General features: G+C 43.6%; 3 protein-coding genes across 4 annotated transcripts; 1 reads left to right on the forward strand and 2 right to left on the reverse strand.

Moving 5' to 3' along the window:
- Positions 1 to 56782: 56782 nt before the first annotated feature.
- Positions 56783 to 58473, reverse strand: CEBPA (CCAAT enhancer binding protein alpha). Its single transcript, XM_054269370.1, has one exon. The coding sequence runs from the start codon at positions 58325 to 58327 to the stop codon at positions 57350 to 57352; it is 978 nt and encodes a 325-aa protein (XP_054125345.1). The 5' UTR covers positions 58328 to 58473; the 3' UTR covers positions 56783 to 57349.
- An 18301-nt stretch (positions 58474 to 76774) lies between these two features.
- Positions 76775 to 83627, forward strand: CEBPG (CCAAT enhancer binding protein gamma). 2 transcript variants are annotated; one of them, XM_054296352.1, is made up of 2 exons: positions 76775 to 76862; positions 81558 to 83627. In XM_054296352.1, exon 2 carries the CDS (start codon positions 81668 to 81670, stop codon positions 82118 to 82120), a length of 453 nt encoding a protein of 150 aa, XP_054152327.1. In that variant the 5' UTR covers positions 76775 to 76862; positions 81558 to 81667; the 3' UTR covers positions 82121 to 83627. The 2 variants fall into 2 exon arrangements, with proteins under 2 accessions (XP_054152327.1, XP_054152328.1); XM_054296353.1 differs by lacking the exon at positions 76775 to 76862 and adding an exon at positions 80402 to 80671.
- Positions 83628 to 88778: 5151 nt separating this feature from the next.
- Positions 88779 to 239601, reverse strand: PEPD (peptidase D). Its single transcript, XM_054269377.1, has 15 exons — positions 239571 to 239601; positions 233264 to 233447; positions 231916 to 232043; positions 216288 to 216351; positions 213841 to 213888; positions 212138 to 212199; positions 203818 to 203862; positions 197011 to 197086; positions 195594 to 195640; positions 153603 to 153671; positions 146439 to 146516; positions 129497 to 129645; positions 111346 to 111530; positions 98387 to 98578; positions 88779 to 89349 (listed from the first exon to the last, which is right to left on the reverse strand). Exons 1-15 carry the CDS (start codon positions 239585 to 239587, stop codon positions 89200 to 89202), a joined length of 1494 nt encoding a protein of 497 aa, XP_054125352.1. The 5' UTR covers positions 239588 to 239601; the 3' UTR covers positions 88779 to 89199.
- Between the last annotated feature and the right edge of the window lie 48321 nt (positions 239602 to 287922).

Raw genomic sequence — 287922 nt, forward strand, 5'->3', positions numbered from 1 at the left:
GCTCACCAGAGCATTGATGGAATATTTGCATCAAGGTGTGATAGGTTTCTAGATGAAAAATGCCATGAACTTATTTTCTCACCCACCAGCCATTTGCATCAGCTGTTCTTTGTTGGTTTAATGCCATCTCAAAGCATGTAAGCAGCCCTGCTTAGTGCTCAGAAGTCTGGAACAAGGATGATTTTGGTGCAGATCTTCAGCAAACATCCTGAAGCAGAGCAAAACCTCAGCCCCTGCTGGGGGCACAACCAGGAGAGGCTGCCCCTCTGCAGGGCTGCACATATACAAGATCCAAAAAACTTTTTCAAAGCTCTGTGTGATGAGAGATGCAAGACAGAGCTTATTGAACAGCACAAGATGCTGCCATTAGGTGCACACAAAGCAAAGGATCAACTCCAGCTCCTGAGCTCCATTGAAATTTTTGCTGCCATGGCTACAATGGTCAGAAAAGGAGAGGTAGTGCACCTCTGAGCCACAGAGCTGTGCTGGCAAGGAGCCTGCTGTGAACAGCCAGGTCTCCTTTGTGCTGTGCACCCCTCCAGCAGGCTGGGGATGATCACACAGGAGCCCTCTCCAGCAGGAACCTCTCCTTCCCAGACTGGCAGCTTCAAGCTTCCAGGGTGTCCCTGACCAAGACAGGGCAAGGAAGACAGCCCACACTGAAAACTGGAGTGCCACTGGGTGCCTTGTGAGGGAACTTGCCTGCATCTCTGCTTCTTGACAGCACTTCCCAGTGAGGACAGGATGCAAAAGCAGAATCTTGCCAGACACCAGGTTTGATCTGCACCAGATCCCCAAATATCTTTGGGGCTCTTCCCATCTTTACACAGGGCTCTGTGTCTGGCCCTGGACATTTTAGGACTGGTCTTCCCTGATGGGATCTGGATGAATTATCCTATTCTGTTACATGTACAAGGAACTCTTGAGATGTGCCTAAACACAAGCCCTGTAATTATGGGGAGTGTGTGTGCGTGTGTGTGTGTGGGTGGGTGGGTGTGTGTGTGTGTTAGCAAACTAGAACAGAGTTAAGGTATTAGATGAGGCTGCAATTGCACACTTGCTTTGTGCTGCTGCCTGCTCAGGGAGAACATTGGCAATCTCACATTGGCAGCATGTGAGAAGGGCAGCTGGCTGGTGCAGTGTCTCTGTCCCTGCCCAAAGCCCCTCAAGGCTCTGGGAGATAAGGGTTAGATGGACTAGAGCCATTTAAGCGCAGGCACACCTGACTGAAATAAGTGAGCACATTTTAAGCCTTTTATTTCCTCAAAGAACAGTGTGTATTTAGGCATCTCTGAAAGGGCCATGCCTGCTTGGCACTCAGCAGCCTGTCATGGCTCACCAAGGGCCTGCCTGGGCTCATGGCAGAAGCCAGGGCTGCTCTTGGGCACTCCAGAAATTCCTCTCCAGCTCCAGCTCTGTTTGTTTTATCATCTTTGCAGAGCAAGGCATCTAGAAGTCACTTTCTGAAGGGCCCCATACTGAAAGCACTCCATGGAGCTAAGTGGTGACTCAAAGCAGTGTTATTTGTCCCCAGGATGTTTGGGGCAGTCGAGGCACTGTGGCTGGAGTGTCCCTGTGACCCGTGCTCGTGACTTGGCCTGGCTTCCAGTGGCCTTCTCAGCACAGGGCAGGGGTGGCACTGCCTCCAAAGCGCTGGGAGAGAAGGATGACAGTAGCCATGGGTTTGTCATGCCTTTTTTTAATTAGCATTTCTCTAATTAGTACTAATTTAGCGAATGAACGCCATGATTAGGACTAGAATGAAGGGGAAGGTGTGGGTATTGAGGAGGCTCTGGTTTAAGTGAGGAGTCCTGCAGTGTGGGAGGTGCAGCTCAGGACTGCCAGGCCCAGAGTGGGTGGGCAGGCTGCTCTCAGTGTGCAGGCACTGCTCAGAGCCCCAGGGCAGAGTGCTGCAGGCTGCCCTGATCCCAGCCCTCTGCTGCAAACAGGGATCAGGATGCTCTCATGCTCATGTAGACCCCACTGAGGCGGGCAGAAATCCTCTGCAGAGGAGGAGACCACTGCTCTCTCTGGTGGGAGGATGGCCTGTGCCATTACCATGAGGCTTTTTGAGGTGTCCCCTTGCAAAGGAGCAGTGTGCAGGACAGGCCCCTTGAGAGGCTGCACAGCATCTGCAGAGTGTCCCAGGGATGTCCATCCTTCCCAGCTCCTCCCTGCTGCCATCAGCTCCCTGCACCAGCCTGTCTGTGTCCTTCACACAATCTCTGGGGTCCCCCCAGCTCCCAGGGGAGAGATTTAAGTGCAATCAGCAATTTTGTCATGGCCTCTTCCCATTATCATGCTGCCTGGTTAGACGAGAGGGTAAAATCTCTACACAGAAACTTGGAAAAATGCTGCCCAAAACACAACCTGGGAACCTGTCCTGTGGGCACCACGCAAGGAGCTGGGCACTGACCTGGCACCCTGGCACTGCTGCTCCTGGCGTGGCTCAGGCCCCTCCAAGAGATGCAGCTCCTCCAGTGCCACTGAATCAACTCCCACTGAGCAAATTTTACTGCTTTCATCAAAAATACCACCACAGCCACCAGCTGCTCAGCTGATGCTGCACCTATCTCACAGACTGCTGCAAAGTCCAGCTCAATCAAGAATTTGTGAGCCCAATAATGGTCCAGAGGAAGCAGCAATTATGTATCTATTGTCTGATTGCTGCTTTTTTTTTCAGCAGCCATGGCTCCTTGACATTAGGCCTATGGAATCTGCCCATTAATAGTAGTTTTAAATGGTCAAGAGGTTACAGCAGTGAGGAATGTTAGCAAAAAATGTCCCTGTGGAGTTTAAACAACCAGTATTTTAGGCAGGGCTTGGTGGGTTACTGTCCCTGCACAAACAACTAGAATGTGAGAGTCTGGGCTGGGAAATACTTAAACTGTTTGGAAAAACTTGTTTTGTGCAGCTTGAGAGTGTCCCTGGAGGCTGTGGCCCGATGCCATGACTCCTGGTAAAGGCTGGGCTGCAGTAACAATGAAGCTTTTATGGGGAAGCTGGAGAACAATCAGAAACTTTTTGGTCCCAAGGGATTATGGGGAGGGGAGTTCCTGGGTTCATGATGTCTGGCACATCATGCACATTTCCACCAGGATTTGGGGGTGTTCTATGGCACGCAAGGTATGCAAATTGCTAAATGTGTTTTCAATTTTGCTGTGTTGTGCTGTCTCTCTTGTGTGATCATTTTGTCTCCAGTGTAGCCAGAAGACAAGATGGGTTTGTAGCACAAGAGGAGAAGTGTGTTTGTCTCACAAGCTGCACTGACCATGAAGAGCTCATCTCTGGTTCTCCAGCATGCTCCTGTCTGGGCGCCTGCAGGGTATCACTAATTAATAATTTGTCCTTTCTCTAGGACAAAGGGTCCTGAGCAGGAAGGCATCCCTGATGGATCTCCTTACCAGAGTGACCAGAAGAGTCATAGAACCCCATTATTGCCATGGCTTATCATTTGCAGGCTGTAGCAGAGGCAGCAAGAGGTCAGGAAAGCCACTGCAGCACCACCCCATCAGTGTTACAGCAGCTCAGATTCTCCTCAGACATCACACTGCTGGTAATGGGTTTGAGGGCTTTGTTGCAGCACAGAATGCATTTCCTTTTAGACATTGACTTCCATTCATTTCCTCTTAGACATTGACTTCCATTCATTTCCTTTTAGACATTGACTTCCATTACTAATGGTGTTGGCTGCTGGAAAAATCAGGGCAGGCAGGACCCTAAAGCAGAAGCTCAGCCTGAGGGCTGAACTGCCACTCTGGGTCCATTCCAGCGTCTGCTTTGGACGCATTCGAGTGACCCAAAGCCCCTTGCAGGCTGTGAAATGCCTGCTGTGGGTTGCACAGAGCTGGGAGGAGCAGGCAGGGCTGAGCACAGTGCCCCAGCTCTCAGGAGGGTGGGGCAGCCGTGCCCTGTGCCCTGCACGCACATGCCAGGGCAGCAGAGGGCTGGGCAAACCCTCTCTGCCTGGGCAGGGGACCTGAAGAGCTTGGAAATAAATATCTCTTTTCAGATTACAGCAGTGGGGGTACCAAGCTGAGAGTGCCCCAAGATTCTAAGATTCAATGTGTTTTATTGCTGCTCTTTCCTTTCTCTGGACCAGTGACAAGTGGGCTGGTTTGCTGATGGGGTTCCCCTGCCAGGGTCCCCTCACCCCCATTTTGTGCATCTTCCCCCATCATTTGCTGAGGTTTAACCTCAGGCCTGCTTCCAGTTTGGAAATACTGAATGGCCCTTAATGACAGCAGCACAAACAAAACCCTATAAAGGCAAGATTTGTTATTTACATGGGGTTAATTACCACATCAAGCATGTTTATTCACTTTAATAAATCCTTGAGACAGGAACATGTACTAGCCTGACCAGATTCATCTGTGTATATATTTCTCTTGTAGCCATTTTTGCAAATCTGGATAGAAAGAGGCAAGGGATGCCCATTATTTAGGCAATAACTCATGAGCTTTTCTGCCTGAAATGGCATTTACTTCAGATCTGGCACAAAATTGACTTTATCAATACTTTTGTTGCCTTTTCTTTTTTTTTTTAAGGAAATGAGTAGATGGTAGATGAGTGTTAACTACAGCAGTGTGATCTATTACTCTGACATGCCACTGGAGGAATGCAAGGTCTATGCCTGTTTCTACTAAATCACTGAGATCTGATCATTATATTCATGGGATTAAAAATCTGCAGAGGCAGATGCTGGTGCAAGCCCAGGCTCTGTGATGTGAATGTGTGCTCCTGTGCGGGTCCCACAAAGTTCATCATTTACTTACACATTACTGATGACAACAAGTTGAAGATTCACAGCATTAATATGAATTAATGACTTGGTTCATCAGTCTGATATAGAGAGGTGACCAGTGGCCTCTGGTTTTAGATGATGAAGGACTTGAAGAACTCTATGGGGACCAGTATTATTAAACACTGATTCAATTGCAGGATATTCACAGGTGGCGAATAGGTTTTCCTCAGCTGTTGGTTCCAGTGTATCTTTAGACACCCCCTGGGTTCTCAGTTGTCACACAGGTGACTGCAGTGTCCCTGATTTCCCAGGAAGGGATTTGCAATGGCCCAGCACTGTCCTGGATGGACCCCTCTGCCATTCCTCAGGAACTGGTGTCAGACAGAACATTTTGTACCACAGAGCAGATTTTGTCACCTCCAGTGCAAGGAAGCTGTTTGTGTTAATGCTTAAAGGTAATGTGAGACAAGGCAAGCTCCTTCCTTTAGAACACACATTGTGCCATTGATGTACACAGTACAGTAAATATTAAAAAAACCAAAGAATCCACTGTGGCATTTACCCTCACTGCAAATGCATTACCGAAATAGGATTATTTGCAATCAAATAAAATAGTGCTGCTTCTGGGCAGAAATCCTGGGTGTTCAGTGAAGTGTGCTCCTCAGGTTTTTTACCATTTATCAACCTCAACACATTCCTCCCCAATTTCTTTTTTTTTTATGCCTTCCATTAATAGTTAAGAAAAACCTAGGGAAAACAAACACTCTATTCCTGATTGTTTATTCACCAGTCTCTTAGGAACCATAATTACGTCTCCCAGGAATTGTGTTTTATCATACTGTATATCTTAAAGAGCCACTTTAGGTAAAATAACAAGGAGTGCCTTATGAAGGAAAATTGGATTAATTTTAAGACTTTTTTAACCCTCTGAAGAATGGCTCTTTGTTTACTTCTTTAGTGCATGTGGCAACTTGCCCAAGTAAATACTATGCTGCATAAATACCAGAGATTGGTATTTATGATATTACATAAACACACTGTGAATAATGAGTCATTGTAACAGTGAAGAAGAACATGGGCAACATACATTGCAGTTAATGCTCTATTCCTCATCACAAAATTGAGTGGCACTGAAGCCTTGGAGTATGGAATGACACTGAGAGTGGAGAGGAAAAATCCTTTAGCACTCTTTAGCACATCAGAGCCCACCAAACAAAACAGAAAACAGCCAAAACAGCAATTTGGTGAGGTAAGGAACACAGCAGGGGAGTCATCAACGTGCAGGGGTGAGGAATCAGTGCTCAGGTGTATTTTGGGGTTGATTGGCAGAGGGATCATTGCTCTTTGTGCTGAAGAACCTCCTGCTGCTGCTGCAGGGAGCTGAGCCCTCAGGGCTCGTTGTCCTGACCAAAGGGACACAGCTCTGCCTGGGGGTGGAGGTGCCAGCTCTGCACTCACAGAAACACCTCTCAATTGCTGAACTCTGAGTTTCTCCAACTATGGTTTTATATATTACAAATACAAATATCTTTATATATTACAAATATAGTTTTATATATTACAAATACAGATAGTTTTATATATTACAAATATAGTTTTATATATTACAAATACAAATAGTTTTATATATTACAAATATATTACATTAAATATTTACCTGCCCTTCAGCAGCATTCTGTGTGTACGAGGATTTGTGTGGACAGAAATGTCACCATGTCACACTTTGCATTGCTGCCAAATGATCTGGCTCCTGTGCCGTATGGGGTTCACACCTCAAAAATCAAACCCTAAAGGGAAGATGTCTATGCCAGATCTTCTCTTTTAAAGCTAGCAGGGTATTAGCAAAGTTTATTTTTCAAATCCATGTTGTAGTCTGTCTCATCCAAACAGAAAAAAGAAAAAGGCAAACAGTCAAATCCTCAAAGGTCTTCTGAGCCCCCCCTTTCAAAAGGATGATAAAAATTGTCACCTATAATAAAGCACAAGCCTAAAAGCACAATTAAAAAAAAATTTCCTCCTTTCCTGGAGCAGTCAGAGCCCTTGAGGAACAGCAGAGAGCTCCCAAAGGCAGAGCACATCCACAGAGAAGGTGCTTGATCCTCCTAAAACCCAGAGGTTTGGGGTGCACTCTGCTGGGTGCCCTCCTTCCCTCTGTGGCTTTGCACAATGGGCAGGGAGGGGGCTCCTTGTGTTTGCTGTGGTTTGCTGTCCACAGTGGGCATTTCCCAGGTGTGAATAAAGGGATGGTTTGGGGAATAACCCTGCTCCCCCTGCCCTCCCACCTGAGAACATTGGATATCCCCAGTGGCCTGGCATAGTTCATGGGTTTATGGAAACCTCTGGGTCTGCAGGGTTAGTAGCTGTTTACTGTGCTTATTAAACCAAACCTCTTTCCTCTATTTTTCCTGGTTTTACTTCTTTAGTCAAACACACTGGGTTAAACAGAGCTGTGTTCTGATGCTGTTCTGGGTGCTCCATCTCACACCCAAGGCCTTACCAGATCACTGGAACAGTCACTGACTTTTTTTCTTTGTTCTTTACAGATTTTTGTACAAAATAGGAGATGACACAGGTGATGGGAGGACAGAAGGGTGCTGGTCTGCAAGCAGTGATGTTTAGAGGGTGTGCTCTGGGCCCAAATGCATGGCAAGGTTTGCCATGGCATTGCTGGCAGGTCTGGCATGGCTGGGATGCCCTCTGTGCCACGCTGGATGACAGAGGATTCGTGCCAGGGCCACCTGCAGTGCAGGGCCAGGGAGGCGGTTGCACTTCAAGGGCTGCATTTCCCATTTTCCCAGAAAAAAATGAAGCTGCAATGTGTACTGGCAAAGTTGAGAGAACAAGAAATATGGTCAAATTTCAAATTCAATCACAGTTCCATTTTGTATTTTAGCATTATTAAATCAGCAGCACTGCCCAAAGCCTTCAGTTTCATGGTGTAGGATGCTCTTCAAACACACAGAGATATTGTGCCAAGATATCTCCCCTTTGTTTGGATTTTGAAGCCATGTGTTCTTAACTAGAAGTTATCTCAAAACACATACTGAAACCTGTCCCAGGCAACTTTAATCTGAATTCTTTCCTCATGTGGCTTGGGGTCTCCTATTCTCAGTTCCTGGGTTCTGGGTGATGAGAAGGAGACTGAGGCCAGCACCAAATCCTGATGACAAGCAAGGCCCATCCAAGCCCCAGAGAAATCAGGGGAAGGTTTGGATGGACAGCAGACACTGTGACTCAGGTCCAGAGATACTGGGGGAATGACAAAGAAAATAACAAACAAATAGCTTGGTCAACTTTGGGGGGTTATTTCTCCTGTCTTTTAAAAGGAATAAGTATCTGGCCTTTGTTACAAGTTCTTACAGTTCATTTTAGATTTTAACCTTTGCAGAAGTTCAGCTGTCTAAACAAGGCCATTACATTTTGACTTCTTGTCCCATTTTTGGAGTGAGTGTGATGGCAGAACAGAGAGAAGAATGGTGCAAACTCAGCAAATAACTTTTATTTAAATGGCTTAGAAGAGGATCTTATAGCTTGAGGAAGGTATCATGGCTCCTGAGTGGTCCTGCTTCCTTCTGCCTCTCCACAGGTGCAAACAATGCAAATTCTGCCTCCCAGTTTCGCCTGTTGTTGTTTGTACAACAACTGGCATTTTTCAGACCTCTTTTCTCTCATTTTTCAAGGATCTTTTCTGATGTTTTAGTTTATTTTGAAAGCAAAATGATAAACAAATCTGCAAACCAGACATGGTCAAGTGTTAATCAAAGTTGTCTGATAGGTGGGAAGTTGGCATCCAGTTACCAAAGATTTGAGTCTTTTCTTGGCCAGTTCAATATCAGATTTTGGGAATCCTGAAAAATATAATTGCTGTATGGAAAAGAATATGCCTCCCCTTTATCTCAACTATGCTGAGGGGTAAGAATGGTTTATATTAAGGGTTTTCTACTCCATAAATAATGTTTGTTTAAAAATATTTAAAGATTCTCACCTCAAAATTGTGCATGGACCACATCCACAAATATATTACATTGAGAGAAGATGTAGAACTATGGATGCATTTAGACAGGGAACAAAGCAAAATGATTTAATTGAATTTTGTACAGTTCTGCATAGAGTTAAACCTCATTGAAATGAAAAATTGCATTTTAATTCTACATTTCATTAAGTTACCAGCAAGGCACACTCTGCCAGCACCTGAGGAGCTGAGAGCTATCCCAGACAGAAAGGGGTGGCTGCAGAGGAAGGGCTGTGAGTGAGAGGGCTCTGGGGCTGCGCCTGTGTGGCCATGGATGGGAGCTCCATCCTTCCTGCAGGGCAGGGGTGTCCCCATCACTGCCACCACTGCCTGACAGCAAGGAGGGGCAGGGATGGGTCAGATTCAGGGTCTGTAGTGCCACCATCCCTTTGTCACCTGCCCTGCTGGGACAGGAGCCACTGATGCAGCAGCACCCCCTGCTCTGCATGGCCCTGCCCTCACTGCCCTGGGGCACCCAGCAGCCTTGGGGCACCTGGAATAATCCACACACAGCAGCCTTGGGGCACCTGGAATAATCCACACACAGCAGCCTTGGGCACCTGGAATAATCCACACACAGCAGCCATGGGCACCTCATCCATCCACAGCAGCCCTGGGCACCTGGAACAATCCACACACAGCAGCCTTGGGCACCTGGAATAATCCACACACAGCAGCCCTGGTACCCTGAATAATCCATTCACAGCAGCCCTGGGCACCTCATCCATCCACAGCAGCCCTGGGCACCTTGAATAATCCACCTCATCCATTCTCAGCAGCCCTGGGTATCTGTAATAATCCACTTAGAGCAGCCATGGGCACCTGTAATAATCCACTCACAGCAGTCCATTTCACCTCACCCATTCTCATCCCCCACAGCTCACTGAGAATATCCGCCCTTGGCTCTCCACCTTTTTGAGCTCTTGCTCCTTTTCTTTCAGCCAGAAATCTGCTTGGGCATTGGGGTCAAAGTGCCCCAGACTGACTGCAGGTGAAAGAAAAATGCACCTGAGAATCTCACTGAGAACAGGCAGACTGATGATTGTGTTATATTTAGATATTTCACTTTTCCTGGTATTCCTTCCAATTGCTGGGCTGTGGTAGGATTGTGTTCTTGAATTTCCTAAATAGAAATATGCTGAAAAAATTACTATTTCCCCCAATGCTGTGCAGTCTATCCTTTCTTATGCAGATGTCTGTGAAATTACTGAAGTACATTTTAGCATAAGACCTTTAGACTAAACACAAATGAATGTTTATTTTCCCACTCCACAGAAACTTCTGTTTCTCTACACCATTAAGGATTTGCCCCATCTCAGTGATACAGCTCACCTACCCAACTTCAATTCATGATAAAAATTTACTGCAGAGTATCTGAAGAAAAGCTTAGTATCAAAAGGTACTAAAAAAAAATGTACTCAGCTGCTTGGGAGCTGTACAAGAGATGTGGTGTCAGAAATGTGTAAGAGCAGCCACAGGTAATAAACTGCAGAATAAACTGGATTGTAAACTCCAGCAATGGCCTGGAGAGTTGATATTGTTGAAAATGCTGGAACCTCCAGCCTTTGGGCAGCAGTTAGAGGGTTCAACATGCAATGCCACAAGTGTCAGTGCATTTAAGGAGAACATACTGTGCTCAGGTGTATTATTCACAGAATATTTTCTATAAAATCAGGGAAAAAGATCTCAGTGCTCTTGTCAGGTACCTGCAAGTGAATCACCAGTCATCCTTGCTCGCTGATGAGGTCAACTGATTTTTTCCCTGTCACCAAATGCTTTAAATCCCACCTGTGATGTGAAGAAAACAGGCAGTGATGCTCTCTCATTTTCATCAGAGTGCTAATAAAGATTCTGCAATCGGATCTTATCTGAAAAGATGATTAATTGCATTGCTGCACGAGTGTAAATGGAATTCAGGTCCCTCTCCCACCCCTGTGGCTCTCCATGGAGTGAAGGTATTTTGGTTTGTTTGTAAAAATTGTGCATCCTGAAACTGGGTCTGTTGATCAACTTCCATTTTCTACCACTTCTATAACCCGAAATATATTTTTTTAAGAACCCCGAGATCAGCCCCATTGATGATTTGATATGATGGGAGTCAGGGATGTGTCAGGGAGAGAAGGGTGATAGCTGTGCTCCTGCACCCACAGGCCCTCAGCTGGGATTGTTTCTGTGCCATCCCCAGTGGAACATGCTCAGACTTGAAGGGCTGCTGCTGACCTTCCCTTGCTGGCTAATCATTTATACACTCCTTGTTTTGGGTGCTCCACCTTAAGGGTTCTCATGACTCACTTTCTCTCTGCAGTGAGCAAATAAATGCTGAAGGACACTGTACACTGTACACTCCAAGTGTGCAACCTGGCCCTTCACTCTCAGCAGTGCCATTTATTGTGGTGTGACCACAATTAATGAAAATTATTGAATTATATGAAAATGGAATTATATACGTATACATATACATATATATATATATATATATATATATATATATATATATATATTTGATTTATATATGAAAAATTAAATTAGAAACAGCACCTAGAGAGCTCAGGAGATGGAGGTTCTGGTTATTTTAGGCTCCTCTTGATGAATGCCATGGCGCTATGAGGAAGGGATAAAGTTCCTTTGCCTTTTGGAGACAGGGAAGTTGCACATTTACAGTTCACCCTCCAAAGAGAGAACCCCAAATATTCAGGTAGATTATCTTGGCCATAGCCCAAGGCTTGTTGAAGCAAAATGAAACCTGATTATATCTCACAGGGATGTGTATATATAATATAAACCATATATGACATGTATAATATAATATATGTGTATATATAATATACAGTATTATTTGTATAAATACAAATGTATAATATGTATCAATATGTATAACATGTATAAATACAATATAATATACAATAGAATATACAATATAATATACAGTTTTTTATGGTGTATTTGCAGTTCTACCTTAGCTCTGCACTATACATGAGGTGGGTATATGTGCATTTACACCCATCAATCCATGTATATCTGTGTGTGTTTGTAAACACACCTCTTTTAAAACCATTTTTGTTCATTTTATGTGGCTGAGAGTTCTCAAGGTGACTCACTGAATGGCAGACATGTTTTGTGTCTGAAGGGAGGTGTAAATCAAGGAGAACTATTTCTGATTTCTTCACACCAAAAGACACTCAGCCTCCAGGGATGCTGCTGGTAAATCTTGTCCTCTTATCCTGGTAACCCTTATCCTGTTATCCTGGAAACTCTTGTTCTCTCTGCAGGGCCTGCTGCAGTGGGGTTCTCATGCTGACATCCCCACTTCCCTCACTCTGCTTTCAGGACAAATAAGCAGTAAGTGCTTGCAAATGCTTTGAACATACACAAAATGTACAAGGGAATATTAATAACATGTTATTGAATACAGAATAGTGGGAAATAATCAATATTGCCATTAATAAGACATACAGCAGTTCACAAACAAGACAGTGAGCTTGAGAAACCCATTGGAAGCAGATGTGAGAGGACACAGGTACAAGAGTGTGCCAGGAAATTCCATCTGCCTTTGTCCTCCCCCAGGGAGCCTTGCAGGGAAGGTCTGTCCAAGGGGAGCCCATCTGCTGCAGCAGGGCTGGTTTGGGGCCCGAAGCACAGGGAAGGGAGGAACATCCTTTGGTTTCTGTCCAGCAGAGGCTGTGGGGCTGGAGCTTCACTCTGAGGGCCTGTGCTAGGCCTGGCTGGGTGGGGACACATCCCAGTGTCACTGCAGAGAGGGGGGAGATGACATCTGTGCTCAGAGCCCTCTGCCCCCATGTCCTGGGTGAGCCCATCCACGGATGGAGCTGCTGCACTGCAGCCCCTGGGGAGCAGAGGGACAAGCAGGGCACCAGGGCTTGGGCCAGGCTCAGGGAGGAGCTCAAATGCAGGGCTGGGATGCACACAAGGATGTGGTTCTCTCATTCCTTCCCTGTGTCCCATTGTTCCCTTTCCACACAAAATCTCCCTGTGCCGCTCCCAGCTCAGCTTTTCCTGCCCTCCTTGGCTTTTTGTCCTTTCTCTGCTGCAGAGCCAGGCTCACCAGCACCCACACCCACTGCAGTGGGGGCTGCTTGCCCATATTGAGTTAAATTTGCCCTTTTTTTTTGCTGTTTCTCCCTATCTGGGACCCATATGTTGAGGAAAACAATTGCAAATGGGATTAGTTCATGACTTTGGCATGGGGCAGCAGAGGCAGCCTCAGCAGTGGGATCCTCAGAGAAGGCTGAATTTCCCAGCTGTGCCCATTCCCTGTGCTGGGGGGACTCACTCTGATGAACTGACAGTGTGTGATCACAGCAAGAAGCTGTGATAAGTAACTCAAAGTTAGTTCTGTACCTTCAGCAAAAATAAGTAAAATTTCCATAAGCACAATCTATTAATCATTTTCAAAATGCTATGTTGGTTTCACTGGCATAATTCAAGATGTCCAGCAAGAAATGTGTGTTTTATTGGAGCCCAGGTTGGCAGTGCCCTCCCTGTGGGAGAGGAAGGTTCTGGAAAGGTCTGGGAGCCATGAGCACACAGCCAGACCTTTCCTGCCTGGATTTAAAGGACATGACCTGTCCTGCCATCAGCTCCAGAGCCAAGCTCTCCCTGCTGCAGAGGACACCCTATGTGTGTGGGGAACCGTGGCAAGGTCAGGGCTGCATTGCTTCACTGCACCAAAATATGAATTCACAGGTTCAACCTAGAGCAAGGGTTGTGCAACAAATATAAATGGAATAATGTAAAAGCTGGGAACTGGAATGGATTGCAATATTACTGGAGGAAGTACACCAAGAGCCTCACACACAGATTAATGCAGTCAAATTAACCAGAGATTTTTTTTTTTTTTAATTTTAATCACAGACATGACCTTAGAGCTTTCCTTTGCATGCTAAAGGTAACACCTTTGACACTGTGAGGTGCATTGCAGGACTGCATCTTTTATGGAAGTTCCCAGGCAGCCTGCCAGTGCTCTGCAAACAGATAAATTTATGGTCTTTCAGGTACAAACAGGCATGATTTGTGGTCTGGAGGAGGATGTGGTTCTTTCCATTCGTTCTAAGCCTTCCAAAGCACACATCAACAATGGCTCAGCAATGCCATTGTCCCAGGACACTCAAGGTTACTTATGTACCTTCAGCAAAAATAAGTGAAATTTCCATAAGCACAATCTATTAATCACAATCTATTAATCATTAATCACAAAAATACTATTTTGGCTTCACTGGTATAATTCAAGATGTACAACAACTCTATGCTTTATTCTTATTTCTGCTACTGAATCTGTGCTCTTTTGTTACTTACCATAATTTAAAACTCCATGAACACGGAGCAGCTTGTAAACTGGGAAAATTCCTCTCTCAAAACTGGAAATGTATTTTCCCATACTGATCCTGCACCAAAATAAACAGTGCTGCCCCTGGAACTGGAGCTGGTTGTAGGTTCTCGTGTTATGCTGAACAGATCTGTGTCTCCAGAGGGTGCAGGCAGCCCTGGACTTGCTCAGCTGGCACTGGGAGAGGGTTGGATGTGCTCCACAGCTGTGCTCACAGCACCACACCCAGCTGCAGAGCTGCATTTATCACATTTATCACACACCTCCTGGCCTGGCAGGATGGGCAGAGCTGCTCTGGGCTCACTGTGACCATGCTCAGGTGGCCAAAGCCAGCTGCCATCCATGTTGCTGTATGAGAAAAATTCAAAATTAAAGCCCCATCAAGCCCGAGGTGTGCAGGAATGGGTGTGACAGAGTGACAAATGCAGGGATTTATAATGCAGCACTGATTTATAGCCCTGCCTCTGACTGGTTTCTGTAAGCTGACAAAGGATATCCACACTGAGCCCCCAGTTCATGGCATTATTGCTCAGGGCTGTAAACAGGGTAAGTTTGGCTGCTTTCTAGATTTTCTACCTGTAGTAATAATATAAACCCTCTGTGTACCAGGGAGGGACAGAGGAAGATGTGAAAACTGCTGCATGCACAATAATATTTATGAAATCTTGTGCTTAGTTATTTCACTACCTGCTTGGTAAAATGGCTTTGTTGGCTCCCTCCATTCAAGGATCTTAAAATGCCCCATAGTAATCCACTGAAGAGGAGTAATATTTTTATTAATTCGACTGATAGACAAATAAACTGATATTTAAATAAACATATATGGAGCCACAAAGATCTGTCTCCATTTTAAAATAACAGAAGCAGCAATTTCCAATGGTACACAAGGGCTAAGTGCTGCTGTGAGTTCAGGTAAGTGCTGCAAGGTCCTTTGGTTCTTCCAAATGTCCCATTGCTGCTCAGAAATGCAGGCTGAAGCACTGAGAGAGGGCTTGGCTCTCTTAGGGTTAGCTGCCAGTTTTGAGGAAATAAGGAAGCCTTGATCCAGGGCGCCCAGTTTTTAGTGAGGCCATGAAATCACATCTTCCTTCTTGTGGAGCCTATTGTCCCAGAAATAGTTTTGATTGCTCTCCCCTACAGCCCTTTTCTGCCTTTGGGATGGTAATGTTGGCATACAGGTGTTTTCAACCTTCTCCAGGAAATTCAAGTTGCTCTGGAAAGGGAATTAAGTAGGGAAGATTTTTTACAATTAAAAAAATCCAGCACTTCAATCCCCATCCTCTAAGAAATGCTTTGTGACCAAAGTATTGTTGTCTGTCATTGCACTGGTAAGTCTTCCTTTGTCAAAGCCTTTCCACTGTTCTCCCTAGGATATTAACACAAATATAATCATCAGTTAAAGCATCCTGTGAGATAAAACTTGCTTCAAAAACAGGGTTGGCTGGAAGGGACATCAAGTTATTTATCTTGCATTTTCAGTGGTATTTTTTTAAGCATTAATAATAATCCAGATTATTGGTTTTGCCTCCCTTCCAATAACAAGGATGAAATTTGGAACTCTTTCACAGTGATCTTGGAAGAACAAGAATGGGATGTCTTGTTCTTTGTGTAGGATTCATTCTAAATTCACTTTTATTATATTATATCCATTGTAAATTCACTTATATTATATTATATTATATTATATTATATTATATTATATTATATTATATTATATTATATTATATCCATTGTAAATTCACTTTTATTCCCAGACAATGTCTTTACCTGGCTGTTTCCCCTCTGTCTCCCTGGCTGGATGTTGTTAACCTAAAGATGATTTGAGATGATCACAAAGTGGCTCAAACTTTGCCCTCCTCAAGGTGAGTTAATGGAAGTATAAATAACACTTTTCCCAGCTTTCCTGACAGAAGTGCTGTGTGCCATTACCACACCTGATTGTGTCCTTAAACCAAAGCATTTCCAGAGTCTGATTCCTCCAAACCCTCCAGAGCCACAGCTGTGAGGGCTGAGGCTGCTGCGGGTTGTTACCAAGGTGATGAAAAGCCACCAATCATTATTCCTCTGGACAGATCCACCAGAAGTCAGATGTGTCTCCATGGGCCCAACAAAAAACAAGAGTTTGTGCAGGTCTGTGCTTGGCATCAGAGGTCTGGGGCCTCTTTCTAGCACGACATGGGGCGCCCTTTAAATTCATGGCACACTTGAAGTCACAGCCAAGAGGAGGCTTTTGAGTGGTTAGATGCATTTTAGAAATATGGGTTTCAAATTGTTATTTTTCTTGTTCCCAGTCATGGAGAAGTCCTGAAGGACAGGTGGGACCCTTCCCTGTCCCTGCCCTCCCTGAGCTCACAGAACACAGACGTGGCAGCATCCAGCCTGGTCACACATGGCACTGTCAGAGTGCCCAAAGCTCTGCCAGGTGTGGAGCAGGGCTGCCTTGCCCAGCCTTGCCCTGTGGAGCAGGGAGAACCCACATCATTTCAAAGGACATTTTTATTTTTAAACCTTCTGTGGCAGCAGCTGTCCCTTGCATAAGAAGCTTTTTCTGCTCTGGATTTCCTCCTTGGCAGGTGAGTTAAAGTACCTGTGGGTGTACAGGTGATTCTGCATGAGGACAGAGCACACAGGATCTGCTGCAGGCAGGAGTTTGCTCTGTCAGTGCTGCTCCCCGTGGATCCCTGCCGGCTGGCACATCCTCCCTCAGTGCTGGGGCTCTCTGGGTGCCCTTGCCAGCCCCAGCTCCCTCCAGCCACTGCCAAAGCCCTTGCAGGGCCTGTGTTTTCCTGGTATCACACCAAGAACCCTTGGGGAGGGTCCTGCAGCTCCCAGCCAGCGTCTGTGCCAGGCCAGGCATCACCCTGGGTGCTGGGCACTGCTGCACAGTGACTCAGGCAGGGAGCCCTGCAAGGCAAAGCCTGTCCTGAGCCTCTGCCCTGCCTGCCTCCTTCCCCCCAGGGTCCTAACTCCCAACTTTGTTGCTCTATAAACATAATAACAATAATTGTTCTCTCATTGGACACATGGCCATCTTCTTTGTTTGCAGGCTTAGATAAATATCGTTCCAATCACGGAGTGTGATTGGTGAGTCAGGGCCATGGCAGCCCTCCAAAGCCTCCTGCCCATGGAGTGTGTTTGTGTGAGAGGGAGAGAGAGTTTCACTGTGTGAAGAGTAAGAAACTGGAAGCCAAGTGAATTAAATACAAAGAGATAATTATGTGTAATTCATTTACTGACTAATGATTGCACCTTGGTATGGAGGTTCATGAATTCATTTGACTCTGCAAGGTTCTCAGAAACAATCTCCCTGCTACAAGATAAGAGCTGGCTGACTTGTTAACAGCCCTGTGTTTACATTAGTGTAATTGTAAGATTCTGCCTTTTTGGCTCATTTTGTGTTTCATCTCCTGGCCATTCACTTTTCCTGGGTTCATCTGGTGTCTCTTTGACACTTTTAATTGCTCAGTGCTGGTCAGTGCTGGGTGTCACTGCAGACTGAGGACATCATCTGCTCCTGAGAGCCCTTAGACACAGCTCTTCTCTCCCATCTGCTGCAGCCAAACCTTGCCATGGGGGCTGTGACTTTGGCAGGAGAGCAGCAGGTCACAGCCCCCTTTCCCCACTCTGGGGTCCCCAGCAAACTCTTCATGGTGCCACCATAGCCCAATCAGCACCATCAGCTGAACACCAGCAGGCAGCACCAACCAACCAACACGGGGTGGATTTTGGGCTGAAGACAAGAAGACAAAGCCTTTGATGGGGTGAAAAGCTCGTGCTAGCCCAGTGAAACCAGCAGCAGCAGTGCTCAGTGTTGGTGTCACTCTCAGGAGTGTGTGACGCCACTCGCGCCTGGCACTCCCAGACCCCGGAGCCCTGGGCAGGCAGGGCCTGGGCTCTGCATCTGCACTGCCAGGGTGGAGGTGTGAGCCATGCCAGGCAGAGCCCCAGGGCTCACTCAGTGCTGCCAAGCAGCAGAGATGCTGCCCAAGGTGGCATTGGTACCAAGAAACAGAAGAGCTTCTGCAGTTGTGTCCCCATGCAACCCCTGGATGTGAGTGCAGTCCCTCTCCCACCCTCCCTTCCAGGTAAAACCATGTGCCACAGACACATTTGATGAAAAATCCTTTCCTTAGGATTTTTCCTCCTGAGAAGCTGAGAGGCCTCAGGAACAAAATGCAAACAATGATTATCTGCTGCTGTGGAATGCAACAGGTGCATCTGTGATTGGTCTCATGTGGTTGCTTCTAATTAATGGCCAATCAGTCATCTGGCTCGGACTGTCTTGGTCAGTCACAAGATTTTATTATCATTCCATTCCTATTCTGTTCAAGCCTTCTGATGAAATAATTTCTTCTAATCTTTTAGTATAGTTTTAATATAATATATATATCATAAAATAATAAATCAGCCTTTTGAAACATGGAGTCAGATCCTCGTCTCTCATCCTGGGATCCCTGTGAACACTGGCACAACCATGCACTCAGTTAATTGCTCAGGTCCTCTGTGATGATGGTTTGCCAATCAACAGACATTTGATTGGGCCATCATGGGAACCATTATTTTATCAGTCAGTTTGAGCACAGGGTATGTGAGAGGTAAATGCACAGCATTTGTGCACGAGGCAGTGGAAGAATGTGGAAGAATGTCCTTCTCTATGAGATGCACTTAAAGACTGAATTGGAGAAGGGAACAAAACAAGAATGGGAATATTAAGGGAATAAATAATAAGGCCAAGGAGAAGTTATTTGGTAGTTTGAATAGAGACTATTTACTAAATCATGACATGATCACACTGAAGGAGGAAAGCCCAATAAGGTGATTGCACCTGCGTACACTCCTATCCCTGCTTGCCATGGTGCGTGCTGAGGTGTCCCACTGTGGAGCTGAGCCCAGGGCTGCCAGGAGAGCAGAGCAGGGTGGGATGGCAGTGCCAGGGTGGGATGGCAGTGGCACAGTGGGATGGCAGTGACAGAATGGGACGGCAGTGGCACAGTGGGATGGCAGTGCCGGGGTGGGATGGCAGTGGCACAGTGGGATGGCAGTGCCAGGGTGGGATGGCAGTGACAGAATGGGACGGCAGTGGCACAGTGGGATGGCAGTGCTGGGGTGGGATGGCAGTGCCACAGTGGGATGGCAGTGCCGGGGTGGGATGGCAGTGGCACAGTGGGATGGCAGTGCTGGGGTGGGATGGCAGTGGCACAGTGGGATGGCAGTGCCGGGGTGGGATGGCAGTGGCACAGTGGGATGGCAGTGGCACAGTGGGATGGCAGTGCCGGGGTGGGATGGCAGTGGCACAGTGGGATGGCAGTGCCAGGGTGGGATGGCAGTGCCGGGGTGGGATGGCAGTGTCACAGTGGGATGGCAGTGCCGGGGTGGGATGGCAGTGGCACAGTGGGATGGCAGTGGCACAGTGGGATGGCAGCGCCGGGGTGGGATGGCAGTGGCACAGTGGGATGGCAGTGGCACAGTGGGATGGCAGTGCCGGGGTGGGATGGCAGTGGCACAGTGGGATGGCAGTGCCAGGGTGGGATGGCAGTGCCGGGGTGGGATGGCAGTGTCACAGTGGGATGGCAGTGCCGGGGTGGGATGGCAGTGGCACAGTGGGATGGCAGTGCCGGGGTGGGATGGCAGTGGCACAGTGGGATGGCAGTGCCGGGGTGGGATGGCAGTGGCACTGCTGCAGGAACACCCTTGCAGGGGCCTCCTTGGAGCTCACCAGAGCCAGCTGGGCCCTGCAGGTGCTGCCCTGGCCTTGCAGCCCCCCTGGGCACTGCCAGAGCTGCTGCTCTCTACACCCAGGGCAGCCAGACACTGCAAACAGCAGCAGCCAAGCAAAGCAACCCTCTGCTCTGCTGGTTTTGATTTGAACAAGTTGTAATGAGAAAAGCCAAACCCATGACATGAGTACTCCCATTGACTAAAATGCAGTCACCATGCTCTTTAGTTTTGAGCCTGTGCAATCCTTTTTTGATGAAGATCTGGCAAGCCAGGACAGATTTCAGCCCGTGAGATACTTGCAGTGTGATAGTATTTTACCTGTAGGTGGATCTTCATTTGAGATACTGAGGTGCAGGGCCAATGAGCCTGATTCACTGCTGTGTTACTCCAGCTTTTCAGTGGAATAACACCACTGAATCATCAGCAAAGCTGAAATAACAAATGATAAAATGGGAGCATTGTGTCAAAGTTTGCAGCAAGTGCATGGAAGTGACTCGCTCCCTCTTGCAGAGCCATTAACTTAAATGGACTTTTTTCAGTTTGGAATGTATCAAAAATATGACAACGTGCCTAGGCTAAAGTTTTACATGTCAAAAAAATTTAAAATTTAATATAAAGCTAGCATGGGAATCCCTCAGTATCTCTATGTAGTAAGTAATATTTTATTTTCATTCAGAAAAAGAGAATTTTTGAGAAGAATCCTTAAACAGCTTCTAAGAAAATGCAAGTGTAGATGCAGTTAATTTCTATGCAGCAGCTGGACTCCATGTAAAACTTAGGAATAGGACAAGCTGAAAAGACAGTCCTGGGGTTTTCTTTGATTTATGAAAACACTCCTTGAGCAGTTGAAAACAACTGAGTAATTCTGAAGTTTTTGCAAGTAATGCTCTGGAAAAGCCAACTGAAGGTAGCAGGCAAGCTTGCAATTAGTATTTCTAATTATAAAGTGCATACATAAAACAATGTAGCATCATAAATAAAGGCCAAATGTAAATGATGCAACAGGAACAGCAGAACATCATATGAAGATGGACAAAAAAGCCAACAAGTGAAATACTTGTAAATTATCTATACTTTTCCAATTATAGCAACAACAACAACAATAGATAAAAGCATAGATGTGCTTTGTTATATTTTATGCGGCCTTTGCAGTGTCTCTGCCTCAGAGCCCCTGATGCTCCTGGTTGTGCTGTAGGCAGATCCTGCCTTGGTGAGCCCCAGCCAGGGTGTCAGAGCAGCCCAGGCAGAGCAGCAGGCACTGAGGTGTCTCTGGCGTGGGACCCTCGGCTCAAGCAGCAGCCTCAGCTCTGTCCTTTGCCTTCTCAGGGGCTCATGGCCGTGGTTCCCACCATGGAAACAGCTCCAGAGGCCACAGTGCTGGGGTGGAGGAGCCTGACCCTGCAGGGCTGTGTGTGCCAGGCTGTGGGAACCCAGAGCATCCCTCTGTCTGTCCAGGATGGCCAGGACCCTGCCAGGGGGCTCAGAGACCCTGGCACAGAGCCCAGAACTCCTGTGGGTTTGATTGTGACCCATGGAGCAAATCACCAACCTTAGATGAAGATCAGCAAACCACAACAGTTTAGGTGGAATAACATGAAGTTATCATGGGGTGGAAAAGCAGATTTTGGGGGTTCTGGTATGGGGGTTCAGGAGGCAAGATGGAGGGATCTGGGCATATCCAGCCTTCCTCCTTCTTCTTCTTCTTCTTGGCCTCCATCTTCTGCTGTGATGGTGGCACTTACAGATTGGTTTAGAGTAGAAGCTCACTGTCTAACTTAGGTGATAGGTATTGGGAAGTAATTGTAAATATTGTACATGTAGTTTTTAGTATAAAGCCATAACACTGCCCTGGGGGCAGGCAGAGTGCCTGGAACTGTCCTGCTGGATGGACCTGGGCAGGGCAGGAGAAAGAATTTTATAGATAAGGAACAATGAACAACCTTGAGACCGAGAAATGAAGAGCCCTGACTGCTTCTTCAAGTGCTGGGCTGGGAAAAGAGACTTTGAACAATCTCAGGGTCACAGCGACCACCAAAAGATCCTGAGATCAGGTCTGTGCCAAATTCCAGCTGTGGAGCTTGAGCAGGGGCTGAGGTGCTGCCCAGGGGATGGTGTTCAGAGCCTGGGTCTGTTCAGACACACTCTGAGCTTTGCCAGCCTGGGAGATGCTCCCTGCAGCCCTTGGGCAAGGGGACATTGCAGGGCTGTGGAGCATCCCCAGAGCAGCCCAGCTCTGGGTGCCGCTGTGCAGGAGCACAGCAGGGCTACGTGCTGCCCTCCTCACAGAGCTGCTCTCAACTCAGCCCTGCCTGCAACCAGAGAAGGTGCAGAGACACAACACCTCAGGGAAATGTTTTTATTTATCCTCCTTGGGTGCATATATGGCAATCACCCGTGCAGCATGATCCAGGATGTTGAAAACCATTTCATTATGTGCTATAAATAAAGGACTGATGTGGTTCAATTGTATCAATTATGCAATTCTTCTAAGTGGTATAGTCAAGGGTAAATCCAGGCAAAGGGCACTCCCTTTGTAGCTACTTCTGCTCTGTGCACTTCTAGTATTTACCTGCTCCTCATATACCACAGGCAGATGAATCTACCCACTGTTATTTACCACTATACCACTGACTCCTCTTTGGCCAGGAGCTTTTCCTATGCACAGATGACACAATGGAATAGAAAATGGAAGTCAAGACACTGCAGTGTGTTAGTCTGTTGTGCAAGATATGTGGCTATACAGTAATTTTGAGCAAAGCATCGGGTTTAAACAATGTTTAAACTGACCCCATTATTATGCAATATTGTTAATTATGGCTAGCAGGGTGTTTGAGGTTAGTTGGTGCTACCTGTGTCCATTTTATAATTATACCAAGAAAAGAATGACTAATTTGTGCCCAAGCTAATTGCATCCATTTGATTTTATCCCTCCTCTTCACCACTGTAAGTCACTTGCATTCTGAGCTGTAAGTTTTTTGGGGGGGGTTGGGTGCATTTGAGCTAAATACAATGGAGCTCAGCACTGACTGGGCAGCTGCAGGTAACACTCCAACAGAGTAATAAATACTGCTAGTCCAAGTGATAAGTACACAATAAATGTCACTGTTACAGTTACCTGCAAGAGGTTTATCCTTATCTACCGTGTGTTCTAGGATGTGCTTGAGCAGGTGATGGAGCTCTGCAGCACAACATGCTGTGTGTCTGTCAGAACCCAGGAAATCCCTCTGGCTGCCCTGGAGGGCTCCAGCCCCTGCCCAGGGGGCTCAGAGACCTTGGCACAGAGCCCCAGACCCCTGTGCCTTTGATTTAGCCCCTGGAAAAAACAATTACCGACCTTAGATGAAGAATTACAAGCCACAACAGTTTAAGTAGAATGCTAGTGAACTTATCACAGGGTGAAAAATAGATTTTTTTGGGTTTTTAGAATGGGGATTCAGGGGGCAAGATGGAGGAATTTGGGCATGTCCTGCTCTTCTTGGCCTCCATCTCCTGCTGTGATGGTGGCACTTTTGGATTGGTTTAGAGTAGAAGCTCACTGTCTAACATAGGTGATAGGTATTGGGAAGTAATTGTAAATATTGTACACGTAGTTTTTAGTATAAAAAGATAACAGCACCCCAGGGAGGCGGAGTGCCTGGAACTGTCCTGCTGAGTGGACCTTGGCTGGACAGAAGAAAGAATTTTATAGATAAGGAACAATGAACAACCTTGAGACCGAGAAATGAAGAGCCCTGACTGCTTCTTCAACCACTGGGCTGGGAAAAGAGACTTTCTGATGTATCTTGGGGTCACTGTGACCAGCTAGAGTCCCAAGAGCTGTCCTCCTGGTGTCACAGCTCCACATGGTGCTGTCCTCCTGCTGTGGCAGCTCCCAGGAGCAGCTGGGGAGCAGGAACACCAGGTACAGCCACACACCATTGCCAGCACCCAAAAGACCCACAAAACCACCACAAAATCTAAACCAAAACAAAGCCCAAAAAACTCAACAAAACAAAACTAAAGGAAAAAAAAATCCCCCAGTGTGAATGGATTCACCCCAGACAGTAATTTGGTAGCTCATGGTCTTGTTTGCCTATGACAAAAGGCTGCAGTCTGCCATGGATGGCACTTACGTAAAATAGAGCTGCCTGCAAGGCCTGAGTGCTGTAATTAACAGGCAGTTTTAGAAATTATTGGCTAATGCTATTTAATGGAAATATTGCCAACTATTGTTTTACAAACTTGGTTTGTTCCTTTGGTATTAATATAAAATGACTCAACATGGCTTCATGGGGAAAACATACCTGCTGCATATCATTACCTGCATTTTCACACTGGTTAGACATTTCAGGGCAAATTTTGGAATTTCAAGGTTTAATTTCTCAAAACTAACTAGAGGGTCACCAGCTTACTGAGTAACTGCAATGGTGATACAAGCTGGAATTACTGTAACATGGCATTACTGTAACATGGCATTGCTGCCTGGGCCTGCTGGTGTTAGAGAAGTAACAAGTTTAAAGGGTTTGGTATCAGGGAAATACACTCCTGTAAGCCTGAACAGCACTTCCCTTGCACTGTGTACAGCATCAGTCAGAGAATTAATGCACATTCTTGTTAATAAACTCTCTGGGTCACAATGGAGAGTACAGGTAACTCTGAGATAATGTGCTCTGCTCATGTGGTGTAGCTGTTTAATCACCTAAGAACATTTTCACTTGTTTCACTTCAGTTGCAAAAGTGACTAAAAGGTTATTTCTCAAACCTTGTCAGCCAGGAGGTATCAGTGAAATGTTTCTGTTTGATTGCTAAAGAGCAGAAAACAACAAATTAATATTGGCAAATTTTAGATGAGGCATGATGTGAATGTTGCACATCCAGCCTAATGCCCACCTTCACTGCAGGGAAAGCAGAAACCAGACACATTAATTGCCTCCTGGTTTGAGAGTTCCCACTCATTCACCTGTTTGGAAATGAGCTCCAGGATCTCCCTGCTCTCTATTTGCTGCACTGAGAGCTGGTAATCTCACAGTGCTCCTAACGAGTCGTTAATTGCACCCCTAGCACGGCATTTTATGGCACCCTTTAATGTATAGATTGAAAAGAAAGGCAGCCCATAGAGAGATTGACCTTCCTGATAGATGAAGAGGAGGCAAAGTTCTCTCTGTGTGCAGCTGCAGCAGCACAAAGGTGACAGTGCCAGTGTTGGGGACAGCCCAGCAGCGGGTGTGACTCACCAGAGCAGGGTCAGCTCACCTCAGCTGCAGCTCAAAAGGGCAGGGACGGGGCAGTGCCAAACCAAAACACAGCTCCCAAAGCCTTGCTTCTGGGAGATGGAGCACACAGGCTGTGCATCCTTCCTGGCCAAGAGCCAAGGCCCAGACCCCTCTCCTAAAGGCACTGCACATGGACACTGGTGCTCAACACCTTTCTGGACATGCCTGAAGTGAGCAAGACAGGGACACTGGCAGCACCAAGGGGATTTAGGTACCCTGTCCCACTGGCTTTCAGAAGCATTTAACACAGCAAGCTCTAGAGAGCCCTGTGAAAGGCAGCCCATGGCCCAGAGCTGTCACAGCCACAGAGCTGAAATGCTGCTGGCACTGTCTGTGACCCTGCCCTGGGAGCAGTGACCCTGTTCTGGGGGCACAGGCACAGCCCAGCTTCCTCCTGCACACCCACACCTGCCCATGCACGCTCTCAGAGGGCACAGAAAGCACCCAAACACCGCCAGCTCTGGAGGCTGGGCAGTCCCAGTGCCAGGGTCAGAGGCAGAGCTGCTGCTGCAGCAAACATCCAAACATCCCAGTGTTCCATGGCTGGCACTGCCTCATCCTGCCTCCTGAGCAGCATCCCTGCCAGGTGACATGGCACATGGCTGTACAGATGGCACTGACACCACAGAGCTTATAGAGGTTGTGGAGCTTGTATATTAATGTATTGAGTGAATTGATTTCACCTTCCATCGCTGTCTCTTCTCTTTTCCCTCCATTGATCTGCACATTAAAATACAGTGTCCAGGGCTCATGTATCCTTGTATCAGGAGAATGCTTGCCCACTGGCTAGAAACAGTGAAGATATTAATGCATCTTCTCTTTTGAAGTGTTATTCCATCCTCCCACATGTCTTTCTGCCATGGTCACTGCATTCAGACCTACCTCTGACTCCAACTCACTGATGAACCTACACAAAACCAGATCTGCTAAAGAGGTTGCTGCTGCTGTTCATGGTGGGTTTATAAGCTTGTTTGGATTCTACATCTGATCCCTGAATGTGAGCCCACTTCCTGGGTAAGGACTGGGGTGTAGCATTCCCTCTGTGGAACAGGTCACTCATCACAGCTCTCAGCCCCGGAGCTCTGAGCCAGGGCAAGGGGAGGCTGGCCCTGCTCCTGATGGAGGCTTTGGGAGCATCCCAATCCCTGTGGGGATGGGCTGCACAGACCCTGAGCCCACCCAGGAGGCTCCCGGAGCCTTCCTGCAGGCTGTGCTGTGGTGGAACACCAGCTCAGTGTCTGAAGGTGCATTAGGGCCCCTGCCCTGCCCCTCCTGCCCTCCCTGCCCAGGCAGAGCTGGGGCTGGGGCCCTCCCTGCATGCTTGGCCTTGCTTCTGGTACAAACTCTAGAACCAAAAAACTAATGCTTGAGAGTCAGACATTCAAGCAGTAGAAAAGTCTCCTCAGATTGTTGAGCTTGCTGCGGTGGTTAGGGCTTTTCAGCTCTTTCCACAACCTTTTAATTTAATCACAGATTCTGCTTATGTTGCTAATGTAGTTAAGAGTTTAAAAGAGTCAATTTTAAAAGATGTTAGCAATGACACTTTATACCATCGGCTTTCATGTCTTTATACAACTTAGCAATACAGAACTAATCCATATTTTGTTTCTCACATCAGGGCTCATTCTTTGCTTCCTGGATTTTTAGTAGAAAGAAACGTGAGAGCGGACAAACTGACAATGGTTATTTCAAACACTTTGCCAAACATTTTGGAACAAGCAAAACTGAGTCATGCCTTTTTTCACCAAAACACACAAGCACTTGTGCGAATGTTTCAAATTTCCAAAAGTCATGCTAACTTAAAAGTTATACTTTTTTTAAATTGCATACTGACAACCCCCTGGGATGGTGGAAGAGGCTGAGCAACCCCAGAGCTTGGTGTGGGACACTGGGGCCAAAGAGGTTTCAGAAGCTGAAGGGAGGAAAAGTTGCCTGCTGCTGGTACTGTAATAGCTCAGCACTGATGCCATAAATAAAAGGATGTGTTGGGTGTTTTGTTTTGCTTGTGTGTAACCTGTACAGTTAGAATATGAATAAACATATTTTGTCAACTTTATTACCTTTTTGATATAAAAATAAATAACCTTAAACAAAGAAGGAGTGGAGACCTGCCAAGCCAGAGTGGTTCAATAGGAACTGCACTGACAAAGGAATCATTTTCTCCCAAAGATAAGGGGATGAAATGATAAGTTTTAAGGATGGCAAAGCCCCTTCAGTGGGAGCTGTGTTTTACACAGGAGGCTGTGTGAAGGGGACTCTCTGAAAACGAAAGGAAAACAAAAAAATTGTATAAATGTTTTGCTACTAGTGCTGCTTTCTAGCTTAATGGCAAAGTTGCATGCAAACAGCTGCTAAGAAATAGAAGTGTGACAGGGTAACAGCAATTAGGGACATTTTAATGATCATTAAAGAAATCACGAGGAAATAATACTGAGTATTAAGTAACTGAATATAAAACAGACATCCAGAAATCGTGCTTTCACTTTGCAATTAATGTTAGCAGTGAGTTCCAGGCTCACCACTCTGATGCCAACATGGGAACTTCCAGTAGGCAGCAACACATAATTACTGCTGGGTGGGGATGAACCAACCACTTTCTGCCAGGAAGCACAGGAGAGACCCTCAGACCATCTGCCAGAGGTGGGTGGGAGGGTGGGTGGGTGAATAAGAGTGTTACTTTCTTGCTAGACTCCAATCAGGGCACCACGCCTTCTGATTGTATCTCTGTAATAAGCAAACAGCTCTGAATGATGTTGTGTCACTCCGGAGGGTGACCCAGCAAATCAGGTTCCACTGAGGCAGAGTGCAGGTGCTCACACCTGCCCTGGGACCCCGCAGTGCCCAGCCTGCCATGCAGGGCAATCTGAGCTGTGGCTCCTTCATTAGCAGTGCACAATACACTGGCACTACACTGACAGCCCTTCTGCTTTTCTGGGCATCACTCTTAGAACTCTTCCAATGTGCTACTAAGGAGATTGCAGGTATAAGTCCACCACAGAATTGCCATCACGTTAGCATGGATATGACAAATGATGGCAGAATTACATCTGTTTCTTCCAATGAGCAGGACATGCCCCATGCTGCCTCCCTGAGTGCCCTACAGGGTCATTTCCAGCCACTGCTGCGCTGCCTTTCCTCAAGTGCAAGTTCTCAGTTCCATGGTCCAGTTTCAGTCACGGGGAATGTGCCTGCTCTGGTGAGTCTGTCTGGCTGTGAAGGCCCCATGGTTCCACCTGTGAGGCTGTGAGGCTGGCCCATGGCTGTACAGAGCTCTGTGCTCAGGAGTTTTGTTTCCCAGAGCAAAGGGGAGATCCAGGGGCTGCCACAGACCTGCCCTGGCTGGGAGCAGGTGTCCCTGGGGCAGGAACAAGCCTCTGACCACCCAGATGCAAGCCAGCTTGGCACAGTAGGATTTGTCCTGCTTGGGCTCCACGCTCAGACCTGATGGCTTTTCACCCATTCTCTCTTACCTTCCATAGCAGCAGCACTGCCCTCAGCCCTGTTCAGATACCCAGAGTTATAGCTGGTGAAACTCAGCTGTTCTCTCTGAATTCAACCCACTACAGGCCATTGTGCAAATGTGGTTTTTGGCAAATCCCTGGCCCTGCCTGTTGACTGAACTCCTCATGCTCTCCAGAAAGGACCATGCCCATCCCCAACACTCCATGCAGCTGACCTTGCCCTTTCTTCCCGCTTATTTTTTCCTTTTACTCCAACTATTTGAATCTTTGCCAGAGGCAGGACCTGGCACACCATCCTGTGCTGTGCAGCCTCATTCCCCTGCTCTTCCCATCTCTTCCAGAGCTCCTGCTCTGAAGTAACACAAAGAGCAACATTGGCAGGGAAATTGTCATTGGTGGTGGGGCTGGGAAGAAAAGGAGTCCCAACAGAGGGGAAATAGCAGTGTCCTGCTCAGGCTGCTTCTGGGTTTGGCCTGCTCAGCCACTCCCTAACACAAATTTCCTCGACCAACAGCACAGGCTCATGCTGAAGATCTCATGGATTCAACACATGTAATCAACCTGCTTGTCCTGAGAGGGATTATCCAAAGCAAAGATGAAAATATCTTACATAAGATATCCATACATTTTTCCTGGGAATGTTACGGAGCAAATCCACAAAGGAGCCATGTCCAGACACAAGAAGGTAGCTAGTAACAGGCAGGATGTGTCTAACAGAGACAAATTGTACCTGACTGGGGTGGTTGTCACCTGTGCTGGGGTGATGTGCTCAATGGACAGGGTGGGGGAAGCAGTGGATGTCTCTCATTTTGTTCTAGCATGGTCTTTGGCATTGTCTTCAATATGGGCCAAGCTAGGATGGCATTGCCTGAATGGATGCACCACAACCAGGCTGAAAAGAGCTCACAGCTATCCTCTAAGGCTTGAAGGACAATAATGGTCAAGAACTAGACATTTAGCTGGTATTAACAGATGGTGTTCTTCAAGTGACAACACTAGGGCCAGACTTCAATCTGGATGACAGAAAATAATCTGGATGACAGAAAATAATGGCTCCTCAGCAAGTCTGTGCAGGACACTGAATTGAGGCTCTATGCTGGAGGACAAGGCAGCCATTCAGGTGGTTTTCCACAGCCTGGAAGCCAAGTGTGAAAGGAGTCTGTTGAAATTCATCAAGGACAAATGTAAAGTGTGCACCTGACACACAATAAACCTGTGTGACAGTCAGCAGCATGACTCTGCAGTGCTGATGGGCAATGGCACCCTGGCCTGTGTGGGACAGGCTCTCTGCAGGGCTGAACAGCACAAGAACAGAAGAAACTGCAATCAACATCACAGAAGGAATTTTTGAAAATAACAGCAGTTGAACTTCAGCAGGTGCTCAGAGAGGTTTGTGAAATCCCATCCTTGGAGATTCCAAAATGCAATGGACAAAGCCCCGAGCAGCCTCAGCTGATGTTGAGGTTAGCCCTGCTTTGAGGAGGTTGGTGTGTGCACAGCCCTCCAGATGTCCCTTCCAACCAATATTCTTTTGTGTCTTGTGTTTTGCTGGGCTTTTTTGTTTGTTTTTAGCTGTATTTAGCTGTGAGCCAGGGAGATTCATCTGGAGTTAATGATTCCCCAGAAAGAGTGGAAGCTGTTACCACTGTTGTGGTTACCTGCTAATTATTTATTTATAATATGAATAAATTCTGACTATGCATCACAAGTTCTAACAGTCAAGAGACTTCAGAGATTTTGTGTTTAAGGATCAAGGATACTAACTTTCTTTCTCAGGTCTTAAAACTAAGCAGAAAAGAGGTCCTGCCTCCATGCAGGAGTCAAATTTGGAAAAACCTCCTCAATTCAGAGCTAGCAGGAGACAGACTATTTCTCAGCTTTGTTTTGGATAGATGCAGCTCTCACACATTCTCGTGCTGGCAACTCAACATGTAGAGAGGCTTTCTAATGAAGACATTGTTGTCACCTGAAAGCAGCACCTGCCATGGTGCCTCCAAACCAAGCCTCTGCTGCAGGATTTCCCCAGCCATGGTTGGATTGCGTGGATGGCACAGCCCCTCTGCCCTGCAGGCTGAGCCTGGCACACGGCTGGGCAGCTCTCAGGGTGCGGGGACAGCCCCCAGCTGGGACACTGCACTGACAGGGACACGGCCACAGCGGCACAGAGACACCCTGCACACACTCACACAGACACACTCACAGACACACTCAGGCACACACACGGGGACACAGGCACACACACACACACACAGAGGCACACGCACACACGGGCGCACACAGACAAGCACACACAGAGGCATGTGTAATCACACACAGATACACACATGGGCACTCATATACTTCACACACACACACACAAACTCACACACACAAAGGCACACACACAAACACACATGAGGGCACACACACAGGCACACAAATACACACACATACACATACACACATAGGCACACACACAAGCACATGTACTCACACTCACACATGCACACACAGAGACACACACACATACTTCATACACACACACACTCACAAACACACAAGACATACATACTTAATACACACACACGCACAAACTCACACACACAAAGGCACACACACACTAACATACACTCACACACATACAAACACACATGAGGGCACACACACAGGCACACATACACACACATACACACATACACACACAGGCACACACACAAGCACATGTACTCACACACACATACACACACAACAGAGGCACACACACTAACACACACACAAATACACTCACACACATACAAACACACATGAGGGCACACACACAGGCACACATACACACACATACACACATACACACACAGGCACACACACAAGCACATGTACTCACACACACATACACACACAACAGAGGCACACACACTAACACACACACAAATACACTCACACACATACAAACACACATGAGGGCACACACACAGAGACACACATACACTCACATGCGTACACACACACAAGCACACACAGAGGCACATGTAGTCACAGACACACACAGACACTCACATACATACTTCATACACTCACAAACACACACACGAAGGCACACATACTCACAGGCACATACACAAATACACATACAAACACACAGACAAGGGCGCACACACACACACAGGCACACACTCACACACACAGATGCACATGTGCTCACATGCACACACACATACAGAGGCACACATACACACACACTCACTCAAAAGCACACATAGACACACACACACACAGACACTCACATGCATACTTCATACACATGCAAACAGACACACAGAGGCACACATACACACAAACAGTCACACACATACAAACACTCACACTCAGGCACATACACACAGACACACTCACTCTCTCAAACACAGTGTATAATATCACAGAGTAAAAATCCTGGAGTTTAGACTTTTAGAATATAGCAATACATATAAAGCAAGATACAAGTTTTAAGACAGAAGCTAGTCCTTCTTCTTTACCTTCTTCTTCATTAGTTTAGGTGTTATTTTGTAAATAGCAGCATTCAGCTGCATCCCAGCCAACACACTGGGCTGTGCATTATTTGTGTGCAGCCATTTGTCCAGCAGCCCAAGCTGCCTGAGTTCAGGTAAATAGCTGCTGCCATGACAAAACCACAACCAAAACTGGCTGCTGAGCCTCAGCAGAACCATGCTGCAAACATTGGGCATGGCTGCAAACAGCACTGCCTGCAATGCCAGGTGTGTCACCCAAAAGTGGGCCGGGATATTGATATTTATAGGATATACAGATAGACCTGCTGGTCTCTGGAGAGACACAGGTCACTCCTGTGAGTCACAGACCCAAATTCCCCCCAGCCCCAAAGGCCCAGCCCTTCTGGAAGCTTCTTGTTGTCAGAACAACAATGAATCTCAGAAAAGGCACCAGATTTGTGCATTAAAAATAATAAATGCAGATCTCTGCATTAGTTGGGTTTTGTTGCACCAACACAAAACCTGGGCCAAAAAGGGAAAAATAAATAAATAGAAGTAAAATCCCAAACCTATTTGAAAGTATAACAAGCAAAACCTCTTATCCAAACAAATTGTAGTTAGATCTCGGGTGACACCATGCTTATCAAGGTTTAGCCAAGTAGCTTGCTTGGAGATACTTCTCCAACCTTAACATAACACTACCAGCCTGGACAAGTGCTCCTAGAAAACACCTCATTACAATGCTCCTGTGGTATTTATGGATAGTCATTTCTATCACATCCATCACACACACTGACCTGGCACTGTGATCAGCAAATTGGGCTGTTCTGCCATGGCCCTTCTGGCTCAAACCCAGGCCCCCACGTCCCCCCTGGGGGTCTGCATGTGTTCAGCCTCACAGAAGTGTCATTCTGCAGAAGCTTCTCTCTGTCTGTAGCTATCCAGCACTCCAAACTCAAGGTGGACTATCAGAAATGCAGCAGCCACATCAAGAGCAGACACATCTGTGGGGCTCTGCAGGTAGCTGTGCTTGGGTGCCATCATCACAGGCACCACAGACCTCATCCCTGCAGCTGGAATCTCCATGTGCTGGAGAGCCCAAGTGCCTTGGAAAGCACAAAGGATAATTCCAGAGAAGCACATCTGCTGGTCACAGACACTAGTGCAACCCCAATAATGTGACCCTTGTAAGAAAGCACAGGGCGTGTCTTCTGTGTGGGGAAAAAAAAATATGAAAAAGGAAAAAGACTGGCCATAAAAAGAGATGTTAGGTAGCTAGGTAACTATAGCTGGGACTGCCAGGAGCAATGTGAAATCAGTTTACATTAGAGCAGGTTGCTCTTGATTTCACTACAGCACTCGTCATGCTTGGGAAGAACAAGAAGCTGGCAGCCACCATCGTGCAGCTCAGCACAGGCATCCAGGGTAAAAACCTGAGCAAATGCAGTGGCCAGGATGGGGCTTTTTTAAAAAAAAAACCACATAAAATGGTTATGTAAATGAGTTTCCACTTCAGGAATCTGTGAGAACAATCGTTTCCTTGTAAGAGGAATTTGTTACTGGAGCACCTGATGTTTCACCTGAAATCTGCACTCTGGATTGAAACACCGAATCCGTCCCCCTGCAGTCCTGGGTCTTTCCCACCATCTGGCCCCTTCAGTCTCCAATTTACTTTAATACTTTCAAGCTCAAAGATCCAGATTGGCCCCTCCCTGCATGCCCAGAGCTGCCCCAGCCCTGCCAAGGCCCAGGAGCTGAGCCCAGCTCACACCTCTGCCTGATCAGGACCAGCAAGGAGGCGTTGCTGTGCTCAACCCCCGAGGCTCTGATCAGGGATTAAATGTTACCTGGTGACTGTTTCGTGTCAAATGCACAAACAGGCCCGGGAGCAGAGTCCAGAATCTCAGCCTGCCTTACAAATGCAGGCAGGAGAGCCCTGCTCACTGCCCTGGTGCTGTGGGGCTGCTGCAGAGCTGCAGTGACCCTGTCTGTCACCTCCTGCCTGCTGGAAATCCACATTTCAGATTATATATTTGTGCTGGGACAGAAGTCTGGGTCACTGCAGCAGTAGCATTTAAATCTTAAAATTTCCCTATTGATCTCTCTGGTCACCACCCTGAACGTTTTGTTCCTTGTGTGGCAGTGCCAGGCTTGGCTCAGGAATGCTGCAGGGATTGCTGGCTCTAAACTGGGAGCTGGGCACTAGGAATAAGAAACACAGAGTTGATACTGAGACACCAAAGTATGATATAACTTTAAAAACTTGCAATTACATCTGCAAATGGATTGACAACATGCTCAGCCCAGGCACTCAGGCCCTGGTATTTCAGTGAGCTGTGTCATGAATTAACCTGTGCTAAGTGGGAAATCCATGGGGAAAATCTGTCCTGCTGCTATTGCTGCAGGGAAATAAAGTCCTCCCTACCCAAACTGTGCATCATCTTCCTCCCTGATGATGCTCTCTCCCTAACCTAGTGGTGCATTTGTCTCATTCAGTACCATTGGGGGGGAGAGCAAACAGCTTTGTTCCTTCTAAAAATGGGGGGAAATTGCATTTATATCTTTAAATAGCAAAATATTTTCTGCATCTGTTTGCATTGCTCATAGAAGAATTATTTTACCATAAAAATGCATTTTGCATTTAAAAATGCAATTATTGCATTTGTCTGAGGAAACATCCAACTTCCATCTAGGCCAAATTCATGACAGTGTGCAGCTTGGTCTAGTTGGTTTCCATTTTTTTACTACAAAAAATATATTTGTGCTGGTAAAAATTGATAATTTTGCCTCGGACCAAATACACAAAAATGCTTTGAAAAATGCTGTATCCTGCTTATAAATGCAAAGCAGAGGTTGTTTCAGTTTCACTTATTCAAGAACTCTTCCATAGTGAATTTCCTTATTTACTACAGTGCTGAGGAGGTTCCTGTGGAAACCACTCAGCACACCCAGTACACACACCAAAAATACCAGCACTGAGCCACAGGCCAAGCTGCTTCTCATAAATGCTCTCAGGCTTCCATCTGAGATGACACGATAAAGAGCAAAGCTGTTCACATTGCTTTCATGCCAGGATCTGGAGGCAAAACCTTTTTTTGATACCTCGGAAGAATGAAAAGAAAGGAAGAGAAAGCTTGAAAGGGGCTTCTGAATTGTGCACTTGAGCCAAAGCGAGCTCCACCATGACTTCATGACTAATGCCACAGCTCATGTCTGGAGTGCCATCCCAGGGAACATTAGTGACTGCCCAGCTGGAGCAGCACTCCCTGAGCTCTGCATCACCCTGGCTGCTGCTCCAGGGAATTGGGCTCCTCCAGCACAGGGCAGGAGCAGAACAATTCACTGCTGGGTGCAAGCCCAAGACCACCATTAGCTACAGAGGGCTATGGACACCACAGGGGTGGAAAACATTCTCTGAGGCTGCTGAGTGCCAGACGCTGCACACAGGAGCAGAGGCAGCAGCACTGATCCCAGCAGGGCAGTGAAGCTCCCCTGGGCAGTGCAGGGCTCTGATTCACAGCCCTGTGTGCAGGGCCACCCCTGCAAATCAGCCCCAGCCCCAGGGGAAAACTCACAGCTGCTCATGGGGAAAATTCCCAGCGTTTCTTCCTCCCTCCTCTGTGATAACAGGCTGCTTATGATCCTCTGAAACCACCTGCATTTTTTCCCAGGCATCCTGGCTACCAGTTAGAACAAACTGTGTATCTCTGCAGTGCTGTTGGCAGCACTGGGCTCACTTTTCATTAAAAATCTCACATTTGTGAGCAAGAAGCTTTACAGTGCAGGGGCTCACTGCCATGGTGCCACTGAGGGGTGACATGGTAGTGATGAACAATACTCAGGCTTAGATTCAGGGAATATTTAACATTTTCTAGCTAAGCCCACTGCTTCAGGCAGCACATCCTGGTACCCCAGTTTTTCCACTGCTGTAAAGGGAAGAATTAAATCATCACCTGGTTTTTAGAGAAAGAGTGCAGAGAATCAGTGTTGCTAAAGGATCCTGCACAACATGAGGAAATAGCACACAACCCAGGGAAAGGAGCAGAAAAAGCTGTCACCCTGGGTGTATACTGCTGCAGCAAATGTGTATTTCATGTGTAAGGTGAATTTTCATTAAATTCTGCAAAGTCTGCTATCTAGTAACACTTACTGCTCTCCCTGCCATGGCATGTGATGTACAGCATGGCCACAGGCTCCTCCAGAGCAGCATGGAGACACAGGATCTGCACTTTTGTTGCCATCCTTCCAGCCTTGCTTAAGCTACAAGGTATTTGCCAAAATCCCCAGCTCAGCCAGACTTCCTAAAAGCGAGCATCAATTTCACTTAACTGCCTGTTTCTGACACCAGGTTTCCTGGGATGAGCCTCCTGCACACACAGGTCAGCTCCAGGGTCTGTGAGTTGTTCTGCTTGCCAACATCCACCTGAAACCCATCCTGCAGGCACAGACACACAGGGCAGCACCCAGGACACTGTGTGTGCTCCCCTCCTTCCCATCCTACTGCCAAGGCAAACATGAGGGCTCTGGGGCACACAAAATATCCCTTTCCTGGCAGCAAGGAGCCACTGGTGCTGCCTCCTGATGTGTGTGAGCACTCAGTTGCACGAATCTTCTTTTCCTCCCACTGCAAAGACCCTACAACACATCCCACACATGTTCTTCCCAGCATACTCTGTTCCTTCACATCAGAATCTGCTGCTCAGCCTCGCTGTCTCTGCTTGGTGCAGATGGGACAAAGGCACAAAGCTGCTCCTTCCTCTGCTGCCAGTGTGGCCAAGCCTTGGATGGAGGCAGGCCCTGCTCCTTCTATGATTACAAAGCTCAAGAGAGTCTGTTCAAATCTGGTTCTGGAGAGATGCTCTGATTTCACAGCCTGCTCCTTCCATGACTACAGAGCTCAAGAGATTCTGTTAAAACTCTGACTTCCCAGCCAAACAGAACCTGCTCTGCAGAGCCCACTTCTCACAACCTCTCTCCCTCCCCAAGGTTAACAGGCACTGGGGACTGCTGGAGCAGGGGTTGTTGATCTGTTAAGGGATCATTGCCTTTCCAAACTGCATTTCAGGGAGATGGGAATTGTAACCTGCAGTCTGCATGATTTCTGTGTCCAGAGGTGATCCTGTGAGTGTGCCTGTGTTTGTGCCACCCTCCCCTGAGAACTAACCAGGGGCAGATCACAGAGCACCCTCAGTCAGCAGCACTGTGGGGCCACACCGGCCAGGCTGGGCTGGCTGCACTTTGGTGAGGGCTGACACAGCCCTGTGTGCATCACATCCCTGTTCTGAGCACTGCCTTGTGCCTCAGGCAGGGCCACCTGAAGGACAGGAGCACAGAGCTGAGAGCTGTGCTTAGCTGGCAGCTGTCACAAGCATTACTGCAATGATCAGTGCCTCCAATGGCAAAACCTTTCCTGGGGAATCCTACCTACAGCCAGCAGATGAACCACGAAGGACAGACTCCATCTATTTCCAGAATACTGGAATATAGATTTCATAATACTGGAATAACAGGTACTGTTTGGTATCTAAAGAGAAGCATTTCCTAGAAAATGACAGTTTGGGTTTTTGGGGTTTTTTTTGCAAAAGACAATGACATAACACAGGTCACAATGCATAAAGTGCACTCATGCTCAGTCGCTGGGAAGAAGGATGTGCTGGAGCACCCATGTTTGAATTTTAACTGTTGACTGTGAGCCAGCTCCAGAGGTGACGTGGGTGGTTTTTAAAATGACATTAGTAACTTAGTGGGGTGTCTGTGAGCAGGCCAGCTGCACCACAGCTCTGCACTGGCACCATTCCATAGTGAGGATGCACAGGTCTGGGCCTAAGGAGAATTTCCCAGGAGATAAATAATGCCCTGTCTGATATTTCAACCTTGATTGCCTACAGTGTCCTGAGACAAACACTGGAAGATATATGGAAAAGATTTTGTTGTTATTGTTGTTGCTGTTGTCCCTGGTTACAAACCCTCTCAATAGATTTGGAGATGTTGAAAATCATCTATGAGAATGTGGATCATTTTTAACTGGGATTTTAGTCCAGAACTGGAAATAATGGTGATGGAAGGAAAGCTAAGCCAGGCAGATTTGTTACAGTAAAGCTGTGCTGTACTTTAGATTACTTATTAACAAACAGCAAATGGGCCTCTGCCTTGACCTTTTTCATTTGAGCAAATACACTCTTCCTACCCCTTGTAAACAGAAGTTACTGGTAACTGAGTCACGTACCCCCTCACATCCCTGGAGTTAGCTTTTTTCATCTGTGGCAAAGATTTTAGGCAAATTGAATTTTGCCAGGCTCACCAGGGTTATTAGCAGTATTATTAGTCTTAATAATACAACAGTAATAATACTTATTGGGATCACCATCAACCTGAAAACATCTAAGTGCCTCACAAATATTAATTAAAAAAACTCCACAGGAGATCTGAGAAACCAGCAGAAATTGTCAGCTTTGCTTCAGAGCTGAAAACAGCCACCAGCAAGCACAAGTGGCAGTTTGCTTGATGAATTTCAATTAATGGTGTCATGAAATGCCAGGTACACAGTGCCTCTGGCAGCACTGCCAGGTTAAAGCAGCAGCTCACAGCACAAATCTGGAGCAGCAGAAGGTTTGGGAACTGGAATCAAAAGGACAGCTTGTTCCTCTGGGTTTTCAGTAGCTGCTGTGCTTTTAGTGGGATATGGCCCAGGTATCTCATGCCTTAGGATCCAAGGTGAATGGCTCCTTTGGAATATCCCATTCTGCAGATTTCACTGAAGCTGAAGATCAAGAGCATGCCTACAAATCTGCAAATGTCCAACAAGCTATGGCTATCCACTCCTTTGGCAGCTTTTATGTTAAACTTTTTGAATGAAGGAGGCAAACTCTGACAACCACAAGGAACTCCTCTGCAAAGCTGATGACTCCTTTTCCTACCCAATTATTTCCCTGACTTGTCTCTACTGGAATGAAACCTCCAGTGGTGGCCGAAACATGACAATAGCACCAAGAAGTTTGTAGAATTCATCTTGATTTTAAGTTAATTTATCACCCAAATCCATTTTGTAAAGGAAAACATCAGATACTTGGTTAACAAGCTGAAAGTTTCATCTAGATTCTTAACTGGTGATGTCTAACAGATTTTGCAGCATGGGGTAATTACTTGTACTAATTGCAGACTCCTCTAAAGGTACATTATGCCACAGCATTTGGATGATTGGATGTACAATTTGGAGGAGTGATTTTTTTGTTTTGTTGATTTGTTCCAAAAAGATTACCATTTGTAGGCATAGAAGGGACACAGACAAAGTCAATCTGGACACAGACAAAGTCAATCTTTGCTTGAAGTCAGAAGGACAAAGTCCTGAGAACATCAGCCTCACAAGTGAGAGATCCAGGTGCAGCTTCTCACTCTGACACAGACTGCCCATGTGATCTTGAGCATGGCACATAAGTTGTCTGTCCCCAGTTGTAAAGTTAGGATAATAGTAGTTAGTTCACATCAAAAGGAAAGTTTTCCTACACTGAGTCTTCACCCATCAGTGTCTTCTAAGACAAAAGGCATTGTGACCAGACTGATTCGATTTTCTTGTCTGTGATACAATCACTCATCTCTGACAGGTGGGCAGTTTCTTACTCTGTGACTGTGCTCACTCCCTGTGCTCCACACCCTGTGAAGATATTCTCTGAGCACCTCTTCTCTTCTCTGGAAAGGTGGATGCTCTGATTTCACCATCAAATTAATCGAATTTACTCCATTTAACTTCCCCAAGTTCTTTAGAAAGCTCTCCACCTTTACAGTGAATTTGAAGCATCTCATTTGTTGACAATAAATCCTCATGTTTCACATGTTCCTTTACACCCCCTGTGATACCTACTCCAATTGCTCCTTGCAAAACAGACACTGGTCCTGTGGCTGGGATCCTGTGAGGTCTTGCTCTTGCAGGCATGGCAGAGTTCATTTCCCTCCACTTGCCTGTGTCTCAGCTGCCCCAGCCTCAGCATCCTCTGCACAATCCCACTGGTGCCACACAAGGTTTGCCTGGTAACTTAAATGAGAACCCCATAGCTGCCATCCCACACAGGGCTTTCAAGATCTGGGTTTCATCCCACATAGACAGCCTGCAGAAGTGTGGCAAACAATTCAAGCACAGTCTCTGGCTTGGCCAGCTTTCTGCACCCTCATGTTATTCTAGAGCAAAAGCAAATTCTGGGCCTACACTCAGGCAGGAATGGAAGTGATGCTGCATCTCTGGGAGCCCTGCTAGCCAGCAGATCCTGGAATACACAACCCAAGCAAAGGTGGGGGTCCTCTGCACACCCCACTGCTCTTGCACTCTCCAGGCATAACATCTGGCAAACATCAAAGAAGGGCAGGAAGAATCCACCCTCACCCCCCATCCCATCTCCCCAAGCTTGGCAGGAGTTTTGGGAGTTTCTGCAGGGTGAGGCACTGTCCAGTTACACACCCCTGGCTGCACTCTGATTCACAGAACCACGGAATCATTCACAGAACCATGGAACTACACAGAGCCTTCTGAAGAGCTTTTGTGACTGGGATATAAAAAAAATAAGCAAAGGCAGGATGAAGGGAAGGATGCTGGAGTCTGCTGAGAGCCTGAGAGGACACCTTTGCATGGGAGAGCTTCCTGTGCACAGCCTGGGGACAGCTGTGTGTAACCTCCACTTGCTAAGGGCAGAGGCTCTGTGGAATTGTGTAGACCCCACTTTTTCCTAGCTCTGCCTCACCCAGTTGTGGGCTGGCCTTCCCTGCTGGCCCTATTTCCCTCCCACAGTAGGGAAGGACAGACAATCCTACAAGCAGACAACAGGACCATAATGTGTGACTAGAGTAAGGAAATGGGCCAGAGGTCCCAGACTCATGGGCAGGATTCCAGTGCAGGCATCAAAGAGAAGGATCATGTTGGCACAGCTTTCTGCATCATTCTTCCTCACTTCCAGGACTCCATCAGCTGCCAAGAGCAGCTGTCTAGTGGGACAGGCCTGCTCCACACCCCCCAAATACCCAGCAGAGCAACGGTGCAACACATCCTGCCCTTGCCTAACCCACCTTCCCCCTTCCCTTCCCTTCCCTTCCCTTCCCTTCCCTTATCAAACCCTGGTTTTTGGGTATCAGTGTCTCTCACTGAGGAGCACACCTGGGGGTGATTCCAGGTGAGCAGGGCACAGTGTCTCACCCTCACCCTGCTCCCTGGCTCTCATACAGCTGCAGCAGAGGCTGTGGGATGACCATCCCTTGGCCCAGGACTTTAGCCCTCTCTGTGGAGTTTCCCCTCAGCAGTGAAAAAGAAACAGAAAGGATCTGGAAAGCTCTGTGACCCAGTGCTGTTTTTTCATCTCTTTATACACATTACTCTCTGAATGAGCAGAGATCTGTAAAATTGCTGACTCATCAACATCTTTGCCGTCTTGGCTGCTTCAAATGAAAGTTCACTCTGACCCAAGAATGATTTACTTCTCTTGGCTGTTCATCACAAACTGATACTGTCTCCAGTCCCTCAGACTTTGAGGGATTTGTGTAAAAATAAATTTCATTGAAATACTTGTGAAGTGGTTACTTTTGAGCAGTGAAACACTCAAGTGTCTGACAGAGAAGGGAATGATATCTAGGGTTGGTGTTGGGAGAAGGTACTCACCAACTTCACACCCAGCCAACTTCCTCAGACCTATCAGTATCAGCATATTTGCCAAGTCACAGCTTGGGACCATGGAAGGATGGATGGGAACTTCTGACACTCAAGGGCCCTGAACTGGTCTGTGCAGGGATTGGAAACAGCTTTCCAAGCTGCCAAACACTGCTCCTGTCCATCCCATACAGCCTACAGCCACCTTCTGTCACATCACCAGAAAAGCTTCATTTCTTCCTTCTCACCTCAGCTGTCAGCAGCAGCTTCTTTTTGCAGATGATTTCAGCTTTAGTCCTATTGCCTTTGCCTCCTTTCTTTTTTCACTGTGCCCTAAGAATCTGTTTCTGCCCATCTACTTTCCCATGAGGGATCACAGCCTCACTGAGCAGGGCAAAGCTGTGGTCAGTCAGATTTCCTGCCAGTGCATGTTATATGACACTGCTGTGGCCAAGAAACTGCCCCCTTCCTCCCCCCAGCTACATCTTCCTACTTGTGAAACCATCCCCTAAGAACCAGAGGAACTCACTCCAGGGAAAGATGCCTGAATAGAGTTAGCAGGATTTGGCCCTGAAACCAGAATCCAAAGAGTGCTGCTCAGCTGCACCTCCCATTAAGGTGGTTTGCATACCTCAGTATTAGCCCCAGCATTATCACAGGACAAATCAAAACCATCATCATAAAATTTTGCAATAATCTCAGTTTAATTAATAGTACGAAGAAAAAAAATTCTTGCCAGGCCAGATGGCAAACTCTTGGTTTCTCACATGATGATTGTCAAATTACCCTCTCCACAAAAGAATGTCACAGAATAGATTTAATAAACCTTGGAAATGTTTATCAAAGTGGCAGTAAAGTTCCTGACTGCTCTGCCTGGATGTGTCCACATGAACCAGCCAAATGTAGGCTAGGTTTAAGGAGTTACCACCAATAAAGGGCTCAAGTGCATTAAGCTGCATTTAGCAGTACTCAGGCACTGAAGTGCAGAGTCACAGAGTTCCTGCTCTCATGTGCCTGTACTCTGTGCTCTCTCCTTGGCTCACATTCAAGTTTTATCTTCCACACCTGCCCACAGCAGCATCCCTGAGGAGAAGCACTTTACACATCCTCCGTGGGCATTCAGAGATGAGGTGCCACTTCTCTAAATTCCCTGAGGGATGGGGTCTGGTAAACCAGCTCCAAGAACACCAAATGCAGCCTGAGGCTCCTCAAACCACGGAGCTCCAATCCCTTCACTCTCAAACAGAAGCTGCCCACCAACAGAGGGACAGGGAGAGCAACCATCCCATTAGTGCAGGGCATGGTTTCCCTCTGAAGACCTCCACTGAGAATAGCTGATCAGCTGGCAGTTGGACAGGCTCATGGGAAGTGAGACAAACACTCTCAGATTGAGGAAGGCATTGAACTCAGGTCTTGCACTTCCTCAGTGAATGCTCTGAAACAAAAGACAGTGACTTAGACATCAACCACAAGGAAGGAACACTGCTCTCTTATCTCCAAGAGCACTGTCCTCGGGGAGCACTGTCCTCATGCCATCAGAGTGTTTACAGGACCTAAGCACTAAGTCCTGAGTGAGGTTTCTGCGCTCTGATGGAATGGCAGGGATGGGAGAGTAGAAGATTTCAGAAACACTGTATTTTCAGTCTGCCCTCAGACACCAAGCAAGGTCTCTGTTTGGGAGCAAGATGTCTCAAAGATCTAGGTTAGGTCTGAAAGCAGCCCTTACTTGAACAGGACAATGAGAGGGGGACAGTGCCATGTCACTGTACAGCACTGCAGCTCCATTTCCAGGCAGCACACACTATCTGAAATGCCATCCCTCAGCCCATCCCAGCAGCCAGCCTGCTGTCCCTCCCTGCTCATGGGCAAGGGAGCCTTGGCACAGCAGGGCTGCTTTTGGCACCAGGGTCTGGCTCTTGGGACCAGGGACAGTGGCAGGTCCTCTTTGGGCCCTGAGCCTTCCAGCCCCTGCCTTGCAGTAAGTCAGCAGCACTCACAGCTGGGGCACTGGGGTGCCTGGGTGGCACTACCAGCACCAGGGGCTTGTCTTTCATCCATGCTCTTTGGATGAAAGGATGTGCTTCACTGAAGCTTTATAAGTTTTTGGCTAGTGAATGGACATGTTCTATGGGAATTTGTTTTGGTTCTTCTCTATGTTTGTCTTTTGGTGGGACAAGACACTTTGAAAACTTACTTCCCTCCCCCTTATAGTATATAGGAGAAAAAATGACTTGACTTTCATACTGCAGCAGAACAATCTTTACACTGTACTAACTTCTGCCTCATCTGTGCACAGTGGACTTTCATGGCCTTATCTGTTATCTTGCAATAATAATACAACAACAATAAGAAAACAAAATTTTCCATGAAAACCAAGCAATAAAGGTGCATCAGCTGCAAGTGCTGGTTGTTAATCTCATGAAAAAAGGCAATATGACACACTTTTTGCAAGCTGTTTCCCTTGGCAGATGTTATTTCCATTTCCAGTGAAAAGGCTGAAGTGACTTACACCACTCAACTTTAGTTAAACCCTGCTCTAGCTGCTGAAGCCACTGCAGAGTTCTGCTTTCATGTTGCTGCTAGCACAGGGAGTTTCAGAATAATTTTGGATTGGCTTGGATACAAGTCTAGCAGGGTGCTACAAATAGAAATAGCAGAAGAAGGTAGTAGAGTAAAAATATGCAGTGTTAGATCACGGGTGGAGAAGTAGCACAGACAGGAAGCCAATGAAAGCAACAGGCATGCTGCTGCTCTCTGCCACTTGCTAGACTTTCAATGCACTCTATTTCCAAATTTCTGAAAAAACTGCCACTTGCATTAACCTTGCCTCCTGCCCACACATCAGCATTGGCAGGCTCTGGATGAAAAAGCATTCTGGATGAAAAAGCAGCAATGACAGGAAGGGGAACATCTGCTTTAAGGCTGCCCTTTGAAAGCCACCCTGTGCATTGCATCACAGCTCACACAGTCACCACGCTGAGAAGTTTCACCTCACAAACAGGTCCACTGGGGCACAGCCTGCACTTGAACCTCTGTGACCTTTGGGGATCCCTGTTTGCAGTCTGGGCTCAGGCCATGCCCAGCATGGCCACATCTGGCAGTGTGCATGCCTGCAGCCAGAACTGGTTGGGGCACCTGAGGGCCTGGCCTGCTGTCCAACACCACAGCCAATTCCCACTGTCTGTGTGGGATTTGTCAGTCACACTGAGAAATCTGAGTCTGGGTTTAGGAACCTGACTTACAGCACTTGGAGTGGAAAACTTTAGCCAGTGAGACTGCACAATCCCATTGCCATGACAGCCCAGGAATGGCAGAACCCAGCAATCTGCAATAAGGTGCCACTTTAAATGTAGATTAAACTGCAAACAGCCCTTATGGCCCAGAGCGCCTGGGACAAGTGTCTGCCAGCTGAAATGCCTTCAAGTAACTATTGCTAGTGAATCAGGTGCTGGATTAAGGTGCCTGCAGTTGCCTCAAGACACAGACAGATTTTTTTTTTCCAGAGACACTGTTTGTTTTTTTTTTAGTACCATATGAAACTTGGCAGCTCCAACCCCATGGAGATCCATGCAAACCTCCTGCAAACCTCCTGCTTGCTGTGGTTCCCGTGGCACATCCACTGAGTTTCACTCATTTCAGCATCACAAAGCTCCAAACTCAGCCTAGAGAGATGAACTATGCCAAGCCTGAGCTCCAGCTGTGGAGCAGGACTGTTCCCCTTCCTCTGAACACTTCTGTATGAAACCAAGTTGCCCTCCTGTGACACAGGAAAATCATGATCAGCATCCAGTGTGAGGTGTTGAGAGGATGTATTTTCTTACCTGTTTAAAAAACCTGAGGGTGAAACAAAGGGTGAGTTTTTTCTCTGGCTGGTGTCTTCCTGCTAGCCAGGGACAAAGCCACTTGTCCTTTTGGTTCTCTTAGATTTGTCCAGCAATGATCTCAGAGATTTGTTGACATGCCAGTGGGCACTTCTGACATTGGATGGGGTGCCAGTGGTTCTGTGCTTTCTTTTCCGACAACTCCCAGAGGACAGTGATGCTTTTATGCTTAATATATGCTGTCATTTTCTATTATAGCTTTTCTTTGGAAGCAACTTCATAAAGGACCAAAAGAAAACACAATCCCAAACCCCAAAATCCAAAGAGCATAGAAAACTGAGGATTTCTGCAGACATCACACATGAATTACTGCTCCTTCAGCTGACACAGGGCCAAAAGAAGCCATAGCCCTGCCTGCTTTACAACATGATCTGCCACTGACTGGTGGTTACTGGTCACCAGCATGACTTCCCTAGATTTCTGCTCTTTTTCTTCTCCAGTCCCATGATGTGGTGAGGCCCTTGATAGAGGCTTTTGCTGCTGTATCAGCATTTCTGGCATGAAAAAAAAAATTGTGACAATAGAGCAAAAGTTTGGATTCCACAGCTATGTTGCTTGAAGACATAAATGACCAAGCACAATCCCAGCCCCTAACTGTCCTCCTCCTCCTCCTCAGTCTGTCCTCCCAAGCCTGATTCATGCAGCAGTCACAGAGTGACAGCAAGGGTTACAGTCTTGCATCAAGAACTGACAAATGACTTGCTCAAAGCAGACTGGATGGATTTGCATGTAATGGTTCAACGTGCTGGAATAATATTACAAGCACACTCCATCCAATTTCACCTTCAGCTGAGTACAGCAATTCACTCAATATTGCAATTCACTTGACAGATTAAGAAACCTATTTTATTTTATTAGGCTTAATTCCCTTTTTTCACTCTCGTTTTCCCTGCAGGAGTGTTTGGGAATGCCATACAATTACAGGACCAAAAATAGACTAGTATATACCAAGTATGTGAATGACTATACCCCATGATAAAAACAATGCCATAACTTTGGAGTGACTTTTCAGTAATTCTATTTCTGCTGATGCAGGTTGTCTGAAAACATAACTGATGAGCTTCTGGTGAATAAAACTACTCAGATAAATGATAGAGGGGAATATACCTCCTGCACATCCTGGGGTTTTCAAAGGCATGCCTACTCCCTACACTCCACACACAATCTATACATTTTAAGATCCAGAAGGCACCTTTTTTCACTTAACTTTTTAATTTTACACAAGGCTTCGTAATCCTAAAATACCTCTGTGGCACAGAGCCACATATACAATCCGTGGGTGGAAAAGCTGTTAGCATAGTGGGAAAATATTCTGCTGAAACTCAAGACTTGGAAGAAACAGCTGAGTCACTCTTTCACAGTTAAGGTAGTCTGGGCTTGTTCCTCTCTCCTGTGCCCCTGCATGGTGTCTGGCACACTCCCCCCATGCTCTGACTCCCAGTGACTCCTGGACACTGCTAAACAAGAACTGCCTTGGAAAATTTGGGTTTTCCTCACACAGGTGAACGTTTCCATCCAGGCACACGGACTGAATGAACACTGATTGTCCTGGGGACGCCCTGGGCACGTGCAGCAATGCAGGTACAGCTGCACTGCCTGACTCACACATCAGCTCTGCCTTGCCATTCAAGGTGATACTCAGCAACATCACCTACTTAACCATGGGATCACAGTTCTCAAGGCAAACCATGTTTTCCTGGCCTTAGGAAAAAAATCTTTTTTTATTAAAAATCATTAAGATAGGCAAAAATTCAAAACCTAGCTCTTGTGCACTAAGCTAAAGGAATGAGACAAAAACTTTGAAAAAAATCATTTATCATTCTTTTCTTTTCTTTTCTTTTCTTTTCTTTTCTTTTCTTTTCTTTTCTTTTCTTTTCTTTTCTTTTCTTTTCTTTTCTTTTCTTTTCTTTTCTTTTCTTTTCTTTTCTTTTCTTTTCTTTCCCTTCCTCTCCCTCTCCCTCTCCCTCTCCCTCTCCTCTCCTCTCCTCTCCTCTCCTCTCCTCTCCTCTCCTCTCCTCTCCTCTCCTCTCCTCTCCCTCTCCTCTCTCCTCTCTCTTCTCTCCATTCTACCGTCAGCATTATTACTTTGCCAAAAAAGAGGGAGCTGCCTATGAGCCATTTATTGCTACATAAAATTACTGAAATTACAAAGGTCTATAAGTAATAACTGCCAACAGATTATAGGCTCTACTTATGCAGTCACCCATGAAATTTATAAGGCTTATTTTAGAAAGAACTCTAGTACAGCCTATACATTTTGATCCCCAGAAAATAAAACTTATCTTGAAAATATTTTGATCATTTGACCTGCATTTTAATCATAATGCAAGATTTTCCTCAAAACTTGTTTTTGTGTGTACAAATCAGAAAAGCTCACACAGATGTAAACAACAGCTCAACTTGTATGTGTAACAATGTGCCAGGTTTTAGACTGTAAGAATAATTTTCATGTGAACTGCCACAACAGCTGCAGTTGCAATTATGTGCAAGATGCCCATTATGGAACACAGGTATCTTTGATTTTATGGGCATTTCTGGCTGGCTTGGAGGAGCTTCCTGGAAGCACATGGAGTTGTGCCTGCCTTTTCTTCTGGGATATGCTGTTAACAGAGAGAAAGTTTCCATGTTGCCGTGCTGCTCCTCCTGTGCCCGTGCTGCAGCTGACAATGACAGAGGCTGTGCTGGTGCCCTGCCTGTGCTTGCTCACACTGCAGCAGGGGCTGGGCTCAGGACTCACTGAGGAAACAGGGCTGAGCAAACCAGCATGGGAACAGCTTTCCAAGAGCCTGGCACTGCTGTCTGCAGGGTGCTGCACCTGTAAAACACAGCACAGGTCACTACAGGCACTGACAGGCACCCACCAGCCAGCAAAAATGTCACTGGAGACAAGGAGGAGAAAATATTATACTGAGGGAAGGTTGGAGAAGAGAGGAGAAAAAGGGGTGCAGTTAGGATGTGAGGCTGTTTAGAGTTTAATTCTGCCAGTGGCAAAATTAGCATTGAGTTTAGCTGGACTGGGAGCAAATGCTCAAGGACAAAAATCCAGGAAAAGGAGAAAAAGGGCCTGAGAGAGAGAAATCAGCCATCTGCTCTTGGAGGGCCTAGCACTTGAAATGTTATCCAGCCAAAGCCTGGGCATGTCTGAGTGCTTGGTGATGGCAGGCAGGGTGTAGGCGTGCTGAGCCTACTTTATTTTTTTAGTTTTCATGCTATATAACATAATCTGTTAATTTAGAAAAGCATATTTTTGCCCCAGACAGAGTAATTTCCAGTATTCTGAAATGTGAGAACGACAAGAAAAGTTGTAGAAAATTTTTGAAAACATATGGGAATCCTTCTCTCCATTTCTTTCATCAACAAGAGTCCCACCCATAATTCCAATGTGGTGGCAGAGCACAGTGAGGTTATTCCAGTTTGGAGTGTGTTCACATCCTGAGCTCTGCTTTATGATGTACAATATGGATTATATCCTCCTTTTTCCTCCACACATTAAACATATCAGACTGACTAGAAGCTATCACATTAGCACATAACTCCAAACTGGGAAATAGGCTGTTATGGAAGATTTATCAGTAAAAGTGAGCTTGTTGTTAAAATTCAAAATTTTACCTGTGATATTGCCATTTTGGCAAACCTGTCCCTCAAGCCACTGTGACTCCCAATGACGGCATTTCCATGGCTGTGTGTGTGTGGTGCAGCTAATTATTATATATAGTATATAAGCCTCTAAAAATCATTGCTCAGTCATGGGCACAGAATACAAACACCAAAATACAGTGACAGGCTGAGTCCCAAAATGTTTTCATTACTTAAAATCTTCTATTGGCTACTGAAAGGGAAAGAGCAAATTTCACTCTACCGAATGAATACATGAGAACTCTCTCAGCTGGCTGCTGCTGAGCTCTCACAGGGATAATTCAGGTCACTGAGGAACACATCCAGCTACTGAACAAAAGTCATGATGAACATCAGTCACATCAAGAAATATCTGCCACTGTTTAAAATGCTAAGGAAATCAACCATATGCAAATTAACTAATAAAAGTTAGTTATATTACTGATAGCTAAAAAATCAGATTTCCTAAAGCACTTAGTAATCCCATTACATAATATATTACATGAGATAAATGAAAAACATGAATGACATTCTTCACATATTATATAATGACCTATATATTGCTATGGGTCTCATGAAATATCCACTTGGAATTTGCGTTAGCAAAGGCTGCCTTTAGACTGTTTTTATCAACTCAGAATTGTTGATGTGATATCTGTAAATGTTATTACCCCCAATGCAAACAGAAAGCAGTATACCTAGAGCTTTATTTATTTACATAGCTTACATGTTCACTTAAAATCACAACTTGATGCTGTGCTGTGGAAATCATAGACTGACTTTTTCAAATAAATGTTGCCAATAGAGTTGTTATACACATTCCTCACTTAGCAAACCAAATACATAGTGTTACACTAAACTGCAGCCTAGGGAATTAAATCCCAGTTTTACCCCAGTCAACAGGACCTCCCCTCACCTCCAGAAACAATTTGAATAAGCCAATTCTGTAACAAATAATAAGCTTTGTCAAGAAATTTTTGGTATGAAAACTCTGGCAATCCCATTCCTTTGATATTTAACATGAGTTCCAGTAAACACAGGAGGGTTGCTGACTGGAATGAAACAAACAGCAGTGGCACATAGCCTTTAAAATTTTATATTAGATTATGAGAAGTCTAAATGCTAATTTGCACAATTATGAATCAACAACATTCATTTCAGCCTGACTCTGTCATCAGCATTTTATCTGAACTGACATACCAATAAAAATGTGAACATAACTTTTTAAAAGTTAGGGAAAATACATTCCCAGTCCACCAAATTGGACATGTTTCCACCACAGCAAATTAAACCTTAATGCATAAGCACAATATAAGAAAGGAAAATTTCTATGAGAGAAATGATTATAAGCTTCTATATAAGAGCTAGAATATGTGACACTCAGTGACCACAGCAGATGTGGGATTCAGCCCTGGTCTCAGAGCTGCTGGTTTGTGTGCACTTACTGTTATTCACAGTCTCTCCTCCCTGAGGGATGTGAATACAAATCAAATGGTGGATCCAATATGTAGGAGCAGCTCAAGAGTCATTTGGTTCTTGAGGCAAGTCTACAGCCAGATGCATTAGGAGCTGCAGAGTGAATACTCAGAGCAAGAAAACTGAGACACAGAATTTCCACAGTATTCAAGAAAGTTCTGAAACCTTTTTAGGCATCCATTCAGCCAAGACTTTCCCTGACTTCAAAATGATTTTGCTAGAGGAAGTGGTTTGAATGTCTAAAGTGGGCTTAATTCCTAAATGTTGTCCTTTATTTTAAATGCAAACAACGAAAAAATCACAAAACCCCTCTCAGGAAAGGTCCTGTGCTAATTCCTCTCTACTTGCCAGTGAATCTGCCCTCAGAAAAGCATTCATTGCTGCCTTCTACTGAGCATTCTCACTTTTTGTAGAAGTCAAGTCATCAAACTAATAAAGAGTCATGCCTTTAACTAGGGGAGGTCTTGAATCTCTCTGTTGACTAAGAACTGTTGTTAAATGTAAGTTGCCCTGCCACACATAAAACACAGTCAGGGCAGGTAGGCAGAGCCAGCTTCCAGCACATGGGCCCAATCCTGTTCCTGCTGAAGCCAATGGCACAGCTCCAACCCGACTAATGGGAGCAGCAACAAGCCTTCTATCTACTTAACACAAATGAAGATACTCATCTCCTCTTTGACACATTTTGGGCTCAAAGCCATTGGCTGACACTTGTTTGGTTCTCTACATGTATGTGACTCATGGGATAATATAATGCCTAACTTCCATTCTGCCAGACCTGTCTTTCTCTGTGGTTGGCTATTAATTTCAGAGCTAAGATGCAATACTGCAGTAAAATAGGATGGTGTTAAACTAAGAAAATTGCCCTTACTGAGAATAAATGAATCAGATTCCCTTTGTGAGGATTCCCTTCCAATTAAAGAGGTATACCCACATAGTCCTGAAGGCACCAGCCCATTCCTCCTGCATAGACAGGGAGTTTGTGGAAGTCTCTAGCAAAGTACTTGGCACTAAAGGAGGTCTAAACATTCTGCCTTCACCCCACCAGGGGTAACCTGAGCAGCAACCCAATAATGGAAAGGACATTAAAAAATATGTATTCCAAACAGCTGATTTTTATTTCAGGCTACATACACTGACTGGATTGATCAGGACGTATAATATATATATAATATATATATAATATATATATTATATATCACCTAAGCATATGCTGATTTTCCACCAAAGGTAAACTCTTTGAAATATGGGCTGATTTTCTCTCTTTGGATCCACAGTAGTAGTACCATAAAATAATAACAATATAATAGGAACTGGAAGAAATATCTGAAGTGACTTTCTGGTTTTGAAGTTTCTTGTGATATGCTTATTCTTACCAAGTCTTGGTTTTAAAATGCAGTATGTATTTTATGTATGATACAGCAAACCACACCGTAACAGTGATATTTGTGTGGTATTTGCATGCAATTTCATGTGTATGAACATGGATTTCATTACAGGGGAAGAAAAACACACCAAAAACCAGAGTTGTCAATGTATAAAACATAATTTTTTTATTTCATTATACCAAGAGAGGGCAGTGGGCCTGTTTCTCTATCCTTTACTCAGACATTTGCCATTCTTTTCACAACTGAATTGATTCAAAGCCAGTTCAACCAACAAATCCAAATAAATAAGCACAAACACCTGCTTTCTCTCACCAGCAGGGCATCTCTCAATGCCCCACTTCAGAGCAGAAATTTGTTCCTCTCCAAACTCCTGAAGCAGGTAGATGAGGAAAGCTCCTCAGGGGCAGTTCTCCTGTCACAGCAATAAAAAGCCTGAGAAACCATGACATTCCTCCACCACCCCCAACGTGCTGCAGGACTTTGCCATGGTCATGAGCAATCTCTCAACTCTGTACACAGTGCTGGCAGACAACTACTCCCTTCATCCTCAACATGTGATTACTTGCTCAGCCTCCCAGTCAGTGCCCAGCCTCCACCTCACCCCCTCCGTGTCCCCAACCCCGTGTCTGGGCCTGGTGAGGGGCAGGGGTGAGAAGGAAGGACAGCACAGCCCCAGCAGCACGGCACGACGGGCAGAGGCTCGGCAGCATTGCAGCAGTGCTGTGTGTAAAAGGAACAAGCTCAGTGGGAAAACCAACAAACCACCCAGCAGTCATGAAGACAAATGTTGCTGAGTACAGACACCCACAGAGCTGGAGCTGACCAAGCCTTTGCCCATGCCAGGGTGCCTGTGTGCAGGGCAGGAGTGGAGGTGCCACTGTGGGAACATGGGAGTGGAGGTGCCACATGTGAGAACAGTCCCTGCCCACGGTCCTGTCACACTCACCTGTGTGTCACAGCACAGAGCAGCACAGCTGTGCCTGCCATCCTCTGCAGCCGTGCTCACAGCAGTGTGCTGCTCCAGACAGTCCCCAGAGGCCCCTTCCAGCTCCATGTCCTGTGATATTTGGAGTGGACAGTGCATAAAATCCTCTCCACCATCCAGCTTGTGTAGTACATGCCTAAATACTGCTAAAACAGACAATGCTGGGGTCATGTGTGAGAGTGGAGCAGTGCAGGACTGCAGGCTCTGACCCTGCTGCTAAGGCACACGTTCCTGGACATGTTGCTCTCAGAACTTTTGTCATCTGGGCAATGACTTAGGGACTTTTTGAAGGCTCAGCTGTGTGCCAGGGTAAGGGTTTGGTTTGAAAGGAAGAGAAATTGCAGATTCTGCAGCTGGGAAGGGCTGGGAGGGGGCTGCCAAAGCAAAAGGCAGTCCACAAAGAGCATGTAAAGACTGCAGAAAGCCCCGTGCTGTGAGAACTGTTTTGTCTAAGCCTTGAGTGAGGGCCTTGTCGAGGGCTCAGCCTACAGTTAGGGTTAGGATTAGAGAACGCTGCTCACTTTGGCACTGTGTTTAAGGCAAGTGTCTCTAAACACTTTTATGCTATCAATAATTTACCCTTCGTACTATTCCAGGGCATTTTGTGTTTATATAACTATTGAAACACCTATGTGGTAGACAGGTGATCTTGCTTTTGAATCACAGAATGGCTGATTCTTGTGCCACTGAAGAGCAGTTTAATCTACAGTTCATTTAAATTAATGGAAAAATCTGCTTTGTGAGGCCATAAATGATTTGCTGAAACCACACACACACACGGTGAGTCACAGTTCAGAACATAACTCAAACAACCAGGACTGTATTCCCATGCTCTAACCACTAGATTAGAGTCCCTCCCACATATACCCTGCAATAATCTTTGCTCAAATGATAACAGCATTTCCCCACTTTACACGTTGGACAGCATTACTCAGTTAGGCACATCCTACCCGACGGGTGTACAGCTCTGCAGGGCTGGGGAAGGAAGGAAGCACAAGTAAAAGTCATTATTTTTGCCCAACACCACTAGAACTTAACTCTCTCTTTGGAAAATTACGAGCTCTGGACCACACAACTTACATTTAACTGAAAAGTGAAATCCTTGTTCCCGATTTGCATTCAGCTTTCACCACCCCAAGCAGCGAGCGTTTGCAGAATCACCATCATGCTGGATGTCGGAAGAGCAGCCTTGCCTTCCCTGATGGCCCAGCATGAACCCCACTGGAGGAGGCAAAGCCCTCGGAACTGCCCCGTCCATCCAGCCCAGGGCCCAGCAGGGCTCGGGGGCTGCACCTGCCCTGGCTGAGGCACTTCGGGAGCCAATCTCCCCCCACAGCTCGAGCATCCCGGGCCACACACTGGTGCATCCAATGCTCTCCCTCTGCGGTGTTTAACGTCTGCTGTGATGTGCCGCGCTGGACACACACAGCATGAGGGCAGTGGGCACACCATGGAGCACTGAGCTGTGGGGAGCAGCGAGCTGTGGGGGGCACCGAGCTGTGGGCAGCACTGAGCTGTGGGGAGCACTGAGCTGTGGGGAGCAGCGAGCTGGCTGTGGGGAGCAGCCAGCTGTGGGGGGCACCGAGCTGTGGGCAGCAGTGAGCTATGGAGAGCAGCGAGCTGGCTGTGGGGAGCAGTGTGCTGTGGGGGACAGCGAACTGGCTGTGGGGAGCAGCGAGCTGTGGGCAGCACTGAACTGTGGGGAGCAGTGAGCTGTGGGGAGCAGCGAGCTGGCTGTGGGGAGCAGCGAGCTGTGGGAAGTGCGGCTCCCCGGGTGGGCTCCCCTCCCCGGGAAAGGTCCACACAGGCGCTGCCGAAGGGCCGGGCTCTGGGGCCGCTTCCCTCACACGCCTGAGGCGCAGTCCCAGCCCGGCCGCGGGCCGCCCGCCCGGGCACCAAGTCCCGCCGGAGAGAAGAGCGGGCGGCGCCCCGAGACCCCGCTGTCCCCTCACAGGGTATCCGGGCACTGCGCCACACGCTGGGGGCTCTTTCACCTCAGGGCCGGCCGAACCCACGGCGGAGCTCCGGGACGGGACGGAACGGCCGAGGCGGAGCCACCGCCCCCCTCACGGCTGCCCCTTCCCGCCCCCGTCGCCGCCCGGTCTCGCGCCACCTCCCCGCCGTGGCCCGCGGCCGGACCCCGCCTGCCCCCTGCCCTGCCCCGCGTCCCGCCGGCTCCGAGGGGCCGGGCCGGCGCCTCCAGGCCCGACCCCGCGGGAGCGAAAGGCGCCGGGGGACGGCAGGGCTGTGCTTGGCCGGGAAGGGACGGGCAGGGCAGCGCTGCCGGGCGAGCGGGGCCCGGCCCTGCCCGCCTCTCTTTCCGCCGGGCCCCGCCGCGCCCCCGCTCTGCCCCCCGCGCCCCGCAAAGACCCGCGGACTGCCCGGCCGGGCGGGCCCGGGGGAGCGGGCGGGCTGCGCGTCCTCGGCACCCGGAGCCTCCCCGGTCCGTGGGGCCGCCCGTCCCCGCAGCCCCGGCCGCAGGCCCCCGGCCCGGCCGCGGCGGGGTGAAGGGTGAAGCGAGGCGTGACTCACGGGCTCACATCTGCCACCGCAAGCGTTTAGGAAATTGCCGTTCTCTTAAAGGCAACCGTGTATTTATTTCTCTGGGGTGAAAACCGAGGAGTTGCACTCCATTAACGCGTTTCAGTCACCAGCCCTGGCAGGGGATGCAGAAGTCGGTGGAGAGCTGGATGCTGGTCTGGAGGAAGAGGAGAGCTTTGGCACTCCTGCTATAGGAAGAGAACTGGAAACAAGCAGAGAGGCGGGTGGTTATGGTAGAATATATGCTGTTTATTTATGAACGTAACCAGGACTTCTGACAAATTTTAAATGCAGTTCCCTCCCCCCCAAAATTAAAAAAACCCCACCAACGTGTGTGCATATACATACACGTATACATACCATACACACACTGCACACACACACACATACACGCTGCCAGCACTGTGCTCTCACTGTCATGCTTCCAAACAGCTCCATCCACCTTGTTCTGCTCTCTTGTCAAGACCTACTTCAGTTGGACAAATTGTTATGCAGCTACGACACAAGGAAGAAATGTTCTGCATGGCTACCAGAATGCCCAGGGGGCCTGTTTGTTTGTTTATTTTTCCCTCACTCTGGGAGAAGCTCCAGAGTCCAAAGGTGCAGCAGCACCAGGGACAAGCCTCCTTGCCCCACCACAGGAATCGTGCAGCCCCACAACCCCTGCCCCATTCCAGACACTCCTGCCTTGGGGCTGGGAGGCAGCAACCAGTACAGGACAATGTGAAGAAGGCAACGCACACTCACACTCACCCACCCATACAAATAATAAAATAACGTTGCAGCACAAGGGCATAGTCTCTGTCACCAGATAAGAAAGTTGTGTGATGGCAAAGATCTAAGTAAGGCAATAAAGTATAGCTAGTGTACATGGAACGGCTTTCACATTACATGAGGCACAGTTTGGGTGGACAGAGACTTGGAGAAGAGCAAAATGTCCTGGAATAAAGCAAAATACACTGAAAGTTCATAGTAAATACCCGCATCAATAGGTATTTATTCATTTGTGCTTCGCCACGTCGTGACATACAGTACAAGACACCGCTGCTCTTTCTGTCGATGGAGAGAGCTCACCACACTCTTGCAAGCTGCTGCTCCATCAGTCCCAGGCTGTCCATCGGTCCTGCAGCGGCGCTGGCCCCTTGTCCCCCTCCAGCCAAGGCAGGGGACAGGGCTCGGCAGAGGCAGCCCGGCCAGGCTGCGACAGTCCTGGCAGCAGTCTGGGGGCTGCCCCACACCTCAGTGCTCCTCACGGCGCCCACTGCTGCACATCGCTCAGCCTCAAATCCTCTTCTCATCGCTGGCTGCCCCAAAGCTGCTCCTGCCTGCTGCACTGCAGGCCAGCTGGAAGGGGTCAGCAAGGACACCCCAGGCACCGCAGCCCCCAAGCTTGCACGTCCCTCGTTCCTTCTCCTCGCACCCTGCAAGGCTGGAGGGCACAGTAAGCCCCAGAGCTCCTGCAGCCAGCTTTTAAGGCACATCTGGGTTGCTATGTGTGCTTTATGACTGTTATTATTATTATTATTATTATTACTGTTATTTACCCTGTGTAGACACGCGGTCTTTTAATTCTTTCCTCCCCTTGCCTTTCTCCTTAGAAAACCCACCATGTTTTCAGCTTACTCGTGTGTCATCTCTAAGGCACAAACCTTTTAATACTAGAGCTGCCTGGCTTCTTGTATAGGTCGTGAATCGATAAAAAACAAACGAAACGAAACAAAACAAAACCAAAACAACCCCCCGTTCCCCTCCCGCCGGCACACGGCGCTTGCCGCACGCCGGTGCCTACAGTATCTGTGCGCGGGCAGGGCAGCGCAGCCCGGCCGGCCCCGGCGCGGCGCTAGGCGCAGCTGCCCATGGCCTTCACCAGCGAGCTCTCGGGCAGCTGCCTGAAGATGCCCCGCAGAGTCTCCAGCTCCCGGGTGAGCTGCTCCACCCGCTTGCGCAGCCGCTCGTTGTCGGTGGTGAGCTCCAGCACCTTCTGCTGCGTCTCCACGTTGCGCTGCTTGGCCTTGTCCCGGCTCTTGCGCACCGCGATGTTGTTGCGCTCCCGGCGCACCCGGTACTCGTTACTGTTCTTGTCCACTGTCTTTTTCGATTTGCTCCGGTGGTCCGAGGGCATCATCTTGAGGGTGCCCGCGGCGGACAGGCCGCCGGGAGGGTGCGGGTGGTGCGGATGGTGCGGGCTGGGCACGGGCGTGGGGGGCGGCGTGGGCTGCCCGGGCTGGAGGTGCATGGTGGTCTGGGCGCAGTGGGCGATCTGGTACTGGAGGTGGGACGGGTGCTGCTGCGGGGCGTGATGGGGATAGAGGGCCGAAAGGGCCGCCGACTTCACCTCCTCCTCCTCGCGGGGCTCCTGCTTGATCACCAGCGGCCGCAAGCCCGGCGCGGCGATGCGCTCGTACAGGGGGTCCAGCTTGCCGTCCATGTAGCCGGGCACGCAGCCGAAGAGCGGCTGCTGGTGGTGCTGCGGCTGGTGCCCCGGCGCCGAGGCGGCGGCGCCGGCCCCGTGCATGGTGTGGAAGTCGAAATCTCCGGCCAGGATGGCCTTGGCTTTCTCCTGCTGCTTGCTGTGCTGGAAGAGGTCGGCCAGGAACTCGTCGTTGAAGGCGGCGGGGTCGATGTAAGCGCTGATGTCGATGGAGTTCTCGTTCTCGCAGATATCGCCGAGCTCCGCGCCGCCCGCAGCAGGTGCCGCCGCCGAGGGAGCCTCTCTGTAGCTGTAGGTGCTGCCGGGCAGGGGAGTCTGGAGCTGGTGGTGCTGGCCGCTGCTCATCGGGGGCCGGGAATCGACCTCGTAGAAATTGGCTTGCTCCATGAAGCAACTACAGTCTGCCGGGCATGGTGAAGGGCTCCTGCAATCCAGGTTTCGAACGGGACGGCGGCGGCGGCGACTCCAGCGATCTCGCGGCACGGCGCTGCTCGGCACGGCTCGGCGCTCCCGGAGCCCGTCCCCCGGCCCAGCCCCGCTCCGCTCCGCTCCGCTCCGCTCGCTGCCTGCCCTGTTGCTAGTGGGCTGCCGCGGTGCTGCGTGCCGTATATATACAGCCCGCAGCAGGGCCGGGGATCGCCCTCTAGTGTCCAACCTCCCGCTGGGAACCTTTGACCGCCGCGCAGTCGGCTCCCAGCGCCCCGGCCGGGCACCGCCGGCCTCCCGCCCGCCCCCGGGGGCCGCCGCGCCGCGGGGAGAGCGCCCCGCGCTCCTCGGGCCCCCCTTCCCCCTCCCGCCCCGAGCCCGGCGGGCGCTGAGCGCTGCATGGCTCCGCCAAGGGAACCCCGCGCTGATGAGAGGCCCGGGGGACGGCGCCGGGACTTTGTGCCCGCGCTGCCGGAGCCGCTGGCGGGGCAGAGCGGCCAACCGCGGCCGGCACATTTCCACCGGCCGGTACATTTCCACCGCCCGCTCCCGCCTCTGCGCCCGGAGCTTCGGCCCTGCGCTCCCCACACAGTCTCAAAGTTCACCATCCGCTCATACTTGCAAATATTTGGCCAGTCGGGAACATTCGCCCCGTCGGGTTTGGGAGCCAAGGCGCTGCTCACCGGCGGTGGTTACCTGCCGGCAGGGCCGCCGGGCTCGGAGCCCCCGGCGGGACCCGCGGGGCTCGCCCGGTCTCAGCGGGACGTGTCCGGGATGGCGCCCGGCGGGCAGGGGCGGGCAGCTCGGTGGCCGCGGAGGCTCCCCGGCTCCGCTGCTCGGGGCGATCCGCCGGGCCGGGCCGCGCTGCCCGCGGTTAGCGCCGGTGCCGAGCCCGGAGGAGCTGCCCCGCCTGCACGGAACAGCCCGGGTCGGGTCACCCGCGGGCCGCTTCATTCCCCGCACCAATCGAGCAGGTAAATTTAATGACGGATTTCCCCAAACGCACACCCAGCAATCTCCACCAGTGCCGGGCTTGGTCCGTCTCCCGGCCCTGACCCGGGATAACCGCGGGTGCAGCGGGGCCCGGACCCTCCAGCGCAGCTCTGCAGCGGCCAGGTGTCCAACTCTGCATGGCCGGGTGTCCAATTCTGCAGTGACCAGGTGTCCAACTCTGCATGGCCGGGTGTCCAATTCTGCAGTGACCAGGTGTCCAGCTCTGCATGGCCAGGTGTCCAGCTCTGCAGTGGCCCTGTATCCCTATGCACTGCAGCCGTGGGCCCGGCCCCGGGAGCAGCCTCACTGCCCTCCCAGCCTCCGTTTTCTGCGGCTTTTGAAGGCGATCAATGCTCCTGCAAGTGCGGGATTCAGAGGAGCTGCATGTCCCAGCCACTGCTCCCCTGTGGCTCCTGTGTACGGCCCACAGCCTCCCCAGGAGCTCCTCAGTTTTTCCTCTTGAATCCTCAGAATTCCTCTTGCTGCCATCACTGCAGCACGCAGAATTGATGTGTCTGTTGCTGCTTGCACCTTGGGCAGTCCCACGGGCTTTCAGCTCTGCTGGTCCTGAAGGTCCGTTTGGAAGGACAAGCCAAGCCCACTGGAGCAGGTGCAGGCTTAAAATTGCTACAGAAGATCTGCAGGGAAAATGAATCAAATATAGTGATGGCTGGAGAAAAAAAAAAGATGCAATTCTTAGTTCTGTTTTAGTAAAACAGAAACTTGTGACAGTAAATTACTCAGAAAGGGTTTGACAGATTTCTTGCAATTAAAAATTCAAAGGATTCAACAGGAAACAAAAATGGCAATGCACCAAACCCTCATGTTTTTGTTTCACACAATGCAGGTGTGAACTTTGTTTCTTGAGCAAATGCAAGGCCAGCAGAGTCAGTTGGCATACTCCAGTGTCCTCTCAGGAGAATGGATTCTGTAATTACAGCAGGGAAACATTAATTTACAGATTACAGAGTATACTTTTCACTATCAATAGAAAAAAATTAATCCTAAATTGTTTTATATGCAGTCAGTATTTTCTAAAATTATATGTCTTGGTTTCAATACAGGAGCAGTGCCCCACAGGGCTGCTTCCACAGGGAGCTGCGGCACTGTCTGAGCAATGAAAACACTCATAAGAACTCTGAACAAAGTCCTGGTTCAGAGAAAAAGCCTGGGACTGGGACAGGAGTGAGTTTTAGGTGTTTCAGAGTGGAGAGTAAAATGTCCCTGACTGCACCCAACTGTCCAAATTCAGCTTGTTCTACTCAAGTGAACCCATTTCCAGAAATGGGACAAACACAGAGCTGGACTTTTTGCCTGCTGGGAGAAATATCATCTGGAATAAAAGCAGTTTATGCTCAGAGCTTTCAAGAGGCCTTGTCTGACTCTGAAGTCAGCAGAAACAGGAATAGGCCATGATCATTTAAAATAAAAAGTCAGTGCTGCACGAAACAGCAGAAGGATAACTAAGAAAGTGTAAGCAGAATTTATCACTAAGTTTGTGATTTAATAACAATACCTATGCCTCTTCAGTCTTTAAAACACTCTCATATTTTATAATCATTCTGAAATTAAGGCCTAACTACATGTTAAAAAAAATTAAAGTAAATCAGAACATTTAGGATCAGATTCCATTCCTAATTACTATAATTAACGAACAAGTCCCCACAATTTAAGGACTGGTTTGCTCAGTTTTGGTTGTTTTTTTTTTTACATAGACCCCTTTTATCTAAGTTAAGAACTTTTAAGTCTTCTATTTTTACATAGAAACCTAAATTCCTGTTTAAATGATTTTAATATAATATAAAATGAAGTTCCCGACTCATAAAAAAGACATATCTTCGCCTTTTTATTTTCCCTCCCTGTTTGAAGGCAAAATATTTAGAACCAGCTCATCCCCAAACAAGCACAAATGCTTATTTCCCCATTCATATCAACAGTGATTGATACCAAATATTTCTAATATTAAAGAGAAAACTTGTTGTTTAAGTTACATGAACAGGGAGCTGATTTAACAGAGAGGAAGGATGCATGTTGCACACTATGGCTCCCTGAAGCAGCACTGTCAACTCTTGAGGGTGCTATTCTTCCATCCCAAAGCAGATTTTGTTGTCCAGAAGCTCAGGGAGGGCGAGCAAAGTGCTCCACAATTCCAAACAGCAGCGAGAGTCTGGACCGAGCCAGCTGCACTCCTTTCTGAGGGAAGGAAACTGATCAGAAAAACACAACTGTGAAGGAACCCAAGTGCATCTGTGACTATTAATTCGTTTTTAATTGCACTGGAACACTGCAGTCTCTTTATGTCTCCTGTGTTGTTCTCAGGCTTTCACTCCCTGAATGAGTTTCTGGCTGCAGGATGCAGCAGCTCTGCAGGCTGTGGGCAGGATGGTGCTGTGCTGCTGATCCAACAGCCTGGCACTTTGTGCACAGCCTAGCATGTGGCAGCCCTGTCAGGAACTCCAGTGCAGCTGCACATTTATTTACCACCTTGTTAAACCAGAATATTTCATTGCTACTGACAAAGCTCCAGGCAGGAGTTTGCACGCAAAACCTCTTGGGGTGAGTGGCAGCAACAGCCCAGCCTCTCCTCTCTCCCACCTGAGAACTGGGGGGGAAAGAAGACCAGGGTGGGCACTGTGGAGCAGAAAGGATGGCACAGCTGTGCTGGGAGTGCCAAGAGGATATTGTCCTCACTGCTTCCTGAGAGCACCTGGGGAGCAGGCAGGGATGGAGCAGCAGTGGTTTCCTATGCAAATACAGAGCTGGCAATCTACCATCTTACTTGTTGTGGTACACTGAAACACAAACTTCTCCCCTCTCCTGTTGTGTTTTCTGCCCCAGGGAGGAGACACATGATACTGCACATAAAAGCTGCCACACATGACAATTTTCAAAGGAAAAGACTGGATATGCCAGAGCCTTGGAGGCCTGTAGATCAGTATGCAGCAGTGTCTGACAAGTCAACCAGAACCTTCCCTTCAGCTGGGAAAGGCAGTGTCTGACAAGTCAACCAGAACCTTCCCTTCAGCTGGGAAAGGCAGCTGGGGACTGCTTATCATTTTTTAATGTGCATTTTGCTCCAACAACAGACAATTTAATGACTTATCATTACAGCTTTTCTCCTTTGGAGAAACACAACTCCAAGGTGAACCAACTCAAATCCATGCTATTTTCCTTTTTTGTACCATTCCCCTTGTCTTCAGGGTGTTTTCAGGTGTTTGTTATGACTATGCCTCAATTCTTGCTATCCTTGTGCTCCCCTGACTTTTGGCTCTTCTACTGAGAGCTCAGCCCTTTGCAATTTCCAGGCTAGGGGACTGAGGGCATTTTTCGCTTCCATTTACCTGGGAACTGCTCACTTCCATTCAATGACCCTCACAGCCCAATCTGTTTCCAGCTTGTCACCTGTAATCTTGCACCAATCAGTCTGTGAAGTGTTTTTATCCATTCACAATCTTTGCATGGTTAATGAGCCATTGCATACACAATTCCTCTCTCATAATTAGGACCATATTTCACTGACCACATCCACGGTGCCCAAAACACTGCAGATGATTTTCAGAGACAGGATTAAGTCCTGTACAGTGGAAATACAACCCAACAAATGGCACTGTTGCTCCTCACCTCTCAGTGTACTGGGCCATTACCTTTGCCTTAAAACTTCCAAAAATGATGTTTAACAGTAGTTCTCCTAATGGTATGGATCAGTTATCCCTTTGCTCAGTATCTGGCTCATCCAAAATCACCCATTCTCCCTCTTTAGTACTTCATCTCTGATTAAATTATAACCTCCTTTCTTTCACACCTGAATCTCCAATTGTTTGTCTTTACCTTACAAATTTCAATGGTTTTTCTTACCATGAATGGCTCATCATCTTTAATTTGCTCATGCTACATCTCCCTGGATGATGGAGCATTTATAACTCTCTATTTCACAGCTAGAGAGCTGTGAGATGAATGACTTGCCAAGGCCATACAAGAAATACATGACAAAGCTGAGCATTTAATCTCTCCTATGCCCTAATATCAGCCTCCTAATATCACCACCAATGAGCATGCAAGAGTTTGACTACTGCACTCCTAAAAAGGAAATACTTTCATACAATGCCTTCTTGTTTGTTGGTTTTTTAAATGGAAATAGATCAATTTTTATCTGAAATAAATTTATCTCTGAGGTGAACTGACAAGAAATATGGAAAATACAGCTTATTTTCTTCTAGACCCTAGCCCTAGTCTACTGGATTGAAGGCTCTCATTGATCCCAGTAGGAACCTGTGCAGACTCTTATGCAGCAGAACAGTAAAAGGGTATCCCACCCCAAACTCAATTCTCAATTCCCAACTGTGCTTTCAGGGAGATGTTCTCAAAATATTCTGCACATTATGGCTCTAAGATTTTGGCTAGCTAGTTTTCATGGCATCATACAAGAGGTAATTCAAACCCAGAGATTTAAAATCCTTGTAAATCCAGAAAAATTATACTTTTTTTCCCTCGCTCAGGTGACACCAACTTCCAGATGCTCTCAAAGTGCCTACGTGAGCTGTGCATGGAACTCAGATTCACAAATCTCAGTGTCCTGAACTGCACCTGAAACTACATGCTGAAATAAGAGAGACTTAATAGTCTTGTCAGCAGGCCTGCACACCTGGGTTAGCATCAGTATTTACCAAAATCTTGCCAGTTAGAGCTGCAGCATCTCCTCACCTGTGTAAGCGAGTAATTCACTCTGATACCCAAAGTACATTATGATAATGAGCTTCTCCATAAAACAGCAATTTGCAACATTACCTCAAGTGGCATCTAAGGCCCAACAACTACATGAACACTGGGAGGTAACACTGAATTACAAAGGAAATGCCCTTGTTTGTCTCTTATATGTGACTGTGCATTAATCCTTTGAAAATATTAATGTAGTCATCCTGCAACATTATTCATAACTTTCAATGTAAAAGGTTGTTTGTGAGCAGAACTTTGCCAGTCCACAGTCAATCCAAAACCATCTGGTTTTAAGAAGGTACACCTACAAAGCTGAGCTAGGACTTGAGAAGACTACTTAAGTAATAAGGAATCTTGCCACTGACTGAGATGTTACATTTTACTGTTCTCAAAGGACTTTCAAAAAGACGATGAGACAGCATGTCTCAGGCTTCATCACTCTTTCTAGGTAGTTTGCACTGTAGACATTATTTTTTGAGTTTCTGATAAAAAATATATATATGACAAAAATACCAAAAAATATTACGCGTTTTCCAGCATTTAATTATGTATTTTAGTACATGACACATCCTGTCATAAAACTTAGTCCTTGACATGGATGAAATTCTATGTTCTCATCCAACTTACTCCTCTTTGGGTGAGATTGTTACAAGGATCAGGATTAGGCTAAAGAGTGAAAATGTGGTAGAAATTTACATTCTGTAGTGCAAAATGGATCTGAAAGCCTCATGCTATTGTCTCACAGATGAAGATATTGCTAAATCCATGTCAGACTGCAGCATGAGGGCCCTCAGAGAACTCAAGGACCTGGTGGGCTTTTCCCACTCCTCTTGCAGTGAAGCTGTTGCGAGATTCACTGGGATAACCCATGACCTCACAGGTTTTGATGTCCAGCCTATGTCCAGTACCTATGGAATTATAAGATTCTAAAAGATGAAGATAATATACTTTTGGTGCAAACCTTTTATTAATGCCATAAAGCAGTCAACCTTAGTGGCAGAAGTTTTGGGAACACACTTGTCACATATTTTAAAATGTGAAGTTCTGTAAGTATTGACTCTAAACTGAGAGGAAGCAATTTTCCTGCTCAGAGCAGATGCCATCTTGGATCTTAAAATCTGACCCTCCTGTTGAGATAAATTCAGTTTTCTTTAATTATCCCACTATTAGCCCAGGGATTACTGACATGAGTAATCCAAGCAAGAGCTGGCCTATAAATAAAAATGTCAATGGCAGCAAGAGGAAAGGGAGCTGAGGAAGGAAGGAGGCTCAGCAAAGTTCTGAGAGTCACTCAGTGACATCACCAATGAATCCAAGCTGTGATCAAACCAACCACCAGCACGGGAGAACAACAGGTGCACAGAGGAAGGAACCAAGTCAGAGGCAATCCTGGCTTGAAAAGGATCACAGTTTTCTTATCAGTTTCAAGCTAATCATAGTGGCACTTATGGCATCAGAATTTCCTGGACTCTCCTAGGAGCAAGCCCTGCACAGAGGAGGAGCTGATCCTTTGGAGCTGGCAGTGCTGAGTTCCCCTGTGGCACACTGACCTGCAGCAGCTGCTCTCCTGTAGCTCTCCACTGGCAGGAGACATGAGATATAATCCTGCAGGGATTTCCACCTGAACACATCCAGAGAACCTGGCACTGCTGGGATAACACCCATTCTGACTTCTCAGAAACTCCACACTTCACTTCTTCCTCACAGCAGGAGAAGCTGCCCACAGTGACATTCAGCATTGAAACTGAAATAAGGAATCTTTACTCACCACTGCATGAGCTCCTCAGGACTTCAGATTTACATTTTTGAGCTCCTCAGGACCTCAGATTTACATTTTTGAGCTCCTCAGGACTTCAGATTTACATTTTTTTGTTCTATCTGGAATCCTATGCTTTAGATAAAACAAGTCTTAAGTGAAATAAGACTTAATCAAAAAGCAAGTGAGTCTAATGATCAGTATGGTTTTCCTGAAAAGATCACAGACAGATAAAAATCTAGAATCTAAAGTTTCAAAATTTTGGAGGAAAACAGGACTGATGATGCCTGGAATAAACCATTCCTTCTGCTTACTGTTTAAAGGCAGCTGACATCTGAGCTACAGAATACTTGAAATAAATATTATCAGAATTCATACAAATACAATCAGAAGATTTATTTTCATGGAAGCCATTATATTTTTTACTCATTTTATGGAATCATAACAGTATTTTGTTTGCAATAATATTTCAGAAAGTAAAAAGCCAGTGACAGTATGAGATTTTTTGCAAGGTTTAGGTATCTAAAAGCTCAAACAATGCTGAAAAGACACTGCCCTTCAGATAGGAGGGAGCAACAATGCCATGTGATTTACCTGGCCATAGTTAATAGAAGAGCTAAGTATAATCAAGGCTAATCATTCAGCAAGAGCCCAGGGCTAAGAGGTTTCTAATTCCAAACAAAAAATCCTTGCAAAATACATGTGTTTTCAAGAAAAAAATGAACAAACTATGAAATGGGCTCCCATACAGCAGAAAAGTCCAATTTTTTTCTTCTGCTGTAATTAAAGATAGGAAATGGGAGTAAGGTTTTGGACTCTAAATTATTCATTTCAAATAATTCTTTCAAGCTGAAACAATTATGCTAGATGCTAATTTTAATCAAATTACATGTAATATGTTAATATGAGCATAAATCCTACATTCCTTGACAAACACCAAGATTATATTAATGTTACATAATTATATTAATGGGGAATATGAGCTGTACAAGCTGCTCACGTTTATGACATGAATGTGGTAAATATAAAGTGAAATTCACCTTGGCAAACTAAAATGTAATTTCAGAAAAATAACTCCTGTCTTCTTTAAAGCAGGCAAAAATTCCAGATTTTTAATTACATGAGTTGCATGATTCTAAAAAGAATTAATGCAACATGTTTTAGTGTTGGGTACTACAGTTCTTGTCTTTATTTTACTAAAATATATAACTTTAAAAGGAAAATGATGATTTAATAACCTGTGTGGCACAGAACCCATAGCATGGGAAGGCTGAATCCATGCTGGTTGTCTGCAATCTGACACTCAGCTGCAAAAGACAAGGACAGGAAAGTGTATTTTGGCACAGAAATCTGTTGCTCCCTGTCAGAGAAACAACTGCTGACAGTCACCACAGCCAACAGAGCTGGCATTTATGCTGGGTAAGACAGTACAGCTGAGAGTGGGGCAGTATTTTCCATTTAGAAAGGGTCTTTTCCCCACCAGCATGGATGTTCTGGGATGCATTAGAAGGGCTCAGTAGATGGAGGCATTTATGTGACTAAGTGCAGGGCTTATGCACCATTTACATTTCATTTAAGTCATCAGGAGATCATTTGCATCTATGGTAGGGTCCAGACCACATGGGAATTACTTTTCTGCTTTATTAATAAACTGAAATAAGCACCACTTACCCAGTTCAGGATGTCACTAATAAAGTCTGAGGCTCCCATTTCCTTCTCTTTTATGGGAGTTGAAGACACTGGGACTCCTGACTGCATTTGTCCCTTGTACATATCTGTGCAAGTTCAGATATGAACTTTTCTTATGTTTCCACTGGATGTACAAACAGTGGTGCCAGTGTTAATGGAAGACAACCCATATAAATGTATGTGTCCCTATTAGGAGAAATGCTCTATGTTCAAACTGTGGAAAACATGCAGGCAGAACTCAGATCTTGTGACATATCAGCTGCAAACTCAGTCTTAGGAAGGTGCTTTGCCCCAGTGCCCCTTACTGCTTGTTTCAGTGGGCTCAGAGACACAGCCAAAGCTCCCTTGCAGCACTGAAACACCTCTGTGTGCTTGGATTTACACATTTTGATCACATCCATCTGCTGGGGGAGTATCTGAATGTGTGACTTACCAAATTTTCACTGGACTGAAAACCTTTCCAGAAATCTATTAAAAAACAGAAATAAAGTAAAAGCATGCAGCTCTTCAGTTTCCATAGCTCAGCTACCTGTGCTGCTACAGCTCCATGTGAGGGAAGCCACAGGCACATGGGCTATTTCAGACTGCTGCAGTGCTCTCCACTGATGCCATACACTGGTGCTGAATAAATGCCCCTATTTTAAATCAGTGTTCACACAAGTATTGTGTTATAAACTTTTTAAGACATTGGTATTTGTTTTGGAAAAACTGAGTTTGTTCAGTTATCTATGGCACCACTGAAGCACAACATTCCATATTACCTTGGTAGCAGTGCAGAAGTTTCTCAAAGCTGGAGTTTTCCTGAAGTGGCTGCCAATGTGCAGGTTCCTGCCAGGAGTACACATACACCTGTGTGCACTCATCCTGCCTTCATTTTGTTCAGGAAGGAAAAAGACCACGTGCATTAGACCCTTTGTCCCACTTGCTGAGTGCCCTAATGTCAAAGGACTTCACACAAGAAGAAGACATGATACAAAAGCACACATAAACAAACATACCTTGAAGAATCTCTTTTCCTGGTAAGCAAAGTCCTTTTCTCCACATTTACAATAGGACTGCAGGTGACCTGAAAGCAAAGCCTGTGCTCCCTGGAGGAGAGCCTCAAAAACCTGCACAAATCACTGTGACTTTTACCATATTCCTTTATGCACTTTCTACCATTTCTGTGCACCTTGGTGAAGTCCTCTTTAGAATGTGCACGCTCAGCAAATATTGAGTCTGCAGTAAAAGGCTTGAGGGACAGCAGTGCTGTTGTAGGGCAGGTCTCAGTCTCTGCCAGCTGCTGCAGGTGCTTGGTTGCCAGTGCACACGGGAGTCTGTGAGAGCAGGTTCAGTATTTTGATGTGTTCTGTGCTGTCATCACCTTTTCCTTTGCATGTTACTCTCTTTTGCCCCGTATTTTTGCAAACAGGTTGTTCCACTGCAAGTCACTGACATCAACATTGTTGTAATATTGCTGAGCCTGAATTCTCTTCTTGGGAAGGATTCCTGATAACTTCAAAAGGTGTCTTAACTGTGGGAGAACTTCTGAAATAAATCATGCCTGATGCCTGAAACCCCCCATGATGGCTAAACAACTCAGAATGAGGAGACTCCTCTGTGCAGAGATTTGCCAAGATGAATTTTGCAGCCATTGAGGTGCCCAAACATGAATGCAGAGGACATGTAGTGATGGAGGGAGCACAAAGCTTCTCCTATCAGAGGGAATTCTGATCTAGCTACTGCTGAAAGGAGAGAAAACCAGACATTGTTGTTCCTAGAATATGCTACAAAGTGTTTTTTTTCTACAAATTTGTCTGCAATGTTTATATTCAATACAAACCCAGAATGTGTCCTGTAAGCTCACAGTGACAGAGACATTCAGATGCCTGCATTGTAAGTGCAATTGCCTTTTCTTCTGGGAGCCTGCATTAGGTTTGAAGGTTGGCAGAGCCAAAGCAGAAAGCTGTGCCCCGCTGTTTCTCTGGAAATTACTTCTGTTTCAGGAGGCAAGAGAACTGATGCCTTGGAGTGGCTACCTAAACCAGAGGCTAGACAAAATTCAGAGAATAAAAGAGGGTATTCATTGAAGGCATTCCATAAGTACCCCTTGGGCACTCAAAGCCTCCGAGGGGCTACACCCCAGATGGACAATGGTCACAAGTTTTTCATACAGGTAAAAGTTTGATCCTTTTACATATCAGGGGTAAAGCCTCCAATTACAGTTTCAGGTAATGAGGTAATTTACTCCAAGTTTGCCCCCCCCCAGTTCACTGTTGTTTGCATCTCTTGGGGCCTGAGACAGTAAGGTGTCCTTGAGTTTCAGGCCTAGAGAGGAATTGCTTTGTCTGAATAAAATGGGAGAACAGTAGCTGACAGGTTATGGAGTTTTAGAGTTTTACACTGAAGCTGTACAGGATCTGAAAAATATAAAAGCTCAATCCCAAGGCATCAGAACTAGAAACAGTTAACTCACCAAATGCAAAGAATTGATGTTCTGGAAGGAAGATGGCCCTGCTGAGGTCAGTGACTACCTTTTTTCTGTTGGGGACAAAAGATAGAGTCTGTTTGCCTGACCAAAGTATCAGTCACTGATTATTTCATCCAAAATTCTCCTTAACTTTAGCAGCAGGATGTCAATGACAGACATGTTGCAATTGCCAATACATTTTCTCAAGCTGTCCTCCCACATATTTTGTATAATTATAAATAATTCATTTTCTATTCATGTTCATGAACGGAATTGAGGTGGAGTAAGAAGTCAGGTGGACTGTCCTCTGCCAGGTGCCAGACTCTCAGTTTTGTGTTTCAAATGGCCATTCCTTAAGCTTTTCATGGTATTTCAGAGGTCACACTGATTGTGGAGAATATTAAAGCCATTTATAAGAATGCAGTTTGTGTCCTCATTTTTCCAAAAGCATGAGACCATAAACAAAGCTATGTCTCTCCAATTTCATTGCTTTTCTGGAAGGGTATTTATTTTAGGCTTCTGTTCTGAACCATTTTGAAGTCTGCATAAAATTAATGACTTAAACTATTCATTCTTTTTGATATCATAGGAATAAGTAAAGTTCTTCACTGGAGTATGCCCTGTGATAAATAATGCCCTGGTAATTATGGGTGGGGATTTTCACGCGGTGACTGATGATGCGTTGGAAAAGAGCCATGGCACTGTGCATTCAGAAGCTAAGCTATCTAAATCCTTGCAGGCCTCATTTATGCTTTTGGGAATATAGGACAGGTGTGGCAATTACTAAACCTGGATACTTGAGAATTCACCTCTTATTCCCAGGTGTGGGCCATTAATTCTCGCTCAGACTTGTTCAGTTCTAACAAGTCTCTTTTGAACCAGATTTTATATATGCACATATATTCACACAATAAATAGCATTTTCCTTTCAATCAATTTATCTATTTTGTTTTTACTCATCTTTAGCTATGCAGCCCTCATTTTACCTAACATTTTACACACACATGGCAGCAAACCCCCAAAATGATCAGTGGCAGTCTGCAGATCCCTGCCATGGTCTGTAGATACCAGAAGATTTGCAGTTTGCATTGTTTAGTACAATCACTAGAGAAGCTCGGGTAAAACTCAAGCCAAGCCCCAGTGAAATTCGCAACAAAGGCTGCACTAATTGTTATTGGATCACTAGACATCAGAGCAAAGCCAGAGAACACTCAAACACATTTGAGTAAAATCCTTAAAAAATGTAAAGGAGTGTGGTGTTCATTCTTTTTGTTAGATGATCTTCTTTGGGTTGACACACCTAGAAGCCTCCTTACAGATCAGGCATTCTTCAGGGACATATCTGATATTTTTAAATTCAAATACCAACAAGAAAGCTTCTAATTCCATATTCTGATATTTCCATAGAAGGTGACAGATAGCAACCTCAGCTGCTTCATTCACTTGTGGCTACTGAACACTAATGTATATCTGGTCATCTTTATATGCCTAAAATAAGTTGGCCATCTCCTAAGCAGTCCTCTGGAATACAGTGAAGATGGGATGATAGATGCTAAGTTTTGAAATAGCACACATTTTTGTGACAGTATTTTTATGTGCAAAGAATTGTCACAAAGGTAACAAGATGTTCCTCTACTTTCAAATCCCTCAAGAAGCCATGGCTGAAATGGCACACTGGTCAGGTCTAAGTGAATATTCCATTTCTGGTGAAATGGAATATTGGTATTGGAGATCCTGAGCTGGCTTGGATTGAAGAACAAATTCCTGACAGCATGACAGCACAGACTGAGTAAGGGTTCCATTAAAATATAAACTACAATCAACAGTATTTTGTAGGTTTGAAAGAGAAAACTCTGATTTGTGACTGCTGAAGAACCCAACCTACTAACCAGAATACCACACAAAAAAGTGAAACTTGCCAAAGTGGGCACACCTTGGCTGATTCTGAAGGTGATTGCTAACAGTTTCTGATTAATAAATTTTTCTTCCTGATAATAGCATGAAACAAAACCACAGCAATTAGGAAATCAAATCTCAGGGCACCACTGTGGCAGACCCTACCTAGATGGAACCAGTTCATTAAGCTCAAAGCACCAAACCTCTCAGTCCCCTCAAAGCTGTAGAGGGAAAGGTGAACTGCAGCAGCTGGAGAAGCACAGCATGTAAAGCCTGTAGAAGTGACAGCTTGGGTTTGTTCTAACAGCATCCTAATCATCAATGTATTAGTTTTCTACTATATGATGTATATATCTCATTGATCTATTAGCTTGGTCAGACTCTGTAAGATTTCTGTGTTAGCCTGATTCCTTTTGCTAGCCTGCTGAAGTTGTGGGAACAGCTGTCTGTTATGGGGTTTTTGTCCTCCTCCATTTGAGAACCATTGCATTTAGTTTGCACATGGAATTGAGTTCATTGATTTTCACAAACCAGTATAAGTAACTCTAGATATCTAGATAACTTGGATATTTTGAAAACTGCAAATAAAGGGGAGTAGTTCTGGAAGATGCAGAACTAGAAACTGGAAATACTTTGTTACAAGACTTCCTAGCTTAGCTGCATAGAGAGAGAACAAAGGCACTCGATTTTTCCTGCAAATGAACTCCAGGCAAAGTGACAATAAAATGGATGTTTGCTATTAGAACAGATTGGTTCCTTTCTTTCCTTACCATTTGCTAGAACAAAAGCACTGTGACTTTCCAAGGCTGCAGTCAGTGCTAGCATTAGCAGTGTGATACTGAAATAGTGACCACCACCGTGCAATCTTCCTTTTCTCCTCACCTAGTCAAAAAGGCTACCTCTGACAAATCAGCTCTTAGATAAGTTTCTGGCATTTTAATTATTAAATCATAGTGAAAAACCCAACTCTGTGCTTAGGCAGTATAAGCTTTTTCAAACCAATAGGCAGAGCTATTCATATTGCTTTTTCTCTTTGTGTTTAATTTTTTTTAATATAGCTAGAATCCCAAGAAAAGAAACTCAGCAATCCTTCTGCTTTCTGAAGCCTTAATAGCCTCAGCTGTGCAAAATTCAGTTTTCTAATAACAGGATTTTGGTCTTGGTGCAGGTCAGTCCTGAACAGGAAAAATAATTATTGTAATACCAAAATGCAGGGCTGGGAAGAGAAGGGAGATTTGCAATAATAAGATTACAGAAAACCTCTATTACAGACTTTGTGTTCCTGGGATATTCCTGAATGAATGCCATCTGCTTGGTGATCAGAAGGAATGTAATCATATTGAATCTTTCCACTTTTGAGTAAAGCTAGGTTGAGATAATCAAGAAAAGAGGTAGCAGTTACCAAGAAATCTTTTATTTTGGTATAGTTCAGTGCATTTGCCCTTAAATACATCTGAGTGCTCCTCACAGCCTGGAATTATGTGTTTTTATCTAAGTGGCCTGTTTATTTCCATCTGTAAACTACAAATAAAAATATATTTATTCTTATGTCTTCTAAATCACTGGAGAGAAATTAGTAATTTCTTCTCTAGAATTCAAAAGCCTGGCTGTTAGACCAGAGTGAAAAAGTACACAGCAGCATCATGTGTGAAAAGTAAACTTAAAACTGAAATGTGCAAGTCTGAAGTAAAAAAAAAAAAATCCAGCAAAGGCTTACCCATGAGGGAAACAGAGGCAAATGCTTATGGAAAGGAACATTTTTAATGTGTACGTTGCAGTCCAGGAGTTTGTAGGGTTTTTATTTTAAGACAAAGAAATAATTGCTCATGAAGACAGAGGAAACAGGAGTGAACAATGGAATCAGACACAACAGAAACTATTCCAAGGGCAACAAAGCAGTTTTCACTCTGAGTAAAAGGCACCAGGGAACCTCTAAATGTTTTAGTGTTAAGGGAACACACTGCATGGGCAGTAAACAGGGACATTTGTCCCTAAGGCTGCTCTCCCTTTGTACCCTCTGCCTCCAGTTCCCAGTGTTTGCATCTCCTCAATGCTCTAAAAGGGAATTGCTGCAGATTACCTGAAGACACTGAGTATCAGTGTAATTATTTTCCAGGACTAAAGTCATTAAACAATCGTGAGCTGGCTAATGCATGTGAAAGCAAGACACTGTTCCAGCATTATCTGCATATCTGGGTAAGCAGCTGCTGCAGGAACACACCCAGAACAGAGGGAGAAGGGTCTGTCCCTGCAGGGATCAGGCTGCTCTGCCACCCACCCAGAGCTGCTGCTCCTCTGGCACAGCCTGCACAAAAGCAGGTAAATTGTATATTCCAGTGCCACTGCCCAGCTGCCCAGACATCTCTGTGCTTTCTTTTTAGATTGCTTCCATGATATTCTGTTTTAAATCCTGCAAAAACTGAAGCACACTGTGTGAGGGTTTCTATAACAGCACATAATGCCAACCCAGCACTGGAGTGCCTTGCATGCAGGGAATTATGTGTGAGCTTTAATGTTTACAATAGTCAGCTCTGTGAGCTAAGTGTGTCTGCATTTTATTTTCTTCAGCTATCTTTGATGAGGATTAATGAATGAATGGTCACAAAGAGCTCTAAAATCCCACGAAAGCATCCTAAGAGCACACACACTTAACTATTGTGAGCAAAGGATAATGTGTAAAGCTTACCTGGAATTTCACTCCAGCTATAGATGGATGAGTCATTGTCACAGAAAATTTAACAGTTTCAATTAAAAAGCAGAAAGACATTAAAGAAATTAAAGCAAATGCTTGATGACTGAGAAGGAGAAATATCTTTGTGGTAAATGAGCTGAGTGAAAATGTTTGCCCAGACTAACCCCTGGAATTCTTCTGCAAATATGGTTTATTTTCCACGGGGCTTTACAAAAACTAAGCCCCTCCTCAACATCAGCCAGCCATAAAAGTGGTAAATATAAATAATTGTATCTACATTACTGAGCTCTGGAACTGTATTTACAAATCTAATTATTCACAAGGCTTTTGCAGACATAAAACATTTTCAAGCAGGTCTCAGAGTAGCATAGATCCTTTTTTTTTCCTCTACATTAAAAAAAATCCTACTTTTCCAACAGTATTGTTTTCACTGCCTGCACACTTGAACTTGTTCCAAACTTGCCTACCTTATATATGATTTTGAGACCTGCCCACTCCAAACACACACACCTGTGTATTGAAGTGCACAATTCCCACTCAGGGAGCTGCAAACACACCTTGCTCCCACACAGCTTGGGCTGTGAGCACATGTGTGGATATATATAGTAAGTATATGCTTGTTTGGGCAGAACAAAAGTGATACAAAACAAAGCGTCTGGAAAATATTAAGGGCAAAATAAACTTTTCTCCACAAAAAGTGAAGTATTTTATAACAACAAACATACCAGTGAAATGGTGCAAAACCCTCCTTTCACATTTAACTCTAAGATCCAGATGTTTCCTAGTCTGCCAGCATTTAGGATTTCTTTTCTAATAGTAAGTTAGAAAAGAAAAATTACCCAGGAATCTATGAAATTTAGAAATTTGCCATAATTTTTGTTGTCAAGAGAACTGTTGATACTTTTTTGGGACGTCTTTGGCATTCCTTCCCCTTGATCTCACAGCATTCTAAGGAGGCAAACCACACGGCAGCCAGGATCGAGATGGGAATACTCCTGGGAATTAGCATCCCAGGTGCTAATTAACAGCCTGGGAACAATTAGAAGATGCCAATCAGTACAGAGACACACCGCCATCAACTCCGATGCCCGTGGGGCACTGGCCAACTTCAGCAGAATCACAGAACATTATTCAGAGTTGGAAGAGACCTACAGGGCTCATGGAGCCCAGCCCCTACGCGAGTGGCGCACACGAGGATCGAGCGCAGGGGCTGTGCCAGGTACGCCCAGCACGGCCCGGGCACACCGGGGCTGCGCTGTGCCTCCCGCCGGGCCGGGCCGGGCTCCCCGCTCTGCCCGCGCAGGGACTCGGCGGGGAACGCGCTCTCGGCTTCTGCCCCTCGGGCTGAGGGAGTGCCGGACCCTCCTGCAATACGGGCGGGACCCGCTTCCCACCGGCGCGGGGACGCGGCCGCCTCGCTCCCCGCCAGCCCCCGGGCCGGGCGGGGCAGCCTCTGCGCCCGCTCCCCCATCGGAGAGGGGAAGCGGCTCTGGGGGCACAGCCGGCCCGGGGGCACGCGGGGCCCGGGAGCGTTTTCCCTCAGCGCGGCTCCAGCAGCGCCGGGACACAAACCCTGCGAGCGGCCGTGACACGGCCGGTCTCGCTCAGGCCGTTACCGGGCTGAGGCAGTGACCGGGCTCGCTCAGGCCGTGGCGGTGGCCGTAGCCGGGCTCGCTCAGGCCGGTGCTGGGCTCCCTCATGCCCTGCTGGGCTCGCTCAGGCCGTGGCCAGGCTCCCTCAGGCCCCTGCTGTGCTCCCCCGGGCCCGTGCTCAGCTCCCTCAGGCCGTGGCCTGGCTCCCTCGGGCCGCGGTCGTGGCACCTCGGGCCGTTGCCGGGCTGAGGCAGTGACCTGGCTCGCTCAGGCCGTGGCCGGGCTCGCTCAGGCTGATGCTGAGCTCCCTCATGCCCTGCTGGGCTCGCTCAGGCTGTGGCTGAACTCCCCGGGCCGTGGCCGGGCTCGCTTAGGCCGATACTGCGCTCCCTCTTGCCCTGCTGGGCTCGCTCAGGTCGCGGCCGGGGCTGTGCTGAGCTCCCCCGGGCCGGTTCTGGGCTCGCTGGGGCCGCGGCCGTGGCGGGGCTGGAGCGGAGCCCGCGGATTGCGCACGGCCCCGCCCCGCCCCACAGGAGCCCCTCGGGGCTCGGCCCCGCCCCCGGCGGGCGCTGATTGGCCGCGCGCGGTGCCGATCCCGGGCCGGTTGCATCACCCGGGGCGGGGCCGGCCCTCGCGGTGTCGCAATCGGCGCTGGCCGCACGCGCACGGTACCGAGCGCGGCCCGCCCGGCCCCTCCCGCCGCTCGCGCCGCTCAGGTAAGCGCGGGGGGCGCGTGCGGGGCCGGGGGGCCGTGGCCGCCCCCGCCCGCCTGGCCCCGCTCGGCAGCGCGTGATGCAATCGGCGGGCGGCCCCGGCTCCCTCCCCTCCCCCGGTGAAGTCACGGCTTGGCAGCGCCGGGCACCCCCGCGCCCCGCTCGGACGGGGGAGGAGCGGCGCGGCCTCGGCGGGCGGGCGGCCCGGGGAGGGCGGCGGCGGCGCCATGGGCCCTGCCGGGGAGGGCCGGGCCGGGCCGGTGCCGGTCCCCGCGGTCGGTCCCGGCCCGGGGCGGGGGGAGCGAGGCCGCGCCGGGGCGGCTCCGGGGCTCGCGGCGCGGCGGGAGGGCGGCCGGCCGAGGGGCAGCCGGGGAGCGCGGCCGGGAGCGGCCCGGTACCGCCCGGGGAGCCTCGGGGCGGACATGTCGGGCTCCTGGCGAGTTCCCGTAGCTCCGGTGGCGAGTTCGAACCCGGGTATGGCAGGCAGGGAGCTCCGCGCCGGCCTTGGCGCTGACATCCGGCAGGAAGAGCCCCAGCTCCGTAACGGGGCCGTGCCGAGCCGCTTCGGAAAGTAAAAGCACTTAGCATTGGCAAAACTTCGGAATTAAGGAATTGGTTTATCGTTAGAAGTCCCAGCTGTCGTTTTAATTCCAAAGACAGTGTTCTGATATCTGCCTGCCTCCCAGCTTTTGGGGTTCTGTCACGTTAAAATACATGTTTATGTGTTCTGTTAAGAATGTCAGAGCGTATTTGTCTTTTAAGATGTGTATTAAAAATGGAGATTCTGAAATAAACGTGGAAATGTTGTCAGCTATGACAAGAAATGGGGTTGAGCTGCCTAGTGCCAAAAGCGTTGTGTCCCAGCCTTCAGTAAGTGAGAGTTAGCTCATCTGCACACCTGCGAGTGTGAGCCGGCGCTCACATTGCTCTGCAAATTGTGCCTGGAGTTCCTTAGTGCAGGGTCATTGGAATCCGGACTCGGACCCTGTCAGGAAGGATCGTATCTCTATTCCTGGTGAAGTGTGAGAGAAGAGAGGTCCCCATTGCTGTTCAAATTGGGACCGATTTTGCATTTGACAAGACAGCTTTGTGAATTTGAGCAATAGAGTTATTCTGACTAATGATCAGAATCGCCACAATCACACCTCAAAAAAGGAGCAGAGAGAAGCACTTTGTATTTTTTAAAAAACAAATACTGATTGAATTGGCAAAACAGTTTTGGGGGGTTTTTTAGACTTTTTTTTTTTTTTTTTTTTTTTTTTTTTTTTTTTTTTTGCCAAAGCAAACATTTGGAAGTTTAATGTCTTTATTTTTACTTTTTGTATGTGTAAAAGCAGATGAGGGCCTTCATTGCTTCACTGCTCCCTGAGGAGTAGTGTGGGACACTAAGAAACATCTTTGTGCCTGAGAAGGCACCTCTGGAGTTCCCAGCTATTCTGCTGCAGTGGGTGGCCAGCTGGGTTCCTGGGTGGCCACTTGGTGCCCAGGGAGGGAACCAGGCAGTTCTAACTGGCCACTGGAAGCAGTACCATGTGTTGGGTGGAACCAGCCTAGGGCTGTTGCTGGGCTGAAGCTCATGAGCAGCTTTATGGGAACAAGATGCTGGGAAACGGGGCTGGCTCCCTGAGGAGCTGTCTCCTGCCGTGCTGGGGCTGTCAGCAGGCTCGGGAAGGCAACCTGTGTGCAGGGGCCTGGGGCAGCTGTGGGTGTGTGCACGGGCTCTGGGACCTTTGAGCCCTGTGTGCCTCCCCCAGTGACCATGGCCTTCACCTCACCCTCCTGAGAGTCCCCTCTGTGTGTCCTGGACCTGCTGCTGCCTTTAAATCTCCTTGCAGTCTCCTGGGACAGCCCTCTGACAGCTGGTGATAGGCACCCAGCCTCCAAATACCAGGGGGAAAACAAGTTCCAAGCCTCACCTGGCGCTCTGTGATGCAGTTCAATGCTAGCTTTAGTTTAGTGCTACTTGCTCTGCATATTCTTTGGAGCAGGACAGGAATCCAGGTGTCACCTGTCCCAGTTAAGAGTTCTGATCATCAGGCTAGATAAGAGCATGTCTCACTCAAGAAACAGCAATTTAATAAAAAACAAATCAGTTCCAGTGGGAAGGAACTGAGAGAGGTCTGTTCTAGCAGGCAGGGCTGGAATTCTTGCTTGAGAGGTGTGACACTGGTTATCTTCTCTGCTTATATCCATGTGCTGCTCAACTGAAATACTTCATTAATATTAGGTTTAATGGGACAAATAGTTTTTTCATTGAATCATAGGGAAATTTAATAGAGATAGGAAAGAAGTGTTAAAGCAGTGTTAAATAGTTTGAATAGCATAGAGAGAAGTAGCACATGGAATCTGGTGAAGAAACTTGTTACATGTCAGGTGGGGTTCCTTTGGGGGCAGGAGCCACCCCTTCCTCTAGTAGCTCATGGAGCACAAAAATCAGATTGTGAGGATGGTGTGGGTTACATAGCTGGCCTGTCCAGGTGAACTTTGCAAGCACTGAAATGTGTTGAAGCAGAGGAGACAGCAGAGCATTCTGTTGGATTTGGAAAAGGTGTCAAAAATCTACTTTGGTCAGAGACAACCTAAGAGAACTATGTATATGCTTTGAGGGCTGCAGAAATCCTCTGTTGTAAAATAAAGTGCAGACAAGGCCAGTGTGTGCTGTAAGAGGAGCAGGCACTTACACCTCGAGTAAGAATGTCTGTGCAATTACCCACACAGAGCTGCTACAACCGGCCCTGCCAGTGTGTGCTGGGCACAGACACCTCCTCAGCTGGGTGTTAGTGCAGCTCAGCCTAACTGCTTGTTAGGTCAGCATCTGACACTGAAACATGGCATGCAGAAGCTGCTTTAAGGGTTGCAGTTGGGGAAATGCTAACACAGAGGTGTTGGACACTGTGTATTTAGATTCAGCTCCAAAAGGGTTCATAGTCTCATTCTGCCCTGAAATAGGAAAATGAAAAGATTTCTTGATAAGGAAGGGTGTGGGTACACTCACACATCCTCACAAGTGGGAAGACCTCTTGGTGACAGAGAACGTTAATTTTGAGTAACATTAAAGCCAAATTTAGTGGGCTTTTCCATGAATGTTATTGAACCACACTGTGCAGCTGCATCTCATTGTGGCTCCTTCATCATGGAAGAAAATATGCAGTTGATCTGCACAGTTGAATTTTAACATTTTAATGATAGCCCATCCAAAAGTAAAACAGCAACACAGACTGCTGAGAAAAACAATCAGGAACAGTACACAGCTGATGAACCTGGGAGTTTAGAAGGACCAGTGATACTCAGGAGGTCACTACAGACCTCACACATCCTGTCATTCATCTGCTGTTATGGATGGGAGAGGTGTTCCTGGGCTGGACACTGCCCATCCTGGCAGTCCAGCTCTGTCCATCCTGGCAGTCCGGCTCTGCCCAGTGCTGCTGCAGCTTTTCCCCAGCCCTCTGGAGGATGTGTCACACTGGTTGTGTGATGCTGCATGTCTGTGTGACAATGCTGGGCTGCATTGCAGTAGGATTGTTTAGTGCCACTAAAATGTTTTCAACATGACAATCCGCACTGATTTGACTGATCACTGGGTATTTTTCACTGGAGCCATAGGTAGGTGTTTCAGGAGCTTAGGACCATCCTGTTGTCCTTCCCCTCTTCTCTCCCAGCCATATAGGAAGTGATCCTGTGAGATGAGAAGAGAAGGGGACCCGCTGTTAGCCTTGCCAGGGCCTTGGCCTTGCAGCTGTGGTGGAATCCTCCTTGTGCCACCAGTAGGGCCAGGAGCAGGCTGACCTCAGCAGCGGGAGCACGTCAGTCAGGTGAGGATGTCTTGCTCATCAGGAGGTTTGTGTGCTGGACAGGAGAGGGGACAGTGACCAGTGCACCAACCACGCAGGTGACCTTATTTGTGGATGAGTCAGCTGTGCTTGCTGTCTTTTAATGGGTGACAGTCCTCTGTCGTAGAGTTGTGATCTGCACTGCCATCAGCCTGTGCTCCTGTCTGACCTTGGTTCATACTGTTATAGGCTCAGCACACTGCTTGTGGTAGACTGTCACCCAGACACAGCCTTTGCAATTCCATAGATTTATTTTTCCACTCAGTACCAGTAGGCCTTATGACAGCCATCAGTTTGAACATCATCTTCAAAACAAATGCTGTAAGGTGGTTGAGAAAAGGTGGACAGGCTGAGCACCCTTGCTCCAGAGACCAGAGATCAGGCAGGAATTTGTCTGCGGATACACCCAGAGATGTGGTCCGAAGGGGACAAGGATCAAATACCCCTGTTGGTCAAGAGTCAGGCTGTTAATAGGTTTAAGCCACAGAAGGAAAACTCCAGTCTGAAGACTAAGAAAATTGTATAACTGGAGGAAAAGTTAGACAGTGGAACATGTTGCCAAGACAGAGGTTGTGAAACTGGAGATATTTGAGGCTAGGCTAGACACCCATCCATCAGGGATGGCTTTGGAATAACTGAGTGAAGCCAGTGAACAATTCAAACAGCTTGACTAGATGACCCAGTAATAGTCCCATCCAATTCAAATATGTTGGAGACTTCAGAAATGTAGCTGGCAGCTTGTCCACCTCCAGCACAGTTACGGTGTGTTATGCCAGATGTACCATCAGTGCTTTATGCTAAAGCCAGTGATGTATAAGATTGTAGCTGAAGCCAGCATCTTTAAAAGCTTTTTTTTTTCTCCTACTAGGTTCACCTTGCTCTTAATCCATGTGAAGATCCATTGGAAACACCTTCTAGCAACCCAAGGGTTTTCAGTCTCCTGATAAATTCGGCAGTGTCCAAGAACAGCCTGCCCAAATGAGCAAGACACCCCAACAGAACCCCGGCACAGATGCGAGCGGAGTAAGTGTGATCCACACTCAAGCACACTCCAGTGGTCTGCAGCAGGTTCCCCAGCTGGTGCCAGTCAGTCCTGGGGGTGGAGGCAAAGCTGTGCCCCCGAGCAAGCAGGGAAAGAAAAGTTCCTTTGTGGACAGAAACAGCGATGAGTATCGGCAGCGCAGAGAGAGGAACAACATGGCGGTGAAAAAGAGCCGCTTAAAAAGCAAGCAGAAAGCACAGGACACACTGCAAAGGGTCAACCAGCTCAAAGAAGAAAATGAACGTTTAGAGGCAAAAATTAAACTCCTGACCAAGGAGCTGAGCGTACTGAAAGACTTGTTCCTTGAGCATGCCCACAATTTTGCAGATAACGTGCAGCCTGTTGGCACTGAGAGCACCACAACAAACCCAGAAAACAGTGGACAGTAGAAACCTGTGACTTTGTCAAACTCTTGAGCTGCAGCTTGTCTGCAGTGCCCGTGCAGTAACCCAGCAAAAACTGTACCTTTTGCCATTGTTTTGTGGAGATTTTCTTCTTTTAGACTTAACACTGAAGATTTGTAACAATTAAACCAGAAACTGGTTAACTGTTTGTTTTAAATATTTTTCTCCTCAAAGATTTAATCAGATCTAAACTCCTAGCTAACTAGGAATGTAATATTTAGGAGATAACATTTTCACAGGATTATTCACTTACCATTTTAGACTTTGCATAATGGGAGGAATCCAGCGGGATGGCTCACTGTAGTACCAGAAACTTGTGATTGAATAGAACATCTTTTAAATATCTGTTAGAGTGTTTTAGCCCTTTGATTTCTCCATTACATATTACAAACTGCAAAGGCTGTGGAGAATTTTTGCTTTTTACTTTAAATCTGTAGAATTTAAGTCCTATGAAGCACCACATAGGTCCCTCCTGCCCAGTTATAGTTAATGGGGAGGTTGTAGTAATAGTGAGCTGGGATGCTTACCAATGTTCACCAGAAAAATAACAATATGCTCTGATGATATGTACAGGCACTTGGCCTCCAAATGGCATGTGAAGCATCATGTACAAGAGGCAAAGCAGCACACTGACAATAAAAGCCTTTTATTGAAGCTTGTATTTCATATTGCTCACATAGTGACTGGGGCCTTATGAGAACAAGAGCTTTTTTCCAGAAAATTTCAAAGTGCTACCAAAAACCTGTGCCCTGCAAAATGGCATTCCTGCTGGGAAGGAGGTATTGGGGAGAACAAAAAGTGCAGCTTGGCTTAGCAGTGGAAGGGGCAGGACAGCAGGTGTTGAACTGGGATGCATGGATCACTGCTGGCTGACATTACAGGAATTTACAGTGATTTTAAAAATAAATGGCCCTAGTAACTGATTCAGTGAGATTTCTACAGCCATCATAGATCTGTGTGAAGGAGTATCTGTAGCCTTGTTTTATTTCCATAGAAGTTTTTCTGTAGCAACTTTTTTATTGCTACTGCTTAGTCTTTGCCATGATCCATACTGCAGTGCTATGTGCTATACTGAGGATTTAAACAAAGTAAAGCAGGAACTTTGATGTAACTTTAATTTATTTTAATTTTTAAATATTTCATTGATGGTATGTTTATTTTACATTTAACCTGTGTGTCTGTCTTGTAGATTACTACACTGTCTTAATTTCCCTCTTACACTACCTTTGTCCATAGATTATTTTGGAGGATGCTTGTTTGCTCTGTATCTGCACTTAGGAAAAAACTTGGATGTTATCTCTATGAAGATACTGTTAGAGAATGAAACCTTGATAAGTTCTTTTTTGAATTTAAACTTTTAATACATGTGGAAAACTTTGATGGATTGTTTTGGATTATGTTAGACTTTTTACAGATATGTTTTTTCATTCTAACTGCACCTGAAGTTGGTAGGGTTGAAATACCAGGAGCTAATAAAAATGTTTTGCTTGTAGTGGCCTCATTTTTCCCATCCCTTTTCTATCTCCCTCCAGTGCAGTTGCCCAAGTGACACAGCTGTCTTGGAGAAATAAGTGCAATAGTGTCTGTTCCCCTCTTTCACTCAGGTTTCTGCTCCATGGAAGCCATCAGAAACTCACTACAGTTTTGTCTAAATATCTGATTTAACAAAAAAGGCAAAAAAAAAAAAATTAAGGCTGAAAATTTTTAGATGGAGGGTGGGGAGAGAAGCAGAACACCAAAAATTCCAAGGGAAAAGATGACCTGAAGGATCTCCTTTGTTACTGCACGTCCCTGGTGGAAAGGCCAGGGCTGATCTCTGCCCTGGATCTCTGACCTGCACTGGGGCTGTCTGTCCCCATTGTCCTGAAGTTGGTTTGCCAGGCTGCTGTGGGTCCCTCCTCTACAGTCTGAAGAGGGGCTGCACATCCTGGCTCTTTGTGATTTTGGTGGAAATGATTTCTTGGATCTCTCCTGAGTGAGGGTGATCCTCTTTCCGAAGCTCTCGTGGGTGACTTCTCCACCTGTTGCTCCCAATAGCTCTGATCCCATTTCCTTCTTGTTTAAAACCAAACCACTGAGTTATAAAAGTAATTTGTTTGGAAAATGAAATTTCTGGTTCATCAGTGCATTGGTTTTTTTTTTTTACTGATGCTGTGGTTTAAGCCCAACTGGAAAATAAACCCCACGCAGCCACTCCTGTCCCCCAAGTGATGGCCAAAGTGCTTGGAGCCTGACAGGGACAGGGTGACCAGAACACAGGGCCAGGAGTGACCAGAACACAGGGACAGGGCCAGGGCCAGGAGTGACAGGAACGGTGGTGCGGCCTCCACACGGCACCTTGGCCTTGTCTCCGCTGGGCACACACGGGGACAGCCACCCTGGCCTTGGGGACAGCCCTGGCACAGGGCCTTGGGGACAGTGGGACAGCCACCCTGCCCTTGGGGACAGCAGGACAAGGAACTCTGGCCTTGGGGACAGCAGGACAGCAATCCCTGGCCCTGGGGACAGGACAGTGATCCCTGGCCTTGGGGACAGTGGGACAAGGATCCCTGGCCTTGGCTGACACTGGAACAAGGATCCCTGGCCTCGACTGGCACTGGGACAATGATCCTTGTCCTTGGCTGGCAGCAGGACAAGGCCCAGAGCAGCAATGGCTCTGTGCAGCACCTCGCTGGTGGTTGGAACAAATCCATGTTTAAACGTGCCCCAGTGAGAGGCTCCAGGAGAGGGCTCAGGCCTATTCCAAGCCCCCCCTGCCAAAGCAGCTCCAGGGAGCAAGGGCTGTTTCCCCCAGGGTGAAGCAGGCCAGGCTGTGTGGCAGCACAGTACCTCCATCTCACCCTCTGCTGCAGGGCACAGAAAATTTCACTGTGGACCTATAAAAGTTAAGATTTTCCTTTTGACTCATGATTCTTAACTCCAGTCTGTGGCAGAATCCAGTGCCTGTCAGTACATGAGGAGTTACAGCACATTTCACCAGGAAAGCTGATTCCCATTTTCTCAGTGTCCCCCAAGGGAAGGGTCTGCTCCAGCCCCCAGAGCACTCCTTGAACAATTTACATGTATCATTTCAGAAGTGCTCAGACGTTTCTAAACACACAAATTTGCTCGGCATAAGACACATTCTGTTACTTCGGTGCCAACTCTATTCAAGTCTGTTTGTGCCAAGGGGAAAAGGCATTTGGGAAAACATGACAGAATATAAAATATCTTGATGTAGTCAAAAAGAAAAATTGCCATAACCTGTACTTTCACCCCATTAATACACTTAAAAGTATTAAACACCACTTTTTAAAGTATTAAATACCACTTTGCCTTTTAAAAAAAGGTTTATTCCCTCTCTCCTCCCCAATTTAGGAAAAAAGGTCTAATTCACTTTTTGCTTAAGTGGATAAAAATGATCATAATTACAGAACAATCTTCTGGAATGAAGGATGAAATTGATATTCACTAAGTTCTTGGGCCTGATGATGAAGGGCAGTGGGGGAAAATGAAAATGGTGCCGCAACCCGAGCAGAGCCCGAGCAGGGCCCGAGCAGAACTCGAGCAGATCCCGAGCAGAACCCGAGCAGAGCCGAGCAGAGCCCGAGCAGATCCCGAGCAGAACCCGAGCAGAGCCGAGCAGAGCCCGAGCAGATCCCGAGCAGAACCCGAGCAGGACCCGAGCAGGACCCGAGCAGGGCCCGAGCAGAGCCGAGCAGAGCCCGAGCAGAGCCGAGCAGAGCCCGAGCAGATCCCGAGCAGAACCCGAGCAGATCCTGAGCAGAACCCGAGCAGAGCCGAGCAGGGCCCGAGCAGAACCCGAGCAGAACCCGAGCAGGGCCCGAGCAGGACCCGAGCAGAACCCGAGCAGAGCCCGAGCAGATCCCGAGCAGAACCCGAGCAGAACCCGAGCAGATCCCGAGCAGAACCCGAGCAGAACCCGAGCAGAACCCGAGCAGATCCCGAGCAGAACCCGAGCAGAGCCCGAGCAGAACCCGAGCAGAGCCGAGCAGGGCCCGAGCAGAACCCGAGCAGAACCCGAGCAGGGCCCGAGCAGGACCCGAGCAGAACCCGAGCAGAACCCGAGCAGAACCCGAGCAGGACCCGAGCAGATCCCGAGCAGATCCCGAGCAGAACCGAGCAGACCCGAGCAGATCCCGAGCAGAACCCGAGCAGAGCCCGAGCAGAACCCGAGCAGGGCCCGAGCAGAACCCGAGCAGAACCCGAGCAGGGCCTGAGCAGAACCCGAGCAGAGCCGAGCAGAGCCCGAGCAGAGCCCCAGCATCCCCGGTGGAGCAGGGCGGGCGCTGCCCGGAGGCTCCGAGCGGCCGCGCCCAGGGCAGAACCGGCTCTGCCTCCTCCCTGCCCGACCTGTTCTGCGGCCCGGCCCCGCTCCTGCTCCTGCCAGCGCCCAGCACAGCCGGGGGAGGCCTCAGAACTGCTCCGGGGTGATGGCTCGGCTGAAACAGCTCCAAAGCTTTCCTCCTTTCCTAATCTGTGAATTAGGAATCTGTGAAGCAGCAGCAGGGTTCAGTGCCCACAGCAGCGAGCCATCATCATAATCATCATCATCATCATCATCATCATCATCATCATCATCCCCTGGCACGTTCAGAGCTTGCCAGGGTATCGGGATCTCTCACTGCTCAGAGTGACCCCAAGAAAAGTTGGAAAGTCTCTTTTCCCAGCCCAGCACTTGAAGAAGCAGTCAGGGCTCTTCATTTCTCAGTCTCAAGGTTGTTCATTGTTCCTTATCTATAAAATTCTTTCTCCTGCCCTGCCCAGGTCCATCCAGCAGGACAGTTCCAGGCACTCTGCCTGTCCCCAGGGCAGTGTTATGGCTTTATACTAAAAACTACGTGTACAATGTTTACAATTACTTTCCCATACCTATCACCTGTGTTAGACAGTGAGCTTCTACTCTAAACCAATCTGTAAGTGCCACCATCACAGCAGAAGATGGAGGCCAAAAAGAAGAAGGAGAAAGGCTGGACACGCCCAGATCCCTCCATCTTGCCCCCTGAACCCCCATTCCAGAAACTCCAAAATTGACTTTTCCACCCCGTGATAACTTCACTATTATTCCACCTAAACTGTTGTGGCTTGCTGATCTTCATCTAAGGTTGGTAATTTGCTCCATGGGTCACAATCAAACCCACAGGAGTTCTGGGCTCTGTGCCAGGGTCTCTGAGCCCCCTGGCAGGGTCCTGGCCATCCTGGACAGACAGAGGGATGCTCTGGGTTCCCACACCACAGCAAACCTCTTGGCTGTGGAGGGATGGGGCTGGGGCCCGAGCACTGTTTTGCACTGAAAACCCTGAGTTTTGGGGCGGATGAGTTCAGAGCAATGCCAGTAGAGTCTCTGTGTTCCCATATCTGCAAGGCTACCAAGCAAAGCCTGATGTCCTTGTGCAGGTAAGAGAATTCAGAAGGGGAACATTCCGGTCACCACAGCAGGAACAACAATGCAGCAGCACATACAAGCTCCTCATCTCACAACCTCCCTGCCTGAAAAAAAGTTTCCCTTCACAGTCAAGAAGTCAAGTGCAGCAATTCCTGCACTTGCCTCTTACAAACCAATGTCAAGAAACCTCTAAAATATGTAAATAGGCTTATTTATTAATTGAGTGACATGAATGAAGTCCTCTGGATTGTTTCACAACGTTTCTTTGGTCTCTCACATGAAGTTTCCTCCATAGCAATGATCACCAGGCTGTTGGGAATAAAGGGCAGTTCTTGTCACACAGACCAACCTGCGCAGCAAAAGGAGCTCCCCTGGAGCAATGTGTATGAGGATTCTTGAGGAAATGATTGCAGGCCTAAATCCAGTGCTGGGGGGGGGCAGGCAGCAAGGCAGGGGCAGTGGTTCCTGACACCAGCCAAGCCCCCAGGTGAGACAGGAGCTCACAGTCCATCCCATCAGCCCTGGGTCAGTGCCTGTGTGAGCCACAGAGCTGAGCTGCCCACACCCAGGTGCTGAGGTACCAGACCCAGCAAGGCCCTGATGCTCTGCTGTGGCTTCAGCTCCTCCTGGCACAGCAGAGGGATGTTCTGAAGAGGCTTTGCAGTCAAACTGCAACAGAATCTGAATAGTGAACAGGAGTTTTGATGCGTATGTAGAGTGAGAAAGATTATTTTTATGTAGTTACCAGCACCTAGTGCTATTTTATGATGTAAGAAATGTATTTATTATCCTGCAAGCTGATGAATACCTACAGTAAAGAAAAGCTTCTCTTGGTAATTTAAATCTTGCATGAGTGGAAAATAACTTTGTGACTAGTATCAATATATTTGTAAGGTATCCAAATAAGACATTATTTCATTCTGAAATGTCTAACACTGAACAGCTAAAAGTAACTCTACCATGCTGCACAGCATATGCTGCTGAATGACCATGAGCCCTGCAGCAAAGATATTCCCTTCTTTCAACTTTGAAGGGTCATGAACACCACAGCAATCTGTGTTTTTAAGGAACAAACAGATGAACAAATCTAATGAGGATGGGGATGTGTTTGAAGGATCAGTACAGCCACTGTCCAGAGCAGAGATCTCTGGCTAGGGTAGGGTCAAAGTTTGAAGGGCACAAATTGGTAGTAAGGTCAGATAAAGAAGCAGGAACTGGAGCAGAAAAGTAAAATGACCACAAAGTTGTGAACATAAATGATGCCAAGGTGAATTTTAATAAAAATTTGTTTCTGCTTAGTACATGGATACAGGTCCATAAGAAAAATGTCATTATGTCCACAGAGAACAACTGATTTTTATTTCTGTTTTTCACAGTACTTGTGATGAAGTTTAAAAAAGGACTTAAGAGTGTTACAATTGCTCATAGCTTTCAGATAATCCATTTGGTAGAGTCCCAATCATCAAAATTCAGATTTAATTGCAAGATACATCTGAGTTGAGATGTGACAGAAGTATAAGCCCCACTGACAAGACAGCAGGGTTATTTGGCTGCCGCTTGGTCACGTAAACTGCTGATTTTCTTGCTATTAAGAATTGGATGCATTTCATTTTCTATGCTGCAGCATTAAATCAGAACGATGACTGATTAGCTGAGGCAATAAGCACCACCCTGAAGTTTACTGCTTTTGGCTGGAGAGGCAGCCAAATGATTTGGCACTGCCCTGGCCCTCCGCCATGAAAGCCTCAATCTCCTGCACGGTCCGTGGGACGCAGGTGAGCAGCTCCATGCCCGTGGCTGTCACCACGATGTCGTCCTCGATGCGCACCTGCACGGGAGCACACGGTCACCAGGGGGGCACAGCTGGCATGGGGAGCACACGGTCACCGGGGGGCACAGCTGGCATGGGGAGCACACGGTCACCAGGGGGGCACAGCTGGCATGGGGAGCAGCCCGGCAGCAGCAGCAGCAGCAGGGAGGGCACAGGGTGCTGCTGCAACCAGGCAGAGCAGCACACTGCAAACATGGAATTGTCACCACCAGCACCCTGGGGCTCTGCAGGTGACACTGGCAAGGGGGGTTATTTACAGACGTGAACGAGACATTGACTGTGCCTCCAGCTGTTTCATTTTTCAGCATCAGTTTCTTTACATGATTATGACAATGGGAAGATGCCAGCAGCTCACATCCCAGGCAGCAGGCTAGAAAACTTAATGTTACAACTTACTTTATAAGCTTCTTGGCTAATTACACAAAGCAAAAGCACATTGACAGTAGTTCTATGTAATCACCATAAGCACATGTACTTTTGGTTAAAACAATATTTGCTTATTTTGAATGCAATACTTGTATGATTTAACCTACAGAGCTTCATTATTAAGCTTTAACCTTCCTAATATCTTGCTAGATAAATTTTCTGTAGCTTAGAAAGCTATTCAGACAAGCATTAATACACAGACCATTGTTCTATTTGCTCTTGCTTTTTCTACAGTTTAAATAATTTTTCTGCTGACCAATCTCATGGCTGCTGCTCAGCTCCAATCACAGTTCTGCTGTCTCTGAGGCCTGCATCTTGCAGCTTTCCCAAAGCCCTCTGATTCTGTGGGTTCCCACAGCAGGCTCCAGTTCCCCTTGGGCCACTGGTCCCTGCCACCCTGCTGGGGTCACACAGGCTTGGGGTGACCCCTGGTGTGGTGGTGTTTCTCAGGTGCCTCTGCTGCAGTGGGTACATCAAGGACAGTCTGAGCAAGGAGCTGCAGCACTGAGCTCATGCTCTGTCATCCATGGGGCCAGGAAACCTCAACCCCTGAGAGCAGGAGCAGTAAAAAGAACATTCTTCCCTGGATTTACCTCCAACCTCCTTAGCACATGCCTTGCTAGGGACAGTGCCTCCTGATGCCCACAGTGTCTGCTCTCAAAGCTCTCCTGTTTCTGAGCTGAAATTCAGGTAGCTTTTCTTTGCCTTTTTTTGCACTTAAAACTTCTATTTTTTTTTGCACTTAAAACTTCATTCTATGGGGCCAGTAAATCTCAACCCCTTGACAGCAGGAGCAGTAAAAAGAACATTCTTCCCTAGATTTACCTCCAACCTTCTTAGCTTGCCAGGGACATGCCTTGCTAGGGACAGTGCCTCCTGATGCCCAGTGTCTGCTCTCAAAGCTCTCCTGCTTCTGAGCTGAAATTCAGGTAGCTTCAATTTGCACTTAAAACTTTTCTCTTAACACAATAAACTTTCATAGTGAAACTTTGAACATTAAATAGCTTGTGGCTGATGTTCCACACATTGAATTTTGAGCTGATGAGAAAGTCCTAAGCAGATCAGGCATTTATTTTAAAATACAATCACTAAATTTCAAATCCTGGAAGGAAAAAGCAGATCCTCTCAGTTTTTCAACTCTTGCTATTAAAATGAAAAGTGTGCTCCATTTCTGTTTGTCTCTAATCTCTTCTTACCAGTAAATGTGCCTACACAGTCATTCCCATTATCTTATCAGAAAAATGTTGCTAAGTTGCTAAGCTGCAATAAAAGCAATTTTAGTAAGGTGCAAATCCAAAAGAACACAAACCCTGGGTACTCCCACCTTACAATTGCTTTAATTGTTTCTGACCTCTTGACATTTTCAACTAAAAATAAAGCTGGTTAACATTTGTACTTCTGATTGCAAAATAATCCATTTGTTCAAACAGAATGAGTCATCCAGTCCTTATTAAACTGTTTAATGATGTCTTTGCCAGATTATTTCTTTTAGTTGGTATCAAGTTAAGTGTATTATAAAGCAGAATTAAATAAACAAACTCCATTGAGTTGACACATTTGTTTTGGACAGCTGTGAATTTGAAAGCTGTGAGGCTCTGTATGCTCAGTGCCTTGCTGCAGAACAGATCAGCAACTCATGCAATGACTCTGCACTTGAACACAATTTATCAGGATGGGCTTCTTGGTTCCCTGCTTCAAATTTGACTGCTGAGCAAAACACAACCCAGGCATTCAGCAGGAGGGCCCCACTGCATCCAAAGGCAAATCCTGCCATGTGCCTGTGCTCCCTGGGTGGGTCAGTCCCTGCCAAAAACCTTTTGGTACCAGGCAAACCCTGCAGGAGTGCCAGCACCCAGGGACAGACCTGGGAAGGCGGCAAAAGCCAAAGCATCACATTGGCAAGCCCAGCCAGGGTAAATGGAGCTGGACACAGTGATGATGTGGAAAGTAAAAATGTCAGTGCAAAAGTAAGTCTGAGAGCAGAAGGAAGGCCAGGCCAAGCCAGAACTGGCTCTGCCCACAGAGAGAGCCCCAAGCACTGCCAGCTCCACAAACTTCCCCCTGCTTGAGCTGAAATTCCCCAGCTACAGGCATATACCAGCCACAATTCAGCCTCTTGACCAGGAATTAGCAAAAAACCAAGAAAAGTGCTTTGTGCTTTCCAGTTCAGTGCTCCATGACTTCCCAATAGCTCTGCACTCTTTGGGAGGACAGACTGACTTAAAGCAGAGCAGATGAAAGCCAGACTACAGTGGGGAAGAACAACTGAGGCAAGGTGTCTGCCTGCTGTTCTCTATCTAGGCCACAAGAGAAAATCAGGGTGGGGAAGGAGCTGGGAAATAGGTAAGAGTCATGGAAGGACCAGGGAAAGGAAGGTCCAGTGAGGTGAGACAGGACTGACAAATAATGGACAGAGAGAGCTGGGACTGGCTAAGGAGCCCAGGCAGGGAGATCCTGGTGGAGGTGAGAAGTGAGACATCCTGAAAGAGGAGAGCACACAGGGGCTGGAGCTGCCAAAGGCAGGAACTGAGGGTGACCAGATGGAGCAGGATGAGGGCCATGCCCTGTGACTCCCTGTATAGGAGGAGCATTGTTGGGAGATCACACAATTGTCAGGAGATCACACAGTCTGTGTCACAGCCCAGCTGTCATCTGCTGTGAGAAGTGGGAGAGCCAGGACTGTCCCATCAGTCTGCTCAGCATCAGCACCTCCAAATGCTCTTTGGGATGTGGATGGAGGCACACAGAACCACTGGGCCCTGGGACCACCCACCACTCCCTAGGAACATGCCTCTTCTTTCCCCAGAATCCAATCCTTCCTCTGCTGGATGAACCTCACCTGCAATGGATGCTTGCCACAAGAGAGAGGTCAGATTCCCCATTTTCAGTGCATAATTTTTCCTTTGTCCAAAAGCAACATGAGTGCAGAGGAACAGGCTCTCAAGGGGAAGGAAATGGTTTCATTTGCTCTTTTCCTTCACACTCTCCATGCTTCACCCTGAGTTTAAATTCAGCAGCAGCAAGAAGCAGCTTCAGAGGACCTGCAAAACCTTCCCCACAGGAGAGCCTGTCATTTGGTCTTGTCTTCTGGCCAAATGGACGAAAGATGCTGGATCTCTCTGGCAAGGCTGACTGGTTTGGGGCTGCCTTTCCCAGAGGGGGAGAGTGGTTATGAAACTTGCTCTCAGAGCTGTCCCTGTTTGCAGGCTCTTTGTTCATTAGTACTGCTTGTTTCAGGGCTACACAGTGGTTTGGAGTTGGGCACTGAAGTGTGAGGCTCACTGCACCCCCAGCTTTCAGGGTGCTCTGCAAAATCCTAGGGCAGGCTTTACTTTCTTGGTGTGAAATGGCAGACTTCAACAAACCACTCGTAAAGATGCAGCGGCCAGGAATGCCAGGACTCCTCCAAAAATGCCTTTTTCTTATCAAGGGTAGTGGTGGCATGATCTGTCCAGCTAGACCTGATTGCACAACTGCCTGACACCAGCAACAGGCCATCATGTGGCTCCACTCAGTGGCCCCAGCTGTGTCCCAAAGCAGGGCCTGGGGGCACAGCCAAGGGCAGCACAGGAGTTAAACACCAGGGCTGCTGTCAGCTCTGTACAGCCTCGCACTTTGTCCTCACTTACTAATGCAGCCGTGCTCCCCAGAGCCTCCTGAGCTACCTTCCAAGGGAAACAGGGCTGGAGCTCTCACTAATTTCTTTTGGATGATAATATATATACGAGGTTTTGACAACCAAGAAACTCTTTTGGCCAATTAAATAATCCAGATTTGCATGATGACAGATCCCAGATGTCAAAAAAGGCAACTGATGAAATGTCCCCTTTTTAAAAAAAATCTGTTGATCATTTGTTTGATTATGGCTGTGGAAAGCAGCAACACTATCACTGCAAGACCTCAGAGTGGGAGAGTTGCCTGAAAATGATGACAGGACGTGGCCACATGTGGGACCATGCAAAGCAGACAGGCACAGGTCTGGCTGGAGGACCCTGGGTCTGTTCCTACAGAGGCAGCTGTGCAGCCAAGGGAAATTATTTCAACTCAGCCATCAATTTTCCAATAATTTTTAACAGAGCAAGCTTATCCTGAGCAGAGTTTGACTTAGGAAGCAGAGCTGCTGCACCAAACCCAGGCTGCAAAGGAAGGCATTTGCTGCTGTTGCACAGTGCCTGTGCCAAGGGGTTTGCTGTATGTGCACGGTGGGCTCTGTGCTCAGGGAATCTCATCCCATGCTGTGCTCTTCTTGGCACAAGCAGGTTTCATTCACAACCAACCCTCATGTCAAGAGAAGCTTTATTTTAAATGTCCACATTTAAACGTTGACATTTTAATAGAAGAGGATCAATATCAGTAGGGTGAGGCCATGGATTTAATTAGATTAATTGATACAGATGGGAAAAAAGCCTCAGGTGCTCAGTCCCTTCATCCAGGCTCAAAAAGAAGCATTACACTACAAGCTAAATACAGGTTAGACACAGCTGGTCTTACTTTAACCTAATTATGTTAATTAGAGAAGAGAAAAGGGCTAAAGAAGGTTTATAAGCACCTAGCAGTAGTTTTTGGGTTGCCTACACCTATCACTTCCCTTAGGAGAAATTTCAAAGGAAGTTAAGTATGTACATTGTACAACTGCTTTCCCATGAAAACTTTTGAAGAAATGCTGTGTAGCATCATTACTGTGATACAATAAGCAATATTAAAAAGTAGATGAGCATAACGTTATTGCCTAGTAAACAATTTCATTTCACAATATAAATTCACCATAAACTCAGAGCCTGATCTCCTGAAAAATAAAAATCAGGACAGACAACTTTATTGCTCTCTGAACGAAAGGTAGACGCAGTTGTGTTTCTTGCTCTTTATTTGGTTTAGCATTTATTCTGAGTAAGGGAGCTGCTACTGTTTTGAAACATATTGTAATAGTAGCAGATCTTCAAGTTCCTGGGCTTTGTAAATCTGTTTAATTTTTAAATGAGAAAAATCTGTAAATGGAAGTAATGCATTTACCACCCATCTGCCTTTCAGCATTTCCTCTAAGTTGCATAGTTTTCAGATATTAAGTCTAGTGCTGGTTCTACAAATCCTAGGGAAAATAAAGCCTGAACAGAGACTGAATGTGTAAGGCCAAAGAAAGCTGAATGGCTTTACTGTGTCTTTGAGAAAACATCATATGAACTGCATGAATCAGTAATCAGCTTATGAAGAATGGAAATGTCAAACCCTAAAGGGCAGCATTTGCAGTCAGCATTTCCCCTTCCCCGAGGATTCAGCTGCTTTTCCTGAGCAATGCACACAACTGCATGCACACCCCTGTATTTGCACATCTGTGTTTGCTCAGGAGCTGTGGGGCAGAGTCCAGGCAGAGCAAAGGTGCCCTGGGCCAGGCCCTGTGCCAGATCCAGCAGCAAGGGACAGCAGCCCTTGTCCCACAGGAGCTGTGACCTCGCTAAGCTGGACCTTGGCTTTGCAGATGGACAACTGAACTCCATGTGACTGAAACGTCCCAAAATTGGCCAGGGAAGTTTGTGAAGGACTGAGCTGTCAAGTAAAGAGTGCGGGGCTTCAGACAGGCAACATCCCCTGGGCTCCCCCTGCAGGGACCTGTCCTTGACCCAGAGGAGGTGAAAAGCCCCAGTTCATGTCCCAGAGCAGCAGGGACAGCCCCAAAGGCTGAGCTGAGCTCCAAGGTGGCTCTGGTGGAAGGGCTGCTGATGGGTGAGCAGGAAGGGGGCTGTGGTGGAAGGGCTGGTGATGGGTGAGCAGGAAGGGGGCTGTGGTGGAAGGGCTGCTGATGGGTGAGCAGGAAGGGGGCTGTGGTGGAAGGGCTGGTGATGGGTGAGCAGGAAGGGGGCTGTGGTGGAAGGGCTGCTGATGGGTGAGCAGGAAGGGGGCTGTGGTGGAAGGGCTGGTGATGGGTGAGCAGGAAGGGGGCTGTGGTGGAAGGGCTGCTGATGGACCTGCCCCAGCAGGGCATGCACACCTCACACTGCCTCTCCTTCCCTGCCCCTGCAGCTCCCACACTCTCCTCATGGCCAACTCCAGCCAGCACAAATTAAAGTCAATGGCTTCGGCCTTGCCTTTTCTGGCACACTACAAGGGCTTTGCTTCTCAATGCAGAGACTTGTCACAGTCAAGAAAATTATTGAAAGCCCCAAAAAGACAGGAATTCAAGGTGAATTTGTGAAAAATCCACAAATTCCCTGTGTGGACAGACTTAGAATTACAGTGGTGTTACTTCAGTGAATGTTAGTTCATTTTTGAAGTCAATTACACTAAACCAAATGAAGAACATTTTAATTAAGTGAATTACACTAAACCAAATCAAGAACATTTCTCTCTCTGCAGAGAGAAATGCACAACTTACTTCCTTTTGTGGAATGTGTTTTACTTTTACACTAAAAGGAAGATTGGACTGGCTGTAGTGAACTCTTCAGCTACAACTGACACCAATACTAGCCCCTGTACTAATAATATTTGTCAGCAAAAAAAATAGGCTTTTTAAAAAAAGATTTAAAAAGATTTTTTTAATCCCATAGAAAGAAAGTTTTCTGGCATGCTTTTGTGACAAACACTCACTCACTCTGGATAAACTAGAATGAAACATTTTGTTCATAACTGAGCACTCTACACAGCACAAATTGCATCTTCTTTTTATGCAGAATCAAGTCAGAATGGTAAAATGGAAAAACTTATTTTGATTGCTCTATAATTCATCTTTTGTGAAGAATTCAGAAATATTCAGATGTATTCCAGTCTTAGATTTTATTTTCATTCTTCTCCTGGACAAAATCAAGTGACAACATCTGGCTCAGGGTATGTGTGTATTATTATTTTTTTCTCTCTAAGTAAAATGTATTGTTCACAGGGGGATCAGAGATTAAGATTTTTGCTCAATCGTTTTTGGGCTGCCCCTTCTTTTAGCAAAGTTTGTTGGCCAGCTCTCCTTACAAGTCATCATTACAGGAAGCTAAACAAAAATGAGGGAACAAAGTTTGCTTGAAATCTCTGGAACAAAAGTGCCTGATCCAGCAAGTTATTACCAAGGTAGAGATCCCAGGCTGTCCCTTATATTCTGTGCAACCACAGGCAGAAGGTGAGCCACAGGCACAGCTCAGGTGCAGAAATGGAGTGGGCATTCACAGAAATTTGGGAAAATGTGGGCTTTGCTGAGCAATTTCAGGGAAAGCTCACCAGAAATCAATTCAATTGCTGAAAAACTCTCACAGAGTGTTTACATGGAAAATGGAGATAATTAAACCTGCTTCCATTGCACATCACAGTGTTCTTTTAAAATACACTTCAGTGTGTGCTGTCACACAGAATGTGCTCACAGTTAGAAAATGCAGAATTAGCTGCCTTTTGCTCACCAGTACCTCAGCTGTCTGGCTGGCAAATCTTGATAAGAAACAACACAGAGACAGATAATGTCCCAGAGCTCAGCAGTGAATTAAACACCAGCAAGGGTAAAGTCCTGTGTCTCTCAACAAGGCTGCACCCACGCCATGGGTGGCTGCCCTGGAGCCTGGCTGCCTCATGTGACTGGGGACAGCACACACAACTGCCCTGTCAGGGCTGGTGGCTCCAAGGCAGCTCAGACCAAAGTGCCACAGTGATCACCCTCTCAAGGCTGGGGTACAGGGATAAATCAGTCAATGGCAGCAGCAGACAATTCCTAGTGAGTGAATTTTCCTACCAGAAACTCACCACCACAGCAGTGACTGCTGGCTGTACTGAGACTTGGCAGAAGAGCCAGGGGAGGATGGGGCATGGCAGCTGCCTGCTCTATCTCTGTGCAGGAACAATGTGGCACCCTACAAAGGCTTGCCCTGCTGAAATAAAAGCCCACTGGAAGCACTGCAGCTGCTGAATGCTCTGTGAGGGTGGTGGCTTTGAATGGGAAACGCGCCCTGGACAGCATGCACAGCCAAGGCCCCTCCACTTGCCCAGCAGCTGCTGCTGGAATGACTGCCCAGATCACCTCTACCTCCCCTGGCAAATGCCCCTGTGCCCACTGAGCCTGTCCCACTGGGCACTGGGGCTCTGGAACCCCATCAGCCATTCTGCTGGAAACAGGGAAGGCTCCTCCAAGGCACAGGTTTCATGCCATTCTGTCAATAATCCTGTAAGAGCAATTATTGCTGTTTTCATCTACTTAAACTGCATCTTCTGCCCCAGCACTGGACTGTGCTGCTGACAAGGAAGCCAACTCTGGACTACAGAACTCAGTCTCATATTTCATAACATACATGTTTCACACATTGGACAAAACACTTACCTGGCAAGCCACTGTATGGTGCTGACAGAGAATATTTCAGTCAATGGGAAAATATGGGTCTATCATTAATCACTAGTAAAAAAACCACATTCAAAAATTAGAATAAAACCCCCCAGTTTGTCTGCAGAGTCAAATGGCCCAAATGACTCAAGGTGCTGCTTCAGGAACAGCTCTATGTGCGGTACATTACAACTTCCAAAAGCTGTAAGACTTTTGGGGGTTGTAAGAAGTCCCAAAAGCTGTAAGTCCCAAAAGACTTCTGCTCGGATACATGGTAAGGACGAGCAGAGAGCAAACCAATGAAGGAAACCATGTGCCAAGCATACTCACCCCGCCGAAGGCCCTGAAGCGCTGCAGGACGTCCCTGTTGATGAAGCAGGCCCGGGCAGGGTCGTGCAGGGCCTGTTCCAGGAGGGGCTGGATGAAGTAGATGCCCGGCTCGATGGTGAGCACCATGCCCGGCTGCAGGCGGCGCGCCGTGCGCAGGCTGCACAGCCCTGGCTCCTCCGCGCGCTCCACGCCCTGCCACACACACACACACACGCTGTGGTCACCTTTCTCCTCACACAGGAATCTGCCCAAAAATATTTCTAGGATTCGCATTCTCTGAGCTTCAGATAATGATCAAAACAATTCTTATTTGCTGTGCCCGTGTTGTGCCAAAGGAGAATGCAATGTGGAGATTGTTTAGCCAGTGATGGTGTTTTGTTTCCTTGGCTGTCACAGACATATTGTATGAAAAATCCTTTCGTTAGGATCTTTTCTCCTGAGAAGCTGAAAGGCTTCAAAAACAAAATGTAAACAATGATTATCTGCTGCTGTGGAATGCAACATGTGCATCTTTGATGGGTCTCATATTGTTGTTTTTAATTAATGGCCAATCACAGTCCAGCTGTCTTGGACTGTCTGGTCAGTCACAAGAATTTATTTTCCTTTTCCCTTCCCTTCCCTTTTCTTTTCCCCTTTCCTTTCCTTTCCTTTCCTTTCCTTTCCTTTCCTTTCCTTTCCTTTCCTTTCCTTTCCTTTCCTTTCCTTTCCTTTCCTTTCCTGCCTTCTGAAGAAATCCTCTCTTCAATTCTTTCAGTATAGTTTTATTCTATCATTTTCTTTTAATATAATATATTTAATAAAATAATAAACCAGCCTTCTGAAACATGGAGTCAAGATTCTCATCTCTTTTCTCATCCTGGGACCCCTGTGAACACCACCACATTTGGCCTGTCAGGGCCAGGTGGGTGTGTGTGTGTGTGTCAGGACTGTGGGCTGACAGCCACGAGATTCTGTGCAGTTGAGTGCTTGGCAGATTCACTTTAGATGTAATCTAATATAATATAGAATAATACAGTATAATTAATTAGCCTTCTGATAAGATGGAGTCAGATGCATCATTCTCTCCCCTCTCTGGGGGTTGCACTATAACCCACTCTCACAGACACCAACACATGGAGCACCTTACAGCAAGCCCTCCTGTGCTGACTGCTCCAGAAGACACAAAATATCAAAAATAATCACAAAGGACTGAAATTAGCTATGCAATTACCTCCCTCCCATCAGTCCTCATTTAGCTTTCACACAGAGTGATGACCAGATTTCAGCTCAATGCCCCAACTGTTTTTTGCACCACAGAAATCTTGGCTTTGGATATGCTTGGTACTGTTACTTTTCACCCTGCTCTTCTAAGTTCTTCTAAGCCTTCTGATGTTTACATTCTTGCAATGAAGTTTCTCACACACTTTTATGTAAATAATTATTGTTTTACATTCTTTTCTGGAGGAGGGAAAATTTGATGGACTGTTGGTTTGACCAGTGTGATTGGAGAGGTGGCACTTTCATCCTCCAATCCACTGTCACTTTTGGAAGTCTATAAATGTTGGAGTCAGAAAATAAACTTCCCTTCTTTTACCTTGGAGGTTCCAGTGTGTGTGTCATTTTATTTTATGTCCCATAGCAACAGTTAGTCTCTACCTTGGGAGAAATACTGTATTACAAAGCAAAAATAATTCCTTGCACTATTCCTTGCCCTACCCTCCCTTGCAAGGTATGGTATTGTAAGTGACATGCAAATGTTGAAATGCCCCTGCCACGTCATGGCTGAAACAGCTGAACTATGCAGCAGAGAACAATTTCTCTCCAAGGATATGCAAATACTCATTCTCACCAAATGTTATTAAAATTACACATTTATGATCTGGATTCAGGAGCAATGAGTCTACACATGACCTCATAAAAGCAGCCCATTTAAACTAAACTTTTGTCAGATTCAGACTTTCAGGCAACATGGTGCTGATTAGTATTATTAAAAGCTAAGTCAAAACAAGTCTGAACTAGCAAAATATTCTCTCCTTCCCAAAAGCTGGTAAAATAAAATGATATATGAGGACATGCTTAGTCAAGGAATTAGAAACACTGCAAGGACTAGTTCTGGGTATTCATTTTCTTCTCCCCTAATGTGCCAGGTATGGCAATATCAGAATAAACATATATCAATCCCATTAGCTTTTTGAAAATTCTTTGCAATGGTAGCAAAATTTCCCCCACAAACTATTGTAATGATCTGTGAACAGCTCACAGGCCCAGCAGCTTGCAATCCTGCTCACACACTCTGCTCCAGAAACCTTCTCTGCTTTAGCCAGCACATCAGAGGTTAACACCCCTGTGAGACCACAGCAACATTTATCTGCTTTCCACAGAGCTTTCCTGAGCCTTGCTTCTGCCCAAAGCCACGATGGTGCTTTCCCTGGCTGGCAGGAGGGGCAGCTGGTGTCAGCATCACTGCCAGCATGACTGGTGCCACGAGATGGAACTTCCCCTTTCCCCCAGACAAACCAGCCCAGCAGCACCCTGGGTGTGGGGCACCCTGTCCTGGCACAGCCCAGCTCCCCTGCCCATCCAGGGGATGGAGGGAGGCTGGAGCACACCTGCACATCACCCATGTTCCCATCTACTGAAGCATCCCCTCTTCACAGGGGACACAGCCCTGCAGTATTGTTTGCTCTTGAGCTCCACTTTCAGTTCAGAGAAAGCCCATTTTACAGAAATACTGCTTTGCAGCAGTAAACTCTGTAAAATTCCTATTTTTACAGAAATACTGGTTTCCATAGTACTTGCTTTATCCCCACTGGTTACCCAAGCAAGGCTGGTGTTGCTTTTGTTCCCTTTGCAGAGCTTATTCTCTTCCAGCATCTTGCAGTAGCCAAGATTTCTAGAGTTGACCAGCCTGGACATTTGGACACAGATTTGCCCATTTTGACTGTGTGTTCCATGTGTTTTATGGCATATGGTTGATTTGGACTTTGCAGAGCACTATATATGACACCAAAATAAGAAAACATGCTTTTGTTTTACTGAGCCTAGGAAACAAGAATACTGTAATATTAAGCAAGGCATTTTGAATTTGTACTCTTATCAAAACTCAAAAAAAAATCAATATATTTCTAAACTTGAAACAATAACTGCACTGAAATGGAGCCATTTTTTCTCTCATACTGCCCTTTGGGGTTTGGCATTTCACACATTCATTGTAATGTGTAAAGGAAATGAGGGCATCCAATCTTGTGGATTAATCTCTCCATGAGCTGTAAACAATTAGATTAGTGTCTGGACCTTTTGGTGCCTGGCCAAGTATCTATCTGCTACTTCACAACAAACAACCCAGATCTGGCTTTTAAGTACACTTCTCAATTCTGCTTGCAAATGCCTTTTCCAAGGCAGTCAATCCAAGACAGATGCTAGAAAGACAAATGCAGAGCGAGGAAAACAATCGCAAACATCCTCTGAAGGCAGCCCTGGCACAGCATCCAGATTTTTTTGCCTTTCCTTAAAATAAATGGTGTTTAACATCATGTGTGACAATAAAGCCTCAGCAGCCCCCTTTATTTACCTCTGTACAGCTGCTAAAGCAATGGTAGGCATTTTCTCTAGAATGCTAGCTGTGTGATCCTGATTTTAGCTCTTCCTCCAAGGAGCTAACAGCAGCAAGACCCAAGATACACATTTGGAAACATCTCAGCAATGCAGGGAGACTTCCCAAGGCACCTGAATATTGCTGCTCACCCAAAAATAAAATTCTAACTTCTCTGGAAGGAATTCACAAAGGCTTTTTGCTATTTCCCCCATCCTGTCTCAGTCTGGGTTGTGTGGCTCCAGGTTTCATCTCCAGGTGTTTGGATTCTGCAGGTGCAGCTCTATCCCTACCATGAAAGCATCTCTAGTGGGCCTCCAAAGAAAGGGGAACACTGCTCAGCTTTCCAGAGCCCAAAAACAAGCAGGACAGCAGTGGGTGGGCTTGTCCCTTTGAACAGAGACCAGGAGATGTGTGAAATGGCTGCAGAGAGACAGGTTCTGGCTGTGCTTGGATGTGGCCACTCACATTGAGCAGAGGACAGCCCCAGCCCAATTTGCTGCCAGCCTGAAGGACAAAATGAGCTGGCACAGGAAATAAGCAGAGAGGGGCCATGACCAAGCTGAGTGGATGACAAAGTCCCTTCTTTTGAGAACAGTGCTGGATTAAACACATATCAGACTATGGCTTCAGCCTCCCAAGTGTGATCTGATCTCTGGGCACTCGTGACCACCTTGGAAGCAGCACACCCATCAGGTCCAGGGCTGACAGCTCTCACTCTGCTGTGGTTGTTTATGAAAAGTAGGATGAACTCAGGACCTTTCTTAGTGACTGAAACACCACAAACAGAAGATGACAGTCTGAAACAAGACTTGCCATTTTTCATCAAGTCAAGCTCTCTTGGGACCAAAGCCCAACAGGGCAACCTCACACTGTCATCCATCAGTAGGACTCTTCTGCCTTTAAAGATTTCCTTCTTTGTGAGGAGGAACCTTCCCTGCATCTCACAGCTGAACAGCTCAAGCTTTGTTTTCAACAATGACCATGACATTGTTCTGCAGTAAGAAGAAATAAGGAGTGAAAATGTGAGTGCTGGTACAGCAGCTGTGTGGGTACCTGCTCCTTATCCCCATTATATCCTGCAGGCCTGGCCACTGAGCAGGACCCTTGTCACAGGGCTGCACAGACAGAAAGTATAAGCTGATAATTTGGCCCCAAAAAGTGTACAGAATAGTGTAGAAAACATTAATGCCCAGGCATCTAAAAAGAGACTTGCAGTTATATTCTCCGAAAATTAAATTTTGAATTTATTCTCCTGTATATTGCAACAACAGACTATATCTGAAATTTTTTTCTAAGACTGTCTTTATTTGGAGTTCACATCTAAATTTGATCACATTTTAAGATTGAGACACTCCTCCCTCAGCAAGCACAGATGTATGACACTGTCATTTGTGACTGTACTCCTGCCAAGAACATTGGATTCGAATTAATGGTTCATCTAAGGTAACAAAAACCAGCAGGGCTAAGCAATAAGGACTGTCAAGGGAACCAGAGAATTATTATGTAAACTGATTTTATTACTATGTAAGCAAAATAAAAGTTCAAATTAAGTGTACAGTAATACAAAATATTACTATTTTTGGAATGAGCAGGGAATTAGGAAGTATGCAAATCTGCCTATTTCCCAGAAAAAGGGCTGTGGAAGACCAGAATTTGCAATATCCCCAGAATATCTCAGTATAAAGATGAACCACTGCTTGCTCCTAAGCAACTCAACAGTTAATATGCTGCTTTTTCCATGGAAGAGCTCCACTGTGTATCATGCTGGATCTTGCAGAGACAGCTCCAGGCCCACTCCTGGGTTTGTTTTTGGGCCAGAACAGAAGAAAACCACAGGTGATGTCCCTGTGCTCACCCAGCAGCTGGAGATGCACAAGTACAGAGAAATGCAAGGGCACCCTGCCTGCCAAACCAGGGGCTGCACGTTGGCATCACCCCAAAGTTTCCTCAAGCCAGTGGTGGCACAAACCCCAGCCCAGAACACCTGAGGTACTCATAAATGCAAATACTGAACCACAGTAAAAGGCTCATTAGTGACACAATCTAGTTTCACATTCTCTTTTTCCAGCTAAATCATCACAGAACTTTTTGGAGCCTGACAGACTGTCCCAGTTGGAACACATCCAGTACAGTGAAGTCCAAACCACTTTACCAAGCTAAGTGCAATCAAGTATTTAAATTAATCAGAATACTAACATTACATTTAGATAATATGAAATGAGCACCAAAGTGAAATCTCAGCTCTTTTACTCTTTCCTATTCTCCCAGTGCACATACCTAACTTCTAATTAGCTCATTTAATGTAAAAATTGCAGAGCTCTGTGCAGCCAGGAAAAGAAAAGTCTCCAATTCCATTTCACGTGTTTCCTGGTCCCTTCCCTAAGCCCTTGTTTCACTTGCTGAGTGTTCCTAATGAAGATTAGTTGATTCAATCTGTGCCTGAGCTGCCTGTGGCACCTGCAGGAACTGCTGGCAGTGCTGCCTTTGAAATCAGCAGCAGGTTACAGGAGAAGGGGCCCCAAGCACCCAGATCACTCCTGGCATTTGCAAATCAAAGGTCCCACTTCTGCAGGAGAATCTAATTACTGGCTGGAGCTTTTGGGACACAGCTCAAAGCTAATATTGGGGGAATAGAGGACACATGATCTTTAACTGTCTGTTTTACTTGAAGTGTTTTCTTCTTTTTCTAAGTATTAACTGTGGTATCAGGTTTAAGTTACCTGATAACTCTCCTGTTATTGCAGGGAATGAGGAAAAATCATCTGCCACTTATTTGAGGCACTGCTGCCTCATGATTCAGCTGGAGCTGGATTTCAATCCAGCACTACAGCGTGGTTCTGAGCAGAACTCCCCATATAATTTTTGCTTTCTGACCCTCTGATGTTACCAAGCTCCAGTGCTATCATAATGGAAATAACAAAACATATAGACTGTGGTTTTGTATTTTTTCTCTTTTCTTAGAACCTAAGTTTGAGAAAAAAAGAGATAGCAAATAGTAAAAATCACCAGGTTGACAACCACAGCATTAACCTGGAAGATGAGGAGAGTATTTAGAATAATTTATAAGAGTTTTATAAGAAATAAGATAAAGGATTGCAAAAGCTACCAAGAGCACTGTTTCAGAATGAAACCAATGACAAACACCATTTAAAATCTAATGAACAAATTTCTTGTGACACACAGAAACCAGACATAGGCAATAGTCTTAAATGAAAGGGCTTTGTCTTTTGTGATCTTTAGATACCATGAGTGAAAATTGTATAGCAAAAACCCCACAGTATACCAATGATACCTGACTTTTTCATGGAATTGAAAGCAGAGCTCTACTGTTTTGTTTTTTCTCTCCTACTGCACCTGGAATGAATTGTTCAAAAACACACAAGCTCCATTAGTTGCTGCTAAAATGTCAGAAATATCTGGACAATAAATATTCAGATAAAAATTCTGTTAGCACACAAAGTGTTTTGCAACAAACTTCAGTAAGAGAAACATAAGCAACTATCTAAATCAAAAAAAAATTAAACAGAACTAATGAAACCAAACCAAGCAACTAAAAACCTCAAGTCCTTGACATCTTCTTTCTCAGTGGAGGGAACTCTGTGGTAATACAAGGCATGTCTGCATCATGGCACCTGAGCCTTCCCCCTCTTCTGCTCAAGCCCAAAGTTCCACAAACACCCAGGCTCCAGCATCTGTCCTCACAGGGAAAAGCTGCTGGGCACTGATCACAACTTTCTGAGCACAAGATGACACAGCAGAGTGAGATCCATAAGACTAACTCTGGGAGGGGTTTAAACCCCACAGAAAAATCCTAGGCTAACTCTGGGAGGGGTTTAAACCCCACAGAAGAGTCCTAGGCTGCAGGAAACTCCTGGTTGGTGTTTGACCCAGCAGGCAGCAATGAGCACCACGGATTTCAGTGCTGCTCTGCAGGGAAAGGCAGTTTCCACTCATCTGCTTCCTTCCTGCATGCTGCCTGCTCAGTATGTACATTTTTGCTATGCAGGAATTCAAAGAAACAAAACAAACAAACAAACAAAGGATTCCAGGGGGTCCCATGAAGCAGAAGCAGGCGAGTTTTTTCTCCTACTCTTTTCCCAAGGTGTACATTTACTTGCAAGAACAAACCCAAAAGTTAAACCTAATGAAATGTCCTTTTACTCTTTGTAAAGACACCCCAAGTGCCTTCCATACAGGTTGTTTCATGTTTGCAGGTCCTGGGTAACCAAGGCTTTGCAAGGTTATGGCAAATGAAGCAATTTGCAGCACCAGGGCCCTGCACAACAGCTTTAGGCTTCTTGGTAAATTCACTTCATCTTCCGATTCTTAAAGGAAAAAACATTAATGCATCATTTGCAATGCTAACCACAAAAAAAATGAAATCTTCTGTTTCAACATAAAGTCGGATACATAAGGAAAATAATTTTTGCCAGAACAAGATTATTCCTGTATTCTCCAGTACTTAAATTTCCAGTCAGTCATCTGGGAGCAAGCTTTCTGTTAAAGGCAGACACAGCTTGTGCACAGCAGAGATGTTCCCCAAGCATGCACAGTGATGGAAGGATGTGGGTAACTCCAAAACACACCTCCAAACATAATTTGTGATGCAGAATAGCAACAAGAGGATCAGCTTTTCATGATAATTGAATTAAAAATTAAAACTAAGGTAAATCTTATAATTTTAAAAAACAAAATTACATTAAACTCTTAATTCATAAGATGTGAAAATCACAGTAGTTATTAACCTAACTTAAATTAACTGGCTTATTATTATAGAAAGTCATCAAATGTACTTAGTGTTCTTTAGAGCCTTATAGGCAATTAATATAGCATGAAATTGAATCAACTCAGGCATCTAGAGACACAGAACTTAGATTTAAATGAAAACTTCAGCCTCATCTACCTCAGGGCCTGAAAATTTGGGGCCACCTACCACATTTTCTTCATTGCAACAGGCACAAACCCTCATTTATATCCCATATCGAATTTACCCAGAAACAACTGAAAGAATGTGAGAAAACCATTTCCATGATTAAATTTTACAGCAGAAGCTAAGCCCAGTGGGGTTTTCACCCTTTGAAGCAAGCTCAGTCTGACTGAGGGCCAGATTTTCTGAAGTGATTAGTACCACTGGGGCTGAATTTCCAGCAGTGCCTGAGCTGCAGTCAGACCCTCAGAAGGAACAGGCGGATTTTCAAAGCGGAACGCGGCGCTCGGCTTCCCGTGAGGAACACCACGGTCCCCAGGGAGCTCCTGGCGCTCAGCCCTCCTGAAAACCAGCACCTCCACTTGTGTGCTGCACTGGGAAACACTGCTCATACTGCTGTGAACATGCTGCCCTCAAATAAAATTGCCAAGACTCATTCATGGCTGGCAAAATGCGCGGTGCTCGGTTGTCTCGAGGAACGCTGCGGTGCCCAGCAGGAGACGCGGTGCCCAGGGAGCTCCTGACAGCTCAGCCCTCCTGAAAACCAGCACCTTTAGTCGTGTGCTTCACTGGGAAACACTGTGCTCACACCACTGTGAATGTGCTGTCCTAAAAGAAGGTTGCCAAGACAGATTCATGGCTGGCAGAATGCATGGCACTTGGTTTCCCTAAGGAATGCCACGGTGCCCAGCAGGAGACATGAACCCCAGGGAGCTCCTGGTGCTCAGCCCACCTGAGAACCAGCACCTTCACTTGCATCCTTTAGTGGGAAACACTGTGCTCACACCACTGTGAATGTGTTGTCCTAAAATAAGGTTGCCAAAACACGTTCATGGCTGGCAAAATGCGCGGCGCTCGGTTTCTCCAAGGAATGCCGCGGTCCCCAGGGAGCTCCTGCTGCTCAGCCCACCTGAAAACCAGCACCTTTATTTGCATCCTTCACTGGGAAACACTGTGCTTACACTACTCTGAACATGCTGTCCTAAAATAAGGTTGCCAAGACTCATTCATGGCTGGCAAAACATGTGGGACATGGTTTCCCCAAGGAATGCCACAGTACCTGGGGAGTTCCTGCAGGTCAGCCCTCCTGAAAACCAGCACCTTCACTTGTATCCTTCACTGGGAAACACTGTGCTCACACTCCTGTGAATGTGCTGTCCTAAAATAAGGTTGCCAAAACATGTTCATGGGTGGCAAAATGTGCAATGCTCAGTTTCCCCAAGGAAAGCTGCAGTGCCTGGCAGGAGACGTGATCCCCAGAGAGCTCCTGGTGCTCAGCCCTCCTGAAAACCAGCACCTTCACTTGTGTGCTCCACTGGGAAACATCCAGGGAGCTCCTGGTGCTCAACTCTCCTGAAAACCAGCACCTTCACTTGTGTGCTCCTCTGTGAAACACTGTGCTCACACTCTTGTGAACGTGCTGTCCTCAAATAAGGTTGCCAAGACACGTTCATTGCTGGCCAAAACCAGTTGTTCTTTATCACAGCAAAAAATAGCACGGGGAAATGTTATATTTTCTAATATCCCCGAGTGTACTTTGCAGAAAATCTGCAAGTATTTACAACTTTTGTCAAAAAAGAAGAAAGTGCTTGTTCAATGCTGCATGCGAAAGCAGCTTACTGGAAAAGATGAAAACTTATTATTGCCAATTTTGAAAAAAGAAATCTTTGGCTACCAATGAATAACTAATCTAAGCTAACAATGTCTGGAAATAGTTTTTTTGGAACACACAAAACTTTCTGACGGATAAAAATTAGGAAATTAACGTTTATTGTATTATTTCAAATGTAACTGTTTACACTTGAGGAAAATAATGGAATAATATCCACTTGGAAAGTTTTTATTTTTAAAAAATCGTTTGTAATACTCCCAGAAATTCCCTCGGCCAAAAGCAAAGAAGTTGCTTTTTAACCAGCTAGAAAAAAGGACATGATACTACAGGCATGGGCTCAGTGTACAATAAACACCAAAATGGCTTTATAAAAACCTTTGTGAAGATCTTGCTAGCTGGTAAACATTTAAAATGCGCCACAAATCACTCCAGAGTGTACTAGATGTCTTCAAAATGTGCTTTTCCATGAAACAATGAGGCGTGGAGAATAAGCCTTCTCCCATTTAACACAGACACGTCCCACACTTGCAGGAAAGGTGCTCAGCTGCTCGTGTTCAGATGAACTTGGGCAGAACCACGTCCCCTGCATCCCTCCACAGCTCCCCTGCCCTGGCAGGGACCAGGCTCCCATGAGAGGCTGGTGGAGCTCCCTCCCAGGCTCCTGCAGTGTCCCTCCCACAGCAGGTTCCTCACCTCAGTCCCAGGGCCTCCTGCTCTGGGTCACAGAGAAGTGAAGGGGCTACCAGAGGTGAGATTCATGCCACACACAGAGTTTAAAGGAATTGCTCTTCTGCACAACCCAGAACTCATAATTTTTCAAACAAAGTGATGCCATACACTCATCTATGAGCACTTTTATATGCAAATACAGAACATTAGCTATTTGTTCGTGAGCTTTCATACATGCTTCATATTCAAGGAATTTGCTATTTAGGATTAGATTTTGAAAGTAAATTAGCCATGCAAGCATTATTCATGTAAGAATGGAGTTGCATGCCAACACAAACAAACAAACAATTTCAGTATTTGCAGATATAAAATTCTGTGTAGAGCTTTGGCATTTTTACACACAGTAAATACAAAACTGGAGAGCCTAACTCATTTGCCAATACAGTCCCTATTTCCATTTTTATCTGTAACAGGCTGCCCTTTCAAAATTGTGGAGAGATCAGTTTGCTTTCAAAAAATGACCCTTAAATTATATAAAACAACATACAATAACAATTATAAATTCAGTTGTATGAAAACAAAAATCTATTGCCAAAAAAAGATTTCGTATTGTATGTCATACTACTGAAATCTGCCGAGAGATGGAAGATGTACAGGGTCCATTGCTTCAGACTCCCACAAAATCAGTTCTAGAAATCTCCCTTGACAGTAAGATACTTGCTCTAACCTCAAAGAATACAGTTTTTAGGCAAAACCAAGAAGAGTACTTTGCACTCTCAGAATTCTACTCACTTGTTCCTAAAATTTAGTTATCTCTTCAGCCTACCAAGTCTTGAACACATGCTCCTGTTTGTTAAGTCCATTAAATTCAGAGAGGTTATTCACAATACAAGTGAAAACAATCTAAGCAAAGGCATGGAACAGCAGGATCCTGGATTTTGAAGTTTATGAACTCTCCCTGTGCTTTGCTGGATGTCTCTATTTGTGCACAGAGAATGCACTTGGGAGGAACAAAGGGACAAGCATCCATCCTCTCTGTATCAGCTAGTGCAGAAACCTTAGATCAGAATAGCACTGATTTTGATCTTTGTTTCCTTTTTATTACATGCAAGTTTATTAGTTGATGCTAATACATCATTATCACAATATCGTATCTCAACTATAATTACATTGGGAATGTAATAAGTATCCTCAAATATTACATACTGTTTCTCCCCTGCCTGCAAAACTGAACCAGCAATAGCAGCTGTTAGGTAGCCTGGTCACCCAACATGAACAAGCACCAAAATATGCTTCCACTTTACCTATGGAGTTCCTTGTTTCTTTTACAGATTCTTGCAAAAGAACAGCTTACATATGAGAGGAGAAAAATGATCCATTTTTGTACTGTATTACTGAAAATCCTTTAATAGTTAGCCTCAAATAACCACAACCTAACACAAACACAATCCTTCTGAAATCATTCCAAAGCTGCTGCAAACTTCCTCTGTGTTCCTTCCTCCAAAATCCTTCTGTGTTTTCTGCAGCAACTCAGAATACAAGAGGTGATGCTATTTGCAAAGACTTGATGGACTTTTTTCTTGCTACATCCTCACTGGTGCCCATGCTGATGCTGGACAGCAAAGCTCAACACAGGGCTGTGAGCTTTGATGAGATTGTTTCCATGTGACACAGCCACTGGGATTTACTGCCCAGGTACAGCAGGGGCTCCTGCAGCTGCCTCACATGTGCAATGGAGCAGGTGGTTCTTGCCAACACAGGACTCAGGCAGACTGAGATGCTCTGCCACAGCACAGGGTACTTGGGAGGTGCCTGTCAGAGCAGTGAATCATGAGGAACAACACAGTGTATGTAGAAACTGAACAGGTTAACAATGCCCAAAGAGCACCACCAGTTGACTTCTCCCCATAAACAATTTATATTTCAATGAGCCAATGAACTAATGGATTTTTTTCAATGAACTAATGAACTAATAGATTTTTTTTTAATGAACTAATAGATTTCCTTAGCGTAAACTGCATAAAATACCACATCTTAAATACAAAAGGAGATACTTAAATGCAAATCTGCTGTAGCTCTGAGAAAATGCAGTTGGGTAACCAGACAGAGAGTATGAGCAGTGCTGATGGAACTGAAGGGTTAATGTGCAGGGGAGTTGAGCATGGACTAGCACTAACCTCTGGGTAGCCTCCAACATCATGCACGTCGATTCCAAGGAGATGTCCAAGCCCGTGTGGCATAAATACTGCACCCAGATGAACCTTCACCATGTCATCCACACTGCCTTGCAGAATGCCAATTCTGGTCAGCTCCTCCAGATGGACTCTGTCAGCCAGACGGTGCATATCAGGCCAGGCCACCCCTTGGAGAGCACAAACAGGCAGCTCAGTTAACTATTGCTACAAGATTTTAACAGCAGCTTTCAAAAACCAGATGTAACACATGTGCCCTTTGTTTATATAAAAAACAAAGGTGGAAAGAGCAACTGCATTTTCACAAGAAACACTTTAAACAAGACAAAACTATTTTAAGATGTCTGTGAAGTACAGAAAAATACAAACAAGAGAAACAGCAGCACCTTCCCATCCAGAGACATATGAAAAATGTTAATACAATGGATCTAAGCATGTCCACACAGATGGAAATGCATCCCTGAGTCTCCTATAAGAATGTCAACTGTAGATTGCAGTTTTTTAAAATGCAGAGAATAGAACATTACCATCCTTTTATTTTCAAGAATGACCATCCCCATTTAGAACATCTGACATGGACACTGCTTTTCTACGTACATTGAAGATTTAAAGCCCACATCTTTCTGGCAAAGACACTCTCCAGAAATTAATGATTCCCTTGTGTTAATGGGCTGTGTAAAACACAACTCCTCTAATACATGTACTGAACCAGCATTACAAAATACTGTTGTTTGACTAGAGACAGAGTGCCAGGATACATTAGGTTGCTATTATTTTGGTATAGGATACAATTTTGTTTGACAAACTGCTGGGGAGAGGAGGGAGGAAGAAAGCAGCTCTTTTGTTAGTAACAAAGTACTGTCCTAATTAGTTCACCATGGCATTGAGTCATCATCAACAGAGCAGCAGTTGCAGAGTCAAGGCAACTAGGGCTAAGGTACAGTTGAAGAATATTTTCCTTGTTCAATTTTGGCATGATTAAACAAATAAGAACTGAGCAATTTTTAAGGCCAAACTCCCACCAAGTTCCGTTTGCTTTAATCCAGTTAAACATGCAGCTCTAGGGTCTTGTGAAGATAAATGTCATCTCTTAATTACATTATCACTTTTTGCTGAAAGTACTGAGGCTTCAAAGTCAGAAATAAAATCATCCTATGGGAGTGCTTGGAGAAAGCACTCAGCTGTCTTTGTGGCTCTGACAGAAAGATCAGAATCAAACTGAGCAGCAAGTGGCAGACAAACAGACAAACATTTGGTTGCTATTCCTCACAAAAGCCAGCAGTGCCCAGGTGTGTGATGCTCACCCACAAAGTGTGTGCAGTCCTCCTGCTCAAAATGTGATATTTTTATGGTTTCCCCACTTTAGAAAAGAATTTAGATTTTTCATTCTATATGAACCAATACAACTCTAACCAGCTGTTTTCTGCCAACTGTTCAACATATTCTATAAACATTTCTCTTTCTGAATATCGATTGTATTGCAATTTTCACTTCTCTAGAGTCACCTGCGTTTCACAGCTCTCTCACATTATGCTGCACTCTATTGAATGATAAATTGAAATCACTACAATCCCTCACATCAATATTACACATATCACACTAAAAGTATTACTGAATCACAGTTGCTTTCCTGTTTATTTTATAGGTGTGGAAATACAGAATTTTTATGTCTAAGTCAAGGTTCAGCTTTTGCAGCTTGCAGCTAACCCCAACTGCTCTAAAAGCCTTCAATCTTCTTTCTGAGGACACTAGATGTTCTTTCAAGATCTCTTCCATGATTTCTTAGCTGAGTATTACCACAAGTCACCTATTTTCACCACCATAACTGCAAAGCCACATGTAACAACATTTGACCCTAGTCAATGGTTAGAAGCCTCACTTTCTCTTGTTAAAAATGAAGGTCAGAACTCCATGGCTGGAAGACAAAACACAGCCATTCCCTGGGTGCTCTGGAGCAGGCTGAGCTGTCTGAGAGGAGTGGAGCTGAGGTATCTGCTGTTTGCAGCTCAGCTTCCCTCTGCAGCTCTGCTGATCTCAATCTAAACCCACAGACTCCACTCAAAGTGACACAGTCACCTTTATCAAACTGAGGAAGAGATACAAATGGAGATACAAATATCAAACTGATCAGAAATAAAACCACCAAAGCCACATATCTATTTGTCTGCAGAAGTTGAACAGACATTAACAAATTAATGGCACTATTGCCCTAGCTGAAAAGACTGCCATGGCTGTAAATCCTGAGTATTTCCAGGCACTGAGCAAATCCATTAGAACTCCTTCTTCCCTCATCCCTCCCTTTTTCTTTTTCTCTCATTGTCTGAAAGTGCAAAATACTTCTCTCCTTCTTCCTTCTTAATTCTCCATCTGCTTTGGTTTTTATTCATCTTATCTGCTCCATTAGAGACTGAGGACAACAAAAAGCTCTGCTGTGAAAGAAATAATGAGGCTGGATGGAAAATCTGCAGCTTTGGGCTCTCTCTTGGAGCCAGGCTGGTGCTTCAGACAGAGCCCAGGAAAATGGCTCTGGAGCACTCTTATCATCCAGCCAGAGCCACGAGCTTTGCTAGAGATATGAAATGTGTCAGCTCCAATTGTGTCCCCCATGCTGCTGCAGCTGCAGACAGCACTGGGGCAGCTCTGGGCACAGGGAAATTAAACCTCTGCTGGAGGCACCCTGCTAAATAATACAAATAAATAGGTATTCAAATAGTCTTAATTAAAAAGAAAGGGTTTATAGATAGATTGCACTTTCTATTCTATTGTCTGGCCTCATGCTTTATTCTATTGTGACTATGGGGTGGTGGCCACCCCCTCCAAGACACTTAACCTACAAGCCCTGGATAAAAATCTCATATACAGACTGTTACTTGAGTACTAAGACAAAATAGGAAGATATTCTGAGCTGAGCAGAGACAGTGAAATAAGTGGAGTGATTTTTAGTCTTCACTTAAAAAATTGTGATATCCTTGTCTTGTTTGATATGAGAGGATTCCCATCATGCTAAAAATAAACTTTATTAATAAGGTTCAAACAGATTTCTACCCATTTCTTAAACAGGTAATTTGACAAAGCAAGAGGATCTAAATGCAAATCTTCAAACATCTCCTACTGTCTTTGTAATATTAAAAATATTAATTTTGTGAAGAGAAAGAACTATTTTACAGTACTAAGGCAACTACTTAAAAGTATAGGAAAAATCCACTGAAAAAAGTAACAACCATAATTCAAGGAAGATGTCTTTGTCCATTTTATACAAAAGTATATTCACATGTATTTATTATAGAGTAAACAGAAATATATGCTTTAAAGTTATTTTAAAACTCAAATTGTAAAACAGAAATATATGCTTCAAAGTTATTTTAAAACTAAAATTGTATTAGCTTTATCTGGCAATTGAAATCTTCATAATACAATTGCCTGTGCAAGCCCAGCTGTCTCTGGGACTGACTTACATCCCTGCACTCAGGTGTTATTTAGATAACTAGTAAGTACACTCAAAGAGTTGAAATCCTTAAATTCTGTTAATCTAATTTTCCTTTGTAGATACTGAACTCCAATAATTGCAAAAAACAGAGAAAGGAGGAAAAACTGAATATCAGAGTTGATAGCTTCATCAACCTGACAACTTGATAATAAACCATGAGCAGAACTTTTTGGTGTTCTCATATGATGCGCAACTCAACAATCTGGAAATGCCCCAAGGACTGCAGGGAGAATATGTGAGTGAGAATATGTGAGTCCCTCTGTCAAAGCCCAGAGGTGCCTCACTCTGCTCAGATGCAGAATGCTGAAAGGCCAGAGATGCTCTTTCTGTGCACACACCTGTGTGGAGAGCTTTAGCATGTTAAAACAATAACACAGAAGAGTCTGCAGGCAGCCAGGGCACAATCTGCCCTACAGATTGCAGACTTGCAGGTGTGAAGAAGAACAACACTGGCTGAACAGTGCTGAATGAACATTTTGTACAAAGAATCCTTGGTTTGTGGAGGCTCCTCAACTTTTGGGTTACTGGGGGTCCAGCAGAGACATCTGTGCCTGCTGCAAGCAGGAGAAGTCAAACACCATATTAGCATTCTTGTAGGGAGAAAAAGCAGCTAAAAACCAACCAAACCCCACAACTACTCCCACACAAGTGCCTCTGCCCCTGGGTGTCTGAGTTACTCAGTGGCTGAGTGCTCTGACACCTGACCAGCACTGACTCCCACCACCAAGCACTCACCAGCATGTTTGGCTCATGTATCATTCAGGAGTATTAATTTTAAGCCTTGGTGAAGTTTATCATAGTTGCAGACATGCTTTTTGTGTAAGAACTTTTATGATAGTTGCAGACGTGCTTTTTGTGTAGAAAGGTTAGTTCTGTTATTATCTTTAAGCCAATTCATAAACCAATTATAGTCCAGTGACAGATGAGGTTTAAAAAGTCAGACTGGAGGGTCCTTGGACTTTGACAGCTTGTACCAAAACGAGTCTGTACTGAGGAAAATCTGCTGATGAGGTGTCTGCTCCCTTCCTAATTCTGTGCCAAATGAGACACTGGGTGATAGAGGTCACTGAGGCAGGGCAGCTCAGTCCCAGGCTCATTAGGCTGGGTTTGTTACCTGCATGCAGCACGTGCTCAGCAGAGAGGTCAGCTCAAACCCACCCCTTACAGCACCAGAGACTCCTGGAGATACAGAGTGAATGAGCTGCACAGCAGCAACCCAACACTGCAGATGTGCAGTAATGAGATAAACCAGACTATGCATTGATTACAAAAATCTAGGAAGGTTACAAGTTGTCAGACACAACGCAAACAGCACAGTGGAGGTTTGAGATGTGTGAGGTACCACTTAAAAATGGCAAAATGAGTGCATTAAATTTGCCTAAAGTCTTTTTTTTAAGGTATCCCCATAAAGCTAAATGTTATCTGATACTCTTATATACTGCTGTGAAAGAAAGGAAAAAGATAAAATTAATATTATTTTACTTCCTTGAAAATATTTTCTCTTTGATATCTGTTGGCCAAACCACACAAAATTTCAGATAAAACACCAAAACAGCAGCAACCGGACACTGGAGATGTCCAGTAGTTAAATAAACCAGCCTATGTATTAATTAACAAAAATCTAGGGAGGTTACAAGTTTTCAGACACAATGCAAACAGCACAGTGGAGGCTTACAGATGTATGAGGTACCACTTAAAAATGGCAAAATTAGTGTATTAAGTTTGCCTAAATTCTTTTTTAAAGGCATCCCCATAAAGCTAAATGTTAACTGATACTCTTAGATATAACTGATACTCTTAGATATTAAAGAAAGGAAAAAGATAAAATTAATATTATTTTACTTTCTTGAAAATATTTCCTCTCTGATATCTGTTGGCCAAACCACACAAAATTTCAGATAAAACACCAACACAGCAGCAACCAGACACTGGAGATGTCCAGTAATGAAATAAACCAGACTATGCATTAATTAACAAAAATCTAGGGAGATTATTAGTTTTCAGACTCAATGCAAACAGCACAGTGGAGGTTTGCAGATGTGTGAGGTACCACTTAAAAATGGCAAAATTAATGCATTAAGTTTGCCTAAAGTCTTTTTTTAAAGGTATCCCTATAAAGCTAAATGTTATCTCTGATACTCTTAGATATACTGTGAAAGAAAGGGAAAAAATAAAATTAATATTATTTTACTTTCTTGAAAATATTTCCTCTTTGATATCTGTTTGCCAAACCACACAAAATTTCAGATAAAACACCAGGTTCAAGGACTCTGGAACATCATATAAAGATCTCTGCAATAATGTGTGACCTCTTTGATCACACCAATGGAGGGGATTTTTGTGCCCTCTTTGCCAGCCCCCAAAAAGAAAGAAAAGCTTCTTGTGAAACCAGAAATCAAAAGCATTCCTATCTTTTGATGAATATACCATAAATTTTTAAACAGTAGAATTAAAAAGATGAGTTGCTATAACACATCACACTATAAACTGCTGTCCCTCAGCTGCTGTTAACTCACTGGTATTTTTATCCCAGTGATTACTATCTGAAGTTTTATTAGAAGCCATTTGAGAACATAAAGTAGAAACAGCATACAAAAATAATTTAGAATTACTGCGTGGTATTTAGCCACTTTGGTCAAAAAGTACTCTGAAAAGGCCTAACAGGATTTTTTTGGCCACCACTTAGGGTACTTTGTGGTTGTAATGTGACAATGATTAAACCACAAATGATTTAACAGGTTTTTTTTTGTTGTTGTTGTTGGGTGGGGGTTTTTTGCCAACACAGATGTCACAATCTTACTAAAAAAAACGAGTATGGCAAGGTTCTAGTAACTTCTCCCCAAATTGTGCTAAGGTTAAGTTACATTTAATTTCCAAATGTCCACAGACAAGGGCAAAAGGCCCAATGTCCCCTGGCAGTGCCACTGAAATGCAGACAGAACACACAATCCCAGCCCAGCCAGCAACCCATTGGAACAGACTGAAATCTGCCAACTGGCACACACCATATCAGACATAAAACAATAGGACTTTAGAACTCAATCAAACCCAGTTTAAAAACAAAGCAAAACATAATTTAAACACTAAAAAGCAATTATCTTTTCCCTCTTCAGCTGGGTGCTAGAGAAACAATTGTCATATTTGTGATTTTCATGCTTTCTTTTTGCCCACTACAGGAAACACTCAGTGTTTGCTCTGGTTTTGAACTTGGGGTCTTGCAGCACCAGGTAAAGCAGCTGTGCCATGGGGAAACCCCCAAAAGCTGGACTCTGACTCTGCCAATGTTTGGGAGCAGTGAAGCTGCTCAAAGCTGTGTGGATGAACACATGGCTCATGGGCTGAGCATTATTTGCCTCATGGGTGCCAAATTCAGGGATGCCATTTCTGACTGTATTTTACATGGCTGCATCTGGCTGCCATGGGAGAAGAGCCTGTTAACTTTCCCAGCACAAAAGGGAACTAAACAGAATTTACTGCTGTTCACACCTGCAAATACCCTCAGTTCTGACTGCAGGGATTGCCAGACCTGCCCCTGCCCTGTGCCTGGAGCCCCAGTGGCACAGCTCCCCACCAGGATGGTATTTCTGGGCAATAAAGTCCTGCCTTCATTCCCCAGAAAGATCCACCTGCCTTACAGGGATGGGAGTTACTGGAGGGAAATAGAGATTGATCCCCATCACCGCTGAAATTTGGACTTCTTCAGAAGGCTAAACAATTCACACACACTGTGCTATTCAGCTGTACTGTGACATTTTCCATCATGATGTATGGAGGTTTCCAGCAGTAAGTCCATCCTTTGCATGGATGATGGAGCTTTCCAGCAGTAATTCCATCCTCCCAGTTATAAACCCTGCACAAGGTGAGTTGTCACTCATCAGAAGCAACATGAGGATAACATTCTGCCATGCAGAAACATCAAGAAAAGCAATATGGATAGATGGCAAGAAGAGGGATTTTTTCCACGTCTGGATGCAGCACTGGGATTGAGTTTTGCCAGACACTATTTTACAGCATGTTCCTTCCAAAAGAGGTGCATGGTGAAGAGGAAAAAAGGAAAAGGATTGACAGGATGAAGGAAGTGTTGGAGGGAGTGATTGCAGTGTGGAAACTTATCAATCTTTGGAGCTCAGAAAAGAGCCTGTTTAGATAAGACAAGACTCAGGGCAAACAGCACAATTTATGTCTGGCAGGTTTGCACTCTGACAGCTACAGCTGATGCAGTGTCAAGATTGAAGGACTTGTGAACTTTGCACTTCAACTCAAATTACAGCAAATATCAAGCACAATTCCTGAACACTGAGCTGTGAGAAAATCAGTGCAGGTACTAAAAATCAGACAAGGTACAGGCAGCTCATTCCCCAATATCACTTTTAAAAACAATATACAGCATGTTACAATTAGGAAAAAGGATTTTAAAAAAAAAGGTCTTAAACCAAACCCCATTCAGTATAGAAAGGCAAAAATCCTGCAGCCAATTTAGGCTCTGTAAAGATATCTGAATGTATTTGCTTGTGCAAGCCACACCTTCGAAGAATCCCTGAAAGCAGTGAAAAATCCCCTGAGCCATGGCAGCTCCTGCAGGCTCTGCTCAGGTACCTGGAGATGAGAGGGATTTCAGGGCAGGAACAGTTTAAATGCCAGTTTTTGTACCCTGGGGGGTAACCCAGCATTATTTCAGCCTCTGAATGCTGCAGAGGTCCTGCCCATCCCAGCAGGAGCAGCAGCTCCCAGGTCTGCAATCAGATCCTTCACATTTCAATAGATTGCTGCACTCCCTGAGGCTCTGCACAAAACTCCCTTTTCTTTCACCTCTCACCATGGGTTACTGCTGTGCTGGACAGGTGACCAGCAATGAGAGCTCCAGTAATCAATCATACCATTTTTAATTAATATCTTCAAAGAATAAAGAATTTCAATTTGACTGACAGTATTGTCTATGCACCCTTTAGTGCCTTCCTAGGTAGCAGCAATGCCTCAACCATTTACACTGAGAAAACCAGAATTAAAACACCACAGAAAGCTGTTCTACCTTTGCTGGTCCATCTCAGAGAGGCAGTATTCAACTTTTGTTGAATTTTTTGTTTGTTTATCAATTAAGGAACATTAATGCCAGGGGAAAAAAAAAGTACAGTCCACTCCATTTAACAGAGAAGAGAGAGCAGATTACAAATAGCTTTTAAAAACATATATTGACAAGATTCGCTTTCCAATCTCTTTCAACACAGTAACACATTCTGAACTGCAAGGAGGGAAAAATAATACTGTGGTGCCATTCAGCAAGATTTGTGAATATCAAATATTGGTTACAACATGCCCTAAAAGCATTTGCTCTTCAGAGCAACTGGAATAAAGTCTTCAAGTTCTGTCATTAATTTTTTATTCCTGAGCAGAATTGTTTTGCTGCAGATATTACAGCAGATTAATAATGATCAGCAGTGCTTTGACTAAAATATGACAATCTGAATGGGAATAATCCATATGGGCATCTTGAAATTATACAAACTGTAAAAGAGATTGTGCTTTCATACCCTTCCCTGTTGTGCTATTGTCAAAAATCCCAGTTTACAGTCCAGTTCCTTTTGAAAAATTCACCAAAATCAGCTACTGTTTTTATACAGCACAACAGAGAAGCATCACCATGGTGTTCCACTAAACACAACTCTGGACTACACATAATAAAAAATACTACAATGCAAAAAACACCCATTGCATGTGAATAAGAACTTTTTACCTAGGAGGATAAATATTAGTAACAGTTACAGTTATTTTCTTTAGGTATAATGGATTTCAATCCTAGTTGGATACAGTGACAATTACTCTTAAGCAGTATTAGAAACCAAAAATCAATCTGAATTGTAAAGAAGTAATATATTTGTTGTGGACAAAAAAAGCAGTAATCTGTGAAGCTGCAAATTTTGAATTTGCATATGTTGCCAAGTACAACTCTGCTCAGCTTAATAACAGAAACACCTGCTGGTAATATGATCTGCTATGCCAAATATTAGTTTTGCCAGCTATTAGTTTTCATTAAATTGTTTTTATTAAACAGTTCTTTAATTGAGTTATTTTAATCTTTGCTCTTGGTACTATTCTACCTGAGCTGGATTCTCCACTCCTCTTTCTTTGTTAGAGGCATTTTACTAGAAAATAGAACAGAGACTCACACTGCTGCTTTGAATTCAAATCACAGCATTTTTTGTTGTTTAAGTAGGTTATTTAAACTGGTAGTGGTTCACTAAACTTAATTCTTGACAGTCTGACTGAAAGAACTGTGCCTCGGTATTTAGGTACCAAAGGAGGACACAGCATCCAAAATCGACACCCTGCTGTACTGAAATACAGACCACTCACCCCGTGAAGTCCCTGGGCTTGCCCCTCTACCCCCATCAGCTTTTCTACTCCAATCCTTTAGCATCAGGCAAACAGGGAGGAGGCAAAACACTGGAAAATGAAGTGGCCTCTTTGTTTTGTCCTTCTAATTCACAACATTCCTTGGAAGGCTGTACATGGGAAAACTAGCTAAGACAACCCCTCCATTGCAAAGCACTTAGGAAGTTACAACAATAAAAAAACCCCTGAAGAAATCAGGAGAAATGCACAAAAAGTGGTCAGAGTTTCACAGAGCAGCTCAACACATGCAGTTACAGCTGCCCACAGGACAAAGACCACCTGGGATTAACTTGGTTCTGCACAAACACACAAAGGGACAGCAGGAGTGGCTGGCACTCAGACTGCAGCAGGACACAGGGGTCACCCACAGGAACACCCTGCCTGCCTCCCAGGCTGCCTCTGGAGGTGGCTCATGGTGGCCTGTGATTTTCCACCCTAGAGAACTCCCAAGGACTGTTTCTCCTTGTGTTCAAAGGAAGTGCTCAGTCTCAGACCTACAGAAGGCCCTCCTGAATCATTCTGTTTCTCAAATTGTTCATTTGGAAATGACAGAGTGGAAGGATAGCTCCAAACATTAGAGAAACCCCTTCAAACACACATTCTCAACTGCAAAATGCAAGACTTGACCCAGTGAGGCACCTAGAGTAAAGACAGAGGAGGGACCAGCAGCTACAGAGAATTTCTGAAGTTCTCTGAGCCAGACACTGCTCCAGCCTGCTCCCCTTGGCCTCTCCATCTCAGAACACCTGAGTCTTTGGGAACTATTTATCTCTCTGCATTTATTTGGCATCTCCAGCAAAAGAGTACCCATTTCTTGTGGGCTCTGAGGATCAGCTGGTATCTACATGATTAATTAAAGGATCTTTTATTTGGTATGTAGGTCTACTTCTTTGCCTGAAATGTTTTTGACTGTACTTGAAGTGTCCTTGACTGCACTTTCTTGGTCAAAGATTATATGGCAATCCTGGCATCAATGAAATCTGCAAAGTCTGATCTTTGACACTGGGAGACAGTATTTAAGAGCTTAAAGAACCCATGTCTTTAAGTGAAACTGGATTTCTGGGAGAGCCATACACAAGGAACCTTCCAGCCCTAACATGGAGAAACCTCCATCTTGTGTTAGCAGAGATGTCAGTCCTGGGGCACAGATTTTCTTCAAGACCTTGCTCAAATGCATTTATTGGAAAAGCAAAGCCTGAAAGCCAGAGGCAAGGCAATACTCACTGTCTTGGATAGTAAAATGCAGAACTTGGGATATGCATATAAGATGAGCTCCAACTTGAAAAATGCAGAGACAGAAATCCTATAGGGAAACCCTGTGGTAATGTCAGTATCCCAAGGAGGAATTCACACTGCACATAAACTGATGTGATGAACAACAACTTCTGTGCATATTTGGAACTAATTTTTATTTTTCGTTTTATTGAAACAAACAAACATCAATCAGCAGATATTCCCAGCTGCATAGCTAATGTCTGAATGCAATTTTGATTCAATGGGGACTCTATACACAAGCTTTTCAAATCATAAAAATGTAGAGATAGGGACTTGAGTGGCTGCCAACCTGGCCTTACTCAACTGTTCCTTGGGAGCAGTTTGCTAGACAAGGAGATCTTTATGGAAACTGGAATTTAGGACAACGGACCTTACAGAGTGAGGTATTTAAATTCCTGCTTCCTTGCACCCCAAATATTAATGTATTTAACTTTAAAGATTAAAAAAAAGATTTTTTTCAACATAGATTTTGCAGTATACCAGGCATGCTAAGCACAACCAGCTCCCTTCCTTCCCCTTCTCCTGTGATTTTCCATTAGTCTACAGAAAAGACAGAGAGTAATGCTTGGAGGTCCCAGGATGCAATTGCAAAAGGATGAAGATGGAAAGTATGTGATTGCTCCAATATTTAGCTCATTAATCTTAAAGACTCTGTTTATGCTCTAGTGCATTAATGCAAAATAGTTCTAATTGCAAAGCTGAGATAGGCATACTTCCTTTTTAGTTCTTCTCAACACAGTAGCAACTTATTATATTTCAGAAACTTCAATGTTTCTATAAACAGAAACTGTAAAGAGAAACTTTCTATATGTAGCAACTATATGTCTTCATCAAGTAGGAATCAACTTCATAATAATATAAATATTGTATTAATATAAATATATATATTATTAATATTCTTTAAATGCTCAAGATAATAACCCGACCAACAAATAGCAGAAATCACTTGAGAGGCTGCCCATGCTATCAATACACAGTCATTTGCTGAAGAATAAAAGAGAAATTCCACAGAGACCTCCCCAACACCACTGACCCTGTGTGTCCCTGACAGTAACACACTGGGGCAAGAGCAGGGTGGTGCCAGGGCTGGAGTGGCCACAGCTCACAGGAACACCCAGCAGTGCCCTGCCTGTGGGCTGGCAGCACCCCCTGCCCTGGGCACAGCCACAGCTGCTCCTCAGCAGCATCTCCTTGCCTCCTCCATGGCATTTCCATGGGCATGGAGTCACAACACACCGTGGAGTGATTCAGGTTAGGAGGGAAACCAGGAGGGTACCAAGCCCTGGCTCAGTGTTAGGGTTAACTTGAAAGTTAGATAATGTTTCTTCAACAAATTGTTTTCTTCAGAGAGGGACTTACAGCAAAATGAATTATTTCATACTTTTTTTTCCCAATAGATTGATATTAATTTCAGAGAGCAAACAGTAGTGGTCTCCCAGGTGAAACCAGTGACTAATGATGGATAACAAAGCAAACACACAGACATTGGATCTAACTTATGCAACTAGGATAAAGAATGGAGTGAGACAGATTTGGGAGCCATGCACATGCGCCCTTTCTAACCCTTCAGATCTCTCCACTATTAACATGCCCAACTTGCTCAGAAAAGAGTCTAATCTAACCCTGCAGCTCAGGCTTGGAGCTGCTGCCATCAGAGGTGTCCACAGGAGGTGCTCCAGACACCAGAGCTGAGACCTCACCCCAGATCTCACCCCTGCCCTGCCCCACTGCCCCCAGCAGCCTCATGCCTACTGAGGCTGTGCTACACAATACTATTTTTCCACCAGAGTTTGCTTTTTTAAGCCTGGGCAATTATGGGGGTGGGGGAGAGCTCCACTAAAAGCAGTAATTTTATGGTTATAGCATCAAGGACTGCAGAATTGAGCAATATCCCCTGACTGTGTCTGTGTGAGCTTTGCTTGGCCCCTTGGTGCTGATGCGTTACGTTTCAGTCCTTCACTTCCATGAACATCTACTCCTCTACACAGGATTTCAAATTACCTTTCTGATGATGCTGCCTATTCCAGTCCTGCAGCAAAACATTAAAAAATTTTCCAATTCTAAAAAGAATTTCAGTGACACTTGCCAGAAGAAGAGGCCCAGGGCTCTGTTTTGCAATGAAGGCAGCTGGCTAAAGGACAGAAGACCTCATGCAAGCAAAAGTGCAACATCCATTCATGTGCTACTACAGCCATGGAGGAGAGACACAGCAGCACCAGTGGAAAAGCTTCCACCAGAACAAGCAGAGCTTCCCACCAAGCACAAGATGCAAATCCACGGGAAGTTCCAGGTTAATTTACTTCTAGGGCTACCCAGTTTCCAGAGTACTCCAACCACCAAGGCAAGCAGAGCTCCTGATAAACCACTGAAGATTTCTCTTCATTATATAATTCCTCCTCCATCTGTTACAAAAGCTGAAAACAAGCAAGAAAAAACCCAAGAGACTTCACAAGAAGGCAAACATGGCAAATGCACCTAAAAGTTGCCTCTGGTAATCAGCAACCTTTCTTGCACCAGACTCAGGTTCCCAGCAGGATGCTCAGCAACTTGCTTCAAACACAGGGGGGTTTTAAAATTTATTTTACATTTTTTTCATTAATCATTTTCTTTCATTTTACCAGAGTTTGGCTTGACAATCTGGAGTGTGACTTGCAGAAAGGCTGGGCTCTCAGCAGCTGTAACAGAGGTCAAAACAGCTGTGGTTTGAGCAAGAGCAATGTTCAACTCTCTTAAAAAAGATCTTGAGTCTGAAGAATTTCCATCTTGGAATCCCAAATGAGTCAAGAGCTTTTACACTAACTTCTCTAGCCTGCCTGCAGAAGGGGGACTGCTGCACACTTGCACATCTTTAAGATGCAGTGCAAGCAAACCTCCATGCCTGCCCAGCACCTGTGCACTGTTATGATGAACACTCTGAGAAAAAACTGGTGAGGACACATTGATAATTTTGGATTCAAAGCAGGTTTTGCACAGTAGGCAATAAACAGCTCCAGGCCATGCACAGAACAAAAGGTTAAACTAAATTACTGAATAGCTGCTCATTAGCTCAGCTCTGACTGTTACATGCATTGTGTGAAGACAGCAGAGTGAGAAACAATGAATGTATCTACAGGAACATTTAATTCCAATCATCCTTGGAGGTGAAATCTCTTGGTTGTCCCCACTTACTGTGTTTTTGTGTACACAGTGGAATGTTGAAGTGCATGAATTGAATTCATTTCAGATGAAAGCAAACTGGGAGATGTGCTCCAGGACTGCATTTAATGTGCCTCAACCTTTGGCAAATCCAATGAGATTAAAAAAGAAATTAGAAGTCAGACAAATTAGGACACGTGGCTTTACAATTGCACTCTTTTTAACTATTCTTTCCATGTAACATATATCTGTAAAGCATATATATGTACATATACATAAAAATTGTTTCTCAAATCACTGTTCTGAGAAAGAAACAGATGATGTCTCAGCCACTGAAGGAAATGAAAGTGTCAATATTCTGCACATCTGTCCCTGTATTTTAGCTATGTGGAAGAGGAAATTTAATGCAGATGGACTTGACACAATTAAGAATATCCCCTAAGCAGAAATCCAACATTCCTCTCTCACATCTTGGATCATAGGCCTGACTTTGGAGGAAAGACAATTAGCCCACTGCCACACAAGCACACTTTTCTGACTTTCTCTTCAGTGACAAGCATCACTGTCTTCATCAGTGCTCCATGTTCAGTGGTTTCAAAACTGCTGATTATGCAAGACTGAGTTTTCCTCCCCCTTTCTTTTTAAACAGATTTTGTTTGTGGCAGAAATTGTGTCAACTGCACTGAACTTGGGCTGTAATCCTACAGATTCTTAACTTTCAGAATATATTATTTGTCTTGCAGAAGGAATTCTGTTCTTGGAGTTGTAAGGTGAGGAGACCCATATATATGATTAGAGCTGTTTGTATGTTGGGACCATGCACAGAATGTGGCAGATTAATGCTTCTGTATAATGAAATAAAATGTTTTGGAGTATTTTAAAAATTATAACAACTGTATATATATACAGTTATAAATATACAAATTCTGTGTATATTTCTGTGTATATAGAAATATACACAGAATTTTATTAGGAGGTCTATTATCTCTCAGAAAATACCTGCATTCAAAAGTTAATTAAGTTCACATGAGAGCCAAACTGTAAAAAGAAATGCAAATCTCTGAATTGAACAGACCTATACAGAATGTTTAAGGTTGCTAGCAAGCTGTGTTCTACCATAACACAGTTATGTAAGCCAGTATTTGGTCAGTGACTCTCCCTAAAGTACTCATCCCTACCTTGCAGTCAGAAAGACCCCAGGAATCATCAACATCCTGATGACAACTACTAGATGTGCCCTGTGAGCCCTGCCACAAGGCACAATTAAGGAGATAAACAGCATTTCCTACACTGTGCTGGGCCCACCCTCACCCAGGCTGCTCCAGGAATGGCTCCTGCCACCTGACCAGCCACTTTGACCTTAGGAACCATGGGAAATGAAGACTAGCAAAAATAACAGCAAAATCAACACAGGCTGGAGCAGAAAATCTCACTGAAACATGGCGGCTCTGGATTTTAAATTTAGTGCCTCCAACCCTGCAAGCTCTTTTGCCTCTTCTTTTGGAGACACAAAGTATTACAGGGAGAAGATGCTCTTGTGAATTGACACCATCATTTCTTGCTCCTCAGTGGCAGTACCTGGCTCCCCCAGGGGCAGATCCCAGGGCTTTAGTCCAGGAGCTCCCAAATGAGGCTTTTGTAAGGAGCTGCACCTCTCTCCCTGCAGAGTGTCCCTCTGGACAGCAGTGACAATGGCATCAGCCCCCTGAGGGGCTCTGGGCTTTCTCTGACAAGTCTGTGACACTAACCATGCTGTAAAGGTCAGCATTTCCATTTCTCCTTTTTCAGAATCCTGGTCTTCCAGGAGATCTTAAAAAGGACCTAAAGAACAGACTTTTCAGATGGGGAAAATTTTTGCATTGTTACCACACTCTTGACTGGATCTGTAATTCAAGAGTCCAGGTTACATTTCATTGCACTCTGAAGTACAAAAGGAATGAAACCAATGAACCAGTCCACAGCCCATTTTCTGTAGATACAAAATTCATCATTACTGGTCTCCTGAAGAGTGTAAATGCATTTGCACCATTCTTCCAAACAGGCAGGACAACAGTAAGAACTGAAAGTTCAGTCCCTTTTTCTGCCAGAGATTAAGAATGATTTGTCTGTGTGTGGATCTCAAGCTCCCAAAGCTAGTAAAAGACCCTTGCAACTACTTCTCAGAAATATTCAATTTAGTATGTTCTTACTTTCTGACACTGTAAATAAAGTGTTCAGCAAACTGAAAAATTCTCTACACCACCCTGAGCACAACATCATATTAGCTCTCAAATTCTGAAGACAGTCTGCAACTTATTAGCATAAAATACTGCTAAAAACGTTACATGAAATTAAAGGTGACACTGAAATGCAACACGAATTGTGAAGAGGAATGGGAGGAGTCTTGAGGGGAGGAATAGCAGGTGATGAAGCATATTGTTATTAAAATAGAAAAATATCTAGTCTCATTTTGCAGATAAACATCAAGTGTTATTTCTCCTGATGCCTGGAGAGGCTACCTAGAATACAGGCTTAGACAGAGTTAAAGGAATAAATAGGGATTTATTCAAAAGGCTTTCAAAGGATTCACCTTGGGCAGAACAAAAGCCTGGCCAAGGCTACACCCAAGATGGACAATGGATCACACAGTTTCACACTTTCATAAGTTTTGGCCCATTTCCATATTGGGGTTAACTGTCCAATTACAGCTCTAGGTTATAAAGTCCATCCTCCCAGTTTGCTCTTCTCAATTCCCTGTTGTTTACAATTTCAGGCCTGAAGCTGCAATGGTGTCCTCAGTTTTCAGGCTGGAAAAGAATTGTTTTGTCTGACTGAACTGTGAGGAGAACCTGCTAACACTCTATATGAAGCTCAGAGTTATATACTAATGCACAATCTGGAAAATATGAAAGCTAAAACCTGAAGCATCACTCCCTTGCAAAGTGCTCAAATCAGCTGCTGCCAGCCTGTGTAACAGGAAAATTGCTTCTGTTCCAACAGGCAATCCAGAAAGCTCAGGCACTCAGGGCCTGATGACTGAAGACTAATACAGCACATTTAAAGGATAAGTGTGCTTTGTGCATTGAGTACATTCTTCTTGAAGATGTTCCATTAGTAATACTGAGAAATGCTCAAGTACCTTCACCAGTGACAAAATCATGGCAGCAGCTAGCTCTAAAGCATTTATTTGCTGGCCTGAAAGCAGAATGGGAGAAAAATAAGGTTTTCATTAAGGCAGACAGTTGTTTCAAATGAAAATGTGTATTTGTTGGATCAGTTTGCCAGCAATTTAAAGGCATACAGTGAAGGGCCCAATAGCCAGTGCTTTTGAAAGCTTTTTAAGGCTAATTATCCTTCCCAAAGATGCACACTCCATCCCTTTCTTCAACAGAATATTTCTATTGTGCCTACACATAAAATGAAGAAGATATTTGAAACATACTGAAGCACAACATGTGCTCACACCAACTCTGACTGCAGCATTTGGCAGAAGCTCCCTGAAAAGATGGCTGGCTGTGTGAAGACACATCTGAACAACAACTGTCATCATTACTGGTTTCATGAAGAGTGTAAATGCATTTGCATCATTCTTCCAAACAAGCAAGACAACAATAAGAACAGAGAGTAGATGAAAGGAATTAAAAATAAATAAATATTAAAGTATCATATTAATTGTATTAATAATTGTTTCTATGTTATGCCTTTAAAAGTGTATGGAAAATGTTGTGTATACATTAGAAGCTGCTTAACCATGGAAATTAATTTTATCATCTTGTTCCCTTCCAACACTTTCTGAAATGCAAATATAATTGATTTGACAGCCTGAATGCTGCTACCAAAGCTCAGAGCTCCTGCTGGCAGATGTTTTACCTGGCTTGATTGCTGCCATGACAGCCCTTGAGGCCTTCAGCACTGCCTCATAGATAGCCCTCTGGTCAGCTGTGAACTTGCCATTGGCAGGGAAGGTGCAGGTGATGTCAGAGCTGTAGCAGTAATATTCTCCTCCCATATCAAACAGGCTGAAAAGGAAACACAGGGGAAAGAAATGAAAATTTAGTTCCAAAGAAATAGTAGAACATGGTGGTAGAACATTTGTCGTGCTCTGCACTCAATAACATCTACATTTTGGTAGATCACCAAATAATTGCTATCACACTCTGCTGTAGCTGATCACCAAATCACTGCTTGAACCCTGTTCTAAGTAAAGCAGGGTGTCAGTCCCTTGGAATCCCCTGGCAGAAGGGTGTCTGCATTCCATATGGCTTAAATGGACACCCTTATGGGCTGTGCTGGTCAGGATGGGAATGCTCAGAGAACACAGAAAGGAAGATAAAAAGTAGATTAATCCACTTTAAACTTCTCAGTTCCAGTTTCTAGGAATTCTTCTCAGAAGAAAAAACATATCCTTTTTTCTTTCCTGAAAAATGCTAGCACCATATACAGCATCCAGCATTCAAAACAGAATCTCACTTAACAGAGAAATGTTAATGGAATAAGGATTATGAAAAGAGCCAAGCATAAAGTGAAAAGCACACAGTACAGCTCACTGCATCAGAGGCAGAAGAAAGAAGTGATGAAGTGCTTTTTTTATGGGGCCAAAGAACCTGGCTTACCCCTTGAGAAGTGTATTTATTCTATACATGACTAAATGACTCACCACTGATTGCTCAGCTGCCAGAAATCAAGCTACAGGAACAGCAAGTGGGACTCCACAACCTTGTGAGGACCATGTGAGACATTTGCAGTGCCATGCTTCTCAAGCCTGCTGGATAAGGCATTGCAGTGCCTTCAGCAGAATCAGAAATCAGTAAATAACCAAATAACCATTTGGACCAGACAACACTTGAGCAAATAACCCCCTTGGTTCATCATGCATTGATTGCAGGAAGGCACATTTTACATACAAGATTTTGATCTTCAGACAGTATTTGTGTGACCTCCTGATTTCTGTGGTAATGAGTCAGGGTTGAAATCTGTGAATTTAAGTCTTCTTACAACCACCCCAAGGAAATCACCATAAGAAATATGATTTTCCTTCACTGTGTTTGAAAACCTTGGAGTTTCCCTCCTCTTGCTGCTGTTTCACAGCAGGGTCAGTCAGCAGCACAAGCAGAAGGCAGGGCACTCCTCTGGGGCAGCCTCTCTGTCACTGAGTCCTAATTACAGCAGCAGTGAGGAAAACTCTGCAGTGTGGCTCTGTCCCCAAGCAGCATGTGTGACCAGGTAAGGATAAATACAAACTACCACAAAAATTGCTGTCACACTCTGCTGTAGCTGATCACCATTTCCAACACAACTGCACTGAAAGCAATGCACAGTGAGTAAACAAAGGCAATCATGATAAAACTGAAGAATATTTCAGCAGGGCTAGGGCTCTTCTTGTTGCATTGCACACACAGCCACATGAAGATTTACTCCAAGAATTTTTAAAATCCACTCTACAATTTCCTCCATGAACAAATCTCTGCCCTGCCTGGAGTCTTTGCCAGCCTCCCCAGACTGGGCAAGGCTCAGCTGCAGAGACTTGCAGGACTGGAACATCAGGAACTGCCCCAGTGGCTGCAGCTGCACCAGCCTTAAAGCTGCAGGAGCAGCTCCTCAGGAGAGAGCTGAGAGAGAGAGCAAAGTTATCTGTGTTACCAGGCTGGTGCACACATCACAGTTGTTCACTTAAATATGGAATATGGAAAGTTAAATCAGAAATTTGCTAGTTGAAAAAAGATACAAAACAGGCAGCAAATGTCAAGGTGAAAAAACCACGATTGGACACCAGAATAGGAACTGTAAACCAGCGTGGCCAAACCTCAAAATCAGAAACCCCATCAACACTGCCTAAGTTTTGATTTTATGGTTAGACTCACTTCTAAAAATTACTAAAGATGTGCATAAAAATTCTACAGACACAGAAAAGTAGTGTCAGCAGCAACTGGGAATCATGGAAGAAGCTGCTACTTGCTGTAATGTACCAACAAGAAACAGATCAGTTCTAAACCTTTGAACCCATCCCAGACTGAGCCTTTCAAAGTCCCAAATCAAGTTTCAAGATGCTCTGTGGGCTGTGCAGCAGGGCTGTGGCCTAACTGTTGCACTTACAAGTGCAAATGCCAATTCAGCAGGGTGACACTAAAGCTGTGACAACTTGAGAACTCCCTGAACATGTCTACTGGAAATTGCTATGCTTTGTGTATTTTATTGTATATTTTACCCTGCAAAGTAGTTATTCTGAACTTACCAGAGGCAGAATTTTACCTATGTCTTTAACCTTACAATTATCAGCATTTTCTCAAACCCATTCATCACTCAGTGGCTGTTAAATAATTTTTGAATTACAGGAGAACTGAATGGAAAAAAAATATCACAAAGCTGATGGTACACCAAAACAAGGCTCACAAGCTAGGAAGCACCATTTGTTCAGGTCTCTTGGCTTCCAGACAAGAGGAGACATGAGGGAAGATGATCTTTCAAATTCCACCACAGACCATCCAGCCTGTATGCTTCAGTGAGAAAGCATCCAAACCAAATGGGACATCTGGGAGATATTTTGGCTCTTATCAGGAATTCTCTTCCATTTAACTTCAGTTGGGAACATATCCATTAGCTAAAATGTTGCCCAAGACATGGAAATAGCCAAAATATTGTAGTTATACTGAGAAAATAATGGGAGCCTGAGAAGATCCCAGTTTCATGTATTTGCTTGCCAGGCAAAATAAATGGTAAAGCACATTTATATCAAATCAAATAAAATGTTTGACAGCTACTATCTTTTCCTGTTGTCTAACCAGAAAAAAAAAATTGTAAAAGAAGGTTCCTGATAAAAAGCAAATTTATTTTACACTGAAATTAGATGGTAAATTGAAAAAGGTACTACTAGTGCATTCTAGTTTGTTCTCAACTGCATGTACAAAATTACCTGTCTGATAATGTAGTCTTGAAAGGGTCACATACAGAAACAACTACTTAATGTTATTTGGAATGTTATCAAATGCAGCAGCAATATAAACAAATTAAATGCAGAAATGAAAACAGGCCTACAGGCATCTTGATCTATAGCTTACCTCTTAAGAGCTGTTTAAAAACAGAACAACATATGCAATAATACCATAAACATTCACCAAACCCTATCACATTTCCCTTTTAGATTAATTACGTGCTGTACATGTAGCAGCCTGTGTATGTCATCATTGCATATACATTACATATACTTTCCATTTTGCATGACAAAACATAACTGTGAGTTCTGTTTTCTGCTGAATGATGAAAAACTTCATTCTAAAAATACCCTTTCACCACTCCTTCTGCAGCAAGAACAATTGTGAATTGCTGATTTCACTGAGGTGATAAGGCTGAGGCTGTCAGGTTTCTGAGGCATTGGAAAGGGATGCTGATCAGAGGAGTGATGCTGACCAAAGAGAGACATTGGGTTTTATGTCAAACTGTTCATTGATTCAGCTTGGAGCTCAGGAGGCCAGCTCAATCTCTTTCAAAGCCTTCTGAGAGAAAGCTGATCCTGCTTTGCATCATTTTGTTGTGAGCAAAAGCAACAAACACCATTTCAGGGTGAAAATGATAATGTATAAAGCAGATTTAACAGCCAGAAGACCTGAGCACCCCATGAAAACTCCATGCTACTGTTTCAATTTATTTTCTAGAATGACCAGGGAACCATACCATAAGTAAAAGATGCATAGCAAAAACAGTCTAAACTTCTTGGAATTATGGACATAGCTCTCCCAGTGGAGGCTTCAGTTCTGTGTATGTACATAATCCTTCCTACAAAACATATTGCAAAATACTATAAACATTACTAACTAAAACTGAACAATGCAAAATATAAGAAAAATCAGATAACATGCCAGTTGTTCTACTGACAGAATGAACCAGTAATCCAACATTAGCCAACAGCATTGGAATACACGGTTCCTTCTGCCTGCTTTATAAGCCACCTTCAAAAATAACTAACAGCATTTAATTACTTTCACAGGGAAAAACACAAACCCACAAGTTTAAATCATTTTGCACATAAACCAGTATCATAGTCAAAAAGAAGGAGACGTGTGTGACATGCCACAGCAGTGCAGACAGGCTTGGCTGGACATGCCCCTCTCACAGCAGCCCTTCCCAGCAAGTCCCTGCAGCATTCTGCCATGCACAACACAACTGGGGCTCTGCTCCCCGTGCAGGAACCCAGCAGGGAAGTTTGGAGGAAATATTTCAAGTGCTGTCAATTTTAAAATTAATACAGGTTTGTAAGTCAATGCTGGAACTGAAACACAATGTGATGCACAAAAGCTCCTTTCCCCTCCTTTCCCCTGAAACAAAACACATGAGTAAGACATGGCTGTGTTACTTTCACAGAATATTGGCACCACAAAATGCAGATTTATAGTTACATTTTTTGCTTTCAAGCCAAGAAAAAGAATATGTATTTTGATATTGATTTTAGCTTTCTTAACCTTTGACTGTGAAGCACCAGGAACACTTTGCGTAACACTTTAAATTTGAACACTGTGGACTATAAAAAGTCATAGTTCTTTTCTTCATAAAGTCACTGTATACCATTTTTCAAAAATAAAGCATCATCTTCCTTTAAGCATGTGTTTTACTTTTATAGGCTTGCTGACACTTTTATTGTCAAATAATTTGAAACTGCCAGGCAATGAAGCAAATTATGGCCAATATCACAATGGGAAGCAATACTTTATTTGGGATATCTGAGCCATGTGTAGGAATTGTTATGATCCAAGCACCAACCCAACCCAAAGACAAGCTCTCGCAGGCATTTTTTGGGAAGCCTACATCTACTCCCACAAGCTAACACATAAAGCTGTCACCTTCCTGCTCCACAGAGCTGCTTGATCTGTACACTCAGAGCTGGATCTCCTCATGGTTATAAAAGAATTACTTTTGTGCAGCTGTTAATGTGGCAGAGTGATGACTGGGGTGAGACCCAGGTGGATGTCCTTGTGCAATGCACCCCGACCCAGTGTCCTACTGAGCATCACCCACCTGCAGCCCAGCTCCTCCCCAGTCTGTCCTCAGGACAAAATCTTCCCTTCCCCTGGGTGGGTTTGCAAGACCAGCAATTAGAAAACTGATATTGCCCTATCTTACAGTGCTCTCTCACTCCTCAGGTGAAACAGGTGTGAAAACTGAAGCACTTTACTCAGCAACACTTACTGAGGTTTTAGGGGATTGAGCCTACTAACCAACACACCAATGAGCAGCCACACAGATGAACTGGTGCCAGCCAGTTTTAGGACAGCAGGAATAAAGGTACACACAGTTTTGTCTTCCTCTTACTGCCATAAAAGCAAGTCACCCCCAGCTGGAGGTTTATGCTGTGTGATCTCAGCATACTCTGCTCTGAATTCACAGAGAGCACTCTGTGCTTTACACCTCATGCAGCAATTAAATCCTTCAGTATTCACACACTCACAAAATCCAACTGTTTGTTTGGTTAAACACTTCTAAGGCAATTTCAAGCTTAAGGGAACTAGGTATCAGCATTTCTATGAGATATGTTTTGGAAACAGGCCAGCTGATGTGGAAATAGGGTGGTTTAATAGGAGACCACAAGAATGAATTAATGTAAATGATATCACAAGGAAGAAAACAGAGAGATAAGTGACACACACTCTTTCATACATTTGCATCTTAACTAGCCAAGAGTTATCAATTAAAAAAGCAACACCAGTTAAGATAAGATCACAAACCCCAAGAGAGAATTGGGACAGCATAGTGTATAGTCCTACCATGCTCAGGAAGAGGTTTTTTGAGAGAAGCCTTGCTGTTACCAACTTCCATCTGACATGGCAGACAAGGAACTTGTACTGGCTCTGTCTTGAAGCCAGGTTTGGCTCACTGGTTTAAAGCCAGCTTTTTGTCATCAGCACCCGTGGAGTCAAGAATAACCTTTAAAAAGTGTTGGAGAATACTTTTTGTGTAGGAAATTTGATTCTGGGTATTCACAGGAAATCAAGTTTTTGTTTAAGCCTCCTGTTCAAAAGGAGAGGCTGCAGCCAGCCAGGTAAATGTACTTACACTGCATGGCTGCTCTCCACCCAGCTGCAAGTCAGGTAACCATGGGCTCCCACACTTGTTGGTTCTCTTCAACTCTTTGCATCTTGTCTGCCTTCTCCATGACTTTTTTATCATTGCTCATCTTGTACCACTGTCTCACTTCACAGGCTTTCCCAAACTATCTCAAAGATTATAGGGGTCTTGTCTCAAACTTGTCTCTCAGAAGATGACAAAATCCACCACTAACCAAGCTTTGCTCAGTTAGAGTGTAATAAAAATAAATATCTCTGTCTACGCTGAATTTTGAAGGAGAGAGGATTGCCTGCCTGGATCTCTACAATTCCAACTACAGAGACTTCAGTGGCTATAGCACACAAAAGTTTGAGTTAGCTGGATTAAAAATAAAAAAGAAAATAAAACAACTGAACACAAAAGCTTCAGTGGGTGTTGGTGCCTGCACTGCTCAGGTTTCCCCTCAGTGTCACACACGACACAGAATCAGAGAATCAGAGAATCTGGCTCACAGAATCAGAGCAGCAGTGTGCTGGTGGGAGCTGTGCCCCTGCTCTGCTGCTTCAGCCCTGATGCTGAGAGAAAACCAACAACAGAGTGTGGGAGTGTCCACTCTTACAATGGTTTGTGCCAAGCAGACCTTCAGATCCATTCCTCCCATAGGATATGGAATCCAAATCTCACTGAATTTACCAATGAGCTGCATGCAAGAGCTGGTTCAGTAAACACCCATGTACACTAGTAAGATTGCTCTTTTCATCCACAGGCTAAGAAGGAGTCCCTTGCTTACAGCATTTATGTCTTGAATAAATCTGAGATCCTTAAGTTTCTGCACTAAAACAATCAATTTCCATGACCAAATATAAACCCTCTTCTATCCCCAGGTAGTTTGCATTAATGCCTTCTTAAAAATGTTAAGTTTGTCCAGAGTAAAGAGCCAAAAAGTCTTCTGACTGGCTTCACAGATAAATTCACTCCAAGTGCCATTCTCAGAGTTTCAGCTAAAGCAGACGGGTGTTTCTGATACAGAGGGGCTACACACAAATCACAAGTACTGGGAACACCATGCCAGTACTGCTGGGCTGGGGGAAGGAGCAATGAGGGCTCCACAGGATGCAGAAGGTAGCTGAAAACCTCAGCCAGATCCCTCTGACAGTGTGCCAGAGACCAGGAAAAGTTCTGATGAAAGGGTTACCTATCTGACTTGTCTTTTTGCTGAATGGATGATTTCTTTTTTCTGTCTTTACTGCCCTAATTATTATCCTTTTTTAACAGACATATTTACTAAGCCTCTCAAGTCACTCTCTGCAGCAGTACTCTCTTTAGCAGAGACAATTTGTTGAAAAATCAGCAGAGGTGGCAGCAAACCCCAAGTTCTGACTAGTTTCCATCCATGAGGAGCCTCCCCACTGGAAAAGCAGTATCTGGGGCACTCATGGCTGCAAATGACTGCTCCAACAGGGAGCAAGGAAACCAGAGCTGCAGGAAGAGAGGGAGCATCCAGGGAGAAACCTGGAAGCAGCTGCCTGCTTCCCAATCAACACAACAGCAGCAAAGCTCACTGGCTCCTCACCAGAATGTGTCTCACCTGACGGGGTAAAAACAGCACAGCTCCATTTGGAAGTCACTGAATGGCTGCAGTTGACTATACCAGTCCATTTCTGGATGTCTGCTGAGAAGTGGGAGGTACTGAAAGTGAATTGTAAAAGTTTGATACTTCCAAACCAGGCCATGATTCTTGGGTGCTGGCATTCAGAACTACAAGCCTCGGCTTCCAGCAGCTGTGTCTGGGCACTCTGACCTGTGCTGCCCTGACAAACAGCCACTGGAGAGCAGCTGAACACGTGAAGGGGCAGATGTTACTTCATGATCTTACTGTAAATATTGTCACGTTTTCTTACATGTGTGGGCATGCTCACACATGTGTCCATGCAAGTAAAACACTTTCAATGTTTTCCATGATGAAAACTGGGCCAGTGTCCAACGGCACAGGTTCACTTAGTTTTTTTGTTGATTGGTCAAGCAACCTCCAAATTATCAGTTCTCCAATGGAACACAACAGACAGGAGTTTTAGAATACTCTATAGAAGCTGACAACTGAATGAAAAACCCCTGAGAAGTTGCTAGCCTTTCCATGGGCATGTCCAAGCCAAGTGCACAGCAGTGAACATAGCAACCAGTATTTCCAAAGAGGAAATTCCCCAGGTTATTTTGCTTTTAAGAGCATTTCTTTCCTGTTTAAATGAAACACCCACCCCTCATGGCAGCCCCTGAAGTGGATTGTAGGCAACTGCAATTAGGAATAGTCCTGCCCTGAACAGGGGCTCAGCCCTACTCAGAAATAAGTAATCAATAAGCAATTGTGTGAGTGTTAAAATAAACTCCCCCTGAGGCTCTGCCACACTGTGGCCCTGCTGTGGGGAATGAGATTCTCTGGACAGACACAAGGGAAGAACTGGCACAGACCTGACACAAGCACTGGGAATTACCTCTGCTTCAGGGCCAGCACACAGAGGTTGTGCTGGGGACTTTGAGTGGTTCAAAAGCCAGGCAGACTCCCACTAAAACTGCATTTTGACCTACCCAATTCACTTCCCCACACCAATGAAAAGGATTTTGCTACTGAATTCCATCCAGCACAAGCAACATCCATCAAGAGTACTTCTATCACACTGCATGTGTATTTGTGTTAAAGACCACCACAAAAAGTACATTACAAGTCCAACAGCAGCCAGTTTTTTTTCAGAATATACTGGGAATGCTATGCTAAAACTATGACAGATAAAACTCACAGCTGACAATTAAAAAGACATTCCACATACATTATAGACAGCAAAAATTACAAGGCAGACTATAATACAGCCCTTAAAGGAAAGCTAAAATTTGTTACAGCAAACACACTACTAATACTTAGTGATCTGAGCTTTGGTGAATAGGCTTATTCTTATTTCTGACAGAAAGCAACCTCACAGCCTGAATTACCCAGTACTAACAGAAGCCATTCAATTACAGCAAAATTATTGTTAATTCTAGCAAATACATTTCTCTGTTTTTAATCAAATTCAATTTTTCTGAATTAGCATAAAATTAATATAGTCCATAGGTACAACAAAATGAAAAATACCTACACTTGATGAAAACAGTAAATATTAATCAAACCAGAGGAATCAGGCCAAAGGAATTATTTCAGAAATGGACAGCCAGTTAATTTTGCAATCAACCAGTAAGTAGCAGCAATGTACTTTGTATTATTATTAGAAACAAAGCCAGTACTACCAACAAGCTGTTTCAAAACTGCAGACTGAAAAGTTAAAGCTAACCATAATTTTTGCATATTATTACAGCACTGAACTTCAAAATGCATAAAAGTGCACAAGGCCAAATGGAAATACTGGTCCCACCCACATAAAATAGTTCAGCATTTACATCTGACACATGAACATCCTGAGATCTTACAAGCTGTGCTTTCAAGAAGTAATAAATACAATATTTTGTACCATAGGATAGATGGTTTTAATAGCAGACACTGAAGAACTTGGGTTGGAAAAGGAAGGACTTGTATTATCTGATGGAAAAAGAGGGTCATTTCCTGCTTTTAAAATACAACATTGCCCCCACCTGGACAAATGAGTTCTGGTTCTAGGTTGATATTAGTATTGTACAACTTGATAAAATACTGAGAATTCCAAAAAGAGTTTGAAAAACAAATACAGCAAACTTTGATCATCTTTTCTGGTACACCTTTTTCAAGCTCACCTAAATCTTTTCTTGATTTACTGAAAATTTTCCAATATTTTCCTGAAATAAATGACAGTCTGAAAATATCTTCCTGAAATAATGACTCAGTATTCACAGAAAGTCTTACACATATTCTTCCAAAGAAGAGAATAGTGCATTTCCTACAAATAAAACTGTGCAATATTACAATAAATATGTGACTATAGTTTCAATGCAATATGTATACTGCACATGCATGGTGTCTGCATATATAAAAGATAAATACATATGGATTATACATTAATTGAAAAATCTTTTTGTTATAGAAAACTGTGTATTATGCTTTGAGGTCAAAGAATTAAAATCAGCAAAGTAACTTTTATTTTAGCTGATAGGAGGCTGAACAACCGAATGAACAACTGAATCTGGCAGGCTCTTGCAAGAAGCCACTTTCTTCTGTGATATTCTTCACAGAATCACGGAACAGGCTGAGTTGGAAGGGATCCAAAAGGATCCCTCAGTCCAGCTCCTGTCCCTGGAGACCCCCAGCAATTCCCCCTGTGCATCCCTGGTGTCCAAACCCTCCTGGAGCTCTGGCAGCCTCCAGTGCCCATTCCCTGGGAGCCTGGGCAGTGCCAGCACCTCTGGGGGAAGCAGAACCTTTCCCTGGTCTCCAACTAACCCTAACACACACCCTGGAGTGACCAGCCACCCCAGGGAGGTTAAAAACTGTCCTTTCTCCCTTTCAGCCATTAAAAATAAACAGCCCCAAACATTCAACATCTTCCCTCTCTGCTTCATCCAGAACAAACTTCCCCAACTACCTGCACTTGCAGCCAGGGAAAACTCCCTGCGATGAACAAATCCTCTGAAATGACAATAGGAGAGTGCTAGGAGGATCTTTTGAGAGCACCACAGGTAATAATACAAAGAAAACACCAAAAGCTACATCCAAGTGCCAAATGGAAGGAAACAAACCCAAGTCTGACAGCTTGAGCAGAATGCAAGCATGTAGAGGGAGTGCTCCCAGAGGGCTGCTGAGTGTTTGCTCTGGCAAGGGCAGGCTGTTACCAAAATGAAAACTTGGGCAAAGTTCCCTTCTCTCCACAGCTCTTCTTTTAGTGCCCCCTGCTGTCAGTATGATTCTGACGATTTAAATTTGCACTGGGATATTTAGGAAAAAGGTAGAAACAAAAATATGCCTCAGAGTTAAACTATTCAGATAAAGGCTTTTTGCAGTACTAGACAGTTTGCCATGTCCCCAGATCTATCACTGACTCAGCAAATAGCCATGCTTGTTGATACAGCCAAGACACACTTAAATCATTTAACATTATGCAAATGTTGGACTTTTATGACAGATGTGTTTGGTTTTGTGACACTTACAAAATTTTCTGGTACCTGAATGCAATAAATCTATTTCCAGGTAAAACTTGCTTTACTGTCATCCACAGCAGTGATGGCACATCATGAGAACAGCAATGAGAGAGATTCTGTTTCACCAAGGACACTGTACTGTCATTGAAATCTATAAATTATTTCAATAAAATAAGTAATCAATAAGCAATTATGTGAATGTTAAAATAAACAGTCAAATAAAATGAAATCCATCCTCTGATTATCCAACCTGCTTCTATTTAAACTTCTAAAAGCTGGTTTTATTTTATAAATAATAGATAGTCCCACTGTGAATACAAGGTTAATGGATTCTCTCCTAGGTCTGCTACACTTCCCAAGCAGTTGATGCTGGTTGTACTCCCCTTATTTATGCTTTCACCCCAGCCCTCTTCACAAGTCACACTCTGGCCCTGGCTTCAGGGAGGAGCAGGGTCCCGTGCAGCTGCCCCAGCCCAGGTGAGTGCCTGTGATCCTTGGGGTCTGCTCTTCATTAACACTGTAACTGAGGAGAATATTTCAAAATGTTAATTATTTTTTTTCAGCAGAATAAACAATAATTTTCATTATTTTGCAAAGCCAAAATGGACCTACTAACCCCCAAAAATGTTATTAAGTGCTTGAAGTTAGTGAACCTGCCTATGAGAGTTGTTTACAAAGAGCTGAATTTTCACTGAGGTACATTTGGCAGATGCCATAAAAACACCAAGACCTGCAACCCATGACACCTGCAGGAAGGCACCCCAGGTAACAGCTGTATCTATTTCAGCTACATCTGATTTCTGTTAAATCAGGCTGATTTTCTTACATTTCTATTATTTAAGTGAAGAATCATGAAGAATCCATGTTTCATTTAAGATCACAGAAGCATTTTTTATTTGCCAAACACTGCAGGAGCCCTGCTGATCAACTGCAACAGAACAATCAACTCCTGCCATGTGTTTGGCACGTGGCAATGCCAGGAAACCACAAAGTCAGCCTGCCAGAGCCAACAATGCAATAAACTCCAATTTTACTCAGAAACTTCTCAAATCAAAACATAAAACATACACTTCAGGTTTCTAGAACAAACCAGCAGACCGCAGAGGTGAGCAGAGACATCTGCCCTGCCCCTTCCTGATGCTCATTGTTGCCCCCTGCCCTCTCTCCCCAGCCAGGGTGTGACTCCTGCAGGGCAAGGGCAGCAGGCAGGAAGGAGGACTCAAGGCAATTTGCTTCCATTATTTTTAAGAAAGCTTTAATTTCTCAGGTGGCAGATGCTGATTTGTTGAGCCAACACTTTTCATTGAAGCACACTGGCTCCTACTGAACTGGATGCTGTTCCCCAGGGTCAGGTCATCACTTCCAGCCAAAGTCAGGGATCGGTTTGGGAGAGCTGAAACCAGAGTTCCCACCTCCTACAGGGGCCCTGTAACCAATACTGACCCAACATCTTCCTGCAGTGTGAACAAAAGCCAGCTGCCCATGAGACACTTGCCATGTGGGGCTGCCATTCTCTGAGCAGGACTCCCAGGTGCACATTTGCTCTGGATTTGTGCCTAAAGGATTCAGATCTCTACTCCTTCTATTTATTTGGGTTATTGTCTTCTTGAGTAGCAGCTTTCAATTTCATTCTACTCCTCACCAAACTCTGAAAGACCTTTGGATTTCCAAAATGCTGGAAGCCTCTTGTGTGCAAGGCAGGAGATTGCAAACTACAACAAGTATTTAGCTTGTGACTCCACTTTCCCTACTACCAAATGCCTCAGTACAGAAACAAAAGGGTCTTGGCATCCCATTGGTAATGCAAAACCTGGAAAGGATGCAGTGAACCTCAGTCCAGGGCTCAGCTCCAATCCAAGCTGTCAGAGCTTTAAGATGACAGAAGAAAATCAGAATTTATGAACAGCATGGCCATACATCATCACTGCCAGCTGTGATTTGCTACATTCCAAGTAGAAGATTTTATTTAAAATTAATAGTGAGTAAAAGGGCCAAGTGCCCACAATGGTGACTCAGCCTACCCCATTTATCTGGGTGACCTTTCTGACCACAGAAACAGGCACCTGCTTAGGGAAAGTGTTGGTTTAGAGCAAATTGATAATTTCCATGTTCACCACAGAATGCTATAGTACATGAATCATTTATACAAAACACTGATTTGGTGCTATTGCAATATTTGCTTTTAATATCCATACCAGTTAAATATCTGTATCCTGAACACCTAAACCTCCCTAAAAATACTGATTTCTTTCTCTGTCAATCACAGTGCTTTGTGTTAGATAGCTACTTCAATATTTAACAGATTGAAAAGGATAGCCCTGCTTAGCAAGACAATGTGTATTAACAAGGAGTGTCAGAAATTCCCTTGACAGTCCTTTGTTTTGCACTGGGATCTTTTAGTGCAGAAGCTGTACCTATAAAAAGTGTGGATTATGATGCACTATCAGAGATACAATTCCATATCAGCTTCTTACAGAAGCAATAAACCCACTTGATACAGGTTAATTTAAGAAAAAAACATCATAAAGCCAGGCTTTTCTAAACCTTCCACAGCTTTTGACAAAGAAGTCAGAATAACAGCCTTAAAAAAGAAATAAAAATGCAATAGCACAAGTGTTTTGGCCTATGATCTTCTTTTAACAATTAAATCCTTGGTACTTACACTTTTTAAAAAGCCAGCAATGCATGCACTCAAGCATTTCACAGAAGCAAAGTCTTAGTTTTCTAAATGTGTTTTTTCTAATATTCAGGTGCTTAGTTGACTTATTTATGATACTTACTGCACTGCACTGCTTTGTACATAAAAATACTGAGCTGCACATTAGTGCAAAACCCATGAATGTTATTCATATCCACTAAGTAATGTTAAGAAAAAGACATGAAATTCTACAGAATAATTTATTAAAAATCACACCAAATTCCCACTCTCCCAATTCTATTACACACAACTCTATGAACAGTTAGATTAATGTTATGCCAAAACACTGGCAGAAACAGAAATAACCCTTAAAATACTCTTACCTCTTTTTCATTAGAAATTAAGTCTATTTTTTCTCCATGTTCAGGGCCTCCTGACACTATCCAACAGAGGGCTCCCCATAGCTATTAAAAAACTTAATTGAAAGCCAATATACAAATGCTAATAGACAAAGACAAATCAGCACACTGTCATTTTAATGCCTCCTCTATATGCACACACACAGCCTTCCACACCCAAATTAGACATTTGTAAAGTCCCACAGTGAAACCACTCAGAATTTGTATGCTGCTCATGCATGCTACACCTCAAGACTTTTTCTGAAACATTATTTTTAACTCTGGAAAATGAGTGTGTTTTTAAATTGTCTTTACAGAAATTAAATCACTTTTTCTTATTATTGCTTTATTCGCCCTTGAGATAAATGCTAAGAAGCCAATGTGGAGCAGAGCTGCTCTGTGAGTGCCAGCCAGGGAAGGGCAGGGCAGTGGCTGGAGCCTGGCAGGTGCTCATGTGTCACATTCACATTCTCTGAAAAATCCCTTTGCCCAGGGTTTTGCTCCTGGGAAGCTGAGAATCATCAGAGAAAAAGGAAAACAATAATTATCTGATTTGCTTCTCTTGTGTTTTACTGCTTTGGAATGTGTTTGGAGATTGTTTACCCACAGGTGATTGTTTCATTGGTTTCATGTGAATTGTTTTGATTCTTTGGCCAATCAGGGCCAAGCTGTGTCAGGACTCTGGAGAGAGTCACGAGTTTTCATTACTGTCTTTTTAGCATTCTGTAAGTATCCTTTCTGTATTCTTTAGTATAGTTTAGTATAGTATTCTTTATTATAATATAGTATCATAAAGTAATAAATTAGCCTTCTGAGAGCATGGAGTAGATTTATCATTCCTCCCTGCCACAGGGCACCCCACAAATACAACACTCCTGCATCTGGGGCAGCCTTTGCTGGCACCTGAAAACGTCTTCTCCAAGAGCAGGAGGTTATTCCAGACCCTGTCACACCTTGCTGTCTTTGTTGGGGCACAGGTGCTGCTCAGCAGTTTGAAACCCTGAAGTGATTGATGTATTAGGTAGGTTATGGTTTCCTGACACTGAGATACCTGAGGCTGATAAAACCAAACATATTTTAAAGACTTTTCCAGTACTGCAGAAAAGAAGGGCTTGCAAAGAGTCCTGTATGAACTCTTGTGGTTTAAGGAGGACTACAGCCATCCACTAAATTGTCCTTGGGGACTGTAGGTGAAAGATTCCCGCACACACCCCTCACCCTGAGGTCTCCCTCAGTGTTAAAGACCTAAGTTTTAAATCTGGGATATGATAATGCTCTGTGGCATATCTTCTCTCAGTAGCACATGCTGAGATTCCTTGTTTGCTACACACCTTCCTTTTGAAATTTAATTGAATGACACAGCTAATACACTTTTATGTTGCTTTGTCCTTCCTGATCAAAAAATGCTCATAGCATATTACCTACTCAAACACAACACAATCATAAATCAAATCTATTGCCCTGCAATAAATTAACTTTAGTATTTGATGGGTTTAGTAAGATATTAACCTTAGATGGAGATAATACATAAACTATTGTACAAGAAGCTTTTAAAAAAGTTTTTACAGCATTATAAAGAAATTACCTATCTATAATTCCATACATTCACATGCAGCACCTGAAGATGTGCCTGGAACTTTAGCCAACCAGGCATATTTTTTAACTTCTGAGATTCAATTTGTTTTCCATAATTGGTTTTGAGCTTATCAATGATAATACTAATTTGCTTTTCTTCATGTATTTACATTCCACTGTGAAAATACATACCTACACTCCTCCTGCACAGGCTACAAAGGTAATTCTATACAATTCCTCCACTGAATGTCAGTGATTAACTCCTCCAAAACTAGTTCTGCATTTTTATAAACAAAGGCGTTTTGACCCATGTCTTTGGAGGTGAAGTGTGAAAGTTATGATTTTATATATTACACATCAGACAAATAGGCAAATAGACAAATAGTATTTCAATTTCTGGGAATGTATTTGGTGCTTCATTCACTCTGCTCTCACCTGCAGTGACACTGCAAAACATGTGGACATGCAGTACACATAGAGAAAACTTTATGGGATTTGCAGCTGTATTACACATCACTAAACTCTCAGTAAATCTTTATAGGGAGTTTTTGGCACATCACAGAACTAGAAGCACCGTTCCCTGACCTGAACTGGGTTTGATCTCTTCACATATTTTAATCTCTATATCTTGTGGGGTGTCTGTGTGGACATAGGCATTTGTAATATCTAATCCATTCTGAAGTTTGATACAATTGTCTAAAATGAGCCAACGCACTCCACCCCACCACCAGAGCTGAGGTTTGGATCTGAGGTCCAAGAGCAAACTCAAATGATGAATTTTGTAACTGCCCTTGTACTTAGAATACAGCAATTTCTTAAACTCAATTCTAAGTGCCTCTGGTTCAGAAGTGTTTGAAACAAAATCTCCTCCCTTTCAACTGGAGATGCAAATGTACAGAACCTCTGGAAGAAACCAGAATAATCTGGCAGGCAAAGCTCCCTTTTATTTTAAAGATTTAGACTTTTTATCAATATGCAGTTATCCTTTTTCTAAGAATGGAAAATATTATTTTTCCTGTGTGGAAACAGCAGTGGCAAAACAAAAATACCAAACAAACTGTAACCCTTTACTTACCACAAGTCTCCATCTTCAATAGTTTTATCATTTGGGGCTCCAGCATGGCCATAGTGCAAAACAGATGAGTTCTCCCCACTGATGGGAAAACAGAAAATTGGCACAATTAGTGGAAGAAGAAACATTAACACACACACATTCATATGACACAAGAAGGAGCTCTGTAAGCATCAGTGCATTCACACAAAAAGCAGCCTGTGAGAGCTGTCCCAATCTCTGCCTGGTGTGGCTGCAGTAACCACCCCAGCACTTGTGCAGCAGAGCTGGGCACAGCTCAGATCAACATTTCCTATGTCCATAACAGTGTAAAGGAAAGAATTATGTGAAGTAATTTTTCAATTTACACCCATTTATTATTTTCTGATGGGTTTTGTTGTTGTTGTTTTTATTTTTTAAATTACTTAGTGCTCTTTTTCCCTATTCAAGGTTAAGTAGTCTGAGGCATAAAACAAACTAACTTCCACTGGGGTAAAATCAGACATTTGAAACACTCTGGGAATCACTGGGAGAGGAGGAATTGAGCTGTCTGAGGGAACAGCTCCAGCTCCCCCCTGGCATGGCCACAGGTGGGCTCTGCTGGAGGGATGCACTGCTTGGGGAACATTCCCAGCTCACAATGCCAGCAGCAGGAGCAGGGATTAAAACTGTCACTTTTCTCACCTGCTGTTGAAAAATCACATTTTAAAGAAAAGATTTTTATTCCTGGAAGCCTTTCAGAGTAAACTGCTGATTCATAAGAATAAAACAGCTCCAGAGAAGGATGGACACTTGTTCTCTTGTTCTGAAGTTCCATGATCCACTAAGTGACCTACATTTGGCCTTGGCATCCTCTCTTGCCTACTGATATTCCTCTGGGTCTATAAAATGTCAGTTAAAAGGCTGATAAAGATCTCAAGCTCTACCTATTTTTCTTTTACTGTTCTCCTCAGATAGATGCTCTCGTTTTTTCCCTTCAAAAAGCTGGAAGAATTACATCACACCCAAAAATACCCATGCTGGGACAGGGTTACTGCAGCTTCTCTCCAACCCCTGCAGCTCACTTGCCAGTCTGCACCTCAGCTTTAATCAAAACCTTTCACTGGTCACCCTGCTCAAATTTGGTTCTTTCAAGCTGTGATGCTGGAACAGCTTTGTATCTTGGATGTCAGGAATCTGAGGCTCAATTTCAATCAATCTTTTGTTGTGTCTGGAGTAAATGTGACATCTGACACACTTCTCATCTTAGACTTCTGATGTGTGCAATTACAAAAACAGTGAGCACGCACTGTATCCAAAAAGAGATTACCTTCAAGACACATGAAGCACTTGTGATAAAAGATCATCAGTCATACAGATAATTTCATAAACAATGATTATGGAGTAGAAAGTAGCAAGTTTCTGCAGGCTCCCTATCTAAATGGCTGGACTGTGTCCCTGGAAGTATTTAATAATACATGCAGCTGTGGCACCTGGGGACACAGCTTAGCAGTGAACTTGGCACTGCTGGGTAACGGATGGACTGGATGATCTCAGAGGGCTCTTACAACCTGAATAATTCTACATTGATATTTTGAAAACAGTAAGTATTTATTATTAAGTATTTTTAAACTTGTAATAAGACAGTGAAAGGTGATATTTCAGAATCACAGGGATGATTTTCTGATACAAAGTATACTTCATAAAATTATACACACTCCAAACAGAAAAAAATAGAACAGTTAAAAGTTGTTAAATCAAGAGTTAAAAAGCCCTAAGAACTAAGGCTGCAACACATTCATTTTGTGATGCTGGTCCAATGGTTTAAGCACAGTTTCACAACTGGCTGGATGCTGGACTTGAGAACCTCTGCAGCTGTGCTGATAGCTAAAAATGGACCCAGAAAGCCTGTATACAAGATGAAGACAGACATAAACTTCTCTCTGAGATGTTCTGTCTCCTGGGCACTGGTGGAATATTTTCCACACCAGGACACTTTCAAAATTAGTTTGCTCTATCTGAAGAAAAGATCTGTAATAGAGCAATGGAGTGCAATGAAAGGAAAAGGTGTGCTGTGCCAGGCAGGGTGTGCAGTGGGAGCTGAGCTCTCCCAGCAGGGGACAGAGGGGGCAGAGCTCCTGCCCCTGACTGCTCCTCTGCCTCAGGAGCTGCTTCCCAGGTGCAGGGTTGAAATTTTGGGATGATGGCACGTGGAAGTAACTAGAATGACCTTCCATGACATTGTTTAGTGTGTAAGGAAAACCACAAGAAATAATAAAAAGCACCAACTGTGGTAGAGGTTTTACAGTGACATCTGTGAGCCAGAGAGAAGTCTGATAAGAGGATCCATGCTTACCCCTGAAAGAATTTTCTACCACGGTCATTGACACAGAAACCAAGAAAGAAAGAAGGATAAATACAAGAAACCTGCAACTGCCTGTTCCAATGAGCACTTTGTCTCTCCTGACCAATGAGTAAAGCGCAAACTTATGAGCTTTGTAAGAGTGTATAAAAACCATCCATGCTATAATAAAAACAGGTTTGAAACCTTCTGAAAATGGGGTGTGTTGTTTGTATTGTCTCCATCTCAACTACAACAACCAACAGCTGGCGTGCACACCCACACTCCACAGCAGTTTGCCAGGATTTCAGCTGCTGATACTATTCCTTATCTCCCTCCAATACTGAGGATAAAGTAGGGGAATCAAACATCACATGCATATATTTATGATCAACTTTTAAAAAATTATCATGAACCTTAAGGGCATGACTCCATGCTTATGTATTTGCAGACAGCTCGTTTACTTATCAAGATGTGCTGGCACCCCCAGTGACAAACACCATACCAGTGCGTAAATAAGTCATACACTCACATTTGACAACTGCACAAATGCTTTCAACAAAACACATTGCAAATACAAAGATGAGGGGTTTCTTTTGCACATTTTAATGTAAAGGTTTTAGTTTACAAAATATTTCTGTTAGGCTCAGCACCAACTGTGAGGGGAGCTGCATGAAGGATCTGTTTTTCAGCACCGTCGGTGAAGCGTTGAGCAGGCACAATCTTTCTTGGCATTGGAGGCTCCTGATCTGTCAGGCACATCTTGGCTCTGTCACACACAGGGGATCACAGCACAGGGAGCACAGTTGGTGCTGCAGACCAGATCTGCACACCATCTGCATTTCAGGGATTTACTGGCATGAGAGGGTGTGCTCCCCTGGCTGGCTCTGGGCAGGTACCCTGGGCTCACACCCATTAGCAACCAGGCAGAGCCAACCTGCTCTTGAAGGCTCCCCAACTGCTTCTCACCCAAAACAAAACCAGCATGTGCACTGAAGGACTGATCCCTGGCTCTGAGCAGGCCCTGCAGCTGAGGATGAGTGGGAGACTTGACTCACACGTGCACTACTGACCCAAATTAGGACAGAGATATGGAAACCTCCAGTGGGATTCTGCTAAGAGGTGCACATCCAATCTCCCCTGCAGGCTGCATCTCTACCCCTGTCCTGAGATGAAGGCAGGAAGATGCTTCTGGAGCAATGCTGCAGAAACGATGTGTACCCACAAGGTAAATGCTACGGTTAGCCAGAAATTGTTCACACTGATTCAGTAAGCCTTTCAGGGTGGCTTTAAAACAATTTAAACAAAATCCCCAGCCACTGACAAAGCACAGAATTCACAGAATCACTGGGTTGGAAGAGACCTTCAAGATGAGGAGTCCAACCCAGCCCCAACACCTCAACCCTGGCCCCCAGTGCCACATCCAGGCTTTGTTAAACACACCCAGGGATGGGGACTGCACCACCTCGCCAGGCAGCCATTCCAGAACTTTATCACTCAAACAAATGAGCCTAATGTAGAAGCTACTTCTTTCTCTTCCAAGAGGCAGCAGTTGCAAGGTCTAGCACTGCAGTGCCAAGTTGCAGTTTATGATGAAGCACTGAGGGTGAGGATCACTGGCATCACTGCCTTCTTTTGGTCAGTACCTCTGAAAATCACCACACATGAGGCCGCCAATGCTCACCTTCAGGAAGCCAATCTGAAAAAACCTCCAAGAGGCTCCTGTTTTTATTCCATCTTTATTCCATTTTATTCCATTTTGTTCCATTTTTATTCCTTTAATAACTTGCTTCTAACTGGTGTCAAAGACATGTTTGTTCCAGAAAGAATTGCACGAAGCAGCAGAAGAGGTGCAAATTAACACCACTGAGAATGCAAAATGCAGGAAGAGATTCTGATTACTAGCAAAGGAAAACAATCCCCCAAGATGCATCTGAGATCAGAAAGCACCCTGAAAACAAATCATTAGAAGAAAGAGGAGAAATGTCAGCAATATTTTAAGAACAGGACTATGCTGAGCATGAAGCACTACAAAAAGTGTAGTTAGTAGCTCTATATTAAGGATATCTAAAGAAAAATATCTAGGATATCTAAAGAAGGATATCTAAAGAAAAAACAAAAGGCCATTGACTAAAACTGTAACCTATTTCCACCATGATTTAAATCATCATAGAATCAACCCAGAAGAAAGCATTAACCCTTCTTGCCACTTTTTTGTCTAAGGCATGAGATCTAAAAAAGTTGTGCTGAAGTTAAAGAAAGAAAAGCTGATTCAATACTATCCTAACCTGGTCCAAAAAGCTTCACTTATGGCAACCCTTCAGATAGAAGAAGACATTTCACTGCACAGTGTTATTCCTGATGGCTGATAGCACCTGATGAGAGACATCAGTCAAGGAGATCTGAACCTGATTCTAAGATGAGAGAGCAATGAGCAGCAGCTGCTGGTGGCTTCTGTGGTGGTTCCAGAAATACCAATGCCTCCACCACCACCTGACTCCAGCTGGAACCTCTGCTCCCAATGGATGCCACCCACCCCAGCATCACCAGGACATGGGAATGGATTACCTTTGCTTTCCCATTTGTAAAAATGGTTCCTTGGTATCCTAAGACACTGCAGTGAATAATTCATTAGCATCTGGAAGCAGCACTTTGTAGATGAGTGCCAAAAATATCCAAGTATGCTTAACAAATGTTCCTATTCTCCTTCCATGACACTCAGTGAGGTCTGCACTCCAAACCACTCCCCAGCTGGCAGCTTTTGAAATATCACTGACTTCAGGACTGATCTCAAAAGGTAACACCCTGTCACACTCATCAATGTGTGTTACCATTCTCATAGTAACAGTCAACACATTGAGCACTTCTGGTCACACCAAATATTCATTTAGCATCTCCTCAAGAATGTAACACTGCACAGGACAGCAATAACTAAATGCACCCATCACATGACAAGTGGTTTATTTCTGTACTGAAATATTGTATTGAATACTCCTGATTTTCAGCTTAATCAGCATATTAAAAAAAAAACGAATAACAAACTTGTTTTTTATTTAAAAGGATTATTCTTTTCTATGGAAAATATTATCAGGCCTGTAATCTAAAAAGGAAAGATCCTGTCAAAATATGCCCATTTTAAATGTGTTCAGGAAAATATAAAATTCAACATGAATAGAATAAAATATTCAAAAATCCTAATTGCAAAAGTTATTTTTAGCTGTAAATATAGTTAAGTGAAATATTTACAATGCATGACATTCTCACAGTATTAAAAAATGTCTATTATTTTTGCCATTATTATGTTAATTGAATTCATTCATTTCTTAGGAGCTAGCTTAAAACTGTTAATATTATTCATTCTTACTTCATCACTCATAGGCAGAACATAGAATACAAAGACCTTAGTCTGTAAATTGCTATGTCATGTAACTATTTTTCTTAAAATCAGGTTTGTCTGCACTTCTAGTGGTAGGATACAATGGCAGATGGTAACAAAAAAATGTTTGGATATGGCATTCCAAGGACTGCCCTTCTCTGTGATTTAAATCCTCAAAAAGCTCACAGGCAGCTCTAGTTCCACCCCCATACCCTGCAGAGCAGGACAGGACACCGAGGAGCTCCTGTCTGTACTCAATTCTGAGCTGCTGTTGGAGCTTTTCTCCTCCTGGGGGTAATGCAGGTCCTGGGTTTGCAGTCCCACAGTTCACAAGGAGCCACTACACAAACATTGACTGGGCGTTTCTGTAGGTTTAACAAAATTGTTTGACCACCAGCACCCAAAGCAGATCCTGCAGCAGGTTCTGATCCACCCTAAGTGAATGTGAAGTCTGCATGGCTGTGAAAAATCACACCATCACTGTCTGTGACAAAAGCTTAGAGATGGAGCTTGATTTCACTGGGATGTTAATTCTCAAGTTATACAGTGGTACTTAAACCAGGAAACTTTTCAGACAATTTAGATACACAATTTGCCATAAAACTGCTCATGCTCCTGCTGCAATTTTGCATATAAATTGGAAAACTGCATTTACAAATAAGCAATTGAGTAAACTGCAGAAAGAAGTGAAGGTGCTAATTGTTCTTATTACCTTCAAAGCAATATAGAATTATTGTCATTAACATAAAAATTATCTTTTGTAAGTATATGTGACTTCAGTGAAGAGAAAATGTTTCTGAGTAGCAGCAGAACAAGTGGAACATATATACCAACATATATGGCTCATTTCACTGTCATACAACTCTGATTAGATTAATTCCACTAAGTAAGATTAATCTCTGCATGAAGCACACAGCTGTTCTTCAGCATGTGTCCCACACTGTTCTCCTGTGCATTTCTACAACTGCAGGGATAACTTTTCTACTACTTTCCCAAATGCAGTAACCTTCAACACTAGCTGTTCAGCAAGAAGCAGAGAGAGCAAAAAATTCCAAATTCCAAAAACATTAGTTCAATTGCATCCTAATCTTTGAGACAAAGAATTTTGAAGATGATAAGAAATATACTTAAGGTGTATTTCAAATAAAGTATTTTTTGAGCAACAGAGAATAGCTGTAAAGCCCCTCTCCATGGTGCTATTTAATAAAAAAGCCAAGTGCAGCACAGGGGTGAGCATAAACATGATCCTGGCAGCAGCAGGAGCAGCCATTGGGGAACCTCTGGGGTGCAGCAAACTCTATTACCACGTCAGTCTTCAGGAGACACAGGTAAGCACCTACCTCTCTTTGTCTTTTCCAGTGAGAAAACAGGTCAGAACTCACTCTGGTGGCATTTGCAAACACATGATAGGCCTAAAAGGACCAATTTTACAAATATGCAGGGGGAAGCTGACTATAAAGCCTGCACAGTTCAGTGTAAATCATCCTCTTACCTGCCACAGATGCAAGTGTAGGAGGTGTGGCGCATGCCCCCTCGAGCGTAGCAGTAGTGCTGGAACAGGCTGCAAAGAAACAAAGGTGCCAATTATTGATTTCTGCAAAACCACCCCAAGACAGGTAGAAAAACAAGTTCTGCTTGAGTACAGCTGTGTTGGTGGAAATCCCCAATCTCTGCCTATTTCTGCTCAGCTGAGCACTCCACCTGCCCCCCATGCACAGCTGAGCAGCCCTGCAGAGCTGCAGGTGAGTTCCACAGAGCCACAGAGCAACTCTGCAGCAGGGGAGAGGGGCTCCAGTGCAGCTCAGTGACCTCAAATGGCAACTGCTTTCCTCACAGCTCCACACCAAAAGGAAAATTACTGCTGGCAAGAGGCTTCATCTGACCACAGAACAGGATGGTAACAGGTAAAATTCTCAAGTTAGCCAAACTCTCCAAAGTGAATTTGAGAAAATCACTGCATTGCTGCATTTCAGGCACACAGTCACATCCATGACCACCTTTCCAATCCTGCTGCCCTCGATCTATGTCATGTGGATTCAGGAAAAGTGAAGTCCAACCAGCCCTTCACAGAGGAAGGAGTTTGCCAGGCTGGTCAAAGGTCTTCAAAATAATTTCAGCAGAAGTCCTCTCCATTTACCACCTCACAGACACCTTCTGCTGGAAGCTGAATTAAATATTCCCTAACCCTGATTTGCATCTGCCTGTGCTGTTCACCCTCCTCTCCAGACCAGCCAGCAGAGCTCTCCCCTCACATAAACCAGGTCCTTTCTGCATCACAGGCTGGGCTGGAATGAACACTGTCATGTTCTCTTGTCTGGGGCACAACAGACACAGAGAAAACCTAAGACTTACTCAGTTTCAGATTGTGGTACCTAAATACCTCTATGATCTTTCCCTGTCCAAACATGGGGAAAAAAATGAACACAAACTCAATCCCAAGAGCAAGAAGATCATGGGATAAGATAAGGCCAAGTCTCCTGCAGCCTATAAAGGACAGTACAAATCAACAGCATTGTTTGATTTTGTGTGTGCTTGGGATAGGGAAGGGCAGGGAGAGCAGCCTGTGGAACTCCTCTTTCACTGCCATCCTGCTGGAGGAGCTGTTTGGCCTTAAAAAGCATTACAATATTTTCATCTGCACTGTCAAAGTGCCCTTCAGATGAGGGCAGATTTGCCCAAAGCACAATTAATATAGGATTAGGTGCTTTACGAGCTAAGCACATATCATGGATCCTTTTATTCTTTTTGAAATATGCTCTAGTTACAATCCAATTCCCTGTAATACTGAATGAATTCCAAAACCTCATTTCTTGTAATACTGAAATAATTTCATTAACATAGAATGATAATGGTGCTATTCAAAAATAGAGATGTTGTGATTTTGTCCTTCTCCAGCAGTGAGCCACAGAACACAATTCAAATTCAAAAGACATTAAAGATATTACATGCTTGTAAATCTAAACTGGATTTTAAAATTACACAAAATGACAGTCTTTAAAGAGAAACAAAATAAAACATATAAATTAACACATATGAAAAAAGAAAAGCCTCCATTTAGAGACTCAGTAGAGGGACACACTGTTTACAAGATCTCTTTTCTGTTCAAAATACTGTGGTGGTTTACAAGGTAGAAAACACTAAGATTGTTTTGGCCCATAAATGAATGATGGCAATGAGCAGGTGAAATGCCAGAGAAGCTAAGGAGAAACTCTGACATGGTGAGAACCCAGCAAAGATATCACTAAATATTGAAGTAAAGGGAGAAACGACCATCCTGGTAATGCATCGAACTCCGATTTATTGATCAATCAATCACCTTACATAACAGTGTTAATGAAATTCATGCATATTCTGTAATCCAGGTTTATGATAGGCTAACAGAGAAAGCTCTAACCACTCCTTTTGTTTTAGAATATCTACAATTGTTTATCAAAAACAAAACCAGTGTTCTCAAAGCTTTCACATCTGTTCCCAGGGTGTCATCTTTTCCCAGAGACGGTGTTCTGCTTGTTATGGGAAGACAGTCTGAGAACTTTATTGTTTATAAAGAGAGTCTAATTGTTTATAGAAATCAGAAGGCTGAGAACTGCTTTACTTTTCCCTTATACTTTTCTCTCAATTGTATGTCTCATGGCCTTTTCTTCAAGTCATTCTCCGACAACTAAACTGAGCTGATAAAATGTATCACCTAAACTGTCACTTTTTCTGACACAGATATCCTTTCACAGAAATGGACATCTCATATGGAAACATTCGCTTGCAGGAAAGCTTTACTCTCTAAGACAAGACACTGTCTCGAAGACAAAACATTTTGCATGATAATTCTACTTTTATATATGTATAGTTACATTTTAGGAAGCAACTTTTAGAGTATTTTATTGACCCTTCACCTTAAATGACTGGATAAACTACGTCCTCTAGACAGCAACTTCCAGTAACCTTATAAAGAACTTAAAAATGAAATGTAAAAATGAAATATAAAGGCCTTACACATCTTTCCATCATCAGTGATGCAGGATAGCAAGGTTTATTTTTCCTTATGACAACTGATCACATATTCATAGTTGCAATTAATATGAAACTGTGCAGCCAGTAATGGCGGTACCTCTTGCAGTACTCCCTGACTAGCAGTAAAAAGCAATAAATAAATTAAGACATGCATTGTGTAATCCAGCTGTTGCCTGAACTTTGTTTCTGTTTTCATCAGACATCATAGACTTCCTTTTAAGACTAAGAAAGAAGGGGCCATCTGTGTGATTGAGCTGATGATGGCACAACTTTGCCAGGTGATGATTTTCCTGCTAGTAAAACTATTCACATCACTTTTCTGAATTTACTTTTTCAGGGTATGACTTCATGCAATTGGAAAAGAAACCCCAAAATTTTCCACCAGAGACAGCCAATATCCTTGTATGATATAGCACAGATATGTCACAGACAATTTTATGAAAAAGCCTTTCCTTAGGATTTTTCCTCCTGAGAAGCTGGGAGGCCTCAGGAACAAAATGTAAACATTGATTATCTGCTGCTGTGGAATGCAACAGGTGCATCTGTGATTGGTCTCATGTGGCTGTTTCTAATTAATGGCCAATCACAGTCAGCTGGCTCAGACAGAGAGCTGAGCCACAAACCTTTGTTATCATTCTTTCTGTTTCTATTCTTAGCCAGCCTTCTGATGAAATCCTTTCTTCTATTCTTTTAGTATAGTTTTAATATAATATATATGATAAAATAATAAATCAGCCTCCTGAAACCTGGAGTCAGATCCTCATCTCTTCCCTCATCCAAAACCCCCTGTGAACGCCGTCACACAGATAAGTGACAAAGAAGATGACAAAGGCTGGCTTTTCAAAGCTAGAAAGAATATATGCAGAATTAGAGAAGTACCAGGACTTTGAAGGTGAAGTCCCAGCCCCACTGAAGTTAATGCAGATTCTGAACTTGATTTCATCACACCAAGATTTCACTGTCTGCGCTCTGCAAGAATCCTCATCCATAAGAGCAACATGAAAGTACAGAGTCTGAAATAGTTGGATGGAATATAATTTAATCTGGCATTCTGCATCCATTGCAAATATTGCATCCTGAGCTTCTCCTGGTGTTTCTGATTGGAGGATTGGTGTGTTCAGTCAGTTTTATGCTGGTGCTGGATGCTGGTGTATCACCTCCCATGGAAGGATGGCCTCAGTGGTGTACACAGACCAGCCATTGGAGCATTGTCACCTGTCACCTGTAAATGCAGACAGCTTTGCTAGAGCTGGCATGGGCTGTGCATGGCTTTGGTTTGTTGCTGTTGCTGTGTAGGAGAACATCCTGGGTTTGGTGGTATTTTTTTTTTGCCAAAAACTGACAATATGCAGAGAGTTAAGGCAGTTTTAAAAATTCACTGTTTTTTCCATCAATTAAAAAAAACCCCAAGTATTAGTCACCATCAACTCAAGTAAATATGACATGAGTGAATTTCTCCTCCTTGCAAACTTGCTGAGGCACAAGATAATGTTAACCCCACTGCTCTGCTGAGACTCAACTGTCTCACTGACTGTGCTGACTGGAGAGAAGAAAACTCCCCTTTCAGAAATAATGGGTTATTCACCAGTAGAAATAACAGAACAAGTATCTACTGGCTGTGTTTCAGATCCTATGGAGTACTGCATACAGCCAAACAAATCTCCAGAATGCTTAAAGAGCCTCAACTTCAAACCAGCCTAAAAAGCCATTAAAGTGAAACCTTCTATGAACACTGTTTTTGATAATTTGACAAATTATCAAAATCACTTTGACAATGATGTTTGTGTTTTATGGTCATCTTTGGTCCAGCTTCTACTGCTAATGCACACTGACAATTACAATCATCTGTGTGCTATGAATGGAAATTACATGAACTAAGGTAGTTTAATGTTAACAGTTGTCCTAATTTAAGTGAATTTACAGAATAAAGACACATAAAGCAGGAGGAAGAGAACTATCTGTATTGATTGCTCCCATATTTTGCTTATTTTCAGTTCTTTCTCATACTAGAAAAGAACACATCTATGCACACTCAGCAGCATTATTTTTATTTCCAAAAGAAGTACATAAATAATCTCTAATTTAATTTCTTATCATCAGCTCTTCTTGAGTTATAAGAAATATAACTCAAATGTCAATTTTTAATAAAGCTGTATAAAAAAGCAACATTGGCATTTCTCAGCTATTCACTCCTGAAACCAAGACACTTCTAGATCAAAAAGGTTCAAATTTTAAATAAAAATCCAATTGAGCATTTTGACCTGTATCTTGCAAAACCAGTAAGAAATGCAATTACAGAAATCATGATAAACATGGAGAAAAGAGAGACACAGAAGGAACTAAAAGAAGCAAGAATATCTGAGCAAAAAATATTGAAATCCTTGCCAAGTTTCTGTAACACTGCCCAACAGATTCCTCAGTGACCTTGTGATGGTCCCACACCCCCAGTAACTGCAGCCAGGTGCAGAATGAGACATGCACATCACTTGGGACTGGAGGGACAATTACTCATCCCAAGGTTTCTGACAAGAGAGAAAAAAGCCCTGAATAATCCTGTTCATGACTGCCAGGTACTGCATCTAGAACATTTGTGGATAATGGTAATAGAACCCAAATTTAGGTTGTGGATCAGAGGGATTTGCTGTCAGGTTGCCCTGTGAAGAGTACAAGTACAGAAGATCAAGGACACCTGTAGGTCAGTATCTCATTGTGGGGTTTATATTGAAAACAGATATTTGAGAAAGTTGCCTCCTAATAAACAGAAGCCTTTGTATGCTTCAAAAATAGTATTGATTGAACATAGCCCTTGAAATGCAAGCAGGAAGGTTTGAATATAAACTGGAAACCACAGTAACTTAAGGGAGTTCTGGACAGAACTTGGAGGATTTTCTGTAGTTCCTTCTTTTATTTTTATGACTACAATTAGAAGATGTAGGTGAGTATCTATCAGTTACCTATGCACTAAATTGCTTTTGAATTTCAACTAGAATGTGCCATTATGTTTTTGTATGAAGTAAATATGAAGCATAGCCATGATACAACCTAAAATACAAAGCCTTTCTAAAGCATTCACCAAAGGCTAAATATTCCAAAGCTGATCTCTCCAGTTATACCAGGATTGAGACCATTATTTTGATCACTTAGGCACATAAAAATCTCCACATAAGAAATCTATAAAACCCAAACCCCACAAAATTGCTGAGCCACGGTAAATATAATTTACAAATGATTAGTAAAGCATTTATATTAACATCAAGCTAGACTGAAAGATGCTCAGAGGAAAGAAGACAAGGTGTCAGTAACATCCCATCAGTGAATACAGGAACAAGGTAAGCTGTGCTTCCTTTAATCCCACACTACACACAGTGAGGCTCTTAAAAACAGAGCATTTTTCTTTGTTAACCTACTTACTCTGCTAATGTAATTTATTTTCCATGGGCAACTAGATGCTTAAAGGCTTAGCCTATCTAATCCTATTTTCATTTAGTTCACAACAGCACACAGCAGTACTGCAAAACATCTCTGAGGTTGTTTTAATACAAAAACAACAACAACAACAAAAAGTCAGTACTTCATTGCAAAAGGGTAAAATAGAGTGGAGAAATCTAGGAGGAATAATCCAACTTACTATTAATGAACAAACAATGGATTAGTAACTTGCAGCCAAACAAGAAAAATAGCACAATGAGCAGATGAGCAAAGTTATTCTTCACCGTGGAGACAATACACTTAATGATTTCTGCCTGGAAATTGTTTAGAACAGAACTTGCAGATCCATGAACAACAGGAAATAAAACCACTTGTGTGCATTGACTTCTTAAACTAACTGGTTACATTTCTCCTAATGAAAATTTTAGATTAAAATCCCTGGCTGGGTTATTTTGCATGCTCAGAGAGGAGAGCTGCTGAAGCTTGCTATCAACCAGAGATACTGACAGGAGCTACACTTTGAAGCATCTCAATTTACAATTGTCCTAATTTGTATCATGCACAAGCAGAAATAATATATGATTTTTTAAAAATGTTGATCCCTCTGAATTATAACAGCTAGATTCTGTTCTCATTTTTGCTGTGTTTTCTTTAAATAAGTAATTTTTCTTTATGTGCAGCAAATGCTACATAATAGTAGAACCTTAAAAGTGACCAATGTTGTCCGAGTTCAGCAGGGACAGAAGAACTGTAACCTTGGCAAGCAGGTATAACAGAGGAAACTGGCAGTACCTTAAAGTAAATACAGTAAGAACATTTCTGAAGTAAGGGAGAGCTGTGTGGAAGCAGCACAGAAGTAAGTGGGTTCACCTCTATAATAAATAATTCATATTGGGATTTCTAAGTGTGTTACTTCTCTGTACTGAAATGGACCACAAGCCAGAGCTCAGGGCAGAACAGAGGGTAAGATTACCCTAAAATGCAGATATATTTTAAGATACAAAACAACACAGATCAGAAGGAATACCATTCCTTCAGGAAGCCAAATCCATCAAGGTAAAGCCATTAATACTGCCTGGAAACCAGAGACATACGAAACAGAAAGTCCATAAATAATACAGAACTCAGCACTGTCACATATGTCATATATGATTTGCAATGATTGAAGGTAATTGATAATATCAGTTCAAGAACAGAGAGTTTAGGTGAGGAGTAATTAGCATTTTAATTGCATAATTGGGAATTATAAATTACCTGTCTTATGTAAAGAATAACTGAAGAGCTTATATAACATGAGCTGATAATTCATCTTTTTGTCTAAGCTAAATGGGTTGGAGAATTTAAAGAATCAGGAACTGCATTTTCCTCACACACAGAGACATTTCCTTTTTGTTTTTTAATTTCATAGCTCTTCCTTTTATCTATTCCACATGAAGAAAATTTTCCCCCATCGATTTGCAAATCTAGAACTTCTGAATGATTTTTGAGTCAGAGAACATGACTTCTGATACTGCAGCAGTTGAAGATTTCCTGTGGAGCAATCTCCCCTTCTCCCTTCCAGACAGAGTGATGTTTTTTCTAAGAGGACTGTTGGAGTTCAGTCCAATTTTTTTTCTTTTTCCAGTATGAGGAAAGGACAAGAGCTTTCAAAGATGTGATTTTAAAGAAGTGCATATGGACACTCTCACTTGATTTGCCTTTCATCTGATTCTACACTGGTGCCACATCTCTTTGACTCTGAAAACTCATCAAGTTATGCTTTTCCACAGGAGTTCAGTTAAGCCATTTCATTATCAGTGTTCAAATGCAAACAATGATTATGTAAGCCTGTAACCTCCTACTCAGCTGCTGCTTTTGCAGAAGATTGGCAAGACAACGGAATGGGTACCCTAGAGATAGGGCAGTTACCAAGAATGCTCTGTAAATACCACTTTTCAATAAGTCAATCTTCAAATTAACACCTAAGAAGCCTTTAAAAATGTCTTCAGGTATGATTGTCAAATTACTATTTTCCTGAAACTCTTTTAACTCTACTCAGAAAATTCACCTATTATTTGTCAGACGTGTTTGATTCATCCGTACAAAACCCAGTTCATTGTGGACTCAAATATTATGACTATTACACTACTGAAATCTTTAACTATCAATCCTGTTGAAATACAGTTAATATTCATACTTCATAGTAATTTCATAATAATTGAGATGATTAAGATATTCATAAGAACAAGGTTTAATGTCAACTCTGACAGACTTGTAAGTCAAGGTTTACCTCCTCTGGTTTTTGGCAGGCAGAGGCTCAGAGCAGGAGGTGTGAGCTCTGCTGGTTTCTGCAGAGCTGTCAGCCCAGCACAGGGGCTGCTACAGGGACACAGGTGAGGATTCCCTCTCCATCCAGGCAGGAACCCATCAGGTGATGGACAGAAAAAGCCTGCCTAGTCTGGGACATGGCCACTGTCAGGATCTCTGGCTGCTCAGAGTGACCCCAAGAAAAGTTGGAAAGTCTCTTTTCCCAGCCCAGCACTTGAAGAAGCAGTCAGGGCTCTTCATTTCTCAGTCTCAAGGTTGTTCATTGTTCCTTATCTATAAAATTCTTTCTCCTGCCCTGCCCAGGTCCATCCAGCAGGACAGTTCCAGGCACTCTGCCTGCCCCCAGGGCAGTGTTATGTCTTTGTACTGAAAACTAGGTGTGCAATGTTTACAATTACTGTCCAATACCTATCACCTATGTTAGACAGTGAGCTTCTACTCTAAACCAATCTGTAAGTGCCACCATCACAGCAGAAGATGGAGGCCAAGAAGAAGAAGGAGAAAGGCTGGACACACCCAGATCCCTCCATCTTGCCTCCTGAACCCCCATTCCAGAAACCCCAAAATCTACTTTTCCACCCCGTGATAACTTCACTATTATTCCACCTAAACTGTTGTGGCTTGCAGATCTTCATCTAAGGTTGGTAATTTGCTCCATGGGTCATAACCAAACATAACCCACAGGTGTTGTGGGCTCTGTGCCAGGGTCTCTGAGCCCCCTGGCAGGGTCCTGGCCATCCTGGACAGCCAGAGGGATGCTCTGGGTTCCCACAGGCCATGGCTGGAATTCCAGCTGTGATCAGAGCAGCCCAGGGGATGGAACCCAGGGGATGTGAATGAGCTCCTGCTGCCTGTCCAGCAGGGAAAAGGTCACCTCTCTGCTCTGCACTGGCAGGTTCAGCACTGGCACCAGGAGCACAGGACAAGGTGGGAGCTGCTCCTGTGCCATGCTAAGCCCACACTGCCCGTGCTCCTCGCTGCTCCTGCCTCTGCCAGCCTGGCTGTACAAAGCAGAGAGCTCCTCTGCTCTGCTCCTCTGTGTGACAGTGTTCACAGAGGTCCCAGGATGAGGGAAGAGATGAGGATCTGACTCCATGTTTCAGAAGGCTGATTTATTATTTTATGATATATATTACATTAAAACTATACTAAAAGAATAGAAGGAAGGATTTCATCAGAAGGCTAGCTAACAATAGAAAAGGAATGATAACAAAGGTTTGTGTCTGACCGAGACAGTCTGAGCCAGCTGGCTGTGATTGGCCATTAATTAGAAACAACCACATGAGACCAATCCCAGATGCACCTGTTGCATTCCACAGCAGCAGATAATCAATGTTTACCTTTTGTTCCTGAGGCCTCCCAGCTTCTCAGGAGAAAAAATCCTTAGGAAAAGGAATTTTCAGAAAATATCATGGCTACACCTCTGCAGCAAGGAGGAGCTACAAACCCTTCAACAGGATTTGTTTTCATCCATTCTCCAGAGCAGAAGTATTTTTCAAATAGTTTTCAGTCCTTAATAAATACATAAATGGAAAATGGATCCCAGTGCTGCACTGCAAGGCAATGATCATTAAAAAGAGTCTCTGGTTTAATTCTTCCCCAATTCCAAAGACCCCTTGGAATCACACCCGTTACTAACAAGGCAGAACAAAGTTCTGCACTGGCCTACATTTCATATTTAATTTAATATTAAGGAAAGAGATGGCACAGATCTTTCTGAGACTCATTGCTCCATTTCCAGCTCTAATAATTCTAGATCACAACTGGCATATTTTAAATTAAATTTTTTGTACTTTAAACCTATTTATCAACAGCTAATTAACGAGGTCTAAATCCTTTGATGACAGAATGATTAAACTGCATTTTAGCTAATCCATCTTTAATTAAAATGCTGCCAGCAAACCATTTCTGGATGTGTAAAAAAGACACATTTATAGATGCTCTCTCTTTAACTATGCATTATGTAAAGCCAATAATTAGAAGAACTCATGATTTCAATTATATTTTAATTACTGTTACATATAAAACATGCTTTAATAGATGTAATGCAATACATTTTCTTTCTTTACAACCCACTAATCATTCCTATTGGGGTGACAACCAAATAAAAGGAAGTTTAATACATGTGACAGTACAGGAATCTTTTTCTAGCTTTGAGCCAATTCTCTCTCCATTTCTTCTTTGCAGCAGAAAGGTACTTAATTATCTCCAAATCTAAAGCACAAATGAATCCCTATAAATCCCTGTTAAAGCTCTAAAAGGAGATTAGCAGTAACTGACCATAATAAAGAGAAATGCTTTATCCTTATTATTGCACCAGCATGTCTTCAGGTTTCTCCAGCTCAAAGAAGGAGGCTACTAAAAGCCTGCTCGTTAGGGAAGGTGACAATTAACCAATTTTCCTATTTAATTCCTTCCTAATTTTAGGAAACAACAAGAGCCAAGACAGGCTTTAGCTGCAGGAGGAGCCATCAATTTTCATTTCTTTAGGGCATCCCCTTGTCTCCATCTGGGAGGGGAGGGTGGAAGGTGAACATAATGCCATGGCTGCAGCCAGCTCCCCATCAGCTGCATTAATGAGAGGCTGAGACTTGTCAATGTTACAGTGATAAAAGTTTAGCTGTTCTCTACTATGGGTAAGGCAGTTTGCAGTGCAAATCTTTCTAAAGCTCTTCAGGAAAACTCAATATCCCACAGCAATTCAACCTTTAAAGTTACATGTTATTGCAATAGATTTTGTTTGGCTAAGACAAACTAAAATGTGCTAAATTACAGGTTTTAAACATGTTTCTAAGCTCTCCGTGTTCCAAGTAGTTGTACATCACTGTAAACTGCTTTATGGCTTCACTGCTTGCAGTGATCTGAATGTGACACAAGGAAACCAGTAACTCTGTAGGAGAATCCTGTTTACCCATGATATTGTCTTTTACAAATATTTAAAAAGGTATATGATGTTATTTCTTCTACCTCAGACATGTTAAAATTGAATTTTCATGTTGATTTCTACTGTTGGGATATGTTAGTGAAATTGCTGGAATTTCAGTTTATTTCAAGTTTTCTCTAAAAATATTTAACATTTAAAGCACTGTGATGGTTAAGATGTTTTCATCACAGGCACCCATAATGAAGTCAGTAAGCATACAAATAATGAAATAACCACAAAACAAGACTTGAGCTGCTGCCTAGTTACACAAATCCTCTCCCTTAATTTCCATTTTTGACTGTTTCTGCTTATAAGCAAGCTCTTGGGGGCAGAGAATATATTTTACTACCTTACAAAGTGCATTGTCCATTTCTATTCTGATGAAATAATAAGAACAACAGCTTATTATGAAGAGTATATGAGCTGTATCTCCTCAAAAGAACATGTCTGGGAAGGTCATTTGGAATATCTAAGGGCTCATATCTAACAAGAACAAATGCTGATGTAGCAATGAGCTTTATCAAGGTTTATCGAGAACACTCATCACTTTTTCAAAGATTGCACTAAATCTGCCTGGAAGAGAAAACACACTGAATTTGAAATGCAAGGAACTCTCAGAACTTTAGGCCTGTTAAGCCAAAGCTTTAAATTAACCACAGGATTTAATCTGAGACCTTAGAAAAAGCTTCCAAACTTAAGTACTAAAAATAAAAATGCAGATTTATAGTTTAAAGCAGAAACAAGCTAAATACAGTTTAGAGTTTTAGAGTTTAAGATATTAAAAATAGCTACAAAGATAAATAAAGAAATTAAAATGCAGTACTGTAGGTTTGTGTGTCATAACATAATTAGCTAAGAAAACCTACACGGTAGCATGAGTCCATAAAATGAAATATTTAAAGATTAGGTCAAAAACATAAATATCCTTGTTGGCAGTGTTTAATTAATCAATAACTCCTTTAAAAAGTCTCACAACTAAGAGCCTTTTAACCTTTTAAACCATGCTATACCAATGTTAACCTAAACCACCCTTCCTACCTCTGTAAAAAATAAACAAATAAACCACATCATCAAAAATCACTCAAAAGTCCCATCTCTAACTCATCCAAAACTCTTCCAAAATCACCATACCTCAAAGCTTACTATGGATGGTACCTGGCTGCTGTCCCCAGGAGCCCTGCAGTTCCAACAGAGGTGACAAGCAGACCCCAAACCAGCATCACCCCACAGCACTGCTCTCCCACCCACATCTTGCTTTTCCTGCCTCTCAGGATGCCTTGGCACTGTGAGACCAAGGACAAACACGTTTAAGGACTGCACACACAGACATCATTAAACAAGATGAAATATTCAAGAAGAAATATTTCAGCTGTTAGAAGCACTGGGGAAGGACAGTAATGAGGCCAATACTAGAAACAGAATTATGATAGAAGCTAATGAGATATCTATTGACAGCTTGTCTTTCAATTTAATGCTTGTGTTTCATTTAAATGCTAACTATGTAACTGCTTTTGTTTGAAGGCAGCACCTTGTCCAGGAGTGTTCTGATTTCCTCCTCAGTCCACAGAGACTGCCAGAGCAAGGACACAGCACATAAATAAATGGCAGCTGTCACCTGAGAGTGACTAACATCTTCTTGGGAGGATAGAGAAGGCTCACACCAGACAATTTTCCTTGCCAGAATTCAGATCCCTGCAACCCTGCCTGGATCTCCCACACGCTTTCTGGAGTAACACAGTGCCTTGCTGCTTCACCAGCAGGGAATATGCAACTAAATATAGAAAAGCTGGTAAAGTATTTCAGAATCTTCTAGCAAACTCCACAACACTATCCAAATGTTTCTTAAAACTGCATTTACCCTGGTCCCAGCAGCCTTGAGTAAGACGGTGTGTTTGGCTGGGTCTGCTTCCAGATGCTGGATCGTCAAAAAGAAAGTTTTCTTGGCTTGATAAATAACAGATCAGAGATGTCCTTCTCTAATCCTTCTGACCATGTTTCAAGGGTCCCAGTCACATAAAATGAGTGAATGGCTGTCCAGAGGACTACACCATTTACCACAAATTACTTCTTTATGGAAGAATCAATTTTATAGTCTCCTGAATTTCAAACACTTGCCTCTTCAATCCAGTGGAATTACTCTTTTGAGAGCCAAGCCTGAGATAGATGACTCCAAGGATCTACTCTTGGGGCTATGAAATATCTGTTGTAAAAATCGAGAGAGGACCTATAAGTCTTTGCAAAAGACTCTGAGTAAAGAAAACATGTATCAACATTTCAACATTATATGGCAAAAAGTGTCCAGACCAATCTGTTGAGTCTCCAACAATCTCCTGTCCTGACACCCCAGGAAGTTAAAATTCAAGTCAATGCAATACAACAGAAGTAGAAAGTGTTATCAAGAGACACCCCCTCCATGCTGTCCTGGAAACTCCCACGTGCATGGTTTGGTTTTCTGCTCATGCAGAGAGTTTTGCAAAGCTGAGCTCAGGAGAATAAAGCTTTAAAGACACATTAACTGATTGCAACTCCTAAGGAGACAATCTGCAACTTGGAAAACAAATACCACTGCAAGACCTGGGGAACAAAATGAAATGCATTAAGGAGAGATGACTCCAACAGCTCTTAAGCTCTTGCAGTCTCAAGAAGAAATCCATAACACTGATGGTGATTCCCTTAATCCATGTTGCAGAGCACAAATCATCATCTGGGTGAAAGTGAAGGGAAAGTACACCCTCAACAGAACTTTCAGCAATTCAAGCTGTCACACAAGGCTTGACAAATCCATTTGCCTGCTTTAAAGTGGCACACAGAAAATTGCCTGACTTGGTGCTCATCAGTTTCTGCAGATCTACTGATCTTATTAGAAAGAATTAAAGCTGTGAGTACTGGAAAGATAGTATAAATGAGCCTAACATTTCACTGCATGCCTGAAACTCTGAGAGTGCTTCAGTTACTCCATTCATGGCAGAGCCTCTACAAGCAGCAAACAAAACAAGAATTCCAGTCCTTAGCTAACAGCATCATGTCTAGAACTGTAAAAGAATGAAAGAACTTTTGTCCTGATGCTGCGCGTCTACTTAAAGATTGAAACTGTTTACGTCAAGATGTGAAACTGCATAGAAGAGCCCATAGAAGAGTCTGTGGGGAGGCACAGTCCAGCTCTTGCACCAAAATTAGATAATTTGTTCTCTGTACACAGATTTGTTGCTCACCAACCCCAGTCCCTTCTCCCTACAGGAAGATGAAAACACACAGAAAAACAGGGCAAGACACAGAGGCAGCACTTGCAGGATTGTGTCTCCCAGACTTTACCCCACAAACTCTTCTGTGCCTCCTGCTGATGTTGCTGGAGAAGAAATCACATCCCCAAAGCTGGTTGAGAAAGCTCTACACAGTCACACTGCCTCAAACCATGTCCCAGAGTCTAAGGCCACATCCAAGCAGCAGTGGATTGATCTACAGAAATTCTCAACTCTTATTTCTTGCCATGTAAATCTCTGCAACAGGAATGGGAGTGGCTGCACCAGGTCATTCAGGATGTCTACAAGCCACTAATACTGCCAGGAATATGAAGTCCAAAATACCTCTTGATTCAGCTGGCCTGAAATCTACCTGTTCACTAGTACACACTATCTTTCACCACCTCTGGAGGTGCCTACATGCAGAATAAGTAAACATCTTCCACTGTATTCAGTAAACTGAGCAGATCTAAACAGAAATATGGACTTTATTCCTCTCAAAGTGAGAACAGAGGAGATTAATGCTGAAACCCCACTAACAGGCTATGGGTGCAGTTATTCTTACCATCAGATTTGACAGGTCTCCACAAACCCAAGGAAAAAGATCTGGCTCATGCCCAGAGCACCAGGCAGAGGAGCAAGAGGAGGAGGATGGTAAAAGACCAGGATTGTTGAAGACCATGGAGCATCAGGAAGCAGTGAGGGCTGCTGAATTCTCTGAATTCACGGTGGTTAGGAGCTGCCCATTGGTTTGCTCAGACATGTGCATTTTTACACTTCACTTCTAAGTACTTCCCTAAAAAATTCTTTGCCAAAACAAGCTGGTTGTCTACTTAAGAAGTGCTGATTCTGTACACAGGTAGAATTCACCATTTCCTTTGTTTATAATTTATATTTTATCTGTGCCCTTCAGTTTCTATTCAATGTCATCTATTCAAAGCCATCATCATCTGGCTTCACTATACAGTTACTAAACATGTGGGGCCTTTTGTTCAAGCACCCAAGTAGCCCCCAGTAGAAGCTGAATGCTCCTTAAAGCATTTTCTGTATTTACCAAAATGGCCATTTTTGGATAACGCTGTGTGTAGGCCCTCATATTTCTCAAGAAAGAAGCGTTCCTTCCCATCACTTTCAAAATGGAGCTGACTTCAGAAGACATTGGCTGTGACTTTCCACACAGAAATAATACAGTGAGACATCTAAAAAACATTACCTTGGACTAGAGTCTCTCCTCCTGAGGTAATTAGGCCTTTGTTCTTTGTATATACAAAGGTCTCATTAGCTCTTTCTGAGAGCTTACTACACAGAGGATATGTTCAGTTGTTTGCAAGCTCTCACATCTAAATTATTTCCAGATCACAAGTGCAGTATTCTTTAGCTTTCATCTAAATTCTTTCTTCTTAAACTTATAACCTCTTTCTTGTTTATATTTTAAAAATGTTATATTGACAGGCTCAACTTCCTGCTCAATTCCCATCACTTTGATAACCTACTGACCTTTGTAAAAAGGTCTACATCTACATGATTCATTGAGATTTAGAAATTTCTTCTGAGATGTCAATACTGCTAGATTTAATATCATCTCCTTTGCAACTCCACTGGTGAAAAAAGAACAAGTGTTGGAGGATGACTTGTTCCTGACAACCACTTCTGTCAGTTAGCCAGGCTTAAATCCACTCAATGTGTACCTTATTAATATGGTTATACAGCTAATCCCCATGTTGTGTGATAATAAGTCAAATGCACTGCTGAAGGCTAAATATATTAAATATAAGCCATTGAATTAACTTTATCTACTAAATGTAAACTAAATAAAAAATTAAATCCTGGTTTCTTCAATAAGATGTCCTTCATAACACCACATTAATTCAAATTAATTTAATACTTGTCCTCCACTACTGGAACTTCATATCAGCACTCTTGCAGTTGCCAAATAAGCTTTTTTCATCATGAATTCAGCCTGACACCACCCATAACCCCAGTCTGCACCTATTGGTTGTTCCCTCTCCTCCTGCCCCAGTGTAAAACAAAACCAGATGATCTGCTAAAATGTAAACCATTCTTTAGAATTTCTTTATTGAATACACATACAGATAGTAAAATATTTAGGACAGTAAGAGCCAACAATATTAATTCACTTCCTCATGGAACAAATGTGCAGTTTTTCACTTTTAATACTCACTGAAGAAGAAATGGAACTGCTAAAGGAGATCTGTCTACATCATGGCTTCATTTAATAAAGTTAATACTGAAATTATGTTTATATACATATAAATGCATATGTATATATATATATATATATATATATATACACACCTATATATATGTAGGTATGAAACCTTCATTTTTAAAAGGACTACTTATTTAACTACAGATGTCAGATTACAGACTGGTAATTCTACCAATTTCCTTTTTCGCTTCACTTTGAGTTCAGTTACTTTTATTTGTCCTCAATTATTCAGCAGAAACCAGTAACATCAATAAAAAAATGTCAATTTTGATCTGCCTCTAAGATGCAAGAGCTGTAGATGGATTTTCAGTCAGCAGTCAGGGTGAGTAGAACAGCTATTATTAACAGCTGTTAGACAGAGTGGCAGGACCAGAAGACAGCTCCTAGATTTAGGCTGGATTAAGTGGATACTGTACTCAGACAGACCTTCAAGCACTGTAAATAACTTTAAAACTCTACATTGTGGCTGTACTCTCTCTGCTGTCAGAATTGGTTAGGTCACATCATGAGATGGTTTACAGCAAAGTGACAAGGACTTTGCTGAATTGCAAACTGTATATGGCTTATCATAATAAATTAAAATTACTTAATACAGGTACTGGAACAAAGGTCTACAAGAACAAGTGAGGCAAAGAAGACTGGCACAGAACTAATCAGAAAATCACTACAGGAGAGTAGAAAATACAACAGCTTTGCTAGAAAGTTCACTAGCTTTTAAATAACATTTTCTGCTTCTCCCCATGCTATCAAATCATTCTTTGGTGTCCTAGGTTACAAGGTAAGATGTAACCAAAACTATGTATTCTATCACCATCTTCATGAGCTGTTAAAAGCAGGTGGGGGGTGTTCTTTATCTCTTCCATGACTCATCCCTGATAACTCTGGGAGCTGTCTCTGTCAGCGGGCCAGTGAGTGTCACTGCATGGCTGATAAATTGCATCATCCCCTTGGGAGATGCTCCACCCAGGGGGAGGAACTGAGTATTCCTGGCTGGATATAATCTGAGGATTGGAACACCACAGGCAGCCTTATCTGTAGGATTCCCAGAGGACAAGAGCTACATGATCACTACTGGACCTTCAAAGGAAGATCAAACCCTTCTGCAGGATCACTGCTTCAATGGAACCACGCCTGTCCCTTCAAGAGGGCTGCAGCCACCATTTCATCAGACTGCTGCCACCACCCTGACCCCAGGGTGCCAGGCTCTACCCTGACTCTGGCAGTTGGACCCAGTGTTTTCTGCCTTTATTTTAATTTTCCTAATAAATTGTAGCTCTGACTCTGAATCTCCCACTGGTTTGTTTTTAATTAGTACATTTGGTATTTTGCCACCTGTATTTAAAATAGACTAGTCAAATGGAAATAACTTTTAATTGGACAGATACCCAAGTTCCATGATCATTGGGGATAAATACCCAGTTTTCATGAGCCAAAGACAGGACATCAGTATTTTTCATATTATGAAAGGAATCAAAGCAATATGTTTTGCAGGAGTTCCTGATCCTTTTTAACAAAAGCACAGAGATCATACTAACGTTTAATTTTCTTTTTCCTTTCATTTCTAATGCCAATTTCTAATGCCATTTCTGTTTGCCAGTATCTGTCTCAAAAATTAAACCAAAACCCTATAAAATATGGAACAGAAAAAGACTCCAAACCCAAATAACCCAAACCAGCTACTGGTGAAGAGCTCAAATGATCACAGAAATGTCTTTTCTTCTTCACCATCAATATTTTCAGATCCCCCTTATTGCTCTCTGAAGTTCCTGGTTTTTGTTCTGTAGCACTGTAGCTTTGGAGTAGAACGAACAATGAGAAAATTACTTTTATTCAAGTATTTTGTGCTCTTATGCTAATTGCCTCCATAAACTTCAAGAGAAACCTTCAAGACTTCATGCAGCATCTCCTCATGGCACAGTCCTGCTCAGGAGCAGAGGCAGGACCAGTCCCTTTGGAGGTTCTTCCTGCCCTTGCCTCTGAGCCACCCCCCACCCAAACTGGTGCCCTGTGTGCCCAGCCACCAGTGCTGCTCACCAGTTTCTGTGCTGGGTCCCAGGGAGGAAGATGGCACCACAAACTTCTGCTGCTCCTTTTCAACAGGAGCATCTCTTCATGCCCATCTTGCATTATTAATAAGGCTTTTAAATTAAGAATAGCCAAGAAGGCAAGGGGGTTCTTTCAGGAAGCACTTAAGTATCTTGGAAATTTAAGCCCATATCCCCAAAATATTATAGACTGATTTCTACTCTATCCAAAAAGATCCAGTTGGCCTTAAAAATCTAGCCTTTAAAACTTTAAATTCTACTGAAAAGGTGATATGGAAGAGGAACTAGAGCACTTTTTAAAATTGAAACCTAAGTCTTTCCTTACATTAACAGCAGCTCCTTTGATAATCTAAGCTGAAAGGAATCCAATACATTTTTCCCTCTCTAGTCTTACTTTTAATACCCTGTTAGCTTGGATAACGAAAATAGATGGATCCATTTCACTTGCAGCTTCCTGAGCACCAGGTGAGCTCACCAGCCCCCAGCACAGCCCAAGCTGCCTTTGGGCAAACACAGCTGCTCCAGGGCTCTGCAGGTAAGGGAATGAAATTACTCCTATTGCTCTTCATTAGGATAAATGGGTGTCAAAGCATGACCACCAAACCACCACAATGGGGGAAGAGTGGTTTAGGGATAACGTTAAACAATTGTGGTTACTCTCAGGGAAGAATGCAGATTTTTAATTTCTCTTTTTGAATTTTTAGTAATTGCAGCTGGAAAGGGATGACATTGTTATAATGCACACAGTAAGGAAACAAACTGCAGTTTCTCCAAACTATTTTGTTTACTTTGCTACGAAAAAATCAATGCAATAAAAGCTCTTCAAACTGCTACAAGTCATCTTTACCAAGTTCAGATAAGCATCTTTTTGATCACAGCTAGCCAAAACAAGACCATGATGTAAAAAGCTCACCTACAGGAAAAAGATATTTTTTTGTGTTACTAATTTTATAATACATTTTATCATGTTTCTCTTGAGTGAGTTTTCTACAGAAACTTGCCAAACTCATTTACAAATAATCCCAGCTTTTGGGAGATAATAAAAAAGTTTCACCTATTTACTCCAGCTGCTTCCAATACCTGCAGCAATTACCCCACTGAGGTGAACTGCAGTTAGAGACTACCCAGACTCATGTTCCTATCCCCATCATTTACCAGCAGTTTAATTTTGTTTTTATATTCACTAACCCATGTTGAGAATCTTTACAAGCAAGTGCACTACTCCTTTAATTAGTAATTTCCTGAGTTGTATTCTGCTTTTACTTCACCTCTTAATGACTAACAATAACTAAACCCCACCTCATAACAAAAGCAATCTGAATAGCTCAACAGAAAACTGGGGTTTGACTCTCATACTCCAAAGGAGCAGAGCTGTGGAGCACCTGAGCAGGAAGGAGGCCTGGGGTGGTTTTGGGGGCACGCCTGAATGTTGCACAGAGAACAGGAGATCCAGCTGAGGATGGTCATTTGCTGTCATAGGTACTGTAGGGAGAATTGGAGTTTCTCTGTTGCCACAGAGACAAGAAATAATGAAAGGAAAAACATAAAGTGGTCAAACAGACTTGTTTGGCATCTCCCAGCAGAGCTCAGCATGGAAACACATTCTGAAGTTCTGGTCCAAGCCTCAGCCCCTGGACACACTGATCCTTGTCCCAGCTGGCTGACTTGGCAGTGTCTCAGCTGGCAGCTTTCTCAACTTCAGCTATTAGATGAGCATTTATTAAAATTCCAGTTTTCTGTTCTGTTCTCTTATGAGAACTTCAGTGCAAGGCAAGTTCATCTAACCCCATTAATGAATTATGTGCATTAACAGGATTAAAAATCCAAGTATTTTTCACACCTCAGGATGCATAGGCTACACACTGGCACCCTGGCACTTAGTGATGATTTTTTACAATTCATAGCATCACTAAGGCTGGAAAAGCCCTCCAAGACCACTGAGTCCAACCTGTAATCAATTCCCACCGAGTCTGAGTGCCACTTCCAGGCATTTCTTGGACACCTCCAGGGATGGGAATTCCAAAGCTCCCTGGGCAGCCCCTGCCAAGGCCTGACCACCCTTTCCAAGAAGAAATTCCTCCTGGTGTCCAGCCTGAACCTCCCCATGTGCTGCTTGAGGCCATTTCCTCTTGTTCTGTCCACCCTGTGTTTTGATGCCCCCACACCCACCCAACAGGATTCTTTAGCCTTGGACAAAATTGTACATTCAGGCCAATTCATAATTAATTTCCTAAGGACTCTCCTATGCAACAAATATATTCCTTGAACAGGGAACACCAATGGACTCACAGAAAATTAATCTGATACAGTCTCCTAGATGAAAAAAGACAAAGTATACAATATTCTAAGAACTATTTGGCTTTATTCAGAATATAGACAATTGTATGAACCATTTTAAGGCTTCAGAGTTTGCTATCTACAACTCTCAAACTATTACCCTGCTATTAATGTTCTTTGAAGAAAAAGGAGGAATAAACTAAGAAGGAAGACAAGAAAAAACAAATTACCAACTGGATCAAATCCTAGTGGCTTCTGAAGCTCTCATAAGTAAAATACTCTCCTTTTGCCTCCTACTTCCCACTCTTCTTTCCTAAAAACCCTGATAACATGAGGAATCTGTTTTCATTTTTACAGCTTTTTGATTTATTCTCTGTTGGATTTTTGCAGTAACAACGAGGTCATGTCAAATTTTTTGTAAATTTTTTGTTGGCGAAAGATCATATCTCTATTTACTTTTACTTGCTTTTATGTTTAGTATCCTTATAAGCATTCATCTTCCCTAATCCCTTTGGACTTCTGCACCTTTCAACCAAGTCTCAGCAGTCCTGCACTCCAACTCAGAGCAGCACTTGCTTTGTCTAATCACTCTGCAAATCAAGACATTTGAATGGGATGATAAATAGTGACTTTGATATTGCCTAGACTCCTGTGACAAGAGATCAGTACTACACACCAAATACACACTCAATCTCTGTGTGCTGCTGAGGCAAACAAATACCCTGCAATGTGCAACGGCCATCTGTAGTTACTGATACTGAAATCTGGGATGGGCTGCTTGCTACTTCTCATTTCAGTGGTCCTCAGCCCTGTGCTGAGGGAAGCACGCAGTGTTCCCAGGCTGTACAGACACCTTTTGTGTGGACTGTGGACATGTGAGGCAAACCCTGGGTAGGAGTGAAGCCCTGGAATGGCCACAGTCACTGGTGTTCTCCTCCTCACCTCTGCAGATGCTTCAGAGTTTCAGAGTCATCTGCCATCTTTGCATGTAAATCAAGCAGGATAAAAGGGGAATATTGGTCTTACCAAGAATTTGAACAGGTTCATGTGTTTTCTCTTCCCAAAACTGTGACTGTAGGAGGAGGAATGCAAGAATCTTCAGAAGCAGCTAATAACCCCACAGGGCACTGCTACTCAAACAATCTTTTGAGGGAGATGTGTTTTATAGCTGTAACAACAACTCCTGGAGCTGCTAAGGCATATCTGATTCTGCGTTTCATCAGGGCTTATCTACAGTAATTTTAAATATTGAAGAGAGAGATATGCATGTGTATGTGCACACTTACATCCTCTAAAACCTGCAATATGTAAAAATAATACTTTAAACATACATGGTATCTAACTAGAGTACTGAGTTTCATTATTTCACCCATGCAGCTGGTTTCAGGGTATCACACCTCTCAGACATTCCATAATCTAATAACTTTGCCAAAGAAGAAAATGCATTTTGGAGACTAACTAGAGCTTTTTTAAAGGCAACAGTATTTCTTTTGGTGTCTTTCCACCTAACTGGTACAAATCCTCATTAACAAAGGCTTTGACAAGCTCCTGTATGTGCAGGAAGCCCTCCTGAAGCTCTCAGCACATTGAAATACTGAACAGAGCGCCACACCAAGTACACAGATCTTGAAAACACCTCTGACAACCTCATTCCTTTCAGAATTTAACCACTCAAAACCCAGAGGTTTTCAGGTCTTAAGAGGCTTTAAGTTCACCCTGCAATAAGATATTGTCACTCCTTGATGGTTTTAGAAAGACAAAATATTCTATGGGAACAAGCAAAAGATCAGACTGATAACAAGCAAAATTCTGATCTCTGGTACTTCTAATTTCTACTCTAATCTCATTTTTTTTAAAGTTTCTCTAGTTTATAAATGATATTTTTTTACACTCCTTTCACCTTTCATTGTTTCACACTCCTTTAACCTTTCATTGCTCATTTTCTGAACAATCCTCTCCCAGGTTAATTACTGGCTGTTGTAATCTGCCCACAACATTTTTACAAAACATATATCCCATATATCTCAAACAGTGGGATAGATACTGTAGGACACTTTTCCTTGGTTTACTATTGAATGTGTCTGAAGGGACAAAAAGCAATTCAAAAGATACAAAGGGGGGAGGAGAGGAAGGAAGGGGAGGAAGGAAGGGGAGGGGAGGGGAGGGGAGGGGAGGGGAGGGGAGGGGAAGGAAGGAAGGAAGGAAGGAAGGAAGGAAGTGGCGGAAGTGGCGGAAGTGGCGGAAGGAAGTGGCGGAAGGAAGTGGCGGAAGGAAGGAAGGAAGTGGCGGAAGGAAGTGGCGGAAGGAAGTGGCGGAAGGAAGGAAGTGGCGGAAGGAAGGAAGGAAGTGGCGGAAGGAAGTGGCGGAAGGAAGTGGCGGAAGGAAGTGGCGGAAGTGGCGGAAGTGGCGGAAGTGGCGGAAGTGGCGGAAGGAAGGAAGGAAGTGGCGGAAGGAAGGAAGTGGCGGAAGGAAGTGGCAGAAGGAAGTGGCGGAAGGAAGTGGCGGAAGGAAGTGGCGGAAGGAAGGAAGGAAGGAAGGAAGGAAGGAAGGAAGGAAGGAAGGAAGGAAGGAAGTGGCGGAAGGAAGGAAGTGGCGGAAGGAAGTGGCGGAAGTGGCGGAAGTGGCGGAAGGAAGTGGCGGAAGTGGCGGAAGGAAGGAAGGAAGGAAGGAAGGAGCTTGCTGACTTGCTCTGAAGTGCTACTTAACAGCAAAAATGCCAGTCAAGTATATTCAAGCAATTTCAAAGAAACAAGATATGAAAGCAGATGTGCTGAAAATGAAGTTGGAAGTTGAAACTGATGTCTAATAGGGAAGCTGTATTTTCAGCCATGATTCTTCAGTGTTACATGAGTATGGGACCATCACCAGAGCTCTGCTCTCTGCTTCACAGTCCCTGTCAGCTGTTGGCAACACAATCACAGCTGGCACAGATTTCCATGTCACCTTTTCTCTACATCCCATTCAGAACAAACCAGCATGCAGCATGCACATAGGAAAAGCCATACTTGGAATTTTGAGCAATGCACATTCAGTCCAGTGTGCAGTATGGTTTCACATGTATTTATAGAAGAATATCTTGCAAGACAACAGTTTGAAGCATTTGTTCAGTGAAATGTCATTCCTGTCAACTGCACCATTCTTTGAACAGCCACATCAGACCATTTTTTCACAGCAAGGGGCAGCATGAAAGTCTCGAGGCCAATGTGCTTTTCTGGGTCTTTTGTGTAAGATAAAGTCTGCATCAGAAAAAAGTAATACAGCTTTCCCCAGTTCTTAACAGGTTTCTTCTTTTCTATTATGCCTAAAAGATGTTCCTCAGCACAGGCTGAAAGCTTATTCAGCTGCTCACACTCAGAGCAGTATTACCATGCAGGGTTTGTAAGCATATCTCAGACAGGCACACTTCCAGGGAGTTTAACAGATACTTTGTTTGTACAATACAAATCAGCAAGACTAGTGGCTCTAAAAAAGTATTCTTGTTAGCAAAATGCTCTGTGAACATTACTTTTATCAAAACCATGTGCCAACTCACTGCACAAATAAATTGTAACCTCATAAAATTGTCAAAATTGTATCCCTTAGGAGCAACAAAGCACTTTCTGCATTGTAAAGTATTTCATATTTTGTTTCTACTATGGAAAGTCTAATAGGCTACATGATTTGATTTATATTTTGGGGATCCAGTACATCTATTAGCTATGTAAAACACAGCACACCAAATATTTCACAGTTTATGCTCTGAGTTTCAATTATTCCTGACACTGAAATAATGAATTGGTGCAGGCAAGAAAGTACTGGGATGGGGGGAGCAAAAACCAAAACCCAAACAAAAAACCCAACCAACAACACTGCCCAGAGGTGCTGGCACTGCCCAGGCTCCCAGGGAATGGGCACAGCCCCAAGGCTGCCAGAGCCCCAGGAGGGTTTGGGCAGCACTGCCAGGCACAGGCTGGGGCTGTTGGGGGGTCTGGGTGGTCCCTGTGTGTCCCTTCCAACCCAGCCTGTTCTGTGAATAAAAAATAATTGTCAGCTGACTACTGCCAGCCTGAATCATTCCAGGGCAAAGCAGCAGCCAGACTGGGAAACATTAACAACTAAGAGATCAAGAAAAGATTTAGCTGCATAAAGAGATAGTAGCTTTCTAATACTGGGGTGGAGAAACATTTTAATTCACACCTGTACCATCATTAACATTGAAATTAATATTCCTGTGTGAACTAAGAAAAATTATTTTATTATGAATAAAAAATAATCAATTAATTTGAAATAAAGCTAGATAGATTGCTGCTATGAATGAAAACCCTACCTTAGTTCACAAATTACAAGTTTTGGAAATGAGATCATATCTGCAAATTAGTACCCATTTTTTAAAAAGTGACACACACAAATCCTTGCTTAAGTCCCTCTAGAAGTCTGTCCCATGCAGTAAAACCCCAGATACCATCTGCATGCCAACACAGGAACACTGACAGCAATCAGCAAACAACAAGAGTCACACCAATACATTTGAACAATTCTTTCAATTTTTCAGATGATGAAAACACAAGTTTCCTTGTGTCTCTTTTTTAATCCTAGATAAACTGTTCTGAGTAGTGGAAACAATTGCTCCAATCCACATATTAAAACTTTAAGATCAGCTTTGTTATATATGATGAAGTTTTACTCAAGTACCACAAAGACCCTCCTGTGCATGTGAACAGCAAACCCCCAGGTCCCCAGACAATAGCTCTGCCCCCCTGCCATTAAAATGACAAAGTACATCCCCAGCTGCAGCACACCCAAACTCCAGAACAGATGAGATTTAAAACTGAGCAATGCACCAAGGCAGCTATTAGTCTTTCAACTCAAGTGTCGACTTCAAACAAATTAATGGCTGAGCAATCTCAGCCAAATGGCATCTTGACAATTACAAACTGCAATTCTAAATCCAAATTCCAGTGCAAGATTACTGAGTAAGTTTTCTGAACTGCAGTCATTTGCCTGAGTAAAAGAAATACTGCTGAATGTGGCTCTGCAAGTTATCACATCCACTTCAGCATCCCATTCTGAAAAGAAAGACACATAGTGGAGATGAAAGAAGAAGAGATCAGAGCAGGAATGTGATATACAAGAGCTGGAAGTTACAACAAACATGCAACCCTTGTCAAATTCCTCCAACTACACCCATCTACACATAATCTACAGCTAAGATGAAACTGAATATTCTCCAAGAACCAGCATGATGTGAACTGTATCTCAGCTTGAAACTACAAAGGAATTGGCCATAGTTGAGATTTTTGCACACTATCATCCATTTTCAGCACACACTCCTGGAATTAGGGAAGACAAGCAAGCAGACAGTAGCAACTAATTGTATGGCCCTTTCCTCTTCCTTAGAGATTTTTTTTTCTCTTCAAAGCTTTATAGATTGATTGCAAAGCTCTGCTTGCAATCAAAAGGAAGCCACTACTCATTACCTAGTTAGAATTTTCTGAGCTCTTTGCTGTGAAGCTATTTCTTTGCTGTTTGATCCAAAGGCCACTGGCAATGGCTGTGAGCGCACTACCTGCCATGGCAGCTGAGACTCACTCGTTTTTTCCCAGATCCATTTTTAACAGCTTGATGAATTTACACCTGCTTCCAGTTCTGAAGAGAACCACTAAGGCATATGGTTCATGGATTCAAAATAGTTGTTCAGAGTGAGCAAAAAAAGAAATGTAGTCTAAGAGTGAGTCAGAGTAAAAGAAGGTGCATGGTCTGTCCACCAGTGTACACCAACATGCCCAGCTGTGATTACCTACAGTCCACTGAAAAATAAGGGAAGTAATGCCTTTTTTTTCTTCTTCAAGAAAGAGAATATTTAAAAGTACTTTTGCCACTGTAAAAGTCATCCCTCAGCAAGAAAAAATACATTGAAGGACACAAGCATCCTGCTCACCTCTATCAGCTTCCAACCTTCTTCCTGATGTATGAAAGATGCTAGAGAAAGTTTTACTTTCTGAGGTTTTTTTATCTCTGAAATATATGAAGTCTCTTCTTTCTGCTACTGCTGGAGGACACTACTCAAACAAAGCACTGCCATTTTCCAGTCCTTCAGCATGCAATAGTGCACTCAGTCCTTCAGCCACGTTCTTTCTAGATCCAAGCAAATACTTTAAACCATATTTTCATCTTTGTGAAGCCCTGTGCCTCTTGTTCTAGTAGACTGAACACAGCTCCAAATGGCAGGTCCCTGGGAGCAACCCAGCCTTGCTGCCCAAGCCCTCCCAGCTGCAGGAGGCACCTGAAGGGATGTGGGTAAATCCTGGGAGCTGTGCTGAGAGCAATGCTGGATGCTAGCACAGGGCCAGTGAGCCTGAGTGGAAGCCCTGCAGGAAGATAAATGGCACCTGGCAGTGATCTGGCATTTATCTGCAGTGACAATGGTGACATCTATGACTTGCCATGGTTTGTAGCTGGAAGCCAGGAGCCCTACACCCCATTCAGGTGCTGAGGATTAAGGCAAAACCACCACGAGATGTGGAATTCACATTCTCTGAACTTGGGAGAAGCAGCGAGAAAAGCAAAGAATGATCAAAACAATTTTTATTTTATTTACTGTTCTCGTGTTGTTCACAAGTGGAATGCATTGTGGAAGATTGTTTACCTGAAGGGAATTGATAATTGGATTCTGGTGTGAATGTTTTGATTCATTGAACAATTGAATCCAGATGTGCGTGCTGGGACTGTCAGCTGACAGTTACAAGATGTGCAGTATCTGCAGATGAGTGCTTGGCAGATTCAGTTTAGATATAATATAATATAATATAATATAATATAATATAATATAATATAATATAATATAATATAATATAATATAATATAATATAGAATAATATAGTATAATAAAGTAATTCATTAGCCTTCTGATAAGATGGAGTCCTCCTCATCATCCACCTCCTTTGTCAGAGGTGCCCTGAAAATACTTTAAGCAGCCAGTCAAGATGGAGGGGGTGCCAAGTGCTGGCTGGCAGGGGGGACCCCATGTCTGAGCTGGTCCCAAGTGAGCTGGCCCAGCACCAACCTGTGACACACAGCCTTTGTCTTGCACAGCCTCAAGTGAGATCCTTGAGCTGTCCCTTCCTACACTGTTGGAACCCTGGATGCTGAGAATTTTACACTTTCTGTGCTGAAAGGCACAGGCCCACAAGAGAATACTACATTTAACCTGAGGCCACAGAGAAAGCTTCCAAAATTAATTGATAGCACTAAAATTACAAGTGTATAGTTTAAATAAGTGTGTAATATCACAAAGTAGAAAACTTAGAGCTTAAAGTTTTAAAATGTAGCAATATATAGGGGGCAAGATAGAGGTTTTAAGGCAGTAGGTGGTTGTTCTTCACCCTCTTCTTTATAAGTTTAGGTAGTGTTTTATAATTAGACAGAAAAGTCTGCATTGTGAGACACAAAAGATTAGTTATTAAGTTAAAAGTGAAAATAATTTGTGTCATTTCTTAATTAGATAGTTCAACTTCAAAATACCTTGTAGAGAAAGATAGTTAAACATATTGTAACTTGTTAGTAGAATGCTGTAGAACTCACAACATCTAAAACTGTAATATAAATAAAAATAATAAACATTTAAGTTAGAACACAAAATATCATCTCAAGCACTTTCAATCCCAAACTTAAAAAAAAAAAAAAAAGAAAACCAAAAAAAAGCCAAGAACTAACAGTACACATGCTTGATTTTTCCAAGCTGTCTTCAGAGCATCAAAGCAGAGGCAAAGGGCATAACCCTGCCCCTCCTCTGCCACTGAGCAGGAAGGGAAAGTGGAGCAAGGTTAAATGTATACACTGGGCCCTGAAGGAATGAATACACCTGGCAAACAACAAAGTAATGGAGCTACAAATAACCCAGAGGGATCCTGCTCCCAGATGCACGTACAGCCTGCAGAGCAGCAGTGCATTCTGTGAGATCAAGGGGGGGAACATGCAGGAGGTCACAGAACTCCACCTCAGATCTGGCAAAGTCACCTGGGCTACAAAAAATTGTTAATATAAGGAGAGCAGTGCATTTCCCCACATTTTCGAAGAAATTTTTCAATGCTTGTCACAATAATCTGAAATAACATTCTGAACTGCTGAAAGGCCTCACAAAAACTTTTAAAATTGCTTATGCATGCTAAGCAAAACTGAACCAAAATGTAATGGTTCTAGGAAAGAATAATCTTTCTAAATTTCACTGGAAGTTCTACATATTAACTAAAAGATATCACTCGTGTCTACCCACACAAATGAAATATGCAGCCTTTAGAAAGCAAAAAACTTATGGATTTTTACTTGCAAAGTCCTCTCTTCATGTCTCAAAACCAGAAGTTCTTTACTTAATGTTGCCTGAGACTATTTTGAGAATCATCAATATTTTATATTTGGAAAACAATGTGATAAACACAAATCACTAACTGAGAAGAAAAAAGTACAAGTAAAGGTGACTCAGCCTGTCCCAGGGTTGGTATATCTGGGAGCCATTTGTCTTTATGTCTCCCTGCAGTATTAGGGTGAGTGAATGGTGCTCCTGACTCCAGCTACAAGGCTGCACAACATTCCTCCCAGCATCTCACAGCTAGTGTCCCTGTGCAAAAGTCTTTGAACACATGATGCAAGTTCTATCCATTTTATCAAAGTTTTGTCACAGAGCAGACTGTATCCAGCGCCAAAGAACATACATGAGAAAATAGGGAAGAGGCAGGAAATCCGCTGGGTTTGGATCTGTTACTTAGATAATAGAAAAATATTATTTTAATTTCTGCTAGGAATAATGGATTCTCTTTGATTTGGTAAGTCTTACACTGTGGCAGCAGCTCTCTGGCCACAGAGAGCAGGCACAGACTTCCTCAGAAAAATCCTGAGAAACTGTGTAGAAGTAGAAGCTGTAAGAAACTTAGAGGAAAAGAATTCAAACAATTATTATCTCTCTTTCTGTAACAATTGTTTATAGATATAGTTCTCTAGAGTCTCTATTATTGATAGCTGTGAAAAATGCCAATCACTTGTTTTTAAAGTGTAATAGTAATAAAATGGTTATAAAATAGCAATACAATTAGAGTAATAATAATTTGGACAATTTGAATTAGGATAATATGAGACAATAGAGAGACAAAGAGTTACAGATGTCCGGGTACCTTTTCTGGGCAAAGTAAGCCCAAAAAAGGACCCACGTTAACAGAGGATTAACCCTTAAAAACAAGAACCTGTTGCATATTCATACATCTCATGCATGATGCATAAATTGCATTCAAACACAGGATTCTGTCTGGGCAGTGTCAGCTTCTTCCTCTGAATCCTAATGGCATCTGCACTGCTGAGTGAGGCAGGAAGAAGTTCGTTTCTCCTGATAATGGAGCAATAAATTATTTTTCTCTGAAAGATTCAGGTGTCCTGTGGCTGCCATCTCACTGCAAGTCCTTTCTTTAAAAAAAGTATCCTACATAGCATAGTTTCTATTTTAACATTATGTTATAACCTAAAACTATATTTAACACGCTATTTAAGAGAATTAATACAGCATTACTTTCTAACACAACACATATAATATTCATTTTAATATTTGCAAAAGCCAATAATAAAATATACATTTTTTTACAACAGCCACCAATAGTGTGTGAGTGGTTTTCACTTGAGACCAATCAAGTCTTAACTCCACCATTGTTTCTATAAGAACTGTAAATTTCTAATTAGAAGGTGTCTTTCATACCTTCTCGATCATAGAGCCAATGTTAATTAGCAGTGTTCCAGATTGCAAGGCAAGACATATTCTATTACCATCTGTATGGCAGATTGTCTTTTGTCAAGTGGGCAGTTTGCCTTATCTCTCTCTTTGAGTGACCACATTCACACCTCCCTCGAGAGGGGACATCTGCTGATAACAGCTATTGAATGTCACTTCATGGCTGATAAGAACTATAACATCCCATTGGGAGATGTGAGCCCAGAGGGAGGAGCCAAGCATTGCTGCCCAGATATAATCCAGAGGTTCTGAGACACCAGCACGGTTTCTCCACGGGATTCCCCAGAGGAACAGCAGCTGCCTCTCCTTCCACTGGATCTTCAGAGGAAGAATACATCCTTCTCTACAGATCCCCCCTGCTCCAGCAGAACCACCCCTGACACTGCAGGAGGGCTGAGCCACATTTCCAATGGGACTGCCACCAACACCCTGACCCACAGGGTGTCAGGCTGGGTTCTGACTCTGTCAGTGTTGTTCTAGTGTACTGCATTGTTTATTTTATCCTTTTATTTTTCTTCTTTTCCCTATTAAAGAACTGTTATTTCCTGCTCCCTTTTTTTTTTTTTTTTTGCCTGAGAGCCCCTTAATTTGTAATTTATAGCAATTTGGAGGGGTGGGGAGGGTTTACATTCTCCATTTCAGGGGAGGCTCCTGCCTTCCTTAGCAGACTCCTGTCTTTCCAAACCAAGACAAGTAGCTAGGAGCCCACTACCACATGACACAAACACCAGAATAAGGAAGCAGAAATGCACACCAAGTGCACCTCCCCAAAGGATGTGGGTTTCCCCGAAGGCAAGAGCAGCTCCTGCTGCCCTCAGGCTCCACAGAGCACCAAAGTGTGCTGGGCTGCAGCTGAGAACACATCCAGCCCTGTTCCTAAGCAACCCCACACTCCCTGCACACTCTGGCCCTGCTGCCACCACCAGATGAGAGGTTTTAATCATCAGCTCACTCTGCATTCAATGAGCACAGCCCCGTCAGGAGAGGCTTGGGCACAGCACTGCAGCACCAGGCAGCTCCAGCCCTGCTTCTGTCTTCACCAAGGCAGGCAGACTGGGACTTAAAAGGCAGCACTTTTACCTTTCAGTTGTTTATAAAGAAAAGCCTTTTAAAAAATCCTGGCTCAAACATGCAAATATAAGCTAAAAATTTTTATTCTTGCCAGCAGGAATGAAAACATTCTGTTAGAGGTACTGAGGGTTAAACTTTTTTTTGACATTTATAATATTCAGTGCTGGAAAAAAAATCTCAGCAAAGAGTAATTGCTCCCACAGGGACCAATCCATGGGTCACAGGTTTTTGCACTTGATGGCAACAGAGCCTTGACTGAGATTTTCTGTAAGACCCAGATTTAAGCTTGCAGCATAATCACAATGTTTGCCCTAGCTCCAGAAGCTGAGCTAAAGCACCACTTCTACAGTATAATTATTCTACATATGTTCCAAAAACCCATGGGGAAATTTTATTATTCAGAAGAATAAATAGGGTAAAAATAAATGGTTTTTAATTTTAGCCAATTTTTAAACTCCTTATGAATTTTCATTTTTCTTATGCAAGTTTAAGTCCACGGGAGAAAGGATTTGCCTTGAAGAAATAATTAAACTTTCATCTTCAGTTATGCTTCTTAGCAAATACACAGCCACCCACATAGCACACAACACATAAGTGCTGTTCAGTGACAGAGTGCCAACATAATCACTAATGCCTCATAATCTTCCTTTCAGTTTCAAATTGAATATTTGAAGTTTGAACTTGTGTTCAACAACCCAGAGCAAGCAGAAATGCAGCAAGGGCTTAGGTTAAAAGGGTGTTGGTGTCCCAGCATAGAGCTTAATTTGTCCTCAATAGATTTTTGAATACTTGAGCTATTCTGAGAGGAAAAGGCAGTAATTTGTCATTTGGGATATGCAAACCTCCTACCTTAAGGATAATAAAAGATAATAGCACTCAATTTATGATTCTAATGTCTGGACCAAATTTAGGCAGGTGCAGAAGTCAGAATTTTTAAGGAAAGGGAAGCTGAGAAAGCAGGTTCAGGAACACCCAGACACGCTTTGCAACTAAGTCTACCATGACACTTTCTCCAGTTTCTGGGAACATTTCAACATTCTTTTCTTTATGCAGGGACCAAACAAATGACCACAGAGGTGCTCTGTAGGCAGGTAAAAAATCTGCACATCCCCTCACTGACAAACACCTGCACCCTGTTCACAGGGTCCCCTGAAGCCACTCCCATCTGGACAAAAGCTGCTGCTTCTGCCTGGAGCCCAGGCTGCTTTCCAGCACTGAGCTGGCTGAAGGATGGGGCAGAGACACCAATCACCAAGAGTGGAAATCAGAGCTTAATGCAGACTGAGGGACTGAAACAGGATTAATTTTCAACTGTTATACTAAACTGCACAAGGGACCCAAATCAAGCTCCAAGGGCCTAACAAAATCACTCCATGGATCCAGGTATTTGAGCCAATATGAAAATGAAGCACAAAAGAAAACAGAAAACTACCAGAAAGAAGTTGTATCAATTACCCAAGAACTCCTTCAGCCAAGGGATCAAGCCTAGCCACTATGGGTGCATAAAAGGCAGATCCTGTTTGATCAACCTGATGACAAAGTGACTACTCACCAGATATGGGGAAGGCTGTGGATATATGTACTATCTAGACTAGTAAAGCATTTGACAGTGTTTCCCACAGCATTCTCTGGAGAAACTGGCTGCCTGTGGACTGAGGTGGGTGGACTCTGACGGGTACAAAACTTGGCTGACAGCCTTGCCCAGAGAGTTGTGGTGAATGAAGCTAAATCCAGCTGGGGCTGGCTGCTACTGGTGTTCCCCATGGCTCAGTTTTGGGGCTGGTCCTGGTTAGCATCTTTTTTGATGATCTGGATGTGGGGATTGAGAGCACCCTCAGTAAATTTGCAGATGCCCAGTTGGGTGGGAGTGTGGATCTGCTGGAGGACAGGAAGGCTCTGCAGTGAGACTTGGACAGACTCAATCAATGAGCCAAGGACAAGGGCGTGAGGTTCCACAAGGCCAAGTGCCACATCCTGCAGCTCAGCAGCCGCCTCAGTGTGACCCAAAGTGTGCCCGAGGGGGCAAGAGGCCCATGGCACCTGGGCTGGATCAGCAGGAGCAGGGTAGCAGGAGCAGGGCAGCGCCTGCCCCTCTGTGCTGGGCACTGCTGAGGCCACACCTCGAGTGTCAGGACCCAGAGCATCCCTCTGTCTGTCCTGAGCAGCCCAGACCCCTGCCAGGGGGCTCAGAGACCCTGGCACAGAGCCCAGGATGCCCCTGTGGGTTTGATTACGACCCATAGAGCAAGGTACCAACCTTAGATGAAGATTTGCAAGCCGTGACAAATTAAATAGAATGATAGTGAATTTATCACAAACTGAAAAAGTCGATTTTGGGGTTTCTGGAATGGGGGTTCAGGGGGCAAGATGGAGGGATCTGGGCGTGTCCAGCCTTTCTCCTTCCTCTTCTTGGCCTCCATCTCCTGCTGTGATGTTGGCACTTACAGATTGGTTTAGAGTAGAAGCTCACTGTCTAACATAGGTGATGGGTATTGGAAAGTAATTGTAAACATTGCACACGTAGTTTTTAGTATAAAGCCATAACACTGCCCTGGGGGCAGGCAGAGTGCCTGGAACTGTCCTGCTGGATGGACCTGGGCAGGGCAGGAGAAAGAATTTTATAGATAAGGAACAATGAACAACCTTGAGACCAAGAAATGAAGAGCCCTGACTGCTTCTTCAAGTGCCAGGCTGGGAAAAGAGACTTTCCAACTTTTCTCGGGGTCACTCTGAGCAGCCAGAGGCCCCAACACTTGAGTGCTGTGCCCAGCTCTGGGCCCCTCGGGAAAAAGGACATTGAGGGGCTGAGTGTGTCCAGGGAAGGGCAGCAAGGCTCACGAAGGCTCTAGAAAAGGTGCCCCATGAGGAGTGGCTGAGGGAGCTGGGTTGGTTCAGGCTGGAGAAGAGAAGGTTCAGACCTCGTTCTCTCCAACTCCCTGACAGGAGGGTGCAGGGAGCTGGGCTGAACCCTTCTGCTGTGCTCACAGTGAGAGGACAAGAGCAAACAGCCTCAAGCTGAGACAGGGAGACTCAGACTAGGTAGCATTAAAATATTTTTCACTGTTTGGTTGGTGGAATAGTTTGCTCAGGAAGAAGGTGGAGTCACCACCCCTGCAGGGGATTAAGAGGAATCTGTATTTGACACTGGGTTAGTGGTGTAAGGTTTACAGTGCTGGTGGCTTCACCTTTAAGGCCTCTTCCACCCTTGATTCTATGATGAATATCATCCTGTAACAACAACCCTGATCTTGCATTTTTCAATACTGCTGATAATGCACACACCCAAAAAACTACCACTTGCCAAAACAGCACACAATTCTGCACAACTCATCCCCTAGACAGATGATGCAACAACAGAAAACCAAACAACAAAGCCATCACAATAGACATTAAAAATGCTGCTTAATAAGCTGTGAGGTGTCACTTGTACACTATGATAATGAGGATGCACTAAGAACAAATTTGGAAAAGCATTATACAGCAGTATTGCCAGCAGCAAGGAACAAAATCTGCTCTTTTTCTTTTCATGTGTGTAAAATAGGTTTAATTTTCAGGTCAGTGTGTAATATCATGATATTAATTGTATTTTATCCATTTCCTTCAAGTTGAGCTTCTGGTCTCTGATTATGATCACAAGCAATTCTGCTTATCAAAAGATGGCCAAAAACCACAAAGTTCTCATCTCTCTGCTTCATCAGTAATTAGCAAAAATTATTGAGGTAAAGCTTACAATGCAGATAAAGCCTCACATACGTAGAATCTTTACTTTTGACTTGTCTGAACAAGCATGAACAAAATCCACATCAAATAATAATTTCAGCCTGCTGTCTCTTACAATGAGTTCCATTTCACATATCTCCAATCTTAGCTTGTCATTAGTAATGTTAATTAGTTCACTATCTCAACACCACACTGGATTCAGTAAAAACTCAGATCACTGCTAATTTGAGAAGAAAGCTGGTTCTTCCTTTAACACAGTAATAGTCTCTGCAGTGACTAACAGTGACTGTAGAAAACATCCACAGAACTTTATAATGCTTGCAATTTTCAATGTTACAAAATTAAAATGCTACTGTTTTTTAATTTCCAAAAAGACAATCAAAGGATAATTATGAATTATCACATTTACTGTATTACTAACCCTGTGAGGACAAACAGTGACACAGCATTCAAACGTGAGTTATCTCCCACCTATGCCCTGAGCTATGTTCTGTATGCACACACGTGGCACATGCTGCCACAGCTCTCTTTCTGAAGGCAACCATTTCCAATATCAGCATGGTAATTGCTCTTTGGTATCTCTGTGATGATAGAGGGGCTTATTTTAAATCTCTTACATGGTCCCAGTTCACAGCTTTTTTGTAGAAGGTAAAAAACCCCAAATATGTGAATTTCAATCACAAGTCACAAGAGTGGCCTGTGCAATGAAACAGTTCTCTTGCACCAGGAGGTGACTGAAAGACAGAACACCTGAGCTTCCCCCAGGAGCTCCTGCAAAGGGAAAATGCTGGGAGGTTACTGGGAATGTACTGGAACTGCCCTGCTCCCTCCCAGCAGCTAATGGAGTCCATCACCAACCTCCATGAACACAGTGAGCAGCAGCTCAGGTAAAATGGGTCTCAGTGCCCCAAGGAGTGTCCGACTCCCACATTTCCCCTCTCAGCTGGGCAGAACAGGGAGAGCAGGGCAAATGGAAGGGGGCATATGTTTGCCAGGGCTGGGGCAGCTGAGCCTTCTGCAGTGAATTTACATCTCCCAAAGCAGATGAGGTGCTGAGACAGGAGCTCCATGCTCACAGGTAATCCTCTCCCCATTTCTGCTGAGTCAAGTGCGCACACATTTGCAATTGTGCCTCTGTATGTCACAGAACAGGAACAATGCTCAGGGGTTTTCTAAAGCAATTTTTAAATTTAGATTCATTTAAAGACTATTTACAGCCTTCAGCTGGATTAGGAAACAAGTGGTGACAGCCTAATTTAAAACATGAAAGGACCAGCAGTACGTGGGGCAGGTGGGCAGGAGGGGAAGGCTGCAGGAAGTGTCTCTCTGAATCCAGCTGCTCTTCCAGGCACACACATTACCCCTGACTTCCCTCTGGGCCCTGAACACATGAGATTCAGCAGCTCACTCCAATGAAGCAATTAGCACCCAGCACAGCTGTCAGAGCTGTCAGCACTAAGCTGCCTGCTTGGCCCTGGACACTGCAGGTCATTTCCTATCACCATTTTTAGGAAGCCCTGGATGAGCCCTGCTGCCCCTGGCACAGGTACAAACCACTGGCTCAGCACTCCCTCCCTGCCAGCCCCAGCGCAGCCATGCTGAACAGAAGCTCCTGGGCTGCTGCATGGGGAGATTTCTTGCTAAAAACACAGATTGTGGCTGATCCATTTCTTCCTTCAACCCTTGTGCTAGAAGTAGATACACAGAGAAATAAATAATATCAGGTACAGGATCATCTTACACCAAACACCATCCAGACAGCAGGCAGACTCCTGTCCTACCACACAGGCCTGCAGAAACAAAGGAAAAATTACTGGATTGCACTGAGGTTTTTAAAATGCAGGAAAAGGTCACCTTCTACCTCTCTCTCTGTTTCTCATGTATTTTAAAGTTTGAAAAGTAACCTTTTGATAGCAGCACCCTACACTGAAAAACACATCACCTCTGACTGCAAGGCAGTTTGGGAAATAAGGCAGTCAAGATATTTCCAGGCTACACAACATTAACTGTTAAAAAAAAAAAGAAAAAGACATAAAAGATGTATCAGTAACTGAGCAGGCTGACATGCTGCTTGAGACTATTGTAGTGCTGGTATCTTGTTTAATAAACATACACAAATAGCAGTGAGGGTCATGACACAATTCAACACCATTCCCACACCAAAAATCTACTGTGAAAGATTCTCCTGTGTATTTTTGTCAGCTGCAACGGACATTCTTATTTACTATCTATGCACACTTATGTGAAGGCCTCACCAAGGTTATAATTGAGCTGAAAATCTATCTCATAAAAAAACCAAGTATTTTTGAAGATCATTTGCTGCAGAAGTCAGTGACTTTTTCAAAAACATTAAAAGAGCAAAATCATCAGGAAATAGTAAGTGGCAAATACTGATTAGCTAAAATCACCAGCATTTCACTAAAAGGAAATGCCCAAAGGAAAATAAAATTATTCTGGCTATTTTCTCTTTTTTAGTGAAATAAAATGTGTGTTTTATTTTCAGTTTATTCCACTGGAGCAGAGGAGAGAGAGAAAAATGAAAGATGAGAGCCATAATCTGTGAGAGTGCTCTCAGACTTTCCCAGATAGTGAAATTTAACACTGGCAGATACAACAGCAACTCATCTCAGAGCCCAGGCTCTGCTCTGGAATCAGGGACAGCACTGAAAAGAATAGGGATAAAGAACTTTTATCAGCCTCAGCTGGTAAGCGAGGCAAGGCGTAAAAATAGTCTGTAAGCATTGTAAACCATCAAGAAAAAACCTCTGTAGCTGCTTTCTTGCCATTTTATTCTTCAAATTATTGCCCTTAGAGCACAGTGGAGTTTAACTTTAGTAATAACTGCTACAAAATCCCCACAGTTACTTCCCCTACAATGAAGAATTTTTTCCTAATATCCAGTCTAACCCTGCCCTCTGCCAGTTTGAAGCCATTCGCCCTTGTCTTGTCAATCCAGGCCCTTGTAAGTAGTCAGTCCATCTTTCCTGTTAGCTCCTTGGAGGTACTGAAGATCCCAATTAGGTCACACCAAAGCTTCTCCTGTGCAGGTGAGCAATGGCAGCTGTGCCAGCCTTTCCTCCCAGCAGAGCTGCTCCATCCCTCTGCTCATCCTGGAGCCTCCTCTGGGCTCTCTGAGCAGCTCCAGGTCCCTCCTGGGCTGGCCCAGCCTGGGGCAGCTCTGCAGGTGGGAAATCACTGAGGGGCAGAGGGGCAGAATGCCCTCCCCTGCTGCCCACACTGTCTGCTAGCCACTGTCCCCTGTGCACTAGCCACTGTCCCCTGTACATTATCCACTGTCCCCTGTGCACTAGCCACTGTCCCCTGTACATTATCCAATGCCCCCTGTGCACCTGCCAAAGCTCCCTGCACACTGTACAGGGGTACACTGGCCAATGCTCCTCTGCTTTACAAGGCTCCCCTTGCAGGATGAGGCCCCAGCTTTTGGGCACTGCAATCACAGTTGTTTGCATGGTAACCCCCAGGTGCTCCTGTGTTCAGCAGCCACAGAGGTTTCAGAGAGAGTCACACAATCCAGGGGGTGTGGGACAAGGGAATGGCTGGTTAGGGCTGATTTAATGCTGCCTGGTGTCCCCAAGGCAGTGAGAAATAAACACATCATCATCCAATGAACCCAGGACTGTGCACACACTCCTATCACAGTGACACCAAAAGGGTTCATTCATTCTAACGTGCTTTCAGCATGCTGCTTTCAGCAAGGAGAGTTGGAAGTAAAGAAGACATCTGGCTCAAGAAGGCCATGACAGAAAAAACAAAGGACTGAACCTCTGGGAACATGGGGTGGGATTTATGGTAATGGGTAAATTTTCATATGCATATAGTAACTGCATATAAGAACCATATGTCCACATTAGGTTAGGATCTCCAGCATGAACCTCAGGCCTGAATAAATGATGCTCTCTTTAATTTAATACAGCTTTAGTGTTGGGGAGTCTTATTCTGATATTTTGGACATTTGGACCTTCAGTGCTATAAAGAAGGGGATAAACCCCCACAAAAATGGGCAATGCACACAACAGCTGTGTGTCCTGAACTCCTGATGCAGAAGTAACTCACCTGTTGCTACAGCATACACCTTCACATCATTCACCAATCAAACTGACATTCCAAGTAGCCACCCTAATCTTAAAAGTGTTCTTTTTAACAAAAAGGGAACAAATGAGGCAATGAACAGAAGATTCCACACTTAATTTGATAATATATAGATAAAATCTAGAAATTGATAAACACTGATCTAAAGGAGTTATCTCCAGGCCTTAAGAGAACTCTGAAACAGATAACTGTAGCTCCTAATTAGTGCTTTCAGTGTGTTTTTATATAGACACAAAACATCTTTGTCTACATGCTCATACACAGCTTTGCTGGAATCACTGATTTTATTCACACACTTCTCAAGCTGAAGACTTTTTTTAGCATTTTGCTATATTTTGAACAATATATTCACTACAGAGCAGTTTCATAATTAAAACCCTTTAATTAAAGAAGATTAATTAAACATGAGATAAGCACAAATACTAAACAAACTGCTTCAGAGAAAACCCAGAATCTGACCTACCAAAATGACTTCATATGCAATTACACATGCTGTGAATTACTGTCTGTAGATAATTGCCTTGGCTGTCTCCTTAAAGTCAACCGACCACACGTTAAAGTTAAATAATATCAAACCAGAAAAGAAGTCAGGGCTGATTGGAGTTGCAGTTAAATGCATTTATTTTTTATATATCTCAGCATTAACACATTACTGGTTCAAATAATTTACCAGTGTTTAACCAAATGGACAAAGAAAAGGCAACACTTAGGTTCTACATCCAGTAACAGACAATTTTAATTGCTTTTGGGATCTCTGCCATTATTCTTCCTAGCAGACAGAAGAATAGCAGACAGTTTAAATTTTTAGGGCCCTTTTCCCCTAAAGGAATGGGTGCAGGGATGAATTCAGTAAAAGAAACTGAAATTCTAATTATAGTCTCCAAGGCAGACACAGTAGAGCAGTCTGCCAAGACCTCTTTCATTAGCTAAATAACTTCAAACTCTTTCAAGAAGTGTAATCCATCAAGATTTATGGAAGAATAGAAGGCAATTTTAAATTGGTGTAGTAGCTGTTTAAGTTATTTATTTTTTTCAATTGAAACACATAAATAATATTTTCAAATGGCTGATGTGTGTGAAAGGAGCTAGCCAGGGAAGAATGAAAGTCCCAGAGAAAAAAAGGTAATATACCTTGTAGACTTACATAGGAGTGCTTATATAAGTAGTTGTTGTATGACATTTAAATCAAACTGGCATTTAAAAGCACCCGAGAAGAAAATCTGCTCTAGGGAAATTTTTGATTGCTAATGATTTCCAGAGCCAAAATCTCACTATTGGCACATAGAGCATTGCCAGTGAGTAAAATGAACACAAACACAAAGTTCAAAAATAAAGACAGAATGTAAACAATATTTTATTTTCCCTGTTACTTGGTGGTATGTGTTAATGTAGTTTGAGGCACCGACAAATTATAGGCATGAGACTATAGTATCTCCAGAAATTTAAACTGCTTAAATGGAACTAAGGGCTTTATTTGTCTTTTGAGCTACCTTGAAATCCTGATGACAAATACTGTGGTTCCTTTATATTCCCTTCCCTGGGTGCTGCTCTAGGCTGCTTACAAGCCTCTGAAAAACTACTGCCAAGAAACCACAGTAACTGACATATGATTGCTATTTGCTATTTCTTCATTATGCAAATACTTTAAAAATTGAAAATACCACGTACAGTCTAAAAATAAATGGACTTGATGATCAAAACCATGCTTTATATGAGAAATGCTGCTGTTCTAATGTAAATATTGATTCAAGAGAGGAGGCAATGTTTTCCTTAGATCCAGACACATCATTAGTGTATCAGTTAGGACCAGCCAAACCCCTCATGGATGCCTGTACAGCACATTCTTTCCAGCACCAGAGATATCTGTTGCCTTCCTATTGACTTCTCAGCAGCTGTAGAGCACCCATCACAGGTGTAATCTGAGCTCCTTGTGCAGGCTGAGTACAGGTACTGCTGCCTTGTAATTGCAGACAAAATGTAATGGCACACAGCCCTCCACAAGACACTTAAACACCCACTCATGCAGCCTTCAAACACAACCAGACTAAAGGCAATGTTTAACCATAAACACAGTTTTATTGGATGGCTTCAGACAATGAAAACAGCTATTTCATCAAGCCTCTGTAAATTACTGTAACTTCAGCAAGACAGATATGCTACACTTAACCAAAAAATAATCACCCCTCATCAAATGCATGTTTGAAACAGATGAAGTACCACCTCCAAATAACAAAATAATACTGACAATGGCCTTCAAACACCAATGAACTCTAGGTCTCAACTGAATCTAAGTTACTGCACTGTCTCAGCTATTGCTTTTCCCCCTGCTACAGAGCTATTATCTTGTTTTATTATAATTAGTATAAGAACTCTTACCTCTCCAGCTCGTATTCTTTCATTCCTACTTTTACAGCCTTCATTACCTGTAAGATACATATTAGCATGAGACCATCATAGCAGGAGGAAATCTCATATTTATAAATTTATGACTTATGACTATCTCCAGAGAAACCTATATTACAAAAATATCATCTGTACTTCATTTAAATTTACATCAGTACATGCATTTTAAAACTACACTGGAATCAAACACTTAAATCTTTAAAAATGCCTGCAGTCTCCAGCAATAAAGCAAGTTTAATTGCCAAACTACAATATCCCAATGAAGTGCAGCTCACCAAAACACCAATGTTCAATTGTGAAAGCTGTGGTGAACATGGCAGCAAGGTGTTTTGTGCTACTTAGGCAAAACAAAGCTATGAACTGGATTATCCTACATGGGAGAGTCTCTTTTATAGTTTGAATCAATAGAAAAATATTAGAGTTAACACCAGTTTACAAGTCATAAATCTGGTTCTTGTTCTCAGATTTGCTAAGAAAGTTTCATTACTTTGTTTCTGTATTATAGAAGTTCTAGAAGTTCTAGGCAGCTGCTCTACAGAAAAAAATACTCTCAGATGTGATAAGTTTATTCAAGGATGACGAAAAACCAAGGAACATGAATGCAAAATGGCTATCCTTTGAGTTTTCAATTTCAATATTCATTTTGGCATATTCTTACCCTTCATAGTTTGGATATCTGAGGAGCAGCAGCCAAGACAAGCTGAGACAGTAACCTCATTAGCTGGTTTAACCTAAGCTCCCCCTGGCCATCACCACTCTCAGAACTCCTGGGCAGATCTGCATCACTGTGTGGAGCACAGGAGTGACAGCCGGGCTGGTTTTGTCATGGCCACCAGGGGAGGGGTGCAGCTCCCCTGTGTATGCCAGGTCCAGCCCGAGAGCCTGGACTTGGCATTGCCACCCTGGTATGGCAACAGAAGAGCAGGGCTCAGCACTGCCCCAGGGACTCCCCCAGCTCTGAGGAATCCTCTCCCTGTCCCACACTGTGCATGGAAAAACTTCCCCAGCCATTCAGCATCTGGGGACAGTTACCTGCTGGTTCAGCTTTTCAGAGCTGCACATGGGCCTGAATAATCTTGATCTTTTATTTCTCCATCATGATTCAGGTATTTGTGCACACAGAACAGACAGCCTGCAGCAGGTCACCTTCTGCTGAGGTGAGCTCTTGCCCAAACCCACACTTCATTTCTCACACATCACAAACGCACCGGTGAGTTCAAGGGCAATGCAAGGTACATTACTGGGCTGTAATAGGAGGGATATTATCCTCTTATTTCTATCCAGCCTTTCCATTATTTTATTACTAAGCAATTCTGGGTTGCTGGGGACATTTTCTGAGTACCACTGCTACACTAAGAGCAAAAATTATTAACAGTAAAGGATCCATTACCTCTTTATGAGCTTCACTGGAGATTTTATTGGTGTAGCGCAGAACTTCCAACTCCATGTCTGTCTTAATGACACGACTTGAAGAGAAGAACAACAGACAGCATGTTAGACTGCAACTCCACAGCTAAAGAATGCAAAGTGAAAAAACCCTGAAAATTATATGCATCACCTATAATAAGATTAGATCAAGTACACCTCAAGAGCAAACAGCTATTACAGTATTCATGACAGCAAAGTATTGTTGGCATTGATTCAGCATTAGCAAAACAATCTTACAAAGGCAAGTCACAAGAATTTCAAATATCAGCCTGCCCTATTTAATACTTATAAACAAGTGGTTCAACCAGCATTTTTTCAACTCTTCTGCAATACATTAGGAACAAAATCCATGTAATTCTACATTTGTCATAACAATAACACTACTTCAAATGGAACATTTCTACAAGCATGCTCAATTTCCTTTTAAACACAATTTGAAACTATTTTACATATTTAAATTCCAAGAGCTCCAGAATTTCTGTTCACAATCACAACTCCCACCTATTTGCAATACCTCAAAAGGTGGACAAGGGGTGATGTGAAAAATGCTATCTTTGGTATTCAAAAACCCCAACCATGAACTCAGAAGCCACAGCAGTAATTACAGCCATGATGCTCATTCTTTCACATGCTTCTGAAGGAAGATAAAAAACATAAAACCTCAAACAAACCAATGCCCTGAAAACCCCATCCTACTCTGTGCTTTATGAGATACTGAATTCAGGTATGTTTATAAGCCTTGATACTCTCTTCTGAACTCATGTCAAAAATGCACTGTTTAACTCTTCTCTACATGCATTTCTATCATGTATTTCAAATAAAAGCAGCTATTGAGTGTGACATGCACAGGAAAGCAGACACAGTTCCATAACCTCTATTAAACACCACATACTCCTTCCACTGTTACACACACTGAATTCCTGGTATTTTTCATGCCCATCTCAAAGGCAGCTGTGAAGTACATACTTACTGTTTACAAAGTACAGAACTACATCTATTGAATTGCATGAAAATATTTCAATCATGTTTTCGAGCTGCACTCCAGGGTTTGCAGCAGTTACAAAGAACCATAACAGTCACACTTTGAAACTGCCACCAAGACCTCTCTTTTTATTGTTCCATGCTTCTCCTTACCCTGCTGTAGAAAACTCTTTACTGTATTTCTGCTCTGTAGTTTGTTTTAATGAGTACAGAAACAGGTTTCCCAGCCATCAGTGCCTCTGATGTGAGATTACAGCATTTCCCACAGACAGTGCATTACTACAGCACAGCCACTCCCTTCAAACAACTCCTCTGGCAAGAGTAAAGGTACCTTTGTAAAATCCTGATATTGATCAGAATGCTTTTACAAACAGAAACACTATAGAGGGGAGTGGATTGACTTTCTTAGTCAAATGGAAGATGACACAAAATAATCATGTGCAATTAATGACACAAAATAAAAATACGCAATTGAGAATGAGAAGTACAAGGTTTTAAAATGCACACCCAAGTGAAAAAATTACACTGGAATGGTAAAATCTGCTGACGGTGAGTGAGGAAACAAACTTCCACTCCTGTCTTTCAGCCAAGACATAAAAAAGAGTGGCTCAAATATATTTCTGTTAGAATGAGGCAGCAGCAAAGGCTTATAGATTTTAAATTTTTTTTTAATCCTATTTCTTGGAAGACTGCATGTGCTAGCAGAGTAATTTAATACTTGTTTGATGTGCCTTTATATTACCTTCAGTATAAAGTACATATCCATGATCTGCAATTGCCTGAAAAATAGGTTGTTTCATAATTCAGCTGTCTGATCTCTTTGTTGCAATCTGCTGGTAATAAAAGTTAGTAACTGCTCCACAGCAAGTGCAAACAGTGTTAGAAACCATTTCCCTTGGCTTGGGTACAAAGCTTCAGGATCAATGTATCTGTATTAGATCACACAATGTATCTATATTAGGTCACACAATGTATTTGTATTAGATCACACAATGTATTTGTATCAGATCACACAATATATTTGTATCAGATCACACAATGTATTTGTACTGGATCACAATGTATTTGTATCAGATCACACAATGTATTTGTATTAGATCACACAAGGTATCTGTATCAGATCACACAATGTATTTGTATCAGATCACACAATGTATTTGTATTAGATCACACAATGTATTTGTATTAGATCACACAATATATTGTATTAGACCACAGCTTCTCAGGGATCTGTTTGAAAATAGGAATTCATGCTCAGTCTCAGACTGACTATTTATGCAATGCAGCTCCTTCATTTACACAAGGTCAGGCACTGAAATACTTCACAGAAAATATTTAGTCATTCTGAGACCAACAAAAAACCACTATCCAAGGAGTGAAGGAGAGAAGGAAGGAGAGGGGGGATTGTGCAGGGAACAGGATCAGCAGACCCTGGACTCCTGTTGATGGAGCTCCCACATCCTGTCTGGCCTGGATTTTACCACCTTCTCACTGTCTGGACAGTGCAAAAGGCAGCACCCTCCCAAGCCAAGTTTACAGCAGTGTTTGGCACTTCAGGGCAATCTTGTGATGAGTGTCCACAGTTCTCAGGATGTTCTCCCCCACTTCCAAAATAAGGACAGGAAGAAAATCCCACCTTTTTTCATGAATGTGAACTTCAACATTCTATTAAAAACAGCTCCTAGACCAGTTACAGCCTCTGCATAAATGCATTAATATTTTAACGGGAACAAATAACTTCCAGGCTCCAGCTAATGCAAATTGCCCCAATGTACAGACTGCACATGGAAGGCACTCCTCAGATTAGCAGGGGGGCCACTCATTGCAATATAGTTGAAATAAAAGCACAAGTCTCTGGAAGTCAGGACTGACCTGTAACTTTCACCCTTTTCCCCCCTCATTTCACCAGTGTAAAAACATTTCTTCTTCCTCATTCTCCTTTCCCACACATTTTCTACTTTTATTTTCACTTAGCCATATGAGCAGCTGGTCTTTTCAACCACGTCAGCCATCCAGCAGGGCAGAGAAACTTTAATATAAACAAGAGACATTTCAATCCTGAAAGTGCATTTGGGCATTTTAAATGTCTGGATGGCAAATTACATGCATGACCTAATCAAGTGGTGAAGAACACGTAGAATTTGAGGCAATTATGAGGCTGAAACTCACATAACTCAACTGTATTTTCCTAAACCAGTGCTCTCCTCAAAGATACGTAAATTGGTTCTCTATGTGCATTCTGCAGCTCTGATAATGCTGCCAGAAGTATTTGTTTCCAGTTATCAGATGAGTGCTTTATCAGGTGGCTTGTTTTGCTGCTTTTTGGTACATGTGTGCAACCTCAATGTCTCCTTCCTGTGACACACATGGAAAACACCTGGGAATGTCCAGTCCTCCTTTTCCTTCTGGAAATATTAGATTTACAGACAACCTAATACATAAAGATGATGCCCATGTGGGCAGACTTCACAGGCCTGCTTTATTTTTACCCTTTCTCACCTCTGCTGTTACCTTTCCACATTTTATTTATAGAAATTTCTCTATCACAGTTGATACATTTCTGCTCTTCTGCAATGCATAAAAAGTTGCTGACTGAATTAGCATCAAAGGCAGCAAACACAGCAATGCACATATGCAAAGGAGAGGCATCACAGCACAATTCTAAGACAGGTGCATGAACACCGAAGACAGGAGTTCAAAAAAATGTTAAGGGGTTTACAGCATAGATAGAAAAACCCCTGAAAACACAAAAAGCAAATGCACAGTTTTAAGATATTAACATACAGATCAGTTTTCACTAAGAGATATTTATAGCTTTCCATCAAAATAATGCAAAAAACAGAACATATGAAATCTCCCACATAAAACTATCAAAGTTCATTTTCACTGGGTTTACAGGAAAATACAGTATATACAGGCACAAAGCTGAAAATTACTAAATATTTACTTCTAGCAACCACAGGATTATGATAGACACTGGCAAATTACAGGAACAAAAGGCCATTTGGCTAAGTGTTGGTGTCAAAAAACTCCTGATTGCTAAGGAGATCATTTAGACAAGTTTGAATTCTTTCCTCTGTTAGGTTTCATTTTCTTTTCAAAACACTGCAATCAATACTTAGCATATCTATTCACTATGAAATTTGAAGTGGAAGCCTTTAAATTTAGAATGAAAGTTTTAAAATTTGTTTGAAAATATACCCACTCAATAAAATGAAAAAAAATTAACAAAACGCCATCTGCAAACTGCTGAAATCCAGTGTAAGGTTGAATTCTTCATTTTTATCTTTAAGTTCCACATCAAGTCAGAAAATTATGAGATCTTGAAAAATTAAGCAAGAGAGGCAACAGATCCTTAACCACAAACACTTTGCCTCTTGTCATTTCTTCTGCAGTTTATTAGAAGACTGTATAATACTAGAGCTGCCTTTTGTAGCTCCCAGTTCCCCCTGGCTGGTTCAGAAAGCTCAGCCATTTCATCTCTAGCTGGCAGCTTGACAGCATGGCATAGAGCAAAGTTTTTCTGACAAGTACCATGTAAAGCAGAGTAGTTCAGAGCTTGCCAAATCTGAAATGAAACGCATCCCTGCAAGGAGATGATTCAAAGGATGCAATTTCTTACCCCAGAATATAACCCACAAGAATTCATCTTCCTAAAAGAAAAATGTTCTTAACTCTAAAAATATTGATTTCTAAACAAACTTTCTTGGCTGGTAACTTGACATTCCAAGGAGATTTCTACTTTAGTAAGCTTTAATATACATGACCTGTCATTCACATGTTAATTTCATCAGACACTTAAATCCCAACAACCATCTTTAACATACTTCTGACTTAAAAGGAGAGCCACCAAACTCAGTAAAACCTTTTAAAACTTCTCTGAATACAAATCTGAACTTTCTCTTTACTTAGAATTCCCCTTCCTTGAAAGCCAGGTGTAGGGAAGGTGCATACCAAGCATCCCTCTTCAGTCAGGCTGCAGGAAGAACTGAATCAGAATTCCAGACTGCAGGAAGAACTGAATCAGAATTCCAGGCTGCAGGAAGAACTGAACCAGAATTCCAGACTGCAGGAAGAACTGAATCAGAATTTCAGGCTGCAGGAAGAACTGAACCAGAATTCCAGACTGCAGGAAGAACTGAATCAGAATTTCAGGCTGCAGGAAGAACTGAATCAGAATTTCAGGCTGCAGGAAGAACTGAATCAGAATTCCAGACTGCCTCTCACAGTTCACTGAAGAGATGATTCCTTCCAGCCCAGCTCCAGGTGCTGCCTTCTCACTCCCTCAGTGCTCCACCTCTCTCAGCACAACCTCCAGGGCAATGACCTTATGTTTGTCCTTACCTGAACTTCCTAAAGATTCAATCACCCTTTAATTGAAACCACAGAGGAGAAAAGTTCATGATACCTTGGTAAGGTGGATGGAAACAAGCTGAAAGCCACCTTGGGAAAAAGTCTGTAGCCCTACTCCAAAGCCTTCTGCAGCTAAAATTGCCATCTCTGTCCCTGTCATTCTGCTGTCTTCAGTGCAAAGCTTGGAAGTCAGACAGGCCCTCTCCAGGTCCTCCTCCTCACCCCTCTTAAACTCAGAAATCAAGGCCATAACATAACTTCTCTGTTTAGGAAAAGGAATGGCACAAATTCTAGAATAGGCAGGGTCTAAAGATCAGCCCCCTGACACTCAGCACAGGGGAATGAGTCCACTAGCACAGCTCCAGGCACACCCAAACTCAGAGATGGAATAATGCCTACACAAAACCTCCCCACTTCCCTTCTGCAGCTCTGTGTCCTGCCAAGCAATGGAAAATATCTGCCACAACAGATATGTGACCTTTTAACAATTCTAAATGTTCCAAAAATCACTGATGTTCAAATAACATCTCCACAGTTTTCAAGCTGGCAATTAGCTGTAGATGGAGACAGCAGAAGATGGTTCTCAGCATATGTGCTGAAAATAAGCATTAAAAACATAAAATGTAGTAGCATGCAATGCAATATCCTGCCACAGTGGTTAGCCAGAGGGTGCACCTGTGTTTTATCTGTCTTAACTAAGGATTTGCTTCCTCATTTCTAGATTAATGCACTCAAAAAAAGCTCAGATAAAAACCTAATTCATTAACAAAAAGCCACTACTGTGTTCTTTCATCCACTACTACGTTTCTTCAGTAATTTTCTAAATGGAAAACTAGAGAGCCTTAGTTGGAGCAATCCTGTGGACAAAGTCAGCAATGTTGACCAGAAGAGGAAAACTAATAAAATGGAGCAGCTTTGCACTTAGTCACACTCTAGTTTGTTTGTTTCAGATAGGCTACAGCAGAATTTCCCAAGAATTACAAAGTACAGTTATATGAATAATAATTCAACAAAATTAAGGCTGTTAAAATAAATCCTGGAGAAGAAATAACACCTAATTAAATACTACCTGTTTAGACAGAGTTTTGATCTACATTTGATTTCTGTTGCTAGAACATAAATTCTCCTCAGTTCTTTCTCATTCATACAAATTCATATTTACACAAATGTGACTTAAACCCTAACACATCCTAGAGAAATGTGTATCCAGATAAAATGCTAAAGAAATGTTACATAAATTCTTTGGTTTTCAATGCTGTTACCTTGCCCTATTATTAAGTTTGTCCATTATTTCCAGTCCATAACATGAAATCAATTTAAAATTAAAAGTCCTGTGGTAAAGTAGGAGGCTTCAGCTGAGGGAACCCCTCTGAAGCAATGGTACAGTATAAACATGTGCAACACTACTCAAAGAGAAAGATTTTATGTTACTCACCATTCAGCAATTTCAGGATGAAGAATTTTGTTGTTGACATTAAATCTAAAAAAACCCAAAGATATTAATATTAAAAACCAGCCAGCCACAACAGCAGAGACTAAATACTCTTTCTTTTTTTAACTGTGTATTCTCTGAGGAAGTAAAGTGAAAACAAGTATTGTATGGGAATTCAACAGAGACCCCAGTGAGAAGAATGCATTTAATTTTGCAATACATGAAACTAAACCATATACATAATTTCAAGAATGTGCAGAAGCCAGTGTAACAGTATGTTTGAGACATGCTTATCACCCTTCTTTTGGCAACAATAAAATGCTGGGTTATCAGTTCACTGCTGTGACTGTGGGGTGGACCAGACTGGCCTCCAGGCATTCATTCCAAATTATTCTGTGATTTTTACTTTGTTCCTCAAACACCCTTCAATGAAATTAAGCCCAGCAAATTGCAGATTTCATCCTTTGTTTTATGCCTTCCCACTTCAGTGTGCACAGAAGGTGGCCATGAGATAAACAAGCTTGCTTAGAGGATTCTGAAAAGGAAAATGACCTCTCCATGTCTTCTCCAATCTGCAGAAGAGGCACAGCAGAAGCTCCACACTCGCCTTGGCCTCTGACACTTCACTATTTTTCTGTTTATTTTCTATATGAGCAATTCATGTATTCTGGGAATGATTTTGAGGCTCTCTAAACAATAACACCACAGTGGCAAACAGAGCAAGCAGCTGAGTAATTAGGTGGAACACAAATGGATTTTCAAGCATTGTTTAAAGGGTTTTTTGCTAACAGTTTAAATGCCTAAGGAGTGTTCTGCATCAAGGATATTTCTGTCTGCTCAGGACTGTTGGCTCTCCAGTTAGGGTATTTAAGAGAATTAAAATGCTTCAAGCTCCCAACAGTTCTTCAAAACAATGTTATGTGGGCAACAGTTCCTTTTCCCACATTTTGGAAGGAAAAAATTAAATTTTTCCAGGTTATTAACCATCCTTTATACTTCAGAAGGGACCAATGAAAGCACAAATCCAGTTTAAAAAATTACTTAGAAGTCACTTTTAATTATGTGAGGGTCCTCCTGTGTCCTGGGAAGGCAGAAAAAAACCCCTATGTTTCTCTTTTTCATAAATACATGCTCATAAACTTATAAAACCCTAATAAGGAGAAGACTAGTAGCTCAAATCACAAACTTATTCCAACATTCAACAAGGACAAGCTGTATGGTATTCAATATTATGGGTATTAATGGGAAATCACTGTAAAAAAATTCAAGACAAAAAGCCACCCACCAGTCTCAGAACAGTGCATCATTATATAATAAAATTGGTCACTTGGAAACAAGTATTAAAAGGGCATATTTTCAATTTAATCATCACCATCTCAAAAATTATCAGTTAGGTAGAGCAATGCAGAAATAATTCTACAATGGAAGTAAAATACAAATTTATACAGAAGAAAATATATAAATGACAAAGTGAAATCAATCTATGAAGATTTTAAGAACCCAAAAGCCTGAGCTGCCTGTGTGGCTGGAGAACACCAACAGACACCACCACAGAACATCAAGACACAGAATTATGCTGCAGCTGTAACAAGAGACACAAAAGCTTTCAGTAATGTCATCAGCGTGTCAGACAGAAAACTGATCAATGAAGGCAAATGTAAGGAGCCAGTGCAGCACTGGAGAGTCCAACAGCAGCTCTATGCAAACAGGAGTAAACTATGGTTATTGTGAAATAACAGAAAATAAAGCACAGGAAGGGCAGGCAGCTGACTTTGACTCTGAAAATCCACATCTCAAAAACTGAATTGATCTCTTTAACCACAAATACAAATGGATGAAATCAAAAGCAAATTAAATGAGCCAAATATGAATCTCAGAAAAGAAAACTGTCTCACCTGAGCATTCAGAAAAGGGGGAAATTGTACACTGGTGTAGACTTAGAACAGCTCACTCTTCAGAAAAGCCATTTCAGCTACAGCCCCTGGATTTTATCTTTCCTGGCCATGCCTTAGGTTTTAGCTTTCATATTTTTCAGATTCTGTGCTGCTTTAGTGTGTGGGTCTGAGCTTCACATGAGGGGATGGTGAGCTCTGTGCACAGAGCAGGGAGACAAAACAATTCCTGCTCCAGCTGGGCACCAAGGACAAATGATCCAAATCTCAGCCCAGGAACACAAACCCCATGGGCTGGAGAGAGAAAAACAAGCAGGATGGGACTGGAATTGGACAATGAACTGCAAGGTGCAAATGGAGCAGAACTGATCCCAGGGACAGACCCCATGCCCGGTCGTGCATTTTGGGACCGTTTTGGTTCATCTTGGGTGCAGCCCTGGCTGGGCTCTTGTGCTGCCCAAGGTGGATCCATTGAGGCCTTTTAATAAATCCCTGCTTAATTCTCTAACTCTGTCCAGTCTCTGTTCTAGGACAGCCTTCACAAGGCATCAGGCTCTTCTTGAACTGTCTTTGTGCTGCCAGAAATCCAAGTCTTGCTGGCTGGGACCATCTGCTATGTGGCAGTTCCTTAAAATTCTGATCTGCTATCAACTGGGGAAGCTCATTAAACACACAGAGATGCAGCAGAACTGAATCAGGAGGGTGCTGGTGAGTGGAGAAGAGCCAGGAGGTCACCAGCTGAACACAAGTTCTCTCTCTCACCTGCAAGACAGACTTTCTGAGGTAATGCCAACTAGAAAACAAGATGTTAGACCTCTGAGACACACCATATATTGTAGGCCACTTTCTCAAGTCAAAGATTAATGACAGAACTGTCTCAGCTCCACCCACCTCCTGGCAGCTGTGGGTCCAGTGTGAGCAGCCACAGGGCCACCTGTTTATAACAGTGAGACTTCAGAGGCTGATGACTCAAATCACACTTCACTCTGGTTACTGTGGTGGTTTAGGGATAGCATTGTCCAATTTAGTGCTCTCACCAAAACCACAGCATCACTGCCACTCACTGGCCCCCTTCCCCTCCAACTGGAAGCTGCTCTCCTAACCACCTCAGAACTAACAATATGATTCCACTACAACTCCCCTTGACTCCTCATTCGTGAACTTTCAAACCTTGGGAGCAGAACAGTCCTTCAAAAGTCATCCCATTTTCTTTCTTTGGTGCTCCCACTACAACCACAGTGCCACTTGCTTCCCCTCCCTCTCCCAGTGGAAGTACAAAAGGCAAAGATCATGGGTCGAGACAAGAATGATTTTCTGGAAACAGCAGTGAGATAAGAAAATGAACAGCAACAACAGCAAAATTAAGAATGAAAGGTCAAAGAAAAGATTTACATGGGAAACTCTTGACAATAAACAAAACACCAAGTGGGACCATTGTGCCCACCACGTTTCTCTGCAGGAAGGAACCCCCTTCTCCAAAGCAAGAGAGAGTCCCTTCCCCAGCCCCAGCCCCAACATGGGCTGGGACAGAACAAAACCTGGGTCCTGGCTCTGTCCCCTCCCAGACACTGCAGAAAATCAACCCAGGACATCTACCAGCAAGGCAGCCAAACCAACCAACCACATCCTCAAAGGTACTGCTTAAACTCAACAGCAAGAGCCTTTCACCACCAACAGTATGAGTACACAAATGGTGTTTAATTCACATAATTTGTGCACAAAAATCCTACAAAAAATCCCCTGACCACAGTCTCCTAGCAAAGTTTTGATCTCACTAGAGAGCAAACTTACTCATAATAAAACATGTACTACCCTAATGCTAAGAGGATTAGGCAGTGCAATCTAATTCTACATTTTTCTGCAATTTGCAAATTGACAATACTTAGATGATGAGATATGTGGTCTTGAGGAAGAAAACAAATTGGCATTTGCTACAGTTGCAATCTGTAACATATTAATGCTCTCATTTAATCAATGCAGAACTAAGAAATACTACACTTTAAGGCATGGCCAAATTGATTTCATACTCAGTTGTCCTTTCACATGCAAGACAAATTCATTAGTTAAAACAACCCTAGAAATCTACACCTTCCATATGAAAGCACTGTATAATGAGACCTCTTTTTGTCAGTTTAATGAACACACTGTGTGGGTCTACAGTGATAAAAATCTAAAACATATTGATACACAATGTTAGAATTTTCTTCTCTTCTTCAACATGGAGAGCCTTTGTCCTAATGAACTGATTTGACTCTCCAATATGAAAGGAGGAATTCACTGCAGAACTTTAAACAGTAGGTGCATTGCTTAAACTGTCCATCATTTACCTCAGTTGACTCTGAGGATGAAAAAAACCCTGCCAACACAGTGAGCAAAGGTTTATTCAACAGTGATTTAAAGTATATGGTACATTACTGTTCAACCCTACAGGTTAAAAATACATTTTCTGTATGGTGAGTCACATCCTCTCAAAGCATTTTTACAAGGGCTACATAACTGGCACGATTAGATGAAAGAAAATCCTGCACATTTGAAGAATGGATCCATGAATTAGGAAAAAAACGTGCAAACACAGAAGTGGCTATATTAGCAAATAGAAATCTGAATTTCCAGAAAAGAAAGCACTAGAAACCTTCAGAAATCTGCCTTCTATGGTTCAGTTTTCTGGGGCAAGTGAGCAATCCCCTCCTGCAGGATTCCTGGGAGCTGCAAACAGAGCTGACCTGAGGAGAGTTACCAGAGCAGCACCAGGACATGGTCCAGGTCTCCTGCCTCAATCCCTGTCCCAGGTACCAGAGCAGCACCAGGACATGGTCCAGGTCTCCTGCCTCAATCCCTGTCCCAGGTACCAGAGCAGCACCAGGACATGGTCCAGGTCTCCTGCCTCAATCCCTGTCCCAGGTACCAGAGCAGCACCAGGACATGGTCCAGGTCTCCTGTCCAAATCCCTGTCCCAGGCTGGTCCCTCAGTGTCCCTCAGCTGAGCAGGGAACCTTCCATGTGCCACTGGCCTCTGTTCCACAGCCTGCAGCAACAGAGCAGCTTTTCTGAAGGGCAACATCCCTGGCTACATGGGAGAGCTATACATAATCTAACGGAAACCAGGAAATAATTCACCCCTACAGATTCTATAATCAGGTTGGAATCAAGCTTAGCTATTGCTAGCATAACAAAAATAACTTCAGGGTGATCCTCAGGGCACAGAAATAACCCACAACCACAGCAGTCATTTTGTCTCAAATGACTATTTATGACAGTAGAAAAATTAAGCAAATAGCTTAAGTAATAATGATCCAGAAGAAGTTCAAAAGGCTCAAAAAATAAGGCAGGGAAACAACATCACTAGGGCAAGGAAAAGACAGCTTCTGACAGAAGCAGGTGAACAGCCTGCAAAGAGAGCAAGATTCACCCTTTTCAGGAAATTAGACATTATTTTCATTATTATCCACCATGAAACACCCCCCCATGCCCCCAACCCCCACTGGGCCAGGTCAGCCTAGGAGAAAAAAAGATATATGGAAGCAAGAGAAACACAAAACAGTCCCATCAAAAAAACAGATCTCGGTCAGGAAGCCAGAAATCAAAACTAACAGGAGATCAGGCATAAACTAGAGCATCATGGGCAGGGCAGAGCCTGGCTGAGCTGAGCACTGAGAGCCAGCAAGGCACAGCCACAGGCAGGAGGGAGCACACTTTGAAGGAACACTCTGCTCTGGGTGCAATCCTCATGGAAACAATCAATAGATCTGAAATATATCTTTCTATAAAGGAAACATTTGCTACAGGAGTGGTGGAGAAGCAAGAAAGCAGGAAAGCTGAATTTGATTTGGGTCTGTACCGAAAACAAATATAAAATGGACTGGTTTATATAGACAGTTACAAAATTCTGAGGTAAGCAGAGTTTAAAAGGGAGCTCACCCTCTCCTCCAGACCCTCAGTTACCCCCTGCACATGGACCAAGCAGGAGCTCACCAGAGCCACCACAGCCCAGGAGAAGGCACAAACAGAACCAGGGAGATCAAAGAAAGGCTGGAGTGACAAGTGGTTTGAAGGCATGTTCTCTGTCAGAAGAGGGGAGTTGATCCAACAACAAAATCAGTGCATGCTCTTCCACACTGTGAGCTTGGGAGGTGTCAGGACCCAGGACATCCCTCTGTCTGTCCCGAGCAGCCAAGACACTGCCAGGGGGCTCAGAGACCCTGGCACAGAGCCCAGGATGCCCCTGTGGGTTTGATTATGACCCATAGAGCAAATTACCAACCTTAGATGAAGATCAGCAAGGCATGACAAATTAAGTAGAATGATAGTGAAGTTATCACAGGGTGAAAAAGTCGATTTTGGGGTTTTTGGTATGGGGATTCAGGAGACAAGATGGAGGGATCTGGGCACGCCCAGCCTTTCTCCTTCTTCTTCTTGGCCTCCATCTTCTGCTGTGATGGTGGCACTTACAGATTGGTTTAGAGTAGAAGCTCACTGTCTAACATAGGTGATAGGTATTGGAAAGTAATTGTAAACATTGTAAATGTAGTTTTTAGTATAAAACCATAACAGTGCCCTGGGGCAGGCAGAGTGCCTGGAACTGTCCTGCTGGATGGACCTGGGCAGGGCAGGAGAAAGAATTTTATAGATAAGGAACAATAAACAACCTTGAGACTGAGAAATGAAGAGCCCTGACTGCTTCTTCAAGCACTGGGCTGGGAAAAGAGACTTTCTGACTTTTCTTGGGGTCACTCTGAGCAGCCAGAGATCCTGACAGGGAGGGGAAGGTACCAACCAGACCTGCCAAAGGCAGCAAAATGAATGAGCCAGTGCCTGGGGGTGGAGAGGGATGAACATGTGCCAAGTGCCAAAGAGAAATATCTGCTGACAGCTGGAAATCCCTGCTAGGAATGGAGAAGCTCCTGGAGCACACAGGGAGCAGGCTCAGCACTAACTGAGAAGCCAATGCTTAAATATCATTCAGTGTTTAGGAAACACTCATTTAAAATATCAAATGAAGTGCTGAATGGAGTGGCCTCCCAGCTTGACTAGTGAATGGGCTACTAATTAAACTCTTTAAACAGAGTTCAGTGGAATTCAGGGTAAAAAAGGGGGGTTTGGTAGTTCAAACAGACTGTTTTCAGCATTCCAATAAACAATTGCTGGTGAAGTTAACAACTGTTTGTATTTCATACGGTGGTGTATCAAATAAAACTGGAGATACTGCTCCACACAGATTTTGGAGTCCATCTGTAAGATGGCCATCTACTTGGACAAAGCAACAGAACTCACACTGCTTGTAACAGCAGAGAGGACACCAAACACTCGTTAGAAGTGACCTGAGTGTATTGTAGAATTCTTTCTATTTAACTCAGTGGGCAGCAAAAATGTCTGAATGCCTGGCACCTTGTTCCCAATAATCCTGACAGAACCACTAAATTCCCATTTAGGACATAGAGGGGAGAACTAAGTAATTATGAAATCAGATTTCAGATATTTGACACAAAGAAACAATCCCAGCAGAAAACATACTCAGATTACACAAATGAGTGCCCAGACTTGCAGCCAATTCTGTGCCCACCATCCTCCCTGTAGAATTAACATGCTGCTGACACAGGAAGATGGAAAAATATAGTGAGGTGTCTGGAAGTCAATGATCAACATCTCAGCACAACTGCTTATTTTAACAGGCCTTTTAATGAGGGGGGTCTGTTTCTTTTTGCCATATACTTGAGCTAAAAACACAAAATAATCTTCTTTAAAAGATAGCATAACAGAACAGATAGTTGTGTTTAATTAAAAATTGAGGCCATCATCCCCACATCCCAGAGCAAGCAGTGATGTATTTCTATTTACTGCCCTTTCAAAATACTGCAAGCAGGAAGACATTTTACCTCACTAGTGGCCAAACTTCATAAAAAGACATCTAAGGACACTAAAAGCTCACATCTAGACAGAGAAATTATTATTCCTTTTTTTTTTCTGATTTGTGAATTTATTTAACACCTGTAATGTAACATTTTTTCAGAAGACTGTGCTTTACCAGAATCCATAATACCTAGATTAATAATGTACAGGGAACTCAGTAAGAGAAAGAGGCTACTCTTAAAGATTAATTTTTCTTCAATCTGAAAATCAAATATTCAAAATCACAAAAGTGGAAATGGTTGTATGTAGATAGGTCTATTTGGATTTAAATAGCTACAGTATAAACACAGACAAAGAGAAAATTTGGATTAACTTAGATGCAAGAGAGATTTCAAAAAAAAAAACCTGACTGCATTTCAAGTCATTAAAAACATGTATCAAAACTCCTTTGGAAATAAAATGTTTGGCATCTGATCTACCATTCAACATCTTTTCATCAAGAAAAAACATAATTTAATTTGAAATGTAAAATGAATTCAACATAACCACGTAACAAATAATGTAAAAAAAGCTGTGTCACTTACTGGCTGATCCCCTCAAAGGAAGCTTCTTTGGAGACATTTCCACTGTCAGTATTAACACCACGCTGGGAGGAAAGAGATTAAAAAGGACTGTGATGCTGAGCCAAACACATGCATTTAAAATTTAAATCATGGGGAGAACTTGATTGCAGTAAGTATTTGGGAAAACTTACACGTAACTACGTAACTTTACCTGAATCACTATAAATAAAAACCCCTGACTGTTCAAACACAGTCCAATATAAGAAATAATCAGTTCCATAGGAGACCAGCACAGAGCTCAGGTCAGGATGTGCTGCTTAGGACAAAGACAAGCTTGGATTTCTAATGCCCTTATATCTTGAGAGGGAGGTGTGAGACCTATAATATAATTATACAGGGCACAAGAATGAAAAATAGAAAAGCTTCTTCTAAAGTAATTTAATATTAAAATAAATTATTATGCCTTGCCTTGGCAATTTAAACTTGCTTTGTTACTATTTAAATTTGCTTGCTGCTCCCCTACAGCTTTCCATTCAAGCAAGCAGCCTCAGCAAGAGTGTTTTGGCTGCTACACAGCAGATGAACATTCTGACGTGTGCCTGGGGAGCCCTGCAGAGCAGCAGCTCTGCAACCAGACCACAGGAGAGGACCAGGTTTCCATTCAGCAGCAGACAGAGGAGAGCTCTTCTCTTCTCTCAATGCTTCTTCACAGCAGTGGGAGGAATGTGAAAGCACCACAGCACCCTTCCCTCAGCCAAAAATTATGTGAAAATTCCTGATTACAACAGGATGCTCCCAGAGTGATAACTACTCAACAACTCCATGTGAAGAAATGCACAGTAAGAACACAAGATAGTCAAACATTCCATTTCTCTCATTTCTCTTAAAGAACATGAAATTAAGCCACAGGGGCATCTTTTAAGAGTATACAAATATAAGTGAAAGAAAGACTGAAAACTATTTAGGGCCTCTGTTCTTAATGGATAAGGAATTCAGATCTGAGGCCATGTACCTGCCTAAGGAGGGGGTTTTTTGTTATGGTTTCTGCCTGGTCTCTATCATGGGAAAACAAGAAATCCAGGAGCTGCCACTGCATCTGCTGTAAGGGAAAGCTCAAAGTCAGCAAATAATTTTTATAAATTAATTAGAGACAATAAAACAGATAGTAGGAGTTTAAAAAACACTTGTAGATCAGAGGAGCAGCTGGGAGGTGATGGAAAGGAGAAACTTACAGCCTTCACCTCCATTCATTCATGCTTACTCCCAGGAAATAGGCAAGCACCATTCAAAATCCTTAGCAAGCATTTGATATTGCCTCACTCCTCCCAGAAGCTGTTCTTACTAAACTACTCTATGGACAAAAAAAGGATTCCCTGAACCTTTGTGGGATTCCCACAGAAAGGCCCAAACCTGCTCATGACATGACCAAAACAGCATGAAAGGAAAAGGGAGTTTGGAGTCAGAGCAGGGAGGGTGGAGGCCATCATGGTGATTTGTCATGTTTTACCAGAAAACCAAACCAGCTTTGGCAAACAGAATGCACATGGGATGAGGCCAGAGGCTACAAATCTTGAAACCATGGAGGGGCCAGAAGACTAGACTGGTGTACACAGGTGACCTCTAATTTGCTGTAAGATGGGGAGGAAAATATAGAGAATGACAGTGCAAAGAAATGCTGCATGATCCTTTTTGAAGAAATGTAATACTTTCCAAATGTGACTTACCAAAGTGAGAAGTACAGCAGGTTTCTTCGAAGCCAATACACTGCATAGCTAAAAAGAGGGTTTAGATTACTGTTATTTGTCTTTTGTTTTTCTTCCACATAATCACATTGATATGAATTTCATCAATATTCACTGTATATAAAGTAAATGAGCTGCAAAGAGAAAAATGTTCCTCTGATACCTTTCATATATTGTAGTATTACCTGAAACATGCAACAAGAGACAGCAGAATACAAAATATTGACAGTGATCAAGTTCATTGTGTCCTTTAAAAACATAAATACCAACTATAACTCATGTCTATTGTCATCATTAGGAAGACACAACATAGGAGCCAAAAAGTTGTAATGTCACACAGAAATAAGGAACACCAGGGTGCTCTATCCTGCACATGCAACATTTGCATTGATATTATTATGGTGCAATGTGCTAAATGCTTAGCACAGAATATTTACTGTTATTCTCACTGGGTCACTTCTACTGACCAAGCCTTTTATGAGGCTCCTTCAGCCTCCTTCAAACATTCCCAAGCTGAGAACAAAATCACTGGGTTTGTAGAGTGCTGGGCTGTCAGAGCAGCTGCAGAAGGGAAGGGTGGGTGCTGAATCACACATATTTTGAGGCAATGAACACATGGCATAGCTGCATGGAGCAATGTTCTATCAACTTCAAACCACCTTAATAGCACACTACTAATATTAACAAAAGAAAGTATATAGCAGTGAAGCTCAAAAATATCAATTCCACCCTTTTTTTTTTTTTCTTAATCCCATTAAATATCAGGATAACACACACATTGGTCATTCACTGATGTAAAGCTATTCTATAAAAAAGGCCCCTGCTGTCCTGATAGTAGAAAACAAATTCCTGGGCAAAAAAGCCAAAAGCTGAAGGAACCACTGAGAGCTGAACAGTTATCCTGCAAGCTTCAACAGCTTCCCACTTCAATACATGCAGTCCAGGCCAAAAGCAGCCTTCATTTTTAAATTTATTTACTGTTCCACAAAAAGAGCTCTTTTCCCATCAATGAAGTTTTTAAGCAGTAAAAAAGCAGAGAATAGAACTGCAATGAAGACATTTGTTGACAGAAAGTGACCCAAAACAACTAAGCTGAATGTGATTTTTAAAAATGTGATTTTTTAAAACTAAAACATGCATTTCCCATTTGCAATTTTCACCATCTGACAGATGAGCACTGGAGCACCTGGACACTACAAGACTCCAACTCACATATGGCAAAAATCAACCTCTCCACAGCTCCCTCCACTCCCAGCTCCTGACATACAGATCTAACTCTACTTTGTGCTGGACTCATTAGGAAAATTAAATGAAATCTCCTCACAGCTGATGAGAACAAAACTTGTGGTGTAGAGAGTCAGAATTAGTGTTCTATGGGAACAGAAGAATCAGAGGAGTCTTCTTCAAGCTGCTCTCCATGAAAGTCACACACAGAGCTTGGCAGGAATACTGTTCTCACCTGCTGAGCCTTCCTACCACAGAAACCATTGCTGGCCAGGTGCACAAGTGTCCAAACATCTGCTCAGAAATTAAATCAGAAACCTAACTAAGCAAGGCAAACTTGCACCCAGAAATGTGAATATATTTGCTTATTCAAGTAATGGGATGATTCTGTAGAAAATAAGAGTGAGGCATGCAGCCTTTGCCAGGATTTCTTCTCCTGGGAAGCTGAGAAGCCTCAGAGAAAAAACAGTATTATCTCATTTGCTTCTCCCTGTTTTGCTGCTTTGGAATGTGGCTTGGCCATTGTTTACCAACAGGTGAATGTTTGATTGGTTCCATGTGAATTGTTTTTACTTAATGACCAATCACTATCAGCTGTGTCAGACTCTGAGGAGTCAGTCACAGGTTTTTATTATTCATTCTTGTCAAGCCTTCTGTCTGTATCCATCTCTTTCTTTAGTATAGTTTATTATAGCATTCTTTTAATAATATAATATCATAAAATAATAAATCAGCCTTCTGAGAACATGGAGTCAGATTCTCATCTTTCACCTCATCCTGGGGACCTCACAAACACCACACCTTTCCCAACAGCTTTTTGGAGGCATAAAATAAAGGTAAGCTCCCAAGTCCAAGCTAGGACATGGAACCTCCTTGACAGCAATCTCCACACATCTCCAAAGCATTCAAAAAAATGTATTTAGCAACATGTTTCAGTTGGATAAAGCCAAACACTGACAGGTCTCATGACAGAGCATGTTTATGAGACTGCCTTTGGATTCAGAACTGTGCTCAGATCAAAAAAGCAGCCTTAAAAAAAATTTATAAGCACTTTTTAACATAAAAGGACATTTTCCGGTAACAGAGAAGGGAGAGAAGATTCCAACAAGTCAGGAGACATCCAGGGACTAAAATTAAGCAAAGTCATTGTCACTCATTGATTTCGCATTCACGGAAAAAAATATTCAGAGACACAGACAACTCACCTCAGTCACATAGTAGGCTTCATCCACAGCATATTTGTTCTTGAAAAATTCAGGGGGATGAATCCTTTGGAAAACAATAAAAAGAAATATTTGGCTTTAGCTTTGCTCTTACATTTAATAAGGCCACAGAGAACAAAAACTATATTCTCTACTATCACAACAATAGCATCAGATACAAGGAATGTTTTACTAATCTTATCTTTATTTCTCAAACCAGGAGATTGCACAGGAAGTTGCCACAGCTACAAAAATCAGTGTGCTTTAATCCAGTCCATGCTGATAGCACAGTCTCCTCAGAACAGAAGTGTTTTTTCCCATTCTATGCAAGACAGCTTTGTTAGGGACTTTTGCCATGCCACTTATATACATAACTTTCTAACTCACCAAACTTTGGAAGGATGTGGAAAAGACAGAAGAACAGCCTGGCCTGTGTTACATTCAAAGAGTGAATAAAACATTCATTTTTTACCCTGGTAACCATGTAGCAGACTGAGGCCTATTAAGACATGGGCTCTGCTGCCTCTATTGCTCAGGACACCAGAGATCCACTCCTCTAACCCAACAGAGTGGGCAACTTTACAGGTTCATGTTCAAAACTAAACCTTTTCTACTCTTTTCTCCTGATATGCAGCCAGAGACATTTTTCTAAAGGCAAGAAGAACATGAAGGATCTGCTTGCAGTCAGTCCCTCCAGGGCTCTCCTGCTCTCTTCTGTATCAGTGGCTGCACTATTGCTCATTCCTTCACTGTATGGGAGCAGCCAGTTATTCAGGAGACTTTAATCTCTGATTAAAATCTCCATGTCCCCAACACTGAAATAAATACAACCTCTATAATCCTGAAAATGTAATCTCAAGATAATAAAATCACCCAGTTGATACCCTTCCACAAAAATAAACATTTCTTTACTTTCAGGGTAAAGAAAATGGGAGGATAAAACCCATGGCTGGTGCTGGAGCTTGGAGGACCCTGTGCATTTTGCTTCCTGAGTGACAGGGGGAGAGCAAGAAGTGTGGGCAGGACAAAGCTTCAGCCACGTAAACATTACACAACAAGAGCACAAAACCATCTGGGGAAAGAATAACTGAGGCTGGAGGCCCAAGGGCATTTCTAACCTTGCAGTGAGGACCATCAGAAGTGGTGGGCAAACAGCACCTTGAGGAGCTGCCCCACACCACAGAGCTGCTGGCACTACCAGGAGGCTGCAGCACTGCCTTATGTCCATTTTTTATCTTGTCTGCTTCTTTGTCATTTACATTTCTTCATGCTCCAAACAGTACTGGGCTGTGACATGAACAACATGAAACCATTTATGATGCTCTCAAGCAGAAAATCACAGATTTAAAAAAATTTATTATCTGTGAAAGTACTACTCAAAAGTAACACAAAACTATCTCATTTTATGTTCCCTTTTGCAATACTCCTTGTGTAGAGTCTTGGTATCAGTGACGGAGATTTCAAAGCAATTATCATTTATCTTTTCTCCCTGGCTTATCTCACATAAAATTAAAAAATCACCACTATATCCTCTAATCTTTATATACCCTCTCTATTATAGTAGCCTTACCTCCAACTTTTGCATACTCTGTTTCTCCTATAGGCATCTCCTTATTATTCCTTCATTCTTCACACACTGAAGTATTTCAGTAATCCAGAAACATGATGAACAGATCAAGCAGCTTTTGGTTTTGTTCTCTTTTACAGCTTTAACCAATTCATCTGGTATCAGAAGAATCCCAACTGTAAAACCAGCTAATGTATGGCCAATGGTAATTTATGGCAATGCATGCTCTTTAGAGCAATACATGCAAAGCACCTTTTAATAATTAGCTGCATTGTTTAACTCAAAGAACTGTTTAATGTAAAGTAAATGTTTCATAGAAGTATACCCACAAGTGTGCCGGATTTTATTGACTTCATTTAATACAGTTAAAGTAAGAATATGTCTCATTTTCCATCACTCCAATAAGGAAATTTCTTTCTTTTCACAAGCTCTTTCTCCACTTTTTGTTCTTGTTGCTGCTAGTTGTCTCCTATAATTGTGTAGCCTACAGCACAGCTACTAATCCAATTCTCCGGTTCTGGTTAATATTAATCCGTTCCAGTTTTATCCCTCCAACATCTCTTTTCATCTACACTGTGACTCTTTTGAGGAACAAAAGTGGCTCATGGTTCTTTCAAGGCTGAATTTTCTCTAAGAGAAAGAGAACAGCAGCTTCCCACAATCCTCCATCCTCTCCCTCAGTTGTTAAACTAGGTCATCTTTGTGATCCTTTTGCCTTCATCACACCTAATGACAAGCTGCCCTGATTCCTAGATGTGTCCCTCCCTGCTCATCTTCCTCTTGCTAGCTCACTCAAAAGTCAGCAAGACTTAGCACAAAGTTGAGAGCCAGACTTCTCAGCTCCTCTCTGAAGCACCCACAGCTCTGCCTCCCTTTTTTTATACAGTCATTTAGCACCTCCAACTAGATGGAAAAATAAATTCATATACACTTCCCACAAACCCATCCCACAGGAGCCACGATGCTCCAGTGATGGAGCTGCCTCTCCCACTGGGAAGATTTTTAAGACCAACTCTGTTGCAGAACCACAGAGGTGCAAGGAAAAAGTGAACAAGAAGTCTGTATCAGAGCCAAAAAATTCTGTGCTGTCACATATAGAAAAGCAGTAGAGAAAGCAACCAGAGGTCAGGGAGAAGGAGAAGCCAAGCAGGCCAAGGGAGGCAATTCTGGCCCTCTGCCCCTCAGGTGAGACCCCATCTGCAGAGCTGCCTCCAGCCTGGGGAGGACCTGGAGGGGCTGGAGAGGGTCCAAAGGAGGCACCAGGATGAGCAGAGGGATGGAGCAGCTCTGCTGGGAAGAAAGGCTGGCACAGCAGCCATTGTTCAGCCTGGAGAAGAGAAACTTCAGGGTAACCTGACTGTGACCTTCCAGTACCTCAAGGAGCTGACAGGAAAGGTGGAGAGAGACTGTTTACAAGGGCCTGGTTTGACAGGACGAGGAGAAAAGGGTTCAAACTGCCAGAGGGCAGGGTTAGATGGGAAGAAATTCCTCCCTGTGAAGGTGGGCAGGCCCTGGCACAGGTGCCCAGAGCAGCTGTGGCTGTCCCTGGACCCCTGGCAGTGCCCCAGGCCAGGTTGGATGGGCTCTGAGCACCCTGGGACAGCGGAAGGTGTCTCTGCCATGGTGGGAGGTTGGAACTCGATGATCTTTAAGGTCCTATCCAACCCAGGTCATTCTGTGATTCTGTCACCTCAATGGTACCTTTCCATTTCCACTTCTTTACTCTCTTCATTTTTCCCCCACTTTAGTGGGGCTCAATGAAAGATAATCATACACAACATGGTAGTTACTGTAAACAGTACTGGTGCAGAGTTCCTGAGCAGATACAGGGCTCAGTACCCATTTGTATCCAATTTGGATGCAAAACAGGCTAAAGCTAGCACTGACCACCATTGCCACAGGGTATCTTCCATGAAATGCTCACTTGGCATAATGAAAATCAGAAGTTTCATCCAGTTATCATCATTTCAAGTACATCTGATCCTTCCCAGGGATTGAGGAGTGCTTCTCTCCACAAATGACTCTCAAGAAGCTAGAGTAAGTTAGCTGGTTACAACTTTTAGGTTTGGCTTTGTCATTTGTAACACTGCTATGGGCTGCCAGTTTTAGAATTCTGATTAATCACTGCAGAGACTATGTGCAAAAAACCCCACAGCAAGCCATAAATTAATTAGAAGGATTGCCCAAGCAGAAGATATATCCCAGATATTATTGAATCATGCCTATTTTCCTATAAAAATTTACCCAAACCTTTTGTAAACAGATGTGAACAGAAGCAATGACCTAATTTTTACAGGGCTCAGGAAGGGGCTTGGGGTGTGCAAAATTGTTTAGATTCCCTGACAACACAACGTGGCAAAAACCCACAGGTCATAATGCCTATCAGCCCTAAAAAGGCTCAATATCCTTTCCCTACAGTTTTATGACTCAGCCAAGCAAATACCAGTGTCAATTGGAATTATCAATAGTTAACTTCCAGAATAACAGGAGTTATCATGTTCTCTTACAGTGAAATAAGCAACTCCAAACTCCTGGAACATGCTCATATACACATGGCCAAGCATCTAGGCAAAAATCTGGCATCTCAGAGCCCATGGCCATCAGAAAGGAAATGTTAAGAGTCCTGCACTGATACTGATTTACATTAATATGGTCTTAGTTTTTCTCATTTTCAGCCACAAAAACCTCTTAAAGAAGAGACTGTCTCTAGTTCATAACTTACAATTCATCCCAATTTCCAGTGAAAAAGTTTGAGTTATTTTGAGTTAAACATTAAGCTGTTTACTTTCTGCTGATGCTTCCCATGAAACTCCTCTCTCTGCCATGTTTTTCTGCCCAATAGAGATCACCTACTTGGTTTCTTACTCTCAAGAGGATTGGGAAATGCTGAAGATGGCTTAAAGATGTGAAGTTCTATTTTAAGATTTGAATTCTTATGCACTGCCTTATTTTGACAGCTATGGTTTTACTTAAACACCAAATATTGAAGATTCATCCCTCAATGATAACAACTGACAATTTTATTTAAAAAAAAATGCCACTCGAGCAATGGGAAAAAAGAGGTGGGGGAGCAGCAGCAAAACTTTCACTGTAAAAATCCAGTATGAAATGAAACATTAAATCAGAGAGTAAATTAATACCTTACAATAACTGTACTTCATTTCTCTAACACACATTTATCAAACACAAAAACCACCAGCAAAAGTGTAAGGGAGCATAGTATTAAAAATGAGTAATCACAGATCCCTGTAGTTATTCATCTTGGTGAAAAAAACCCCCAGTTTAGAATAAACTTTTCCATTTGGTTTAACTAGATTCACACAGTACATGATGGCATGTTTAAAAACCAAGATGCTTCATCAAATCACAACCAAATCACAGCAGTTCAGATTTTGCCAGACCACATTATTAGGATTGGCTCCACTTTGATGTGATTCTCAAACTGGAATTGGAAACTGACTCCTCTGTTTATCCATCAATTAAGATGAACAGCTATGACAGTTCTGTATACCTATAAATACACCAAAAATTTACTTTAAAGCTTTTACATATTTGGACAAAATTCAAATCACAATTTATTTGCAGCAGTTTATCAACCACATTGTGTTTCTACTTTAAACTGAATAAAAACTTGGTCTCATTGTCTAAAAACATTTTAAACCTCTTGTTCATTACATTGCACAAGAATTCATAACACAAATCTTAAGAGATCTGTACAAATTTGACATTACTGTAAGAATTCCATTAAGCAACATTTCTTTGTATGCTAAAGGACTCTGGAGCAATACCCTTGTAATATCAACATGATAAAAAGTGTTCTAGTTTTCAGAACCATATTCAGAAGAGAGGTAAAATGAGATGGATCTAAATCACAAATGCCAAAGAAAAGCTGTGAACAGAATTTATAACAGCTGATAGCTATTCCTGAAAGAAACACATCTAAGCCACTTGCTAATATATTTGCAGCCTAATTGCTGATATACATTTTTATGTATGTGCTTTCATTTGCATCTAAACATTCATCCAAACTTCAATATATTTAACATTTATTCCTAAAGGTTGCTTGGTATTTCCATGTTTCAATGCTTCTAGGACAGATTTTCAGTTTTTAGCTTTTAGAGTGGATAAGCTCTGAAATGAAATTCAGCTTTTCCTGAAGCAGCCCAATTTAGCTTTTCTTCAACATTTCAGTTGGAGTTCCTAGTTCAAGATTAGTTATCTTACTGCATAGCCTAGAATTTAGAATATCCCTGTAGGAAAACAATATTCCAAATGGTATGTTCACTGTGAATATTAAACAAATTATACACCTTTCATGTTAAGATTTGAATTGTGTCAGAGAATTCCTTAAGTCCTCACATCTGGCCTGGTTTGTGTTCTGCAGCTAATCTGGAAGAGGGGTGCCTTACTCCACTGTTACATATAAAATAAAGCAAGGTGCAGCCTACAATAAACACCAATGTGATGTAACTGCTCTTCTGCAAAATGAAATATTAATTTAATAGCAAAGGGCACAGACAACAAAGCAGTATTCTGTCTGGCTGACCACACACGCTATCACTGAATGTGTATTAGGGCAATAATAGGAATTACCTACAATTTCTAATCACTGTATCTGGCTTTAGCAAGCAAAAAGCAAAACAAAACAAAACCAAACCCCAACCACCCTGCAAAACTCAACAGCATTAATTTAATGTGTTTTTTGAAAAGGAGCTGTAGGAATCTCAAAATAACCAGTCAACAACCATTTTGAGGAACTCCTACTATGTCAGGGGAGAAGACAGCAAGTACTGACAGAAAGCAGCATGCCATGCTGAAGACTCTCCCACAATTAAAATACAGATCCACAAGTTTTGTTGTCTTTAGAGCCACAGCTCCTGGTAGATACCAAAAAGTGATATTTTCACTAGGAGTAATTAAAAGTAAGGATTAACACAGTTGGAACAACAACAGAATAGATCAATAACAAAGATTTCTACACAATAATGTTCAGGGTACAGTACTCTCCTCATAGGTTCTACAAGTTTTAGTGCCTAAAATACAGAAAAAATTGTCCAAGCTTGTATCACAAAATCAGGAGAGGATGATGCTTGATGCAGTGAGACAGAAAGGCTAAAACCAGTTAACTTCACATTAAAGCTTTCTGCTTCTTCCATTCAACCCTGACTTTCATATTCAGAGTAACAGATATAAAAGATCACTTCATGGCAAAATCACTTTGTCTTGAGCAAATTAAATGCCTACATTACCCTGCAGATAGCACCTGTACAAGGCACTGCAGCACACACACATGGCATGAAATACATTACATTTTTCATCACTTAAATGAAGGAAAGCACATGCACAAGGAGAAAATTAGACAAGCATAATCATCAGCACTTGAAGTTCTACACAGTCAACAACTCATTTCTCAGTCCTTGCTAGAATGAGCTTAAAGCAGAGTATAAATTCCAGAGACTGCAAACACAGAGTAACAACCTTGGCAAAATGTAAAGTAGAAGAATAGAAATACATCAGGATATGTAGAGCTGAAAGAGGAAAAGGGATGCAAAAGCAATGTTTTAATGCTGTCAGAGATTCACCAATAAACTCCCTTCTCATTACAATATCATCAAGTTAACAGATGGTAAAGCATTAACCAAACAAGAGGGTGTCAAGAACTGCTAGGAAGAACAACACAGCACACTTTAAAAGACACCAGCAGATGTTCCTGACGTTGTCCAAAAAAGTGCCATCACCTATATCCAAAAGGAATTTCACTATCTCAAACAAGAAGATTAAAAGGCATCAAGCTAGATTTAAAACAAAACAGCACTAATGTGCTTGCTGGTATCACAGACAGCCTCCAACAATGTTTTGAGTACCTTCATGGTGCTCCCTTTCCACAGCTCTCAAGATTACTGCTACACTCTGAAAGACAAAACTACCTGCACACAAGTTAACTCAGACTCCCTTTGAAACAGTCTGCACTAAGATGGATTCTGAGAAAATAATGGACTTTAGAAGAAATCAAGATTAAGATGACAACTCAAGCTGATGTGACTGGGAAGCAAGCAGGATTGTAAGTGAAGCCCCATCTGTGTGAGGGGCAGAACAGCAGAACAGCAGCTGGGCACAAGGTGCTGGGTGTGTGATACTGGAATTCCCAGTGCCACACAGGCCATGCACAATCAGAATAACCAGGGGCACCAATACAGCCCATTGGAGTTAGGAAATCAGAAATCGAATATTGAAGAGACTCTCACAGTAAGTCCTAGCAACAGCCAAACACTGAGCTCTCTATTTCATCTGCTTCAAGTATCCAGTCTCACTGCTCCTGCTCAGCTATTCCCACCACAGGCATTTCCAAAATATGAACAGCTCTTTAGACTTTCTATAAATTCTACCTCAAGCAGCAGTGTCTCAATTAGACATTTAATAGATACTACCCTAACCCTACCCATCAAAAACACAGGAAACTTGCAATTTGTAACCTCTGCTTTATTCCTCTCTGCAAATAAAATTCTTCCTTGGAGTCAAGGGCTCTGTACAGAAAGAACTGTGACTACAGAAATGTTTACACACTGAAATCCCTGAAAGATTCATTGTAGCATTAAACTGATGACATATACTTATTAGAAAGCTCTCTTCTCAAAAAAAGAGCATAAGAATTATAGTGGTTAAGGTATTAAGTGTAATTTCTAGGTCCCCATAGGCAGTAAGTGTTTCACTCAAACACTGGTCCCAATTCATGCTTTTTAACAAAGGAAGTTATATAGCAAATCTGCCAATAGCAGATGTTCTGCTTGTACTTTGGGAAAACATCACTATTGGGGGGAGGGGGACACAAGCAATATTTAATATCCCACAGATAAGAGCACCATAGCAAGCTCTGCAAGGTCAGTAGCATATCCTACAGCCCCCATATTAACCACTAACAGAACGAGACAGAGCAGCACTGATTTTTACAGCAGCATTAGATGACCTGAACAGCTCTGAAGGAAAGGCATGATGTGTAACATTCCCATTTCACAACCTGTAAGGAAAGCCAAACCACAACAAAGTTAAATGAACTTGACACAAGTCCTCAACGGGCACAAAGAACAGACAGGACCTCCCCTTGCACACAGTGCTGTATCCACGATGTCACACTGGCCCTGCCAGACAGAGCAGCATCTGCTGTCCCCCAGGGCTGGGGCTGGGACCACCTGCTCCGACTGCCAGAGCTCCAGCAAGGGCCACACAGCAGCAAAACACATCCTGCCTGCTCTACACTCACATTGAACTTGCAAGAAGCATTAATATTAATGATACCTTTCCCTAGCATATTTTAGCAGATCAGTTTGGTTTGTTTTTCCTTTTTTTGTTTCTCAAGAGAGACCACACTCTTTCAGAGAGTCCTTCCTGAGCACACAGAGAGGTCACAGGGAATAAAAAACCTAAGGAAAACAAATAACATCAAGAGCTAGGAATGTGGAATTTCAGAGGTGCAAGAACACAGGAACTACTGTAGGTATTTCACTTGAGGTTTTTCTCACTGAAGTGCCTTCCCAAAAGCAGGGCAACAAGGAGCAGAGCTCTGCCCTCAGGCCAGGCAGGGTGGAGGAGCAGAGCCTTGCTGGAGCACTGCTGGCAAACCTCCATGGACATTTCTTTTGCTGCAGCTCACCTTCCTACCAGCAGCAGCCAAGGCCTTGTGGAAAAAACACATGGCATGCCTGATAGAAAAAGAAAAACTTGGCTTCTCTGATGTTTCAAAATGTTATCAGGAGTTTGTATCACTGAGCTCAGTACTCCTGGTAGCACATCACATAAAGTATAAAAGAAGAAATGCCTGCTGGGGGTTATCAGCATTCCCTGCCACACCACTGAAATGAGCTGTGCTATCTCAGTCTGTGGTTTGAAGCCACACCCGGATATTAAAAACTCAGGTGCAGCACCACCCAACAGATTTGCTTAGTGCTGTTTTTTTCTCAAAATGCCTGAATCAAAAAGAGGGGAGGAAAAAGAAGTACGTTAATGCTTACAAAAGCACCAACTGGAGCATTCACTAAAAGGTGTATGCTAGTGGAGATGGCCAATCAATGGGCTGATACAAATTGCTATTATGGTTTCAAGCCTTCTCAACAAGAAACTGAAGCTGTTTAAGAAAGCAGAGATTTATAAAAATAAGCACTGAAGTAAAAGTCATAAAAACCATACACATTCATCTCAGACCAAGCAAGGTTGTGGACAATGAGAATACTGGGACAATGACTGAACTGAACATTTGAGAAGTCTGAGTAATTGAGCAGTGCTTTTAGAGAAAACAATTGTCAGTAAAGTGGTAAAAGCAATCCAGACATGGATTAATATCTGTGGGATATTACTTGAAAAAGTAATTTTATCCACAGAGAAATCAGGCAGTTGGTCTCATGAGGTTTAACAAGACCAAGTGCTAGAGCTGCCTCTGTGTGGGGGAAACCCTCAGGATCAATCCAGGCTGGGAGTGAACAAGTCAAGCAAGAGCAGCCCTGGGGGAGCCCTGGGGGAGCTGTGGGGCAGAGCCGGCCCTGGGCCAGGGGCAGCAGGGGAGGGGATTCTGCCCCTCTGCCCTCAGTGATTTCCCACCTGCAGAGCTGCCCCAGCCTGGCCCAGCACAGGAGGGACCTGGAGCTGCTCAGAGAGCCCAGAGGAGGCTCCAGGATGAGCAGAGGGATGGGAGAGCTGGGATTGTTGAGCCTGGAAAAGAGAAGTTTTAAGGTGACCTAACAGCAGCCTTCCAGTGCCTGAAGGAGCCAAAAAGAAGGAGGGAGAAAGTCTATTTTTAAGAGCCTGGAGTAACAAGACAAGGGAGAATAGCTTCAAATTAAACTAGAGCAGGTTTAGATTATCTATTAGAAATAAATGTTTCCCTGTGAAGATGCTGAGCTCCTGGCACAGGGTGCCCAGAGAAGCTGAGGCTGTCTCACCCCTAGAAGTGCTCAATGCCAGGTTGGACAGGGCTCTGAGCAACCTGGGATAGTGGAATGTGTCCCTGCCCATGGTGGGAGGCTGGAACTTGATGATCTTTAAAGTCCCTTCCAACCCAGGCCACTCTATGATTCTATGAAATACAATAACAAGTGAATGGGGGACAAAGAATGGAAATCACAATGCAGGGAGAGAACTGGAATCATGGAAAATAAGCACCCTGGGGGATTGCACAAGTAAGCCTTGTCAATCAAAAGCAACCAGCTTTATTGTGCAGTTTTGAAAGGATCAGATCAAGGGCAAAGCAACAGATGTACTACATGAATAACAGTAAAGTATTTGACAAAAAAACTCTCTCAAGACTGCTACTGTCCAAAATCAGCTCAAATTGGCTTGGACAGAAACACTACAATGCCACTTGAAACCCAATGACTAGTCATAATAAGAAAAGGGAAAAAGCCTAAAGCAGAAAATAAAAACAAATAAATAAATAAAAAGATGAGCGTTCCCAGGCTGGGAAACCCTCCAACTGCCACACTGAAAAGTGCTGTGTCAATTTAGACTAATGTTCCCAGAAGTTAAAGCAATAAACAGAAATGGACTGCAAGTCTTGATTAGTGGGATACTGCAAAGACTGAAATTAGTTCTGACACTACTCAGAAACAGAAGCAGAACTGAGCATGTTTGAGATCCACAGAGAACATCTCCAGATGGTAACAAACTGTGCAGATAGGTTGCAAAGCCAATTGGTACAACACAGTAATAAGATGACCTAAAGTGATTAAAACCTGGGGTTTTTTTTACAGCAAAATAAAGATTCAGTGGGTACTGGGAAGTGACAAACTGCAGTAAAGGATCAAACTGAGAAACACAGAAAAAGAAAAGCATATTTCATTTTAGAGAAAAAATTATAATAAAAAATAGCAGGAGATGGCAGATCAGTTCTGAAGGTGAAACCAAAAAACACAGATCTGGAGCAGGGTATGGAGAAGACCTGTATGCTCCACATTAATAAAACTCCTTCATTCCTGCAAAATGTGCATTAAGAAGAGCAATTAAGGTAATGTGGAGTTCATTCACTATACCCTGCACACACACTGCACTCCCTTTGCAAAGAGCTGTCCCCCTGTCAGCTTCCCTTTACAGACCTTGCCCTCTGCTTGCCAGAGCAAGGGTGATTAATGCACCAGCCTCCATCATCTCCTTACAGTCAAACATACCATGCTGTGCACAGTCTAATACTCACAATTATTCAAAACACAAATGCCACAAAATCTCACACATCTCCATTTAGAAGAAGAGATCAAGAAATCAATTTCTTAGCTTCTAATTTTCATAGTCCCAAAAAGTCTATAAGAAAAAAAGGGTAAAAGCCCACACAGACTGAGGGGCTACTTTCTGGTACTGATCTGATCCTTTCCAACATGAGATCCCTTCCTTTCTTGTATCTGATCCTTTCAAAAGTGTTAAAGGGGAAAAAAAAGCAAACAAACAAAAACCCCCAACCATGTATTTCTGCAGTTTTTAAAAGGCAGTAAAACTACTCAGCTTTGCTGATGTCAGTCAAGTGTAATCACCCAAACCAAAGGTTGATTTTGGTTGTAACCTACTTAAAATTTATGACAATGTTTTAAAGAGCTTCCTCATTAGGTCTCTGAGAAATAACTAACATTTGCAAAGCATTTCATGTGCTTTATTACAGCTCCAAGTGCTAATCCAAGGTTCAACTTTGAACACACAGAGAGCTTTCAATCAAATTCATGGAAAAACATTACTTATAGTGAGTGAATTTAAAGCTGCAACTTAGTGAGTGCAACTAAAGCCAGATTAAATCTGCAATGCTTACCAGTCACCCAGCAGAGCTTCAGAAAAACACAGGAAATTGCACCATTAATGGGCACCACAGCACCATTTTATTTTTCTGAACCAGTAATACATTTAATCTGTGTTTCTAAAGTTAGGGTGTGAAAGGGTTAAATACTTTTTGTCTCCCATTAAAAACACTCTATGTGGCAAGGCTATTAAGTCATTTTGGCATGCTCTCCACATAAAGCAGCTGCTGTACGGTATGTTTTACTTTAGAAAGTATCTTTAATCAGCACACTGACTAGGTCTGTCATTTATAATTAAGGAGGTAAATGGCAGGTGCAGCATTAATTAGCAAAACTGAAGTCCTTGTGAAGGCATGCAGTCATACCAACTCAAGGCTTTCTAGGAACAGAAATGATGGCTAACAGCTTTGTTGCACCAGAAACTTGATTAGGTAAGACTGTGCCAAGGAAGAGGGACATTTACAAAACATTTACACTTCTGAAGCCTTTACTATCCTATATTACCATATTCATTTCTAAAACTCTTACTTCTAAAGCTAAAACCAGAAGAATATTCAGGAGCACAAAAGCCACCCACTAAGCTCAGTCTGTGTTTCTGCCTTACAAATGACAGAGGGACAGGGCAGAGGTACAGGTCAAGAGACAGGCAAAGTGGTTCTTTACTTGAAAAGGTTTTTCCAGCCAGCAACTAAGAAATTGGCTGGCCCACCATCTGGAGAAATGCCCACATCCATAATTTAAAACCAGAGCAGTGTTTTTGTGATCACCTCCATGAACACAGGACCACCAGTCCTACAATCACCCTCACAACAATTCTGCAATGCCACCTTAGGAGGCTTTGAGGTTTTTTGGAGAAGTTCCATAGTCTGTGAGCTAAACTAAATCCCTCCTTCCTTTGAAAACTGCAGAGGTTATTTTGGCTTGAAGAACTTCTGAAAGGTAGCCTTACAACTATTTTTACACATCTTTAGAGCACACACATTCAGCATGAAGTCCTACCAGGTCCATAACACCTCCAAAGCAGCAGCAGTCCCCTCATCACCTGTACTGCTCAGTGCTGGGCTGTGGCTGACCCCAGCCCGGAGTGGTGCATCCCCCCTCCATGTCTGTCTGTCTGTCCTGCAGTGTGCCCTGGCAACACCTCACACACAGCACCACTCATGGAAACAAGGGCAGTGGTGAGGCTGGGAGAATCACAGTGCTCATGGTGTCATTTGTAAAGGTACAGCCTGCTGATCTCCAAGCAAACACTCCCAGGTACTGCACTGGCTGTGGCCACTGTGCAGTAACACTGCAGTGATTGGAGTCAAGGAGCCCCATTTTTGCATTATTTCCAGACAAAAAGATTAACCCTTCTGAATTATTAACTCTTCTTCACATTATCCACACTATGCTTCAAAAGCAACTCAAATATGTGTTCTTCAGTGAAGTGAAGGCACAACACATCAAATGATACATTTAGTAATACAGCAGTGGTAAAATCAGAGTAAAGAGCCTTTTTACATTAGTTTTAAGAGAATCTATGTATTTCTGCCCAAATTTACATCTGTCTTATATAGAAAGCAGAATAAACACCAGGCAAAGCAACTCCACCTTGAGCCATGAACACAGACCAGCTGCAGACCTCTGATACCCCTCAAATACCACACAAAAACTCCACAGATTTGTGCCTAACTGATGTTAAATGACTGCCTCTGCAGTGGGCAGCCAGTGCCTTCCATGGGCACAGAAATAAGCACTCCAAGGCAAACTATAGTAATAACCTGCAGTGGATGGAAGGCATGTTTACTTGTGTTTTTCCTTCAGTGCTAATTTTGAGTTAAAATTGAATCTTCTGGGAAGGAACACAGTCCCCAGCTGTGAGCAGGACCCACTGCCAACCAACTTATGAAGCAGAACTGCTACTGACTCACAAATGAGTTATTCACCCATCCTCCTTCTGACAAGCAGAAAAAGTACATGACCACAGCTGACAGGAGAGAAAACAAGATTCAAACAGAAGCATTCAGGAAGGGTAAGCACAAGAATTTATAAAACAACAAAGACCATTTGTTATACTCTGCAAGAAGACACAAACAATGACAATGACCCACTTTTAACCAGACTTAATTAATTCTGTAAGTGGACAGATAACAAGTGCTGCACAAACAAATCAAAAAGGCCACTAGTTATAAGCACCACAATATTTTGTTTGAGAATGCAAAATGAGATGCTGGAATTTCAATAATATTTTTAAGCTTTTTTAGATTAGGCACAATCAGTGTGGGTATGAAACAGCTGTTCTGAACTAGCAGGAGAGAACCTAAGGATAGGAAAAAAACTTTGTACGTAAGTGGGAACAGATTCCAGACAGCACACATGGGGGGATTACAGAACCTGCCCTCCCAGACAGGTGTGGCTCACAGCTAAAATCTTTCAGACAGCAGGAGGCAGATTTTTATGCCATCACAATTTCAGTCCCCAGACAGGTCTAAGACAGTCAAATTCATATAAACTCTCTGAGAAGACAGCAGCCATGCCCTGCCATATGGTCTGACACAGTTCAGCACATGGGATCAGTTACAACTGTTTTCCTTTTCCCAAAATTAGCATTAAAATATAAGTGATAGCTTCAATTAGAAGTGAAGCAGCTTGTCAAAAGATTAAATTAGAAGCAATCCAATGTTCTGAGACAATATAGATGATACAAGAATTTACAAAAATTGGTAGAGGGTATAAATACAATTAAGACTGAGAAAATAAATGAACACATAAATAAATCAATTCCTCCACTACTATGGCACTGTGCAGCATTTACTACCAAGGTGGATGGAGAGATGTTTATGGCATACTCATAGAACAGCATTAAAAGCTCATTTTCCTATCTGTGAGTTCATTTTAAAAAAGCCTATCAGAGGCTAAACTACCTTATGCCATTCAGAAAGCTTCATTAGCTAAGGCAGCTGCAAACTGGCAAAGCAGCTTGGAAAATCCTGCTTGATCATTTGACTTGCTTGGGCTCAACACAAGATGCTGACTTTTCTTTATGGTTCACCTTCCTCCCAGAGCTACCTGAGATTCATGAGCTCCAATTCCAAGGGCAGTGTGCTCCAACTGGTGGTGGATCATTTCACATCACATGATCAATATCTACTGATCATGCTTTGTATCTCTGTTTGTATATATCACTCTATGTATACATCATTCCCAGGGCATGATTTGGTGGAATCTGATTAAATGACACAACACTGGAGCTCTACAGGCAGTTACATTATATAAAGTATTTGGATACACCAGAATGCAGTTAAGAGATAGGTCTTACTTTCCCATCCAAACAGCATAGCTTTCAGGGAGTTGTGGAACAAAAAGCATAGATCTTCCAGTAACAACATCTACTGCTCCAAAGCAGCCTGCTTCAGTTACTCCAAAAGTCCAGTGAAAGTAAGATTCCTAGGTTAAAACAAAATATATTCTTAGAAGAAACACCTCACTTCTACCAGCTCTAAAAGTACACTAGAGCACATATTAATTCCTATTTTCACATATCTGGAAGAGATCTCTTGCTTTTGGAGTGGGATAAGTGGTTTATGTCTAAACCTTTTCAGACTGGTTAGTTTTAGGTTAGAATAATTCAAATCCCTTTGCTGGCAACTGGAAAGGATCAGAGATTAATAAACTACCATAAAGAGGTTAACTCAGCACAATAAATATACACTACACATTAAAATACATTCTTCCAATCTAGAATTAGGGAATGCATGATCAGGGAGAAACAACTACCTCACAAGAGACAAGGCAAAAGCAGAGTGCAGCTTCATTGGGTGGCAAAGGCAGAGTGCTGAAGTGAAACCCCAACCTTCCCCACAGAAGAGGAAGCTGCACTAGGAACAGCCCTCAGCCAAGAGTTATTTTAAGAACAAGCAGGCAAACAACAAAACACCAAATAATACAGGATTTAATTTTGGTAAGGACAGGCATATGCTGTAGTACCCTGAAAGGGGCATATCCTCTAAAACCAGACTAATAACTACATTAAGATATGTGCTATCTAAATTAGAATTTACTGGGTTTGTTTCTTCATAACATACAACAGCTCAATTAAATTCACAAAACAAAGTGCTGCAGAAACCATGCAGGGTATGGGATATACATAATTTGAGTTCTTTTACACCAATATCTCCAGAACATATTAAGTCCTATTTGTGATAGAAGAACACATGGCTGCTTAAGGAAGAGTAATTTAAGAAGACACATGTTGTAAATTCCATGATATAGGCTTCTGTTTTATAAAACCATGAAATATACTTTTCTATTCATTAATTCAGCTTAGGTCCACTGTAACATGTTTTATTACACAAAGAAGGTTGGTTTTTGGGTCACAGACAAGACTGAAAAAATGAAGAAATATTCTACTGCTGTCTTCAAGATTAGATTCAAACACTGATGAGCAGTAAGGCCTTGAACAGGTTTAGGCCTTTAAATGAGCCTGCACTAAAGCACTGAATGTGAGAGCAATTCAAAGCTGAAGAAGCAATGTTATAAAGAAGCCAATTTATTTAAGTGAAGCAAGACAATGCACGTCCGAGAGATAGAGAAAATCATTTCAAATCATTTAAAAGTCCATGCAGTGGAAGAGAGTTTCTTAGTTTGAAGCTGGATTCAGCTCTTACCTGGCGAAACACAATACCAGTATCAGTACAGTATCTCTGGGTTTCTTCTCCACCCTGCAGCAGAACTATTGAATTCTTCTGGACATCCTTATTCTGCCTCAGGCGCTCACACAGCCGTCTTCTGTTCAAGGCAAAGAGTGCCACAGGCACCTTCAAAGTCTCATTCCCCAGCCAAAAGGAGGGTCTGGAAGAGATTTTTTCAATTGACAATTAATGGCAAAGACAGTGGTTAGCACAATTTAGATGCACAGTGTTCATTAGTTTAATTCAACTCTGCTAACAAGAGGCCCATCACTCCTGGGAAGAGCTGTTGTACACATATTGCTCTCAAGCAAACACCAAGCACTGCTCACACAATGACCAAAGGAAAAAGCTATGTGAAAAATGTATGTATTTTATGATTGGCTTTTCACAAATATTAAATTAATATTATATGTGTTGTGTTAGAAAGTTATGCTGTATTAATTCTCTTAAGTAGCATGTTAAATATAGTTTTAGGTTATAAAAAATGTTAAAATAGAAACTATGCTATGTAGGATACTTTTTTTAAAGAAAGGACTTGCAGTGAGATAGCAGCCACAGGACACCTAAATCATTCAGAGAAAGAGAATTTATTGCTCCATTATCAGGAGAAACGAACTTCTTCCTGCCTGGAAGGCGCTGTCAGGATTCAGAGGAAGAAGTTGAGGATGACCAGACAGAATCCTGTGTTTGAATGGAATTTATGCACCATGTATGAAGTGTATGAATATGTCAGGCTGTTGTTTTTAAGGGTTAATCCTCTGTTGCTTTTAAGGGTTAATCCTTTGTTAATGTGGGTCCTTTTTCGGGCTGGTGCTGCCCAGAAAAGGTACCCGGCCATCCATAACTCTTTGTTTCTATTGTCTCATATTGTTCTAATCCAAATTGTCCAAATTATTATTACTCTAATTGTATTGCTATTTTTATAACAATTTTGTTACTATTAAACTTTTATAATTTTAAAAACAAGTGATTGGCGTTTTTCACAGGTGGAAACAGCAGACAGGGCTGGCTGCAGCTCCAGCCCACAGCACATCCCTCACCACATCCCTTTGGGTAGTGCAACACAAAGTCACCACAGCCTGTGTCAGCTGAGGAGAGGCAAAGCAGGAGGGAAGAAAATCAGTTCTGAGGTGCTGAAAACAGAAGTGGAAGTTTACAGTAAGTGTAGAAAACTTCCGGAAATCCTTCTGGGAAACAGGGAGTGGAGAGAAAAGATGATGGAGAGCAGACATAGGATAACAGCATTTCCCACACACAGGATGGGCAAATCTCTTTTCTATGTATGTATGGTTATTTTTGAACACACACAAGCAGCTTCAGCCAGTGACTGAACTCAAACACTTGGCCACAGGAGCATGGCTTGGACACCTCCCCTTGTCCCTAAGGCCACACAAATGTGCTGAGCCAGCCCAGAAAGCTTCTGAAAAACTGTGCTCAACAGAGCTGCAACTGCAAGGACACAGTTTAAAAGCTGAGAGCTCGCTGTTATTAAGGAATTTTAGATGTTGAAAGTACCTCAAGAATATGTGGCTGATTCATTCCCATTTGTTTCAGCTCCATAAGTGCACCTTTTGGAGATTTCCCAGTAGAAACACTACAGCTTTTCTAGGATATGGAGCACAGGGAGGAATTTACCCAGATTATATGAGAAGAATCTAAAAGCAGTTTATTTTGGGGGTGTTTTTTATGCTTAAATAGCAAAGCTGTGCTTTGGAGCTTCAGTATTAGAAATTATCAATAAAATTTTTCCATAAAATCCTATTATTTAAGTCCAATTCGTCCTCCCACCTCAGCTTCTCCAAGCCTGACTGGACAATCACTTTCTATGCTTTACAGGAGATGCCAGAAAGGTGCAGTTACCTTGTTACTATGTTAAGATGACAAGAAATGAACCAAGCACCAAAGTACTTAACCTTAGAGGAGCAAAGCTCCACATCTTAATTATTATATAGCTTTCATGGGCAATCTGAAAGGTAACCTTTGATTTATAGCTGCATAACCTCCTAAAAGACTATCAACCTCAGAAATGTAAACCCTGTAATTTCCTACTGCAGCCACAGCATAAAAGACCCAATAAAATACTTTATTTTACTTGCTTATAACCACTTGATGTAACAGCATAAGTCATTTTAGAAGGTAAGGGACTGCTCTTGCTAATCCAATTTTCAAAATATCTGCTTACAAGTTCAGCTGATGGTGCACAAAACCTAAATGTGTTTATTTTTATTCTTTCAAACACACATCTGACAGCCCCTCACAAGGCAGGTAATCATCACAAGGGCTGCAGCACATCAGCACAGCCTGGAAGCACAGCACAAGCTTTTGTTTTGGGGTACTCATGCCTGTAGAAGAAGGAAGCAAGTTCATACAATCCCAGCAAAAGCTACTGAAAGTTTAAAGTCAGATAATGAACCTCAAACTAAAAACAGGCAAGGCCTTCCAGGTACAAAGCTGTGGCTCAGAAATTCAGCAACGCACAGGAGGCTGAAAATGCTGTTCCCAAGCATGCTCATCCCTTGGAGTAAGTACATGCAACAGCCTGGAAATCGTGTGTTCACCTTATGGGGCATTTATAAAAGAGAGAACAGCATCAGATACCCTCATATCACATGTTTCTCTCAGATCTTTGTATCTGCTGATTAAAAAAATCCCAAAAAACTAACAGGCAGAGGTTGCAGCACAGCCTGTCTCATGTTTTGCTTCAAAGGAAGGAAAAAAGTCACCTTCATTGCAATGTTACTCACTTCACAAGTTTGGGGATCTTTTGCTGTGATTTAAAAAAAAAAAAAGGAAAAAAAGAGAGAACTCTGACCTCTCTCCTCCAGGCCTATTCCTACACCCTGGAGTTCAGAGGAAGCTGCTACAAAGGCACATTTTCATCTCCCTTAAGTCTAATATTAATGCTTTTATTACACTTAAAACCTTTGACAATCCAAATGACACTTAAGGAGAAATAATGACATCAGGCAGCAATTCATACCAGTAGTTTTAATCAGCCACTGAAGTGTGCCTTTTACTGGGATCCTAATGCTGAAGCTGAACTGCATTCTAGTGCAAAATGACAGTTCTGGTGCACATTTTCCCTGAGTGAAAGTGTGTTCTTCCTTGCACACAGCAGATCCCACTTTCCCTGGATATGATGGCACAGTGTTACCCCACAGCAGAGCAGGGTCTCTGCAGTTGTTTTAGAGTGGCACAGCTCCCACTTTCCCTGGATATGATGGCACAGTGTTACCTCACAGCAGAGCAGGGTCTCTGCAGTAGTTTTAGAGCGGCACAGTTCCCTCAGGAGCACGGCCTTGGCCTCTGTTTTAAGGCTGCTGTAGAAATCACAAGAGCTGAGCACACTGCACCCTGCAGCAAGGGCTGGGCTGAGTGTAAATCCTGCTCTGTTCTCAGGCTCCTGCTGAGCACTCATTAATTCACACCTCACACGGAGTGAGCCTGCCAGAAATACACCGACCTTCACAACTGCAATTCTGCACAGAAAACCAGCTAGGTTTAGGGACAATATGTAGCTTAGAGGAGTTTGCTGCCTCCACTGCTCTTGTTCTCTTTTTTCTCCTGCAAGCACCCAGATACCAAACTGGTGGCACCCCCTGGATGGACTGACAACAACACAGAACAGCCACAGGTGCTGCTCTGCCTGCACAGATCCCCTCACTTGGCACACACGAGCCATTTCCAGAGCCAACACAGAGAGCTCTTTCCAGACAATGCTGACAGGGGCATTCAAGTCTTACAAAAATGTGTATGGCTGTACAAGCAGCTTTCCATGGCAAAGAAAAACTGGGAAACAGAACTCTCACAATACTCAAGATCACAAGAAAAAAATGTCACACACAGGACTGGCTGCTCAATGACTTGTAGTAAATTAAGTGTAACTCTCATATGTAACTGCCTCACATGTGTATCAACCCTACAAATACACATGCAACTACAGTGTAAGCAGTGTAAAACCATGGTCTTTGCCTTGGAAAAAAACTGACATAAAATTCTCTCTAGGGAAGAAACTACAAGCTTTTCGTTTTGGTCCATGATCTCTCATTACTCAGTTATATCTCACAAATCACAGAATCATAAAATTGGTTGGGTTGGAAGAGACCTCAAAGATCATCCCTGTCACAGGCAAGGACACCTGCCACTAGAGCAGGGTGCTCAAGGCTTGGCACAGCCTGGCTCTGAACACTGCCAGTGCTGGGGCATCCACATCCTCCTTCAGTATCTTACCGCTCTTACTGTCAAGAATTTCTTCCTAATATCCAGCCTGAACTTCCTCTCTTTCCGTTTCTACCCATCACTCCTTGCCCTGTCACTGCAGCTGCTGCTGAACAGTCCCTCTCCAGCTTCCCTGGAGCCCCCTCAGATACTGGGAGGTGCTGGGAGTCTCCACACAGCTTCTCCTTTCCAGAACAGACCCAACTTTCTCAGCTTGTCTTCTCATGAGAGACACTTCAGTCCTCTGATCAACTTCGTGGCCTCCTCTGGACTTGCTTCAGCAGAGTTACCAGAATTTCATTAATACAACACATTGGCTGGTCCTCCAAAGTCTTCTTCTGTCAGCACAAGGACTCCAGCACATCCAGCTCCAAACTCAACCCAAAACTCTCATGTGAAGTTACACATTTGATAAAGAAGGGTATTTGATACAAGCACTGCTTTGTGGTGCACAACCCTTTGAAGCCATGCAAGCTTTTGCAAATAAAGCTTAGCTGCTGTCAAAAGTGGACACCTGCAAGAACAAAACAGGGCAAGAGAAGCTCAGCTCCCTTGTTTTCTCCAGTCTGGTACCAGCATTAACCACTGCTCAGTCTGGGAAACGCCTCCCACAGTAGCTGACAGCTTCCTGCTGGCTGTCACATACAATTTTTATGATCACTTAGACCCAAGCTCACAGACAAGCTCTTTTATTTTATTATACTGCAAGTGAAATATAGCTAGGAACATTAAACTACATCTGTTCCTTTAAAGATATTTTCCCTTTGCCTGGAGCTCCTGATTTTCAATGCTTATTTCAGAAGTCTTATATTTTAAAGAGCGTACATTCTGGTACTATATGATGCATCTAACATTTTTGATCTGTTGTGAAGCAACCACCAGAACACACTGGTAACTAAAACTCCTATTTTATTTCTGGTTTTCCTACCATTTTTCAGTTAAGTTTCTGTACTTCTTTTTTTTTTTTGAGCAGAAAATTCATGGACTGCCATTTCTGTTCTACTGAGATCCCACAGAGAGGATCCAGATTTCAAAGAAGATGACAAACCACTGAAACTACTTTTCAGTAAATTACCACTTGTTTGTTGACCAGGCCTTATTTATTTGTTTGTTTTGAGCAACAGATTCATCAACACCAGCCTGAAGCATAAACACTTTCCAACGCTGTTTCCACATCCCATATGTGAAGCTCAAGAGGCCTAGCACAAGGAAAGGGGCGATACAACAAACAGTAACAGACACTATGGCTGTTCAAGGTATAAAATGGGTATGTTCTTCACGGCCAACTCAGTGTTTCTTGTGAAGTTGACAGCTCAAAGTCCCGACGCCGTTTCATGCCCTTCCTGGCAGCCCAGCCCGGGATGGCCCCGAGGCCCGAGCAGGGAAAGCCCGGACAGCGCTGGGGACACCAGAGCCGGGGGACCCGCAGGGCAGCGAGCCCCCAGACCCCAGCCTGACCCGTGTCCGGCAACTATGTAAACTTCCCCCTTCGTTCTGATACTGTTATAATGGCACTTTCTTACAGCACCAAGAAATGGCTGAATTTTGCTATAAAATGTGGGGAAACCTTTGTGCTGTGCAATCCGAGCCACCTTTAAGCATCACTTCCAAACCTGAGACAACTTCAAGGATTACGCACGGCTGGGGACAAGGCACTGCGAGCCAGCCCGCCCGTGGGACCCTTCATAGCTCTGCCACCGCCCCGCGCAAAACCCGAAATCCTTTCGGAGAACCCCGGGTACGGAGCACTCAGCTCGGGACTGGAGAACTCAGCTCGGGTCCGGAGCACTCAGCCCGAGTCCAGAGAACTCAGACCGGGTCCGGAGCACTCAGCTCGGGACTGGAGAACTCAGCCTGGGTCCGGAGCACTCAGCCCGGGTTCAGAAAACTCAGCCCGGCGCCAGCCTGCGCCCTGCTTTCCCGGCCCCGCCGCCGGCCCGGGACACCGCTGGCGCACCGGGCCCCCCGCGGGCCCCCACCGGCCGCGCCGTGGCCCTCGCAGGGAGCGGGCTGGCGGCGGTGCCGGGGGCCCGGGAGTCGCGGTGCCGGCCCGGCGTACACTCACCCCTCCGCCGCAGCCATGTTCGCTCGCCAGCCCTGCGCGGTCACGTGGCGGCTGCGCCGCAGCGCGGGGCGGGCGGAGCGGCCCTCGCGGATCGGCTACACTCCCCTCACGGCCGCCCCGCGCTGCTGTCACGGCAGCTCCGCGCTGCCCTCACGGACCCGCTCCGCTCCCCTCACGGCAGCTCCGCTTTCCTTACGGCAGTTCCGCTTTCCTTACAGCCCGCTACGCGCTGCCCTTACGGCAGCTCCGCTCCTATCACGGCAGCTCCGTGCTGCCTTCACGGACCCCCTACGCTCCCCTCACGGCCGCCCTGCGCTGCTGTCACGGCAGCTCCGCGCTCCCCTCACGGCCCCGCCATAGGCCCGGCTGGCACCGCACCGGGACCCCCCGAGCCCGGGAAGTGCCGTCCCGAGGGACCATCTCCGGCCCGCTCCGCGCGTGCTGGCTGCTAAGGAACAATCCAGGCCTCGAAGCCAATATAACATCATGTAAATACAACTTTTTACAGGAATTGCTGCTCTACTGCTGACCTCAATTAACGGTTGCTGAAAAATCCACTTCATGTGCAGTTCTGCTGCAATCCGTGCAAGAGCTGCTTTCCACCTGCATTTTGAAGTGGTGAAGGTGTTTAACCGTAGTCTTGGGGCATGGTGTGCTGGAATCACCGCCAGCCCATGGGCTCGCTCCACTCTGCTGGTTTTTTCCTATTCACATAGATTTTGTCAGAACCCGAAATTCTTGCTGTGAAAAACGCCAATCACTTGTTTTTTAAATTTTTAAAGTTTAATAGTAATAAAATGGTTATAAAACTAGTAATACAATTAGAGTAACAATAATTTGGACAATTTTAATTAGGGCAATATGAGACAATAGAAACAAAGAGTTCCAGACGTCTGGGTACCTTTTTCTGGGCAGCACCCGCCCGAAAAAGGACACCCGTTAACAGAGGATTAACCCTTAAAAACAATAACTTGTTGCATATTCATACACCTCATACATGATGCATAAATTCCATTCAAACACAGGATTCTGTCTGGTCAGTGTCAGCTTCTTCTGCTGAATCCTGCCAGCGCCTTCAAGGCAGGAAAAATTTGTTTCTTCTGATAAGGGGGCAATAAATTATTTTTCTCTGAAAGATTCAGGTGTCCTGTGGCTGCTATCTCGCTGCAAGTCCTTTCTTTAAAAAATTATCCTACATAGCATAGTTTCTACTTCAACAACTTTTATAACCTAAAACTATATTTAACACACTACTTAAGAGAATTAATACAGCATTACTTTCTAACACAACACATACTATATTCATTTTAATATTTGCAAAAATCCAATCATACAATACGCATTTTTCGCATTGCCTCAAAATTACTTCTCGTTTCAAGATTACAAGATACCTGAAGAAACTGTCATAGTCCAGGGTTCACATGTTGAGTGACTCGAAGCAGTTGCAAAAGCAAATAGCCAGGAACATGAAACACCAGATAAGAATGAGAGATTGGAGCTCTACTCGGTGACCTGAACACAGGGTCTGCTGCTGTGCAGAGAGAGATGCAGCTCTGGGCAGGCAGGAACCCTCCCTGGAAACAAAGTGTGAGCCCTTGCTCTAGAGCTGCTCAGTAATGCCCCTGCTCTGCTGAGGTCATTACCCTGCCAATGAGCAGGAGATCATTGGCACTGATCTCCAAATAAATACTGTGATACCTGAAATAATCAGCTGCTTCCATCATAAACACTAGGGAAAGAGAGGAGTGCAGGGCAGTGCAAAGGCAGGGTATGATCATAAAATACATGGAGCTTAAAGTTCATGTGTGTTATGAGAAATCAGTGCACTGTCACTAAGACACATGCACAGTTAAGCCCCTTTTTCTCATTTGGTCATATTGTCCTCTAGAAGATGTGAGAAAGCTGCAGCTACTCATGCACAGCTGGCTCTGGAGTGGTGTGTGAGAGCTGCAGGGCAGTGACAGGCAAAGATTGATTTCAGGAAGTCTGGATAGGTGCATGTAAATTGATAAAACTAGAAAAGTCAAGCAGTCATTCTCTAGCTCTTTATGTTTTTACATCCAAGAATCAGAGACCTTTAGTACAAAATATATAATGAAAAGTTTCGTTCATGAACTGCACATTTGACAAGTAACAATACTTATTTTAGGGTCCAGATAAATGGATAAAGCCCCATTTTAGAAATAATTGATAAGTTCTTGAATTTCAAGAAACTTCCCTGCATTTTTGCAGACTGAAAAAACAAGGTTAACTGTAGTGAAATATTTTGCTGCTCTCAGTCCCCTGGAGGGGCTTCCTTCTGCTTAGGTTCCAGGAGAACCACTGGGTGGAGGCTGGGAAGCTCACTTTGCTTTTCCTTCTCCTCTGAGGACTGGAGAGAAAACACTAAAGCCTTCAAGGCACTCTTCCAAATACCTTCATTTGGGCATTCGTCCTCCCCTGCTTCCCTTTCCTACCCCTACACTTTCCCTCTGTAGAGTAAAGGTCTCCTGCATTGCAGTATCTGCTCTCTAAAATGAGTTTTCTGGGTCTCTGTCCTGTTTATTTCAATTTCCTTCTTGGTCATTTTACCTGCCTTCCAAAAACAATCACCACATTTAGAAGTTACCTGCAGTATATTAAATCTCAGCAGGAAATAAGACTACATTCATTAGGGGAAAAAATAAATATCCTGTTCTTCTGTCCCAGGATTTGAAAGAATAAAAGTGCTGCACTGTGCACAACTAAAACTCATGTGCAAGGTGGCAATACTTGAACTGGCAGCCACAGGAATGGCACTGGCTGCCAGACTGGGAGCAAGCCCAGCTTTATTGCACACAGAGACAATTGTGATTCTCTCCATGCTGCAACTGGCTCTGCAACTGAGAGGAGTAAACATTCACATCTGAGAGGCTGAGTTTAGAACACTTCCCTCACACCAAGCTTTGACTGACCATTACTGTCACTTATCCCCAGCAGGGCTCTCTCTGTGACTCTCATGCTGAAGGGCTGATTTTGCAATTCAGGCAGCTTCAGAATTCCCACTGTAGTTTGGATGTACAAGAGATGCAAAACTGCAACATGTGATGGGATTCTGCACTAGCCCTCTCTATTTCATACTGCTGTCCAGGCAGGATCTTAGAGTTCAGCACCATCAGTGCTGATTGCTTCTATTATCTCAGCTGAAAAGAAAGAATGTTAGGTTAATAGACTTCCTTTTATTACATGAAAATTACACAACTGTTGTGAATACAGGTCAAGGCATTTGCTGCTTTTAGAGTACAATAGATGAAAATCCAAAGTTAACAAGGGCAGATGCAGTCCAAATATGTGCCAGTGGAAAAGGAAGGATGCTGCAGCTGTAGTCACAGCATGTGCTTGGGGAGCATCAATTCTCCTTCTGCCCTCCAGCCTAGAATGGTGTCAAATCCTGGAGCTAAACACTCTCTGTGTGCTGCAGTGCCTGAACTTCTCTTGTGCTTTGGGAAAATGCAGTTGTTAAGAGACCAGATCACCTGGGGCTGCTGTGAAGGACCACAGAGCCACACTGAGAACCTGGTACCACAGGAGGAAATCTTGAGCTGCCGGTACCATGACATGGAGTGGGGAACAGGGTCTGAGGCTCAGTGACTAAGGTCACCCTCCCTAGTAAACCCTTACTTGATATATGATTTCAATACAAGTCTCAAACAATTTTCTAAATATCCAGAAAGCTTCCATATCAAACCACAAAAACAGAAATGGGAAGTGCTGATTTATCAGCACAGGAATTGTTCTAAGTTCAGCTTGATTTGTTTTTCTGAGTTCAGCTTGATCTGTTTTTCTGCTGATTATTCCTCCAAAATTTTGGAAGGTAGAAAACATTGCTGGCAGAAACACTCTGTGACTCTCTTCTCTGTGACCGTGTTCACAGGGGTCTGAGGATAAAGGAAGAGATGAGGATCTGACTACATGTTTCAGAAGGCTTGATTTATTATTTTATGATATATATTGCATTAAAACTATACTAACAGAATAGAAGAAAGGATTTCATCAGAAGGCTGGCTAAGAATAGAAAAAGAAAGAATGATAACAAAGGTTTGTGGCTTGGACAGAGAGTCCAAGCCAGCTGACTGTGATTGGCCATTAATTAGAAACAACCACATGAGACCAATCACAGATGCACCTGCTGCATTCCACAGCAGCAGATAATCATTGTTTACATTTGGAGGCCTCCCAGCTTCTCAGGAGGAAAAAATCCTAAGGAAAGGATTTTTCATAACATTTGTCTGTGACACTTCACTGGATGGGGGAGCACTGGCTAGGCAAAGAACAACAGACAGATGTTGTGTGTATGTGAGTCAAAGTCTTTCATACATTGTAGGATCAGCTGTTAGTCCAAAGTAATTATACAGACTGCTATGCTAAAATGTGTTAATACTGTGGGGGGTTTAAAATAGCATCATTCTACAGGGACCCCTACTGCCTTTGTTTGATTTAATGGCCATGAGTCTTTAATGTGGAATTAAGATTACAAGGTCGCTTCAAAGCAACAGATTGAACAAAAGCATCTGCCTTTGGCATTTTCATCATGAAACAACTTTTAGTAAATTTCCCTCAAGCACTAAATGTATACTGCTGTATTGATCTCTTGGATCTTGAAATGAGAGTGTGATTTTCCTAAAGCTTGCTTGAACTAAATTATTATAAAGACAAGAAAGGTAAAGCATTACATTACCTCATTACTCTCACCATTGAATTTAAGAGTAAGAAAATTTAGTATATTCAAAATGTGCCCATCGAGGATCACAGTCTAAGGTAGCTTCTCCTGCTATTGTTTGACCTTCACAAAAATGTATTTTTTTTTAGGTTCATTAGTATAGACTGTAATTGTTTCATTTCAATCAATCTGCCCACCAGTATTTATAAATTGGTGCCACAGAAAGTCCTATCTCATCAAAATGTATTAAAACAGCACTATCAAAACTGCTTCAAAGGCTTTTTTTTTTAGCGATTTGGGTTGTCAGATTTTTTTAAGAATTAGTAGCAAATGTGATGTTCTCTGTAATGCTTCTCTAATATCTCTGGAAGCTTGAAAGAATCAATTCTTGTATATTGCAACATATTGCTTTGCTTCAATAAAAGGAGACTTCTCAATGATTTTTCAGTCTGTTTGCTCATTTATTATGTTTTTTGCTAACCCACAGGAAGGCACAATTTATGTCTGTCCTGTGTCCTTTGCCTGGTGCCCAGCACCATGGCTCCTTTCTGTTTTTTAGAGTCAGATGTACTTGTACTGCATTAAAAATGTGACATGAGTGCAGTTCAGTCATGGCTAATTGCCAGGTATAAGAGATAAGCCACCAACCTGTATCTCCTTTTTTATAACTGATACCAGTTAGCATGATTGTGACGTGTTCACAGGGGTCTTATGTTGATGGAAGAGACCAGGATTTGACTCTATATTTCAGAAGACTTGATTTATTATTTTATGATATATATTACATTAAAACTATACTAAAAGAGTAGAAGAAAAGGTTTCACCAGAAGGCTGGCTAAGAATAGAATAGAAAGGAATGAATAACAAAGGTTTGTGGCTCAGACAGAGAGCTGAGCCAGCTGGGCTGTGTTTGGCCATTAATTCCAAACATCCACATGAGACCAGTCACAGATGCACCTGTTGCATTCCACAGCAGCAGATAATCATTGTTTACATTTGGTTCCTGAGGCCTCCCAGCTTCTCAGGAGGAAAAAATCCTAAGGAAAGGATTTTTTTATAAAAGTTGTCTGCGGCACATGATAGATGAACATTTTTGTTTATTCTAAGTAAGTTTTAACAAACTTGTAGTGAAATTTTGCAACAGTGGGTTTGGGACATGAATGTGGTCAGTACCACTGAAGCCATCATCCCAACACCATCACCAGAGTCACAGCAGACACCACATCTGAGAACAAAATCCCTTCACATTGCTCATGGTCTGTTCCTTCAGCATTTCTCAACTTTCAAAGCACAGCCTCTGTCTACAATGAGGAGTGGCTCTCTGGCTGGATTTTGGAGCGCACAACAAAAGGGACTTTGCACCACTTAGTCACTAAATTCATCAGCATGGGAAGAGGCTGATGGAGCTTCTGTCCTGTGTCACAGAGAACTTGTCTGGCCTGCACACATGAACATGTGCCACTTGTACAATGGGAAAGCACCACTTCTATTGCAAGTTCCCTGTGGTACCTTGAACTTACCTGAACCTCTGCAATATATTGTACAGTTTTAATACACAACATGTTTACAAAGCTTATTTTTTCTTTCATTAGTGTCTGCATAATATACTCTCCACCCAGTGCATAACAAATCCCCAAACAAGCTTATAATATGCATATGCAAATATTTTCTCAAAAGATTAATGCCTTCAGGTTTTTGCAGATTAAGATCCATATCTTCACACCAATTTAAAGGCAGATTTCTCACTTTTTTTGGTAGGAAAATCCTCTTTAATTATCGTTTATCTGGATTGTATTTTCCACTCTGAAATCTTACAATAAAATTGTATGCCACTGGTTTAGCAAGATTTGTATTTTTGTTGATGATGAAGAAATTGCTGTTTCTTACACACACATATTAGAATAGTCTGAAATGAGTTCTTTCAGGGTTTGCATGGGCAGCATTTGTTTTTCTGCTTGGAACAGTCCTACCCTCCTTGCTGGGGAAGAAAGGCATCTCACGGTGCTGCAGAGGGGCAGCAGTCAGTCCAGCAGTGACAGTGAGGTTGCCATGGAGCCACGGCCTGAACTCAGCCCTTCCCGGCCAAAAGTCATCAGGGCTGCTGCCCCAAAGCCCTCCCAGCGCTGGCCCTCCGTGCCAACTGCAGATGATGAGATAAATTACTTCCCTTTCCTGCAAACCACTCATCTAATCTCCTCTGCGTCTGACTGGAAATTTAACCCAGCTGGCTCCTGCCTTCAATTTAAACCTAAAGAACCCCAAGTGATAAGAAACTGGCCATCAGATTATCTAATCACAGGCTATGTCCTGGGACTTGAGCACTTTTTCAGTTTGGTCAGACACTTCCACTACCCAGTGTCCAAAGGCCCCTCTCGTGAGGCAGCTTTAACCTGGGATCTTAGGGAGCACCAGGGGGACTCTGCAATAACATATTTGAGGACAGAGAGGATAAAAAACTAGAGCTTGTGAATCAAAGAGTTCAATTATCTTCTGAACTGGAAAAAATGCCCGTTTTACACAACCACTCTCTCCCCTAAAGACATTACACAGCCTCTCCCCAGGCAGTGGAAACTGTGCCAAAAACACAAAGTTCACTAAGGATGTTACCTGCCTCTTTGCCTTTTAATGAATCAACTGACTAACATTTATTTTAAAAACAGGTCCCATTTCCAGGCATTTTCAGACTGTCAGTTTGATGAGAGTGTGACTCAGTTTATTGCAGAGACAGCCCTTATTTGCAGAGTGTTTCTCCAGGGGTACAAGTTGGCACCTCCCTGCACACATCACACTGGGCACAGGTATCTACAAGGTGACTTGGATCCAAGCATGAAAATTAGGCTCAATGAGAGTCAACTTGGGCAACAAAAATAGTATCTACAGTCACCATCTTCTGCCTAGCCTCTAAATTCAAATCTCATTGTCTGTTTTTAGTTTTGCAGTCATGAATATAAGGTGATTTCTAAGAAATTATTATTTGCCATCTCAAAAAGCTTTTTGCTAAGCTACCCTTTGGTTCTGTACAAGTTTAAGCTTTTGTGAGGACAGCTCCTCTTGGTTCCTGTCAGCACTAGCAGTGTTAATGCCATTTGGGCAGAGGAGATTCAGAAGTGAAGCTCAAAGAATGTGTGTGGTTTAACTGTGTTTCAGGTGGCATCTGTCTGCATCCTTGAGAATAAAAAGCTCATACAATTTCACTGATGTGGTGGTACAGCTGTGCCATTTTTTCTGCTTCAAGCCCTGTCAGGCATCTTTGTTTGTATGCAAGGGCCTGTTTGAACTGCTCCTGGTGTCCTTGCTTTGTAGGCTGGCAGGAGAGGTGTTGGGTTATTTTGGTTTGCTTTTGTTTTCATTTTCAGAAAAAGTGGTAACTTTTTTCCATCTGTTACTGTTGACAGCAATAACTTCTCTATTCCAGGCTGATGTTATTTGATGGCCACAGAAAAAGGATTCAGCTTCAGAAAATTGTGTGGGTTCTCAGTGAGTCCCAGAACTGGGCAGATGCCAAGCAGTAATAAAGTGCAGGCTTCACCCTGGGATGCTGTTGTGGCAGGCAGCCTGCTCCCCTCCAGCCCCAGCTTCTTCTCAGTGATAACTGTCAGGGCTTTGTGCTGAGTAAAGGTCTAAAGCAGGTATAAACAGAACAGTTCCAATATTAAACTTGGCCTAACAGTGCTCATTTGGGCATGGCTTTGTGCATTTACTTCCTGCTGATTGCACATTTAGCTGTGCAGCATGCCTTTGGTGATACCACCCTTGCTCTTGTATGAGTAAGAGCAGAAAAGGAAAAATGTTGCTTTCCCAAGACTGTAAAAAGGTAATTTTCACTTGTTTCCAAAGATATAAAAAACAGAGAAGGAAAAAGCTCTTCAGGGTCAGGCTTCTTTCTGAAAGCACACCTTGGGGCACCATCCACCAGCTCATCACTGCTGTGGGCTGTGCCCATCTCCCTTGCTGGGTAAAGTCTTCCCAGTTTGACTTTTCTGCAGTAAGAATGGGAAAACACATCACTGAGCCACCCCACAAAGTAGGCCCAGTGACATGCTGACTAATGGTGCTTTGACATCATTCAATAGATTTTATGGAGACTAAGGTCCCAGCAGAAATTTGTCAGCAGTAGTTTAGGAAATACATCCTGAAGATTTGCAGAGTTAACAGCTTTGTGGCTGTTTGCTGTTTGGCTGTCTACCTAAACAAACAGCTGGTGCAGCTGGAATCAAGTCAGCAAAGTTGTTACTGATCGAGATTCTTCAGGCATGTCTCTGCTCCAGGCACAGGAATGACTGTGCTGGAGCACACTGCTACCCCAGCTATTTAAAATAAAAACACCTAGCTTGGTGCTGGAGGAAATCAGTTATAGTAGCACAGAGTTCATCATAGATTCATTTACCCGGCTTTTTGGCTCAAATATCAGTGCCAGCAGGATTAACTAAACCCTTTTGAAATGAGAGAAAGGAGATAAAAGGACTTGATTCAGCAACAGTCTGATTCAAAGAGAAAACTCACAGTTGCTCACACTAGGAGCTACATTGATGAAGACAAGAAGACAAAAACTTGAATTTGCTGTAGTGGACAATGAGCTGGGGGACAGGGGGCAGGGAGCCAGTAAATACAGAGCCTGCTGTGGAGAAGGGTCTGGCCTTCACTGTGAATCCTCTGTGTCACTGCAAATGGAAAATTCCACATGGAAATGAAGGAGACTCCTATTAATAAAGAGTCATTGGGGTAATGTGCACTAGAAGAGGAGAGGTTGTGTCCAGACTTATCTGCAAGGAGCTTTATGTGCTGCAGGAGCTCTGATTTACTGCTTCTGGAAGACTTTTCTAACTCCAGTGTCAAAGTTCAGGGGCCTTTGGTACATTCCCAGTGCTAGCTGGCAGAACCAGCCCTTTGTAATAATTTCTTTGTAACAGTGACTTGTTTTATGCCTGTGACTCTTGCCTGTTGGGAGCTGAAATAGCCCAGGGCAGTCAAATGTGTGGTAACTTCTGCCCAAGAGGAAGGACATAGCCCCATCACCCAATAACCTACTGACCTCCCCCTAACCTGAGATTCATGCCCCTTGCTAGCTGGAGCAACAGTGAGAATAAAAAGTGCAATAAACAAAAATGTAAATTTAAAATGGAAATTTCCAGTAAACTTCAGACCTCCAAGAGGAGCCACACTATTTGCTGGGATTGCAATCTGTCACAAGAGGACTTGCTGGAAAAGTGGTTTCTTGTAAAAAACTCCTTTCTTGTTCAGAATATTAAGGCACAGATTGGGGCTAGGTCCTCACAAAACTAAAAGTGAACACTAAGGAGCTGCAGATTAAGAAGCCTCCTAAAGCTGTGCCAGCCAAGTCCAAAGGGGATGACAGTAGAAAATGTTCCCAAGTATTAACTGGAGAGAAGCACAGCCCCTACAGTGCAGCAAAGCAGAGAGAGCAATGTCATTGCTGCAGCACAGCTCCAGCCTGCAGGCTCTAATGAGACAGGCTAACAGGGAAAGGATATGGGAGACGTTCAGCAGAGCAGGCCTCAACCCTGGAACTGAGCCCAAATGCTGTAGCAGAGCAATAATGAGCAAGGCAAGATGAAAGCAGACAGCTCTGCCAGAGAGGCAGCAGAGATGGGCACAGACACACGAGCACTTACCCAGCACTTGGCTCCCCAGCCCTGTGCTTGCCCTCCTGTTCTGTGGGCTCTGCCCTCGTCCCTGCACACCTGGGCCTGGTGAGCAGGGCCAGCTGCAGCTGAGCTGCTGTGGGTGCACACAGCATCCCTGCTGGAGACAGCCACAGCCATTATGCATGGGTAATTCTTATTACCCAGGGGCATTTCTCTTTTACATATCCCTAGCTCAAATTTTACTGAAATCATTTTCTTTTTTATTGGCCTCTTACATTGTTAGAGTGCCCGTGATTTCCCCAAGGTTAGATGATGAATGGCAACACATCATACAAAGACAAAATACAGGCATTTGCCAACTATAAAATGGATTTTTTTCATTTGATATGTTTCCTTTTCTTGTGCAACAATGGGAAGCAACCTCGATGGGATGAACAGTACAAATAGAAGTTTAACAAGCTCTCTTCTGAATCCAAGATCACACAAAATATAGACTTAGTAAAAAAGCTAGATTTCTACTAACATGACAGAGCTTCAGAAAATGGAGTGACCACTATAAAGACAATTTCAAATATAATCAGCTGGGTTCAGTCCTGCAATTAGTTGTGACTCAGACAGCTGAGTCCCTGAGAGGTTCCAGTGACCTCAGTAAAATCAGTGGGAATGTAGAGACATAACCTTTAATTTCTACACTATCAAATGCAGGCTCAACTCCTCATCAGTTTAAGGATCTCCCTCTCCCCAGGCCTCTCCCTCAGCCCAGAGCACAGACACCAAACAGGCAGCAGTGCCCCCTTCCCTCCCATCTCCTTGTGAGCATTTGAGAGCAGCAGTCGCTCCCAGCCAGCGCAGTGCTGGAGGCAGCTTTGGTACAGACAGGATTTTCTGTTCAAACAGGCATTTCCAGCTGCTCCTGGGGAACACAACATGAATAGCATTGCTTTTCTGGCTGAAGCTGTGTGATCTAAGCCAAACCAATCTGACCAATGGGTCTTTCCTCAAAAAGCCAGCAAGAAGCGGCAAGCAATGTGTGGGTGCCCACAGGAGGTACCTGGGATGACAGGGCTGCCTCCCCTGCACGTGGAAGAGGTTCAGGGATATTAATAATCCAAACATAAGAACAGATGTTTCCTCTCAAACATATGCACATTACATGGGCAGCAGCAATTTGACCTTAAAAAAAAAACACAAAAAAGAGAAATTTAAATTCAGATTAGAACAATAAATAAAAGATAGGTGATTTGAGCAGTTTTATTGTGGCGAATACTTCCAGAAAATCCAATGATCAAAATCTCCAAGTGAACACTGTTATCCTTACTGTTCTGAAGGTGAATGTATTGGTGGTAGAATGGTAGGATATGCAAATATCAAGTGCCCCACAGAGTCCAGAAGTGCTTCTAATCAAATACTATTCACCCCCTATCCACACCTATTCATACCCATCCACACCACACTGAAGGGAGAGCAGGTAGCCAAATTTTTTCAGCCTTCTTCAGTCATGGCTGCTGAGGATAATGAGCTGGCACCTGAGTTTTATCCCCCTTTCTGAAGGACAGATCTCAAACTCAGTGATGTTCACTGAAAGACTTCAGCTGATCCAGGGCTTTGGTTGACCCTTCTACCCTAATTTTTTCTATTACTATGATAGGAAAAATTATTTTCTTTTGTTTTAAAAGATAACAGAAGAGCTAAAAATCCAGCAGATAGAATTCCAAGGTATCAAACATAACTAACAGGGCTCTAAGTAGAAGTACTAAGCAGAAAGGATAAATAACATGTAACCCAAAAAGACCTTAGAAACAAGTTCCACACCTGAACTTTTGAACTCAATCTTCCCACTGTACCATCATGTATAAAAATGGTATGATTGATGGGCCTGAAATTCACATTTCAGACTTTGCAGATGAGATTAAATTAGAGAAAACATCCAAACCATTTCTAACACCATGGAGGCGTTAGATTGATTATACTCTTGGATTAATAGATGGTAATTGTAGATACACAAAGACTTTTAAATCTTCAAGCAAAGGACTTGCAGAAGAAATAACTATTATTTGGAAAGGCGCTGGAGCAATCTACCTCATAAAAAAGATAAAACTTACAGTGCAATATTGTTAAGGTTTTCAGCCAATGTACATATGAAATGAAAAAATAGAAAATCAGATTGCTAAAGGAATAATGGAGAGATAAAGGGAGGCACAGTTTTATTTTGTGAGGCTCTGGTTAGATGTCACAGAGACTTCAATCACTGAAATGAAAATATATTTTCACTACACCAGTAGCAAGCAGAGAAAGAGTAATATAATTAAGGATGTGCTCAGACACACAGTGTAAAACCTCTGCTATCACTCGGAAAAATCAAGTAAAAAAGGCTGTTCCACACAGGGAGCCAAGGCTGAGCTACACAACTCTCCAGGTGCTGCCAGCACACACCAGCTGAGCTGGGGGAACTCAGGTGTTTGCTCTGCCTTGAAAATATTCATGGGCTCATTCATTCAAGGGTTCAGGTAGGCTTTGAGCTCCTCATGGTGACTGTGTGTACCAGGTTATCACAAAATGTACAGATGACACAAAGCTGTGCAAGTCTTCTGCTTCATTTTCTAGACAAGTTGAAAATGGGAATCCCCAGTGTTTCAGCATTCAGTGGCAAGTGAAAAGGATACAACTGCAATAGCTATAAAATCTCATGATTGATCTAATGTTTCTGTGCTTAAAGGAGGCTTTTATATCCAAAGTTCTGCCAATCATATGGAAATTGCTGACAAAACAATGAAAATCAAAACTAAGGGTTTAGAAATGCAGTTTTTAAGTGATCATAATATTGATAAACAGACAGGCTGAGTGCTATGAATGCACAAGCCTGCCCATACCAGGTGCAAGATTTCTGCTCCTGCCTACTCATACATAACCAAGCTTGACTCTCACCTGTGTTCCTTTGATTACAACTATTTATTTGGGATTTTTTAAAGCCTTCATTAAAGTAGCATATCTTCAGTGGAGAAGTGAGAAGATCAAAGTATTTGCAACAGCTACTACCTTTTGTAGTCCTGGAACAATCAATATTGGTTGTAGTATTATCCAGCATTACTGCAACAGAGCAGTGCTGTGCAAGCTTAAGGAAAAGCAGTGTTGGATCAGCCCTGAGGGCCAACAGGAAACAGATGCCACTCACCAGAATTTGTTTAATCTACAAAATAAAGTCCTTTTGTTCACATGCAGCAATGGTTATGAAGTACTAAATCTTGATCTCTTTGTCACAAAAATGCTGTGTGGTTTCCAAACCTCCCCCTACCCCTGGCATTTGCAAAAAAGGAAAGCTTCTTGCTATTCATATCATATATATGATCATATATCCTGACAAACTGGTGGCACAGCAGGGCAGTAGCTGAGGGCTTGTGTAGCAGTAAGAGCAGCTTCTTTCACACATGAGAGCTTTGGGGCTTTGGATTGAAGCACAGCAGTTATTTGTTCACTTGTAGACAACCATGGAACCTACTGAGAGAAAGCTGCTGGGGAACAGCAGCTCAAACTGTGATCCTCATCTTACAGGCCTCAGCTGAACCTCTTGAATGTTGGAAATGTGAGTTCAAGTCCTTTTTGGGGCGACAAAGTCCCTTGCCTTCTAACCATCACCAGTTCATAAAAGAAAATTTTAATTAATCTATTGTGGACAAGTCATGGCAGCAGGGGAGATCTGTGCAATCCTGGCCTCCTCTCCCTTGCCTATCTTTCTAGTAAGAAACCAGGACCCATGTTGAGACAACCTGCCTGAAAATCCTGCCTAAATGCCCATCTCTCCTGAAATCAGTCCATTCTGCTACAAATATTTTAGCAGCATCTCTGTTGGAAGTGAATTTTTGTGCAGTTTCCTAAGAGAGACACCCTGAGGAAGGGCTCCAGCCCCAGGTGCTCACCAGGAGAACCTCTCCAAGGTCAGTGTGGTGAGACTGCCAGATCACACCCTTGTGTAGCTTCCTAAGCACTGAGACACCCTGAGGAAGGGCTCCAGCCACAGGTGTCGCCCTGATTTTTTAAGATTTTCCAAGCTTTCTGATGTTGACATTCTTGTAGTGAACTTTCTCACACACTTTCTGTAAATAACTCATTGTTTTGCATTCTTTCATGGAACAGGAGAAATTTGATGGATTGTTGGTTTATCCAGTGTCATTGGAGAGGTGGCACTGTCACCCTCCAATCCAGGGTCACTTTTGGAAATCTATAAATGTTGGAGTCAGAAAATAAACTTCCTTTTTCTTCTTCACCTTGAGAGCAGCGGTGTGCGCTTGTGTTCTTTCGTGTCCTATAGTGACACACAGGTGTCACCAGGAGAACCCCTCCAGTGGCAGTGTGGTGAGACTGCCAGAACACATCTTTGTGTGGTTTTCTGAGCACTGAGACACCCTGAGGAAGGGCTCCAGTCCCAGGTGCTCACCAGGAGAACCTCTCCAAGGCCAGTGTGGTGAGACTGCCAGATCACACCCTTGTGTGGTTCCTGAGCACTGAGACACCTGAGGAAGGGCTCCAGCCCCAGGAGAACCTCTCCAGTGGGGAGCAGTGTGGTGGGACAGCCAGATCACACCTGGCACCGCAGATCTCTGCCCCCCAGCCCCAGGGGAGTGGCAGCAGTGTGGGCATTGCTTGTCTGTGTCCAAGGCCCAGTGCCTGAGGCTCCATGGGGCCTCACCAGAAGGGACCAGGACCATCCCCACCAGGGGCTGGGAGCTGTCACCACATGTGACACCTGGGAAACTCCTGACTTGCCCAGTGCCAAGCACACTTGGGATGATTCCCATGACAGAGTACTCAGATCTATGACAAGAGCAATCAGAAGATCTCCTGCTTCAAATGGACCATCTTCATTCACCCAAGACCTGAAAACACTTTTGAGACAGAGTTCAAAGAAATAGAGCTTGTTTTTACAAAACCTGCCAATGTTTAGTCCTAGCAGATTTGCCACCAAGTCTCATAATAAAACAAACCTCCAAAAACCCCCAAGCAAACTAAAATCTTAGATGATTGAAACTGGTACTTGTTTTCCTGATGAGTTTCTGTTTAAATTCAGACTTAATAGAATTTGCTCCCATAAAACAAACTCAGTCTGGAAAACAGGGAGCCTCTTCATCCTGCTTTATTGTTTAAACTAGACCTTCTGGAGACAACTCTTCCTTTGCAAGAAAAACCTTGTTAAAGGTGACAAATAAGACTGAGATCAATGTTTTATTAAGGACAGACTCTTGCTACAACCTACACAGATTATTTTAAATCATGTCATTGTGTCTAAATTACAATTTTCATTTGAATAGGATTTAAATTGAGAAAGGATTTATTCTCAAAGTCTGGAATTCCTATCGGAGTACCAAAATACAGCAGGTGCTATCAAAAAAGTATGAATTCTTACATTAAAGTTATTACCCTGACCAGAGCTCACATGTGCAGCCCAGCACATATACTTGTAGCTATCTTTATTTCCATTTAGATATGTTCCATGAAAAAGCAGATTTGTGATTCTAGCCATTGCAGTAGCATTGAAGAACTTTTAAAACAGGAACAGATAGAAAGGATTTAATTAATCTTATCTCAGCACATTTGCACATTGCTCTCTTGAGAAAACCAAACTTCTGCACATACAGTTGTTTGCAAGCTTTAGATACATTTCTAAATAGAAGTTAAATTGCTTGCACATTTACAGTAAATTGATGGCTAAACCTGAGTTGGGCTGTCCCTGAACAAACAGAAATGACAGCAGCTCTTGGGTTCTGTGACCTAATGCCCATCACAGGGCAAGGGGCTGCAGGCATCTGCTCTGAAGGAGCCACTCCAGGTAACAATGTGCTGGAAAGGTGCAGAGATACCACAGTACCCTTTCACTTAATTATAAAATGCATCTAGATCACATGCAAAATATTAAGTGTAGCTCCCTGCTCATACCATTGCCAGCCTGCTCCAGCCTGCCTGCCTGGGATGGCTGAAGGAGATCACACAGAGCAGCTCATCCCTGAGCTTGGGACATGGACAGGAAACTGGGCTCTGCAAAAGCTCATCCTGCCTGGGGACAGACTTCTTCACCCCAGAAAGGATTTGAATCACATTTCCCACATTCAAGAGGTTCAGCTGAGGCCTGTAAGATGAGGATCACAGTTTGAGCTGCTGTTCCCCAGTCAACTTTCTCTCAGTAGGTTCCATGTTTGTCCACAAGTGAACAAATAAATGCTGTGCTTCAATCCAAACCCCAAAGCTCTCATGTGTGAAAGAAGCTGCTCTTACTGCTACACAAGCCCTCAGCTACTGCCCTGCTGTGCCACCAGTTTGTCAGGATATATGATCATATATATGATATGAATAGCAAGAAGCTTTCCTTTTTTGCAAATGCCAGGGGTAGGGGGAGGTTTGGAAATCACACCTCATGCTGTGCTGTGCTGCTGCAGAGGCACCAAAACAATGGCAAGGGCACAGACAGGGGAGACACAGGGACCTGCAGGATTTGGGGGTGATGCCTTGAAGTGAAACAGGGGTGGTGCATGGGGATATGCAGGGCATGGACCCTTCCCCAGCTGCAGCAGGACACTGATGGAGCTGGTGACCAGGAGCTCTCCTGGGCTGTGCTCCTCCTCCCACCAGTTACACAGGCAGACTCCTGCTGGAGACAGACACAAAATGGAGCAGGGTAAGCTGTAAGAAGCTCTTCATTCTGTGTTTGGATGACAGAGCCACACTGCCCTGCTGAACAGCATGCACATGACTTGATCTGAACCTGGAAGAGGCTAAACCTCACTGCAAATTTTAGGACTGTTATTTTAAAAGTCTGGTTGAGAATTCAATCAGAATATGGAAATTACATGCATAAACTTAGTTTCTCTGCAAATGTTGACACATGCTCCAAACCCCTCCTATTGACAAGTTTTCTGTACTGAATTCTCTCTTGAACTTAAAAAAAAAAAATCAGAGCTCCCAAGTGCAAGTTTGTGCTCTATGTGCTATATTTGTTAAATTATCATAAAAGAAAATTGACATTTTCATAAACTAGAAGGTTTGCATTAAGGTCATGCAATGAGTATTTATAGTCTTATTACTCTAGTCCCTGGTAGAAACTACCAAAAATAATCATGTAATGTGATATTATCACACTCCCACTAGTTACAGTGTGAAAGTGAATTAAAACATGGTTAAAATGTTCTCCATGGAAGCTCTGAAGAGAGGCCAGAAGGACAAAGGAGGACACTGGAGCACAGATCTGAAAGCACAGCACATCCTGCTGTCTCTTGGTGTGAAGATTAGTGGCCACCATGCCCCACTGGAATTCTTCACCATTTTCTGCTGCACCAGCAGGAAGAGAGCAAAAAAAAATTAGCAAAGAAAGTGTCATTTGGATTTGTACAGTAACAAGTAATATACTTCCAAAAGTTCATTGATTCAGGCTATAACTCCACCTCAGATTATGATCATGTCAGTTCCTTCTGGTGTCATGGATCTGAGACAGCTCCAGCCAGACTCCAAGAGGAGTGAGATGAGTGGCACTCGCTGTGGGCACTGAGGGGGTGTTTCCAGCTCTGCTCTATTCCTCATGAGCTGTTTCTCCTTCCTTCCACAGCACACCCCCATTTATTCCCTTTGCACATACCAGACCAGACATTCTTCCTCCTCCCTCCACCATACTGCATCATTCTGCTCTTGGGTGGAAAGATGAAGCCAAGAGGCCACAAGTTTTGCTTCATTCCACAGCACAGAAGAAAATGATAAATTTATGGCAAATCACAAAGTGTTATCCTGCAAACTGAAGAAGGTGCAAAGCAGAGCCATCTGGCAGTCTCTCCTCCCTCCCTCTGAATTGCTGTCACATTTCAAAATCAGCCTGTGTTTTCCCTCAAATTTGGGAACCCATGGGCCACAGGCTGGGAAATATCTCTAGAGTAGGTGGAACAGGGGGCAGAAAGCTTGAATCCTTACTTGCTACTGCATTTTGTGGTGATTTACTTCCAATCTGCTGCTTCCCCTGCTCCCAGGAGAGGGAGAGGAGATGGCAGCTGGGGTAGGCACTCAGTCAGTCCTTAAAGGCTGGAGTAGTCAACAGGCAGGACCAAACTCCACACTTCTCAGAGAGTCCTTCATTTCTCCAAGGTCATGAGACCAAAACAGTCATTCTGACCCTCCCCTGGGGAAAAACCTTCCTCTCCCCAGCCCCACTCCAAAGCTGCAGCTATGCTGACATTTTTATAAATGTTTTCTATTTTGCTGCTTTTGACTAAAAAACAAGCTTCTGTGGAGAGACAGAGAGAATCTCTCTTCGATGAAAAGAGAATTTTTCTTTGTGTAGGAATGTGATTGTTTAGGCTCCATCTGAAGAGAGTTCATGGACACACACAGGTACCATGACAACCCGGCACATAGAGCCTGGATATTCTGCTTGGGGATGGATGGGTTAGAACATCCACAATGATGAGGATCTTCCAAATGAGGGATGACAGCAAATCACTTCCATCTGTGATGTAAAAGAAAACCTTGGCATTTCATTCTACATACTTGATCTTCTCTAAGTACCTTCCCATTTGTTCTATAAATAAATAATGATTTTACTTTGAGTGTACTGTTCTCCCAGGTAAGTGGAAAAGACTTGTTCCCTTATCAAGCACAGAAAAGGTGCTATTGGCTATAGGAGTGTCAGCAAGGCAACATTTGTACTGCCCACCAAACCCCAGGAAAGGAAATAAAACCAGAAAAATAGAGTGGCTCCAAGTTTAATTTGTTTGCTGTTCTAATTCTGTCTGTTCATTTCTGTTACCTATCCAAAATTCTTAAATCTTTTGGGTAAAATACTAGCTTAACTAGCAAAACAGAACTACACTGTAATCACAGTTCTGACCCAATTATTTCATTCTGCCTGGTGATCATTCCCTTCCAGGGCTGAAAACTACAATGTAGAGGCACTGTCTGGAGTGGAAAAACTGCCCAAGAGCAGGATTATGGCACTTTTTCATCCCCTCTGCTGTTGTGAGGGGATGAACAGTTCAACATCCTTTGGACAGTTCCTTGTGAGGGTACAGTGCACTACAGCTTGTGCTGCTGTGCATTTGATCACGAGTCATGGAGAGCTCCATGGACACCCAGATCTCCTCCACAGGACTACTTTTTAAAATGGTTTTGAACACAAGCCATAAATTCTTGATCCAAGTACTCAGCTTTATCAGGACTTGCTCTCATGTCTCATCCCTGCATAAAAAAACAGAACATGTCCTTTAAATACTATGGAAATATTACCTCTGACAAAGATGCACAAAATGCCACAGAATGCAGAGTGCACTTACATCTATTTTATTTATGCTGAGATATTTGAATAGTTCTACTATTACCATTTATTTGATTGGGGAAGTTTTTACATATTCATGCTAATTCTCAAGCAAGTGCCTCAGTCCGATTTATGATGTAAGTTCTTTTCATTTTTTAAGCCATTCATGCAGGCTTTTCATTAAAGTAGAAGAGAATCTATAATGGATTCAATATGTAATGCAAAGATCAGCTTTGAAAATAGACCTATTTCTGCCTAAGTCATCAAATATTACATGTACATGAGTCTGAGTTCTGAGAAAGTCAACTGAAATGAGAAGCTGCCACTGTGGGTGCTGGGAATTAGAGAGATTTTCCATTTGTTCAATGTCTCCTTTCTACTTCTGTACTCAGATTTCCTTCCCAAGTCTGTATGTCCTCCCTTCCTGTATCCTGCAGCCTCTTTGCCACCCCTGCTCATGAAGCTCCCTGATATCTTGTCCTTTGGGCAGTCTTTTGTCCCCCATCGTGCTTGTCTAAGGCATGAGACATCCAGTATGAGGCCTTCCAGTATTTCTGCAGCACTGAAACTGGTAACTGGCCCAAACCTTTCATCTTCTTTTGGCAAAGATTATGCTGAAGCCATTGGTTAAACAGTCAGTGAGTGATTTTTCCTGATTTGGCTTTAAATGCTGTGTATATTAAAATGGGAAGCAAAGCAAAGAGATGCTTCAGTTAGCATCCCAGTATTGAGCACAAAATTAAGAATCAAAGTCTTTCCTCAAATTAGAGCAGACATGAACTCTTAAGAATAGAGGAGAACCCACTAACAAAACATCCAAATGAGTTCTCCAAAGGTATTTCTATTATTAATGAGTCACTGGTCCATCTAGGCAAGAGTTCTAAGTGCCCAGGGACATTTACAGGCTAATAAGGGAATCAGATAGGGTAACAAGGAGACAAAGGAACAGAAATCCTCAGGGCATCAGCTACAGCAAATGGAAGAAAATGAGAAGGTATTCCCAGCAGTTTGCTGTGAGGGATCTGCCAAGGGCAGAAGGTGAAATGGAACTCTTGAGGTGCAAACCAGCAATGACACACATCTATTGGGCATCTGGCAATGCACAGCCAAACCAAACAAACAAATTCAGGAAGAGTCTGAGCAGCTTAATAACGTGGCCTGCAGAATTTCAAGGCCAAGTCAACATCACTGGTGAGCCAGGCTGATGCTAATTGTGTTCTTGGGTTCTTTGACATGCTACTAGAGGAGACCAAAAATTGCTCAGTTCATGTTTGACAAACAATTGATCTGACAGCTTATTTGATTTATTTGGAACAAGGTATATAATGATTGACCTTCCTCTTCCCCATATTTATTTTCCACTCATAGAGCTGCATAGATTACTTGTGAATATATTCATTGAACTTTTTATTGGATCGATTTTTCAAAGATGCTGATAGACAACCAGTGTGTTTTCCTTTTCATTTTCTTGCTCATGTCATGCTGCTACACTGAGAGTTATGGATGGCCAGGAGCACGAGAATCAGAGCCTCAGGGAGCCCTCATCCTTCTTGGTTACAAACAACAGCAGCAAGCACCTCTTCATTAGCAGCTCTGAGAGGACTTAGAGCACACCAGTGGCAGCCCTGCCTCCATCCATCAGGACCATTCCCCTTTTACCCCAGAAATACCCACACCACTGCCACAGTCTTGAAAACAAGAAAAGTTTATATTCTTGCCTATTGCCAGAGCCTGAAGTAGTCCAGTAACAGAGATTTTACAATGCTTGAAAGATTGCATTTATTTTTAATGTCTCTCTGTGTAAAATCAGAACCATTCAAATTCTTTCTGTGAAGATATTTCAGTAAAAGCTTTGCTGGTAAGATGAGAAGATGCCTGTTGTTTAATCCCCCACATCTTTGCTGTATTTCTCCTGCTGTTCTTGTTGTGCTTAGTTCTTTTGCTAGTGGCTCAGTAAAAAAGCAGAACATAGTGCTACTACTTGTTTAAATACATTCTGGGGGAAAAGGCAAGCCCTGTACAAAACCCTAACTAACAGGATTGCTGTGAGCCCTGAGGAGCTGCAGCACTGCCTCTGTGAGTAGGTGGCCTGAGCAAATGGCAGACACAGCAAAGCACCAGGAATCTAAACACTGCAGCAGAGCTGGGATGGAGCTCAGTTCAAGTGTAAACAAGTGTAGCTCCATCCAAATCAGTAGCTGTGCTTGCTTTTCCCAGTAGGGTTTCCTGCCAACTGTGCATTCCAGCAGCATGTCCCTGCAGCCAAGGCTGGCCAGCCCTCCAGGAGCCACTGCTGCCAGCCAGGAGGGACAGCACTGGGAAGCCTGGTGAGCCAAAACCTGCCATTTTGCAAACATTATTGTTTAACACTGCTGTTATTGCCTCTCCTCGTGGGCTAGGAGGTCTGCACTGCACAGGAAAGGCAAAAAGGATGAATTCCCATGCAATGACATGTTTACATGGCATGCTCACACATCACCTTTGTTCTGCTGGGAGCAAGGAGCAGATCAGAGGCTGCAGTTCCAGCAGGGTCCCCTGAGAGTCCCCTCTGAAGCCCTGACACAGCAGGTTCCAGGTACAGGTCATGTGAAACGTGCAGAATGTGCAAAATCAAACAGCAGCACAAACCCAGCTCAACATGGGTGAAGATTGTGCCATGCTCTGTCCTAAAGCTTTCTGTTCTGTGTGCTGGAGATTGCAGTGACAGCAGGGCAAAGCCTGAAGCACATCAAAGCTCAGAGGGACTGTTCTCACACACAGACCTTATTTCAAATAGAGAAATCAGAGAAGGGAAACAGGTGATAAAACATACTCCAAATGCCAAAACTCATCCCCCAGCTACTGCTGAACCAGATTAACTTGCCATGGCACGCAGGGAGCAGCAGCATCACCAGAACAAGCAATCCAGCTTCAGTGTCTGATACCACTTAATCACAGTGAAAGATGTTTGGCCTGTCTAGCATGTGTACCCCAATCAGAGATTCCTCACACTTTTACAGCAAGCCTACTCATCTTTCTTCCTAAAACAAATAATCTCTCAGGCTCGTTGCAACCCACCAGTGACACTTAGTATTCTGATCACTCCCTGTGAGCCCACCTGGTATATTGTGTTTTAAATCCCAGCACTGTTATGGCTATGCATTCTCACTAGCTCCATGCTACAACACAATAGCCCTGTTCAGTAAGAAGTAAATCTAAATTTCAATCCTTGACTGATGAGGGCTATATAACAGTGGTTTTTAAACACTTTTATGCATCTTGAAACCAAATCTGTGAAAACATGTTAACTAAACAAAAGGATACTTAAACACTCGCTGCAATATCAACAAGCTTTTTCTTCCTCCCATTTCACTGGGTACAAACCTTTTTGATCTTAAACGGTGACAAAGGATCATTGAAAAAGTCCCCACTGTCTGGTGATGTCTGGAAAACACTATTTATCCCAGACAGTTTATCAATGTGTCATTTAGCTCAAGGAGATTATAAAAAGGGATGAAGCACATCAGCTGCAGAGGGACTTTCAGAGCTCTGACAACACCCCCACTTGGCTCATGGCTCACCTGCTCCCACATCTCCACAAAAAAGGATCCTGCTAAGAGTTCTACTCTGCTGCCATATGGATGGAGCTGTGCAGAACATCCTCTGGCACTGGAGGAAACCCCTGACCCCAATTCCTGATGGTGTGAGGTGTGATCCCACACTGAGAGCGACCAAGAAGCACATGGAACTTTGTCACAGACGTCTTTTCATGTAAAATCCTTTCCTTAGGATTTTTCCTGCTGAGAAGCTGGGAGGCCTCAGGAACAAAATGTAAACAATGGTTATCTGCTGCTGTGGAATGCAACAGGTGCATCTGTGATTGGTCTCATGTGGATGTTTGTAATTAATGGCCAATCACAGTCAGCTGGCTCAGGCAGAGAGTCTGGGACAGAGCCTTTGTTATCATTCTTTCTGATTCTATTCTTAGCTTAGCCAGCCTTCTGAGCTAGCTTTCTTCTATTCTTTTAGTATAGTTTTAATGTAATATATATCATAAAATAATAAATCAAGCCTTCTAAAACATGGAGTCAGATCCTCGTCTCTTCCTTCAACATAAGACCCCTGTGAACACGGTCACAGAGCTTCAACAGCCAAGGGAAACAAAATAGTGGATCTGCTTGAGGCCTACTGGCATCACTTGCAGTTTCTGAGGAGACCTCAAGGCCTTTGTGAACATTTTTGCTATTCTTTTAGCTAAAGCCATTGATAAAAGCAGGATAGATGTGAGCTCAAATGTACCTAAGCTGCCAGATCTAAATAGTGTAATGACAGAAAGATCATTTCCTGTAATCCTGTGAGCATCTCTCATTTACCAGGGTCCAGCTCTCCTGTCTGTACACACTGCTCATACTTCCCCATTAGCCTCCCTAGTAAAGATCAAACTTGTGTGTCTCATAACTCCTTGATGTGATTTATAAAGCTATCTACCTTGTTTTCTCCCTAGCTTATCTCATGTAACCTATTTGTCTTTTTATTACAGCATCTTATCTGCCCCTTATTTGCTGTAGCTATTTATCAAAGCCTTACAGTAATCCCTATTCCTGCAGCATTATTGGTGTGGGTGCCTGCCCAGGCAAACCCAAGGCTGGCTGTACTCTGGGGGGTGACAGAGCTCAGGCTGTGCAGCAGCAGGGTCACTCACTCACCCCCAATCCCAGCTGTGCCTTCAGTCACCTCAGGGGGGATGTCCCCAGTGCTCTGTGCTCTCCAGTGCAGGGAATGCCCAGCATGGCACCCAGAGTGGCACTGGACACAAATCACACCCACCAGGTGTGATTTGTTTGCTGCAGCTGATGAGAGAGCTTTTCAACTTTTGGGGACTGACTCACACTGTCTGCCCTAGCTTGTCTGTGGTAAGTGAGTTATACTGGTATTTTGCTGCACAACAAAAGATATCCAAGTCTTAGATCATTCAGAATATAGAGCCCTCTGGAGATGTGCCTGGCTTTATAACTCTATTGCCAATACCAATACTATTGCTGCCATGGTTGTGGTTATTTTCAATCAAATACCTCAGCCAGTGACAGCTCTTTGTGGTTGGTTTTGAGTCTAATTTGTTACTTAACATCGGCTGTGAAGAGGTAACGAAAAGCAAAATAATGACAAAAACATTGATCTTTAATATTTGTCACAGACATCTTTTCATGTAAAATCCTTTCCTTTGGATTTTTCCTCCTGAGAAGCTGAGGCCTCAGGAACAAAATGTAAACATTGATTATCTGCAGCTGTGGAATGCAACAGGTGCATCTGGGATTGGTCTCATGTGGTTGTTTCTAATTAATGGCCAATCACAGTCAGCTGGCTTGGACTGTCTCAGTCAGTCACAAGCCTTTGTTATCATTCCATTCCTTTTCTATTCTTAGCTAGCCTTCTGATGAAATCCTTTCTTCTATTATTTTAGTAGAGTTTTAATATAATATATATCATGAAATAATAAATCAGCCTTCTGAACATGGAGTCAGATCCTGGTCTCTGCCCTCATCCTCAGACCCCTGTGAACATGGTCACAAATATTCACAAAAGGAACAATGTTTGTGAGGGCTCGTGTATATCCATATTCATGTGCATTTATCTCAGGGAAAGAGATGTTTGAAGGTGTGTGGTCAGTACAGATCTGCCAGGTCTGATCTCTCCCATGCAGAAGGGCTCCGTGGTGTCCCCTGGGAATGCAAAGGGCACAGACTCCTTCAGAGCCATATTCTGTGTATTTGTATTTGAAAGTTGCAGAAAACTATAGTCTTAACTGAGATCTCATCAAACTTTTCTGAAACGGAGATGCCACTTTACCCTTCCTGTAAAAAACCATGTGCAGCCAGACTGTCAGAAATGCCCTGAGCTTTCCTGAGCCAGGATTCTCTGCTGGGAGCCTGGGGAGCTGTGGGGCAGGGCCCCTCTGTTACTCTCTCCATGAGGGGCTGCTGTGTGCTCTGAAGCCAGGGGGGTATTTCCATGGACACACACACAACTCTGAGTATACTTTAAGCATATGTCTTACAAATTTCTTCTCTTAATTAAATCTTCTCTAATTGTGTGAATTCCTATTAGCCGCATAAACAAATGCCTTTTCCCATGAACATTACTATATGTTGATAGACAAAATGTAGCAAGTTCCAGGCACTCATGACATATGTTTAAAAACTTACTAGTTTTTGAATTGTTGTCTTTCTCTTGTCAATTTAATATTTCCACGTCTTTTTATTTTTTAAAGCAGTAAATGGGAAGAAATTTGGCTTGAAATTCTGCTTTATACATCAACTATGACTAGTTTTCTTCCTAACTAGCTAATCCTGACCTTCTAACCCTGTCTTCACACAGAAATTTATTTAATGATTAACAATCCAATTCTCATTTACCAGATCTACCAGAAAAATCTTAAAATGGACAAGTGGTAAGCATGAGAAGAATGATGAGAAAGAAAATGAGGTATCAGGTTTATGAGTAAGGGAAGATACAAAAGAGGTGCAGGGAGAAAAGCAGATGAGAGAAGCAATGCTTTATTAGTTGTAGAAGTTTTATCAGATTTTTCTAGCTCATGCATTGAGCAGCAGACAGGAGAGCATCAGCTGGCCAGGAAAGCTGGCATCAGTCCTGTGCCCTCTGGGAAATGCAAGTTCCCCAACCAGAGGATCAGGAGCCGCCCATGGCAAATTTGCTGGAAGGGAGATGAATCAGACTGAACTGGGACATAGGGGAAAGGATCCTGCTGGAGCTGGGAGAGGCCAGGGCTGACACCAGAAGGGGAATGTCAGGACCTACAAGATGGTCTCCTTTAAATCCTCCACAAGGGCTTCCTCATGCACCAGGTAAGCCCACAAAGATTGAGACATCAGAGAGATGTGGATGGCAGGCCAAGAGGAGAGGTCAAGGCTGAACAAGGGGAAACAAAAGGCACCATTTTATCTGCAGGAGAAAAACAGTGGGATGCTTCAGAGTGACCTGAACGAAGAATACAATGAGCATTACAAAGTCTGCATTAAGGAGGCAGAATAATTTCTTCTTTTCAAAATCAAATTCAAGTAGAAGCAGCCTTAGCAAAAGCCACTTTATATAAATTAACACAATTCTTTCATACATCACAAAGACTGGCTGGGCCAGAGGACTCTCATTGTGTGTGATTTCCTCCCAGCTGTGGTGCCTTGGCTGTGCTGCCCATGGGTGTGTGTGACAGAACTGCAGCAGAGCAGGAGCACAGGGGCTCTGTGTGATGCTCACCAGCTGCCTCCCAAAAGGAAAATGAAGGCCAGGTGATCTGAGAGTCCATGGACTGCATGATCCCTGTGGGTCTGTTCCAGCCCAGAATGCTCTGTGGTTCTGTGATACAGTTAGTTTGCACTATCTCAGACTGAGAACTGTGATGTAATCAGTTTGCACTGTCTCAGACTGAGAACTGTGATGTAATCAGTTTGCACTAACTCAGTACAGACTGAGAGCCAGGGATGGAAGTGATTTCAGGCAGGTTTATTTCTGTGTGATCACTGAGCACCCCTGGGCAAGCAGATCTGCCTGTTTGCAGCAGCAAAGCCCTGGTGTGCCCAGCCCAGGTCCCTGCAGTGCTCCCAGCTGGGCTGTGTCACCTGGTGTCCCCAGCCCTGCCAGGACAGGCATTGTCACCCTGCAAAGTGGGCTGCAAGGTCAGAGAAATCACAGAATGTGCTACAGCTAAGGAATGACCTAAGAACCCTCATAACTGAGGAAACTGGAGGGAAACCAGGAGTTCCTCACCTCTGTATGGCAGAGGTGAATGCTGATGATTTCCAGGCTTTCTTGTGAGCAACAATCTCCATCAACAGGTCCACAGTAGGTGAACAACAATTAAAACCTATGATGAAAGCAGCTATCACCATCTGCATAAAGGGAAATAAAACACACAGCAACTGAGTCTCAAGGGTACCTGAGTAAGCCTGGTCTCTGTGATTGCATCAGCCAATTAATTCCTGAGGTAAATAACCCATAGGGCTTTACACAGAACTAGTCAGGAGAATCACTAGGAATTCACCTTGGAGAAGTCATGGAGAGGCACAAAACAATTGGAAAGTGACAGTGCCCATGCTGAACACGGGGGAGGGTGGCAGAGTGAGGAATGAAAGGGCATTGAGAATGCTGGAACAAATAAACAAGTGATTTGTAAGGCCAGGGAGGACATGAAGGAGATGAACAGCCCTGTGCATGAATCTGTCATGTAAAAATAATATCAAAACAATATCATTGCATTTTGCAACAAGGCAGCAGACCTTGTGCTGAAGGGAGAAGGGCGAACCTCATACTTACCCTACTAGGAGTCTGACACTGTTTCTCATATTTTTATGTGAGCTACAGATATACAATGTAGATTAAACTTCTGTAGGAGGAAGCAGGAAAGACAGCGTGAGTTAAGCTGGGGAGGAGTTATTGATTGCTTACTGTTCAGAATGGAAGGATGCACAAAACAAAGGAACTGCCTGGGGATTTGTCCTGAGCCAGCTCTGCTCGGTGCCACGTTGCTGTGACCTGGAAGGTGGGACACAGAGCATTCTCAGTGCATCTGCAATGACCCCAGCCAGAAGGGACTGCAAATGTGTGGGAGGACAGCATCAGAATTGCAAATGGCCCCAACAAGCTGGGGAATGAGCACAAACAAGAGGGTGCATTTCAATAAGAGCCTGCAAAAATACTCCACTGCAGAAATACAAGATGGAGGAAGATCGGGTAGTGGAAAGTTCTTTAGGAAAGGATCTAAGAATTATAGTAAATTATACTGAGTGGCAATCAGGAATGCCACAATTCTGAAAGAGACAGGCACGCATAAATAAAGGGATGTTCTGCAGGGTGTGCAGTTTGTTGTGGGGCAATGTCCTGCAGGAGGGACCTGCACCACTTGGTGAGGGTCTGAAGGAGGACAGTGGGGAAAGTCAAAGCCTAGAAAATGGGCCTGCATGGAACTGTGAATGAGGATTTCCATTTAGCCTAATGCTCAATAAAGGCTATCTAGCTAGCTCTGGTGAAAAGACACAGGGAATCCAATGGTTTCTGTGTCCACAGCTGATGGAATAGGGAGCAGTGTGGAACCCAGCATCCCCAGCCCTGCACAAACAGAGGCATCAGAGCCTGTTTGTACAGACACTGCAGATGAGGGGTTTTATTAGAGGAAAAAAAAGTTCAAACCCACTGGAATAATCTGAAACCAGGTTAGATGGGCTCACACAACTACTTCAATAATCAATCCTATGATGAGAAAGGCATAGTCAAGATCAACATACAATGATCAAGGAATGTTAACCACTGTGTGCTTGAGTTCAAGGTGTGCCAGTCAATCAAGGTGAAAAAAAAATAATGTAAGACAAATCCTACTTCAATACATGATTTGTATTTTCAGGTGATTGCAATATTATAAGAGAGATCATCACATTGAATATTCATAGATTGCCTTAGGCAATGCCTTAAAGTGATCAGAGAAATCTCTGACTGCCCAGCAGCATAATTTTATTTGTTCTTAACTGAAATTTAGGATCAAACAAGCCTGTGTAATGGTCCTTAAAATGCTCCCTTGCTGGACCTTTATCCTGCCCAACCTCACCTCTGTCTGTCTAGCCACGTTTCTTGGGCACTGCTTTTGTGTTGGCTGCACAGAGAGTACTCCAAAACCTCCAGAGGGAAGCCCCTTCAAGCACAGCCAGGGCAAGGAGCCCTTCATTGCCATCCCAAACCCTGCAAACCACGTTGAGAGTAATCCCAAACCTTGCAAACCACTTCAGCTGAAGCACAGCAGCGCAGCACTGCAGGCACAGGACCCCTCTGGAGCCAGCAGAGTGCAAAGCCCACGGCCCTGAGCCTGCACAGGCACTGCCAGTGTGGAGAGGGACACCAGGACACAGCCAGGACACAGCCAGGACACACACAGCAACCCATCCCCAGTGCCTGGCTCACAGCCACCCTGCTTTTCATGCTTATAGCCATAATAATATCCCCTGACAAACCCCCACATCTCACTCTGACACTAGGCACAGCACTGCAGAATTAATGAATGAGCAGGAGGAGAAAACTACTCATTTGGAAGAAGTCTTCTGGAGGAATATAAAGCTGCAGGAAACCTGCCTGATTTGTCTTTTGGCAAGTTCTGCTACTAGCTTTAAATTAACACTGCAAGTGTTCTCAACTGAGTCTCTACAGGAACTAGTCAAGTGAACCTCAGCACACCTGTAATTGCACATTGAAGTTACTCAGACCTCAGCTTTCTGTCTTGGAACAAATTAGGTTTATTTTTAGGTTTTTGTCTTCACCTGAATCCAAAGCTACAGCTACAGCTTTGTAATGTTAAATTCACAAAGGTCAAAATCAGAAGAAAATTATTGCAGCAGCTGTTTCGAAGTGAGACATACATTTTGCAGAGATCTGCTGGTAATGTTTTGTTCTGCTTCTCTGTTCTTGCACAATTTTCTGTGCAGAGACTCTTTTGACATTGGCATTGTAATCTGCAAGTGCTGGCTAAGAACAATTTCTCCAGCTTACACAAGGTTTTTAAAACTAACATTTTTTTTAGTGTTATCTTCATCCCTCCCATGTCAACTTAGCAGTGATTGAGAAAGGCTAATTGGGGTTTTTGCCTTTGCCTTACATCTTGAGTGTAATAATGTGGATCTATTTGTTTTGTCAGATTAGAGTAGTGTAAGAGCTAAGGACATTTTTATGTTATTACAGCTTCTGTATTCAAGTTAAGATATGATGAAGAGGAGGAAACTTAAAAAATGGAAAAAATTGTGGAAATCTGATAACTTTCAAAACTATTTATAAACTATGTAAACTTTTAGAACTGTATAAGGCATCCCAAAGCTTGCTCCGGTTGCTAAGAACAATCTGGAGGTCAACAAAAGGTCTCAGCCCAAATTATCCATGTCTCAGTCACAATCAAAACCTCTAAAATGTCAGATCTTACAGTCAGCTCCAGTTAACAGTATTTTGCTGACAGGATTTAACTCCTCCTAATCTTGGTAGCACAGTACCTATATTTTCTCAGCTTTGCTTCACGTCCCAAACTTTGCAAGACACCCAGAGCAGCCTCCAGAGGTTTTTACTGCCCTGGAAGAGCAGCACAAAGTGGGGCACTCCTGCAGCTGCTTCCAGCAGGGTCTCCAAAAGCAAGCTCAGATGGAATGGGATCAGGACACCAAAGCAGCAGGTGCCAAGAGCCCTCACATCTCCAGCATGTGAGATCATGGGTTAATTTGGATCAGATTGTTTGTGACAGTGTTCAAAGGGGTCTGAGGATGAGGGAAGAGATGAGGATCTGACTCCATGTTTCAGAAGGCTTGATTTATTATTTTTAATATATTTTTGATATATATTTTATGATATAATTATGATATAATTATATTTAAATTATACTAAAATAATAGAAGAAAGGATTTCATCAGAAGGCTAGCTAACAATAGAAAAAGAATGGAATGATAACAAAAGCTTCTGTCTCAGACAGAGAGTCCAAGCCAGCTGACTGTGATTGGCCATTAATTAGAAACAACCACATGAGACCAATCACAGATGCACCTGTTGCATTCCACAGCAGCAGATAATCATTGATTACATTTTGTTCCTGAGGCCTCGCAGCTTCTCAGGGGAAAAAATCCTAAGGAAAGGATTTTTCATAAAAGATGTCTGTGACAATTGTTCTTGATCTTTCCTCAGGGAATCAAAACTTTCTGAAGGGAAAAAGTTATTTTAGAGGTGCACTCTAAAATAATTTCCTGGGCCCTGGTGCAGTTCAGAGCCCAGTGTCCTGTTAAACACAAGGCACCAGCAGATGGTCAACAGCAAATCACAGCACTGCCCTACCTAAAGCACTGTGCCAAAGGCCTATATTCCCACACCTCTGTCCCAAATCATTGGAAAGTTTCTTAAGGTCACCTGGGAGGAATGCTGAAGATGCCTTGAAAGTCAGGGTATCATGCAAATCTATCAATCTCAGTTCTGAAGTGCCATAATTATGTCCCACTATCTTCATTACATAGGTCAAATTCCCATTTGAAATGCATTCAGCTCCCAGCACAACCATGACATTTGATTTCCAGAGGGAAGGGTAGCATAGCTGACTCACAGAAGCCTTCCTGAGCTATTCAGCCCTGTTTGATTTAAGGAGCAGTGCAAATTTCCCTACTCTGTGCATTACAAACTTCATCTGCTTCCACTTATTACAAAGTTGAGGTCTAAAAAAGGCAAAATCCCCAAGGCTGACACAAAGAAACACCCTGATTTATAATCTCAAGGTATGAAGAAGTAAATTTCCAGCCTAGTTAGCTACCCACCTAGCTGCAGTTATTATGTGTTAAAATTCCCTGTACACCACACAGAAAAATTGCCCCTAAGCATTTTTTAATTTTTTTTTTCCCATCTTGCAAACTGCCAGAATACTCAAGTGATTTTTAGGAGATTGCTCACAGTGGTAAAAATTCACTATCTGATATCCAAGCATAAGCCTGGAGCACAGAGGCCAGAACCAGCCCTCTAATTCAGAATAGGTAGGGATTTTCTGACAGAACATGTTCTGTTAGAAAATGTCAATGAATCAACTTTTCCCCAAAAAGGAGGCTTCATCTATTTCATTAAAATGTTCCCTGAAAAGTGTCTGACTGCCAGCACGGACAAAGCAGGCTCCTTTCCTCCTAACTCCCAGCTCAAATCAGACCAGGAGATGTGGGCACCTGGCTGGGACTCCTTTCCAGGAACTCTCTCATTTTCCCATGTGTGCTGTTTACCATTAATTAACCATTTAGTGGCCCCAATGAGGGCAGCCGAGTGGCTCTGCCACCCTTGGAAGATCAGCAGATTAGAAAGGTGTCTCCTCTCCAGCCCTAATTAAAAACCAGCAGGAGTGGATGCTTAATGGTGGTGTCCTGGCTCAGTGCTCACATCCTCAGTTAACCCACTGGAATTCTGGAACTCACTGGGAGCTTTGGCCAAGCACAGAGGGGACCTTTGGACTGTGGCAAGTTATTTAAGGCTAGTAAATAATGGGGGTTTGTCACAGACATCATTTTATGAAAAGCCTTTCCTTAGGATTTTTCCTCCTGAGAAGCTGAGAGCCTCAGGAACAAAATGTAGGCAATGGTTATCTGCTGCTGTGGAATGCAACAGGTGCATCTGGGATTGGCCTCATGTGGTTGTTTCTAATTAATGGCCAATCACAGTCAGCTGGCTCAGACTCTCTGTCTGGGACAGCTGCCTTTGTTGTTTATTTCTTTCTATTCTATTCTTAGCCAGCCTTCTGAGATGAAACCTTTTCTTCTGTTCTTTTAGTATAGTTTTAATGTAATATATATATCATAAAATAATAAATCAAGCCTTCTGAAACATGGAGTCAGATCCTCATCTCTTCCCTCACCCTCAGACCCCTGCAAACACCCTCACAGGGGTTTGTCATTTCCCCTGCAGGACTGAGGAAGGCAATCTGCCCATCTGCCCTGTTCCCAGCTCTATCAGCACCCACTCCTGCACAGCCTTGGCCAATCCATCACACACTCATCTCATGGCTGAAATTCATTACAGGAGATATGTCTGGGTTCCTGCTTCTGCAGGAATGAGATTTTCTTCTGGAAACTGTGAGCTGATAAAAATTCCCTTTGTAAATATCAAGGGTGCTTGAAATTTTTCCTTCTAATTTTCTTTTATGAATGTGTTGGGGGATTTTTTTGAAGGATGTTCAAGGAACAGACCACAGAACGGGGAATGGCAGAATGTGGGGGGGGTTCCTACTGAAGTACTCAGCTTTTTAAGGAAATGTTGAAAACATTTTAATTTTCTCCAGTTCTGGACTAAAAATATTTATTTTTGCATCTTCTAAGGCTTCCACAAGAAATCAAAAATTTTCTTCCAAACAAAAATCATTTTACCAAAGCAGGCCAGTGTTTCCCGAAGGAATGAATAGCAGCTGTGCCTTTCAGCCCTGCTCAGCATATCCTGTACATCAAAAAGAGAGAAAGATGTGTAAAACTATTGATCACTTCTGCTTCAATGCACTGAAATTCTGAATTTTACAAAAGCACAAGCCCAGCACTGGAAATTTCTGTATGTTCCCAAGCACATTACAAGATTACTAGTGGGGAATTGCTCACAGTGCCCCAGGTTGAGTTATTTTCCCCAGAAACAAAACTTGCCTTGGTCCTGCTGCAGGTTATAATCAGGTCATCCAGACAGGCTGTCAATTAATGTTCAGCTTGGGAGATTTTTATTATGTCCATAAAGAATTACACAGTGGCCATTGCACTCACACACTGAATCAAAGGGGAATGATATACAGCCAGAGCAAGCCTGAAATAATGCCTTGCTAGTAATCTAGCCACATTATTTTAATTCTCTCTAATTCTCTGTGCTTGTGGAAATCCCACAAGAGAAAATCTAAATAAATGAATCATGATTATAAACATTGTTTATGCAATTGGCAAATGCTGCAGAGATAAGTGAGCACTGCTTATTCCTACACAAATACAAATTAAATCTGGACACTGCACCAAAGATCTGCCCTATAGTGCTCCAAATTTAACAAGACTCAAAGATAAAAAGCTCAGCCCACTGCTGTGATTTGTCTCTCTGTCTTACCACACCTTCATAGCCAAGCACATACACCATGGTGCCCAGACTGGAATTATGGATCAGATATTTTAAGAAAACATAAGTGTTCTTCATATCCCAAGTGCAAAAGGAAAGGGCAAGATAATCCTCAGCAATCTAACCCCTTATCAGGATCACAGGCAGCCCCATTACTGCCATGACAGCTAGCTCAGCTCTGAGCCAAATGCCTGGGAAAGGCCAGCCAAGAATCCATCAGTAAAAGCTCATTTTTCAGTGCTAAAGGAGAAACCAGCACTGCCAGGTGAGGCTGGCACGGGCAGGGCTGGGCAGCCCCTCTGTGCCAGGGCCAGGCTCCAGAGCAGGGGCTGGGGGCTCAGCAGGAGCTGGAAACAGCCCCACTCCCATTCAGAACAAGCCCAACAAAGCAGAAATACCAGCCCAGGGCATGAGGACCTGCAGAGCTCAGAGGTGAGGGTGGGTCCTGAGCCACCATGCATCCATTTCAATGTTTTACCAAATGAACTTCACAAGTTCACAAGGTGGATGTCTTAGGTGGAGGAAAGAAGAGTACAGAAAAGAAGACAGGCTTTTAAGCACATCCCAGCTTTTTTCCAACGGTGTATTCCAAGGAAGCACAACAGTGCATCGGCACCTTTCTCTAAAAACATCTTTTTTAGGCACCGCAGTGCCAGTGGAGGTGGAGGATTGACAGCTCTGGAGATCCATTCTGCTGTTTACCCACTGAACAGGCTCCACACAGGCAGCACAAACTTTGCTGAGCCCGCCTGACCAATGTGCCTTTGGCACCTGCTGAAAAATTGAACAGCCTGCAGGCGAGGGTGTACAGTGCAGAGGGGAGCAGGGGGCAGCAGGCTGGGGGCTCAGCTGGGAGATGCCCCCATCCCCTGGCCCTGCTGCCTCCTCCTCCCCTGGCACCGACCAGGCTGTGTGCCAGGGCTGACAGGGCAGAAGCACACAGCAGCCATGCACACTCAGGATTCTTCATTTTCAGCAAGAAGTCACATGGAGCCTCTCAAAGCTGGTGCCAGGCACTGTGCCTGGGGGATCTCAGACACAGCAGATCCTCAGAGGGGCTGCTCCTCATTCCAGCAGAGCCTGGCACTCCCTGCACAAGCACAGCAGAGATGCAGGAGCTGCAGAGCAGGAGATGGAAGTCTGCTCTTTAAATATCTTCTGTGCACTGTGTAAGCAGATTCAAGCTCATCTTGCTCAAATTGCTTTAGTAACCACATTAACCTCTGGGACTCCCCTTTGTTTCCTGGGGTGGGTGAGTAATAGCTCAGGGATGCAGCAGGAATGGCTGAGCTCCCTTTCAGGGAGTACTGAACATGGGAATCTGTGCTTCTGTGCTTTCCAGAAATGATATATTATCAGTGCTGCATCTGAAATAACCCAGTAATTGCTTAATGCTTTATATTTACATAGGCTGTACATTATGTTTGCTCTGAGAGAGGGAAGGAAAACTAAGCAGGAAAGGAGTTTGCAATAAACCTACAGTAAGCAATAAAAAGCTATAAATGGTAATCTGTCAATAGCATCAGCTTCTTGAAGGACTTGGTTTAGGAAAAGAGGAGCATCCTTAGCTCCCAACAGATCTAAATCAGCCCAAACTGATGTAGTACCAAGCAGGATTGAGTCCTTCCTGAAGGATGAGCTATTAAATGCAAACAAACATAAAATCTTATTTGAAAGATCATATTCACTATTAACAAGGGGAAAAAATCATCTTCCAGATAAGGCACTGGTGTGCTGGGACTCTGCAGTGAGCTCCAGCTCTGGCAGAGATTCCTTGCTTCATCCTGACTTCCTCAATGTCCCTGTTCCTCTCATTTACCTTCACAATGGGGACATTCCTCTCCTTCCCTCCATGTACTGGGCTGTGCCATCTTTCTGTGAAAGGAGATGCCCCAGGGCAGCTGCAAACCAAACAATGATTTGTAATACTAGTTTTTGAGCTCTCCCTTCCCTTCCCTTCCCTTCCCTTCCCTTCCCTTCCCTTCCCTTCCCTTCCCTTCCCTTCCCTTCCCCTTTTCTTTTTCCTTTCTCCATATTCATTGATGTTAAGGAAGTTTGGCCTCCTCCAGGTTTGCTGACTGCATTTCAGCTTCCATCCCTGGGAAATGGAGAACAGTAACACACACCAGCTTGTGGGTGCTCATCTGTTTTCAAAAACAAAAACTTCTGCAGATTTTAATAGCAAAATTGCCTGGCCTGAGAAATAAACAGCCAAACCCTTGTAAGTAAGCAAGAATGTGCATGTGTGTGCAAACCAGAGTGAAAGTAAGCAAAGTTTGCAATCTATTGGTTTTCCAGTTCTTCATTCTTCAACTTATGTTACATTGAATGCAAAATGAAACATCTCTTACATGTATAGGCTGAAGAACCCCTCTGAAATCAGCTGGAATGGCTAAAAACCATTAGGCCAGGATTTTAAAAGCACGTGCAGTGTGGGGAAAACCCACTGAGAGAGGGCTGTGCCTGAAGCAGCAGCTGTGGTGGAGTGTGGGGATGGAGGGGAGAGCAGGAGCCCTGCCCAGCCTCCAGCAGCTCACACTGCTGCATGGTGTATGGTGCTGCACTGAGAAACTGGCAGGGATGAGGCACAGGAGAACTGGGAGCCATAAAAACTCTGAGGATATTATACAAGGATTACCATGGTATGCATATTGCAGCCTGCTGTGGGCAGAAAGAAAGAAAAATAAGAAAGAAAGAAAAAAAAAGAAAGAAAAACCCCAAGCAAAGCTAATTCCCTCAATTTACATACAATTAAATACAAGATTCAGCTATTCCAGCTTCTTGCTATACCAAGGGAAAAGCTGCTTGATTGGCACAGGGTGAGCAGCACCAGAGCAGGAGAAGCTGTGACAAAGAGTCAGGGGTAGCAGTCAGGGGTGAAGGGCTTGGATCCAAGGTTATAAAACCCAGACAGGTTTCCCATTAACATGACAATTGTTTCTCAGGCCTCTGCTGCCTGTACAAAGTGCACAGGCCAGCCTGGCAACATCCAAAACCCACGAGCGTGGGCAGGGCCCCAGAGCTCAGCCAAGCAGTGCCTCACCTGCTCAGGGATTCTCTCAAGGTGTAAATATCCATGCAAAAAGTTATAAAATAAAATAGTTCGTTCTGGTCTTTGCAGGGAGTCTCTCACTGACATGCTCTCCCTGCCCTTCATCCAGGGAGTGGGGCAGTGGGACTGGGGGCACCAGTGTCACACTGCCCCACTGCTGCCCATGGGGACAGCCACCACTGCCACCACTGCCACCAGCCTGCCAGGCCCCTGCCAGCCCCTCTCTGTGCTGCCAGACAGGCTCTGAGGGAAATCCAGCACAAGACACTCAGGGCTTTGGTAGAATCTCACTACCATCCATGGTGTGGGACACTGGGGCAGGGGTTGTAGCCTGGCTGTGAAGGAGAGCACTCCCTTCCCAGAACACTCCCTTCCCTGTGCAATTCTGATAATTCCCATGCAATTTTGATAATTCCCTGCACCTTTTTGATAATTCACATGTATGATGATGTCTACAAAACAGCCTAGGGAGATGACAGGACCCCCTTCCATGTGATCACGGAAGGAGTTACACAGCGACAGCCTACACCACAAAAGGTAAGGAGGTGTCACCATACCTGGCTGCTGAGAGAGCTTTATGAAAATTGTGGGAAGAAAGAACTAATTAGCAGTGAGTGGTAGGAGCAGATCAACTTTTTTAAAAGGAAGATTTCCATTTTTATGCCCATGGCACCTAAGTAACAAGCAGAAGGATGTTGCAGACAACTTTTATGAAAAATCCTTTCCTTATGATTTTTCCTCCTGAGAAGCTGGGAGCCTCAGGAACAAAATGTAAACATTGATTATCTGCTGCTGTGGAATGCAACAGGTGCATCTGGGATTGGTCTCATGTGGCTGTTTCTAATTAATGGCCAATCACAGTCAGCTGGCTTGGACAGAGAGCCGAGCCACAAGCCTTTGTTATCATTCTTTCTTTTTCTATTCTTAGCTAGCCTTCTGATGAAATCCTTTCTTCTATTCTTTTAGTATAGTTTTAATGTAATATATATAATAAAATAACAAATCAATCCTTCTGAAACATGGAGTCAGATCCTTGTCTCTGCCCTCATCCAAGAACCCCTGTGAACACCATCACAGAAGGAAGAAGAAATAAAGAAAATATATGAGACTGATTAATTATTTGAAAATTCACAGAGCAGGACTGGGCATTTAGTTACAAAGACTGAACAAGAAATGTGTTACTGCACCATCCAAGGAGTCACTGCACCGAGAGAAGCCCCTCCAGCTCCAGTGTGACTTTGCTGGGCAGGGATTCCTGCAGGTTTGCAGGCAGGAAAAGGAACATTTCAAGGTGTAGCAGCTCAGAGAAGGGGGCCTGCATCTCCTGAGGTTGGAGCTGTGAATGCCATCCAATGCTCAGGGAGTGATAGAAAGATCACACTCCCCTGAACAATTAACCAAAATCAATCTGGGCCCTAATAAAATGTATCCTGTTATGGACTAACCCACACAAGCAAAGAGCTCACTGACATCAGGGGAACAGCAGAGTCACAGGGGACACTTGCCAGAGACAAATGAAGGAATGTTTGCACAAAACACCCTTGAAAGGGGCAGTCAGCAGAAGCGTCAGGTGAGACAGAAATGGAAATACTGAAAAGCTGCCTTCCCATTGCCTTCAGAGCCTGCCACAAGATTCCTGGCAGCAGTCTGGCCATGAACAGCACTGCAAAGGCTGAAGAACTTGGACAGCAATTTTTATTTTTCTGACAAAAACCTCAAGCCCACCCCACACACAAAAGCTGTGCAATGAGATACTATTACAATAGCTTGCAGGGAAAATCTTCCAGTTGGTCAGTCCAGCCATGGAGCTGAGTAGCTTGAGAAGTCTGAATACATTTAACTCCCTGTTTTCACCATGGAAATGCTCGACAAAACTGACCTTTTCAATTTCAATAAAACTGGATTTTCCCGTAGGTCCCCTGCCAGCCACTGCAATAATAAGTGGGAGTGCTAAAGCCCAGAATTATTAAAAACTGAAAAAGAATAAAATGGTGTCCCAGCCCCAGTGCTGCTGTGCTGGATCTGACTGCATTCACTCTGCTGGCAGAGCTGCACTCTCCTTCAAACATTTCAGAAAATACAATTCCATCTGTGATTTTGCTGATGCCAATCTGGAGGATCTGCTGACATCTTGCTGGTCCCACTCAGAGCAGGACATGGCCATGGCATCCCTGCTGACACTGCAGCTCCTTCATCTGGACAGGCCATTTCTGGGGGCTGCTGGGTACTCTGACCATCCTGGTGTGTTTGTCCTTCCTCACCAAGCTCCTCATTCACTGTTCCAAAGCAGAGCACTGAGATTCAGCCTCCTGGCGCCAAGGAAGGTTCTTCTTCCTTTGCCATCCAAGATGCTGCTCCCCCCTGGCTGGCCAGGCCTGTCACAGACACATTTTATGAAAAATCCTTTCCTTAGGATTTTTTCTCCTGAGAAGCTGGGAGGCCTCAGGAACAAAATGTAAACAATGATTGTCTGCTGCTATGGAATGCAACAGGTGCATCTGTGACTGGTCTCATGTGGTTGTTTTTAATTAATGGCCAATCACAGTCCAGCTGTCCAGACTGTCTCAGTCAGTCACAAGCCTTTGTTATCATTCCTTTTCTATTCTTAGCTGCCTTCTGATGAAATCCTTTCTTCTGTTCTTTTAGTATAGGTTTAATATAATATATATCATAAAATAATAAATCAACCTTCTGAAACATGGAGTCAGATCCTCATCTCTTCCCTCATCCTCAGACCCCTGTGAACACCATCACACAGGCCAAGAATGGACAAGGTGGGAAATGGACAGGGGAATGGCCAGACACTCATGGAATTATTTCAAACTCCAAAGTTTTTATGTTTTTTACCAAGGAGTTTTGGCATACCTGTCCCTCAGACTATGATCAGTCTCAAGAATAACAGCTATAAAACATGACTGAAAAAATGTTGATGTCTGTTTAGATCCATGCATTGTAAAGTATCCGTCATTTGGCAGCAGTTGAAGTAAGAAATTATTTCTTCTTTGTGTTTAAATTTCTCCAGTGTCTGTGTTCAGGAAGGTATCCTCAAGAGTGATGAAATTCAGGCATTCACATCTCATTCAATGCTTTTGAGATTAGGTAGTTTTGAAGTATCCAAATCTGCATTTCACATGTCACTTTTTTAGCAAAATATAGATATGGGGAGACAAAATGTGAAACAGAGCAGCTTTTAATAAACCCCTCAGGTTTCAGAAAACCATATTGTTATCAAGAGCTACAACCACATTGCAGCATGTCCCTGTGCTCCCCCACCCCACACTGTACCAGCTCCAAAGGCTCTGTTTTCCCTGGAGATTCCAAATGGGCTGTTAGCATGCCAGTTGTTAGCACTGTACTCAATTCAGATATTTCATGTGTCAGATAGACAACAGCATCTGACTGAAGCCAGGCCTGTGCTTGGGGCAGAGCTGCCCTCAGGGAGCTCCAGGACACAGCCCCAGTGTTGGGGAAGATGAAACAGCAAAGCCTTATAAATATGATTGTCTGGCAAAAGATTTTGAGAATATGGAAACTATAAATGAGATTGAAATGAAAGCAAGCTTTGAGATCCCTCAGTTAATGAACAACTGGAAAACAATGGTGTGGCCAGCTGAAGGTAATCCCCTTTTGATGGAACAACACCCTCTGCTTGCAGACAGGCCCAAGGGTCAGAGCAGACCCTACAGCTCGGCAGAAGGGGCCCAAAGAGGAGTTTGTAGGGTTTAAAATGTAACAGAGTATGGTAATGTAATGATTCCTATAGGCTGGATGTAAATGCTGTAGGATTTGTATCTTGTACTAGATTGGTTAGTGAGAATTAGAATATTCAACACAGAAGATTTATGGTATTGTAACAGGAACTTCACGATCTTACCCCTTTTACTCTCTGCTGCTTTTGCTCCCTTACCCTCTCATCCTCTCTGCCCCTCTCTTCTCTCAGCCTGCTCTGAGCTGTGGCTGGCAGCTCCCAGCAGGGCCCTGCACCCAGGCCCTTTGCAATGAACCCCAAATCCCAGCAGGGCCCTGCACCCAGGCCCTTTGCAATAAACCCCAAATCCCAGCAGGGCCCTGCACCCAGGCCCTTTGCAATAAACCCCAAATCCCAGCAGGGCCCTGCACCCAGGCCCTTTGCAATAAACCCCAAGCTCCAGCCCTGGCTGCAGAGATCTCTCGTGTCCGTCTGTCCCGACCATCCTACCCCCATCACTCCTACACCCCAGCTCAGGGCACTCCCAGTTCCTGCTCTCCCCATCCCTCTCACACACAATCAGGCTGTGTTTGCCATGCTGCCATGAAGCACTGCCTGGCTGTGCCTGCAGTATGTTACAAGGACAAGATCAGCCACTGCCAAGTAGTAGTGATGCCATTTCCATCTGAAGTGTGCTTCCAAGCAGGCTTCCATGCACGCTGCCTGCTTGCCTAAAAGAAAGATGCAAAACCCAGCTTAACCCTTTTCCTTGGCAGGTTTGCAGATCCTTTGTACTTTCCAAAATACAAAATCATGCAAGCATCTGTGCTCACATCACTTTCTTTCCTTTTGCTATAATGACAGAACTTTTGGGTCTCTGTTCCCATGGTGGAGCTAATCCCTGGAGGCCCAGCCTCAGCTGAACCTTACTCAGTGTTTGTTGGCTGCTGCAGTAGTGCAGAACACTGCTCAGTAGTGAGTTCACAGCTTTTGGTGCCTGCCTGCTGCTCCTTGAGCAGAGGCAAGAAAGGAGAAACACACATTCTGCTCCCAGGTACCACAGACAGCCTGGTGATGGAGCAGTGCTTGTCCAGATCCCTCCTCCCTTCCCAACATGTGCAGCTGTCCCAGGCCTCTTCTGCTTGGGCACACCCAGCTCCTGCACAAAACCTGCCTGGAGCACAGGGCAGGCAGAGCCAAGAGCCTGAGCAGGAGCTTGCACATGGGGAAGGAACTGCTGAATGCTCCTGCTCCACCCGAGTTGCCTTAAGCTCAGTCTCTGCTTCCACCCAATATTTTTTTCCTTGACAGCTTGAGAAAAATAACTTCTGTTATTCTGAAGGCTACCAAAAATAAAAACAAACAAAAATAAAATCTCTCTTCCTATTTGCTACGTTTGTGTAACTTATTGCAGTTCCACAGTGCCTGTGCTGCACAGCTCCTCCAGCTGCCTGTGGGGTCAGGGCCTTTGGGAACACACACCCCAGAGATGTGGGATGAAATGATCCATGCCCTGCAGATCTTCCAGCCCCATGGGGTAATGGCACCTTTGGGGCTACTGGGGAGCCTTCAGGGAGGTCCAGGTTCAGAGAAGCCCTTCAGAAGAGTTAATTCAAAGTTTTTAGCTCACCAGCATTACCAGCTTTATGTTCCCACCCAGGAGCCCTGTCTCTGCCAGCTGCATCTGCACTGGAGAGCCAGCAATGTCTTCAGAGGGGACACTGGCAGGCTTTGCCAAGACATGGCAAATTACAGAACTGAGGGTTTTAATTGCTTATTTCATACCTCCTGAACAGAAATAATATTCCTAAAAACCCACAGCAAAGCCAGCTGAAAAACAAGGGAATAAAGGGAGCAAGAAAAAACCTAATCCTGAAGTAAGGATGAGGATGAGCCCATCCACAAAATCTGAATTAGAGCATTTTATTTAAGACTGTTTATCTTTGCTATGTCCTGTTTACCAGAGCTTTAGACCTTTGATCCTGCCAGTGCATTTGCCAAAGGCAGTACAGAAGATTGCACCTGACACATCACCTCACCAGTGACATTCAGATGCCTTTCAGCTCTATGACCAACACAGCTGCAGAGCAGGATGCTGATGGAAAGTGGATTAGGAGATTGCTCATCCTCTCAGAAAGTCACCTGGGACAGCTGTGTGCTGCTAAGCCCTGCATCAGATGGAGAGAAAAGGGTATTTTGCACAAGTCAGGAATTTGGTTTAACAGCTTCAGCAGGAAGCCAAGGCATGAGGCTGGTGGTTCACACTCCAACAAGAAACATAAGAAAACAACCCAGAGGTTTTTCAAGCAGGCATGGCACACCAGGTAAAGTCTGTGGCAGGGAGAGGGAAGATCCCAGAGCATCAAATGGCAGCCCTGCAGCAGGCTCTGTGCACTCCCAGGAAGGGCTTTGAGCAGCAGCCTCCCTCCTGGCAGAGATGTGTGCTCTGTACTTCCTACCAGCCACCTGGCTACTGAGTCAGAGCACATTTTAAGCCAAATGCTTGTGAGATGGGGGTGGGGGGAAGGGGAAGCCTCTTTAATCTGCAAGAATTACAGGACTGACATGGTTCTTCATTTTATCCCTCCTCAGCACACACAGCACCTTCAGAAATGTTCCTTCCCAAACAGGGCCAAGTGCAGTGCTCGTGCCACCCCTTCTGTGTCCCTGGGTACACAGGAGGAGACTTGCCCCTCTCCTCCTGGGAACAGGGGTTCCTTTCACCTTCCCAAGACAATTTCATGTGAAACTGGACTCAAAGGAACCATGCAAAATCAAAGATTGCCTGAAGGAAATAAAGCAAGCCCCTTTCTGCATGCCATTAAAGCCCAAATTCCAAGGAAATAACCTTGTGTGCTTCAGTCAGTTTGTTTCATTCTGCTAGTTTTCCAAATGATTTTAAATTACACATGCTCAAATAGAAAAGGATGGCAGGAAATAGGAAGCTGTAAGTAAACATTGCTCCTTAACAGGTAGCAGATGAGATGCTAGCTATACCATACAATGGCACCAAATATATACAGATATTCCTAATATTTCTCCATCACTTTGATTTAAGAAAAAGACGGCTCCTATTTGCAGCCTGTCATGGAGTAATCTGAACACTGCTGTGGTCTTCCTTTGGGTTCCCTATAATTTATCTAATTTCCTAAGCACATTTCTGGAGAATCATTCAGGGATATTTCCAAGTTTTTATATTTTTACTGAATTTTCCTCAATCAGAGTATCAGGAATTAAAGCAACTGAACACAGAATCCTTACCTTTGTTGATCTGTCTTGTTTTCAAGAGATGCAGCTCTTTGTGTGGTCAAAAGAGACACCCCCAGGTGTTTGCTGCACACCACAGCCCATCCTCCTCATCCTCTGTGCAGTCTTCAGCTGTGCTCCCTGTGGGTACCAGGACAGAAAGGGAGGGTGGATGTGCCCACACACACACGGGCACAGACAGGGTAGCCTGGTTCCAGGCACAACTTCCCAAGGATATTTCCTGGGAATTGCAGTGAGGAACCTCAGAGAAAGTGAAAATAATTCTTATCTCTACTTGCTGCTCCTGTTGTTTTTGCACATGTGGAATGTGTTATGGAGATTGTTTACCTGAAGGGATTTGGCAATTGGATTCTGATGAGGATTGCTTTGTTTCCTTGGCCAATTGGGTCAAAGCTGTGTCCTGGCTGTCTCAGACAGTCATGGGTTTTTCTTTAGTATGCATCTTTGCATAGTATAGTATTTATTTCTTTAATATAGTATAATGTAATATAATATAACTTCATAAAGCAATTGTTCAGCCTTCTGAATCAATAAAGTCAGGTGCCAATTATTTCAGCACATTGGGGGCACCCTGCATTTTACTATAGGTTCCCTGGTGTCATGGTTTGACACCAGGTTTGTCAGGTATTCAAATCTGAGCACCCAGTGGTTTGACCACAGCCTCCCAAAAACCTCACTTCCTTTCCAAACCAGGACACCTGGACCCACAGGAGCCCTGGGCAGGTGAGCCCAAGGCCTTGACAAACCCAATTTCAGCCCCTACCAGCACTGCAGGGCACAGCCCCACCCCAGGAGCCCCTCACTGGTGCTCACCACGTGCTGCCACACCCTGCCAGGTGCCAGGTGTGCTGCTGGGCAGGGACTGAGGGACACTGCCCATGATGGCACAGCTCCAGCAGTGACTCTGTGCCTCAGTGCCAGGGTAGCGGGTTTGTGTTGCTGGCTGGGGTCTGTGCACAAATCACAAATGGGACAGGACTGCTGAGGAATGTGCCTTGAGCTGCTTTTTTTCCCAGCATCAGCCTCATTACATGGTCATGACAATGGGAAGATGCCACCAGCTCACATCCCAGGCAGCAGACCAAGAACTTTATATTACAAATTACTGTAAAAGTTTTTTGACCAATCACACAAAGCAAAAGCACACTGACAGTAGTTCCATCCAACCACTATAAGCACACATCCCTTTGGTTAAACAATGCTTGCCTATTTCTAATACAATACCTGCTTGTGAGCCTTAAAGCACAATGCACAGAGCTCCATTATTAAGCTTAGAACTTCCCAATATCTTGCTGGATACATTTTTCTGCAGCTTAGGGAGTTATTCCAGCCAAATGTTAATACACAGACCATTGTTCTATTTGTCCTTACTTTCTACTTATATAATTTTTCTGCTGACCAATCTCATGGCTACTGCTTAGCTCCAATCACAGTTCTGCTGTCTCTGGGGCCTGCCTTTTGCAGCTTTCCCAAACCCCTCTGATTTTAAGGATTCCCACAGTTTTGGTTGGTTGATTTGAGGTTTCTCAGCTAATGCACTAATAAGTGTGGTGGGTTCAGTGCTGGCTAATCACCAGTGCACTCACTGGGATGTACTTACCTATTTTTTTGCTGTCAGGTAGAACAGGGAGAAAGGTAAAGGAGGCTTAAAACTTTAATAGGGTATAAAGAAAAATTTATTAACAGTAACTAAAAGAAAGAGTAATGAGAATCAGAGCAAAACTTTTAGAATACTTCTCTTCCCCTTACAACCTTTTATTTCTTAATGACAATGCAAAGAAATAAAATTTCAGTTTACTACATCTAGAACAGTCTTTCTTTGGTTCACTTAGGGGGAGAAGTCTCTCTTGTAAATGCTATGGAGACTTCTCTACAAGAAAACAGTTCTCTTGTGTTTCCCTTCATGAATAGTAAAAAAGTTCCTGGGTTTCTTTCATCTTTAACATGTGTTTTTCACAGAAGCATATACACTTTTGCAGCAGCTAGGAGCTTTGCATCACTTCCATAAACACCTCCCATGCAAAGCCCCCACAGCCAGCCATTGCTGGGAGCCTGGGCAGCCCCTGCTTCTGCAGACTGTGCCTTGAAACAAACATTTCCAAAGTGCCCCAAAATAAACACTGATAGCTGCTGGGTCAAACTGTTTGCTGCTCAGTGGACACATGGGGCTTCCTCTGCAGCCCTCTCTGCTTCTGTTTGACTCTTTTGTTAAAAATGCTGAGGAAAAGATACTTTCTTTTATGAATTAGGCTATTACCTCAGATTCACCTTCTCCCCTAATGAAAAGCAAGTTTCTACAGCAGGTCAAATAAATAGCCCTCAAGTACAATACAGTCAAGTTCTTCCAATGTGTTTCTTGGAAAACAGGGATCTCTCATGGTGGGTCCAGCTGTGCATCTGTATCCCTCACAACCCCCAGCAGGACAATCAGCATCTCTGCACCCCAGGAGAAAGCAGCACCACCTCCCTTCTTGTTAACAACTGCCTCCACTGTCAAAAACTCCCCCTCTTTCTTCTCCTCAGTTTCCTTTCAGGCTTTTCTTCTCACTCCTGCCATCCCTCTGCCTGTGAGGGAATGCTCTAACATCAAGCCTTGCTCTGGTTCCCAGAGTCTCATTTTCTGAAAGGATGAGATTTCCCAGCATCCTCAAGCCCCTTCACATTCTCCTGTTCTTTTTCTAACATATCCCCTATCCCTTCATTTGTGTTTACCACTCTTATCCCCTTTTGTTTCCTCATTTTTATTGATCCATTTTTCTTTTTACCCTCTTCCCTTCGACTCTTTGCTTCTCTTTTTTCTCCCTGCCCCATTCTAGTGACACTTTCTGGCTAGATGTATTACCCACTGTGCTGAGGGGGAGCAGTGCATCTGAATTCAAGCTGCACTGTACAACTACAGCAATTCTAGATACACTTACAGAAACAGCAAATCAAACTCTTAGTGTTCTCATCTCCCCGCGCTAAATTCCCAGAGCCAAATGCCTCCCATTATCAAAACAATTTTAAATAAAGCTAAGGGGAGAATTAAATGAGAAATAAATTGGGCATTTAAAGCCTGGTTTGCAGCACTCAGCTGCTCTCACTTCAATAACTGCAGTGCACACCTTCCATCAGCCCCCACTCTGCAGAGCAGTCTCTGTTTGCTGGCATGTTCCCCACTCTGCCAGAGATGATATGGACACCCTGCACTGTCAGATAAGCAATATATGTCACTCTCCCCTGCCTAAAATTAAAATGGGTACATTAATTTATTTTCTGTTACAGGCTACAGCAGAAATCAGAGAGGGAGAGGGAGCATGTTCTGCACTGGCTCTGTGCTCAGAACTGTGGTGTGGGGCCTCCCTGCACACACTTGGCCAACATTTTGTGGTAAACCCTCAGATACTTCTGCAGAAAATGGCTGTCAGGAAATAACTACTGCTCTGGGATGAAGTGATTTTGTACTTTTTACACTTACAGCAAGTGAATCCCAAGCTACCTTCTAACCACATCCTTTTGGGACAGGCCCTCCCCAGCTGGATGGGGGCAGAGCACATCTAGGTGATGTGGTGTTCCCTTCATGGCCAATGGCATAGCATCTAAGAAATAAAAGTGCTTTAATTTAAAGCAATCAAAAATCAGAGGGATGGCAAGAAATCCTTTTTATCAGCCTTAAACAAAATGAAAATCAAAACTGAGAAATTAGTTGTTCAGAGGTCAGGAGAGAACTAGCTAGAAGGGCTACATGTTTATACATTCTATGTATTTTCTTTCCATTTTATAGAGAATCATTTCTAAACTGGCTGACACTCATGTGTGAATTATGACATCTGAATTAGGACAATCAGCATCTCTGCACCCCAGAAGAAAGCAGCACCACCCCCCTTCTTGTTACCAACAGCCTCCACTGTCAAAAACACTCTCTCTTTCTTTTCCTCAGTTTCCTTTTAGGCTTTTCTTCTCACTCCTGCCATTGCAGGAGAATCATTTTAAAGAGAATCATTTCTAAACTGGCTGACACTCATGTGTGAATTATGATATCTGGCTCTAGAGGTTGTGGATACAGGCAGAGACTAAACACACAAATACTGCACCTGTCCTGCTGCCACAGGGATCTTTCTTGCACTGCTAAAGGGATGCAGAGGAAGGGACAAAGAAATGCTCATATTTAAATTAAGAGTCAGAAAAAATA

This window comes from Melozone crissalis, unplaced genomic scaffold (assembly GCF_028551555.1).
Source record: "Melozone crissalis strain CALT ecotype California unplaced genomic scaffold, PUWL_Pcris_2 ptg000007l_1, whole genome shotgun sequence".
Lineage (NCBI taxonomy): Eukaryota > Metazoa > Chordata > Aves > Passeriformes > Passerellidae > Melozone > Melozone crissalis.

Coding starts and splice junctions, on each gene's coding strand:
- CEBPA (XM_054269370.1), bottom strand. CDS start 58,327: ATGGAGCAAGCCAATTTCTACGAGGTCGATTCCCGGCCCCCGATGAGC.
- CEBPG (XM_054296352.1), top strand. CDS start 81,668: ATGAGCAAGACACCCCAACAGAACCCCGGCACAGATGCGAGCGGAGTA.
- PEPD (XM_054269377.1), bottom strand. Junction 203,863..212,137: donor TCCTTTGAGGGGATCAGCCA/GTAAGTGACACA, acceptor GGGTTTTTTTAG/ATTTAATGTCAACAACAAAA. Junction 197,087..203,817: donor CATCCTGAAATTGCTGAATG/GTGAGTAACATA, acceptor CTTCTCTTCAAG/TCGTGTCATTAAGACAGACA.